Source organism: Mobula hypostoma, chromosome 3 (genome assembly GCF_963921235.1).
Source record: "Mobula hypostoma chromosome 3, sMobHyp1.1, whole genome shotgun sequence".
Lineage (NCBI taxonomy): Eukaryota > Metazoa > Chordata > Chondrichthyes > Myliobatiformes > Myliobatidae > Mobula > Mobula hypostoma.
The window spans coordinates 39,138,895-39,427,252 of NC_086099.1; the positions used below are offsets into that span (position 1 = coordinate 39,138,895).

General features: G+C 40.1%; 1 non-coding gene across 1 annotated transcript; it reads right to left on the reverse strand.

Moving 5' to 3' along the window:
- Positions 1-16,159: 16,159 nt before the first annotated feature.
- On the reverse strand, positions 16,160-16,285 carry LOC134344638 (small nucleolar RNA SNORA17). Its single transcript, XR_010017484.1, has one exon. It is a non-coding gene; the product is annotated as a small nucleolar RNA SNORA17 (small nucleolar RNA).
- Between the last annotated feature and the right edge of the window lie 272,073 nt (positions 16,286-288,358).

A 288,358-nucleotide genomic window follows, 5' to 3' on the forward strand; every position in this document is an offset into this window, starting at 1 on the left:
GTGGAGTTCTCAGGATTGCTGCCAGTGCTACGTGACAGTGATGGTAAGAATTGGAGGAGATGGCAGTTGAATGCATGACTGAGAATTTGGTGCAGGGGGCAAGGTTTTAGATTTTTGGATCATTGGGATCTCTTCTGGGGAATGTGGGATCTGTACAGATTGGATGGGTTGCACCTGAACTCGAGGGGGAGCAATATCCTTGCAGGTAGGTTCACTAGCATGGTTCAGGAGGGTTTAAACTAATTTGCAAGAGGGATGGGATCTGGAGCGATAGAGCAGTAAAAGAAGTGCATTGAGTAAAGCCAGATCTAACATATAGAGGGGCTTTGAGGAAAGAGAAGCAGAATAAAGGGTGTAAAGGTAGAAGGGCTAAAGTGCGTGTACTTCAATGCAAGAAGCATCAGGAACAAAGGTGATGAACTGAGAGCTTGGATACATACATGGAATTATGATGTGGTGGTCATTACAGAGACTTGGCTGGCACCAGGGCAGGAATGGATTTTCAATATTCCTGGATTTCAGTGCTTTAAAAGGGATAGAGAGGGGGGGAAAGGGGAGGAGGGGTGGCATTACTGGTCAGGGATGCTATTACAGCTACAGAAAGGGTGGGTAATGTTGCAGGATCCTCTTTTGAGTCAGTATGGGTGGAAGTCAGGAACAGGAAGGGAGCAGTTACTCTATTGGGAGTATTCTATAGGCCCCCTGGTAGCAGCAGAGATACAGAGGAGCAGATTGGGAGGCAGATTTTGGAAAGGTGCAAAAATAACAGGGCTGTTATCATGGGTGACTTAACTTCTCTGATATTGATTGGCACCTGATTAGTTCCAAGGGTTTAGATGAGACAGAGTTTGTTAAGTGTGTCCAGAATGGATTCCTGTCACAGTATGATGACAGGCCGACCAGGGGGAATGCCATACTAGATCTAGTATTAGGTAACGAACTGGGTCAGGTCACAGATCTCTCAGTGGGTGAGCATCTGGGGGACACTTCCTGGCCTTCAGCATTATCATGGAAGATGATAGAATCAGAGAGGACAGGAAAATTTTTAATTGGGGAAAGGCAAATTATGAAGCTATAAGGCTAGAACTTGCGGGTGTGAATTGGGATGATGTTTTTGCAGGGACTTGTACTATGGACATGTGGTCGATGTTTAGGGATCTCTTGCAGGATGTTAGGGAGAAATTTGTCCCGGGGAGGAAGATAAAGAATGGTAGGGTGAAGGAACGATGGGTGACAAGTGAGGTGGAAAATCTAGTCAGGTGGAAGAAGGCAGCATGCATGAGGTTTATGAAGTAAGGATCAGATGGGTCTATTGAGGAATATAGGGAAGCAAGAAAGGAACTTAAGAAGAGGCTGAGAAGAGTAAGAAGGAGGCATGAGAAAGCCTTGGCGAGTAGGATGAAGGAAAACCCCAAAGCATTCTTCAATTATGTAAAGAACAAAAGGATGACAGGAGTGAAGGTAGGACTGATTAGAGAGAAAAGTGGGAAGATGTGCCAGGAGGCTGTGGAAGTGAGCGAGGTCCTCAGTGAATACTTCTCTTCGGAATTCACCAATGAGAGGAAACTTGATGATGGTGAGGACAATATGAGTGAGGTTGATATTCTGGAGCATGTTGATATTAAGGCAGAGGAGGTGTTGGAGTTATTAAAATACATTAGGATGGATAAGTCCCCAGGGCCTGACGGAATATTCCCCAGGCTGCTCCACAAGGCGAGGGAAGAGATTGCTGAGCCTCTGGCTAGGATCTTTATGTCCTCGTTGTCCACGGGAATGGTACCGGAGGATTGGAGGTAGGCAAATGTTGTCCCCTTGTTCAAAAAAGGTAGTAGGGATAGTCCAGCTAATTATAGACCAGTGAGCCTTACGTCTGTGGTGGGAAAGCTGTTGGAAAAGATTCTTAGAGATGGGATCTATGGGCATTTGGAAAATCATGGTCTGATCAGGGACAGTCAGCATGGCTTTGTGAAGGGAAGATCGTGTCCAGCAAGCCTGATAGAGTTCTTTGAGGAGGTGACCAGGCATATAGATGAGTGTAGTGCAGTGGATGTGATCTATATGGATTTTAGTAAGGCATTTGACAAGGCTCCACATGGTAGGCTTATTCAGAAAGTCAGAAGGCATGGGATCCAGGGAAGTTTGGCAAGGTGGATTCAGAATTAGCTTGCCTGCAGAAGGCAAAGGGTCATGGTGGAGGGAGTGCATTCAGATTGGAGGGTTGTGATTAGTGGTGTCCCACAAGGATCGGTTCTGGGACCTCTAATATCCGTGATTTTTATTAACCACCTGGATGTGGGGGTAGAAGAGTGAGTTGGCAAGTTTGCAGATGACACGAAGGTTGGTGGTGTTGTAGATGGTGTAGAGGATTGTCAAGATTGCAGAGAGACATTGATAGGTTGCAGAAGTGGGCTGAGAAGTGGCAGATGGAGTTCAACCCAGAGAAGTGTGAGGTGGTACATTTTGGAAGGACAAACTCCAAGGCAGAGTACAAAGTAAATGGCAGGATACTTAGTAGTGTGGAGGAGCAGAGGGATCTCGGGGTACATGTCCACAGGTCCCTGAAAGTTGCCTCACAGGTAGATAGGGTAGTTAAGAAAGCTTATGGGGTGTTAGCTTTCGTAAGTCGAGGGATAGAGTTTAAGAGTCGTGAGGTAATTGTGCAGCTCTATAAAACTCTAGTTAGGCCACACTTGGAGTACTGTGTCTAGTTCTGGTTGCCTCACTATAGGAAGGACGTGGAAGCATTGGAATGGGTACAGAGGAGACTTACCAGGATGCTGCCTGGTTTAGAGAGTATGCATTATGATCAGAGATTAAGGGAGCTAGGGCTTTACTCTTTGGAGAGAAGGAGGATGAGAGGAGACATAATAGAGGTATACAAGATTTTAAGAGGAATAGATAGAATGGCTAGCCAGCACCTCTTCCCCAGGGCACCACTGCTCAATACAAGGGGACATAGCTTTAAGATAAGGGGTGAGAAGTTCAAAGGGGATGTTAGAGGAAGGTTTTTTACTCAGAGTGTGGTTGGTGCGTGGAATGCACTGCCTGAGTCAGTGGTGGAGGCAGATACACTAGTGAAATTTAAGAGACTACTAGACAGATATATGGAGGAATTTAAGGTGGGGGTTATATGGGAGGCAGGGTTTAAAGGTCAGCACAACAATGTGGGCTGAAGGGCCTGTACTGTATTGTACTATTCTGTGTTCTATGTTCTATATCCTCACCCATCTGTGAACAGACTGCAATTCCCACATAGGCTTCATCAGAACCCTGAAATTTTCAGGGGGACTAAGTCATCTTCAATCTTGAGTTACTGCCAAGAAGAAAATGTGAAGGTGTGCACAAATTGGAACATCTAAAGAACAAATTTAGGATTAATATTGTATTGTACACTACAACAGCAATGAATGAAAATATCTCTTCAATATTTCTCAAAGAAAAGTACCAGAGGGACAATATGTTTCCAATAAATTTTATGTTCAATTGCTCTGATTGAAAGAAAAATGGAAAGGGCAAATCAAGTCTGAGTAATTGTGCCAGCAATATACATTAGCCGTCTTCATTAGTTTTCTCCTTTGACTCCTTCATGCACGGGAAAATATTCATAATGGATGATTACTGACAGAATATGCATCTTGGGGTCATTGTGTAATGAATCAATCTGCATGAACAGTATACATGATGAACTTTTTCACTTTACCTCAGTACATGTTGTTGTTGGATGAATGAAGCCACTGGAGAAAAGTACTAGTAGATGCAAAGCAGCTTCTTTTTTTTACCAAAACAAGATACAGCAGGCAGCATATGGGGACCCTTTCAGTTGTAAGGTCTGCTGGTCCAATATGGGGCTCGATATTTTATGTGCTGAACATCAAAGGACAACTCCATATTTACAATGTATGGACAATGCTTTCTTTGAAACTACCCACAAAATTCACACCCCTGATTTGCATGCACACCACAGACATTCAAATGAATTGTAATCAGTATTGTCTGGTCTGGGTTTAACAGCTTTTAGAAAACTATTGTTCAGAGCTGCATTCCAAATTAAATCCACAGTACATATTCAGATATGAAGACCAGTCGCCGAAGTCATTTGCTAAATGAAAATATGTTAAACTCAAAAAATCGCCCTATCACGTGATAATAATAAGGCAAGTCCAATAAACAAATTCCATAATCCCCTCCTCAATCCACAGAGTTCGAAGATGTGGGAAAGCAAGAAACCAACAGATGGACCAAGCATTGAGGGCAAATGGAACGAACAGAACTACAAGTACAATCAGCAGCCATGTTATTAGGCACCTCCTGTACCTAATAAAGTGGCCACTGATTGCATGTCATGGTCCTCCACTGCTGTACCCATCCACTTCAACGACTGATATGTTGTGCATTCAAAGATACTGTTCTGCACACCACTGTTAGAGCGCATGGTTTTTTGAATTACTGTTGCTTTTCTGTTAGTTTAAACCCACCTGGCCATTCTTCTCTGAACTCTCTCATTATATTGAATTTTTGCCCACAGAACTGCCACTCACTGGATGTTTTGCACCATTCTTTGTAAACACTAGAGACACACTGTGTGTAAAAATCACAGGAGATCAGCAGTTACTGAGATACTCAAACCAACCCATCTGGCACATACAATCATTCAATGGTCAAAATTACTTGGATCACATTTCTTTCCCCATTCTGATGTTTGCTCCGAATATCAACTGAACCCTTGACTATGCCTGCATGTTTTTATGTATTGTGTTACTGCCAAATGATTAGCTGATTAGATATTTGCATTAATGAGCAGGTGCACAGGTGTACATAATAAAGAGGCCACTAAATGCTTACTCCAGTAAAATTCTCATCTATATTCCCTTTTCTATTTCTTTGCTGTCCACAAGCCACTGTGATCCTTGTATTCCTCCGAAATCAGCCCTCCAAAGGCCGACCTATTTACCTCTCCCTAAACCTTTACACCTCTCTACCTCTCTTTCCAACTAATTAAAACCTGCTGCTTTGACCAACCTCTTGGTGATCTTTTGGAACATTGATGTTGTTTCATTTGATAATGTTCTGGCAAAGTGCCTAGGAATATTTTTGGCATATTACAAGTGGTTTTGATTAGATAATTATATGATGGTTAAAATATGCAAACCTGTTTGATTTTTTTTTGAATTTTACACAGTGAAATTTTGCATCATTATGTCAGTGCAGATCAATATGAAACAATACAAGTGAACATGGAGATTACAAAGCAGCTTTTGGAAGTGTCAAACACATATTGGGTTATTTCCCAATGCAATTTGTGCATTACACTTTACACAAATAAACATATGATGAGGATCTGCATTGTATATTTAATACCCACGTTATTATATCTGAACGATTTATTTTTGCTAGAACCATCTGACTTTGCTGCACACTGACTGCTGCCACTAAGACAGAACACAGAACCATCAACATAAAATTTGGCAGTCTGCTTATTCTCTTATTTGTGTTTCATCCTTTCCCGCATTTGGAGCAGTCATATGCAAACATTTTTCACCAGTGCCACATTACATGCCAGAGCAGCAACAAATGCATTTACATCTTAAACACTTCTGAAAGGGATATACATGTAATATATATACACAACCTATTTTTAGACCTAGTATGTATTCAGTTTGCTTGTTTCTGCTGCAAAAGTGCAAAGAAAAACCAAGACTATATTGCAACAGAAATGTAAGACTTATTGTTGTGTGGTTAATATTTAAGAAACATTTGAGTAATTGTATTTTCAGTACATTATTTGACTAAGCATCCTTGTTCATTTTAGTAATTCATTATGGGTTATATGTATAAATTTGTGAATTGTATATGTCACGATGCTACCATGTGAATGTGCGTGCTTGTTCAAACTAAACTCGAAGTTACCCTCAAATTTCAGACCCTGTTCTTCCTTTGAATTAGTTTAATGTTTCTAAAGCTAGAAAACATAACATTGATGATGAGGTAATTTTAAAATGAACCTGAGACAGCCACCATTCTGTTGAAGTGCAGTGAGTAAAAAACTGCAGCCCAGTACATGTTCTTCAGAAGGGAAGACATGATTTAATTTGTAAAAAAAAAAAGAAAATGGAAAAATTCATAAACAGTGAGCACCAGGCGATAATAATCATAAATAAGAGCAGATATGACTGGCTACATCAGAAAGATTGATGAGTATGACTACACAACAGATAACTAACTCGTATATACTGAGTTAATTCAACAATACTTTGAAGCAAATTAAATAGCCAATGAGAAACAAATGCAATTTTGCTAAGTGCATTGGGTTTAAAGGCATATAATTTGTTTCAAAGTTTAACTGCTCCAAACAAACCAGCAGAAATGAAATTTACTGATATTGTGAAAGTAATGCAGGAGCATTTAGAACTGAAACCATTGTTGATTGCAGAATGCTTTAGGCTTCATAAGCAGAATCAAAAAGCAGGGGAGTCCAATTCAGCATACATGGCTGAATTGAAGCTGTTGACTAAGAATTGTCAGTTTGGTAATGGTCTTAATTATGCACTGAGAGCCATTTAGTTTATGGAAGCTTGCAAGAAGGAATTCAAAATGGCTCTTAACTAAAGCACAATTTACATTTTAAAGTACAGTTGAAATCAGTGTTTGAATGGAAACTGCAGACAGAGATGCAATTGATGCAATCAGGAATGAAAGTGAGTGTGAACAAAATTGCAACATCTAAACAGAAACCAGCTGAACAAATTGTGTTACAATTATGGCAGGATTTCACACACCAAACAAATACATGTTTAAGGTCGAAACTTGCAGAAAAAACAATAAGCAAGACACGAGCAAAGTGCATGTTGGGCAGACAAAAATAAATGGACTGCTCAAAGAAGAGAGGATGCTAAAACAAATCAAGATGCAGTTCAAAAAGGGAACTAATCTGCATGCTGTTGACGAAAAATCTGATAATGATGAGAGTGGCTCATAACTGTGTAGCCTTGAGATTTATAGTGTGAAAATAAATAATGGGCAAGCAATACAATTTATGCCAGCAAATTAATTAAAATTGAATTATACACTGGTTCAACTGTTTCAGTCATTCCACAAAATGAGTTTGAGAGATATTTCAAAGATATTAAACTAAAGCCTGCAGATATCCAACTAAGAACTTATACTGAAAAAATGATAACTGTTGTAGGAATGATATTAGCAATAATGAAATACAACAATCAATAAATCACATTGAGTTTGTATGTGGTAAATTATAGATCAGTGAGCCTTACTTCAGTGGTGGGCAGGTTGTTGGAGAAGATCCTGAAATGTAGGATTTACGAGCATTTGGAAAGACATAATCTGTTTAGGGATAGTGAGCATTGCTTTGTCATGAGCAGGTCATACCTTATGAACCAGATTGAATTCTTTGAGGATGTACAAAAACACATTGATGAAAGTAGAGCAGTGTATGTAGTGTATATGGATTTCAGCAAGCCATTTGATAAGGTTCCCCATTCGAAGCTCATTCAGAAAGTGATGAGGCATGGGATCCAAGGAGACCTTGCTTTGTTGATCCAGAATTGGCTTGACTACAGAAGGCCAGAGATGGTTTGTATTCTGCATGGAGGTCAGTGACCAATGGTATTCTGCAGGGATCTGTTCTGGGACCCCTCCACTTCGTAATTTTTATAAATGATCTGGATGAGGAAGTAGGTGGGTGGGTTAGTAAGTTTGATGATGATACAAAAGTTGGGAGTGCAGTGGATAGTCTGGAAGGTTGTCAGAGGTTACAGCGGGACATTGATAGGATGCAGAACTGGGCTGAGAAGTGGCAGATGGAGCTCAACCCAGATAAGTGTGAGTGGTTCAATTCAGTAAGTCAAATTTGAAGACAATCTAATGTAACTGGTAAGATTCTTGGCAGTGTGGTGGATCAGCAAGATCATGAGGTCCATATCCATAGGACACTCAAAGCTGTTGCGCAGGTTGATAGTGTTGTTAAGAAGGCATATGGCATGTTGGCTTTTATCAACCGTGAGACTGAGTTCAAGAGCCATGAGGTAATGTTACAGTTGTATAGGACCTTAATTAGACCCCACTTGCAGAACTGTGTTCAGTTCTGGTCACCTCATTACAGGAAGGATGTGGATGCTACAGAGGAGAGTGCAGAGGAGACTTAGGAGGATGTTGACTGGATTGGAGAGCATACCTTAATAGGTTGAGTGAACTTGTTCTTTTCTCCTTGGAGCGGCAGAGGATGAGAGGTGACCTGATAGAGCTGTATAAGATGAAGAGAGGCATTGACCGATTGTGTGGCTAGCTAGAGGCTTTTCTTCCAGGGCTGAAATGGCTAACATGAGGGGGCATAGTTTCAAGGTGTTTGAAAGTAGGTACGAGGGGGATATCAGAGGTACATTTTTCACACAGAGAGTGGTGGGTGTGTGGAATGCTCTGCCGGCGAAGGCGGTGAAGGCAGATACAATAGGGTCTTATAAGAGACTCTTACATAAGTACATGAAGCTTAGAAAAATAGAGGGCTACGTGGTAGAGAAATTCTAGGCAGCTTCTAGAGTAGGTTACATGGTCAGCATAACATTGTGGGCTGAACTGCCTGTAATGTGCTGTAGGTCTTCTATGTTCTATGTTCTAAAACAGGAGGACCAACATTGTGGGGGTGTGATTGGCTGAGACAACTGTAACCTGATTGGAGATCCACCTACTGTTTGCATGCCACTTTCCTTACAATAAAGTCAACAGGAAGTTAATTAAGAAATATACAGGGTGATACCACAACTGTCTCCATGCTGTACAACATGAACTATTGCCCAACAGAGGACAAACAGGTGTTGGTGCCAATGTCTGTGCCTCTGGATGGAAAGCATATTGGACTAAGGAAGGACCATGCTGTTCAAAGGAATTGTGAAAGTGACAAAAGCAGTGGTCCCACTTCAACAATATTTGTAGGCAACGTATCTGAGTAAGCCTCTGAGATGTTAATCAGGCAGTTACTTGTGAAACATGGCTTGGTTTTAAGCTGGACAAGAGTTCAAGGAGCTGCTGGAAAGTTGTAATACTTTGTGAAGATAAAGAACCAGAATCTACTCTGCATGCATTAAGGTTATTGCATGAACTTCAAGTGGGAGATAAAAAGCTATTTGTAAAAGTAGATGCAAAGACCATAGCCTATCTGGGTGAATGGAAGGACAAGAAGAAAGGAATCAATGGAGATATGAAAGCAGAGGATACATCAGATGATGTTGTGGATGTGGAAACCAAGAGGAGGGATCAGATCATAAAGGGAGCAATAGAACGATTAATAAGAGAATATTCCAGTGAACTAAATGAACCTTCCCAAGGTCAAGATGCACAAACTACAAGAAGAAGAAGTAGGAAGAAGAAAGGTGTCCATAGCTCTCACAGCTCCTACAACACCATGGAGGAGGCCCCAGGACCTGAGATGTTTTCACAGACACGTCTCACCTGCCAAGTAGAGTAAAACTCTCTTGTCAGGAAAAACATTATCCCACAAGTTCTCCACAGTAGTTAAGTCTTAAGGCCTGACTAGGACAAATTTAAATTTGTGGATGTCTGTACATAGTAGTTGTATTATATAATATACTGTGTATAGTTGTGTTACATATATGGTTGAGATGCATTCTCTATTGAGTTGGAGTTGGAGTGGTGTATTTAATATTTAAGTAATATTTGAGTAACTTGTATATATATTCTTTGATTAAGCGTTCTTGTTCATTTCAATAATTCATTACGGCTTAAATGTAAAAATACCTGAATTGCACACATCATCATGCTACCATGTGGTACATGCAGGCCTCACTAAAAGTAAACCCAAGGTTACCATCACATGCAAGACTCCCGTGTCTTCCTTTGAATTAGTTTAGTGCTTTGAAGCTGCAAAACATAACACATTTCTTTCTGATTATTTTACCCGCCATTTAAATGTTTCTGATTATAACAGAAAATTATTATTGTGTATAGGGTATAAACAAAAGGTCAGAAAATTTAGATCACATTTTCTTTGATAGCATTCAGACATCAATATTATAAATGTTTCTAACATACAATATGGTCCATTAGAAGTATTGTTAGTTAAAATAGCCTTTTGTGCAGCATTGCAACAGCATTTTCTGTAAAGAAATAAAAAAAAGTTTACCTCTAAGTACACACAGAATCTTTTCTTGAGTAATTACCCCAATACATTATAAACACCATTTACTATCTGGATACATTATGGATTAAATGGTAAGTTCAAAGTACTATATACAGTAGCTTTGTCAAATAAATATCACCATCTTAAGAGGTACTGACCAGAAAGAGTGCCTGACCTTGCTTCAAAATTATTATTGCACTTGGAACACGAGTTCCATATAATTGACATTGCAGAAGAATATTTCAAAATGCATTATAAATTTTGTGTCTTATGACAGGTAATTGGAAAGGCCAGCCACATTAACAAAATGTAAATACCTCTTTCGTACAGCATGCTCAGCTTTTCTACATTAGCATTATTGACTAAGGCATACTTGATTGAAATGATAATAGTTAATGGAAGGTTAATGCATGAGTCAAGAGATGGAATGGCTTTTATTTAGCTTGAGTTTATTGATTAAAACAACTTAAACTGATGATAAAGATGGCGAAATAAAACACAATTCACATTACTAGTAATTTATGGGAAATCCTAAGTGTGATTTAGGATTCTTAATGAAATTTCCTCTGACTTGCCTTTGATGGCTAAAATCCTTTTATCGCATACTTGTTACAATTGTTTAAATGTAAATAGTGATTCCCCTCTTTCCTCTTTGACTGTAGTGAAATATATTACTCGAGCATTCATTCATTGTGTAAAAGTATTGGAAGTATTTTGCAGTAATGTGTTATTGCAGAGCTGGGATGTACAATTTAGGGTTACAGTTGTTTCTTTACCAGACTGCACATGGCCATTTCCAGCAGATGTCACTGAATAGCACTCAGAAGTTCCCAATTAATGCAAAAGTCATGTTTCATGCATACCCAGTGGTACTGAGGTAGATTTTGGCACCCCAAATATTCTGTAGCTAGCACAATCAACTGTAAATAACATCTAATTTTAGTATATAATCCCTAGTAAGTACAGGATAGCTTTGCTGATCTGTAAGGATGCTATCAGTTTAATTTTGTCATGGTATAATTCATAACGTAAGTTGCATTGTTGAAGATCCATTTTTTAGGAATTAAACTTGAATTCTTTCTGATTTTTTCGGTGGACATGGAGCTCTCCATACCTAAGTAAAATTGATCTGTCAACCGTCACCTTCAGTGAAGATTATTTGATCATTTAACCATATAACCATTGCAGCACGGAAACAGGCCATCTCGGCCCTTCTAGTCCGTGCCGAACTCTTACCCTCACCTAGTCCCACCGACCTGCACTCAGCCCATAATCCTCCATTCCTTTCCTGTCCATATATCTATCCAATTTAACTTTAAACAGCAACATCGAACCTGCCTCAACCACTTCTGCTGGAAGCTCGTTCCACACAGCTACCACTCTCTGAGTAAAGAAGTTCCCCCTCGTGTTACCCCTAAACTTTTGCCCTTTAACTCACATATGTTTGAGGGACATTGGAACACAACTGAATGGACTAGAAGTCCACATTTGGCACCCATCATAGGGCTCAGTGAACTGACATCCACAGACCCAGGAGGCATCTTGTAAGGCACAGTCTGGTCTAGTAAAGCACAATAGGATTTAGTTGGCATTTTGTGAAATCCTGGTTTCAAATGCCCTGACAATTTTTACTGGAGGTGAAGCTGGGCACAAAGCCTTATCTCCTTTGAAAAACAATGAGAGCATTGCACAATTTTTCAAATGTCTCCAACAAACAGATGTTCTAAGGACAGTAAAGTTGGTTTGGTTAATAAAAATATTTTCATTCCCCTAAGGAAATCAAAAGTGCACATTAAAACACAGATATTTAAAGAACAACAAACAGAAGCTAAAGATAGCTAAATTTAACCGACCTTTTCCTAATAATTCAAATAAGGCAGAGATTCCAGCAATTGAATATATACCCTAACCCTCTGCCTATCTGACAGGTACAGACAAGGAGAGGAAGATTCCCCAGGGTGATGCAATAGAGTGGATCGACAGATGTGTCGACATCTGCCACTCAGAATGTTCCATCAGAACTATAGTCAGGTTGATGTGGCCAATTAGCTATCAAGTGATCTAATAACCTAAGGTTGTGAAAGGCTGTATATAAATACAGATCATTAATTTCAAAATACTGAATTATTTGTAAAATAATTCCCTTGATATAGACTATTGGATTGTTATCCATCTAGCTCACCTTTTATCAATCTACTATTCCTGATGTTTAAATTTCTTTGGCTAAAATTGTTTATTATATATGCATTATTAAAGATTTAAACACCACAAAATGTGCATTGGAAACATACTGAACAATTTGATGAACTAGTGTTAAAGCAGCAATTATTTTGCTCTTCCATCACAATGTGGATCGACCACTTTTCTGAACATCTCCATTCAGTTCCCTAGATTTTGATCGCATTTGAACTTTAATTTGTAATTGCACTTATACTCTGATATCTCTGTCTTCATTTTTCTGCATTGCTCCAGTTAAATTTGAGAAATAACACTCTTAACATTATTGCTCTATTCAAGCCAAGCCATGTTTAAATACATGCAAATTATAACTTGTGTTTTTGAGAAATTACATAGTTGCTAAGATTTAAATAAAGTATTTTGCATCAGTGGTATATGTTAAGAAGTACATCCATATTGACCTATTTAGCTGCTTTTAACTTGCTCTCAGCAACTTAAATATATATAATAAGGCGGCCTCTACTGCTTCCCGGACTAGTGTGTTCCACAAATCCACTACTCTTTGGGAAAATAAAACAGTTTCTCCTCATCTTCATCCGGAATCTATTACCCTGAATCCTGAGGTTTTGTACCCTAGTTCTCATCTCACTCACCAGTGGAAACAACAATCCTGTCTGTATCTTATCTATCCTTTTCATAAATTTATATGTTTCTATAAGATAGTCTCTTATTTTATTTTCTGAATTCAAGCGAGTGTAGTCTCAGGAGGCTCAATCTTCCTCATCTCTGGAATCAACCCAGAAAATCTCCTCTGTACTGTCTCCAAAGCCAGTCTCCACAAGTAATGAGACCATAACTGCACACAATACAGATGTGGACTCACTATCACCCTTACCAGTTGCAACATAACCTCCCTGATCTTAAATTCAATCCCTCTATCAATGGCCAACATTCCATTTGCCTTCTTGATAACCTGTTGTACCTGCAAATGAACTTTTTGCGATTCATGCACAAGCACTCCCAAGTCCCTCTGCCCAGCAGTACGCTGCAGTTTTACAACATTTTGAATAATAATCTGATCTTCTATTTTTTTGATCCAATGTGCGTGATCTCGTATTTCCTAACTTCGTGCCAGATTCTCTGTCAATCTGCAGACTCTCCGTATTCTCCGCTGTTTGCTTTCCCACTCAATTTAGTGTCGTTAGCAAATTACACTCGGCTCCCTCTTCCAAATTGTTGATGTATGTTATTACCAGACAGGCCCAGTTCTGATCCTTGTGGGACTCCACTCACAATTGACTGCCAACAAGAGAAACACCCATTTATCCCAATTCTCTGCTACCTATTGGTTAACCAATCTTCTACCCATGTTTACACATTGCCGTAAATTCTATGCATCCTTGTCTTATGGATAAGTCTTTTATACACCTCCTTATTGAATGGCTTCTGGAAATCCAAGTATACAATATCCACCAGTATCTACTGCACTCATTATATTCTCAAAGAACTCCAGTACATTTGTCAAACCTCAGCTGCTCTTCATGAATCCATGTTGTGTCTGCCCGATGGAACCACTTCTATCCAGATGCCTCTCTTTAATCTCATTATAGTCAGTATAGATGGACATGCAGATCAAGATATAGAGGATTTTATGGATCATCTGAATTGACCTATTTGATCAGTGGTGGACTATGTAATTGCTGTTGACTGCAGCAGGGAGAGAATGACTTGGCTTGCAGTATGGATTGTAATTTTATGACCTCCTTTAGAAAAATATCTTTCAGGGATTCTTTTATTGCCTGCCTTTCTCTGCTCGTCAGGGGAATTAGGTTAACCATGCTGAGCAGAAACATCCCTTGCAATTTACGTGTTTCTCTCGCTCCTGTTTCTTTTTAGATCCATCCTCATAGGCTCCTGGCTTTCTTGATGCTTATCCTCTGACACCAGCATCTGCCTTGAGTTGATGCCAAACTATAGCTTAATCAGATCAATTTGCTTAAATCTTTGCACTTAGAGTATGCTCTGTAGGTTTCTCTCAGGTTGATGGAGACAACTAAATTTTCCACAATTATCCTTGTAGTTCTGTGACTCACGTTACAGCTGTGCCTCGCTGCTGTGATTGGGGCTCAGCATCTTGAGTGAAGAGCCAGGGAAGAAGAATCATGCCCTTGGACTCAAGATCATCTCACAAGGTAGTGATGATTGCTAATCAGATGCTGGAGTCACACGGGTGTGGCATGACTAATGATGGCATTACGGTTATACCTGATACTGGCAAAAGGAAAACAATTTCACTCAGCTATGCACTCGGGAACAGTAGGTGAACCTCTTAATTGGGAACAAATGTAGAGTTAACCCATTGAAAAGCCAATGCCTTCTCCATATTCTTCTTCAAGTAAGATCAAATGTAATGATCCCATGGTGTCTGTGGTGTTGGCATGGGAAGTATTCTGACTGATTGCATCACTATCTGGTAAGGAGGTGCCAATACACATGATCAGAAAAGGCTTCAGAGGGCTGTAGACACAGTCATCTCCATCAGGACACTAGCCTCTCCATCACTGAGGGCATATTCAAAAGGCAGAGCCTCAAACAGACAGCATTCATTATTTAGGACTCCTACCACCCAGGGCATGCCCTCTTCTCATTAATACCGTCAGGGAGAAGGTAAAGGAAACTGGAGGTATACTTGATAGTTTAGGAACAGCTTCTTTCTCTCCACCAGCAGATTTCTGAATGGTCCATGAACGCATAAGCATTATGCTGCTATTTTGCTCGCTTTTTGCACTACATACTTATTTAATTCTCCTTCGTGTGGCAACTTATAGCTTTTTATGAGCTGCACTGTACTGCTCTACAAAACAACAAATTTCATGACATAAGTCAGTGATAATAAACCTGATTTTGATTCTATTGTTAGCCACACTTTATTTTCTTAAGCCAGCAGCAGTTTTCTCTCTGATGAGCAGATCAGTCTCACCATCTGGGCTGCATTCAGATAAACGTTTGTCACACTTTTCTTACCACGCCACTAAACATCTCCAATTTACTCTTGGCAAATTGGTCCTCAAGGGGTGTTGGGACCAAAGATTTCACATTATGATTTTGCAAGAAATTGTTCATTCTGAATTAGAAAAGATATCAGTTTATGGGCAGCGCTCAGAAACCGAACCTTTAAATAATCTAGGGATCCCCAGTTCAGTGCGTGGAAAGTGACAGGTAAATTTTAGTGAATGCTACATCTTCACTGGAAATCTTTGCACATTTATCTTTTATAAATAGCTCAGTGAGATATAATCTTGAAGTATTTAAATGGAATGAATAAAGTCTTTGACTTTAGTTATTCCATTTCTATGTAAGTAGGCAAGAAATTTAAATATTTGTTTGGAAACATAGCATTAGACAATTACAGAAGAAATTATATACATTCATATATTTGTTAAAATAAGCACTTAGAATTTAGAATCCTTCAGTGAGGTTTGTACTGGAACAATAGTTGTTCACCTAAGGGAAAAAGGTCAAATGTAAGTATAACTTCCTCTTGGGAGTAAAATTTGTCTTTGACCTTGGTACTAAACTAGTAGACGATTGGTTATAGTCAATTCCATAAAGCTAGTTTTATCCATCATAATTGAACAAAATATGTATAAATATAAATACAATGGAAACTTCAAGCATTTAGTGATAGCAAATGAAGGTGAATTTCTTGTCTGAACTCTCAGCTGTAAGAGACAACACCCTTCGTGTAGTAACTTGCATAGTGATTTGTACTTATCTACGTTGAGATGAGTTCTGTGTTGGTCTGAGGAACTCTGGCATTTCAACTTTTGAAATGGGAAATTTATAAGCATCCTGACTTACAATGTATAGCAAGTTCATGTCAAAACCTCTCTTCTCGGTTTTCACCATTGTACTAATGGTGACACTGTTGCTACCATTTGTAATTCCTGTAAAACTTTCCTTGATCACATTACTTATTTCATGACAGTGAATTCCCTGTTTGTCTGGACCAACATCCTTTTCCTTCACCTAATCACTCTTTGATTCCATCCTATCTCAGATTTTCCCATTTCTTTCTTTCCTCTGTGTGTCTTTGATTAAAACCCGCTATGTCTGGAGAAGACCTGATGGGCCGAATGGCCTTATTTTGCTCCTGTGTCTTATGGTCTTTAACCTTCACCACTTTTGATAAAAGGTAATTAATTTGAAATGATTGTCTTGATGTTTACTAGAACAGAACATGAAGGATGGTGTGGCAGTGCAGGAGTTGGGGTGAAGATTTCTGATCAGACAAACTGCCAGCATTTTGTGTTAATTTTCTTTGCTGTCTAAATTTCAGCAAAAATAAACATTCTAGAATGACTGAAGCCATGATATAATAGTCAACAACACAGTGCTTCAGTCTATCCTGCTTATGTCATTGAAAATCTGAACACATTTCACGTGTGTGTTGCTGTTGTTTGCTGCAACCTGCCTATCTTGTCATTTGTAAGTTCGTATAATGATAACAAAGATTCAAAAAGGCATGAAGAGGTAGAGGTGCCAGCAAAACAAAAAGATAAGGAGAAGTGGAAGAACTTCCTCCTGATACTTTTGAGTGTGATGTGGCAAACAATGACAGAGAAAGTGAAACATTTGCTGATAGGAGCAGCAGACAGTTGAATACCACTCCACATTATCAGTGTTAAGGAATGGGCTGCCAAGAGGAATGTACTCTGAGGGCTGGGAAATTTTAATACTACCAAATCTACACAACAGTTCCCAAAAAGAATTCTATAACATAAATGGAAAGAAAAGCACAATCACGACTCTTTTCTTACAGTTGCACATTAATCTTTCTTCTATATACCTAACTACCTTCTAACTAATTAACCAGAAATATTCCTGGAGGATAAATATAATCAGCCTAAAAAAAAATCACTTGTTGTTTATAAGTTAAGTAAAGAGGCAACTATCAGTCTCTTCCAATTTGCTTAAAGAAACTGTAGGAGTGAATTTGGTAGGAAAAACTCAAGTGGTTAGGAATTTCCACAGGACAGTGTGTGGTTATTTTAATAGAAGGTCAGTGAAATCTCAGGAGCAGCAGTCTAAATGTTTGCTTTTAACAATTGATGATATTATCTACACATGTTCTTCTGATGCATACGTACTATACAGAAATTTCAGGCTAATTTCTACATTCTTATTTTGGAAAAAAATGCGGGAGGAATCCCATGTGTGGGAAAAAGTTACCATATGCCCACATAGTTGGTTACAATCTCAACACCACCAGGTTCCATGGTTCGGTTAATCAACAGATAGAAAAATACCTTCCTGGGTGGCTTTCTTAACGTATCAGCATTGATACAGTGGCATCAATCTCACCTTTGAGTCAGAAGGTTATAGGTTCAAGCCCCACTCGAGGATTGGAGCACATAATCTCATCTAACACTGCTCTCTCAGCTCTTCTGAAGTACTACTCAAAGAAGAGCTGAGTTTTCGAAGGGAGGATCAGTTTGAGAGGGTGGTGAGAGAAGCATACTGGTGTGAAGATTCTTGGACATTAGTAATGTTGGAGAGAAGAGGACACTGCTGCGTCAAATTCTCATTTACTGAATGACTAATTGGAAAATTGGTTTAGTATTGTCATACGTGCTGAAGCATAGTGAAAAAATGTTTTGCAAACTGTTCATACTGATCAATTCATTGCAACAGCTAGAGAGGGCATAAAATAAAAACAATGACTAGGTATCGAGTAAAATTACAGAGTAAGTGTGGTGCAGATAGACAATAAGGTACACTGGTATAATAAGGTAGATTGGTAGATTGTGAGGTTGTGTCCTTATTGTACTTGGAACTGTTCAATGGATTTATACAACAAAATAGAAGTGTCCTTAAGCCCAGTGATGCATGCTTTCAGGCTTTTGTATCTTATTCCCATGGGGGTGGGGGTGAGGGGAATGGGAAGAAGGGAATGCCTGAGGTGGTCAGGGTCTTTGATTAAACTAGTGTTAAAAAGGTGGGTTGCTGAACTGTGTGACCCGTTTGGCTGGAAGGGCTTGTATCTCTCGACAAGAGAAATAAATTAATAAATTATGCTGGCTGCTTTATCAAAGCTGTCAGAAGTATAGCCTGACTCCATCTAGGGGCAGCATGTTTCCGAAATGAATCGTGTCCACAAATCTGTAATTTCTTGAGTCACAGACGCAGCAGTTATCATACCAAGACATGAAGCATCCAGATAGAATATTCCTTTGGTGCAACTAGAAAATTGGTGAGGGTCATAAAGGACATGTCAAGTTTCTTTCAGTAGAAGAGATTCATGACCCGGATCTGGGCTGTACCCTCCAAATATCCAGACCTGCCTCTCGGTTTTTTTGCACTACCTTACTTTCCATTTTTCTATTTTCTATTTATGATTTATAATTTAAATTTTTAATATTTACTAATATTTACTATTTTTAATATTTAATATTTGTAATCCAGGGAGTGGGAAGCGCAGCATCACATATCACTGTGATGATTGTACGTTCTATTATCAATTGTTTGGTGACAATAAAGTATAAAGTATACTATGAAGTCCTTCCAGTCAGTGCTAAAGGTGAATATAGAGTAGAGATAACAGCGTACAGCTTCACTGGATGCTTGTCACTGAAGAAGGAAGTCAGCCTATAAAATTATTTTGTTCTGTCATTGTGAACTCTCTATTGAATTTAATGTTAAACTTGGTTTCTGAACACAACAGGGTATTTTATATATGGTTTATGCATCTTCTAAATGTATGTAGAAAATGCATCTCATGCATTTCTCAAAAGCAGAGGTGGAGGAGTATGCCTCATGATCAACTTTTCTTGGTGCACAAATGTATCAGTGCTGTCCCAATTCTGCTCAACAGATCTGGAATATCTAGCCGTCCTTTTTACCTACCATGGGAGTTCTCCAGGGTAATTTTGCTACCAGTATACATTGCCCCTCAGGCCAATGTCCATCAGGTTTTAGATGACCTGAGCAATGGGATCAACATGGATGAAACAGCGCATTCTAACGCATTCACCATTGTTTTGGGAGATATTAATCAGGCCAGTCTGAAAAAATCACTAAGCAATTACAATCAACAGATCACTTTCAATACCAGAGGAAACAACACACTGGACCATTGCTACACCACCATCAAGAATGCCTTCCGTGCTATTCCACGCCCTCACTTTGGGAAGTCTGATCACCTGGCTGTACTTCTACTCCCTGAGTATAGGCAGAGACTGAAGACTGCAGCATCAGTAGTGAGGACCAAGAGGTACGGACAAGGGAAGCACAGGAGTGCCTACAGGACTGCTTTGAATCGGTCGACTGGGCTGTATTAAGGGATTCATCTTGGAACATGGATGAGTATGCTGCAGTTGTTACCAAATTTATTAAAACCTGTGTGGATGAGTGTGTGCTTACAAAGACTTACTGCACAATCCCAAACCAAAAGCCGTGGATGAACCAGGAGGTACGTTGTCTGCTGAACGCTAGATCTGTGGCATTCAAGTCTGGCGGACCAGCCCTGTACCAGAAAACCAGGTATGATTTGCAGAGGGCTATTTCAAGAGTGAAGAGGCAATTTTGAATGAGGTTGGAGGTGACATCGGATGCACAACAACTCTGGCAGGGCTTGCAAGACATTACTTCCTACAAAGCGAAATCCAATAGCATGAATGGCACCGATGCTTCACTACCAGATGAACTCAAGACCTTCTATGCCAACTTTGAAAGGGAGAATACAACTACAGCTGTGAAGGTCCCTGCTGCACCTGATGTCCCTGTGATCTCTGTCTCAGAGGCTGCTGTTAGGCTGTCTTTAAAGAGAGTAAATCCTTGTAAGGAGGAAGGTCCCGATAGAGTACCTGGTAAGGCTGTGAAAACCTGTGCCAACCATCTGGCGGGAGTATTCAAGGACATTTTCAACCTCTCACTGCTACGTGTGGAAGTTCCCACTTCCTTCAAAAAGGCAACAATTATACCAGTGCCTAAGAAGAATAATTGTGGGGTGCCTTAACGACTACTGCCCGGTAGCACTCACGTCTACAGTGATGAAATGCTTTGAGAGATTGGTCATGACTAGACTGAACTCCTGCCTCAGCAAAGACCTGGACCCATTGCAATTTACCTATCACCACAATAGGTCAATGGCAGACACAATTTTAATGGCTCTTAACATGGCTTTAGACCACCTTGACAACACAAACACCTATGTCAGGATGCTGTTCATCAACTATAGCTCAGTATTTAATATCATCATTCCTACAACCCTGATTGAGAAGTTGCAAAACCTGGGCCTCTGCACCTCCCTCTGCAACTGGATCCTCGACTTCCTAACCGGAAGACTACAATCTGTGTAGATTGGTGATAACATCTCCTCACTGGTGATCAATACTGGCGCACCTCAGTGTTGTATGCTTAGCCCACTGCTGTACTCTCTATATACCCATGACTGTGTGGCTAGGCATAGCTCAAATACCATCTATAAATTTGCTGACAATACAACCATTGTTGGTAGAATCTCAGGTGGTGACGAGAGGGCATACAGGAGTGAGATATGCCAACTAGTGGAATGGTGCCACAGCAACAACATGGCACTAAACATCAGTGAGACAAAAGAGCTGATTGTGGACTTCCAGAAGGGTAAGATGAAGGAAAACATACCAATCGTGATAGAGGGATCAGAAGTGGAGAGAGTGAGCAGCTTCAAGTTTCTGAGTGTCAAGATCTCTGAAGATCTAACTTGGTCCCAACATATCGATACGGTTACAAAGAAGGCAAGGTAACAGCTATACTTTATTAGGAGTTTGAAGAGATTTGGCATGTCAGCAAAAACACTCAAAAAATTATATAGATGAACCATGGAGAGCACTCTGACAGGCTGTATCACTGTCTGGTAGGGAGGAGGGGGCTACTGCACAGGACCAAAAGAAGCTGCAGAGGGTTGTAAATCTAGTTAGCTCCATCTTAGGTACTAACCTACAAAGTACCCAGGACATCTCCAAGGAGTGGTGTTTCAGAAAGGTAGCGTCCATTATTAAGGAACTTCAGTACGCAGGGCATGCCCTTTTCTCACTGTTACCATCAGGTAGGAGGTACAGAAGCCTGAAAGCACACACTCAGTGATTCAGGAACAGCCTCTTCCTTTCCGCCATCCCCTCTGCCATCCAAATCCTAAATGGACATTGAACCTTTGGACATTACCTTACTTCTTTTTAATATATAGCACTGTTGCTAAGTTAACAAATTTCACATCACATGCCAGTGTTAATAAACCTGATTCCGATTCTGATTCTGATTTCAGATGGCTTTGTGTTTGCATCTCTTTTAAGTCACATTCACATAATGTATTTGCTTGGGAATTGTGAAGGCCTCTCACACAGAGGGTTCCTTAGGGATGGTTGAGCACGCTTCTCTATTAGTTAAATGAGTCTGTGGCCATTGAAACCACAAGTTCAGCTGTTTTCAGGTTAGCCTTTTTCAAAATTTCTCCTTCCAATTGGTTTCACACCCTTCTCCCACCCAATCTGCCACCTGTCTTTTTTTAAATGTTATTTCCCACCAATTGATTCTCCAACCCTTAACACTGGCAATACAAAATTGCCAAAACAAAGTAAGATCATTTTTTTTATTTTCATGTGTAACACTTTGTAATTTTCACACTGTGTACTGAACTTTGTGTGTTATAGTGTACTGCTGGAGCAAGTGATGAGCACCAAATAGTCCCGCTCTCCTTTGCATATCTATCAAAGCAAGAAGAGCTACTAGATCATTCTGTTTTGACCCTGCCTACAACAATGATCCTGGAATATAATTCAAAAGCAAAGTAGAGTGTCTGACTGACACCATTAACAGCACACTTATAGATAGAAACTGGGATTTCACCAAAACTCAAAGCCATCATTGTGCGTGCAACTTATTAACCAAACCGTTCTTCAGCTAACCTTTGTGAAGATGGCCAAAAAAGAGATATTAAACAATACTAGAGTAGTTTAAACCTCTTAAAGGTACTTTAATATGTGAACTGTGGATATTCCTAAGGGAGCCTACAGAGTTCCATTGCCATTGCAGCACCTTTGGTGAGGAGTACACGGGAGGATTGGTAGTGCTTAAAATAGTTGCCTCCATGGAAGACATAGAGAAGCAGCTCACACAGCTACAATGGAGGAGAGGGAAATCTCAGGGTAGAGAAAAATTATAAGCTCTATTCTGTGGAGACACCCTCACTATCATCCACTGCTCTTGTGAAGTTCAGAGCCAGAAGGGATACCACCACTCATTAAGATGCCGAATTATCAGTGGGGCAAAGTTGACGGCCTTTTGCACTGAGTTGCATAAAATTACAAGGTTGCAAACAATTTGTGACCATGGGAAAATATTCCACTTATGAAGTGAGCAGATTTTGATCAACATTCTGATGTCTGAATGGAGGCATTTAATCTTGCATCTTATTGTGGAATCTAAGCACAGTAAGCACGTTTTTCTTGTTACTGCTCAATAAAGATCAAAGAATCTCTCAATCGCAGAAAGACTCTGTCATTCCAAAGGTCCTGCTTAATGTTTAATAGATTGAGTGTTTTGAGTCGAATAAAAGATCTTCTTCTCTACAATTTCTGCTGAGGGGTCTTGCTGGGGTGGAAGTAAGGCATGGAGAGGTCAAGCATGTGTGGGTGGGAGGATGTGCAATGATAGCAAATGTAGGCAGATAGAACGTTGGATATACCCTTCACAAAAAAATGGGCGTTGAGAGAATGCTAGTGTGATTTGCTGCACATCTGATGTTGGGACAGTATCATGAATATAACAAGAAAGGGCCCAACCCAGCTTAATGGTGAATGGGATTTCATCCTGAAATAGAGTTGTGGAATCATGGAGAGATACATGGAACCAAGGCCTTCAGTCTTCGAGTCTACACCAACCATCAGCCACCCATTTCCCACTAAACTTACATTTATCCTATTTTTTGACTCCTTGTATTTTCATCAACTTTCCTCAAAGTTGACCATTCAACTATGAACTAGGGCACTTTACAACAGTCAATTAACCCATGAAGCTCACATCTTTGTGCTGTGGGAGGAAAGTGGAACATCCTGAAGAAAGTCACACAGTCACAGGGACACATCGACAACATCCAGCTTCAGGACTGAACCTGGATGTCTGGAGCTGGTGGCTTTTACTAGCTTTGTACAAGCCAAATGAAGTGAAATGTCGTGAATTCAGTGCATTTTGCATTGGCCAAGTTTGGCAGCATGATCCAACTTCAGTGAAATCATTTTGACATGTGATCTGTATTATTGATCTAATATCTAAACTTCAGGATCTTCACCCTTAATTTCACAAAACCATGGAGTGTGATTGCTTTGATATTGTTCTAGTGAGGATTTTGCTTTCTGCCAGTGAATGTGAACACACTTTAAAAAATGTTACTTAAAAGGCTCTTCAAACTTCTTCAGTCCGATCAGGCAATCAGACATAATTGCAGACTGCACTATTCAACAGGCAGCACTTATACTTCCTACAGTTACAGGACCAATTATTAACATTGAGTAAACTGCGTGGGAGGCAGTGCATATGTATGAATCTAGGGGTGATGTGATGGTGAAAATGTTGGACTGTCCTGTTTATTCAGAAAACATGCTATTAATAAATGATTGAGATGTAGTTTACATGCATCATTCATCAGTCAGAAAATAAGCACTAATAAAATATTTCTACATAAAGGGTAACCGTGAATATGTTAGACATTACAAAGTAGTTTAGCTAATGACAGTTGAATTGAATTGGGGCTGTATCTTGATCATTAAGAATTAATTGCATGTTTGCCATTCACATCACACAAGAATTTAAAAAAACATTGTAGTTCCATCTCATTCAAGTATTTAAAGAACCTTGTCTGGGATTTCCAGCCCAGAAGTGCTAAAATATACCATACAGTGGTGTTTTTTATACCTGATATTCACATTATTGAAGTCAATGGAATAAATTTTGAGAGACAAAAATGTGGATGATATCGTACAGTGTGCTTAGTTCTCTGGAAAGACTATGGATTTCTGGGCATTTGACATTGTCCTTCATACTTAAGTAGGAAAGGGTTAAAGGGGGAGTGGAGGTTAGGGTTCAAGTACGTGGAATTCAAAAGGTTACCAAGCAATGAGTAAATCAAGTAATTAGAAAGGATAATGGAAGCTAGACTTTATAGGTATGGATGCCAGGATTTGTTGATAATCGGGGTCATGGATTATAAAAATTTTTGATGAAATTTTGCAGGGCACTGCTGAGACCACTCCTTCCGAAGTGTTTATGGTTTTGACAATGATATACTGTACTTGCACTAGATTCAACACAGCAAAAGATCACTAGGGTGAAGAGGCTAATTTTCATTCAACTTTAAAAAGAAAAGATAGATGAACTTATAGAATAATATAAGCTTCTGGGGGATATTGATAGGGTGGATGTTAAGAAAATGGCTCCCCTTATGGAACATAGTTTCAGCACAAGTGATCACTCATTTAAGAAAACATTAGGAAGAACTTCTTCTCTCAATAGTTCTGAGTCTTTGAAAAGGGGTGAGGGCAAGTGCTGTTGATGGTATGGATGATCATTCACAGGTCTTACTGAATGGCAGAGCAAGTGACTGATGGATTAGCTACTCCTGTTCTTGAATTCCAAAGCTTTTTACACATTCAGTATAGCGAACAGATACTTACATATGTTTTAAGCATGTATTAATTTATTATAATTTATTTAAGTTATACTTTATATTTATATATTTTTCCATAAAATAAAAAATGCCATCTAACTTATTTGAATGACAATGTTGCTGGAAATATTTTTGACTTCAATACTCACTGAAACATATATCACTACTGGAGCGAAACGTCTTGCTCAATATTAACAGTCTTGTCACCCTGATTTGACTAAGTTAACTGACTGACCATCTTGCCTGTGAGCCAAACTGTTGGGCGAACTGTTCATTCCAGAGACATAACCACAATGATTGTCTGAAACACCGCTGCAATACAGAAGGATTGTTTTGAATAAGACAAGCAACCAAAATACCTATTTACATGTTTAAAAAAAATCCCACCAAACCTTTTAGAAGAACTGATGGTCTGGCTTCAATTTATTTATTTATTTGCTCATCTCATCCTGCAATTTTTACAGTTTTCCTATCTTCTGTTGGTCAGCAATTTGGGTTTCAGGACAATATATAGCACTCTTTGAGCCTGAAAATTGGTGAATTCCATTTTCTAGCCCATTGAACCTATATTTGAACAGCTAATTGTGTATGAAAAGATTCTTTGGCCAATAATAGCACCAGCCCTGTAACAGGTGAAAATAAACACTAAACAAAAGGGTCTGGTTCAGCTCAGATCATGGAAGTATAAGTAGGCCAATCAGTAAGGTCATGGTGAATCTATGACCTGCCTCTGTATTGTCACCTTCTTTTCATGTCTGGTCTCAAATGTTATGTCTATCATTGTATACAGTGAAAGACAATATATTACAGAGAAATATGAAGAAATGGGATTGGTGAGATTATACTGAAAGTTGATATAGGAAAAATGGGGTGAAATGCCTCCTGTGCCGTAAGGAAAAGAAAAATTTGAGATAGAGGGAACTGATGACTTAACTCCTAAGGAATTTACAAACTTTCTACTGACTGTTAGCCATGATTTCCCAGTCAAAGGAAATATTTTCTCCTTGTCTTATTAGTTCCCCTTGATATCATGAATACTTCAATCACAAGATACGGTAATAAGGCAACATTAGAAACAAGTGCAGAAGAAGGTATTTCGGACTTTGAACCTGCTCCATCGTTCATCAAGATCATAGCTGCATCTTCTACCACAATGCCTCTCTCCTACATTAATTCCAAATCCCTTGATTTTCCAGGGTCCAGAAATATATTGAATATTTGTGTATTGAATGAACTCAGTGACTGTGACTCCAATGCCTTGCAGAGCAGAAAATTCCAAGTCTCAAAATCCATCACATCTCAAAATCCACTTCTCAAGTTTCATGTAAATCACAAAAGTCCATCATTTTCACATCACAATTGGCAAAATGTTGAAGTGACTTTATTTGCATGGAACTTGTTTCCACAAAATTGCCTTAATTCTATGGATTTTATATATATACCAATCAAACCATTACTGCAGATGGTTACTAATCTGAATACCAAAAAATGGTTGTATATAGGAAAATGAAGAAATATAGGAATAAATCTTTCAAAAATCATCAATGCAAACTATCATCCAGGATAAAGACAATAAATGAGAAGGCAAATAAAATCTGAAGCAACAATAATTCAATGTTTTGAAGTTTAGAATGTGTCTTGAATATTGTTTTTCCAGTTCATCCAGAAGGAGATACAGAAGCCAGAAGTCCAACGTAATTAGATTCAAAAGCAGCTTCATCCATTCAACCATGCTGTTCTTAAACTGAATAGTAAAACTCTAATCACTACTGTTTGGCAATGCTATGACTACTTTGGTTACGTTGTGCTAAAATATACTTGTTTATATGTTGTACTTCTGTCATTGTGTTCTTTCATGTTCAACTGTATGCTTATCATGTGAATGCAGCTTATATGTTGCTATGCGCCTGTGGTGTTGATTCAAGTATGACACCTGTGTATTCCGGTGCATATAGCAATAAACTTGACTTTAACATTTTTCCCCAATATCAATCACAAAGTTTACACTGTATGTCATGGAAATGTCACCCTCTGGCCATTGAAAGGGTTCTTTCTTTGCTGGAAGTTCTGAGTTGGGAAGATCATTGGTCCAAACCGAAAACACAGTAATTGTACTGGCAGTATTCTGATAAAATTGTAATAATACCATTTTTTGATAGGACATCAAAGTAGCTGTTGATTACTTTTAAAAATATATTAAAAGTAATCTGCAAAACATTGCTCTTGATGTCCAGGTAGCCATTTATCCCAAAGGAAGATTCACTCATTTTCTGATGCATTTGTTATTTGTGACTTAATAGTCATAGGGAAATACAACATAGAAACAAGCTCTTTGGCCCATCCAGTCCATGCTATCTAAATTGCCTACTCCCATCATCCTGCACTGGGACCATAACCCTCCATACCCCTGCCATCCATGTACCCATCCAAACTTTTCTTAAACATTGGAATCAAGCTTGCATGCACCACTTGGCAGCTCTTTCCACATTCTCATAACCATTTGAGTGAAGAAGTTTCCTCTCAAGTTTCCCTTAAAATTCTCACCTTTCACCCTTAACCCATGACCTCTCGTTGTTGTCCAACTTCACTGAAAAAAGCCTGCTTACACTTACCCTATCTAAACCCCTCATAATTTTTATATGCCTCTATCAAACATCCCCCCAAATTTCTACAGTCTAAAGAATACAGTGCTAACTTGTGATCTTGTAGCCAACCACCTGAAGATGGCTATCAGTTCTGACTATATAATGACGGTAGTCTTTGAAATTATTCAAAGGCTGTGCAGTGCTTTGGGAAATTCCACATGCTTAAAATAAAGACACCACACTCTTCTGTGAACATCTCTATCTCTACTGAAAGATAACACTTGGGTGCACTGTTCACAGATATCTTTTCCATCCCTGTAAAAAGGATGACAGAAAATGAGATATAGCTGCTAAAATATTGAATAGATTGCTTTTTTTAAGAGAATACTTTGTTTAAAATAATATGGAAGTTTTTGGATGTGATAAATGAAGAGAGAATGTTTTCACGTGGGAACATTGAAAGCCAGAGGCCATAAATACAAGTTACTAATAAAACCAGATGAGGAATAAAAAAGCGTTTTTTTTCAGAGGGTGTTTAGCATGTGGAACTCATGACCACAGGAAGGGATGGAGCCAAATAGTTTGTTGCTTTTAAAAGCAAACTAGACATATGCACGATTGCAGAGCAAAAGCAGAGATAGGCTGAAAGACTGAGAAGAGATAAATGAAATGGGATGGGACCCATGAGGACTATAAACACTAGCACAGACTAGTTGTGCCAAATGTAAATTTATCCAAGTTTTAAGCAAGTTGAGTAAATTAAATTCAATTCCTAATAATATGGAAATTACTCCATATCACCAAGTGCTAGTGAGCCTGGAATCTTGTGGTGGCAAGCAATAAACATATGTTGTGAAACCTATTGTTTTGTGGTAGCAGCACAATGCAACACATATGAATTACTACAAGTTACAAATAAATAAATAAATAGATACATACATAGATAATGTGAAAGAAGAACAGTGAGGTAGTATTCAGGGGTTCATGAAGCACTCAGAAACTTGATGGCAGAATGAGAATTTTATTCTTTATAACAAAACACAATGCAGAAACAGACGGGATCCAGCATCCATGCGAGAAAGATGTGAATTTTGTTCCTCTTGATATCTCAGTAACATGCATCTTGATCTGCAATGTAGTTCTAGGTGAAAGTAACTAAGAGCTGTTGTCTAACCAACGTGCTCTGAATTGTTGACCTATTCTTCCTCATTATATGCATCAATGCAGTGATGCATATTTGCAGTAAACTAATTTCCGAATACAGCAGTTTCTCAGTTCAAATGCTTGCAGTTCAAAAATATTTGAAACCTGAATATCCATAAATCTGTAAAACATAGGAGCAGAATTAGGCCATTCAGCCATCAAGTGTGCTCCGCAAATCCATCATAACTGATTTATTATCCCTCTCAACCTCATTCTCCTGCCTTCTCCCTGTAACAATTGATGTTCTTACTAATCAAGAACTTATCAACCTCTGCTTTAAATATACTCAATGACTTAGCCTTCACCACTTTCTGTGGCAATGAATTCCATAGATTCACCACCTTATGGCTAGCCGCCCAGTGGCATCCACACCAGACTTTGAGATGAGTGGCCCAGGGCAACTTGGCCTCCATTCTATATAGGCCTTTAAATATTTAATAGGTTTCAATGAGATGTCCCCTCAGTCTGCTAAACTCCAGCGAACACAGGCCCAAGCCATCTAACACCCCTCATACGCTAACACATTCTTTCCCGGAATCATTCTCTTTCTTTCTTTATTAATCTGTTTATTGATTTAAAAGGAACATTAATACAAACAAGAGGAGAATTATCTCAAATATATATATCAGTAACAATACAAACAGAGATTGAAATAGACATTATCAAAATCATACATAGTGTTAAGCTAGTATGTAATATATAATAAAAAATAAAACAGCTAATTCTCCTCTTATCAGTTCATGAAGAAGAAAGAAAAAACTTTGAATTTTAAATAAAGAGAAAAAAAACCCACTACACTATACAAAAAAAAGGGACTGGGCAATCCAGTCTGAGGATACGACCCAAAAAAAAATAAGGAAGACTTTCTGATCAAATCTAAAACTTTGAAAAAAATTGGAAAAGTAATAAATCAAATCAAATGAAAATATTGAATAAAAGGTTGCCAGATTTGCTCAAACTTAAAGGATGTATCAAATGTCTGACTTCTTATTTTCTCTAAACTTAAAGAGGACATAATGGAGGAAAGCCAACAAAATACAGTAGGTGGATTAGAATCCTTCCACTTCAGTAAAATGGCTCCTGAGCAGAAACAGGAATACTTCTTGGTTTCAGTGGGTTAATCCCAAATACTGCCATAAGTAAATTAGGTTGTAGGTCCAGATCCAAGACTTTTGATAATGTTTTATAAACATCTCTCCAAACATTGTCTAGCTTTTTACAAGACCAAAACATATGAGTTAAAGTGGTCACCCCGCTATTACATCTGTCACAAATAGGATTGATGTTGGAAAAAATATGTGATAGTTTATCCTTTGATATATGGGCCTGATGCACTACCTTGAACGTATCAAAGAATGATGGGCAGAAATAGACGAATTGTTAACCAAATGAAGAATTTTACTCCATTGATTATCTGAAAATGACTCTTGAACTTCCAATTCCCAAGCACGTTTAATTTTATCGTTAGATATCATTCTTAAATTCAATATTCGTTTATTATAATCAGGAGGAGGAGGAGGAGAAGATGGTGGCGCGACGGCAGCATGCGTGGCCACTTCGGTGGTGATGTCTGTTATCTGTCAAGTAGGGGTCCGTGCACAATTCTGATTTGATGGAGACAGACGTGAGAGCACGGAGGAACATCTGGAAAACTTCTGAAATGCCCGCTTCGCTGCCGCTGCTACTGTGTGGTAACTAGAATCTCCGGAGCAGAAGGCCCAGAAATCCTTGGCTTTGCTTGTTTCAGCGGCCGGGGCGAGGTCGAAGGCGTTCGGCAGAGGATGGCGCTCGGGAGGCTGTATCGGAGAGGCTGATCGGAGGCTCAAAGTTTTCGGACGGATGGACTCAGTGTTGGCTGTGGTCGGCTGCTTCCAAGGCATCGGCAAGTTGACGGTGCCTGGAGGTTTATGGCAGGGAGTTTCTCCATTTTGCTGCCTGCTACTGGGGACTCGGGAGTCGATCGACTCGGGGACTTTTGAGACTTTATTTACCGTGCCCATACTTTGTTCTTCATCAAATTATGGTATTGCTTTGCACTGCTGTAACTATATGTTATAATTATGTGGTTCTGTCAGTGTTGGTCTTTGGTTTGTCCTGTTTTCTGTGATATCACTCCAGAGAAATATTGTATCATTTCTTAATGCATCTATGCATTTCTAAATGACAATAAAAGAGGATTGAGTGTTCTCATAATCTAATCTAATCTAATTATAGCTATCAACCCTTTTTGAAGTGGTTTAAACTGAAAAAGAGCATCTATCCTGTTAGCAGAAGGGTAATTTGGCAGCAAACCACGCGAAAAGGAATCATTCTCATGAACCTCCTCTGGACACTTTCAATGCCAGCACATCTTTTCTCAGATAAGGGGCCCAAAACTGCTCACAATACTACAAGTGCAGTCAGACCAATGTCTTATAAAACCTCAGCATCACATCATGATGCTGTCATCAGCAAGTGGTCCTTCGAGAAATACTTACCATAGTTTACTAGTAAAACAAAATGTAAAATATGTTTTTTTTTTGCTAGCTATGTGGCTGTGGATCCAGGAGACTGTATAGCAATATGTCACTAACCTTCGGTGTTTGGGAGAATTTTACAGAGACGAGTAGTATTGGCAGCATGTGTCCAGTGCTCCAAATTCCTGCTGAATGAAGTTCATACTGTATCTCAGGGCTACGCAGGTTGGCAGTGACTGCTGCTGTCCCTGTGCTTTAGGTTTGATCTTCAAATACCCTTTAACTTGGGTGGACAAAGGCTGAGCTGACATACAGAAGATAATGATGAATTTCATGATTAATATTTGTTTTCATTGGGAGGAGTCTCCTGAGAAATGGGTCATAGTTCTCAGTTTCCAAGCTTTGCCATAAAATTTTATCGTTGAGAAAGGGCCCTTGTTTTATGGATGTTAAATGTGGTGCATCCTCTCTTACATCTCAGACAACAAGGCAATAATGACTTGGAAGCTTGGCTTCCAAATCTATGCATAAGCAAGCATCATCAGCTAATTGCAATATTTAAGATTAAAGTTGAGATGATCTTGTTTCTAAATCGGAGGTGCTGAAGGGCATTTATGCAGTACGTTAACTTCACACCAATAAGAAGCTAACTGAGACTGAGATGCAATGCTTCAATGAGTAAGTTTAAGAGAAGTGTCAAGGCATTGATAGCCTTGCTTTACACCTGTTGACTCTGTGAATGCGTCTGCTGTGCACCCATTGGGTAAGATCACAACCTGCATGCCATCATGAAGCAGCTTTGAAATCCAAAATGAATTTCTTTTGGCAATCTAATTGAGAAGGATTCTTCACGGTCCTTCTTGATTGACTGAATCATTAGCTTTCGTAAAGTGAGGAAAAAAGTCACATTCAAAGGTTGTTGCTGCTCCTGACATTTCTCTTGAAGTTAACACAGTGTGAAGGTTATGTCAGTTGTTCCTCTATATCAGGGATTCTTAAGCAGAGGTCTATGGATAGATTCCAGGGGGTCTGTGAACTTGGATGGGAAAAAATTATACCTTTATTTTCACTAACATCTAACTGAAATTTTGCATTCCATTCAATGATGAGTTTAGGCAACAAGCCACAGTGGCATTAGCAGTACCTGTGACTTTGGCACCGATATAAATCAGTGGTATTTTTATACTACTTAGCAGTTGTTAAAAATATAATTTACAGTACGCTCATCACTACTTCAAACTGATAGTAGTTATTAGATCCATCGCTAGATCGAACGTGATCACGGTCTTCCTGTCTGCAGATACCTGTGCGACATAGCTGGCCAACTATTGGGCAGCCCGACGCCTAGTAGTCGTTCAGCTGCGTGTTCTCATATTTGTGACCCAGATATCTACGTTCCTCTCCATTATTCCTTATCTACGATTTCTTGTTGATCAATCTGTAGAAGGGGGTGAGTCAGTGCTAGATTAACCTCGTAGCAAAAGTAACATATGCTATGGGCCCTGCATTTTCGAGGGCCGCGTCCGCACTAAATGCTCGCAAGCTGCAGTCTGGTGAAATCGGCATCTAATCGTATTCTCTCAGCGATCTGGCACCGCTGTTGTTTTCATGTCGGGGAGCTGCATGCTGCATGGTATGTGTGTGCAGGCATGTGTTGGCTCCTTGCTGTGTCGTGGTGACCTTTGTGCTATCTCCCACGCTCCCGAGCTGCTGGAGGGTGCGTCGCCGCGGTGAGCCTGTGACAAGGGATGTGCGACTCAACAGTTTTATGTGACCCAGTTCATGATTCCTTATTTTTTTCCTGATTTTAAGTAGTCCGAACCAGCTCAGGAACATACAAGATTGGATTAGACTGTGAGTTTCAACCTGTATATGCCAATTGAAACGAGTTTCAATAAGCAACTAAACAGGTAATTTTCAGAACTCTATTCCTAGTTGGTTGTTGAGTGCATGTGATCCACACACAGTCATAGCCACAACGGTCACATAAATTTGTTATTGTTCACTAGTTTTTGTTGATACTGCTACAAAGCTGAAATGTGCTGCAGAACATTGCCAAGAAGCATTAATTTTCTTTCAATTTGTAGAAAGCCTGTACACATTTTTTTCTGCTTCTATCAGTGGGATCTCCTTTCTGTTGCATTATCTGATGGTGGTGCTCATTTGCCCATTGTGAAAGGATGTCAGATACCAGGTGGTCAGCTCATGCAGATGCAACAAAAGCACTTTTACACAGCCTTTCTGCAATAAAACAAGTTTTGGATGACATTCCAAATAACAATGATCAGAAAGCGGAGTGTCGACAACAGGCTCGTGGACTACTTTCAACCATGATGAAGTTGGAAACAGGAATAATGGTCATATTGTGGGATCAAGTATTACAGCGTTTTCAAATAACCAGTGCTTTTTTGCAATCTCCTGGCCCAGACTTGAACACAGCTTGTGCACTCTATGAATCCTTGCATGGATATATTAAAGCTATGTGGTCTACTTTTCAGACCGTGCAAAAAGCCAAGGATCTGACTAAGTGTGAAGATTATTAACAGCAAGCTCGAAGAAAACACAAGCAAAATCGTGGGTATGATGATTTCAGTGGTTCCAGCACTCTTGATCCACTTGTTGAATCTCAAGCGCCTTCTCAGAAGTTTAAAAGTCAAACATTTCTTGCCATTATTAACAGCTTGCTTTCTGCCCTGTCAAAAAGGCAGAAAGCTTATCTAAAGGTGAATGGTGTTTTTGGATTCCTTCATCAGTTACAGTCATTTACACCTGAAGAGATCGTAAAGAGGCCATCAAATCTTATTAAATCATTTCCGGAAGATGAAGAATTTGTGTAGTTTACTGAACTGTTGAAAACTGATCTTGCTTCTCATATTGGTGCCAAACAAGACCTTGTAGAGTTACAGTTGTACCGTTTGATAACTGATATTTCTTTGGAGTCATGTTTTCCAAATGTAGAAAATGGCTTGCACATCTATTTGTCACTCATGGTTACCAATTGCAGTGGAGAACACTCATTTTCAAAACTGAAAAAGATGAAAAATGAACTGAGGAGCACCATGGGTCAAAACAGATTGAACAATCTCACTCTCATGAGCTTTGAACATGAACTTCTGTGTGAAATAGACATTTCCAGTCTCACCAATAAACTTGCTCATGCTAAATCTAGAAAATGTAACTTTTAAATTGTTGTTTTGTTACTTCTGACATTTGAAATTGATACCTACATGTAAGTAATACTATTACTGAAGTGTCAGACATTCGTCGTATTATTTGGCTATATAGCAAATGAAAAAAATTGAATTACTTTACTATGCAAGTAAATAATTTATGTTTTAATACTTATGTGCATTTTTAGGGCCCCTTTATAACATATGCCACAGGCCCCGCACTAGCTTAATCCGGCCCTGCGGTGAGTTGCTTTTATTGCTTGTTAAAGATTTGCATAACTGTACAATTCAAATGAGAATTCTTAACTCTCCATAAGGCTGCGCAGCGTTCTGTAAATACCACGTTACTCTATGTGCACCAATAGCCGAATTCCAGGAAGCATACGACACCTGAGCTACTGTTGTAATTCTTGTGTCTATCTAAGTATCAAATAGACACCAAAAGTGTTAAAACTTTGGATAAATTTTAAAACCTGCCCTATTTTACTTAGATAGCATACAGGTGTCTCCCGCCTTTCGAACGTTCGCTTTAAGAAACCTCACTGTTACAAAAGACCTACATTATTACCCTGTTTTTGCTTTCAGAAGGTGTTTTCACTGTTATGGAAAAAAAGCAGTGTGCGATAAAAAATCAGCGCATGAAAAAATCAGCGCGCGAGAAAAAGCAGCGTGCGCCCCGAGCAGCCACTCTCCCCGGATTTGGAACAGCATTGCTTTAACACATGCCTGTGAGCAGTCATTTTCAAGATGAGTTCTATGGTATCGGAAAAGCCTAAAAGAGCTTGTAAGGGTGTTACACTTAGCGTAAAACTAGACAAAATTAAGCATTTCGATCGTGGTGAACGAAGTAAGGACACAATGAGTTTGGCTTGTGGAAGCTGACGAACATGATGTTGAAGAGGTTTTGGCATCCCATGACCAAGAACTGACAGATGAAGAGCTGATGCAATTGGAAGAAAAAAGGATAACAATCGAAATCGAATGAGTAATGATAAAGTACGACTTTAATTTTGAAAGGGTATGTCGGTTTAGGGGATATTTGCAGGATGGTTCGAGTCCTTACAAAGAACTGTGTGATAGAAAAATGCACGAGGCTCAGCAGTCAAGCAGTCCTTCCACATCAGCCACAGCAGACAACGAACCTCGAACTTCGACATTGAGGCGAGCAGTCATAGGAGAAGATAAGCTGCCTGCTCTAACGGAAACAGAGGATGAGATGATACCCCAGTGTCCCACCACTCCAACCCCCAGGCCACGGACAGATACTGATTTGCAGAGGATGCAACGGTAGCCAGGAGGCACACAGCACATCTTTAAGAAAAAAGCAGAAATAAACATGCTAATTAATTAGGTGCCGCCGACACGCAATTGTTGGTCAAGATCAGAGATGACGTAATGGTAAATCGGCACTGATCTGTGCCGACAATTACGTGCCGGGCGGCACCTAATGAATTCGCATGTTTGTTTCCGCTTTTTCTTAAAGATGTGCTGTGTGCCTCCCGGCTACCACTGGACCCCTGTATGCTTCGTATCAATGTTTCGGTGGGCGGCCTGGAGGTTGGGGACCACCGCACCACCCAACCTGCGACGACTCAGTCTAACACACCATCATCCGTGTGCTCTGCACTGTCTTCCCGATTCCGCTAACTGATATTACACTGTACATACATTATTTCTACTTTATATAGGCTGTGTATTTTTCCGTGTTATTTGGTATGATTTGGCAGCTTCATAGCTTAAAGGTTACTGGAGAGCGCTTGCGCCGTGTTTTTGCCAACAGCGCTTGCGTGAGATTTTCTGCCGACGGCGCTTGCGTGAGATTTTTGCTACGGAGAACAGTTCAGTAATGATTGTGGAAAAGTATTTCTACTTTATATAGGCTGTATATTTATCATATCATTCCTGCTTTTACTATATGTTACTGTTATTTTAGGTTTTATGTGTTATTTGGCATGATTTGGTAGGTTATTTTTGGGTCTGCGAACGCTCACAAAATTTTCCCATATAAATAAATGGTAATTGCTTCTTCGCTTTACGAGATTTCGGCTTACGAACCATTTCATAGGAACGCTCTACCTCTGGATGGCGGGGGAAACCTGTACACATTTCTTGAATATCATACACTTCACTTAATTGACATACAGATGACTTATTTCGTTGCAGATTTATCAACACATTATTTAAAAAGCATACAAAAATAGTTTCAAAAAATGTTAATTGAATCAAATACTTTATTTTATCTTTATTTATTTTATATTTTTGCAGTCGCAATTTAAGTTGAAATATCAAAAAAATGAAGTGTGATGAAAATGCATTTAAAGATCTGAAGAAAGCTGAATTCAGAAAAGTTGCAACACTTCTATTACTTGGATTGCCATTTCAACAAAACCTTTTCTTGAAGTATCCTATAAAAGTGCTTACCTAATTGATAAACAAAAGATAAGCTATTGATAAACTATTGGAGAGACTTTAGTAAAACCATGTGCACTGGAAATGGTCGAGCTGGTTTGCAGACTGAAACGGGAGAAAACTGGAAGCAGTTCCCTTATCAAATAATGTGAGATGCTCTAGAATAGTTGATATTTCTTTTAACATTTGAGTATGCAAATGGATTAAACTACAGACATCTCTCAATGTGGTCAGCTCCTTCTTTTGTTTGCTATGTGTATACTGATGCCATCAAAGAAGGATTCTTATTTTGTGAGTCCCTTTTAGAAACTACGAAGTCTGTCACCATTTTTGAAATAGTAAAAAGTTTTTTTGGCTAACAAAACTTAGACTGGAAAGAAAACTTCATACCCTTTGCACAGTTGGAGCTCCTATGATGCTTGGAAATACAGGTGTCCCCGCTTTTCGAACGTTCACTTTATGAAACTTCACTGTTACGAAAAACCTACATTAGTTCCCTGTTGTCGCTAACGGAAGGTGTTTTCACTGTTACGAAAAAAATCAGCGCGCGATAAAAAGCAGCGCGCGCCCCAAGCAGCCGATCTCTCCCGGATTCGGAACAGCATTCTCGCCAGCATTGCTTAAGCACATGCCTGTGAGCAGCCATTAACAAGATGAGTTCTAAGGTATCAGAAAAGCCTGAAAGAGCTGGTAAGGGTGTTACACAGCGTAAACTAGACATAATTAAGCATTCAATCGTGGTGAACAAAGTAAGGACAAGGTGAGTTTGGCTTGTGGAAGTTGGAGAACATGATATTGAAGAGGTTTTGGTGTCACATGACCAAGAATTGATAGATGAAGAGCTGATGTAATTGGAAGAGGAAAGGATAACAATCGAAACCGAATGCAGTAGCGAACTGAACGTGAAGCAACTGTGTGAGATTTTCGCTGCAATGATAAAGTACGACTTTAATTTTGAAAGGGTACGTCGGTTTACGGCATATTTGCAGGATGGTTTGAGTGCTTACAAAGAACTATATGACAGAAAAATGCTCAAGACTCAGCAGTCAAGCAAGCCTTCTACACCAGCCAGAGCAGACGATGAACCTCGACCTTCGACATCCAGGCGGGCAGTCATAGGAGAAGATGAGCTGCCTGCCCTAATGGAAACAGACGACGACGAGATGACACCCCAGTGTCCCACCACCCCAACTCCCAGGCCGTGGACAGATACCGATTCGCGGAGAATGTGGCGGTAGCCGGGAGGCACATAGCACATCTTTAAGAAAAAAGCCGAAATAAACATGCTAATTAATTAGGTGCTGCTGGCACATGAATGTCGGCCCAGATCAGAGGCGATGCAGTCGGCAATCGCCTCTGATCTGGGCCGACAATTACTTGCCGGGCAACACCTAATTAATTAGCATGTTTATTTTGGCTTTTTTCTTAAAGATGTGCTGTGTGCCTCCCGGCTCCTGCTGTACCCCTGCATGCTTCATGGATCGGTATCGGGTCGCTGCCCGGAGAGTGGGAGCCACTGCACCACCCCGGCCTCCGACGACTCAGCCTAACACACCATCATCAGTGTGCTCACTGTCTTCCCGATTCCCGTAAGTGATACTACACTGTACATACATTATTTCTACTTTATATTGGCTGTGTATTTTTATGTGTTATTTGGTATGATTTGGCAGCTTCATAGCTTAAAGGTTACTGGAGAGAGTGTTTTTGCCAACAGCACTTGTGTGAGATTTTCTGCCGAGAGCGCTTGCGCCGTGCTTTTGCCGACGGCACTTGCGTGAGATTTTCGCCACGGACAACATTGCCGGCAATGATTGTGGAAAAGTATTTCTACTTTATATAGGCTGTGTATTTATCATATCATTCCTGCTTTTACTATATGTTACTGTTATTTTAGGTTTTATGTGCTATTTGACATGACTTGTTAGGTTATTTTTGGGTCTGCAAATGATCACAAAATTTTCCCATATAAATAAATGGTAATTGCTTCTTTACTTTACAACATTCCGGCTTATGAACCGTTATATAGGAACACTCTACCTTCGGATGGCGGGGGAAACCTGTATATCTGGTTTTGCTACTTTAGTGAAAGAGGAAGTTTTTCATGTTGTTGTCTCTCATTGTTTTTTACAATAACACCAACGACTCTTCCAACAACCCTGAAAGATGTTCGGGCAACAGCCATAAAGGTCATCAACTTTGTTAGAAGCAGGTCTCTGAATAATTGCATTTTTAAAAGACTTTGCCAAGAAATGGGTGCAGAATGTGAAGTGCTTCTCTACCAACTGAAGTTCACTGTCTTTCAAGAGGACAAGTCTTGAAGTGTTTGTTCGAACTAAAGCGTTTTTCTGAAAGAGGAAGGAAACCCACTCTTTTTAAAATGGGTTGTATCCGCGGGTTGGCTTAACCAGCAGATATTTTTAACCATATGAATGTAATAAAACTTTCAATTCAAGTTCCTGAAGTCATCATTATAGATGCTACTGAAAAATTACAAGTTTTCTTGGCTGTTGCTAATTTGGAAGAAGGGAGTTGCAAACTTTCAAATACTGGAGGAAGTTCTTTACCAAGATGAAGATGAGGTACAAAATTCTCTGTCAATTTCTTTGAAGAGAGACATCAGCAAACACCTGGAAACACTTCAGAACTCTTTCAAAAGTTATTTCCATCTTGATGACATTAAAGTTGAACCATGGATCCGTAACCCTTTTCTTTCCGATATAAACTATATTGAAGATGTTGATGTAGCCAACGATGAACTCATTGATCTTAGGACAAAAGACTCACTACAATTGGAGTTTAACTTAAAAAGCCTTGGAGAATGCAGGTGTTCCTTGAGAGAAGCCTATCTTCACCTTGTAAAGCAAGCCATGGAAGCTTTAATTCCATTTCAAACAGCAGATCTTTGAGAATCAGGATTTTCAACACTTGTAAAATGAAAAATCGAAATCAATTGAATGTCCAACAAAACCCTTTTAATTGCCTTATCAAAGAACACCCCACAGTTATATGTTCTTATTCAAGCTAAACAGCATCCTTCACACTGATATGTCTTTAAAAAAATTCAATTTTATCTTGCCTATATTTTTAAAAGTATAGTCTTGTTATTTAATGTGTTAATAAATAAGCATATATATTACTATATTACATACTTATTTTTTAAATATTTTGATAACTGTATTTAATTGGTTTCTTTTGTAATCCTATGTATTTTGCTTTTTATATTTAAATACATTGCTCTCAAAAGGATCTATAGGATTCACTTGACTGCCAAAGGGGTCCATGGCAGAAAAAAAGGTTAAGAAACCTTGCTCTATATGGAAGGATTTCATTTTTTGATATAGAAAGCTGATGGATGGACTCATCTGTGGAGATGTCAAAGAGCAGAGACTTATCTCCAGTCAATTTAAAGACCCAATGGAACAAGACTTTTCTCTACAAAATGTGTACATAGTGACCATTTCATGTTAAAATAATTCATGCATATCAACAGAATAAAATTGGGGATCTGGAATGTTAGGATTTTTATAAACAGACCCAAGTTGCTCCATTATTATAACCAAGGAATTCAAATGCTTTGTCATTGATGTCAGCTCCCTGAAAAGAATACAATGAACAGAACATAACAAGGTAGTGTACACACCTTCTTCAGGAAGTTCTAACTAGAGAAGGAACACTGTCTTCATTTAACGAGCTCTGCCATTAAGATTGAGTTACTCTGGCTCCATAGGAACTGTAGGAACTGCACTCTGATAGAGGTGAATACTGGAACTGTAATAGCTATGGCTAAAGCCAATTTGAATTTCTTCAATATTGCAAACTCCTGCACCACAGCCCAAAGCAACTTCCATTTTATTGTTAGAAAATATGCAAGGAAGGAGCAAGTGTAGTTCAGGAGTCCTCCCTCGATAAAATATTTCGAGCATGAACTTGCCACAATCAACATCCTGTTCGCCAGCGAGACAAGGATGAGACCTCATGGCAACACCACCATTCACCTTAGATTTTATCATGGTTGAGCAAGAGACTGGTAGGTTGGGCAGATCATCTATACCTGACAGCATTTTTAAATGTAGATCTTCACTACACTTCTAAGCATTTAGCCAGCATTTGTCATCCATCCTCGACTGCCTTTGATTTGAGTTGAAGTGACAACCAGGCTGATGGCTCTGGAGTTACACATGAACCACATTGTGCAAGCACAGCCAATTTCTTTCCCTGTAAAACACTAAATAACTAGATTGCTTTTTATTGTGTTTTACCAAATTCATTTTTTAACCTTAAAATTTATTTAATTACTTTAATTTAAATTATCCAGCTGTGAAATGGAATTCAACTTCTATGCCTGGATTAAAGAGACCTTCCTCACTGGTCTAGTAATGGAACAGTTAATGCTGTACCAAAGGAAGGACTGATGGACTATTACTTTATCTCCTTGATTATCGCTGTCCTCCTGGCCCCCAAACAGTAAGGAAAGTCATCAGCAGTTGGAAAGAGTTCAAAAAGCATCAGCAGCGTGTTAATGACCTTCATGCAGAGGGTTGTACATAAATGGAATGAGCTGCCAGAGGAAGTGGTTGAGGCAGCCACAGTAAAAGAATTTTCAAAAGACAGTTGAATGAGGACATGGAAAGGAAGGGTATAAGGGTATGTGGGTCAAATGAAGGCAGATGGGATATGTTTGGTGAGAACCATGATGGGCATCTATGAGTTGTGTCAAAGGGCCTGTTTCAGTGCTGTATGACGCTAGGTTAGTGAATATAAACACAATCCAAGACTCAGATACCCAAGATCCATCCCATCCTGCTGATAGCTAAGAATGCAAGACAGTTTATTAAGAACAGAGAGACAGTCAGAACTTGCTGTAATGAACAGGATCACCTTTGACTCCATTTCACAGCAAAACTCTTTGGCACAATCTCACCCTCACCCCTGACTGAGAAGTAAAAAAAAAAGTCTTTTTTTAAATAATAATAATGCCTCAGAAACTGATGTAATCCTCACTGAAATTCTAAAGTCATTAATTTATACCCACATCTGGGAACAGGAAGATATGCCAGCAGATCTCAGCAATACCACAATTGTGTCCACCTTAAGAAATCACAACTCTATTTATGATAACTGGAAAGAGGTCTTGCTACTGTCCACCACATACTAACGCAACTGATAGGAAACTACCGAAAATTTTATCTTTAATCCTCAGCATGAGTTGTATGGACTAGAGATCAGTGAACCAGTTGGGCTTTTGAACCTCCAGAAATGTGCTGAAATCTATGATTCTTTCATTTCAGCTGCTTGTATTCATAAGCCACTCATTAAAGAGTTACAGGTACTGATTATGCAACCTGAATTAGTTGTGTAAGTGTGTCAGCAGCACGTGTATTGATAAGCAAATGTCTAATGTCTAATTGCTTTTCTATGTCTTTCCCACAGTGTTCATGCTGATTAGGCAGAGTTAGGGCTTGTATGGCATGCGTTTAAGTAGTTTATTATTTATTCCTGTATATCGTTGGCATTGTTTGTCAATGTGAAATCTTCATCGATCGTGTTTATCAAGTGGATTATAAATGGAGTACAAACATATTAACCATATCTGGATATAGTGGGCATCTCTCAAAAAAAGATGCAACAAGGAAAAACATTCTTAATTATACTAAGTCTGTGCTGGATATCAATCATCCCTCCACACTAATCCCACATTAATCCCATTTTTAAAAAATCTCTGTACATTTTGCTGGATAAACATCAGTCAAAATTAAGTTCATCCTTATCCAGCATTCTCCAAAGCAGAAAATACTTTTCTTGCTCATTGTGATGTCTGAAAATGTAGTTTATATTTTTGGAGCAGAACTGTATCATTTGACATAATAGAGACAGTATAAAATATAAAGAACATGAGGCAATCTTCAAATAAAATAGTATACTTTCAAAAGCAAGCTTGAAACTTTAGACCAGCTTTATTTTAAGCTTCTATGTGTTGAGAATATACGAAAACATGTGCTACAAATATATTTTAATAACTTAATGTCGATCATTGAATTAAGGTTATAAAATACAAGCCTGACTATTTCTTCTGAATGTAATCCATTTACAGTGATTTTATTTTTCAAAAAGCTTTAGAGACTACTCAGTTAAGAATGGAACACTGAAGATCAAAGCATTCAGTTGTATTTAGACTAAGTTTTGTCATTTCTGGAATAGTGATAGCACCCATTATTTTGTGCTATGAATATGGTAAAATCAGAAGTTCAAGAGGATAGCTACAGCCTAATCAGAAGCCACAAAGCATGCACAGATGAATTAGACATGTAATATATTTTCCCTGCAGAGTCTGAAATCATAGAAGAAAGAGCCTTTGCTGGAGGCAGTCTGAAGTGTGATCTGGCACTATGGTCATCAAAGGGCAATTCAGGGATGCTCAATAATCCTTCATTATGGACAATTACAGTATAAAAGCCATATGTTGGCCTGACCATATGTTGTACAGGTGCAAACATCTGCTGTCTGGGCAAATAAATAACAGACAATAGATTGCATTGATGGAGCTGGAGAAAAGGATAACCATCATTATATGTTTTGGGGCTTACTGAGATCCTCCAGTACTGTGGTGCTAGCCCTGTCTGTAAAAGTCTCAAGACCCTACCATTAACTATTCATAACTGTAAGCTAGACACATAACAGCAGGACTTTATCAATATCTGACCCTTGGATCACAGTCCACTTATGGGACAGTGGGACATAGGGGAGACTGCAAACATTTAACAAACCCAGCAGGTCCCTGTGTGTGAAGGGTGCAGGGTGAGCATTGGGAAGGTGGGGGGTATCAATTTGCTATTCTATTTCCACCAAACAACTAATTTGATGTACAACCTGAAAAACTGCTGGGAGGGAAGTTAATGCCTTGATATTTCAGCCAAGAAGTTGGATTGGTCACCGACAATCAGGAAGAAGGATAATGTGCCATTACAGGTTTGGAACTGTGAGGCAGGCATTTGGAATGGAAAGGAAAGATGTTTTGAAACAAGAAAGGAAAGGAAATTTGTTGACAACTGCAAGATTGGGACCATAGTGAACAGCGAGGAGGGTTATCAAATCTTGCAGCTTGCAGAAAAAGTAGGAAACTGAGGAGTGTGATAGAACAGATGGATCTGGGAATACGGAAACGCAATTACTTGAAATTTGCGTTGCAGATAGACAGGGTCGGAAAGAGAGCTTTTGGCATATTGACCTTCATGAATCTAAGTATTGAGTACAGGAGCTGGGTGTTATGTTGAAGTTGTACAAGATATTAGTGAGACCTAGCTTGGAGTATTGTGTGCAGTTCTGGTCACTTACCTACGGTAAAGATATCAATAGGATTGAAAGAGTACAGAGAAAAATTACAAAGATGTTGCTGGGGCTTGAGGACCTGAGTTACTTGGAAATATTGAGTAGGTAGGAAGCACAAGAGAATGAGGGAGATCTTTTAGAGGTATACAAAATGATGAGGGGTATAGATAGAGTAAGTATATGCAGGCTATTTCCATTGGCTGAGACTAGAACTAGAGGTCATAAGTTAAGAGTGAAAAGTGAAATGTTTAATGGGAACCTGAGGGGAAACATCTTCACTGTGAGGGTGGGGTGAGCGTGGAATGAGCTGCCAGTGGAATTGATGGATGCAGATTTGAGAAAAATTTGTAGAAATACCTCAATGGAAGGGCTATAGTCCAGGTACAAGTTGATGGCACAAGGCAGAGTAAAGATTCAGCATGGATGGGCTTAAGCGTCTGTTTCTGTACCGTAGCTGTCTATGACTCTAGAATGTTGAGTATGTAGAAAGAGCTGTCAGAGAAAGTGCTAAAGGTAGGTACAATTACAATGCTAAAAAGGATATTTAGTTAGGTACAGGAATAGGAGGTGTTTAGTGGGTTATTTGGACCAGTAATCTCTACTTGAACAACACAGACAAAATGCTGGGGGAACTCAACAGGCCAGGCAGCATCTATGGAAAAAGTGCATTCGATGTTTCAGGCTGAAACCCTTCGGCAGGACAGTACGGTCAATATTTTGGCCTGAAATGTCAACTGTACTTTTTCAAATAGATGTTGCCTGGCCTGCTGAGTTCCTCCAGTGTTTTATGTATGTTGCTGGGATTTCCAGCACATGCAGATTTTTTCTTGGAATTTCTACTTGAGTTTTGTCATGGACAGTCCCAAGCCTGGCCGCAAAATGTGGAGGGTTGGGCATGGGTCAAGTGACCCCATCCCATAAATCCCAGTGCTACAGAAATGCCAACAGAAGCTCCATCCCTGGGTGAGGAAGAACTTGACATCAAGAAGATGGACTACATCTGGCGACAACTTGAAAGACTGGCCCAGGACACAGGACTCTGGCAGGTTGCTGTCGGTGGCCCATCTCCTAGTGATGGGCTTAAGTAAATAAGGAAAGTAATCTCTACTTGCGAAGTTTGTGGCAATTCCGGTGAGATAAGATACTGGCCTACATCGCTCCCATACATGTTCAAGCTGTTTGAAAAGCATAATTGCAATACACCTTTAAACAGTTCCCTATACACTTCTCAGATAAATAATGGCTTAAAATCGGAAGAGGAAGATAAGTTACCAAAATGAGATAAACTTTATTGGAGGACCCAGCACAAAAGATGAATCGCGTAGGTTATTCAGTTAATTAATTCACTTCAATCTATGTTTTATGCTGCCCCATGTCTCTTTAGCTGTAAATGTATAAGTGGAAAGCTATACAAAGTAAAACTCCAAGACTCTGATATCCAATATTTTGCAAATTCTAATGTGTCAATATCTGATTCACTCATTATCTTCTGTAACCTATGAATCTATTTTTTCCCTTTTCTATGCTGTCAAATATAAAGCAAATACCCAATGATGTTTTATTCCATACCTTCACTCTGTGTTGTTCTCTACAGGTGAAAGTCCTTCGGTATACAATGGATCATGTTTTCTTTCCAAACTTGGTTATACCATCTTCGTGTAATTCATAGTTAGAACTTGAAACGAAAGGTCGTAATACTTCTCTTCCCTCACTAGTCCTGCGATCTGAGTTATTTGATTGCATGTTTCTAAGTTGCTCTAATTCCATCAGTAGGTTTAATAGCCTGGGTGACCTACTGACACATCTCCACCAACCTTGAGAGGGTGTTGTGCTTTGAAAGTGGTCTATCCATGGGCACTGAGAAGTTTGATCTCTTTCAGGGGATAAGCTCCTTTTAAAATATAAATTAGGACAATGAAGTCACAATTTCCAGTTCAAGAGGCACTGATCAAAGCCCATGCTATAAGTGGCCTGATTAGTTCCATGGCTGATGGAACCGATGGGGCTTAGCAAAGGACATCAATCTATATTAGGTAAACTACAGTGTTTGCATGCCCAATGGCAACTTCTTGAAACAAGCACACTATTTCAAACTCCCTCATGGGAAGCGGTTACCAGGCTGACAGAGCAAATGACTCAATAATGTTCCCAAAGTCATTTTAGAAGGTGAAACATTCCCACCTACTCGCAAACATCCACGGCCAATGACCAGTTCGGATAGCATTAAGAACTTTGAGTACATTTTTCAGGAGAACTTAAGGGTTGGCACAGTAGGGTTGCTGTCTGTATTCTGCCGTTCTCTGTAAGGAGTTTATTGTTCTCCCTGTGACCACGTGGCTTTCCTCCCACTTTCCAAGACATACAGGTTAGTAGGTTAATTGGTCACATGGGTGTAACTAGGCAATATGGTCCTGTTGGACCAGGAGGGTCTTTTACTGTACTGTATCTCTAAATGAAATAAATCATTCAAAACTCAGTATAAAATGGCAAAACTGAGCCAAACTCGTTAAAATTATCAAATTAATAGTGTTGTCGAGCACCTTTTGCTCTATCTCTAGCAGACTGTGGGTTCAGCATTGGTCTCATTAGCTACCTCTTAACCCACAGAGCTGACATGTAAGAAAATTGAGTTTCATTCCAAAAGAATAATAATAAGGCTCATCAGTCCTGTATGTTATCCGCATTTCTTCACACATTATGGTCCTTTGTAATGGAAAAAATTGTGTAAATCTCTGAACACTCCTATATGGTTTGGCTGTTGGCTAACTCCAGAGCCAGTGCAATGTATTTGCCTCTTAAGCATCCTCAACTTAGTCTCAGTTCTTCTCAAGAACTCCAACATGTAATTTTAATGAGTGGAAGACTATTGATCAAGAATTGGACCTAGCAATTAATTTTCCATTTTTTAAATGCATTTAGAATCATTGGGCAATAGAGCACTCTAGCACAGCTCTCTGTTTCCATGCCAACGTGTTTTTCAGTCTAGTTGCATCTTCCCTCACCTGAACTTCACAGACACGTAACTATCCAAACTTCTCTTAAATGTTACAAATGAACCTGTATCCGTCACTTCTGTCAGTGGCTCATTCCTCCATCACACCAGTCTCTGAATTGAGAAGCCTCCCCTCTGTTTTGGTATAAATATTTCACTTTTCAGCCTAAACCTAAGAGCTCTAGTTCTCATCTCATCCAACCTTAAGGGAAAAAAGGTGGCAAGTATTTACCCATCTATACCCCTCATAATTTTGTAACATTCTGTAAGATTCCCCCCTCATTCTCTTGTGTTCCAGTGAATAAATTCTGAACCAACTCTACCTTTTCCTGCAACTCAGGTTGTCAAGTCCCAGCAAAATTTCTTAATAAAACAATATTTCAGCAAAGCAAGGGGCAGACTGGAAGGAGAGGAAGAAATCTGTATAAAAGTACTTCACATTCCAGAGCAGACAAGGTACACAGAGTGACATCGAGAAGGGTAAGGGAAAGCTTCATTATACATTACTTTTGTGCACACTAATATTTTAATCACAACATAATGATAAAGCTATTAACATTTCTCAGCAGTAGCAGTGGGTTAAGAATGAAGCAGGGCAAAGAAAGGGGCAAAAATGAAAGATTAAGTAGACTAATTGCATTTTCTTTAGCGTAGGATGGTTGCTTATAGTGCATGTAAGCCAACCTAATGAAGTTGGTCATGGTCAATAGACCATTGAAAAACAATTCTGGTAACATTAGCGCATGTCATTCATTTTGCCTGACAGCTCTTGTAACAACATAGGTGAGGCTGTATTGAAAGCCCAGTGTACTTTCCTTAATACCTGACATAGTTTAGTCTATTGGTACTTATAGCAAAGCAAACACTTACTATAGCATCAGAAGCACTTATGTTTTCGTCCTCTTTAAGTTGCTGGCATAGCTTTTGCAGTTTGTTTGTAAACATGCAGTTATGGGCATCCATATCACTTCAGCTTATGTCACTTGCATGTGACACCGTAAGTGCTTTGCAAAAATAAAAACTCATTTACTTCTTCCCAACTGTGGTAGTCAAATTCTCTTCCCTTAAGTTATAAAGATTGTCCCATTAAAATGTTTTATATTGATGCCTCCTAGTGAAAATGACAATCAGATAGTTTCTACACAATTTCCTGATCCCAAAAGCCTTTTACACCTCCAGACAGAGCGCTGCCCACACTCACTTTGTTCAGAGTCCAATGTAGAATATGGCCTGTTTAAAGAGATTTTGACCTTTATTGAGTTCAGATGTCACCTTTTTTCATTGCTGAAATCTCATTCCTTCTGTAGGTACTTTCTTGCCATACTGCACATGAATAATTAGAAAAGAAAATCCGTGCAAGCCCACTTCTGAGCCAAGAATTGGTTTCTTTTTGGCAATGCACATCTAGCCGCACAAGAACAGCACACTGTGCCTAATATCACGTTCTATACCATCTGCCCTTCTGACTAATTTAATCTTCTCTACTACTCATTACACACCAGCATCTTTATTCCAACCAGCTGATTAGTACTATAGTGGGAAGTAAGGGTAGGAGGGAACAGTGAAATGATTTATTTTTTCAAAACAAATCTTGGAGAATACTGGGTTGGGTCACATCAATGCCACAATGGAGGACAAATCCTGCAGATATATAGTACTGTAAAAAATCTTAGGCAACCTAGCTCTCTCTCTCTCTCTCTATATATATATATATATATATATATATATATATATATATAGAGAGAGAGAGAGAGAGAGAGAGAGAGAGCACGCGCGCTAGGTTGCATATATATATGTGTGTGTGTGTGTGTGTGTGTGTGTGTGTGTGTGTGTGTGTGCGCGTGCGCCTCAGATATTTGCACAGTACTGTAGAAATTTTGTTTATTGCACTATACTGCTGCCACAAATAAAAAACAAATTTCGTGATATATGTAAGTGATGATAAACCTAATTCTGATATGGCTCTATGTTTTGGAATGAGAGTGGGAAGGGGACAGGGAGAGGGGAACCATGGTTGGGAAAAGGGGAAGGAGAGAGGAGGGAGTGGGAAGCCCCAAAGAGACATTCTGCAACGATCAATAAACCAGTTGATTGGAATCAAATGACCTTGCCTGGGCTCTCTGAGCTGGGTGTATCTGCCCCTGTGCCACCCACCTCCTCCGTCCCTGCACTACTTCTCTGCCACCTGTCTCACACCCCTCCCACACTCCACCCTCACCATTCCTCACATCCTTTGCTCCCACCAGATTTACTGTCTTCTTCTCTGCTTTACATTGACAAATACAGTACTGTGCAAAAGTATTAAACACCATAGCTATGTATGTGTGCCTAAGACTTTTGCACAATACTGTAAGACCATAAGAGCAGAATTGCCTCATCGACTCTGCTCTACCATTCGGTCGTGGCTGATTTATTTTTCCCGCTCAATCTCATTCTCCTGCCTTCTCCCCATAACCTTTGATAGTCTTCTTAATCAAGAACCTCTGCTTTACATTTACCCAATGACTTGGTCTCCACATATTTTTATCTTCCACTCTATCCTTTCTCACTGAAATCTCACACTCATATACTATGCTCCGGTCTCTCATTTGCTAGTGCTTATCCTCCGCTGTACTAGCTAACGCTGCTCTCAATTTTCAGGTCCACAAGCCATAATTAATTAAATACAAAACACCCGGATGACGAAGAGCAGAGAGTACGCACAATCCAAAGCAACACGGGTCCACAAGCCAGAGATCTGGCTCATTGAACTGTTCGGTTGAACAACCAGAAACATCTGCTGTTGGAGACACATTGAACACCAGCACACAACTGCACGCTTTCAGAGTCCAGGAAGCAGTGAGATGGAAGGGAAGCTCACACTCTAACATTACTGTATAGAACTGACAAGTGAAAACCATGAGTGACCAAGCATATTCACAGCTGCACTTTCAGTGCGCTGGATGAACTCAGCAGGTCGGGCAGCATCAGTTAGAAATGACGAGTCGACGTTTCAGGCCGGAACCCTTCGTCAGGACTGATCAGCATCTGCAGATTATTTTGTGTTTAATCTTCACAGCTGGATTGCTACATACTAGGAAACATCCAGTGCAATATGTTGCCTGCCAATGGGATATGGAATAGACCATGAAGGAATCTAATTGCAGGTTATACTGTATGTAGTTATCCAATATGTAGTTATCCAACTGAATAAATAGCCAAGAGCAAGTAACTAATTCTATCAGTAATATAAACATTCCTGAAAAGACTCAGCAAATCAGGCAACATTTGTAGAATGAGAAACAGAGTTGACATTTCAGGTCTGAGATTATTCCTCAGGCCCTTTGACCTGTTACATGATACAAACACAGAGTCATTGAGTTAGACAGTGCAAAGAAAACTGTCTTCTTTCCCAAGGAAGCTGCCTGATATCCAGTGAGTTTCCAGCATCTTATTTGTTCAAATTATTTCAGCTACTAGCACCTAAAGTTCAATTGGATTCACAATAATGAAGACTCAGATGAGGCCTTTGGGGCTTTGAGTGTACGTTGTTCCCATGATATGCAAGGTTTTTCTTACAAAATTCCAATATAGAGCTTGGATAGGAATCCACATGGCCAAAAGCTTTCACAGCTCTCCTTCCTATTCTCACACACGCAGTCCAGTGGCTGAGTACAAGCTGTCCATTGCTTTTACAGGGAGAGAACCACGCTGCCCTCTCTCAGACAGTAACACACTATCCCCCTGACAGCCTCTGATCTAGTGATTTGCTACAGAAATATAACCACAACCAGTGCTCAAGGCCCAGAAATGCTTGTGGTTCAGAATCAGAATGAGAATCAGATTTAATATCACTGGTATATGTTGTGAAATGTGTTGTTTTGCAGCTGCAGTACATTGCAATACATAATAATATTTATAAAACTACAAATTACAATAAGAAGCCTATATAAAAAAAGGAAGTTATGCAAAATGAGAGCAGGAAAAAAAGAGTTCATGAGTTCATTGTCCGTTCAGAAATCTGATGGTGAAGGGGATCTTCCAGTCAAGATGGCACCTACATAAAATACTCCTTCTGTCAACATCTTCTGGAGAAATCATGAACCTATATATTTCACTTCTTTTATGCCTTTTACATTTGTTATTCATTTTGGATGTGATTCTGGAACTGCAGGAGCCTGTGATTTGCTGACTGGAGATCGTTTGGGTGTTATAGAGCCCTGCAGTCTCTCAGAGGATTCCTGGAGGAACCTCATGGCGGGCAGGTTGTGGGACAGTGTGCGAGTTGATGTTTGACTCCATTTTGCTGATTACAGTTTCCATTATTCATTGACTGAAGCAACGAGGGAGATTGAAACATCAAAGCGAATGCAGACTTTGGGAGATCGTTTGGGTGCCTCAGTGGTCTGCAGTTTCTGAGAGGATTCCAGGAAATAATGGCAGCGTGGGGGAACCTCAAAGCGGACAGGCTGCGGGACAGTGTGCAAGCCGATACTTGACTCCACTTCGCCAAAGAAAGCTTCGATTGTGCATAGAGTAAAGTGAAGAGGGAGATTGAATCATCGAGATGAGCAGGGAGATTGAGCACCTGCTGCATAGTTTCGATCGCTCTGTCCGGAGAGACCTGCCACTGTGCCTGGAGAACGTTGCCCAAGTTTTCTGTGTTTTTGATGTGGACTTGGACAATAGATCTTTTTCAGTCTTATAGTTCATTATATTCTGTGTTATTCACCTGATCTTTCTCATTTTTTGTACATGGAGGGGGATTTGGGGGTTCTTGTGCTGTTCGGTTTTTGACCTTCTTTTGTGTGAGTGGAAAGATTTGGAGGTTGATGAGCCTGGTCCATTTTAGTTCATTGTTCTGTGTAAGAGGAGGTCTTTGGGAGAAAATGTGCCTGTTCCGTCCTTGTTCATTCTACATGGAGGAGCTACATGCCAGTCATCTAGGAATGGTAAAAATCAAGGTGTTGGCTCAAAGTTTTGTCTGGTGGCCTGGGATAGATCAGCAGATTGAGCAGCTTGCTATGCACTGTTGGAGATACCAATTCATCCAGAAGATATCGAGAACAGAGTCTCTCCATCCCTAGGAATGACCTGTATGGCTCTGACAGAGGATTTGTGTCAATTTTGCTGGGCCATTCATGGGCACAAATTTCTTGGTAGTGCTGGATGCAACTACAAAGTGGCTAGAGGTGTTCTCAATACCGTCCACTACAGCCTTGCACACAGTTGATGTGAAGCCTCTTTTCAAGGACTGGTATTCCAGAACACTTAACCAGTGATAGAGGATCACAGTTGATTGCTGAGCAGCTCCGCAATTCCTGAAATTGAATGGAATAAGACATATTACATCTGCACCGTACCACCCAGCTACAAATGACTTTGCGGAACAATGTGTCCACAGTCTAAAGAATGCACTGTGAGCAATGTCAGCAGAACACACTACGCTTAATCAGACGCTCACAGATTTCCTCCTTGCATATCGCAATGCAGCACACGCCACAACCAACACCTCACCAGTTATGCTGTTGTTGGGTTGTCGCTTGTGCTCACGCTTGGACTCCTCAAACCCAATCTCAGAAGGTGTACGTAGGATAGACAGCTGGGACAAATTGACTGCTCCTCGAAACAGGAGGTTCAATGTTTCACTCCTGGATGAGCAGTCCGGGTGAGGGTCTACAGAGCTGATCAAAAGTGAGTACTTGGAAAGATTAATGTCAGAACTGGACCCCTCTTTTACACAGTGGAGATTGTGCCTGATGTCATCTTAAGACGACACAGCAATCAGTTAAGGATTCAATTGTTCGAGAAGAAAGGTATCCAGCGCTGAGGTTTCACAGAGGTAGATAGGAAGAGACTGAACCGGGGGTACAAAACTCAGTTGAAGTATGCAGATATAAGCTTGGTGGAGTAGGAACAAGCGGAAACAATGGGTCTACCTGGTCAGGCATGTTTGTAGATCTTGGTTGGGAGGTAGAAACGGGAGGTGTGAGGTGAGGGATCTATAAAGTTGGTGACTGTGGATGGGAGTTCCCCAGAGTTAATAAGATTGGTGATGGTGTGGGAGACAATGGCCTGGTACTCCTTAGTGGGGTCCTGTTTGAGGGGTAAGTTAGAGAAGGTGTCTGACAGTTGTCGCCTGGCCTCAGCAAGGTGGAGGTCAGTCCACCAGATTACTACAGCACCCCACTTTTCTGCAGGTTTGTCAGTGAGGTTAGGATTATTGCCGAGAGAGTGAAGTGCAGTGTGTTCGGAAGGAGTAAGGTTGGAATTGGAGAGAGGAGTGGTGAAGTTGAGATGTTTGATGTCTCATTGGCAGTTAGCAATGAAAAGAATGAAAAGATCCAGAGCAGGCAGAAGACAAGAGTGGGGTGTCCAGGAAGAGAAGGATTGAAGATGGGAGAAGGAATCATCAGTGCAGGCTGACTTATATTTTTTCACAGTTGTATGTGCTTTCTTCCTGGTTAAAAATATATATTGGATACGGAGGGAAGCAAAGTCTGTTAATCATTAAGAACCAATAAGATGAAGGTGCTGACTGACTAATGATAGGAATATGCCACTATAAATGTGAAGTTGGCAGTAGTAGATCATGTAATGACAAATTTGAGATTAGGCCCAACACTGTCTTACAAACAACCTCTTAGCCAGATACAGTGTGTGGCCAGTAGTTGTTGACCTTGAGAATAATCCACAAAACTCAGTACTGAATTTTAAAAGTAATAAACTGCTGTTAATTGAAATGAAACCTGATTTTAAATGTTCTCTGAGTTTTACTGCTAATACACAGTGTGAACAAGTTCATTGTAGAACTGATTTAATAATTTCATTACACTGACGCCTCAGGAATTGTAGATTTTGATTTCCGCTTAGTCCTCACTACTGGAAGTAAATTGCCGCTAATGGCTGGTTTTAGCAACCATGTTGCTTTTATTTATGTTCACGGACTCAGAATGTGACCTGGAAACAAAAGATTGCTCAACAGTTATCATTAAGCTGTGCATTAGAAAATCAATTAAACAGAACTCTACTCTGCTAAACAGGCAAAAAGGATGCTGCCATGGAAACATGAATAAAGAAAGCACTAGAATGTAAATGATGAAAGAGACACATAGCAAAACATTTGTAAACATGCACCTTGAAATTTGCATAATCAGTTGAATGCCTCTTTCTACTAAAACAACGATTATCTGATATAGGCAAAAATAAATTAGGTATTTTGTGGTGCATGAGGCATTCATTTGGAACTTTTATCAGAAAACTTTTTCCAACATGGTCTGATTGTCTACTAGGAGAGAGAAGGATAATTCATGCATTTCAGTCCACATATAAATATTAATAAGATTCAATGGATTAATTTGGAAAGATAATTCATGGTTTTATGGGAGTAACTGCTGAAATTAAGGTGCATCATAGCTACGGCAGCTGGAAGAGCCATACCTCATCGCTTCATCAACTTGAGTTTAACCCTGACCTCCATTGTTATTTGTGTGGTGTTTGCACATTCTCCCTGTGACAGCGTGGATTTCCTCTGGATGCTCAGGTGGCTGAAGGCATGCCGTTAAGTTAATTGGCCATTACAAAATTGCCCTCAATGTGTAGATGAGTGTTTAATCCGGGAAAGGTAATGTTAGAAGAATGAAATGAGTTGAGTGTCTGACAGTTGGACTGGACTCATTGGACTCATGCCAACTATTCGACTCCGAAATGCTATCTAATGTCTCTGCTTTGTGGGAATCTTCTCCATACTATTTTTTCACCACCCTGCTGTATGAAAAAACATTCTGAATGAATAAATGTAATGTTGCTTCATGGACTTTGTTGGAAGAATTGTCTTGGTAACTGATTGAAGATTTACAGAAGCAAAAATTTAGTTAACAGATTAAGTTTTCCTCTTCGTACATGATTTTTGTGGAATGTTCCACTTTCTATGAGTTTGCAACTTATTTGCGAGTTTGCATTCTACAAAACAGTTTTGAATTTTTTTTGGTGCTATTAAGAAAAAAATGTCAGCTAATGAAGCAATTTGCCATTTGGCAAACAGATGAGACGCAGAGAAATGTGGGTTAAAGAAACCTCGAATTTGTCCTGTATCTTGACCTAGCTCAGATGTTTTACCAGTCAAGGATATTATGGGGCATGAGGCTTTCTGACTGACATAGAGGGAAAGGAATAAGTGGTGGGTAAATAAATAGAAACTATTCTTAGAGATGGTATAGATAATTATCTGGATAGACAGGGTCTGATTAGGAACAGTCAACATGGATTTGTGCGTGGAAGGTCATGTTTGACAAATCTTATTGAATTTTTTGAAGAGGTTACTAGGAAAATTGACAAGGGTAAGGTGGTGGACGTTGTCTATATGGACTTCAGTAAGGCCTTTGACAAGTTTCCACATGGAAGATTAGTTAGGAAGGTTCAATCGTTAGGTATTAATATTGAAGTAGTAAAATGGATTCAGCAGTGGCTGGATGGGAGACGCCAGAGAGTAGTGGTGGATAACTGTTTGTCTCGTTGGAGGCCGGTGAATAGTGGTGTGCCTCAGGGATCTGTACTGGGTCCAATGGTGTTTGACATGTACATTAATGATCTGGATGATGGGGTGGTAAATTGGATTAGTAAGTATGTGGATGATACTAAGATAGGTGGTGTTGTGGATAATGAAGTAGGTTTTCAAAGCTTGCAGAGTGATTTAGGCTAGTTAGAAGAATGGGCTGAAAGATGGCAGATGGAGTTTAATGCTGATAAGTGTGAGGTGCTACATTTTGGTAGGAGGAATCAAAATAGGACATACATGGTAATTGGTAGGGCATTGAGGAATGCAGTAGAACAGAGTGATCTAGGAATAATGGTCCATAGTTCCGTGAAGGTGGAATCTCATGTAGATAGGGTGGTGAAGAAAGCTTTTGGTATACTGGCCTTTATAAACCAGAGCATTGAGTATAGGAGTTGTGATGTAATGTTAAAATTGTACAAGACCAAATTTGGAGTATTGTGTACAGTTCTGGTCACTGAATTACAGGAAAGATGTCAACAAAATAGAGAGAGTACAGAGGAGATTTACTAGAATGTTACCTGGGTTCCAGCACCTAAGGTACAGAGAAAGGTTGAACAAGTTGGGTCTTTATTCTTTGGTGTGTAGAAGGTTAAGGGGCAACTTGATAGAGGTATTTAAAATTATGAGGGGGATAGATAGAGTTGACGTGGAAAGACTTTTTCCATTGAGAGTAGGAGAGATTCAAATAAGAGGACATGAGTTGAGAGTTAAAGGGCAAAGTTTAGGGGTAACACGAGGGGGGACTTCTTTACTCAGAGAGTGGTAGCTGTGTGGAACGAGCTTCCAGCAGAAGTGGCAGAAGCAGGTTCGATTTTGTCATTTAAAAAATAAATTGGATAGGTATATGGACAAGAAAGGAATGGAGGGTTATGGGCTGAATGCAGGTAGATGGGACTAGGTGAGAGTAAGCATTCGGTATGGACTAGAAGGGCCAAGATGGCCTGTTTCCGTGCTGTAATTGTTATAAGGTTATATATGGTTTTGCAAAGCCAAGCAGTAGGAACATCCCAATATTTAAATAAACCTACAGCAGGAGTTCAGCCTTAGCTTCATAAAGGATGATCTAAGCAAAGCAGGATTCTTGGGGAAATAGGATCTGCAAAGTACACTGCAATGCACATCTGACTTTAATGGGGAAGCAAATCAGCTGTTGATTTGCTAGTGTTCATTACACACAACTGGCCAGTGATAGAGCTGGGGGTATACATGGTGCAGGAGTCTACAGTGGAAACTATGCTCAAGAACATTGTGAGCTTCTGCCTTTGGTAAGTGAGATTGTTTTATAGCTTTGAAAGCACCCCCCCCCCCGCCCCCCGCCACACCCCGCTCCACACAAGCACAGCTCAGTGGCCTGAGAGGATCCTTTAATGACTACTCAGATAAAGTGGACTTACTTTTCAAGATTTCACTGCAATTGGCTGCTGTGTTCAGTCTCACTGTTTCTTGCTCCACTGTTGAAATATCTAATCTGATGATGTGCATAACCAATAACTGGGCTGCCCTTGTTCCTCTGCCAAACTCTTCAGTCAGATCTCCTGCTATGTGTTCAGCCCTCCACAGCCCTCTTTCACCAGTGAACAACACATAGCTATTTTTAAAAATTCAATTTGACTCCGGATTCATTCCTTCTTCTACTTGTCCTAGAACCAGAACATCAGTCTGTCAATGCTTCAAGCTGATGCCACCCTCCCTGCAGGTCACCATCACCACAACGCCTCTCACTAGCTGCTTGCTGGCATGGTATGCTGGAATTCATAGCAAGAGAATTCGGGTACAGGAGCAGGGAGGTACTGCTGCAGTTGTACAAGGCCTTGGTGAGACCACACCTGGAGCATTCTGTGCAGTTTTGGTCCCCTAATCTGAGGAAAGACATCCTTGCTGTAGAGGGAGTACAAACAAGGTTCACCAGGTTGATTCCTGGGATGGCAGGACTTTCATATGATAAAAGACTGGATCAACTAGGCTTATATTCGTTGGAATTTAGAAGATTGAGGGGGGATCTTATTGAAACGTATAGAATCCTAAAGGGATTGGACAGGCTAGATGCAGGAAGATTGTTCCTGATGTTGGGGAAGTCCAGAACAAGGGATCACAGTTTAAGGATAAAGGGGAAGCCTTTTAGAACCGAGATGAGGACAAACTTCTTCACACAGAGAGTGGTGAATCTGTGGAATTCTCTGCCACAGGAAACAGTTGAGGCCAGTTCATTGGCTATATTTAAGAGGGAGTTAGATATGGCCCTTGTGGCTAAAGGGATCGGGGGTATGGAGGGAAGGCTGGTACAGGGTTCTGAATTGGATGATCAGCCATGATCATACTGAATGGCGGTGCAGGCTCGAAGAGCTGAATGGCCTACTCCTGCACCTATTTTCTATGTTTCTGTGTTTCTATGCTGAGAGCCAACAAGGGTTTCTCTCAGTCTTTGTCATGCCATACAATCACACAGTACACAGTTCTGCTGGTGATAGTAGATAGTGAGATTAGCGTCACTGGCTGAAACAAATCAACTTAAACATTAAACAGCTGAATGGCACAGCAGCTTCAGAGACACCTAACCACTTCTAAAAATGACCTAGAAGTGCAGCGAATGCACTGTGTTATAGACAAGGAAAGAGGTACGGTTTGAAAACTCAGAACAAACTTTTGGTGACTGAGTAATATTCTGTACTGGTGACTTTAAACATAGTACTCGTAGATTGAGTTGTGTGTGTTTAGAAGCAGGAGTTGGCTAGGTGCTAGTGATGGATGGAGATGGAAGTGGGGGAGGGGAGTGGAAGGAGGGAAGACAAAGGAGCACAATGAAAAGCAAAGGAGGGAAGCATCGTATGAGCTAACAGAAACTGGAGGATGCAAGGTTTAAAAATGTACTTCAAGCAGGCATCAGTAATATTCTGTTTATGAAAGCAAAATGCTGTACAGCAAATAACCTTGAAACTCCAGGGCTCACAGACTCTGACTGGAATAGATTTAACCTGCCCTGCACTTTATTTCAAATCAAGGTAGAAATTTGATTACACACTATGGTGGACAGGTTATAATGGCATTAGTCAAGACATGTATTCTGTGATATATTTATGTAATTTTGGATCTCTCACAAGTACCTAAGGAACCAGAGCCACAGGATAACATGGAAATTCAAAAGGAAGAAATTGTATGGGCATGCATTTTGTTTCCAGAGGCAAAATCTTGCATTTCCATTCCATTCAACTCAATATCTATTTCATATCTACTAATTTGGACTGAATATTCTTCTTCACTAATTGGAATTATACCGTACAATAGACACTGAAAACAGCCAGCCATATAAATGTTGAAGGAAATTGCAAGTAACCTCTCAAACTTCCTCTCAAAACACTTTTCACCCAGTTTGCATGCTACATCCCCTGCAATGAAGCCATATGAAAGTGAATTAAGGAAGATTCTGGATAATGCCACAACTGTCATCTTGCCAAACACCATGAACCATTGCCCAACAGAGGATAAATTGGCGTTGTTGCCAACCCCTGTGCCTCAGGTTAGAATGCATATTGGGCTAAGGAAGGACCATGCTGCTCAGAGAAAGTGTGGAAGTGACGAAAGCGGTGGTCCGACTCCAACAATTTTTTGAGGCAATGTATCTGAGAAAGCCTCTGAAATGTTAATCAGGCATTTACTTGCAAAATGCAGCTTAATTTTAAGCTGGAAGAGAGTTTAAGGAGCCTCAGGAAAGTTGGAAGCATTCAGCTTTTGTGAGTATAAAGAACCAGAATCTACTCTGTGTGTATTGAGGTTACTGCAAGAACTTCAAGTGGGAGATAAAAATCTGCCTGCAAAAGTAGATGCACCAACCAATGCCCAGCTGGGTGAATGGAAGGCCAAGAACATAGGAGTCAATGCAGATATGAAAACAATGGATCTGTCACATAATGTTGTGAACGAGGAAACCAGAGGAGAGATCAGATCATAAAGGGAGCAATAGGAGGATTAATAAGAAAATACTTGAGTGAATTTAAGATCAAGGTGCACAAACTAGAAAAAAAAGGAAAAGGAAAAGTGGACACTGCTTTCAGAACCACTTCCTGCAATCTCCAAGTCAACTCCTATAACCACCACAGAGGAGGCCCCAAAACCTGAAATTCTTTTACAGGCACAAGTTTCACCTGCCAGGCAGAGTGAATGCCATTGTCAAGAAAGACATAATCTCACAAGAATAAGAAATCTGCCACAGGAATTAAATCTTTAAGCCTGAATGGGACAATTTAAAAATAAACTATTTTGTCGATGTCTGTATGGATGTTGTATTATAGAATATACTGTGTATATAGTTGAGATGCATTCTCTACTGAGTTGGAATTTATAGCTAAGCTGGGAGGAGTATTGAGTGTTTAATATTTCAATAATGGTTTTATATATATATACACACACACACACACATATATATATATTGCTTGGTTAAGCAGTCATGTTTGCTTACATAATTAATTATGGTTTATATGTAAAAATATTTTAATTGCATATACAGTATCATTATGCTATCACATTAGGCAATGTATCTGTTAAAGCCCCTAATATGTTAATCAGGCTGTTACCTGTGAAATGTGTCTTAGTTTTAAGCTGGAAGAGAGTTCAAAGACCCTCGGGGAAGTTGCAAGCATTCAGCTTTTGTGAGCATAAAGAATCAGAATCTACTCTGTACATGTGCACCTCACTTAAGGACAAAGTTAGACCCACATTTTGGACTGCTGTATCTTCCTATGAATTAGTTCAATGCTTTGAAGCTACAGAACATTACATAAGGCCAAAAGGTCAAAAGGAATCATTTTTGAACCTTGCAGTTTGGGAGAGTACCAGAAGGGTTCGGCAATGGAAGGTTAATTCTCCTTGTGAGGATATAGTTCAGGAGGAAAGGTTAAACATTGTGTTATAAGGTGTGCAAAATTTCATTCAATGAATTTCAACCTTACAAAGTTAAATTATTTATAGCCAGTTGTTATAAAGGAGGAAGGTCTAAATTAACATAAGTACATTTATGTACAGTATATTGTGACATATTTGTAAAGAACTAACATTTTTCAACAAATTTCTACATATGTATCATTGAAAATACCCTGACAGGTTACATCATGGTTTGGGATGGTAACTTGAATGCACAGGCACTTAACACCTCTGTCCTGTCCTACCTAGAAAATGATGCCTCATATGGCAGGATGTTGTTCATTGACTTCAGCTCAGTGTTTAACATAATCATCCCTCAGCATCTGATGGGTAGTTATGAACTTATTCACGGTAATATTTTGTTTAACATGCTGTTTGTGATATATGTTTTGGGTGCACTGCGGTTTGGAAGAATATAGTCTTGCTTGGTTGTATATATGTAAAGTCAGACCATAAATTTGAACTTGAACTTAAGATGCTCTAGGGAGTCAGTATTATTCAGCCCAATATATTGTGGGCACATCCATCCCCACCATTTGTAGTATCTAGAGAAGGTGCTGGCTCAAGAAGGCAACGAGCATTCTCTAGATTCCTATAATCTGAGCTACGCCATCTTCTTGCTGCTACCATCAAGCAGGAGGTATGGAAGCCTGAAGTCCAATACCACCACTTTGAAGAGCTACTTCTATTCAACTAGCTGAATCGGAGTCAGCTGACGTACAGTAATTATTAAAATGGGCATTTTTTGTTCTATTAGTATTCATTCTTGTAAATATTCTGTACAATTTATGTCTAATTTATTATTTCCTTGTGAATGCTGCTTATATGATGCTTTGTGCTTGTGATCTGCAGCAAGCAATTTTTGTTGCACCTGTTTATATATGTAATTGTGCGTGTAAGTTTCGAAGTCTGCATCATGACGTGGTTGCCCATGTTTTGCAGTTACATTGGGGTTAATTTTGACCAAATTTATGGAAGCAGGTTGATGTTGCTGGCTGCTTGTTAGAACCAGACTTGATCCAACTCTTCATTGGCCAGGCAGAAGCCAAAAGGCACCAGAACCAAACAATCAAGTTCAACATAATTGAGTGCTGCTGGAAAATTACACAGCTATCTGGAGAGGGAGACACCATGGGTAACACCAATCTCAAACCAGGTGAGGCTCAGTACACGTGCACAAAATAATAGGTGCCCACTGTGATTTTTTTTTGGGTGACTGGTCTTATAATCACCAGAATCACAACTATCAGTTAAAAACAAATTGATCTATTTCAAAGGACAAAGGAAAGTAGTGAGAGCAACAGAGATAGCAAACCATCGGACCTCAATACTGCCTGCAGTATCAGAGATTCTATCCTCCGCAACTGGTTGTTCCTGACTAGCTGCAGTATTGATAACATATAGAAAATTGTACAGTATTTACAATAAAACATGAAAAAGTGTTCTAGCATGTCTCATTCATTCATTAAGGATACATCTGGGGCAGCAGTTACCAACATTACAACACTGAAGATGAAATTTTGAAGAAGGGCCTTCACCCTGAAACATTAACTCTAATTCCCTTTCCCCAGATGCTGCTGAACCTGCTATTTTTTCTCCAGATTTCTTGTTTGAAGTTCATCCACTTTATGTAATTTTGAATATTTCCATAATTTTCAGATTTTTTTTCACATTTCCAGCATTTGCAGCATTTTGATTTGTACCATCTTATCAATCTGTTCCCTATCATTAGTAAGGTGATAGAAAGAGTTGCCAACAACATTATCAAACTGCACTTACTCATCAATAACTAGCAGACCAGTGCTCATCTCAGTACCTCTGGAACCACTTCACTCCAGACATCATCACAGCTTTACTTCAAATATAGACCCGAGAATCTAATTTCAGAGGTAAGCAGTAGTCCTTGAGATCAAAGGAGTATTTGCTCAAGTATTATACCAAGGAGCCTCTAAAGTTGAAATCTGTGGATCCTGGAAAATATGCCTTGCTAGTTGGAGTCATACCAGGAGTATAAGAGGATGTTGGTAAAGCTGCTGGAGGCTTATCATCTGAGATCAGTGACACCATTGAAGGATTGATCAAAAAGCATTCTGATATCTCTAGTGAGACATAAGAAAGGAGAATGAAGAAAATGACTCTTCATTTATAAAACATACATATGTCATTACTGATGTATGATACCTATCAGATTTTCCTAGTCATAGACCCTGTCAGGAGGGAAAACTGAGGATGAAGGCTTCTGACCTTAACAAAAATGAACAAAGAATTCATCAGAGTCTCCCTTTTGTCTGTGGGCTTTTGGGGTTTGGTCAAGTGCTTGAGGAAATTCAGGAGCAACATACCTAGCACTACCATAAACAATAAATTCCACAAGACAATCTCTCAGGCATGTCCAAAACAAGTTTAAATACCTTTAAGAGAATATAATATGTAAGCCAAGGATGAGATTCATAATCCAGCTGTTTTTTCTTTGCCTAAAGCAACATTGCCTGTCTAGGGCAAACTACTGTCATCAGCATAATTTTTGAGTTTCTAATACTATTGAATAGTGCCATTGTTGAAAATATTGAGTGTCAGCAGTACATGATTCGAAAGGCCAGGTTAGGAGGCCCCATCACTGAATGTGTGCAAAGTGTTCTTCCTGTTTTTATCCTGTCATGAATATCTAGCACATTAGTCAGTTATTAGTAAATTAGTGAAATGCACTGCTTTGATTTTTGAATTAAGTATTTTCTTTGGGCTTTGCACTAACAGTAAATAAAGTAGTTCAACGTGCATAATTAATTTGTTTCTTTACTAATTATGCAATCAATGATAGTATTTTGGTGTAACTGGGTAGATAATCATTCATTCTACCACAGCCGACATCAATCCTATAATCCTATCAACACTCCAATAGATCTTAATTGTTTCAAGGAATTTCCTTCTCACTCCCCTGAACTCCAACAGATACACACCAGTCTGTCCAACCTTTCTTGATAAGGCAAAGGATCCATTCCAATACATTGGCAAACTTTCTTCAATAAGGAAACAAGTACTGTGCACACTACATTCAATGTGGTATGAATATCCTTTTAAAGGAAGCATAACCTCCTCGTTTTTTGCATATAATACCCCAGCAATACACAACGATTTTTTGTGAACTTTCTCTTTTGCAACACATACAAAATGCTGGCTCCATGGAGACAGCACCTATGGAAAGGAATTAACAGTTGACATTTTGGGCCAAGACCCTTCATCAGGACTGGAAAGGAAGGGAGAAACACTCGAATAAAAATGTGGGGGAGGTAAAGGAGGTGGTGATAAGTGAAGCCAGGTGGATGGGAAAGATAAAGGGCTGGCCAAGAAGGAGTCTGATAGGAGAGGAGAGTGGACCACAGGAGAAAGGGAAGAAGAAAGGGAACCAGGAGGAGCTTTTACATGTGGTAACTGAATACTAGTTTCTTGTGAATGATGCACTGGTATACCAGATCACTCTGCATCTCAGAGTTCTAAAGTCTTTCAGCATTTGGATAATGTGTTTTTTACCCCCTGTCAAAGTGAATCATCTCAGTTTCCCATACTGTCAAATTCTTAGACTATTACACTTGACCTAGCTATATGTCTTGATAGCCTCCTTAGGTCCCCTTTGGAGCTTACTTTCCTACCTAATTCCTACATCCAAGTAGTTTATATAAATTGTAAAAAAAATTGAAGTCCCAGCACTAATCCCTGTATCACATCACATATTGCCAACTAGAAAAGGAGCCAAGTATGCCTTTTAGCCAGCCAAATTTCTAACACTTTTCTATACCTCTTATTTTCTGCAATGAAGTTTTGATGCAACAACTTATTAAATACCCTTTGGCAAATTAAACATGGCAGCTATTAAGATTTGTTATTGCTGGTTTCAAATCAAATGTGGAAGGTCCAATGCAGAAACATGTTTAAAAATAGCATGTTGTGTGAATGGCTGGCATTGCTTCCTGACTTTTCTTTTTCATGGAATATTTATCAAAGACTAATTTCCTGAAGATGGGTTTCTCAGATTCTGTAGTCATTGTAGAGTTCTAGTTGTCTGTGGTTTATTTCTGCAGCAGACCACCTGTCTTTGTCATGACCTGTCCATTCCCAGGATTGTAGCTACTGGTCCTTAGGAGCCCCTACCCAACCATTTCTTCAGTTGAGTAACAGGAGCACCAGAATTTTGGTAACTACTGTCTTTTTATTGCCAGAGAAAATGTTTCAGAAATGATGTAGTATACAACAAGCTCTCAACCATCTGACATCCTTGGTGAAATGGGTATGCATTTGCATGAGAACTGCTCACTCTACAAAATTACTGCACATCACACACTTGTATTCTATGCATAAATCTTTGAATAAATTGCTAATATAATTCATAGAATACTGGTGTCTGTGTCCTTTAAAATAACAACATTTTGCACTGCATTTCTATATTTTAAGGCTAAACAATATTAATGCAGAATACAATGAAAATAACTCAGAAGAATAACTTTGCTCACCTTACTATGAGGTGTCAAATCTTCAAAGAAAACGCGGCTGCTTCATTGATCTACAACTGCACTGCCTTTATGTATGAACTTAATAAATAAATAACATATCTTTTCACATTTGTTTTACATAACCCTTGAAATAAAATTCACTGCTGAGTTTATTTTTAAAAAATCAGAATTATGTTAATTAGTCTATGTGTAGATTTTTACGTATAGTTTTGCCTGGGCTAGGCTACTACATCAGTTAAAATCCTTTAATTCTAAATGTTGAAAGGACAATGCAATTTGCATGCAGTGTTCTGGGTAGTATATTGGCATTTAATCAGGTACAACAGAGTTTTAGTGTCCACTTATTTGCATGCCTATCTTCTCTAATGCAGAATGTGTGAACGAAGTAGAAGAAACTTCATTACAGTTTGAGCTTAAAAGCAATTTCAATATTCAACCATTTCTCAAATTTGAATGCTTCAGCAACAATATTCCAAGATTTCTTTTCTCCAATACTTCATCATTATTATCTTCTTCTTGGACTTTAGGTTTGTTACAACTCAAATTACTTTCTATGACTTCATCAATATATAATGTTTCAGGAGCATCCTTGTCAATTTCCAGCCACTCATCTAGTTCACTACTTGAAAGTTTTTACACAGTATTTTCAGCACTTACACAGCACATTGATTCTATGATTTCAGCACACACACAGTCACCACCTGCTCTCCTTTACAAACCTGAAATCCTGCAAAAGTTCTTGATCAGATGGCCTTCTTCAAATCTGACAAGGGGCCATCATTTTCATGAACATCTTCACATTATATATCACTCTTCACCTGCCTCCATGCACACAAAACATTAAAACTTGCTCCTTTGATGGAATATTTTGTCTGAATATCCAGAATTTTCCCTTTGTAGTGTGTCAGCCTTCTGATAATGTTACACTGGTACAGCATTTTTACATATTTTACCGCAGCCTGTATTTTTCCAGTTACATGAGAATTCTAGCTACATAAATATCAGAGAATAAGCACAACTTACACAAACTGCTGGAGGAACTCAGCTGGTCAGGCAGTACCTATAGAGGGGAAATGTACTGTTGCCATTTCAGGCTGAGACCCTTAATCAGGACTGGAGAGAAAGGGGCCAGAAGCCAGTTTAAGAGGGTGGGGAAGTACAAGCTGATGGATGATAAGTAGTTAAGGTAAGGGGGGAAGGTAGGAATGGTGGGAAAAGGGGAAAATGTAAGAAATGAGTAGGTGATGGGTAAAAAATGCAAAGGCCTTACAAAAGAAGGAATCAGATAGGATAGATCAGTAGATCCATGGAATAAGGTAACTTAACAGCAGCAGATATCACTGATCAGGTTTCAATTCCTGCCAGTCTCTGTAAGGAACTTGTATGTTCTCCCCGTAACCATGTAAGTTTCCTCTGGGTGCTCCAGTTTCCTGCCAAATTTCAAAGACATCTGGTTAAGATTGGTAAATTGTGGGTATGCTGTGTTGGTGTTGGCAGTGTAGTGCCCCTATCACAATCCTTGCTGATTTGATTTGATACAATTAACACATTTTTCACCACAGTAGCGCAGCACTATTACTGCCTGGGGCATCGGAGATCGGAGTTCAATACTGGCATCCTCTGTGAGGATTCTCTGTACGTCCTCCTCATAGAATGCATGGGTTTTTCCTGAGTTCTCCCGTGTCCTTCCACAGTCCAAAGGTGTACTGAGTAGGTTAATTGGTCATTGTAAATTGTCCCATAAGTGGGTTAGGGTTAAATCAAGGTTGTTAGGGGTTGCTAAATTGGGGGTATTCTAATTAATGGAATTTAAATACTGCAGCTGGCAACAGCAGATTTGAACTCCAGTCTTCATTTTCTGCCTCTGGGTTGTTAGTCACAGAATGATATTACACCATGCTTAAGCAAATTTTCTGCAAGATTAATATAACAAATATTCTCATCTGGCTTTGAAAAATGTGAGAGATTTTTTTGTTATTATACCCATGCATGGAAATGTAAATTATTTTAACCTAATTGTTTAAAAACATAGTGTAGGTGTGAGATTTTCAGAAAACCAAGACGGAGCCGACTGATTAAAATGGAAAAGCATGGACTAAGTCAATCAATACACTGGTCCATTCTTGGTTCAGCAATTCTATTTAATATTCCATTGCTCCTGTACAACCTTGTCAAAGATTGATATAGTGACTCCTGTTTTCATTTCACATTTATATTTGTCAGCTATGCATATTTCACTGTATCACTTGCATGCATATTGACATGCAACAGGCAATTTTAATTCCAAGTGACAAAGTAATTAAAGTTCAGGGGATATGATACTCAGCAGTTGGTAAAAGACCTCAATCTTTGTGACAATAATTAATTTAGAGTAAAGGAACATGCAATATATAATATATATTTTTTATATATTTCTTATTGTAATTTATAATATTTTATGTACTGCGCTGTACAGCTGCCCCAAAACAACAAATTTGACAGCTTATGATAGCAGACAAGGCAAAGGAGAATCCTAAGAGATTCTACAGATATGTTAAGAGCAAAAGGATTATAACAAACAAAATTGGTCCAATGAAAGTTCAGAATGGTAATTTATGTGTGGAACCAAAAGTGATGGGGGAGGTCCCAAATGGATTTGTTGCATCTGTATTTACTCGGAAGATGGGCACAAGGTCTATAGATGTGAAGTCATGGACCCTATACAGATTACAGAGGAGGAGGACCCTTCAGCAGGACCTTTGGCAAGTCCTGCTGAAGGGCCTTGGCCTGAAACATCAACTGTACTCTTTTCCATAGATGTTGCCTGGCCTGCTGAGTTCCTCCAGCATTGTGTGTGTGTTGCTTGGATTTCCAGCATCTGCAGATTTTCTCTTGTTTGTGAGTAGAATGAGAAGTTTGGCTTCCTGTTGGTGCTCTATCACTCACTAAAATCATGGCTTTCCTTTTGTTTCAGCATCACTTACTACACTAAATCCATATCTTAAAATCTATTGATCACTCTCACCTATACAGAGTTAATGAACTGCACAGACTTCTTCAGGAGAAATTTCAATAGATACACTGTCCTATGCGTGAAGACTGTGATGCCAGGATACAGGTACCTAGGAAAGCATCATCCCCGGATTTACTCTACCAAGGTCTGTAGAAATTTGTGCCTTTTAATGAGATCCCTTATTATTCTTCTAAATTCTGGAGATTGTGTGCTTCATCTCCTTAATCTCTCCTCAGTCAATGATAGCCCCTCCTATTCTAGTAAAGAGTCTAGTGAACCTTTGCTGCTCCTGTTATATGTATATTGATATGAGACCAAACCTGTACACAATATTCTGGACGCAGTCCCACCAGGACCCTATAATTGTCATGAGACAATTTTAACTCTGTACTCAAGTTATTTTGAAATTATATTGCAATAAATACCAAATTCCATTTACCTTTGCTTTTGATTTATGTAAATGGATATTCCTATCCCTCTGAACAACAATAATATTTAGCTTCTTATCACTTAGCAGTTCTCTACGTTTCCATTTTTATCTCACATTTTCACAAATATCACAAAATACTAAAATAACTATAGCAGATATCCAGCCCATGGTGGTAAATCAGTTATACTTTAACAGAAATATGCTTCAATTTTTACATTTACTGAAGCTATCCTTTTACCTTCAGGTTTCTCAAAGTTACCGTAGCATTCTTCTTAATGTGCTTTCAAATAATTTCTGGTTTTCAATTTATCAGAGTCCCCTTCTGACCTACTGCAGGGGCATCACAATATTGTTCACAACACTGCTCACTTCTCATGATGAAGTGTAAGTTACTGAAGTGCAGTTGGAGTTTGTGCCTATCACAGTCCAACAATATTGTTCTCTACCTCTGCCTTTGTGAAGAGCCATGGTGTTTTTGTTCAATTTCTAGAACACGTCGTAGAAAACCTTCATCTCACTGGGCAGTACAGATCATCAGCAGCGTAGAATTATGTTTCACTCAAAGGTGTGATTTTGAATTTGTGTGACAATATAACTCACACATCCAAAAAACCTCTCAAAGCCTCTCATAATATTTGGTTCAGGAAAAGCATTTTGTATTGCTAATATTGACACCTTTGGCCCATCATCTAATCAAAATCAACATCAAAGTAAATTTATTATTACAGTGTGCACCTTGAGATTCATTTTCTTGCAGTCATGTACAGGAGAATAAAGAAATATAATAGAAATTTAAAAAAAAAAGCTGCACATAAACAAAGATTGACAACCAGTGTGGAAGGCATAGTGCAAATAAAAAAAATAATACTGAGAACATGAGTTGTAGTGAAATCATTTCAGTGTTGAGGAGAGTTAAGTTGTCCATAGTAGTTCAGGAGCCTGATGGTTGTAGCTTAATAACGTACTGAACCTGGTGGAATGGGGTTTAAGGCTCCTGTATTTCCTTCCCATTGGTAGTAGTGAAAAGAGAGCATGGCATAAATGGTGAGGATCCTTAAATGTGCTCAGTGGTGAGGAGGGCTTTGCCTCCTCACTGTATCCACCATTTTCTGTAGACTTTCCCATTCCTTGCATTGGTGTTTCCATACCAGGCATGTCTAAGAAAAATACTATCTCCATTGTTTTTAAAATGTGGCTCTTCCAAGAAAAGTCTTCATCATCCATGAAACATGGATGAAACATTTTATACTCACCTGGGTCAAGTTTTGCAAAAAGCAGATGTATTTGCAAGTTTTGCCATAACAGAAGTAAAATGGTAAGTAGCTCAGGTATTAACTCTTAGTGACCAGGAATGTTATAGTTTCCTCTAAATCATTTGGTATTGTAAAGGTCACTTTCAATATTGGTGTTGCATTTCGGTATGGAAAACCGTAGCTTTATTTAGATACTGATTGGGTGAAGATGTAAAATGTTAATCAAGATCTAAGTGCATTTTTACTCATTCCAACGCTTCCTCAGAGCAACCTTAGAAGATGAAGTATTTTGCTGAGTGTGAATTCTCTAGTAATACCCTGATAGTAAATCACTGTGCAAGATTTACTCTGCCATAGTCGGATGCATCGGCAAGGGAGATGAGGCTGAGTACAGGGCTATGGTGGGAAACTTTGTCACATGGCGTGAGCAGAATTATCTGCAGCTTAACGTGAAAAAGACTAAGGAGCTGGTGGTAGACCTGAGGAGAGCTAAGGCAACGGTGACCCCTGTTTCCATCCAGGGGGTCAGTGTGGACTTGGTGGAGGATTACAAATATCTGGGAATACGAATTGACAATAAACTGGACTGGTCAAAGAACACTGAGGCTGTCTATAAGAAGGGTCAGAGCCGTCTCTATTTCCTGAGGAGACTGAGGTCCTTTAACATCTGTCAGACGATGCTGAGGATATTCTACGAGTCTGTGGTGGCCAGTGCTATCCTGTTTGCTGTTGTGTGCTGGGGCAGCAGGCTGAGGGTAGCAGGCACCAACAGAATCAACAAACTCATTCATAAGGCCAGTGATGTTGTGGGGATGGAACTGGACTCTCTGACGGTGGTGTCTGAAAAGAGGATGCTGTCCAAGTTGCATGTCATATTGGACAAGGTCTCCCATCCACTACATAATGTACTGGTTGGGCACAGGAGTACATTCAGCCAGAGACTCATTCCACCGAGATCCAACACAGAGCATCATAGGAAGTCATTCCTGCCTGTGGCCATTAAACTTTACAACTCCTCCCTGGGAGGGTCAGACACCCTGAGCCAATATGCTGGTCCTGGACTTATTTCCTGGCATAATTTACATATTAATATTTAATTATTTATGGTTTTATATTGCTATATTTATACTCTATTTTTGGTTGGTGCAACTGTAACAAAATCCAATTTCCCTCGGGATCAATAAAGTATGTCTATCTATCTGTCTATCTATCTATTTTATTTAGTGCAAAAGAGAAAGTGGAAGTTATTACTGCAATTTATTTTTATTTTTAAAACACTTCAGAATTACGTCTATTATCACCGGCACGTGTCATGAAATTTGTTAACTTAGCAGCAGCAGTTCAATGCGATACATAATATAGAAGAAAAAAAACAAAATAAAATAATAATAATAAAAAATAAGTAAGTAAATCAATTACTGAATACGTATGTTGAATGGATAAAAAATCATGCAAAAAAACAGAAATAATATATATTAAAATAGTGAGTTAGTGTTCAAGGGTTCAAAGTCCATTTAGGAATTGGATGACAGACGGTAAGAAGCTGTTCCTGAATCACTGAGTGTGTGCCTTCAGGCTTCTGTACCTCCTACCTGATGGTAACAGTGAGAAAAGGGCATGCTCTGGGCGCAGCAGGTCCTTAATGATGGACTCTGCCTTTCTGAGACACCGCTGCTTGAAGATGTTCTGGGTACTTTGCAGGTTAGTGCCCAAGATGGAGCTGACTAAACTTACAACCCTCTGCAGCTTCTTTCGGTCCTGTGCAGTAGCCCCCCATCCCCCCCCCAAACCAGACAGTGATGCAGCCTGTCAGAATGCTCTTTCCAACAAGTGTTCCTGCAACTAGTTTTACCCTTGCTGCAAGTCACGTTCCGAGTTTCTGTGTGACTCAGAATGAGTACCTGTGCCATAGTTGTTGCCAGTTTGTGGGATTTGTATTTTTGATTGACCCTGATTAACATTCAGCAGCTGCCTCACCCATCCGAAGCTGGCAGAGATCCAGACTTCCCCACTGTCAACAGGAAAGCAATTTTAAAGAAGACCCTTCAAAACAGCAATGATGACACAAAAGTCATAGCAATTTTATAGCTTGGAAATACCTCAGTTTTTTTTAATTTCCTTTTTGCCTTCAGACCTTAAATTACACAGTGTTAGGCTTATTCCTTATACAGACTCATGGTTTTAAGGAACAGGTATTTCAATTTCAGTAGTACATGCAGCTAACCCCAACCTTAATGCATGGAGGAAGAAAAGCAGCACATGATAAAACAAAAGAGATTCCAGCATCTTTACTGTAAGATGCTTCAAGTGTGTGTCATAACTGAAGAAAGGAAAATCGTCCATTTATTTTGAAATATATCTGCAGAACATCTCAGTTCGTTTTACTGAGTTACCACAAGGAAAAAAGCCATTTGCCCCAAACAATCCATGTTGGTATCAACCCCAACACTAACCATAATAAACCTCATAAGACAAGGATTCTATTAGCTGTGATGGAGAAACAAAGAAGTTCAGCATTTTATCTCTAGTGTCTAGACACCAATATCCCATTTTTCCAAAGACAGTAATAGATTGAAAAGATCAGGGTGTCAGGTGTGGAGGGAAGGACCAGGCTGGTTCAGCTCACTGCTCCACAAGGTTTACTTGTCTCTGTTCTGAACTAAGGCTGTGGCCTACAACTGAATCTGCCTGACTGTGGATTCACTGTCACGAACTTCAGTTCTGAATGCTATTTGTTTACTTTAATTGTTTGCATGATTTTTTTTAATCTCTGGGTGTTTGACAGTTTTCTTTTGTTTTAATGGGTTCTATTGGGTTTCTCTCTTTTGTAGCTGCCCTTGAGGAGCCAAATCTCAAAGTTATACATCATTTGATAATAAATGTACTTTGAACTTTGAACTTGGCATAAGCATAGTAAATTTACAGTATTGGGCATCACAGTGTCTGTTATCAAACTAAACTATCCACAATTAGAATACCTGCAGATCAACTTCTACTGTACAATTCGGTTAGAAATATCAAGACTGACATTTCAACGCATGAACAAGCTTTGCCCTATTTTCTTCACATTAAAATAGGATCTAAATAAAAGACCATATTGACTTCTGGCATAAAAGGAGAACAGTTGGACCTTCAGGCCTTTGGGATGTAGGAGGAGAGCAGACTACCTGGAGGAAGTCCATCGAGTCACATGGAGAATATGCAAACTCCACTTAGACAGTATCAACCATCAGTATTGAACTGCATTGCTGGTGCCATGGGGAACAACTCCACAAATTGCCCCATTGTGTGGCTCATGGCAAAATTTAGGAGAAGAATAGTAGGAAAGCAATCCGTGTCATTTCAGCCAATATTCAATGAAACTATTTTTAACCTATCATATTGCTCAGCAAGTTAGGAAATGAATACTGTGTAGATTCTGTTTTAATAATTCAACTGTGGTACTAGCTAATTATGTGAGGAGAACTCAATAATTATGAGAGAGAATAGTTCATGATACATTAATGTTATTCATGCAACATGATTAGTCACTTTAAAGTACAAACAATTCACAGCTGCTATCATAATGGCCTTTCATCTTACATTATAATATAAGACTTTGTTAAGATCATGAATAGACGTTTCTCATAGGAGAATTAACATGTTTTATAACAAGGGCGACTTCCTGTCTTCAGGAACAACAAAGGAAATGCACTGCTTTTTTGAAAAAAAATTATTTACAAGCTGTGAGTATCATTAGCATGGCTAGTGCTTAATGCATTTTATGATCAGGGTATGGAACTTGAACCGAGCAGGCATTAAATAACATTTTAAGATGCCTTTTTTTCCAGTGGCTTATCACTGCAAAATATCAACAAATTGGAGAAAATGCAGCTGAGAGGAATGGGTCATGTGTAGCAAAATAAATGGGACCTAATAAGCACAGGGGCCTTGGATACAAAGCCAGCTGAGGCAAAAATAGAAAAATGAACTTGATCAGTAGCTGCTGAATGTCAACAGCAGATGGAAAGTAGTTAGCACTATCACAGAAGATAGACTTAGATACACCATGTGATGATGACAAATCTCAGATTGTTCACCACATGAGTCAAGTGTTAACAAGAAGGTAAACAACGCTGGCCTTCTGCATAGATTGTGGTATTAGGCATAGTGCTTTATAAATGGGCATGGGGACAAAGTCTCACTTCACAGCAGACTAGGCAAACAATATTTCTATATCAAGTGGCTTCTGCATGAGGGAATTAACCATAATGGGGTGGGGACCAAAATTTTCTTCAGCGCTACAAAGCCAGAATTCCTTTGCTTTCAGAAAACCCTATAAAAAAGATCTTTCAACAGTTTGTTATGTGGACGTTTGTTCTGAAGCTATACTCATATTACTGTATTGTTTCTGATTGCATTAATTTTGCCTGACAGTTGTGTGATGTGACGACGTCTGTTCACTCAACTGTTCTTTTCCACCTCACTGCTGAAAATTAATGTTTTCAAATACAATGGAACGATGAAAGTAGATATGGGATATATTTACTATACCTGGCGGCTTGTCTGAATAATCAAGTCTACGAAAGAATCCATACTGTAGGTGTATTCAGCAACAGAGAAAAGAAAGCCTTGCAGACCCAGAGCCTTGCTTGTTAGGAGGAAAGATCGGCTTCCTAAGTTAAGTTGCTTATTTTGCATTCAAGTACATTATAACAATAAAATGTTACCTTCAGCGTCAAGCATAATTAATTTTAACTAACATTGGTCCTGCTATTGAAACGAAGACCAAAATTAATCTCCTGTTTAATATGATTGCACTAGGATCACTTTCTGTATTCAGAGCTTTATTCTTTTCCCCCATTTATTAAAACTTGAAAAATGTACTCAATTTGGAACTGCAGAACGACACAATACGTTTTTTCTAATACAGGCAATGATCAGCCTGATGAAGTGGAAGCCTTGAATATAAAAGTGCACAGGTCTGTGCAGTTATATGTGACTTTTAAGGAGTTTCAGGATACCAAAAGCTGGCTCACTGCCCCTACTAACTGGGAGTCTGATCAAAAGAAAAAGAGTATCGCATACTATGCATTATATTGAAGCACTAAGGGCTGCACTTTAGCAGAAATATCATGCATTATATATTTTTTCTGTGATGTTACTGTCCTAATGAATTGATATATTTTTCTTTGGAGGATCTTGAGCGAGAGTGAGAGTGGGATTTGTGCAAGAGTGAATACCATTGAAAAGAGCAAGTCTTGTTGCATGTGAGTTTCACTTGGGCCAATGAAAAGAAGGTTTAGGTTTAAGCGGAGCAGCCATTGTGGGAGCGGACAGGGTTAGAGTGAGGAACTGAAACTTTGACTCAAGAGGCAGAAGAAAAGAGGCAGGGTAATTTTCCAGCAAGTTTCCGTTTCTTCCTTTAATATTGCATGATCAGCGACAATAGAACCCAGAGCAGTGATGTGGGAAGTCAGAGAGACCTCATGTGTCCTTGATAATTAAACCTGCAAAAAGTGCATTTGGAACCCAAATTTGAGAAAGGATGTGTTGCCATCAGAGAGGACCCAGAGGAGGTTTATTTATTTTTTATGTATTTATAGACACATTCTGGATTAGGACCTTCTGGCTCTTCAAGCCGCACGATCCAGCAACCCCCGATTTAACCCTAACCAAATTATGGGACAATTTACAATGAACAATTAACCTATTAATGGACATATTTTTAGACTGTGGGAGGAAACTGGAGCACCCTGAGAAAACCTACGCATTCCACCAGGAGAACGCACAAACATCTTACAGAGGGTGTCGGGATTGAACTCCAAACTCTGAAGCCCCAAGCTGTAATAGTGTCACACTAACAGCTACATTACCATGGTGCCCAGCAATGAAAGGATTAATATATGGCTATCATTTGATGACTCTGGGCCTGTACTTGCCGGAGATTAGAAGAATAGAGGAGGTGTTCACTGAAGCCTTTAAAATATTGAAAGGCCAAGACAGAATGGACATGGAAAGGATGTTTCTTAAAACGGGAAATTCTAGGCCCTGAAGACTGACTCAGCATATAAGGATGTCCCTGTGGAATGGAGATGAGGAGGATTTTTTTTCAGCCAGAGGGTGGTGAATCTGTGGAATTCATTGCCACAGATGGCTGAGAAGGCCAAGTCATTGAGTATATTTAAAGTGGAGGTTGATAGCTTCTTGATTATTAAGTGCTTGAAAGGTTGTGGGGAGAACACAGAAGAATGAAGTTGAAAGGGAAAGTATATCAGCCATGTCTGAATAGCAGAAGGGACTCAATGGGCTGAATGGCCTAATTCTGCTCCTATCTCTTATAATCTCATGTATATGGCTGTAGCTCTTCAGAGACTGTGTTGGGGAACTGGAAAGGAGCAAGATGACCTATGGATTGTTTGAGAGAATGAAGAGTTGATAGATAGGAACTAAGGGAAACAGCGACCATAAGATGTAGGAGGCAGGTATCTGGGTGACTGTCAGGAGACAGAAAGGGAATAAGTAGATAGTGCAGAGCACCCTTGTGGCCATTCCCCTCAATAACAAGTATACCAATTTGGATCCTATTGGGTGGGGGTGAAGGGAACCTAGAAGGGGAAAGCTGCTGTGACTTGGTCTCTGGCACTGAGTCTGGCTCTGTTGCTCAGAGTGAATGGTGTGGGGTGAAAATGAATGCAGTGCTGATAGAGTACTCAGAAGGTAAGTGAGCAGACAGGAGATTCTGTAGATATGAAAGAGACTCTCGGAACTTGCCTTCCAGTGCCAGGATCAGGGATGTATCAGACCACGTCCACAGGAATATTAAAGGAAGGAGAGCTGCAGAAACCATGGTGCCAACATCATAGCGAGGAAAAGAGATGAGGTCCTGAAGAGTGAGCATACGGAGCTAGGATGGAAGCTAAAAAGGAGGGCCTCAAGAGTAGTAATATTGGCCTTGCTTCCGGTGCCACGCACCAGTGAGGGTAAGAGTTAGATGATACAACAGATGAATATGTGGCTGAAGAACTGGTGCAGGGAGCTGGGTTTCAGGTTTGTGGTTCAATGGGATCTCTTCTGGGGAAAGGTATGACCTGTACAAACGGAAACAACAGGAATTCTGCAGATGCTGGAAGTTCAAGCAACATACATCAAAGTTGCTGGTGAACGCAGCAGGCCAAGCAGCATCTATAGGAAGAGGCGCAGTCGACGTTTCAGGCCGAGATCCTTCGTCAGGACTAACTGAAGGAAGAGTGAGTAAGGGATTTGAAAGCTGGAGGGGGAGGGGGAGATGCAAAATGATAGGAGAAGACAGGAGGGGGAGGGATAGAGCCGAGAGCTGGACAGGTGATAGGCAAAAGGGGATACGAGAGGATCATGGAACAGGAGGTCCGGGAAGAAAGACAAGGGGGGGGGGGTGACCCAGAGGATGGGCAAGAGGTATATTCAGAGGGACAGAGGGAGAAAAAGGAGAGTGAGAGAAAGAATGTGTGCATAAAAATGAGTAACAGATGGGGTACGAGGGGGAGGTGGGGCCTAGCGGAAGTTAGAGAAGTCGATGTCCACGGCCTCCTCTACTGTAAAGATGAAGCCACACTCAGGTTGGAGGAACAACACCTTATATTCCGTCTGGGTAGCCTCCAACCTGATGGCATGAACATCGACTTCTCTAACTTCCGCTAGGCCCCACCTCCCCCTTGTACCCCATCTGTTACTCATTTTTATGCACACATTCTTTCTCTCACTCTCCTTTTTCTCCCTCTGTCCCTCTGAATATACCTCTTGCCCATCCTCTGGGTCACCCCCCCGACCCGTCTTTCTTCCCGGACCTCCTGTCCCATGATCCTCTCGTATCCCCTTTTGCCTATCACCTGTCCAGCTCTCGGCTCTATCCCTCCCCCTCCTGTCTTCTCCTATCATTTTGCATCTCCCCCTCCCCCTCCAGCTTTCAAATCCCTTACTCACTCTTCCTTCAGTTAGTCCTGACGAAGGGTCTCGGCCTGAAACGTCGACTGCGCCTCTTCCTATAGATGCTGCTTGGCCTGCTGCGTTCACCAGCAACTTTGATGTATGTTACCTGTACAAACGGGATGGGTTACACCTGAACTTGAGGGGGATCGATATCCTTGTGGGCAGATTTGCAAGTGCTGTCGGAGAGGGTGTAAATTACGCTAGCAGGGTGATGTGAACCAGAACATAAGGTCAGATGCTGGAGCAATTGGTGTAACAGTAGATGCAATGTGTTGAGAGAGACTGTGAGGAAGGACATGCAGTGGATCGCGCATAAATGCAGTCAGTTGGATGGATTGAAATGTCTTTAATGCGAGAAGTATCAGGAACAAAGGTGATGAACTTAGAGTATAGATCAGTACCATGGAGCTATGATGTAATAGCCTTAACAGAGAATTTGCTGTCTCAAGGACAAGAATGGTTGCTGGTGTGAGAAATGGAGGAGGTGTGGGTGGGGATATTTCCTGATTAAGAGGGACATTTCAGATGCAAGGACTATTTTGAACACTCGGTTGCAAGCCATTTAAACTCCAATCCCCATTCCCACACCAACCCCTCTGTCCTTGGCCTCCCCCACAACCAGGGTGAGCTCAAGAGGAACAGCACCTCGAAAACTCCCTGGGTGGACTACAGCTTAAAGGCATGGAAATTTAATTCTCCAAATATCTGATAACCTGCAACTCTTCTCCTTCTCATCCACCCAAGTACCTTCACACACCCGACTTTCCAACAACACATCCCAGTCTACTCTTTACGTGACAGTAGTACAGGAGGTCATATGGTATTGTAAGGGACAGTACTGTAGCATTGCAGATAGCACAATTCTTTACAGCATCGGGGTTCGATTCCCATCACTGTCTGCAAGGAGTTTGTACTCTCTCCCTGTGACTGCATGTGTTTCCTCTGGGTGCTGTGCATTGCTTCCATATACCAGAAAAGTGTGGTTAGTGTTTTTATGTGCTGTGGCCATGCTATGCTTGCACAAGAAGCGTGGCCATACTTCTGGCTGCTCAATATAATTCTTGCTGATTTCTTCTGACGAAAACAGCACATTTCACTCAATGTTTCAATGCATATTTGCAAATAAAGCTAATAATTATTGTTTATCTTTCAAGATGTTTTCCCTTGGCCCACCTGGTTCCATTTGCCTATCATCCATACATACAACACACTGTGTCCCTCGTCACAACTCTAAACTATTCTCATCTTCCTATTACCCTTCCTTTATCTGGTCCTCTGCTCCACCAGCCTCCATCTGCTCATCGACCACTTGTTCCCTGAATCCACCCCTGTCACCTACTAGCACCTGCCACGCCCTTCCTCATCACCTCTTTATAATGGCCATCTCCCCTTTACTCTCTCAGCCCTAGTGCAGCTGCAATGCCTGTCCCTAGATCACCTCCCTCACCAGCATCCAGCGAGCAAAACAGTCCTTCCAGATGAGTCAGAGATGCAGACACCTCCTTCGGTCTTATCTACTGCACTTGTTGCTCTCAGTGTGTCTTCCTCTACATCAGAGAGACCAAGTGTAGTCCAGGTGATGGCTTTAATGAGGACGTGCACTCTGTCTGCTTCGACCGTCTTGAATTTCCAGTTGCAAGCTACTTCAGTTCTTGTCCCTATTTGCACATCAGTTGTCTGTCCTTGGCTTTCTCTTTTTCGAGGGAACAGCACCTCACGTTCTCTTTGGGTAATCTGCCTGTCAACTACATTCTTGAATCACAGGTAATCTGCATTCCCTCTTTTTCTTCTCTGTCCTTCTGACCAACCCAGGTGCTCTCACACCTGCTTTATTTATCCAAGCACCCCACCTCTCCATTCCAGACCGTGTTTCCCTATTTCTCCAACCTTCTCCACTGAGTTCTATCTTCCTGTCACTCACGCACTCAAATATTCAACCCATCCCTCCCCACACCCGATCATTCCCATCTGCCCACCATCATTTTCTCATCCAATTCGTTCATCACCTTCCTTTAGTATCAGATTATATAAATTACGGCCCTCACTTGTCCCCACGTCTCACCTCCTTGTCTTTGTCACTAACTCCGCCCTTGCCTCCAACAAGTGGTTCCCTCTGCCCATCGATCCTCCCTCACCTGGGTCCACCCCACCCTTATTCTCACTTTATACTGGCTGTTTCCCGCTTACGCTCTCCGTGTCAGTGACCCAATATGTGAGCTATCTCTTTGTCTCCATAGATTCTGCTTGATCACCTGAGCTTCACTAACACTGTATTTTTTTGCTTGAGAAAACTTCCAACTTCAGTCAGCCACTTAGTGAAGTTTGGCAACCCCCTTTAAGTGAATGGGAATGGGATAGGTAAGAAAACCTACTCTAAAACTAAGAAGCCAGGTGCAAAGTGTACATGGTGCTCAATGCAATACATCAAGGAATGATTTGTGGACTCATTGATGAGTCTAGAGGTAGAACAGGTAGTTACCTTTCCTGCCTCCTGACTGGTTCCATTTCTCTAAGCTGCTGTATGCAAAAAGTGGATTCCACAACATGCAGAACTCACTGCAATTTGTTGACACTTCTCCACTGAACTCTTAGCTTGCCACCTATGCCTTTATGCCCAGTACCTTGCCCTTATGAAATATAAATACAAGAGATTCTGCAGATGGTGCAAATCCAGAGTTACACATACAAGATGCTAGAGGAACCATTTTGATTCTACTTCCCACTCCCATTCCACATGTCTTGTTTATGGCTTCCTCTCCCGCCATAATGGGGCCTTTCTCGGGTTGGAGGAGTATTACTTCATATTCCGTTTGGATAGCCTCCAACCTGATGGCATAAACATCAATTCTTCTAACTTTCAGTAATTTTCCCCCTCCCACTTCCCCTTCCCCATCCCTCTTCTTCCATTCCCCACTCTGGCTCTGCTCTTACCACTTCTATTCTCCTTACCTGCCTATTACCTCCCTGATGCCCTCCTTCCCTTTCTCACATGACCCACTCTCATATCAGATTCCTTCTTCTTCAGCCCTTTACATTTTTTGCCTACCACCTCCCAGCTTCTTACTCATCCCTCTGACACTACACTCCCGGCTTCACCTATCTTCTAGCTTGTACTCCTTCCACTCCCCTACTTTCTTAATCTGGCTTCTTCCCCCTTCCTTTCCAGATTTGTTGAAGGGTTTTGGCCCAAAACATTGACTGTTTATTCCTTTCCATAGATGCTGCCTGACCTGCTGAGTTAGAATATAGAAATCGACAGCACATTACAGGTCCTTCGACACACAATGTTGTGCCAACCATGCAACCTACTCTAGAAACTGCCTAGAATTTCCCTACTGCATAGCCCTCTATTTTTCTAAGCTCCATGTACTTTCCTAAGAGTCTCTTAAAAGGCCCTTTTGTATCCACCTCCACCACTGTCGCCGGCAGTGCATTCTACGCACCCACCACTCTTTGTGTGAAAAACTTGACCCTGACATCTCCTCTTTACCTACTTCCAAGCACCTTAAAACTATTTCCCCTTATGTTAGCCATTTCAGCCCTGGGAAAAAAAGCCTCTAGCTATCCACATGATCAATGCCTCTCATCATCTTATACACCTCTATCAGGTCACCTTTCATCCTCCGTCGCTCCAAGGAGTAAAGGCCAAGTTCACTCAACTTCCAGCATTTTGTATGTGTTACTCCTTCAGAAACATACCTGATATTGAAGACCTTCAGCAGTATGACACCTCTAAGAGGACCTCAACCTTGTTGCAATTTGGAGGCTTGATTGCCTCAATGACTCAGAGAGCTAAGCCGTTTGGAGTGAGGGTTTTACGCTTTGGCACTTGGTAGGGTCACCCATGCCAAACAGTCAAAGGGTAGATGCTAGACTAAAGTGGTCCACCGATTCTCCAGGTCGGGGTTTAGCTCGGGGCTAATAACCCTGACTGATCAAACAAAACTGTTAGGAAAATAGCAATGAAAAGCCCTTCTACATCTGAGTGTGATGGTGTTCCTGAGTCTCCACCCAGGACTTGCATAATTGGCAGTAATCCAAGATGAAGCTACTGACATGATGAAGAAAACTGTGAACGCCACCAGAGATGGAGGACCTTCGTTGCTGCCCTAAGTGCCAGTGGCATAATGGGCAAAAGAAGAAGAAGCAGTATGACAGCCTCAATCACATGAATGGATAGAGCATCATTTAAATTCACAATTCATATTCAAAACAAATTCTACGCCAACAACTCTGACAAAGAGTCAATGTTACAGCTGAAAATATTTTATCATGTTCTATGTATGTACAGTATCTTAATATTTCCCATTATTGTTTGAATAATAATAAACTAATAGTAATGACTGGTGCCTTTTTTGTACAAGTACGTAAAATGTCATGTGTTATTGACTCATTTATATAGAATACTAATATTATATTAGGAGCTTTTCTGCTCCACCTGGTGTTTCCTGGGAACGGAAGACCAATAATATGTCTACAACACAATTTGGAACATAAATAGTTCAATAATATTCATCATAAATGTTCACAATAATAATGTAACAGTGTATCTCATGTGTTCCTCACAGCCAGAGGTTATGCTATTTAACAAGAAAAGGAATGCTGTGGTGCAAAATGCCTCTGTGCCAAATCATTATTTCATGCTGGGGCCGTAAAATTTGACATCGCAACTCCCCAGCAATCACTAAACAAGGCAATTCCATTTTGCCCTTACTTGGGGTAAGTTGAAGATTATGTTTTTTCTTAATATTTTAAATATAGTGTTACAGAAATGAACGATAAACTTCATTCTGGTTTCACAAAACAATTTTTCTTTACGTGAAAAGATGCTGTGTACATTGTAGATGTTACTTATAGTCAAAACATTTGTTGTTAAGCATTTTAACTTTAGTCTGCTTTACACTAATAAGCAACCTCCTTCAGTTGAAACAAAACTATTTTTCAGGTAGGGTTGTTTTTGATCTCTTCCCAGTCATTCCTTGTACTATGCCCATAGTTGCAGTTACTTTCTATGATCAAGTCAAACGCAATTCTAGAAATATTTAAAAACAGTTGGAATTAAATGGATTAAAATACATAGAATGCTCCATGCTTAAGGATAGGGAGATACAGTATTCAAAATAACTCCTAATCTTGTCAAGTTTATTTAAAAGAAACACTGACTACTTGTGCAATCAAAGCATTAACTAATAGAAATCAACTAGAGATCAACATGAAAGCAATTGATTTTCCTATTTAAATACTGCAAGTGTTGACAGTGATGCCCTCCCTGTTGCTTGATACTTATTCATCCATATAAGTTTCAGACAGGTTTTAGCTGCACTACCGTGCAATCCAATATTTTTGCACATAGATCAAATCAACACTGCGCACCTTACGGAATTGTAATTTTGGAGTATCTACCTATGTGTTTGGCAGCACCCTTACCTGCCATGATTTAAACCAAAATGTCCACACTTCAACTGACACCATTTCGGATCTAAAATGACACCCAGAAAGTGTTTGTTATGGTTGGAAACCTCTTGCTCTCAATCTAAGGATTATTTGTCCCAAAATGTACATAGTAATCATGATCACCTAGCTGGAACCGTAAAGAGACAGTAACATGTTTAAAAATTATTTTGATACCAAAAGAACTTGTGTTATTAATTTTCAGGATCCAGCAATTACTGGCTAAAGCAGCCAATGTAAATTGCCCTTAAAAAGGGCAGAATCCACAGCCTCCTCTACTGTAAAGATGAAGCCACACTCAGGTTGGAGGAACAACACCTTATATTCCATCTGGGTAGCCTCCAACCTGATGGCATGAACATTGACTTCTCAAACTTCCGCTAATGCCCCACCTCCCCCTCATACCTCATCCATTATTTATTTATATACACACATTCTTTTTTTCTCTCTCTCCTTTTTCTCCCTCTGTCCCTCTCACTATACCCCTTGCCCATCCTCTGAGCTTCCCCCGCCCCCGCCTTTTCTTTCTCCCTAGGCCTCCTGTCCCATGATCCTCTCATATCCCTTTTTCCAATCAATTGTCCAGCTCTTGGCTCCATCCCTCCCCCTCCTGTCTTCTCCTATCATTTTGGATCTCCCTCTCCCCCTCCCACCTTCAAATCTCTTACTAGCTTTTCTTTCAGTTAGTCCTGACGAAGGGTCTCGTTCCGAAACGTCGACTGTACCTCTTCCTAGAGAAGCTGCCTGGCCTGCTGCGTTCACCAGCAACTTTTATGTGTGTTGCTTGAAATTCCAGTATCTGCAGATTTCCTGGTGCTAGGCTATTTATTCTGCTTTATATTTCAACCTGGCTCACTGGCTCTGGCTTCCTCTGGAGATTCTTCCAATCCTAGACCTAATTCTGCACATTTTTCTTTTACTCACCATGCTCTCCCAAGCTTATGTTGTCTGTCAAGGGAGCATGACCCTATTCCGGGAAGCAATTCCTCATGCACCTTCTTTTCTTGACTGTCATATTTGTTGATGGTGCTAACTAACTAATTCTCCTTAGATATGTCTCCATTTTTCTTACACCATCTACTTTTCCACAAAAAAAAATCCTCACAAAATCTTATTTGAATCCGTGCAGTCAAGATTTCTGACTTCACTAGAGTTAAAGAAAAAAAACACTAATAAAATCTAATTCGATTTGCCAATGGTGCCCTCATTCTTCTATAAGTGTTGAATTGCTAAAGAAATTAAATCAAGCTCCTACGAGCTCAGATGAATATCCGGTGATGTTATTGAAGCATATAAGATTCTGAAATGGCACAACAGCGTAGATGTTAAAATGTACTTATTGAAGAGAGAAAGAGTGAACATTTTTACTGGATTGGAGAGCAGATATTTAAACCAAAAAGAACCTTACCTTGTGGAGGGTTGTGAATCTCTCAAATTCCCTACCTTGAGGGCCAAGAGAAACTGACACAGAGGTGGAGATGAGGCCTGGGACAGATCAGCCATGATCATATTGAATGGCATGGCAGGCTTGAGGGGCTGACTAGCCTTCTCTTCCTCCTCTTTGCTTATGCTCCTACATTGTTATATCCACAAACATTGTTATATTTGAATATGCTATCATCCTTTTGTACATCTTCACTTTTGGCCAGTGTAATGGTACCTGTCAATACTTACTTTCCCTTCCTGTAGCCAGAGAATTGCCTGCAATGTTTCTCTTCCCACTTCCATGTTGCTGCCTCAAAGTTGAAAGTTCAAAGTCAATTTATTATCTAATTACATACCCTGAAATTCATTTTCTTGCAGGCATTCAGACATTCAGACATATTTATTTAGACATTCGGTGCCGAACAGTCCATTCCAGCCTATCGAGCCACACTATCCAACAATCCACCGATGTAACCCAGGCTAATTTACTCTGACTAATTAACCTACAACATGTCTTTGGACTGTGAGAGGAAACCCATGTGCACACAGGGCGGATATACAAATTTCCTTACAGAGGATACCAGAATTGAACTCTGAGCTCTGTCGCCCCCAGATGTAATACCGTCATGCTAAACACTACACTACCATGGTGCCCATAAATACAAAAAAAACACAATAGGGTCAATGAAAAACTGCACACAACAAAGAACAAATGAACAATGTGCAAAAGGCAACAAACTGTGCAAATACAAAAAGAAAAAAAAAATAATAATAAATAAATAATAAATATTGAGAACACGAGTTGCAGGGTCCTTGAAAGTGATTTCATAGGTTGTAGAACCAGTTCAGTGTTGGGGTGAGTGAAGTTATCCCTCTGGTTCAGGAGCCTGATGGTTGAGTGTTAATAACTGTTCCTGGACCTGCTGGTGTGGGTCCCAAGACTCCGGTATGTCCTTCCTGGTGGCAAGAAAACAAAGAGAGCATTGCCTGGATGGGGGGTGTCCTTGATGATCGATACTGTTTTCCTGTGACAGCACTCCTTATAGATGTGCGCAATGGGAGGGCTTTACCTGCGATGGAGCGGGTCTATCCACTACTTTTTGTAGGCTTTTCCATTCAAAGACATTGATTTTCTTTTCCATGCCAGACCATGATGCAACCAGTCAGAATATTTACCACCGTGCATCACCAGAAGTTTGCCAAAGTTTTCAATGACATGCCAAATCTTTGCAAACTTCTAAGAAATTAGAGGCGCTGCTGTAACACACACAAAATGCTGCCGAAGGGTTTCGGCCCAACACGCCGACTGTACCCTTTTCCATAGATGCTGCCTGGCCTGCTGAGTTCCTCCAGCATTTTGGGTGTGTTGCTCGGATCTCCAGCATCTGCAGATTCTCTCTTGTTTGTGAGAGGTGTTGCTGTGCCTTCTTTGGGCCCAAGACAGATTCTCTGAAATGATAGCACTGAGGAATTATAGTTACTGACCCTCTGCACCTCTGATCCACTGATGAGGACTAGTTCATAGCCCTCCGGTTTCCTCTTGTAGTCAATAATCGGCTCTTTGATTTTGCTGGCATTGAGTGAGAGGTTGTTGTGGCATTACTCAGCCAGGTTTTGAATCTCTATCTCATATGTTGATTCATACTTTTGGACTCCTTAAATGATCTTTGCTTTTCGATAACATTAAGTAAAAAGATTCAACTCTCCTTCACAAAGAATCTTCACTTCTTGTCTGACTTATATTGCTCATCTGACATTATTTCTGGGATGAACAGGAATTTCTACCCATTACAGATCAGTAGGAGGGAGGAAACCACTCAAAACCAACTCCATCCCTTTTTCTGGTAACTTGTTGAGAATGACCCAGATCTTTCCCACTTTGACGTCATATTTGATCCCAAGATAATCTTTAAAACATGACCAATAACTCTGATTCCACCATTTGGGCATTACCTGATTCCATCTGTACCTCAGGTTGCTGCTGAAAACACTCATCCATGTACTTGTTAGTTTTGGACTTGACTCTTCCAGTGTACACCAGGGCAGTCTTCATTATTCCACTCTACATCATTACTAATTAAAGATGCACACAATGCAGAATTCTTCAGGTACTCAAAGACTTAAAATGCTGGAAAAACTACAGAAGCAGGCAAGGGTAAGGGTAAGAAGGGATTTTTGGGCCCACGGTCATTCAGTTTTAAATTGTGCACTTAGTTTGTCAGTGTATCATTTGATTTACTTCATAATTAATTAAAGTAAATTTGTAAATCTCAAATATTTGCAATATGGAAATGCAACTTGTATACAAATGCGATTTTTAAAATCACAGTCTCGTGTCAAGTATGGTATATGAAGTCAACATGACTTAGTATTTGTATTCTTTTTTTTAATTGCTCAGGCACTTACATCAGATGGCAACCACTGTTAATATCAAGCATTACATCTACACAAGAGTGCTATGACAAATGCATTTAAATATCTTTAATGCAGTGAAACATGGAAATACAATTAATGCAATGAAATTTGTATTGAATTTGGATAAATTTTAGATAATTAGCCATCTCCTAAATGTAATTTCTGGCAACGTAATCCATGGAGACATATGACTTTTCCACATTTATTGCTCATTAGAGCGAAGTAATTCCTGTCAAGAGTGCACACCAAGGGATTTATCACCAAAAAGTGGATCAGCTAATGGACTAAGCAGACCTTTGCTTCCGAAGCAAAATTCCCAAGGTAAAAGATATGAAACAGAAATTGACCAAGCAAAAGTTAAAGTGATTACAATTGGCAGAGAGACCTGATGGAGGATAAAAATCTTACATAGGTACATACTAAAAATAAATGTTACATTTTATTACACTTCCTGATTGATAATAGTCATTGCATCTGTTTGTTGCTAATCTGCTAAATCTGGGTTGAAATTGTCTGATAAATAAATAGTAGATTGTGGTGTTAAAAGTTGGAAATTAGGTCTTGATAGATGCGCGACATATTACAATGATTGTAAAATATTCAGAGAAACACACTTTGAAGTACATCAGGCGGTTACAATTGATTGTAGGCATTTCTAGACATTATCTAAAGAGAAGGTAAACAGCATCAGTGATAGACACAGTAGTTAATATTTTACAAGAATATTTTAAGCACAAGCTGTGCCTTAATTAATGTTCTGTCCATGTAAACGCTTTTGCAAAAACTGCTCTTCAAGTAACATGAATATATTGGAATGACTTTTAAATTATAAATCAAGGAAGTAAATATTCATTGTTCTATATTTTATTGTAGATATTAACACAAATAATTTCATTGCTTTCTGTTTCACTTTGGCAACTGTATGATAGTCAAGCTATTGGGTGTATATGGTTTTATATAGGACAGTATATATAGTGTTCTTTGTGCGTTCATGAAAGGTTTACTCTGAACTTTTTTACTGCTGCATTTAATAAATAATTGATTATACATGCATAAATAGTTACAAAAAATCAGTTATATTGCATTTATTGTGACTGTGATTAAGTTTATCATGTTATAGAGGTTGTTTTCTTTTCCTACGACAGTCATATTTTCTTATGACCTGAAACTTTAAATTTCTCAGTGTATCATTTCAGAGAATCAGTTCTGGGCCCAGCACATAAGTGCAATTATGAAGAAAGTTCAGCAGCACCTCTACTTTATTAGAAGATTGCAAAGATTCAGTATGATATCTAAATCTGTGACAAACAGTGTGGTGGAGAGTTTATTGACTAGTCCCATCACGGCCTGGTACGGAAACAAAAATGGCCTTGAAGGAAAAACCTACAAAAAGTTGTTGATATGACCCAGTCCATCCTGGGTAAAGCCTTCCCCAGCACTGAGTATATCTACATGGAGTACTGTTGCAGGAAAGTATCACCCATCATCAAGAACTTCCACCACCTGGCCCATGCTCTCCAATCAGAGGATTGGAGGTTGGCCAATACTGTTCTGCAGTTTAAGAAAGGCTCTAAGAATAAACCAGGAAATTAGAGGTTGGTGAACCTGACGTCAGTAATGGGAACTTTATTTGAAGGTATTTTAATTGTCTGGATATATAAGTATTTGTATAGACATGGACTAATTAAGGATACTCAGCATAACTTGGTGCATGGTAGGTCATATCTAACCAATCTTATGGAGTTTTTGAGGAAGTTACCAGGAAATTGGATGTTGTCTACATGGACTTTAGCAAAGCATTTGATAAGGTCCCACATAGGAGATTTGTCAAGAAGTTTCAGTCACTCAGCATTCAAGATGAGGTAGTAAATTGGATCAGACAGTGGTTTTGTGGGAGAAGCCAGCGAGTGGTTGCCTCTCTGCCTGGAGGCCTGGGACTGGTTCCATTATTGTTTGTCATCCATATCATCGATGGAATAATGTGGTTAATGTGGATCAGCAAATTTGCAGATGACACTGATATTGAGAGTGTAGTAGACAGTAAGGAAGGCTTGCAGTAAGATTTGGACCAGCTTGAAAATCAGGCTGAAAAATGGTAAATGGAATTTAAGGCAAACAAATCTGAGGTGTTGCACTTTGGTAAGACCAACCAGGGCAAGTTTTACACAGTGAACGGTAGGGTGCTGAGGAGTGAGGAAGAACAAAGGGATCTGGGAATAGAGGTCCATAATTCATTGTAAATGGCATCAAAGGTAAATAGGGTCATAAAGATAGATTTTGGCACTTTGGCCATAAATCAAAATAGGAGTACAGGAGATAGGATATTATGTTGAAGATGTACAAAACATTGGTGAGGCCTAATTTGGAGCATCGTGTGAAGTTTTGGTCACTTACTTACAGGAAAGATGTAAATAAGGTTGAAAGAATACAGAGAAAACTTACAAGGACATTGCCAGGACTGGAGGACCTGAGTGATAAGTAATGACTGAATAGGTTAGGATTTTATTCCTTTGAACGTAGAAGATTAAGAGGAGATTTGATAGAGGTATACAAAATTATGAGGGGTACAGATAGAGTAAGTGCAAGCAGGCTTTTTACAGTGAGGTTGGGTGGGACCACAACCTGATGTCATGGTTGAAGCGTGCACGGTAAAATGTTTAAGGTGAACATGTGAGGAAACTGTTTCACCCAGAAGGTTGTGAGAATGTGGAATGAGCTGCCAGCACAAGTGGTGCATGTGAGCTTGATTTCAGTATTTAACCGGAGTTTGGATAGGTACATGCAAGAAAGAAAGGTGGATGGCTGTGATCCTGGTGCAGGTCAATGGGAGTAGTCAGTTTAAATGGTTCAGCACAGTCTAGATGAGCTTAAAAGCCTGTCTCTGTGATGTACATTTCTATAACTCTGTGACTCTATGCTGACCCTCAAAACAATCTCACTTCTTCCTTATTTCCTAGTAACATATTCACTCAAAATGTTCAAGGGGATCCCATGATAGTTGTAGATGAGGAAAACCATTCAGTTGACATTAATACCTTCATCAAGAGAAATTCCAATGTGCTCCCATTGGGTTAGCTCAGGGGTTCCCTACCTTTTTTATGCCATGGACCAATACCATTAAGCAAAGGATCCATGGACTCCAGATTGGGAACCCCTGTGTTAGCCGAATTCTTTCAAAAATGATTCCAATGTTTTTGCTTCAATACCCACTATAAGATTATAAAAAAGGAGAAGGTTAAATGTTGCTCTCATGGAGGATGGGACTGTGAATTAATAATTGGAATCAAGGAAATGGCTGAACAAATTTTTAAAACTTTTTTAGCCTTCTTAAATAATTGTAGACAATTAATAGTTGTAGACTTCCTGCATCCCAGTTTCACTCTGCCCCCTCCCCCAGCTGCCTATCACCTCCCTCATGGTTCCGCCTCCTTCTACTACCCATTGTGCTTTCCCCTATTCCTTCTTCACCTTTCCTGCCTATCCCTTCCCTGCTTCCCTTCCCCTCCCCTTTATCTTTCCCCTTACTGGTTTTTCACCTGGAACCTACCAGCCTTCTCCTTCCCACCCTCCCCTCACCTTCTTTATAAGGCCTCTGCCCCTTCCCTCATCGGTCCTGATGAAGGGTTCCAGCCCGAAACGTTGACTGATCGTTTCCATTAATGCTGCCCGACCTGCTGAGCTCCTCCAACATGTTGTGAATAGCTGTAGACTACTGGATATGAAGGGATTGAATTATTAGGAATAGTTAAGAAGGCAGAGTCTTTTCTTATTGGAATTTCATAGCATGAGATGTCATCATATTGAAATATGTAAGATATTTGAGAAGGTTTGACAAATCAGATACTGACAGGATAATTTTCCACAAGTGGAATATAGGACTAGTATTAGAATTAGAATAACTGGAATCCAGGCCTCTTCTCCGCTGTTGAAGGCCATTAATGCCGGCATCTCTGCACCACTCCGCACTAGAAGACCAGTGATGTGGACGGGTGATGAAGGACATCTGGAGACTGGGCCTCTGCTCTATATTCGAGGCCAGTGAGGCAGATGGGTGATAAAGATCATCTGTGGATGTCAGTCTGTCCTAGGTCAGTGAGTCCTGGCATCGGATTTCCATGCGAGCAAGAGACGTGAGGGCCGGTCATTTGGCAAGCCCAGAGTTCAAGCCTGGAATTCGGTGATCAATATTAAAGATCAAAACCCGAAGGCTGATCAAAAGTCTGGAAGCTGAAGGCCAAAGTCTGAAGACTGGAGGACCGGAGGCCTGTCCTGGACAGGAGTGAATAAAGGATTTTGTTTTGCTGTTGTCATTTTGTTGATTGTTATGTTCTGCTTTGTGCTTGAATTGTTCTGCCGAGCATTGTGAGCACATTACTTTAGCACTGGAATGTGTGGTAACATTTGTAGGTTGGCGCCAGAATCCTTCAGTGTGTTGTTTTTTAACGCAAATGATGCATTTCACTGTATGTTTCCACATACATAGGATAAATAAATCTGAATCTATGTAAGAAGTTACATATTATTAAGGGGCATGAGGAGAAATTTCTTCTCTTCGAGGCATACAATGAGATTTGTCAGGGCATATCTGTGGAGCAGACTTGATGCACCAAATGGCCTAATTCTGCTCCTACATGTTATGGTGTTATGGTCTTATAAACATTAGGATCATTCATTTGTGCCAAAATCCTTGGGGAAGCCCAGCTTAAGATTTAAGAGAGTCTTAATTCAAGAAGATGAATACTAATCACAAAGCTTCTATTCTATTTTAAAGAAGGTAAGTTTTCTAACCATGCAAGCAATCAAACTTTTTTTTAAGTGATTTTGCACCTTGCATAAAGTTTTGATTGCCAGGAAACAACTGGAATATTTAAGTACGGGGGGGGGGGGGGAAAATAGGGAAGAGCAATAATGAACAAGCTAAGTGGAATGATTTTCAGTCCGGAAGGCAGAAGTAAACTTATTTAGTTAAACAAGGCTGCTAAGGGAATGGAAAGAAAAGATCAAATGTTGCTTATCCTGTAAACATTGGAAATACTTCCTTTGCTAGACAGCTTCTGTGAAGACAGTAAAATAATATTCACATTTCAATTTGATTATTATAAATCATACCTGATATAGAATAGAGATGTTAGATTTTACGAAAAGGCTGTGACAATATGTAATGTTGTGGCAAGAAATGTACAATGAAAGGGATAGTGGTGGATGGCCAAAGAGGTTGGAAAAGGTTCATGCAAAGGAATGAAAGTATGAAAATTAATAACAAAATCTGGAAATGCTGACAATCTGAAATAAATCTGGAAACACACAGCAGATCAGACAGCATCTGTAGAAAGAGAAAGTGTTATTGTTTCAGGTCAGAGATGATTAATCAGAACTGCTATTTCAAAGCATCAACAAACTGAAACATTAACTGTTTCTCTTTCCACAGATGATACCTGATCTTCTAAGTACTTCCAGCATTTGCTAGTTTTATGAAAGAAACACAAAGTACGTCTAGTGGATGTGCAGATTGGTATGGAGGTGTGTTATGACTGAGAGAAAAAAGATTGGGAGTATTCATGACTGGAATTTAAACACACTACTGAGTCAAAAAGAATATGTATTGCCTATTGAAAGGTGAAATGCACTAGTTTATCCTTCGTAGTGAACATTGTGAGCAGTATGTGACCAAGAGATGTCAATCTCATCCTTCAATAATTTGAGTAATTTTCTTTTTCTCAGAGAAAACATTCCAAACTTTAGCTGTCCTCTGAAATACAAAAGGGTTCCTTACTTTGTTCCTAAATAGCTCACCCTCTATCATGTGGTAAAAATACTGAAAAACTGAGATAACAATAGAAAATAATGAAACTACTAAGCAGGTCAGGCACCACATGTGGAAAACGAAACAGGATTAACTTTTCATTCAGAGACACCTCCACTTTTTCATCCATAGCTATTGTCTGACCAGCTGAATGTTTCCAATATAATCTTTATCCAGTGTTCATAGATTCCCATGTCAGAGAAAACAGCCTCTCATCATCTATTCTTTCATTCCCTGTCAGAATTAGATATGTCTGTGAGCTGATCTCTCATTTTCTGAACTTCAGTCAATATAAAGCGATGTTATTCCATATCCCTAGCTTAATTCACTTCTCTTCCTGATCATTCTAGTAAATTTACTATCTATTCCTCTAAGGAATTCCTTAGATATGGTGCCAAAAAACCAAGATACAACTATAGGGAGATCATGGTACTATCACATAGGGCATTGGTGAGAACACATCTTGAACACAATATTAGTATTTGTATTCTTAGTTAAGGAAGTACATTAAATGTTTGATGTAGTTCAGAGAAGGTTTACTAAACTAATATCCAGAATAGCATATTATCTTGTGATGGACGGAATAGGTTTGTATATGCTCAATATGTACATAGCCCTTTCTATGCTTTCTGGTTTGACTCATAATACTTGTGTTGCTTCTCCAATATTGCTGAATACAAAGGAACACTCCATATTGTTAATCCATGACACATCCTCTTAGTGAGGTGATTTAAGTAGGTTCACCAGAATTAGTTATAATAATTTGAAAGATTAGTTTATTACCTTTATATTTATTTAATGCAAATCTTGCCAAAGAGTTTTAAAATTGCTTCTTTGTTTTTGTTTCTTTGCATTTACACAAAGGACTTCTTAACGAAAGTGCCTACATGTGCATGGAATAATGTTTGCCTAAAAGAGACAATTGGATTTGGGAACATTTTGGTCAAAGTAGCATTGTTCACATTAAGAGACTCCTATAAGAACAGTCTCAGGACTTAATAACTCCTTTAAACATTAAAGAGCTTAGGGGTTATATTCCCGTCAGGTTGGGTGTGCATCACATTAAATATTGACGAGATAAAACACAGATACTACTCTTGTATTGATCTAAGCATTAAAGGATCATTAGAGTTTTGAATTTATAACTTTGGAGTGATAAATCAGCATTTAAAAGGGTCATGTCATTCCTCCACTAACCACTGCAATAAAAGTCAGGCACTACAAGGGATGGATAAGGTTGAAATAAGCTTCATTACTCTTTGCAGGATTTCATTTTATAACTTAATATAAATATTTCATTATTACTTCACTGTTTATTTTTACCTTGTACAGCAATGTCAATTAAAACAATCTATAAGGCAAATTCAGAAATTTTACAGCAGCGAAAGAGGCCATTCTATTAATTGTGATTGTGCTAATTGCTTCATATGCCTGAAGTTCCTCCAATGTGGTATCATTCTGAACCTGCTCCAGGCCTTGATATCTTTGTGTGTTAGTATCAGCAATACACTACCCTGATGCCTTAGGAGTGATATATAAAGTTACAGTGTGTTATCTCTTTAGATGCTGAGAAAGGTTTTGATAGAGTAGAATGGCCTTATTTATTTAAGGTGCTTGAAATGTTTAATTTTAGCTCAAAATTTATATCCTGGATTAAACTGTTATATCATTCTCCTGTGGCCTCGGTCCGTACTAACTCTTTAAGTTCACCCTTTTTCCTTCTTTTTCGAGGTTCTCGACAAGGTTGTCCTCTTAGTCCTTTATTATTTGATATTGCATTAGAACCTCTTGCAATTGCCATTCGAGAATCTCCAAATATTACTGGGATAACTCGGGGCTTAAAGTCCCATAAAATATCACTCTATGCTGATGACTTACTTTTATATATTTCTAATCCCCAAAAATCCATCCCGGCTGTTTTAGAGCTTTTAGCACAATTTGGTCTTTTTTCAGGTTATAAATTAAATCTTAGTAAGAGTGAACTTTTCCCGATTAATAAACAACTTCCCTTATATCATAACTTTCCATTTAAATTGATTAATAATTATTTTTCATATCTTGGGATTAAAATTACTTGTAAATACAAAGATTTATTTAAGATTAACTTTTTACCATTAATTGACCATATTATTCAACTTTCATCTAAATGGTTTCCTTTATATTTAACTTTGATCGGTCGTATTAATGCAGTTAAGATGTTTTTTTTGCCAAAATTTTTATATATATTTCAGGCATTACCAATCTTTGTTCCAAAATCTTTTTTTGATAAAGTCGACTCCAAAATTTCTTCATTTATTTGGCAAAATAAAAACCCGAGACTGGGTAAAATACATTTACAGAAAGCTAAGAGAGGTGGAGGCTTAGCATTACCTAACTTTAGATTTTATTATTGGGCAATTAATATTCGACATATGAAATTTTGGTTACTTGACCAGGATATACTATCCATTCCTAAATGGGTAGCATTGGAATTGCAATCTGTTCAGGCTTATACACTTGACTCTATTCTAGGTTCCTCTCTTCCTTTTGATTTGAAACGCCTTAAACAGGTGTCTAACCCGATAGTTAAATATACCTTACGTATTTGGTTTCAATTCAGAAAATTTTTTGACCTTAATCAATTTGGGTTAGCATTTCCTATTTTAGGTGACATATTTTTTCCTCCCTCTTTTACAGATCGTGCTTTTCAAATTTGGAAGACTAAGGGTACTTCACGGTTTTTGGATTTATTTTTAGATGGTTCCCTTATGTCTTTTGAACAATTATCTAATAAATATAGTTTATCAAGAACACATTTTTTTAGATATCTACAAGTTAGAAATTTCCTAAGTACTATACTTTCTTCCTTTCCAATGCTTCCTCCTACATACATTTTAGATACTATAATTAACCTTAATTCATGTCAGAAAGGTGCATCGGCTATGATTTATAATATTATTATGAAACTTAGGAAAGCTCCTTTGATAAGATTAGGGTAGATTGGGAACAGGAATTGGGGTTTATCATTTCCGTGGATGACTGGGGGCAGATTTTACAATTAGTCAATACTTCCTCTATCTGTGCTAAACATTCCCTAATTCAATTTAAAGTTGTTCATAGAGCACATATGTCCAAAGATAAATTAGTTTGCTTTTATTCTCATATTAATCCTTTTTGTGATAGATGTCCGGGGCAGATAGCCTCTTTAACTCATATGTTTTGGTCTTGTCCTACTCTGGAAACTTTTTGGAGAGACATTTTTAATATTATCTCCAAGGTATTGAATATAGATATCTCTCCTCACCCTATTACTGCTATCTTTGGACTACCTAAAATTTCCAGTAATCTTTCTCCTTCAGCCCGTAGAATGATTGCATTTCTTACTTTAATGGCGAAAAGATGTATCTTACAACATTAGAAAGAGCTTAATGCTCCAACTACCTTTTTTTGGTTTTCTCAGACAATATTATGCTTGAATTTGGAGAAAATTAGAAGCAATCTTTATGACTCCTCATTTAAATTTGAACAGACCTGGAGATCTTTTATTCAATATTTTCATTTAATGTAATATATACCCTTCTTGTTTTTTTTTACTGTTTTTAATGGAGGTCGGGATTGAGGACGTGATTTTAAGTTTTTTAACTCTGTTTGGTTTCAAGTTAGCCCATTGTTTGGCTTTGCTTTTAGTTAGTTGCACGGTGGGTTTTTTTGTTTTTTTTTTCCTTTTCTCTATTGATATATATATAAAAATTAGTATACTATTATGTTACCTTGGTACGTTATGTTTAAATTACATTGTTTGTATCATTTTTTTTGTATTAATATCTTCCGTAATTTTATTATATTCTAACAGTGTATTAGTGCCTATATGGCTTACCTTTTTGTATACTTATTTAATAAAAAGATTTAAAAAAGGAGCGATATATAAAGTTATTATATTTCCATTTTGTTTGTTCTCTATTGTTAAAGCCAAAGATTCATAATATTTTTAATGTGTTCATCAATTCACCCTGCTATCTTTGAAGACTTGTGATAGAGAAGCACAATTTTCTCTGTTCATGCCCTCCTTTGAAAGGAGAATGAATACATAGTCTCCGCTTTGTCTGCCCTTAATACCCTGAACAAAATATATCAGGTGAGCTTTCTTCTTTAGACGTAGGTGCTTATTTAATTATTTCTATTTTTGCCATGTCATCCACATTTTTTCTTCACAGCACTCCAGTTATGCCTTCGACTGCTGCTCAATCTGACTCCTTACCTGCCCTATACTTCTTTTAACTATCCTACATTTTCTTTTCTCAGAGCTCTTTTTTATTTTATCTGCTATTTTTTCCCGTATGGTTCCTTCTCTCTTTCTTTTTCACTTGCTTTTCCTTTGTACGTTTGTGTCAGAATCATTCTCTATTGTAATACGAACATGTTACAAGCATCAACCAAAGTTAAAACTTCCTTTTTTCTTTCACTTTAATGGATATATCCAGGGAGCTGCAATTTTGAATGCTCTTTATTTACATCCTCTGCAGAACTATTCCTACACCTGAATTATTTCATTTTTACATTGTTCATTTTATGTTTAGTTTTGATTTCAGGCCAATTCAGTCTGCTCTCTTACTAATTCATTAACATTGGTCCAATAGTATTATCTTCACTTTAGTTTATTTTGTTGATTTTTCTCTAAACCAATTGGTATTGTGTTTGAATTATCCTGAATATCTTCCTAATAAAACATGCTCAACATAGGAGAGACTGCAGATGCTGGAAAGCTGGAGCAACACACAAAATGCTGGAGGAACTCAACTGCTGAGACAGCATCTCTGGAAGAAAATGGACAGACCACATTTTCATCAGGACTCCTGAGACGTTCCACTCATCCCGGCTCGGATTGACATCTCTTGGGATAAAGTCTTCCTATTCAGGAGTGGACTGTAGAATTAATTGAGAATTAGGGTGCTCATTTCCGCAGCCTGTAGATAAAATCCTGTGATTACAGGCTGCCATGGGAATAAGAGCTTGCTGACACATTAGTGGAAGTAGACGAATACACAGCATTCTTCATCTTCTAAACCATGATATGAGTTAAAAACCTCAAAAGATCTTTCAAGAAAAATAGTTAATTAAGTACTCTTTTCTGACATTGTTACCACCAGACTTCCTAGACTCAGCTTCTGTTGATGACACCACTGTGGTGAGCTGAATCAAAGGTGGGTGATGGATCAGCACACAGGAGGGAGACTGGAAATTTGGCTGAGTGGTGTCATAACAACAACTGCTCAATGTCAGCAAGACCAAGGAACTGATTGTAGAGGGAAACTAGATGTCCATGAGCCAATCATCATCGGAGGATCAGAGGTGGAGAAGGTTAGCAACTTTAAATTCCTAGCTGTTTCTATTTCAGAGGACCTGTCTTGGACACAGCACAGCAGTGTCTCTACTTCCTTAGGAGTCTGTGGAAATCTGGCACAACATCTGAAACTTACTCAAACTTTGAAAGATGTGAAGAGGAGAATGTATTGACTGGCTGCATTACAGACTGGTATGGAAACAATAATTCCTTTGAATGGAAAGTCCTACAAATGTTAATGGATTCTGCCCAGTACATCATGGGTAAAGCCCTGCCAACCATTGAGCACACCTATAAGATACGTTGTCGTAGAAAATCAACATTCACCACCCAGGCCATGCTCTTTTCTCAGCCCTGCCGTCAAGTAGAAGACACAGAAGCTTCAGGACTCACACCACCAGGTATGAGAACAGTTACTACCTTTGAATGATCAGGCTCTTGTACAACATGGGGTAATGACACACACTTGCCCATTCATTGAGATGTTCCCACAACCAATGAACGCACTTTAAGGACTTCTTATCTCATTATCTAATGTTCTCATTATTTATTATTATTTATTTATATTTTCATTTGCACTGTTTGATGTCTTCTGGTTGATCTTTCATTGCTTCTGTTATAGTTACCATTCTGTAGATTTGCAGATTATGTCCACAGGAAAACGAATCTCAGGTTTCTATATAGTGACAGATACTGTGTAAAATTTGATAGTAAATTTACTTTGAATAACTTATAGAAACATATATACTTAGAGTGACATGTTTGCTGCTGAACAAGGGAACAGGAATAAGCTTTAAGTGTGTGCTACCACTCATTGACGTCATGGCTGATCTGCACTTTGTTTCTGCTATGGTTCCATTATGTATACTGTAATCAATTTGACAGACTAAAAATTAACAGACTCAGATTTAAAATTTTTGTTTGACTGAGCATTTCCACCATTTGTTTGGGTGAAGCAATGTTTTCTGACATCATATCTAAATGGTTTAGCCAATAATTTTAGGGATATGTCCCCAGTTCTTGACTGACAGATTACAGAGAAGTATGTGTTTGCTGTCCTGAGGCTAAATTAAGATGAATAAATCCCCAAGGCTTGACACTGTGTTCCCTTGGATGCTGCAGAAGACAAGTGCAGAAATTGCCAGGGCCCTAACACAGATATTTAAATCATCCTTAGTGACAGGTAAGGTAGCAGAGGATTGGAGGATAGTCAAAGTTGTTCCGCTGTTTAACAAAGGCTCTAAAAGTAAACCAGCAAATTATAGGCCAGTGAGCCAGACATCAGTAGTGGGAAAGTTATGAGAAGGTATTCTGAGGGAAATGATATAAAAGTATTTGGATAAACGTGGACTGAGTAAGGATTATCAGCATGCTTCATGAGTGGTAGGTCATATCAAACCAATCTTATCAATTTTTTCAAGGAAGTACCAGGAAAGTCGATAAAGGCAAAGCAGTGGATGTTGTCTACATGGACTTTAGCAAGGTATCTGACAAGGTCCTGCATGGGAGGTTGGTCAAAATGGTTCAGTCCCTCGGCATTCAAGATGAGATAGCAAAGTATATTAGTCATTCCCTTTGTGGGAGAAGCCAGACAGTGGTAGTAGATGGTTGCCCCTCTGACTGGAGGCCTCTGACTAGCGGAGTGCGGCAGGGATCAATGCTGGGTCCATTGTTGTTTGTCATCTATATCAGCAATCTGGATGATTAACTGGATTAGCAAATTTATGGATGACACCAAGTTTGGGAGTGTAGTGGACTGCAAGACAGCAAATTCCTACTGCAATTTTTCGAGGAAATTACAAGCAGGGTAGACAAAGGAGATGTAGTAGATGTGGTGTACTTGGATTTTCAAAAGGCCTTTCACAAAGTGCTGCACATGAGGCTACTTAGCAATATAAGGGCCCATGGAATTTCAGGGCAATACTAGAATGTATGAAGCATTGGCTGATCGGCAGAAAACAGAGAGTGGGAATAAAGGGATCCTATTCTGTCTGGCTGCCAGTTACCAATGGAGTTCGATAGGGGTCGGTGTTGGGACTGTTACTTTTTATGATCTGTGGATCTATGCCAATGATTTGAACTATGAGATTAACGGAATTGTGACTAACTTGGGCGATGATACAAAGATAGATGGAGGAGCAGGTAGTGTTGAGTAAACAGAGACCCTGCAGAGAGACTTAGATAGTTTAGGGGAATGGGCAAAGAAGTGGCAGATGAAATACAATGTTGTAAAGTGCATGTTCATGCACTTTGGTGGAAGAAATAAACGAGCAGAGTATTATTTGGATGGGGAAAGAATTCAAAATGCAGGGATGCAAAGGGACTTGGGAGTCCTGGTGCAGGATACACTAAAGGTTAACCTCCAGGTTGAGTCGGTGGTGAAGAAGGTGAATGCAATGTTGGCATTAATTTCTAGAGGTATAGAATATAAGAGCAGGGATGTAATGTTGAGGCTTTATAAGTCACTTGTGAGACCACACTTGGAACATTGTGTGCAGTTTTGGGCTCCTTATTTTAGAAAGGATGTCCTGACATTGGAGAGGGTTCAGAAAAGATTCACAAGAATGATTCCAGGAATGAAAGGGTTACCATATGAGGAACATCTGACAGCTCTTGGGCTGTATTCCCTGGAGTTCAGGCGAATGAGGGGGGAGATCTCATAGAAACATTCTGAATGTTAAAAGGCCTGAACAGATTAGATATAGCAAAGTTATTTCCCATGGTAGGGGAGTCTAGGACAAGAGGGCAGGACTTCAGGGTTGAAGGATGTCCATTTAGAACAGAGTTGTGGAAAAAATTACTTTAGTCAGAGGGTGGTAAATCTGTGGAATTTGTTGCCACGAGTGGCTGTGCAGGCTAAGTCATTGGGTGTATTTAAGGCAGAGATAAATAGGTTCTTAATTAGCCAAGGCATCAAAGGGTATGGGGAGCAGGCAGGTGAGCCTACATCTGCTCCTATATCTTATTGTCTTTTGGTCTTTAAGAAAGGCTAACATGGCTTGCAGCAGGATCTCTACCACCTGGATAAATGGGATGAAAATGGCAGGTGGAATGCGGTGTTGCACTTCAGTAGAGCCAACTAGGGTAGCTCTTACACAGTGAAGGGTGGGGTACGGAGGAGTGTGGTAGAACAGAGGGTTCTGAGAATGCAGGTCCATAATTCATTGAAAGTGGTGTCACAGGAAGATAACGTCATGAAGAAAGCTTTTGGCATATTGGTCTTTGTAAATCAAAATCAAAATAGGAGGTAGAATGTTATGCTGAAATTGTATAAGACATTGGTGAGGTCTCACTTGGAGTATTGTGTGCAGTTTTGGTCACCTACCTACAGGAGATATGTAAATAAGGTTGAAAGAGTACAGAGAATATTTACAAGGATGTTGTTGGGTGCTGAGGACCTGATTTATAAGGAAAGATTGAATAGGTTATGTCATTATCCCTTAGAAAGTCAAAAATTGAGAGGAGGTTTGATAACGGTATACAAAATTATGAGGGGTACAGATAAGGTAAATGCAAGCAGGCTTTTTCCACTGAGGTTGGGTGGGACTGCAATCAAAGGTCATGTGTTAAGGGTGAAAGGTGAAAAGTTTCAGGGGAACATGAGGAGATACTTCACAGCAGAAAGTTATGAGAGTGAGAAACACACGGCCATGCATGCGAGCTCGATTTCAGCATTTTAGGAGAAGTTTGGACAGTACGTATGTGGTAGGGTTATGGAGGGCTATGGTCCTGGTGCAGGTCAATGAGTGTAGGCAGCTTAAATGGGCTTGTTACTGTTCTGTACTTTTCTATGATCTATGACTCTGTGTCACTATGTTAAATACTTTATTCATCTTGAATGCCTTTTAAACTTCTACATGAGGGAATTGTTTGCCAAAGCATTTCTCTCTGCAGATGGGGTTGAGAGTGCTGGTAAAAGGATTGACTGTGATGCCAGGAATCTATCTGTAGCTCCTCTTCTCCAGAATGTGACAGCTTATAGGAGATCTCTATTGGGCAATCATCTCACTGCAGGGGAGAAGACAAATAACAACAAGCAGCATTAAGGTTTATGAAAAATTAACTAAGTACAAGTTGAAAGACAAACACGTGAACCTGGAAGGACTTAATACCACTTTCAGTGAAGATTTATTGACCTTTAATGCTTTCATTCTTGAAGGCTACATTTTCTTCAGCTTTTCATTGAAGCTTCATGTTTAACCTTCAGCAAACGAGTGGAAAGAGAAAATTCATTAGCTCTCATTTTAACTGACATTCACTTTTTTGCATCTGCTCAATAAGTTGCCCACAGTTTCATAACGATTATAAATCTTCCACTCGCTCCCACTAATCCTCATCTCCCACCAACCCATTTTAGCCCTCCCCCCACCCATGCACTGATACTCCTATTCAGCTCATTGTAGGTAAGAGAAAAACTTGCTGCATATCCCAACCCCTATTTCTTTCATCTAGGTGGAAACAAGGTGTTGGCAAAATGAAACCCAGTCAAGTGACCACAGCACAGACTTCGTTGGATCTAAATGTAACCCTTTAAATGGAGGTACTCTTGCATTCTAACTGTTAGCTCCATCTTGCGGAAATCCCACAGTGTTTGATGGTAGTGGACGTGCAACCTCTAGAATCAGGATTTTGGCATATTGGCCTTCATAACTCAAAGCATTGTGTACAAGAAGCACACAATGTACTTGGTAAATCAAGCAGGTGTTACAACCAGATCTGGGCACAAGTGGGCAGCCAGCGCAGCTGTAGAAGAGGCAGTGTGTTCTCTGCAGCTGTGAGATATCATCGGCAACCCGTGCATCGGGCGGCAAGGCCTCAGCTCTGTTCACTTCCAGAAGTGGGGAAACACAAGCATAAGGAACAGGCGAGACATGATACAGGCAGAAGTATGGACCCGTGAGGAAGAGAAGCAGATTTCAAAGGCAGTGGAATAAGGGTCCCAGGGTGCCTGGACAAAATGGGATCTGCCTAAGCGCAAGATCTCATGGGCAGAGTTATGGAGACTGAAGCCCTTCCATATTTCCCTCCTCTTGAGATCCAAGTATGACACCCTTCCTTCACCATTACATCTGTACACATGGGGATGAGAGAGGACCCGAACTGTAAGCTCTGTGGTTAAAAGGGGACGCTGGCTCATATACTGTCCGGGTGTAAGACAGCTCTAACTCAAGGACGGTATAGGTGGCACCATGATAAGGTGCTTCTGGCTCTTGCTGACACACTAGAGCGAGAGAGATGCAAGAAGAGGACGGCTGGCACAGATTTGAGGAAGGCCATCACCTTCATCAAAGAGGGAGCTAGGCCTTTCGTAACCAAACAACCAAAGCCCAATCTATTGCTAATGGCCAGGTTCTGGGAGATGAGGGTTGATGTGGGAAGGAGGTTGCAGTTCCCGGATGTGGTGCACACAACCCTAGGCCCGGACATTGTACTGTGGTCAACTGAAGACAAGAAAACAATTCTGGTTGAGCTGACTGTGCCATGGGAGGAGGGATGGGAAGAGGCCCACGAGAGAAGGGCCTTGAAGTACTAGCCCTTAGTGCAGGAGAGTAAAGACAGGGGATGGCAGGCATGGTTGTTCCCTGTGGAGATCGACTGCAGAGGTTTCCCAGCCAAATCAGCATGGTGGTTGTTGTCAGCTCAGGGCCTGGATGAAAGGAGAAAAAACAAGCAGCTCGTAGGATGGGGGAAGAGGAAGAATGAGCCTCTTGTTGGATTTGGAGTAGGTGAGAGGAGGGAAGCTGGAAGCTAGGAGCAGATGGGCAGTGATTTGGCCACCACTGCCGGCCCACCAACTGAAGAACGTCGTGGTTAAGGGTCGAAACACTCTGCAAGGTTGGGAACCACCTGAGGATACCTGCTCCTGGCTGAAGGCTACGGTTACCTTATAAGGTAACTGGAGATTGCACCCTAACAGGTGTATGTAACAAGACAAGGGTGTTATGCTGAAGTTGTATAAGACTAAGGCTACATTTGAAGTATTGTGTGTAGTTCTTGTCACCTAACTGCAGGAAATATATCAATAAGCTTTAAAGAGTACAGAGAAAATTTATAACGATGTTGCTTGGACATACTTATTTATTATCATTTTCTTTTTTTTCTATTTGTGTTTGCACAATTTGTTGTGTTTTCAGTGTTGGCAGTTTGTCCATATTTGTGAGCAACCTTTCATTGATTCTATTGTATATCTTTATTTTTACTGCAAATGCCCACAAAAAATGAATCTCAGCATAGTATATGGTGACATATATGTATTTTAATAATAACTTTACTTTGAACTTTTAAGCTTTGAACTTTGAGGAAGGCTGAATAGTTCAAGAATGTCAGGGGGCACAAGTGTATGAATTTTCCATTACTAGGGAGAAGGTTCTTGAGGAACTGAGAAGTCTGAAGGTAGGTCAGTCACCTGGACCAGATGGTTTAGACACTATCGTTCTGAAAGAGGTGGCTGAGGAGTAAGTGGAGGCATTAATAATGATCTTTCAAGAATTAATAGATACCAGAGAAATAGAAAATCGCATGTCACCCCGACCTTCAAGAAGGGAGATAGGCAGAAGAAAGGAAATTATAGGCTTGTTAGTCTGGCCTCAGCGGTTGGGAAGATGTTTACATTGTTAAGGATGTGGTTTCAGGGTACTTGGAGTTACATGATAAAATACACCATAGTCAGCATGGTTTCCTTAATTGAACATCTTGCTTGACAAATAGGTTGGAATTCTTTAAAGAATTAACAACAGGGTAGAAAAAGGAGAATCGGTGGATGTTGTGTACTTGGATTTTCAGAAGGCCTTTAACAAGATGCCACACATGAGGCTGCTTAACAAGTTAAGAGCCCATGGTATTACAGGAAAGATCTCGCATAGGTAGAGCATTGGCTGATCGGCAGAATCTGAATCTGAATCAGGTTTAATATCACCAGCATATGTCGCAAAGTTTGTTAACTTTGTGGCAGAAGTACAAAACAATACATAATAATAGAGAAAAAAACTATGAATCACAGTTAAGTAAAAAAAATATATATACATACATTAAATCAGTAGTGCAAAAAATAGAAATAAAATAGTAGTGAGGTAGTATTCATAAGTTCAATGTCATTCAGAAATTGGATGGCAGAGAGGAAGAAGCTGTTCCTGAATCAATGAGTGTGTGCCTTCAGGCTTCTGTACCTTCTTCCTGATGGTAACAATGAGAACAGGTATGACGGGGGTTCATAATGCCGGACATTGCCTTTTTGAGGCACCACTCCTTCAAGATGTCCAGGGTACTATGGTGGCTAGTATCTATGATGGAGCTGACTTATTTTACAACTCTTTTCCAGCTCGCTTTGATCCTGTGCAGCCAGTTAGAGTACTCTCCATGATACATCTGTAGCAACCTGTAAGTGTTTTTGGTGATATACCAAATCCCCTCAGACACCAAATGAAATACAGCCACCGTCTTGCCTTCTTTATAGCTGCATTAATGTGTTGGGTCCAGGTTAGGTTCTCAGAGATATTGACACCCAGGAACTTGAAAATTCTCACTCTTTCCATTTCTGATCCCTCTGTGAGGATTGGTGTGAGTTCCCTCATTTTACCCTTTCTGAAGTCCACAATCAGTTCTTTGGTCTTACTGACATTGTGTGCAAGGTTGTTGCTGCGACACCACTCAACTAGCTGATATAACTCGCTCCTGTATGCCCTCTCATCACCATCTGAGATTCTGCCAACAATGGCTGTATCTTCAGCAAATTTATAGATGGCATTTGAGCTGTGTCTAGCCACATATTTGTGGGTATAGACAGAGTAGAGCAGTGGGCTACGCACATATCCTCGAAGTATTGCAGTGTTGATTGTCAGCAAGGTGGAGGTATGATTTCCATTTGGCACAGGTTGTCGTCTTCTGGTTAGAAAACTGAGGATCCAATTGGAGAGGGAAGTACAGAGGATGTAAAGAGTGGGAATAAAGCAAGGCTTTTCTGGTTGGCTGCCGGTGACTAGTGGTGTTCCTCAAGGACTGCTTGTTTTATGTTATTGTCAATGGTATTGATGATGGCCTTGTAGCCAAATTTGCAGATATGAAAATAGGTGGAGGGGCAGGTAGTTTTGAGGAAGAAGAGAGACTACAGAAGGATCTATACAGACTAGGCGAATGGGCAAAGAAGCCTCAGATGGAATACAGTGTTAGGAAATGTATGGTCATGCACTAGGTAGAAAAAATAAAAGTGTAGACTATTTTCTAAATGCATAAATTTGAGGTGCAAAGGGACTTGCAGACTTGTGAGTCCTCATGTAGGATTCCCTAAAGATTAGTTAACAGGTTGAATCGGTGGTGAGGAAAGCAAATGGAATGTTAGTACTCATTTTGTGAGGACTGGAATATAAAAGCAAGGATGTAATGTTGAGGCTTTTTTAAGCACTGGTATGGCCTCACTTGGAGGGTTGCGAGCAGTTTTGGGCACCTTATCCAAAAAAGGATGTACTGACTTTGGAGATGGTTCAAAAGACGTTCACAAAAATGATTCTAGGAATGAAAGACTTGTCATGTGAGGAAGATTTGATGGCTCTCAGCCTGGACTCAATGGAATTCAGAAGAATGAGAGATGACCTCATTGAAACCTATCAAATGTTGAAAGGCCTCGATAGAGTGGATGTGCAGAGGATGTTTCCTGTGATGGGAGAAGTCTAAGACCAGAAGACATAGGCTCAGAATGGAAGGGTCCTTTTAGTATGGAGATGAGGAGGAATTTCTTTAGACAGTGAGTGATGAATCTGTGAAATACGTTGCCAGAGGCAGCTGAGAAAGCCAAGTCATTGGGTACATTTAAGGCAGAGGTTGACAAATTCTTGATTAATCATGGCATGAAGGGAAATAGGGAGAAGGCAGGAGACTGGGGCTGAGAGTGAAAATGGATCAGCCATAATGAAATGCAGAACAAACTCAATGGGCCAAATAGCCTAATTCTGCTCTTAAATCTTATGGTATTATGGTTTTATGAGTAGCCTGGAATTTTATTTCCTGGAGCTCAGGAGAATGAGGGGAGATCTCAGAGTTATACAAAATTATAAGTGGTATACATAGGGTGAGTGAGACTGGAACTAAAGGTCGTAGACACAAGTACTTCTGCAAATGCTGGGAATCCAGAGCAACACGCATGAAATGCTGAATGAACTCAGCAGGTCAGGCTGCATCTACGAAAATGAATGAGCAGTTGACCTTTTGGGCCAAGACCCTTCTTCAGGTCCTGACGAAGGGTCTCAGCTCACAATATTGACTGTGCATTCACTTTCATAGATGCTGCTTGACCTGCTGAGCTCCTCCAGCATTCTGTGTGAGTTGCTAGAGGTCAAGGGCTTCGAGTGAAAAGTGAAATATTTAAGGCAAACTGAGGGGAACTAAAGTATGAGTTTGAAATGAACTGCCAACAGAAGTAGTGAATGCAGGTTCCATTGCAAAATTTAAGACCGGTGTGGATTGATAGATGGATGAGAGGGGTGTAGTGGATAATGGCCCAGGTGCAGGTAGATCGGACTAGACAGAAAAACAGGTCAGCATGGATAAGTGGGCTGAAGGTCCTGTGGCTGTGCTGTTGTGCTCTATGACTCCAATATTTTTAAAGTAAAGTTCTGAAGTAGCAGTACACAAGTGGGCTTTAATGTATGACTTTATTCCTCCAGTCTCACTGAAGTTAATGGCCCCTTCTACTCGTTGCCATATCAACAGGAGTTAGAGGATCACTCTGCTGCAAGCCCATTCTCGGGAAGTCTCACTGGATGCAATTTTCTGTGAAAAGTCCTGAGCCGTCATTTTTTGTTAGGAGATAACAATCACAGAACAGGTGCTGCATCTGTCTCCTCCACAGATAAACCTGACAGGGAAATCCAGTGGAGCACGTCTCTGACAGTCACAGAAAACTGTTGGAGACCCCTTGCAGCCACAATCTTTAAAATATTTATGTCTTAGTTCTGAATCGAGAGGCCAATCTAGTTTCCAGCTGACGTTTGCTGGCAGAGTGAAGGCAGAAGCATCTGACTGGCAACAGAGAGAAATAGAGCAAGCTGATTAATTATTGATTACATAAATCAACACCCAATAAAGATTGGCCATTTGAAGAAAGCTTTTGTGTTCCCTCAAGTCAATGAACTTTGAGATGATGAATACTGAATCTTTCGAGTTATATCTGCTATTATATATTTTCTATGAAAAATAATATATCCATTAATACACAGCTCCTCTGTAGCTGCAAAACAGCATTTTAACCTGTGCTATTATTTTTGTTCAGTACACAGTACGTTTAATGTAAATTTATTAATTGTACAATTCTTTATATGAATATCAAAAATACATAACAGTATTAAATTATGTTCATATGCCATCATACATGAGTATGTAGTATAACATCTGACATTTGAACAGTTGTTTTCAATCCTTCATCCATCAGGTATATTGCCGTTTAGCCTCGATAACTGCTTCTATGGCAACTCAAATACACATCTTGCCTTACTCCTTCATTTGACCAAATCGACTTAACTATGACAAAGTCCAATTGTTAAAAATTAGAACATAACGACTCAGAAAATAGGAAACGGAGTTGGCCAGAGTTGGCCACCAGGAGCCCAAGCCTGCCCCAGTACCCTGTTAAGTCCCCTTAGGATCTTATATGAGGGGTGGAAAGTGAAGGTCGTAAACAAAGACCTCATGCAAAACTCATGTGTGACTGAAAAGCAGTGATCCCTGCTTTTCTCTATGCTACTAAGACTTGGAGTACTTGTAGAAGGCACCTTAAAATACTGCAGATACTAATTTAATGCTAATTTAATTTGATATTAATGCTAACTACATATGGTACATCAAATCCATTATCAGTACAACAAACTAATAACACTGTTTCCCAAGGCAAAATTTGCACTCTTGCAAGAATCTGTGCATCTCTAGGTCAACCTCGATATGTTGATCATGTCTGATAGCAGACGTGCATGATAATCTGATCTCCATCATAGCAAGACATTATCAGGTAAATAGGAGAAAATCTGCAGATGCTGGAAATCCAAGCAACACATACAAAATGCAGGATTACCTCAGCAGACCAGACAACATCTATGTACTCTTTTCCACAGATGCTGCCTGGCTTGCTGAGTTCCTCCAGCATTTTGTGTATGTTGATCAAATAAATAGGAAATTTATTCAAGATTGTTCTTAAGGATATTATCCCCAAAAAACTAATTTCCCCAACAATAGGTGAGAATTGAAAAACACTAAATAAGATCATGACTGATCTGATTTTGGCCTAAGCTACACTTTCCCAGAAACCGAGATCAAAAATTTGTATATTTAAAGATTCAGACTCCACAGCTCTTTGGCTGGAGAATTGCAAGAATATGTGTATCTCTGAGAGAAGAAATGTCTCCTCATCTCCTTCTAAAATGGATGACCACTTATTCTAACTATTAGCTTAAACTTCATAATTGTAAAAGATAAACATACTGGCAAGGAAGGCTCGTTTTTAAAAAAACAATTGTAAGAAACTTTATGCCCAAGTTTGGGTGTTAGATAAGTGCTCATTGCCCATGACAACTTATGTGCTCATTGGCACAATTAAGACAGTTAAGAAATACTGTATGGATGTTACTCATCTGGCCAATTTCAGAAAAATACCCACAAGAAAATAAATCTCAGGGTTGTATATGGTGACAAATATGTACTTTGATAATAAATTTATATGAACTTTGAATTTTCAAAATGTACTGTATTGCCAAAGGAAGCAAAGAACACTTTCATATATCATTTGTAGAGAATCTTGACAGAACTAAAGGGATAGAAAGAAGACAGAAGGAACATTAGTTAGATTGTTACCAAATGGAAGTTTGCAGATAAACAACATAAGTTTCATTACTAAAATAAATAAACACAAATGTACTTTATTTCAAGAGCTTCCTCAAAGAATTTAAAGGAAATCAAAGATTGCCTCTCAAGCAGGAGCTTACTAGAAATTTATTGTGTTTCATTTTATATAGATCTGGTTCCTTCTCTGTGGCTTCTGCACCATTCCTGGTGTCTATGTTAGGAAGTAGCCATAAATGCTGTCTTCCAACTATCAGCATTCTGTCCGCATGCTCCTACTGTTCGTGATTTTTATAAATGACCTGGATGAGGAAGTGGAGGGATGGGTTAGTAAATTTTCTGATGACACAATGGTTGGAGGTGTTGTGGATAGTGTGGAGGGCTGTCAGAGGTTACAGCGGGACAGTGATAGGATGCAAAACTGGGCTGAGAAGTGGCAGATGGAGTTCAACCCAGATAAGTGTAAGGTGATTCGTTCTGGTAGGTCAAATATGATAGTGGAATATAGCATTAATGGTAAGACTCTTTGCTGTATGGAGGATCAGAGGGATCTTGGGGTCCAAGTCCATAGGACACTCAAAGCTGCTGCGCAGGTTGACTCTATGGTTAAGAAAGCATACGGTGCATTGGCCTTCATCAATCATGGTATTGAGTTTAGGTGCCGTGAGGTAATGTTGCAGCTGTATAAGATTCTGGTCAGACCCTACTCGGAGGACTGTGCTCAGTTCTGATCGCCCCATTATAGGAAGGATGCGGAATCCACAGAAAGGATGCAGAGATTTACAAGGATGTTGCCTGGATTGGGGAGCATGCCTTATGAGAATAGATTAAGTGAACTGGGCCTTTTTTCCTTGGAGCAATGGAAGATGAGAGGTGACCTGATAGAGGTGTATAAGATGATGAGAGGCACTGATCGTGTGGATAGTCAGAGGCTTTTTCCCTGGGCTGAAATGACTGGCATGACAGGGCACAGTTTTAAGGTGCTTGGAAGCAGGTACAGAGGAGATGTCAGGTTTAAGTTTTTTACACAGAGAGTGGTGAGTGTGTGGAATGGGCTGCCGGCGACAGTGGTAAAGGCAGATATGATAAGGTCTTTTAAGAGACTCCTGGATAGGCACATGGAGCTCAGAAAAATAGGGGGCTATGGGTAACACTTAGTAATTTCTAAGGTAAGGACATGTTTGGCACAGCTTTGTGGGCCGAAGGGCCTGTATTGTGTCGTAGGTTTTCTATGTTTCTATGTTTCTAAATCTTAGTTTGAATAATCTTCAGTATCATTGTGCATGCTCATTTGTCCAAGGAATTGTTGAGCTCTGTAATCAGTATCCTAACAGTATCAAACTTTCTATTTTGGTACTGAATTGAATGTTTCAGGAAGGGAATGTCAAGAAAACACACTCACCAGTCATCACTGAGGGATCAGCAGTAGAAAGGATGAGCAACTTCAAGTTCCAGGGTGTGAACATCTCAGATATATTTTGGTCCCAACACATTGAAACAATCAAGAAAAAAAAGCATGCCAATAACCCTATTTTATTGGGGGTTTGAGGAGATTTGGTACCTCACCAAAGATTCCTGCAAATTTCTATAATTGTGCAGTGAAGAGCATTCTGACTGGTTGCAGCATAGCCTGGTATGGATCATCCAAGGCATAGGATTGCAAGAGGCTGCAGATGACTTCCATTACAGGCATCACCCTGCCTGTCATCAAGGACTTCTTCAAGAGGCGGTGGCTCAAGAAGGTGACTTCCACCATTAAAGAACTTTACGATCCAGAATCATGCCTTCTTCACATTACTACTGATGGGGAGGAGATCAAGGAGCCCGATGACATACACTCAATGTTTTAGGAACATCTTCTTCTCCCTTGCCATCAGATTTCTGAATGGCCCATGAGCACTACTTCATTACTTGTCTTTTACACTACTTATCTATTTTGTAAATTATAGTAACTCTTAATTCTTGCATTGTACTGCTACCACAAAACAACAAATTTCGTAAAATAAGTCAATGAAGATAAATGATTGTGATTTTGATCCTGTTTCAGCTCAAATCAGTTGACTTTTTAATTTTATTTTCTATATTTGAATCCATTGCAAAACAACAAACGGTCACCAGCTGTCATCTGTCAACAACATATCAAACAATATTTAAAAATTAATGTTAATAATGTGTCTCATACTTAAATATTAATTCAGTTTTACTCAAGCAAACAATAGATTTACTATCAAAACATTAAATAATTACAAGGAATTAGAAAGATGAAATGATTATTATTTCTATACCGTTTGTTTATTATGAAATATATTTAAAATTGATTTATCATTGCTTTAATCTTCAGAATTGCAACTTTATGTTTCTGTTGCCTGCACAAATGAGCATACAATTTTTTTTGCTTTAGTTATACAAAAGCAGGAAGGATTCATAGACCATTCATTAACAGGCTGAAAGAGGGATATTTTTGGTGTTAGCAATGAAGCAGAGTTAGATCATTTATCTTCCAACTTCTTAGGCAGGTATGCCAGATCATGGATAATTAACCTCCTGTCAATTTCAGTGTGCTGCGACATGTCTGATGAGGCCTATGTGGGACCTGCAAGCACCGTTTGTGTGGGTTCTATGCTTCTTCCACCATTTATGTTGAGCTTCAATTTGTTCCTGTCAAACAGGTTTGAGATTCTCACTGCCATGGTGAATGCCCAATCTCCATTTTCAGGAGATGGGGTCTCCCATAAGTCAGTGGAGACGGTACAGTTTTTCAAGTACACCTTCCCTTCTGTCTACCTACTAATCTCTTACTGTAACAGTGTTTGGAACGGAGTGTCTGTTTCAAGAGTTTAATGTCGATGAGATGTTGATCATAAGACCATAAGATCATAAGATATCAGCAGAATTAGGCCATCTGGCCCATCCAGTTTACTCCATCAATCCATTATGGCTGGTGTATTATCCCTCTCCACCCTACTCTCCCACCTTCTCCCTGTAACTTTCGACATGCTTACTAATCAAGAACTTATCAACTTTCATTTTAAATATACCCAAAGACTTGGCCTCTATAGCTGTCTGTGGCAATGATTTCACAGATTTATCATCCTCTGGTGAATGAAATTCCTCCTTATCTCTGTTCTAAGGGGTGTCCTTTTATGCTGAGGCTGTGGCCTCTGCTCCTAGACATCCCCACAGTTTAAATGGTCCTAGACATCCCCACAGTTTAAATGGTCCTAGACATCCCCACAGCTTAAATAGTTTCAGCATGGACAAGATGGGCTGAAGGGCCTGTTTCTGTGCTGTACTTTGTTATGACTGTATGACAATAAGAAGCATACGCTCTACATCCTACCTATCTGGGGCTTTCAATAATTAATAGGTTTCAATGAGATCTCCTTCATTCTTCGAAACTCCAGCAAGTACAGGACTGGAGCCATCAAACTCCTTTCATATGTTAACCCTTTCATTCCAGAGATTATTCTTATGACTCTCCTCTGGACCATCTCCAATGCCAACACATCCTTTCTTAGATAAGGGGCCCAAAACTGCTCACAATATTTTTTATTTTTATTTCATTTTAGTGATACAGCTGTACTGACCCTTTAAATACACCATCCCAGCACCCCAACAAACCCAATTAACCCTAACCCAATCACAGGACAATTTTCAATGACTGATTGACCTACCCAGTACCGAAACAACAGGGAAAATCTACCAAAATCCATGGGGAGAACGTACAGATACTTCTTACAGAATGGCACCAGAATTGAACGTTGGAAGGCCTCGAGCAGTCATAGCTTCACACTAACTGCTACACTACCATGATACTCAAATACTTCAAATGCAGTCTGACCAATGCTTTATAAAATATCAGCATCACATCCTTGCTTTCATATTCTAATCCTCTCAAAGTGAATGCTCACATTGAATTTGCATTCCTTACAACTGACTCAATCTGCAAGTTGATCCTTAGGGAATCCTGCAAGAGGATTTCCAAGTTCCTTTGCACCCTTGATTTCTGAATTTCCTCCCTTTTTAGGAAATAGCCTACAGTTTTATTCCTTCTACCAAAGTGCATGACTGTACACTTCCCTGCTCTGTGTTCCATCTGATACTTCTTTGCCATTCCTCATAATCCTTCTGCAGACTTACTGCTTCCTCAACACTACTTGCACCTCCACCTACCTTTGTATCACTTGCAGACTTGGCCACAAAGCCATAAATTTCATCATCCAAATCATTGACATGTAGTGTGAAATCTTGAGAAGATATCTACACTGGTTTGCTTTCCCTGCCCATGGATTTAGAGGGATTTGCACAGACAACATCATTGTTATCTCTCCATTACTTTGACAAGTAACACGCCAGCTGCAGGCAGTCTACATCTAAGAAGCGTGGGAGGACAGGTTCATTGTTGCCTGGTGGACAACATCTTCTGTGACAAGTCTTGATCTTCAGATACCGTCAGATAAATTATTTTCTTCAGGGCCCTGCTGGTGTACTGAAGATGGTGTTGATTCTATTATGGTTATTACTCTTCTATGGATTCATTGAGTGTATCTGCAAGAAAATTAATCTCAGGGTTGTATATGGTGACATATGTGTACCTTGATAATAAACTAATTTTGTACTTTGAAATTTAAATCAGCATCAAGTTTATTTTCATTGACATATGTCATGAAATTTGATGTATTGAGGCAGCAGTGCAGACAATGCATAAAATAAAGAATAGTGAGCTTGTGTACATGGGTTCATTGTCTGTTCAGAAATCTGATCATGAAGGGAAGAAGCTGTTCCTAAAATATTAAATAAGCACATCTCTTCAGACTCCTGTACCTCCTCTCTGATGGTGGTAATGAGTAGAGGGCAGGTCCTAGGTGATGGGGTCATAATGATGGATACCGCCTTTTTGAGGCATTGCCGTTTGAAGATATCCTTGATTGTGGGGAGGCCATGATGGAGTTGGCTGAGTTTACAACCGTCTGCAGCATCCTCCAATCCTGTGCAGTTCCTCCTCCCCCCCCCCCCCCATACCAGATTGTGAGGCAACCAGTTCAAATGCTCTTCAGGGTACATCAGCAGAAATTTGCTAGAGAATTTGGTGACAGATCGAACCTCCTCAAACTTCTAATGAGATATAGCTGCTGGTGTGCCTTCTTCATAATTGCATTAATATGTTGGGCCCACGATAGATCTTCAGAGATGTTGACACTCGGGAACTGGAAACTGCTCACCCTTTCCATTGCTGACCATTCTGCTGTATGTTCCAAAGTCTTCCCCTTCCTGAAGTTCACAGTCATTTCCTTGGTCTTACCGACACTACCAGGCATTGAAGGCAGGCAACATTGATAAACTTATTTACAGTGTATAATCATATTGATCCTTTTGCCCAGATAGAACTTGATACCGGTGAGAAGTTTAGAAATTGCATGCAGTTTCTTTGGATAAAATAAAGCAGTTTCAACTGATTTCAACATAAAGCATAAAAAAACACCTTATAAAAAGTTTGAGAATCAAGCAGCAGGATTAATGGAAAAAACAATGGAAATAAAAACAGGAAAAAAGGCAATACAATCTGCAGGAACTGAGTCATTTCTATCATCCTGGTCCAGGAGGATAATAATTGAGAGGTTAACTTGCTCAGAAAGTGTGTGGACTGGTTACATTGAAATGCAGAAGGCTAAGATAAGCTGTCAACCTGATTTTAATAGAGTTAACTAAATAACAGTATTTTTTGTTGGATAGAACAATGTTTCATTCAGAGAAGTTAGGAGAAGTTTTTTTTCATGGTTCATTTAAAAGAGCACAAATGCTGTACAATTGGGTGTAGTTGATAAATATCAGATATTTATAGATATTGGATTGTTGGACAGGTATAAGTATATTGTTATGTGAAGAAACCATTATTTATTGGATATTTCTTGCAGAATGTAGCTATATTCACATGGACAGTAGTAATACATATGACAAGCTGCTGCTTATTGATTACAGCTCAATATCGTCAGTATTATTCAACAAGCTCCAAAATCTGGGTCTCTGTACCTCCCCTCTGCAAATAGATGCTTGACTTCCTCATTGAGAGAGCAGAGTCAGGGCAGATCAGAGGTAACATCTCCTCCTTGCTGACATTAACACTGGCGCATGTCAAGGATATATGATTAGCCCACTGCTCCAGTGTCTACACCTGCGGCTGTGTGACTGGGCTCAGGTCAAATGTCAAAAAGTTCAAAGTACATTTACTATCAAAATATGTGTACATTATACAGCCTTGAGATTTGTCTTCTTATAGGCAGCCACAAAACAAGAAACTCTAAAGAACCCATTTTAAAAAAATCCTATGAACACCCAAAGTGCGGAGAGAGAAAGCAATTGCCGATGGCACAACTATTATTGACAGAATTACAGATGGTGACAAGGAGGCGTGCAGGAGTGAAATAGATCAACTGGTTTTGTGGCATCGCTACTACAACCTTGCACTTAGTGTCATTCAGAACAAGGAATTGATTGTGAACTTCAGGAATGAGAAATTGAGGGAACACGCACCAGTCCGCATCAAAGGATCAGCTGTGTTAAGGTTGAGCAGCCTCAAGATCCTGGATGTCAACACCTCCGAAGATCTATCCTGGGCCCAATGTATTAATGCAATTACAAAGAAGTCTCCCCAGTGGCTATATTTCATTAGGAGTTTGAGGAGACTAGGTATGTCACAAAGACTCCAAATTTCTACAGATGTACCATGGAGAGCATTCTAACTGCTTCCGTCACCATCTGGTATTGAGGGGACATAGCACAGCATCATAAAACACCGCAGAAAATTACAAGTTCAACCGGTTCCATCATGGGCGCGAATTCTCCCCAGCATTGAGCACATCTTCAAAAGACGATGCCTCAAAAAGGTATCATTAAGGTCCCCAACACCTAGAACATGTCCTCTTCTCATTGAAACCATCAAGGAAGAAGTACAGGAACATTAAGACACACACACAATGTTTCAGAAACAGCTTCTTCCCCTCCATCATCAGATTTCTGAATGGAAAATGAACCCATGAAAACTACCTCACTATCTAGTCTTGCTATCCTTTTGTACTAATTACTAAATTTAATTTTATATATATATTGTAATTTATCATTTTATTATGCATTGCAATGTACTGCTGCCACAAAACAACAAATTTCACAATATATGCCAATGATATTAAGCCTGACTCTGATTCTGAATCAACAATTGGCTCTTTCTAGTCTCTGTCTTTCTGATTCTGCAATTATCCAACTTAAAACTTGGAGATGTACTCTGATATGAAGAGACCTTTTTCTAGTTATTGTTCCCATCAAACAATTTAAATTTATTATTGGTCATTTTGGTTGGTGATGTCCTGTAGTCACAATTATAATCACCCTCTTTTTGCACAGTTTTGACGTCTCCCCAGGGTCTGAGTGTCATATTGTACTATAAGACCATAGGATACAGGAACAGAATTAGGCCACTCAGCCCATCAAATCTGCTTCCCCACTTGATCATGGCTGATTTATATTCCCTTTCAACCCTGTTCTTTAATCTTCTTCCCAGTATATTTTGACTCCTTACTTAACACAATACTATTATCTTCTACTTTAAATATATCCATTGATGAGGCTTCCACAGCTGCTTAAAGAAATGAGGAATTTCTTCACCAAGAGGAAGGTGAATCTATTTAATTCATTGCCTGAGTCTGGATTCTATGAAATAATTTATCTGTGGAATTATGCCTGTCTCAGCTCTCATTTTAGGAGAATGGAAATGTGAACAGGTACATATTGTTAGATGCTAAATCTGATCTGGTGCATTGCTGAGCCAGACAGTCTAATGTACACACTAAGCTCGACTTTTAATTTTATTTTCATTTTGGCGTAATTAACAAGATCAGTTTTCTGATTTTTGACGCAGGGCAGACAATGGAAATAAGAACCACTTAAATTCAGAAAAACCCAAAGTATAGCAATATATATACGACAAGACTCTGATTTGTTGTTCCTTTTCTAAACTTGCTAACCTTATTATAGATAATAGAGATACATCTCTTTCTTGTTCTTCTACCAGTTTCAATTTAACTTTCATTTTTATAGGTTCACCAAGTTAATACTCTATTATAGAATTTTTTTTGTGTAACTTCCTTTTTTAAGGGTCTCACCAATGATAACAACCATGATCCTTAGTCAATGTTTGTAAGCCACACCTGGTTCTTTTCTGTACACTTGATACTCATTTCCAGTTTAAAGAGCAATGAGACATCATTGCTTCTTTATTTGCAGCTCAAAAATCACATCACTGTCAGAAATTACCTACTTTCAAACTAAGCCGCAAAAACAAATAATATCCTGGCAAGATGAATTTGCCCTTCAGGCTAAATATTTGGACAACCATTATTGCGCAGACTAATTGATGGTGGAGAATATAATTTAGTACTTGTACACCAAGAAGTTGTTATGATTGTTTTCTGTGTTCCCATGGGAAATCAATCAAATCTCTGATCATCGCATTCTATGGTCTTGCAGTTCTGGCAAGAGTTCTTGCCAACAATGTGTCTACCTGCAGACGATTATAGCTAGCTGCAACCTAACTGCTTAAGAATGGAGTAATAAGCACTCTAATCTTACTGTAACAGTGGCCCTTAATGAACTGAATTTATTAGAATGATAATTCAGTGGTTACATTAAACTTTAAGTTTCAGTAAGCTTTTGTGACAATTTCAATTGGAGCCTGAAGTCTAGATTAGAACAAGGCTGATGTGTGGCTGCTGTATAGAATAGAATAGAAGCTTGTTGTCATTGCTCAAGACCACAAGATTGCAGTGCTACTCCAGTCTATGCAAAACAGATATTTTCAATGCATGCAGTACAGCTTAATTTTTAAAAATCCCATATCTACATGCAACAAGTGACTTTGATAGTCCATAACACTGAAACGCCATTGGCAAGGCAGGGCATAACATTATTCAGCCACACAATGGTCCTTGGCAAGATGCTGTTTTTCAGTCTCAATGTCTTGGCTAAGGTGTTTCTGTACCTCCTACTAGGTGGCAGGAGATTGAGCAGACTGTATGAAAATAACATCTTCACACAAAACTCATGTAAGGAGTTTCTTCTTTTATGTTACTGCGAAGGCTAAGAAAATGGCTTTTCTGTAATAATAACTGCGATTTAAGGAGTTCTCTTTCTCTCTGCTTGTTTGGGTTCTATTATTGATAAGGGAGGGAACAAACCAATTGGGATAGATGTTATTCTTTCTTGTGTGTCTGTAAGCTGTTGTTTTTCGTGGGCTTTGGGGCAGAAGGCGCAATGGGGACAGAGAGAGGAGATATGATGCTGTAAGCTACGCGATGGGATGGACCCCGAGCGGGAGTCCGAGGCCCAGGGTCTTCGGCGAGGAGAGGAGACGAAGGCAGACTCATGTCGAGCATCTGGTCGACCACCGTGGTTGGTCACAGGCGGTCGGTCGAGGTGGTCGGAGGGGATCGAATGGTGGAAAGAAGACTCCGTTAATCGAGCTCCAACTACTGTGCACGAAGTGGTTGAACTTTGATAAGTTTGGCGTCTTTTATTTTCCTTTCATATTTTATCTCTATTAATTACATAGTTCCAGTAAGATCTATAAAGTGTAATCATTTAATCGCATATGATGTATTGTCTGTTATTTGGCAGGGTGGGGTACATCACACAGCATCCACCCAAACTTGATTACCCAGTTTGGCGGGGCTGAAGGCTGCTCCCCCAGACGAAAGCGAGTTGAGCGAGCCTGAGGCTTACCAGGGGGCTACATTAGAGGGCTGCGTCTGAAATTTGATTCAGTGGTGTGCTGTGTGATTTCCCTGTTTAAATCAGTGCTGCTGTGCCTCTGTGGGATTGCGGTTAATAATGTGTGTCTCTGAGGGATTGCTGGTTATTCTTGCATGCGTGTTGGGTGGGGTCTTTGTTCGAGTTCAGACTAGCGCTGAGGAGTTGGTGGTGGGACTGCCAGTGTCCATTGGTATCCCAGGGGTGAGGCGGGACCATGGACTGTCCATACTGTTCGGAGAGAGAGGAAAGAGTGGTCTGATTCAGAGGTGGTGTCTGCGAATAAATGTTCCAGCTATGGCAGGCTCCGCCTGGCTTTTGGGATATTGTCCACTCCTAAAGGGGTGGAGGTGTACGAGACGTGGGTGGAGCAGATCTCTCAGTTGTTAGATGAGTGGCAGTGGTCTGTTGAGGGAGAGCAACAGGGATTGGTTGAAAGTTTGAGTAGGCAAGCTGTTGGCGGTGTTAGAACTGTCAGATTCAATTACCCCTTAGTGACAGCTGCCAGTTATCTGAAAGCGGGGGGAAATGCGTTTGGTTCGATTGGAAGTAAAATGCAGTGCCGGGGGGGGGGGCTTCCCATACCTGAAAGCTTTTCCCCAATCTCCTGACACATCTCTGGCTAGGAAGGCAGCTAAATTGATTGCAGTGCCAGGGGAATCAGCCCCTCCCTCAGTTGTTCAGCTGATCAGAGAGTCGGGAAACTAAGTGGAGGCCAATTGGGGAACGGCTTGAGGTCTCTGGGGGAGCACGTTCCCAGCAATGTACCAAGGAATTTCCGAAAGGAAAAGACCCTATTCTTGAAGGCTTAGAGGGACCACGCCCCCATGTGTCGTTACGGATAGATGGAAGCTACGCTAAAGCCATCCTCGACACCGGGACGCAGGTCAAAATGTTGTACAGTTCGTTTTACAACCGGTTTCTGAAGCATTTATCCTTGATAACATTAAGGGCACTGGAGATTTGGGGTACCAGTGGCAGTGATTATCCAGAAGACGATTATTGGTCAGTAACACTGGAGTTCATGGGGTTATTGTCTGTACACCCAGCGTTTCGAGCTGCTTGTGAGGACGTGTGTCGCAGCCTTGGGCCAGTACTGAATTGAAACGAGAGACGGTTGTGGTACAGCCTGGGGGAAGTATCTGAGGGTGAGACCCTCTTAGTAGATGCTCTAAAATACCATGAGGGAGGGGAGCTGACTGCTGAAGACACCTCGGTGAGAGAGAGGTCGCGGCGACTGGACCCTATAGCCATGGAAGACGTAGGCAGCGTGTGTGTGGATTATAGGACTCTGAAGAGGCGCACTGTCATTGACCAGAATACAGTCCTGAGGGCCGAAGATGCTATGGTCTGTTTGTATGGTGCGACATGGTTTAATGTGCTGGATCTGAGGAGTGGATGTTGCCAGATCCTGATGAGTGAGGCCGACAAGGAGAAGACGGCCGTTATAAGTCCCCTAGGATTCTTCTGATCCGAAAAGATGCCACAGGGCATATCCGGAGCCCCTGCAACCTTCCCGCGGGCCATGAGGAAGACCCTGGGGGATGTGGAGGTGTTTGGAGTTTTGGAGTATGTGGATGATCGCCTAGGGTTTGGATTCGCCTTGGGGGACTATGATGTGAGGCGAGTGCCGAAGCCCCGAACAACCATTGAAGAATTGGAGTTCACGCTCGTCAAAGTGGAGACGGGGAAACGTAATTCTGATCCAAAACTGCGGTCATTTACTGATGAACTAATCCAGAGAGACGAAACAATGACCAACCTTCGAAAGGATCAGCAGAAACTTAAGAAATCGATCCAGAACAGATTGGAAAAAGCTGGTGGTGTAATTGCGTCCCAGATGGAGATGGACGTGAAGCGTGGGTCAGAACTGCTGAGACAGGGGCGAGATTTGGAGGAGTCAGAGAAGAAGCTGACGTCTCAACAGCAGGAGGCTGAAGAGGCTGCAGAGGCAGCCCAGGCTAAGTGCTTCAGTTTGGAGAAAATCAAACAGCAGCTACCGATCGAGGGAATGAGGAAGAATACGGCTTCGAAGGATGATGTGCGGGATGTGTGGTACATGCTGCCTTTCGCTAACTTCCCCTTGATTGAGGAAGAGACTTTTGGCCCTTCTCCCACTGAGTCAGGTGTAGTGGGGAGGGCTAGCTGTGGGCAGCCTGGGTTACAGCAGGACCCTGAAGGAAAAGAAGCGGGGCCCCGGACACAGGACAGGGGCTTCGAACTGCAGTGGGGGCTTGAGTGAGAGATTGAGAGAGGAGTTGGCAAGCAGACCTGAGGTATCCCCAGTAGTGTCCGAGCCTTAAGGGTTTAGGTGAGGGGGTATGGAGGTCTCGGAGAATTAGGAAACTCCCAGATAGGTTGGCCTTTGTAGCACCCATGGAACAGGGCGTAAGGTCTACTGTTTGGGGAGCCATGTGACTGTACCTGGATTGGGTTTTTGTGTCTGCAGGAATGGTTCACAAGTTATTTAGAAGTCATGAGGACATGACTCAATTTGGTGGGGGGAGAGTGTAAGGGGTTTGTTCTTTTATGTTACTACAAAGGCTAACGAAATGGCTTCTTTGTTATGTTATAACTAAAATGGCTTTTCTGTAATAATAACTGCGATGTAAGGAGTTCTCTCTCTCTCTCTCTCTCTGCTTGTTTGGGTTATATTATTGATAAGAGGGGGAACGAAGCAATTGGGATAGATATTATTCTTTCTTGTGTGTCTGTAAGCTATTGTTTCGCGGGGTTTGGGCGCTGAAAGCGGATGGGGACAGAGTGAGGAGACGCGAAGCTGTAAGCTACGCAACGGGACGGACCCCGAGCGGGAGTCCAAGGCCCAGGGGCTTTGGCGAGGAGAGGAGACGAAGACAGACTCATGTGGAGTGTCTGGTCGACCACCGTGGTTGGTCCCAGGCGGCGGGTCGAAGGGGTTGGAGGGCATCGAATGGTGGAAAGAAGCCTCCGTTAATCAAGCTCTAACTACTGTGCACAAAATGGTTGAACTTTGATAAGTTTGGCGCCTTATCTCTATTATTTTTTATCTCTATTAATTACATAGTTCCAGTAAAATCTATAAAGTGTAATCATTTAATCGCATATTATGTATTGTCTGTTATTTAGTGGGGTGGGGTATATCACACATCATCCACCCAAACTTGATTACCCAGTTTGGCGGGGCCAAAGGCTGCTTCCCCAAGACGAAAGTGAGCTGAGCGAGCCTGAGGCTTACCGGGGGGGGGGGGGGGGCGGCTACACTCGTGTCAGCCCAAAATCATTGAATGGTCAAGTTAACTAAATGTTAACACACACTCAGTTCTCAGCAAATATCAGAAATCAGAATCAGAATCAGGATCAGGTTTACTATCACCGGCATGTGACGTGAAATTTGTTAACTTAGCAGCAGCAGTTCAATGCAATACATAATATAGCAGAGAGAAAAAAATAAGTAAAATAAAACATAATAATAAATAAACAAGTAATGTATGTGGATGACAAATGAAATGACAAGGAGATGCCAGAACTGAAGGTGCAGGAGTGAAAGGAGAAACCACTTCTTGTTTGTGATTGCTTGTGATCTAAACATACTATACTTGGCAAGGCAACTGTAGGATGGAATCATTAAAGCTCAAAATGAAAGAAGATCACATAAATGGGCAAAACAATATTGCTGGAAGAACTCGGTGAGTCAACCAGCAAATGGCTGCTGGATATTTCAGGCTGAAACCCTGCATTAGGACTGAGAATGCAGAGGGAAGACAGCTGGAGTATAGAAGAGGGAGGGAGGCATGAGAGAGAGGCTGATTGATGATTGGTGAAACCACACAGGTGAAGGAGGATGGGCAGATGGAACCAGGTGGGGAAGTTGGAGGTGTCACCTGAAATTATATGCTACCTACTTGGAATATGAAGTGATGCTTTTGTAGTTTGCATTTTGTCTCACTGTAGCAGTAGGGAAAGCCAAGGACACACAGTTCAGTGTGGGAATGGAAAGGCAAATAGGAGTGACACACCAGTGGGAGCTCAAGGTGGCCATTGTGTACATAATTCTATCTGTCTATGTCTTTTCTCACCAATGTAGATAGGTTCACATCACAATCTTCAAATTCATTGGAGAAGTATTGGTTTAGGTTGGGCACAACTGCAATGCTCTTCAGTCAAATGGATAGACAGCATGCATGAAGTGGGTAAGGTTTCATTGATTTCTCCCTATTGGTAATCTGGCTTTGAAATATTGTCTCACATCAATGCTATTACACAAGTTGTTTTCCACCGTATCTACTGCGGGCAAATGAGAGAACCTCAATTCTTAGGTTCGCATGTGAGGAATGGTCCTTTATGGCAAGAAGAATGATTGACAACACTTTACTCAACAAACATTGCATCTGCAGGAGAGATGGAAAAGCAAGGAATTGGGAAAAGGGATAAAAGTCCAAACCTTATTTCAATACATTTAGCTTTTATGATATTAATTGGATAATAAGGGTAATAAAGTAACATGAAAGTTCACTAGAAAGTAACATTGGATCATGCCTTTGAAAACTTTCAATAATAAAGTTTAATCATATTCACAAAAGACTGTAAATCCACTAAGTGAACCTATTCAAATACAATTTCATCTGTAATTCCCTACAGAAAATTGTTAGCTTAGATGTGAGTTGATTAAATTCCTAATTGCTACAAATTGTCTGAGTGAACAAATGTCGACATACTTTGTTTTAAGTATGACTTCAGTCATGCTTAAATGTCATATATTGAGCTTAGTTCCACTCTACGTAAAATATGTAACCAGTTAGATACACCTAACATTCTCACTTAAAGATTCCATTTGAGCAGGCTAATTTGTGATTTTCTTCAACAGAATTAAAATGAATCGTTATCTGCCTTTGATAATTACCATTAGTAATTCTCCTGATAATAGTAGTTCAGGAAGTGTTTCCACTTCCAGCCCATTAGGCACACTGCCCTCATGAGTCACCTGACCCCATCTACAAAAGTCTGGTCATCAAAAATGAACTGACAGCTGAAGGAATAGATTTTTACTCCTCAGGCGAATCACTACATCCATGTATTGTTCTAATAGGTTGATCCTTTTGCACCTTCACACATTTCCACTCCCTGATGGAATTAATATTGATACATTTGATGATGGACTGTCTTTGTCAGAGAGAGTGAAGTGTAAAGTTGTGAAAGCAAGCTAGACACAAACTTGATGGTTTAGCTGTGACCAGATTAATAATTTACAACTCATGAAGAAAGTACTTGCTAAATATGAAAACATTTATTATTCCTTTGACAAAAATCAACTCTATCAATGAGTCTAGAAGATGTGTCATTTGATGCTAATTTGCAAACCTTAATAATTTAGTGTAATTTACTTTTCATGTTTTCAGAGAAATTCCTGTACTGATTTAACTGTTACACCACTGTTAGTTGCTTGCATTCACCTTTTAGTAAAAAGTCACCACAGATCAGATTTTACTTATCCTTAATTTACTTATTTTAATTTACAAAATGGAACCTGATAGAAAAATAATGGATGTTAATAATGTTAATGATACATGGCACTATTAATGTGCCAGAAAATGCAAGAGATTGAGATACACAGTAAGTTATGTATCTACAGGACTTGCAGGTTAGTTTACAGCTCTCTACCATTTAATGTGCTCAAGAAGCATTATACTCTTGGTTTCCATTTTATTTTTCAGAAAGTTTAGGATTTGCACATCAGGTTATACTAAAACCTATTACATAAAGTTAATTACACAATTTAAAAGCATATGTGCTCTGGCATTAACATGGGAATTGCTAACACGAGGAAATCTGCAGATGCTGGAATTTCAAGCAACACACATAAAAGTTGCTGGTGAATGCAGCAGGCCAGGCAGCATCTCTAGGAAGAGGAACAGTCGACGTTTCGGGCCGAGACCCTTAATACTTCAATACTTCAGAAAATGAATTTTTTCAAAAAATGTGAGAAAGTAAAATGATTGTCCCTTACCCTCTGTCATTTCCTTTATGTTTTCTTTTCTCCTGGTTAATTTAATGCATCTTTTTATTATTTTATCTACAATGAAAATGATCCGACTTTCCTCTGTCAGTTTTCTGCTATTGTTCAAACATTAAATCTCATTTATAGAAAGGCCCTCATTTATTTGGGCACCGGTTTCCTTCTCTCGCCATCCTATTATCATTAGAAACATCCAGCATCTTATGTGAGATGAGATGTTCTTGTGATTAGTTATTGGATTAACAACCAAAATTTTGAACTATTGATCCAGAAACATCAGCTTGATTTTCACCCTGGTAGTTGGAGTATATAAATTCAAGAAATTAAATAAAACTGGAATTTAAACAAGTAGAAAATTAATGGTTTGCTGTGTAAAATAGATTTGGTTCAATAATATCCTTCAAAGCAGGGAATCTGCTATCTGAATCTGTTAGCCTTATTCATGTCATTGGACATGTCCAAGTGATAATTCTTAACTGCCTCCTTAAATGATAGATAATAACTGCTAAGTGTACATGATGCCTACATCTTATGATTTAATAAATTATAAACAAAAATAATGGCAATATCGAGCAGCATTTTGAGCCTCTGCATCTACCACATCATCTAAGCAACTTTCGTCATAGTCAACAGCATAATACACCAAGTACGCCTTTAACACCTCCGCCCCACCATTCTCTGCTTTCCACAGCCATTGCCCCCTGCAAGCAGAAGAAGTGCTATCCCTGTCCATTTACCTTCTCCTTCACCTCAGTTCATGGCCCCAAACAGTCCTTATAGATGAGGCAAAACTTCACCTGCAAATCTGTTGGGGTCATCTACTGTATCTGGTGCTCCTGATGTGGCCTCCTTTACATTGGTTAGGCGCGACGTAGATTGGTGGACCACTTTGTCAAACACTTTCACTCCATCTGCAAAACACAGGATTTCCCAGTGGCCAACTATTAAAATTCTAATCTCACTATCTGCATTTACCACTAACCCTGTCAGCACATTCCAAGCACCTACCGCCTATGTAAAAATACTGTATACTTCCCTTAAATATTTTCCCAATTACATTAGAACTATGCCCCCTAGTATGTTGATATTTCTACCATGGGAAAAAGATTTTGTCTCCCTATCTATGCCTCTCAAAATTTTATAGATTTCCTTTAGTTTTCCCCTTCGACTCCGATATTCCAGGGAAAACAATCCAAATTTGTCCAATCTCTCGTTATAACCCACACAGCATCCTGGTCAACCATTTTTGCTCCCTCTCAGAAACTTCACTATCCTTCTTGTAGTGGGACAATCACTGAGAAATTAGCATTGAAATGGACAAAGTGGAATAAGTTTGAGCATGAAGGTCAATTAAATCCTAAGGTGGAAAATACCTGATATGTATGCACCATTTAAGGACAGATGATACCATTAAAGGTGGGACAGGAATTCTGGGCAGTCTTGGCAAACTAGAAATTTGTTTCTAAACAGCAGTCTTGAATGTGTTATGTAGGAAAGGTTTCATAGGCTCTATAGAAGACGATAAAAATGAATTCCAGAAAAAAAGATTTGTACCTATAACTACTTCAATATAATTTACGTATTTTGTGTTACTGACCAAGAGCATATACCTAGGCATTTACTCCTTATAACTTTTATATTTATGATGTCTGTGGCAACTTTTGGAAATTCAGCAGGAAAACTTCGTTAATCTTGCAACCTGATAGCTTAGGGGAATCTTAACCTGATATCTCAGAACTTCTCATTTATAACTCTCAACGCAAGCAGATTATTTCTAATTGTGTGAGATATTTGTACATTTCAATGTTCGGTGTCCACAGTTCTTTTTAGTAACCGCTACATAATAGTTGTAAAGTGTACTGAATTGACATGAACTGTAGAAGGAAAATAGATCACACCAGGAATCCGAAATGTCACAATTACATATATGAACTCACATTTAGAGAGGTGTAACATGTATGGATAATTGATCATCTGACATTTCCGGAAATGGTATAAAATTCCAATTCACAGCATTAGATTAAAGTAGAGATAATATTATCTTCAGTTTAAGTAGGTTCTCACATGGAAAAGAAAGTTAACCCTCAGGCAAATTATTACTTAGAACCATAGAACCATAGAACACTACAGCACAGAAAACAGGCCATTCGGCCCTTCTAGTCTGTGCTGAAACATTATTCCACTAGTCCCATTGACCTGCATCCAGTCCATAACCCTCTAGAACTCTGCCATCCATGTATCTATCCAATTTATTCTTAAAACTTAAGAGTGAACCTGCATTTACCATGTCAGATGGCAGCTCGTTCCAGACTCCCACCACTCTCTAAGTGAAGAAGTTCCCTCTAATGTTCCCCCTAAACCTTTCCCCTTTCACCCTAAAGCCATGTCCTCTCGTATTTATCTCTCATAATCCAATCTAAGAAAACTTTACTGAAAAGTCTCTGTTGTCATCTTCCTGCCCCTCCAGAACTTGGTGTTCTGACCTGCAGCAAAAGTTAGTTCTCAATTTTTCTTTTCTACCTTTCATTCAATCTAAAGCTTTAGCCTCTTGCCTTAAAACAAACTGATCCCTTTTATAAGCCTCATGATCCTTGCAAAGAGCATCTTTCCATCCCTTCTGTTATTGCCTATCCGAATTTTTACTCTGTCAATGCAGCCTTTTCTACTTTTTCCAAGATGCATTTCATTAACTTTATCCCATTCTTTTGCTTCCAGGCACCCTATTATCTTCCAGAGAAACTTTTCTATGGCCACCTCAAAAGATATATAGTCAGTGGCCTCTTTAGATTATTTAGATTATGAGGACATGTAGTCCTCTTTTATTGTCATTTAGTAATGCATGCATTAAGAAATGATACAATATTTCCTCCAGTGTGATATCACAAAACACAGGACAGACCAAGACTGAAAAAACTGACAAAACCACATAATTATAACATATAGTTACAACAGTGCATCAATACCATAACTTGATGAAGAAGTCCATGAGCACAGTAAAGTTCAATGTCTGTCAAATGTCCCACATCTCACGCAGGTGGGAGAGGGAAGAAAAACTCTCCCTGCCATGCCAACCACAGTCCGACTCTGAGTCATCCGAAAACTTCCAGCTCTGATCAGCTCTCCGACACCGAGTACTGAGCGCCATCTCTGTCCGAACGATTCGACTTCCTTCTCGGTCGCCAAAAGCAGGCAAGGCCGGGGATTTTGAGGCCTACCCTCCGAAAGATTTCCGACCACACAGTAACGACAGCAGCGAACGAGCGTTTCAGAAATTTCTTCAGATGTTCCTCTGTGCTTTCACATCCATTCTCCATCAAATCAGAATTGTCCACAGCCCCTATTTAACAGATACGATATAATTTTTCACCGGAGGGCTGCGTATGCACAGGCGCACCACCATCTTCTCCTCCCGCCTTTTTAGGTACTCCTTTTGCATTTGATAGCTCCCTGCTTGAGTTTTATTAATACACTTTCCAGGCAAAAATTCCAATCACCATTCGGGTAATTTATTGTTTATTTATTTCATTTAGAGGTATGGCATGGTAACAGGCCCTTCTTATCCAACAAGCTTAAGCCTCCCAATTACACACCTGTGATGAAATAACCTACAAACCCGTACATCTTTGGAATGAGGGAAAGAAACTAGAGCATGCAGAGGAAACCCATGCTGTCATGGAGAGAAAGTACAAGCTCCTTACAGGCAGTGGCAGAATTGAACATGGGTGTTGGTGCAGTAATGGCATTATGCCAACTGTTACACTACCGAGATACGATTTTCTATAAAAGAATGAATGGAAAGTTTGTTGGGCTGGATAAGAACTTGCAGTCTTCAAGTTTTTGCTGCAGTGTATAACAACCAGCTAAATCAAAATGTTCGAAAACATGAAAATATACCACAATTAAAATATGTATATATAATGACAATTAGAATTAATAGTAGAAGAAGACCTAAAACACTAGAATAACAACAATTAATATCCTGACTTCTCAAGTTTGCCCATATATCTTGAAGTCCTTTTACACTAGCTATAGCTGTGGTGTTTTTTTTTCTCATTTAATTAATATTGGATGGCTGCAATATTGGAAAATAACACTCAAGCACCAGGCAGACCCCAGTTTACCACAAAGGTCCCTCCCTGAGAATAGTTTATGATCTGAGCAGTTTGTAAATTGGAAATGAACGAAACCGGTGTGTGGGGGAAGATCACAGAAACAGCTGGGACGGGAGAGCAAGCGGGTGCAGCAAGACCAGACACCGGCTGAGCTCATTAACCCAGTGAGTAAGCAAGTGCTTCTTCTCAGCACTCCCAGCTTTATTCGGCTTGACCCAGCCCCCCAGTTTTGTGGTCATGGGGGCTGGGGGGTGGGGAGGGGTTCCTGGCAGTGCTGGTGGTGGTAGAGAGAGGAGGTATGCAAAAATGCCTGGCAGAAGCCACAACTTCAAACTGGCAGCATCTGGCAAATCCTTCCTCATCTATCCTGCCAGTGTCCCAAACATTTGTTGATCTGAAGGTGGAGCCTGTAGTTGGACATTTGTTACTGGGGAAGGCTCTATAAGGAATGTTTAGTTGTTCCTCAGCCTCAAAGAACCCTACTTTAAGAATTGTAACATAACTATATAATTAAAGCAAAATTCAAGTGTTGTGGTAACTGATATTTCTTAATTAATATATGTTTTCTCAAATATCATAAGAAGACAAGCTTGTAGAACAGCACTGTTGCTTCATTGATAGGTTAAGAATTTTCATTTCACTAAGATGTAATATTGTATTCATTTATCTTTAATATATGTAATGGAAAATTTTGAGTTTTTTTCCTCCACACTCTCAGTATTAAGCACAGTGTCAGATACAACTTGGGTTTGATGGAGGAAAAAGCTCCGTTTACACCACCCCCAATAATGCACTTTAACCCAACCACTGAAGAGCACTTTCTAAAAACCTGGTGTAACCTCACAGTTTCTAACCATGACCCCCATGGCTTTGCTGAGCGATAATGTCCATTTTGTGCTGAATTACTGGAAGTTTTGTATTTGTGCATTCACAGCTGCTTTAAACAGAGTTAAACCTGCCTAAATTGGTTTCAAGAAGGATGTCAACATAACGCTCTATGTGAATACCATCTTAAGAAGTTATTTTGGAATAGAATATTGGTGGTCTTGTTATATTAATGACTAGCAGTCCAGGGAACTAATTAGTAACCCCGAAAGTGAATTCAGAGCAACTTTAAAGAAAGTCTGTAAACAGATTACAAATATTATTAGGTGTGGCCACAGGTAACACACCCAATGCTAGACAAACTCAGCAAGTCAGGCAGCATGTATGGAGGGGAATAAAAGTTAATGTTTTAGGCTAAGGCCAGAACTGGAAAGGAAGGAGGAAAAAACCAATGTTTAAAATAAAATTATTCTTTTGTTATATATCACAGACTACGTTCATAAAAGCAAAAAAAAGAGACTATCCTTGCCCAATTCGGCCTAACATGACTCAAGTCCAACACCTGTGGTCCCTGAATTTTACCACCTGAATTGGCTCAGTGAATCATTCCTCTCCATCAAATTTCTTTGGGAAGTTCATCCACCAATAATTTCTCAGGGCCATGAGAGAAAATCCAAAATTGCCGACAAGGCATGTAATCAGACAATGAATATGGGAGACCAGACATTTCAATTGTAATTTGAGAAAAAAATTGAAATAATGAATGGACAGCATGGTGACTTTCAAAGCCAGGTGGCATCTATGGAGAGAGAAATAAATTTAATGTCCACTGCCTTTAATCAGACATGATTTCACCTCCTAAGGATATCTGTAAATTTTAGGTATGAATTTATCACCTGCTACAGTATGTTTGGATGAGTGTAACAATTATTTAGCAATCAGATAAAAGGAGTGTTGGGGAGATCAACCTCACTCCTGTGTTCTTTTAGCCAAAGTTTTTGCTTGCAATGAATGTATATTTTCCCATAAGCAAGGAGGTGAAATTTTCATCACATTAGTATGAGGTGCTCTCATCCATCTCTCTGCAGCCAGATTAAATGACAACGGCAGAAATGTGGGAATAGGTCACTGACAGTTTTCTCTGATATAGCAATGAATAATAGCAAATCTAAAAGCAGAAAAAATTAAAATAACCGTGTAAAATGTATCAACATGCTTTCATTCATGGAGGCTGCTTTGAACTCCAGCTACCTGCAACAGGTCTGTGCATTGTTGATGAGGATTTTAATCATTCTGGAAATAACTGGGGCACTTGACCAACAAATTCAGGGTTTCATAATTGTTACAGGAATCCTAAAATTCTTGACACTTCAGGTGTAGTTCTACACTGTTTTGGCCTAACATTAATTTGTTTGGCTCTCTAGCTAAGAAGGACTATTATGTAGAAAGACAGAGTGGAACAAAAGACAGGTGAGTAAATGCTCCAGAAGATATGTAAGAAAATTACATACGAAGGGTCCTGAAGAATGTTCTCAACCCAAAACATCAGCAGTTTATTCCTTTCCATAGATGCTGCCTGACCTGCTGAGTTCCTACAGCATTTTGTGCATGTTACTCTGGATTTCCAACATCACCCCACCAGCCTCCGGGTCCAACATATAATTCTCCATAACTTCTGCCACCTCCAATGGGGTCCCACCACCAAGCACATCTTTCCCTCCCCCCCCTTTCTGCTTTCCACAGGGATCGCTCCCTACGCAATTCCCTTGTCCATTCGTTTCCCCCCCACATCCCTTCCCACCAATCTCCCTACCGGCACTTACCCTTGTAAGCGGAACAAGTGCTACACCTGCCCTTACACTTCCTCCCTCACAACCACTCAGGGCCCCAGACAGTCCTTCCAGATGAGGAGACACTTCACCTGTGAGTCGGCTGGGGTGATATACTGCGTCCGGTGCTCCCGATGTGGCCTTCTATATATTAGCGAGACCCGACGCAGACTGGGAGACCGTTTCGCTGAATACCTACGCTCTGTCTGGCAGAGAAAGCAGGATCTCCCAGTGGCCACACATTTTAATTCCACGTCAATCCATGGCCTCCTCTACTGTCAAGATGAAGCCACACTCAGGTTGGAGGAACAATATTTTATATTCCGTCTGGGTAGCATTCAACCTGATGGCATAAACATTGATTTCTCTAACTTCTGTTAATGCCCCTCCTCCCCTTCGTACCCCATCCCTTATTTATTTATTTATTTTCTTTGCTTCTCTCTTTTTTTCTCTCTCTGTCCCTCTCACGATAACTCCTTGCCTGCTCTCTATCTTCCTCTGGTGTTCCACTTCCCCTTTCTTTCTCCCTAGGCCTCCTGTCCCATGATCCTCTCCCTTCTCCAGCCTCGTATCCCTTTTGCCAATCAACTTTCCAGTTCTTAGTTTCATCCCTCTCCCTCCTGTCTTCTCCTATCATTTTGGATCTCCCCCTCCCCCTCCCACTTTCAGATCTCTTACTATCTCTTCTTTCAGTTAGTCCTGACGAAGGGTCTCAGCCTGAAACGTCGACTGTACTTCTTCCTATAGATGCTGCCTGGCCTGCTGCGTTCCACCAGCATTTTGTGTGTGTTGATCCACAGGATATCTTGTGTTAAGGAAATTAGAACCAAATATCACTGTTTTACAATAAAGGGAATTGGAATTTCAGTGTGATGGTGAAGCAGAATTTCATTGTAAATGAAAATTCATTTGAATATGCCTTCAAACCCATAAGCTATTTGTTATCTCTATGTTAAGTAAACTAACAGTAGAAAATGCATCTATAGAAGTTACTCAAATGCATTACAAATTTAATTAGTTCCTAAGAATAGTTCTTTTGAATTTACTTCATCGTTACTGTACTAGCCCCATCGGAACCCCTTCCCACCACCATCCCAAACATCCCCAGAATATAAGCAAAATTGATTGAAAGTTTAAAGGGCTATCATTTTTTATGATAGGGAATAGGGAGAAAACCATTAAATGCAGTGGTTCGCTTTACGTTTAATGACACCATACACAAAGGATACAGCATTTCCTACTGCTTTGATGGGAAAGCTTTGCACTGGATTGATCCATGACTTGAGAGAGTACCGTCATCTCACTTTGATCCTGACCACTGAATCAAACAGGCAAACAGCAATCAAGCCACTATCAGTCACAGACTGTTTGTATCCCACTCCATGCCTTAGTCAACAAAGAGACCCCCCAGAGACCAGTTTAAGGCTTCCTCGGTTTACTCAGTTTATAAATCACACAGGTTTTGAACAATTTGGTGTAAAAAAGCAAATATCAGGAGTTGAACTGCCTCTTGAATTGTTAAAAGTTAACTAGTACTTGAAACAGAGAAATGACTGTAGTTAATAATGACTTAATACATGTTAGCCTCTATACTGCCTAGTTAAATGACACGAACATAAGCATTTGCTAAGTGACAAGTTCATTTTGCAAACAAAACTAATATTGTCATACAATTGTTTGGAAGATTTTTCTGATGTTTATAATAGTCCAAGGTAAGCTTCAGCTACTTTTCATTAGTATAAATGGACTTTGGAACACTTTTAGACAGAACGGTCTTCCAGCTAAATAAAGCAAAACAATAAGATAAAACATTTATGAGCTCATAGAGTGGAAGGTATAATCATTAAAATAAACTTAATATTCCTAAATATAATCTATATATTTCGATATAGGGTTTGTCTTACTCCAGAAATGAGAAAGCACCTAAAAAGTTATTGGAAAAGTAATCCGTAGCTTAGTCTTAAATACTATAAGGATGTTTATTCTTTGATGTTTGCATGATAATTCTTTTGCTTTCTTAACCATTCCTTGATTGAATTATTTTGCATACTGCAAATTATGTAATTATGCATGTGTGTATATTGTCAATTACTAAATTTATACATTATTGGTGTAAAATGAGAATGCAGATATAGATGCTAGCAGATGTAGACATACTTAACTGCATTCATCATTTCACATTCCTCTCCATATATTTTATATAGTTGTGTCTGTACAGATTTATGCAAGCTATTCACCACATTAAGTTTCATTCCTCGAGGCCGTGTTATGTTGGCACCACAGTGTGAGATGACACTTGCAGACACATCCTTATGTGTGTTGGTTGTTAATGCAAATGGCACATTTCACTATATACTTCCACGTATAAGTGATAAATGAATCCTAATGAGAATTAGAACTCTTGGACGACACTTAGATGTTTAGCCACGATTTTGATATGAATTACTAACAATATGTTGCAGATAACATTGGTAAGTTTAACATGCTATTTCAATTGGTTTTTCAAATGGTATTTTTTAGATGAGACTAAAAAAGTAAACAATAAAATCATGTATCAGAATCAGAATCAGGTTTTTTATCAGCGGCACGTGTTGTGAAATTTGTTAACTTAGCAGCAGCAGTCAAGTGCAGTACCTAATATAGAAGAAGTAAAAAAAATTAAATAAGTAAATCAATTACAGTATACATATATTGAACAGATTGAAAATTGTGCAAAACACAGGAATTATATATATATTTATATATATTCACGGGTTCAATGTTCATTTAGGAATTGGATGGCAGAAGGGAAGAAGCTGTTCCTGAATCGCTGTGTGTGTCTTCAGGCTTCTGTATCCCCTTCCTGATGGTAACAGTGAGAAAAGGGCATGCCTGGATGCTCGAGGTCCTTAATAATGGACACTGACTTTCTGAGACACTGCTCTCTGATGATGTCCTGGGTACAAGCTGCTTTAACATTTTAGTGGATGAAAGAATTTCAGAATAATTTATAAGTCGTGTTGTAACATTTATTATGATGCAATTGGAACAGCAGATATTCTTCAATTGTTACTGATAGTTTTCACTGAATGTTATTGGTTGATGGGATATCGATGCATACCATTTCAATCATACTGCAAAAAGCCATGCTTTGAACATAAGTCACTATTAACTTTCAGGTCTCTCAGGTCTCTCATACTCAGACAATATTGAAATTCTGCACAATAGTTCATATCCTATGCATAGAGATGTTGGAAAATTCAATAGGTATTCTCTCTTTATACTGTAAATCTAATGTTCTTTCAGCCTTCAGTAGTTGGCATGCCAGTCTCCTTCAAGCCAAATTTTATGGTAATCAATGGTTTGAAAATGAAAATCAATACAATGATCTTGTGTTATGCCAGACTATCAGTATATTGAAACATTGTGACATTACTCGCAGCCAGTTTTAGATGAGATTCTCCCACTGGGAGATGTCGGTGACCACTAGTGTCTCCTTTCATTAGTCCGCCTTGAACATTTAGACTACATTTTTACAACAGCAGTGCATTCAGATGTGTTAACAACTTCCATTTGTTCTGAATCCATGAACTTTGTGAGAATAAAACAAATAATGGTTGATCTAAACAGTATTCCTGTGTGATAAGTCCATAAATTTAAAAACATTTAATATGCCTTTCATGCTAAAATAAATCTCTGCATCAGATATTGTTATGGAGAATCCATTTGAAGTAATTATACACAGTGACTTAATCTACCAGACAAGGGATCACTAAATTGATATCATAATGAATACAGGGCAACTTGACATTGGGGAAAGAACCCACGTCTCTCTTCAATTCAGTGTCAGACTGCCCTAGAAACCACACAATATACTTTATTTTTGCTGGATTAGTTTGATCACAGGTCTGAAATAACTAGCTGACATTTTCAGGATCCCCACATAGATTAGAGTGCTGATTATTGTTCTAGAGGATTGCTGAGAATTAGCCATTTTTCATTACAGGAAAGCCATAGATAACACATAGTTTCAGCAATTGTGCAGATATGGACCAAAAGTACCACTGTGGAACTCTAGATAATGAAGTCTGCTTAAAATGACAATTATGCTTTTTATTTATTCCAAATGTTATAATGAATACCGGCCTACTTAAAGTCCAATAGCGGAAATCCTATTTGAATACAACCACCTTGCTAACAACTTTGTGTAATGCTGTCAAGCTTTGAGACTATTATTGCCTACATAGAAGTTCTACTAATACCATCTCAGAACAACTAGTAATATTGGCCTATTGACTACATCCTGAGAATTAATATGTTGAAATTGCAATCCAGATCAGAGTTGCTAGAATAATGAGAATGATGGACAACTTCACTCTGAAGGAATACTAGAAAAGCTAAGATTGTCCTTGACAATTGGGATATCTAGATTTATGGATGGTTCTAACAGATGGGAGAAATTGCTCCTCCTGGAGTATGGATGTTAACCACCTGACACAAAGTCAAGGCTTCAAGGCTACTGGGAAAAGCACTGGGAAATTATTTGTTTAAACAGTGGAGATTTATGATCTGAAACAGACCTGAAAAGGGTGGTGAAAGTAGAATGCAGTGAGAACTTTCTAATAGTGATAGGATATGCAGGATTGTGGGGAATAGACAGTAGCGTGGGCCTAATTGGAAAGCACAGGCTTACAGATTTATGACATTTTTTGATACTTTTGGTACCAATCACTTGTCAAAAGGATTGGACGGAGTCCTTCTCAAACATTGCAGCAATAAAATCAGAAGTACAGTAATGCAGAAATAACCTCTGGGTGTTTACCAACTATTTCATGCAGTGATAGAGTCATATCATCGCTTCCTATCACCTCAGCCATTTCCTTCAGCAACAACATAACTCCTGTTACATTCAGTGTTTCTGATAACTGTCTACAAATTTCTGGATATAACTGGAAAGGTAAATGCCTCTCTACTATTGGGAGGACCTGTGTGAGACAACCCTCACTGTTCCCGCATTCATCTTTTGAATTTAATGCAATGGTTCCTTTTCCTCCTCCTACCCCTACAGCTGCCTGTAGGGCAGCCCATCAATTGTCCCATGTTTCTGCCACTTAATATCATATGAAAACCGCACCAAACATGCATCAATAAAATTCACTCTTACTTCACTTCCATCTATTTCAAATCATCTTCAATTCAATTCAATTCAATCCAGGTTTAACTATTGTTCAACCGTACATGAATACTCATGAATGCAGCCAAATGAGACAGTGATACTCCAGGTCCAAGGTGCAAAGCACAGTACTAGCAGTCACACGCAGCGCAAGACACGCAGAAGATAGCAAGCACAAATGGTACTTGTTCAACATTTAGTCCTGGATAATCCACAACTTTCTCCAATTGATTCTGAAGAAGACCAAAGCTAATGCCTTCTATCTTTGTCACAAATTGCACTACTTCCATATTGTACTTGTGTATATTTTGTAGCCTGGGGAAAGGTAAACACTCAGGACAGCAAATATAGTTTTGGGTTTTAATTCCTTTATCCGTTTTAGATGTTTTAGTGCTGGAGGAGGGTCTCAGAACAAAACGAATGAATTTACAACCAGTTCCTGCCGTTACAATCTCAGTTTAACATTCGATCCACACCCTTGTGTATCAACGAATTGCGTATGCAGTATAAAAATACATAAAGAAAACTACACAAAACTAATACAGAACTAATACGGTAGTGGCAATTCTGAAGGGACACAATACAAACAACATTAGAATCCCACCAAACTTTTACCTTATACATAGCAGCGAAAATGTAAGCATCTCATCTAAGACATCTACTACTTTTTAGTACACATGCGCTGAACTTCCAAACAGAGACTAAACATTCACATTATGCTGTTACATGCACAATCAGTCCTGATACAATAAAGTTAGACAAAAGGTACATTTTGGCACAACTTTTACAAGGTAATGCCTGGTAGTTAAACTACAGGAAGACTGACCTACTTGGCCGGTAAGGAACTTTGCACAAGCCACGCTGTCCAGTGCCGATGCCTTCACTCATGAAAATCTAAATCATCCACATGTAAAACATGTCAAATTACCGATAATCTTGATTCGCCAACAAGTATAAACGAATTCACATGGATATCGCCAATTAACACCCACCTTTCCTCACCATGCCCAGTATCTCTGGGAGGAACTTAATTCCAAAGCCCCACCAGCTTCTTCTGCCGAAAACAAAAATGGGCTCCCCACTATCCCGCGCGTGCGTAATGATATCACCGTCTCCACTTAAAGGCACAGACAACTATTCTAGCATTACCTGGATGGACGCCCAAGTACACTTTTAAAGATAATAGTCATAGTCATACTTTATTGATCCCGAGGGAAATTGGTTTTCATTACAGTTGCACCAACCAAGAATAGAGTATAAATATAGCAATATAAAACCATAAATAATTAAATAGTAATATGTAAATTATTCCAGGAAATAAGTCCAGGACCAGTCTATTGGCTCAGGGTGTCTGACCCTCCAAGGGAGGAGTTGTAAAGTTTGATGGCCACAGGCAGGAATGACTTCCTATGACGCTCCGTGTTGCATCTCGGTGGAATGAGTCTCTGGCTGAATGTACTCCTGTGCCCAACCAGTACATTATGTAGTGGATGGGAGACATTGTCCAAGATGGCATGCAAATTGGACAGCATCCTCTTTTCAGACACCACCGTCAGAGAGTCCAGTTCCATCCCCACAACATTAAGGGCCTTACGAATGAGCTTGTTGAATCTGTTGGTGTCTGCTACCCTCAGCCTGCTGCCCCAGCACACAACAGCAAACATGATAGCACTGGCCACCACAGACTCATAGAACATCCTCAGCATCGTCCGACAGATGTTAAAGGACCTCAGTCTCCTCAGGGAATAGAGATGGCTCTGACTCTTCTTGTAGACAGCCTCAGTGTTCTTTGACTAGTCCAGTTTATTGTCAATTCGTATCCCCAGGTATTCGTAATCCTCCACCATGTCCACACTGACCCCCTGGATGGAAACAGGGGTCGACGGTCACCTGGTTACATATATGACAAAAAACCCAACTTGACTTAAACATTGCTCTTTCATCCCCCTATTGCTTCAGGATTAGTCAGACTTTTCCTATTGCACCAATGAATAATAGTCATAGTCTATGGTTTAAGTTATGATTGCGATCATTTTCATTGTTGCAATGTTAATTTATACCTTTTTATGCATTCCTGAATTGACTGGGATATCTGTATTATACTGTTATGTAGCTATTGTGGTTGTTGTTATCAAACTTATCAAGAGTTGGAGAATCACTCCACATGGACTAGTCAAAAACTGTGATCAATTGAGAAACAGGTGAATTCCACAACTGGGCAGAGGAGGGGTGTTGTGAAAAAAATCTGGAGAGATTAATTTTAATAGAGGGAATGGTCTTACTCATGTATGATTACTGTATGTTTTGATCTCAAGCATCTATCCTTGGGCTCTCTTCACCATTGACCCACACTTCTAAAAAAATCTGCAGAACTTATCATTAATTGTGCACTGATATAATTCCAAAATTAGACATATTCTGTCTTTGATTAGCTGTTATTTGCAAAATAAATTATGTGAAATGATTAACTACTTTTATTGTAATAATACATTAAGTGAGTATTATTAAGCCTTAGATATAATCAGGGAACAGTTGGCCTGCCGTTGGATTAAATCAAAGTGTGAAATGCAATACTTAAAGGAACATAATGCCATAATTAGGATTTCTGGCAGCTAAGCCTGTAATATTATGACTCTGCAACTAAGAATCTACCCGTTAATATATAATTTATTGTAATTTATTTCGAAGTGGATTCCTACTTCACCTAACTCATCAGGAGCCAAATTTACAGCATGTGCAAGCTGAGATGGCGACAGCTGTATGTTCTTATCCACCCATTCTTATCCAGCGAGCTCCATTCCGCAGGCAGTGAGAAGCACAGCAACAGACATTAATGGTTCACTCTCACATTGTCATTCAACTTGACTGAGAATCTATTAGGAGTAGATGGATGAGTGCTTGCACTATCCTGACTATTAGCATAAACCACGGTTAAGAAAGGTAATACAGAAACCGGAAGGTCAAGAATCAATCTTTTGCAAAGTAATAATATCAAGAAGCTAAAAAGCATTCTGCAACCATAACAACTTAACTTAGTCTCGATTATTTATTACAGCATGGTAACAGGCCGTTTGATGTAATGAGTGTGTGCCACGCAATTGCACCCATTTGTCCAATTAGCCTACTAGCCCTTACGTGTTTGGAATGTGGGAAGAAACAAGAGCTCCTGGAGGAAACCCACACTGTCATGGGCAGAAAGTATAAACTCCTTACGGACAGCATGGGAATTGAACCCCAATCGCTGGTTTTGTAAAGCGTTATGCTAAACATTGTGCTACTGTGTCATCCAATTAGAAACAGCAAAATCTTCAGTTATTACTATTTTTATTTAATACTCTTTACTACATTAACTATTGATCCTTCAAGTTGAAACATCTTTACAAAGTGAGAAGAGTTTGTCAGTACGTCATGTGAAACGAGATCATGAAGGCATTTATAGTAAATGCATGTGTAATTTTACTGAATACATCAGTAAGCTTGTAATTGGAATTTGAAGCCACAGATACATAATGTCATTGTAAGTTTCTGAACAGCAGAACAGTGAAAGCTAGCGGGAAAGGGAACAAAGAACAAAGCATTTTCAAAGCATTTACAAAGACCCTTCCATCAGGACGAAGGGTCTCGGCCCGAAACATCGACTGTACCTCTTCCTAGAGATGCTGCCTGGCCTGCTGCATTCACCAGCAACTTTTATGTGTGTTGCTTGAAATTCCAGCATCTGCAGATTTCCTCGTGTTTCCACAAACAGTACTAGACTAGATAGAGCTTTCTTACAGGAGGCACGTAAAAGCCAATGTTGAGTATAATTATAAATGTTCTTTTATATAAGATATAAATTGAAAATAAAGAGAAAGCTAAAGGGGACAATGCAACATATGTGATTGATCGGAGATAGTTTCATAGATTCCTTGGTTATTTGCAGATTAAGTAGATTCAACTAGGTTGTAAATTAATATCAACCTGATCAGCAGATCGGAGAAGATTCTTTGCTAATACCAACTATTGAAGTAACAAAGTATTGTCTTCAGCACACTGTATGATATGTTTGACATTTATTTACAAAAATGAGAAGTTCAGGAGAGTGATCAGTATCGGAAGGACAAATTGGATAATAGAAGAATTTAGGAAGTAACTGAATTATTTTTTAGATGCAGAAAACAACGTAGGCAATTAAGGTACATAGCTGAGTTATCAGAACAAAGGTTTTCAAATCTATCTTGCACCAGAAGATGGTGGCAAACATTCAAAAAGAAGAAATATGAAGAGGTTGGAATTTGGGTCTCATGAGAAACAAAAGATGGGAAAGCTATTGATGGATATCGATAGACTCCAGATTAACATGTTGTAGATACAATGATTAAAGTTAATGGAGGAAGCACCGGATGTGGGTTAACAGTGGTTTCTTTGTTGCTCCCCCATCTCAGATGTAGCTGTATGGTTAGTCCTCAGGAGTTGAAGTGCAATGTTAGGACTTGCTGAGGAAGCAGCTTCCCAAAACAGGGCAAATGGATTTAGTGGCCTTTGTTGATCAACCATGTTAGCTTTGGCCAGGAGCTATTCCATACATGCATCCTACTTCTGCGATAATGGGATAACGAAGGAAGAATGGACATTTGGAACTCAATAATGTGGATGTAAGAGAACAAGAAACATGATAGGACATTAGGAGATAGTAAACAGACTTCAACCCATAAGGCTAAATCAAACAATCCACAAGATTTTTTGTTGTTTCAGAAACGCGCTTGTGTTTTATCGATACCTGAAAACTATGGAATGAAAAGTTAAGGTTGTCAGAATGTATTAGATTAATTCCAGGAAGCATTGCTAGTACATAACATATACATGTTTTCAAAAGCAAAGTAAATATTTGACAAGTTTATTTCTAAATTGGAAAGGCATTGTATTGCAATTGATAACCACTTTTAGTGTGAAGCATGAGAAGGTAGAGTCAGAAAAAAGGCATTCAGATCCCCAGGTCTAGTCCTTCATTGAATTAGTTTCAGGCCAATTTATACATCAAATTTAGACCATAGAGCAGTACAGTCAGGGACAGGCTCTTTGTTGTGGCAAACTAATTAAACTAATAAAGCCTAATCCCTACACCTGTATATTTATGTGTTTACCTACGAGACTAATAAACTCTTCTATACCACCCATTCTAAATCTGCATGCATGCACAGAAATGTGCAGTCAGCAGGAGTTTGGAATTATTTGAATCTTAGTCACAAGAGGTGAAAGAACACTATTTATCCCATTCCACTTCTCAGTGGCTTCATAAGGAGCTCCAGTGCAGATGGAAAGATCACCGTTCTGCTGTAACAGTCAGCCATGTCCATTGAATTTTACTCAGGCAATAGAGTCATGGAGTCATAAAGCACTACAGAACAGGAAGGGGCCCTTCATCTCATCTAGTCCATGCTGAGCTATTATTCTGCTTAGCACCATTGACCTGCACCTGGATCATAGTCCTCCATACCCTCTTCACCCATGTACTTATCCAAACTTCTCTTAAATGAGATCAAAACCGTATTCACCACTTCTGTTAGTAGCTCATTCCACACTCTCCTAATGGCAAAGCTTCCACAGCAACATTGGAACAGTTACACTCCTTGCATTGAGTCTGGTAAAATGCAGTCTCCAATGTAGCTGCCTCTTTTGTTGTTATGCGTAGGCAGCCGTTGGTCCAAATATCATACTATCTACCAAAGCTGAGATATTAACAAGTACACTCATTGCTGTGTTGTTCAAAAGGAGTCTTTAGTATGCCAGAGCACCTTCTCAAGTTATTTTGGCTTTTTGCCATAAACCCGTATCATCTATGCTTTCATGAGGTCCTCGGAAACACCCTGGTTTCCTAGGCTGCGTAAGTCTAGGGAAGACAACCTCTGGCCTCGCCAAACTCGTGAGATTTAGGTGCACCCGATTCCAGCCCAAATCGCGGTTTGTGTGGATGCTGTGTCAGTTGCTACCCTGTTACAAATTAATGCCACAAAGTAACAGATAGTACACTGCATACGGTTAAAAGAATTATATTTATGAATCTTAACTAAAGGGTTAGTAAAGAATAACAAAAAGAAAAAGGCCCATTCTAATTAAACAGTTAAATGTGCACAAGTTGGAGCTCATCTTGAACTTCTCTGTCACTCACGCGCTGGACCCCTCAGTCAACGTGAAAGCACACACCACCTTCCGAATGTCGCTCACAATCCATCTCTATGAAACAGGTCTCCAAAGCATTTTCTCTCTTCACCTCCTCTTGAACGAAAGCCCCAAGCCCAACCTTAGTGTCCCTCACCAGAGAAGCCGCCCCTTAATCTGACCATCCTAATTGGATGGCACACATTTCTCCTCTCTCTTATCTTCAACTGTAACCCAACAAGCCATGAAAACAGAACAGACTGCTCTTAAAGAACTGCCAAAATGAATTACATACAGCATAACAGTAAAAATATGAACCAGGGCATTACACCCTCTTCCCCACCATGAATTTTATTGTTCCCAGTTATTTGTTGATGCTTATTTCAAGTATTAATTGAGACTATTGGGTGCTTGACTGGATTGGACCTGTCACAGAATAATGGTTGTCACAGTAGTACAGCTGCTACATCTGCTGCCACACCACTTCATCAATTTGTGTTCAACATGGACCTGAGCTGCTGTTTGTGTGGAAGTTGCACACTCACCCTGTGACTGCGTGGCTTTCCCCTGGGTGCTATATTTTCCTGTTTCATGCCAAAGATGTGTGACTTAATTGGCCGCTGTAAGTTACTTCTAGTAAACAGGCGAGGGGTAGGATCTGCGAAGGGTTGGTGGTGGGGCTGAAATTGATGGGAACATAGGGTAAATAGGTTACAGGGACAGTTATACTCTTAAAGAGCCAAGGCAGTCCAAATGGAGACAAATGTGATTAGTGTAGTTGGGCAAAAAGTTTGGCATGGACGATATGGCATAAAAAGTCTGCTTCTATATTTATTTATTCAAAGTTCAAAGTAAATTTATTATCAATAAGTACATATATGCCACCGTACAAACCCTGAGATTCATTTTTTGCAGGCGTACTCAGTAAATCAATAACCCCAATTGAATCGATGAAAGACTGCACCATCTTTGGTGTTCAATCAGTGTGCAAAAGACAACAAACCGTGCAAACACAAGAAGAAATAAATAATAATAATAATAATAATAATAATAATAATAAATAAGCAACAAATGTTGAGAATACGAGATGAAGAGTCCGTGAAAGTGAGTCTATAGGATGTGGGAGTATTTCAATGATGGGGCAAATGAAGTGGAGTGACTCAGGAGTCAAGTGTCTGACAGCTGAGGGGTAATAACTGTTCCAGAATGTGGTGGGCTGAGTCCTGGGGGATCCTGTCCCATCTTCTTGATGGCAGCAGCGAGAAGAGAGCATGAACTGTGTGCTGGGGTCCCTGATGATGATTGATGTTTTTCTGCGACAGTGCTCAACGGTGAGGAGGGCTTTACCTGTGATAGACTGAATTGTAACCACTACTCTTTGTAGGAATTTCTTTGCAGGGGCATTGGTGTTTCCCTACCACCTGTGATGCAGCCAGTCAACATTCCCTCCACCACACATCTACAGAAGTCTGTCAAAGTTTTAGCTGTCATGCCAAATCTTCGCAAGCTTCTAAGGAAGTAGAGGCATGGCTGTGCTGTCTTCATAATTGCATTAATGTGCTAGGCCCCGGACAGGTCCCACAAAATGATAACACCAAGGAATTTAAAGTTGCCAGCCATCTCTACCTCTGATATCCCATTAAAGACTGACTAATGGATCTCTGGTTTCCTTCTCCTAAAGTCAATAATCAGCTCCTTGGTCTTGCTGACACTGAGTAAGAGGTTGTTGTTGTGACACCACTTGGCCAGATTTTCAATCTCCCTGTATAAATCTGTAGTTACTTAGAGATACTGTGTGGACCAGGCCCTTCTAGCACAACGCCTAACAACCCACTTACTTAATTCTAGCTTAATCTCTAGACATTTACAATGACCAATTAACCTACTAACTGGTTCATCTTTGGAATGTAGAAGAAAACCAGAGCATCCAGGGGAAAACCAGAGCATCCGGGGAGGACAAAAACAAATTGTGGGGGAATGCGATTGGAATTGGAATTTATAATTGGTTTACTGCTGTCAATAATACAGATCAGATCATTACACAGTGCATTGAGGGAGAACAAGGTCAAACAATAATGATGCAGGATAAAGTGTAACAGCTACAGAGAAAGTACAGTAAAGGTAGACAATAAGATGTAAGTTCATAGAAGGTAGGTTGTGAGGTCAAGATACATCTTATAATTCTAAGCAACTATTTAATAGTCTTATCACAGCAGAATAGAGATTGTCCTTGAACCTGATGGTACATGCTTTCAGCCTTTTGTATCCTCAGCCTGATGGAAGAGGGAAGAAGAGAGAATGTTTAGGGCCTGTTGGGTCTTTGATTATGCTGGCTGTTTTACTGAGGCAGTGAGAAGTACATATAATATATACAGTAGAGACAGAATGGGATTGCTTTCTGAGTTGGCATAGACTAAGTGTGTTGAATATCTTTCTGTGATGTGAGGAACTGTGGATACACAAACAAAATCTTACGGTCTCTTTTTGTGCAACAAAAAAGAACAGACCAGGCCTGTAGCTGGAACTAATTTACAGCCTGCGCACAAAAAGCCTACACAGTGTCAGAGGTAACATAAAATGATTCTGAACTGTTAGCTTGGTAGCTTACAAAGTAATGTCAGAATTGCATCACTCATGGGGAAAGGACAGGCGAATCACTGACCTTACCTCATTGGAGTCACTCTGGGACAGCAAGTGTAACTATAACCACAGCCTTTCTGCTACTAAATTAAGGCCACATCATTCGAAAGCTTATCAGTATTGCATTCTTTTAAATCAGCATGATTGCATAAAGAATGATTTCTTTTGTTTAGCTGCACATTAAAGTTAACTTAACTATCTGTATCCCCAGTCAGGATTGATAATGTTATCAGAATAGAAGTTCCCTCCTGCCCACTGCATGTTTATTTTTACCTTGTTTTCATTCAGTGCTTCCTGAAGCCCTTTTGTCAACTGAAGAAATAACATTACATGTTATCCTGGATTTTGTACTTTTGGAAACCTTATCACGTGCATTTGTCAACAGATCATTAGTGATCCTAATAAACTAATTATCTTGGTTTTGCCATGCACTGATTAAAGTCACATTTTCATTGTGTTCTGAAAAACAAAAGCTGGGGAGGCTGACGAATTCTAATCATCACTCCCAACCAAAGCACTGATTTCCCATTCTAGCATGTAAGTGGCCAAACACTAAATATGAATCTTAATCCTAAATATGTACAGTCATCCTGAAAGTTACATGATTCTCTTTTTAATTATATTCCTGTTTGCCATGTAAAGTTTATAAATGAGATAAATGTGCATGGTCAGAATGGATGACAATTCTTGTAAATTATTGATCTTTGCACCTGAGAGAATACAGTTAAGTCACAACTAAACTGGAGAGAACAGTTCCAATTGAGATAAATATTGCAAAAGAAAAGTGATAAATTATCAATACAGTGAATTTGAAATTAAAATGTGCAAGAACCAGCAATCAGAATGGATTTCCAGGACAGACAAGAATTGGGATTTGCCACCACTGGCTATAATTGAAGGCCTGAGAGCAGGAAATGCTAATGTAGAAAGTACTACTTCATTCTAGTGATAGTGATATCTGGGATGTTTAAAGGTTTCACCCCAAAAGGCCATTAAGGAAATCCTGGAAGTGGATCTATATCTAGTGATTCATCATCAGTTGTTAGCACAATACATGCTATATAAATGTATTGCGCTCCGAATTTCATTTCACTTAAATCAATGCCTACAAATTATTCCCCAGTAAATGTACAGTTGATGGATGATGAAATTTCAAGTGCTTGCATCCTACTTTATTGTGTTTAAATAACTTTATTTTAGTCTTGTAGTTAAACTACTTTGACATTTCTCAAGTAGATTATGGATTCGTCCAGTATTATCAGAACCTTTACTTTTCAACCAGAGGAAAGCATTTTATATTTTGAGAATGGGAACCTTGATGAATTTGATTACTGAATTTGCATTGAGTTAAATTTGGACTTCTTGATTAATATTTTAGGCTTACGTGGTGCACAAAATTAGGCAAAGCATATTTTGTTCATGTAAGAACAAGGAGTAATTAAGCATTTAAATTAACTGACATTTGTAAGTGTTACACCTTATTGTGTAATGCTGGAAACCAAAAGAGACAGAGAAAGAAATGTTTTGATGGTGAATAACAGACTTCTGTTGCATTGAACTCAGAACAGGTTTCAAAATTCTTGGCTTAATTCAAGAGCTATCTGAATCTTTGCTACCTGGTATCCCATTTCTGATCAAATCATTGATGTGTCTGCTGGCAAGATTCCTAAACAACCACAAAAGTTGTTTGCAAATGTCTAGCTTTGATTGTTCATGCAGTAGCTAGTGTCTCTTGTATACACTATTACCTGCACTTTGTCTCTAATTACCAGCTGTGATATGCTGTATGTTGATTTTCTAGTCATCAGCTGCAGAAAATACATCAAGTATTTTATGAAAACTTCAAGCAGTGAAAATCAGATGTTCGTCATTATGCTTATGACATTTTTCATGTGAATTTCATTGAAGAATATTATAAATAATTAAATGCCAATATAATTGGTTGATAGACTAGATTACATTATCTATAGATGCTAGATCTCTAGTTTGACATGATGCCACATATCTCTTGTAGTAGGTACCACATAAGATAACTCTGACAGTTGCAATATCATAAAGCTGGAAGTATATCAGCACTGCCTTAGCACCATCCTTAGAAAATTCTATAAAATAATCTACCCAAATCACTTTAGAAATATTACAATTGCTTAAATTCAAAGAATCGTCCAATGACTGAACTAAATCTGACACCAGCAACAAACATCAAAGTTGCTGGTGAACGCAGCAGGCCAGGCAGCATCTCTAGGAAGCGGTACAGTCGACATTTCAGGCCGAGACCCTTCGTCAGGACTAACTGAAGGAAGAGTTAGTAAGAGATTTGAAAGTGGGAGAGGGAGGGGGAGATCCAAAATGATAGGAGCAGGCAGGAGGGGGAGGGATGGAGCCAAGAGCTGGACAGGTGATTGGCAAAAGGGATATGAGAGAACCATGGGACAGGAGGTCCAGGGAGAAAGACAAGGGGGGGGTGTGGAACCCAGAGGATGGGCAAGGGGTAATAGTCAGAGGGACAGAGGGAGAAAAAGGAGAGAGAGAGAAAGAATGTGTGTATAAAAATAAATAACGGATGGGGTATGAGGGGGAGGTGTGGCATTAGCGGAAGTTAGAGAAGTCGATGTTCATGCCATCAGGTTGGAGGCTACCCAGACGGAATATAAGGTGTTGTTCCTCCAACCTGAGTGTGGCTTCATCTTTACAGTAGAGGAGGGCGTGGATAGACATGTCAGAATGGGAATGGGATGTGGAATTAAAATGTGTGGCCACTGGGAGATCCTGCTTTCTCTGGCGGACAGAGCGTAGGTGTTCAGCAAAGCGGTCTCCCAGTCTGCGTCGGGTCTCGGCACCAGCCTCTTTTAATGTGTCTTTTGATTTGTCATAAAAAATTACTAATAGCTGAGGTAAAAGAGGATGAATGTAAATTTCATCAGAAAATAACCATTCTATTTGCTATTCCCCTGGACAAAAATTAAACATTGGATTGGCTCAGAACACACAATTTATTGAGCTCCTCAATTCTATCACGATTCCGTAAACTGGTAGTACCCAGGACATTTTTAGGGAGTGGTGTCTCAGAAAGGCAGCATCCATTATTAGGGACATTCAGCACCCAGGGCATGCACTTTTCTCACTGTTACCATCAGATAGGAGATACAGAAGCCTGAAGGCACATACTCAGTGATTCAGGAACAGCTTCTTCCCCTTTGCCATCCAATTCCTAAATGGACATTGAAGCTTTGGACACTACCTCACTTTTTTTAAATATACAGTATTTCTGTTTTTGCACATTTTAAAAAATCTATCCAATATACATAATTATTTACTTGTTTATTTATTATTTTTTATTTTATTTATATTTTTCTCTCACTGCTAGATTATGTATTGCATTGAACTGCTGCTACAAATTTAACAAATTTCACGCCACATGCCTGTGATAATAAACCTGATTCTGATTCTGATTCTGATTGGCCAATAAGATCACGTGAGATTTATGTTGGAGAATACAGCTTGGAACCTCAGATTAATGCTTCATATTGTACATGGGTTCAACTAAGTGAAGATGTTAGTTCTTCATTTGGAATTAATAGCTTCTACTGGAAACCATTAGAAATAAAAATCAGGACAAATGTTAATGGTGTTGCTGATTGGTTATCACCCATTTTTCATTACTGAGAAAACTAAAAATCCATCCAACGAACTATTAAAGTAGATTTTCATCATTTTTATGTGGGTGGTAATCCAGAGACCAGATTACCTACTGTTTACAGAACCTGTCTGGCTGTCATTCTACCGGTGTCAGCAGAATTTATCCCTGTATAAGACCTAACCATATTGGTTGAACCTAATGATTCTGTATTCACCGGGACTTGAACAACAGAAAGGAAAAGGGCAGTAAATACTGTTTTTTTAAACAAATTCCACCTCATAATGAACGTACCACCATCCAACCATTTAAGAACATTTCTGTCACTTTTGTTTTTTGCGTCAAGAATTAGATTCAATATGAGCATGTGACAAGCAGGAGTCATGCTGCTCTTCATAAAACAGCACTCATCAGACCACATGTGTGGTATAAATACTCAGCTCAACAGGGTTTGATCTTTTCTGGAAGCTATATAACTCATTTTTAGTATCTTTGATCTCTGAAAAAGGATGCCCTTTCAGGCTGTAACTTAACTTTTATTGATTTGTTCTCATGCAAAGCAAATCAAGTCTCACTTTTATGGGCAGATTGGCAAACAGATACTACAATTGCTCTGAGGCAGTGTTTTAGGTCAGTACCATGCTGATTGAAAGCAGAAGATAAGGCTTGTTTATACCTTTCAGTTCCTATATCATAATTTATATGAATTCAATCACAAATTCTACAATGCTTTGCACTTGCACCTCTCACGCATAATATTAAAATGCTTTCAATTATAAGAAGGCTAATTTCAAACCTCTCATCAAAACAGAAAGTTATAAGTTTTGTACAATCAATAATTTCTCTTCACAATTTCAAGTAGAATATATTATTTATTGCAAATATGCCAAAGTATTTATCTAAGTTTTATGAAGATTTATTTGATATTTTTACACAATACTTTTTGAAAAAATCTGCCTTCAAATTCTATTTTCTATATTCCAGTTATTTAAAATATTAGGCTAAATTTCTAGGCAGCTAATCTCAGCAAGCAAGCTTTAACCACAATGTCATTCTTTTATTGCAGCCATGTTTGTATTGGCTATGCTCCTACTCAAGGTTGTAAGATCATGCAAAGGTCACAAAATAAGTCATGAAACTATAAGTGACTCCTTTCAGAGTAAGACTCCTTGTAAAAGCCTATACTATAATTACAGGGACTAAATATACTGGCATCCACATTAAAACCCGATCTTTTTGTTTTACTTAATATATGATATTTATTGGAGTAAACAAAGGGGTGAGCATAGTTTCAAAAAGTATTCCATATTTTTCTATATAATTGCTTTATTCTAAATATTCTGGCAGCTCATAAGACGGCATTAGTAATAACCAAATATATATACTGAAGAATAGCAATTCCACTTTAACTGCATGTGTAACATCTCTATAAAACATAACACACTCTGATCTTTTGTTGTATTGAGGTCTGCTAGAGTTTTATTAGCTACAGAGCTATAAAGAAGTCTGAACATATAATTACCAGATGAAGATCTACAGCAGAATATGCAGCTAAAAATCTTTGGAATTTGTACTTGTGAATTTCTGACGTTCATAAATTAGATATAAAGTGCAAATACAGCAGTGAATGCAATTATGATTATTCAGCAAATAATAAACATGATGGACTGTTTGTGATTTTATGAGTTTCCAAGAAGTTCAATGGCAAAAGAAGATTCTCAGGTTTTGATATATTAAACTGACTCAGTCATAATTTGAAGCATTAAAAAATGTAAACTCATCTGACAAGAAACACTCTTATATTTGCATTATTACTGCTGTATAATGTTTTTTCAAAACAAAGTTTGTGTTTTTCTTCCTCTACATTTAAGCATATATCACCATCCAGAAGTAGATGCTGTCAATGTTCAAAATCTTTAAGTATTTGTTCTAATAATTCCCTTCTGATTGTTTTAGTACAGATGATAACTGCTTATTTTTTTTTAAAAGAAGTTAGAGGAATTGCCAAATAAAGGATTGAGAATCAGGCATTAAATTTTTTGTCTTCTTCTTCTATCAGCAAAAATATCCTAGGGCTGATAATTCTAAACTTTGGTATTCTGCTAAAATCCTTATCCTGTAATCTTTCTACGATTACTAGTGCTGCTGAAGTATTGTGCTGAATGTCACAATATTCTGTACAGAATGATCAGAACATTTTATATACTGAACAACATTTTTGCAGCCTCCAGTTAAATTTTACTAGTAGTCTTTGTTAACAAATAATACTGGCTTTGTTCCTAAATACCAAGCAGCAATTAAGCCATCATTTTGTCACTGCTTAACCACATCAAACTGTGCAGGAAGTAATTTACCTCCTTCAAGATAAAGCTGTTTTCATTTAGTTCTGATATCTGATTTACTCTGAAGCATTAAAAGTAGAACATAAATATTAAGATCGACAGAAGTAAAAGGATTTTGTGGCAAGCATTTTATTTAACACTGATTTCTAGTTGCTCTCTCAGTAAATTAGATATATTGTGACAACTACAATAATGGCAGAACAGTGTTTATCATCAGTAGCTAGTAGTTTGCAATTTATTCTACTATATCTTAAAAGGAACTGTTTCATTTGTGATAATAGATTCAGTTATTTGGTAGAGGAACAACCGTTTGAGGAATCAGAGATACAAATAAGAGATGTTAGTTCAAACATGGTCTATTTATACTGCAAGAACAATGCCACTGAAAGTTGAGAAATGCCAGATTGGCGCTTCTTTTGTCTGCTTTGTTGTCTAACCAGATATATGCCTTCAATTAAACAAACAGGCATTTGTGGTGAAGAGCAAGACGAGCATTCAAATTAAATTCAGAGATTCATCTGGTTTATTCAAGTGGACTGGAGAGCCTGATGTTATCCTTTCCAGTTTTATCAAGTACTGCCCCACCCAAAACCCACAGTTTGCTTTTTTCTCTGCAGTCAGTCAGTCAGTTTGTTCTGGGACTGTGAGCTGCGCAAGTTGAAACCTATAAAAGAATACCCTATAGTTCTTAGCGCAACCCAACCTGGCTATTGAATAAACTTTAAAAAAGAATGTAATGCCAAAAGTCTACTATCTCTAAAGGGCAGAGTCAAAGTAAAAGAACTTAATTTTTTAAAAGAAAAATAAATATGACTGATCATTCGATGATAATTAACTTTAATTGCTTTTGTACAAAGTTATTACATTTCCAGTACTTCCAAATATTTATTCTATAGATTATTAGACCATTAGACCATTATTGAGAGATACTTGTCTTTTGATGCTCTTGCAGAGCTCCTTTGACAATACTCAGGGTTTCTTTGGATTGCATTTCCACAACATGACTTGGGTGTCACAGTAGCTGGTTTAGGATCTCAGCTGTGTCATTGTATGGTAATACAAGGCAGGGTAGTTGCTACTGCACAGCACACAAATAGTCTGATCGCTGGACAGACTCATATATGAGATGTCAATTTAGCCTTAGTCGGTTGCTATCTGTACTTAGGGTTGGAAAGTTGAACTTCTAGTTCCGCTTTAGAGACTGAAGCACAAGTTCTAGGCTGAAACTTCAGAGAAGCATTGCCCTGTTGTATTCTTCATCTTTCAGGCAAGATTTTAAATTAATTTCCTGTTTGCTTTCTCATATAGAAGTAACAAATCCCATGGTATTACTTTGAAGAAGAGCAGAGTTCTTTACAACAATTTTTGGTCAATATTTACTCTTCAATTAATACTACAGTGACAGATAATCTGATATTATAGCTGTGAGTATTTTCCGACATTACAACTTTAACTACACTTTAAAACTACATTATTGGCTGAACTACATTTTGGGATGTTTCCGGGTCATGTTATATAAATGCAAGTCAGAATTTCCTTTGTGTTGCAATCTACAAAGCAATGAAAGAGCAAAATTTAGATTCTTGACAAAGTTTTAGCCAATCAAGATGGATGCAAATGAAAATCTTTAGAAGTATAGTTGTAAAAATAATTTGATAAAATTACTATCTAATTAATTTTTCAACTAGTATTGAAAATTAATTATTTGCTATTGCTTGTTACATTGAATCAATATAATTCAGTTACATTAACATGTTAATCACAAAGTTTAGGAAGAAAACTGATGACAAATTCTCTGTTAAAATTATTATATATTTCCTGCCGAGCGTCAAGAAAGCTCACCTCTGTCCCAGGATACTGACGGACTTTTACCACTGTACCATTGAGAGCATACTCACCAACTGCATCTCAGTGTGGTATGGCAATTGTCCCGTATCGGACCACAAAACACTCCAGCATGTGGTGAAAACTGCCCAGCGGATTATCGGCACCCAATTGCCCACCACTGAGAACATCTACCATAGATGCTGCCTGGGCAGGGTGAAAAGCATTATCAGGAATGCATCTCACCCTAACCATGGACTTTTTACTCTCCTCCCATCCGGTAGGCGCTACAGGAGCCTCCGCTCCCGCACCAGCAGGCACAGGAAGAGCTTCTTCCCTAAGGCTGTGACCCTGCTGAACCTCACATCACAGCGCTAAGCAGTATTGCATCCGTATTGTACCGTCTCAGTACTTCTATATTTGTGTGCTGTAGCACTTTTATTCACAGTTATTTTGTAAATAACACTATTATTTGCAATTCTGGTTAGGTGCTAACTGCATTTCATTGGCTTTGTATACTGTACTCGGCACAATGATAATAAAGTTGAATCTAATCTAATCTAATGTCTTCCAATACACAACTTTTGTTTGCTGTTTTATCATTTGCCTCTAAGTGATGCTTCTGTTGATACAACAGGAAAAATAAATGTGAGTAAGTTTAATAAGCATCCTTATGTCAGTAGTAAAGCAATGATAAGCAATTTCTTGTTTCTGTTTTCATATATGGTTTTCTTAGTAGACTTTTCTTCAAAGTAATGAGGCATTCAAATGCAGGAAGAGTCACAGAGATACACAATGTCTAATTTCATATAAAGATATGGTGGTTGGTTGTATTGATTCTTTGCTAAAAAGGATAATCACAAAATAATCTGCAGATGCTGGGATCAAAGCAACACTCACAGCACGCTGAAGGAACTCAGCAGGTCAGGCAGCATCAGTGGAAACGATGAGTAGACGTTTCAGGCCGGAACCCTTCGTCAGGACTGAAGAAATAAGGAGGGGGAAACATTTGAAGAATGCTTGTAGTTTCAGTTGAAAAACCAGTAATTTGAAAGACAAAGGGGTGGGGGAGGGGAAGCAGGGATGTCATAGGCAGGAAAACAATGGGTAGTAGAAGAAGGAGGCGGAACCATGAGGGAGGTGATAGGCAGCTAGAGGAGGGGCAGAGTGAAATAGGGATAGAGGAAGGGAGGGGGATGGAATTACAGGAAGTTAGAGAGTTCTATGTTCATACCAAGGGGCTGGAGACTACCTAGACGGTATATGAGGTGTTGCTCCTCCAAGCTGAGTATGAGGTGTTGCTTGCTCGAGCACCTCCACTCCGTTCGCCACAACAGACAGGATCTCCCGGTAGCCACCCACTTCAACTCTGCTTCCCATTCCCATTCAGATATGTCCATACGTGGCCTCCTCTACTGCCATAATGAGGCTAAATTCAGGTTGGAGGAGCAACATATACCGTCTAGGTAGTCTCCAGACCCTTGGTATGAACATAGAATTCTCCAACTTCCAGTAATTCCATCCCCCTCCCTTCCTCTATCCCTATTTCACTCTGCCCCCTCCCCCAGCTGCCTATTACCTCCCTCATGGTTCCGCTTCCTTCTTCTACTACCCATTGTTTTCCTGCCTATGACATCCCTGCTTCCCCTCCCCCACCCCTTTGTCTTTCAAATTACTGGTTTTTCAACTGAAACTACAAGCATTCTTCAAATGCTTCCCTCTCCTTATTTCTTCAGTCCTGATGAAGGGTTCCGGCCCGAAACATCGACTCATCGTTTCCACTGATGCTGCCTGACCTGCTGAGTTCCTCCAGCGTGCCGTGAGTGTTGCTAAAAAGGATAAATGTAGACTTTGAATGTGTGCATTGCCTTTATTTGGAGCTCTGAGCAATATCAGCATTGATATGATATACTGAAATGTTAAAAATGTTCCTAACTCAACATATAATCATAGAATCATAGAATTGGCATGGTTATCATAGAACATACTATGTTAGATATAATTCTACCATGGTACAAGAATTTTTAGGATTGTAAAGAACATTGGGTATATAATGCTTATTATTTGATATTATGCTGTTCAATTCTGACTAAGAATTACTGAACAGTTACCGATAGACATTTGATTGCTACCAAATCAGGAAATTTCAAATTGAAATCCAAGTAAGTAATGCAATGCAATGTGTATTGTCACTTCTGTCAAACCAGGAATGAATTACAACGCACACGTACTTGGACACCAGGTTATCAAAGGAGAACTACGTCTGATCAATTTTGAGGAATCACTAAGGTACCCAGCTTTCTCTTTCTGAGACCTTTTCCCATCAATAAGAATCTATTTTCAAGTTATTTTACTTAACAGATTATCTAAAGATCTGCTGTATATGAAATTAATATCTAAATAATGTTGCACTGCCTCGGTGATCTCTATAAACATTTGCAGCAGTGCAAAAATTGCATGAGAAACAGAATAGCCAATCTCTGGTTGTTCATTTGTTCTATTTTTGGATAGAATTTAATTCATGTGGTTTTAGGAATTATTAACGTTATGGTAAAATTGATAGGCCAGTATTGCCTATGGTCTTTTTCAGAATGGTTTAGGAGAAAAGTGGCAGAGAAAAGTCGCCTCCTGCAGCAAGGTCAGAAATCAACTTTAATAAGTAGAACATCATTACGTGTTAAGGTCACAGCAGCCCTGAACTTCCCCATTACTAACTCCTTACGGGCTGCAATGGGGAATATCTGTAACACAGGTAAAAGCACTTCTTGTCTACATTAGGCATAAGAAGCTGGTGACCAGTGTCATATTGGCTACGGCAAATGCATCTGTCATTTTACTAGCTTTTACAATGCCTCCGCATTAATGTACTAGAGCAGCCCTTTGTGCTCATCATAAGCTGTCAAATCTTCATGAAGTTAAACAAGTTGTCCTCTAGTGATTTTAATAAGGATGGGATTGTGTTGATCAAATGGACTTGAAATGTTCATGGTCAGACATGACCAGAAACTGGCAAGCTCGGCTAAGGATGGGAGCAAACAATGAAGGTGCCAGGGGCAACATTTCTGTTGTGGTCATCACTTTGGAGGTGACGTGATAGATTAGGTGATGCTTGGCCCGACAGTCACTCTTGCTTGGGGTCACTCTTGCAAGCTGGTGCCTATATGTTCTTAACATCTGTCAGAAAGAGTTTGCTGGTGTTTGCTTTCCCATCTCTTCCTTTCCCAGTCTGTCTTTTCTAGCTGCTAATGTTGACATTTGGAGTATTGTGTTCGGTTCTGGTTGCCTCAGTATAGGAAAGAGGTGGAAACTGTAGGGAGGGTGCAAAGGACATTTACAAATGCTAGTGAGTATTCTGGAGTTATGTAAATATAGCAATTATCAATTCAAACAAGAACCAAGCTTCCGTTCTGTAAATGTAAATGAGTTCAGGAAGCTTGTAATTAGCCTTCAGTTTTTTTTGTAAATTGCAAGCAGTAAATTGAAGGTAAAAGTACAGGCTGCTTCACAGACTAAGAAATTGTATATGCAATAACCAAATGTTAAAACAATGGAGATTACATCAAACCAGGCAACATGACTAAGTTATTTGCACCATTGTGATTTGAGTGCAAACTGGTAGACCAGATGGATGTTGTCACTTAGCATTTCAAACATGGTCACAGGTATAGGCAATCAATACTTCTTGTGTACCTACCATATTTGAGTACTCAGAGACAACCCTCATTACCTTAATTTTGGATGCCTAGATCTCTGTCATCAAAAGATTTTAGAATATTTATGATAATTAGTTTTTCATGAAGGTATTTGCATAGTACCTTCAGAAGTGTCTTATCAATTAAAACATGTATCTCAAAGGAACTATTTATTTACCCGAAGTATTGAAGTAAACACTGTCATTGCAACTATTGAAATAGTATTGCATCACATAACTGTGATCTTAAGGGTTAAAATGTGATGTAGCTTTCAGTTTGTGAGCCTCTGCTGAGAATGTCTCCAGGATGATGCCTGCTTGTTGTGCTGAATAAAGACTTTTATATCATCAGCTCAGGTGTCTCTCCGGTGACTTTGATCACAACAACCAAGATGTTGCCTGGATTAGAGAACACATTCATAGGACCATAAGACCGTAAGACATACAGTATGAGCAGAATTAGGCCATCTGGCCCATCGAGTCTGCTCCGCCATTCAATCATGGCTGATCCTTTTTCTAAATCTCCTCCTCAACCCCAGTTCCCAGCCTTATCCCCGTAACCTTTGATGCCATGTCCAATCAAGAACCTATCAATCTCTGCCTTAAATACATCCAATGACCTGTCCTCCACAGCTGCATGCAGCAACAAATTCCACAAATTCACCACCCTCTGGCTAAAGAAATTTCTCTGCATCTCTGTTTTGAAAGGGCGCCCCTCTATCCTGAGGCTGTGCCCTCTTGTCCTAGACTCTCCCACCATGGGAAACATCCTTTCCACATCTACTCTGTCTAGGCCTTTCAACATTCAAAAGGTTTCAATGAGCTCCCCCCTCATCCTTCTGAATTCCAGCAAGTGCAGACCCAGAGCCATCAAACGTTCCTCGTATGATAACTCTTTCATTCCTGGAATCATCCTTGTGAACCCCCTCTGGGCCCTCTCCAATACCAGCACCTCTTTCCTAAAATGAGGGGCCCAAAACTGTTTGCAATACTCAAGTTGAGACCTCACCAACGCCCTATAAAGCCTCAACCTCACAAATGTCTTATGAGGAAAGGATGAGTGAGCTCAGGTTTTTCTCTTTGGAGTGAAGGAGGATGAGAGGAGACTGGATAAAAGTGTATAAGATGATAAAATAAGAGGCATGGATGGAATAGACAGCCTTTGCCTTTTTTCCCAGGGCAGCAATGGCTGATATGAGAGGATATCATTTTAAGGTGATTGGAGGAACATATGGGGTGGGGGAGACTGAAGTCAGAGCTAAATTTTCTTTATACAGAGAGTAGTAGGCGTGTGCAATGCACTGCTAGGTGTGCTGGCAGAGGCAGATACAGTAAGGATATTTAAGAGACCCTTAGGTAGGCATATAGATGAAAGAAAAATAGAGGGCTATGTCAGAAGCAAATGTTTTATTTATTGATTGATTGATTGATTGTTTATTGATGTACAGCGTGGGATTGGCCCTTTGAGTTACCCTGCACTGCAACACACCAATTCACAGGACAATTTACAATCACCAATTAACCTACCAACTGGTACATCTTTTGACTATGGGAAGAAACTGGAGCACCTGGAGGAAACCCACATGGTCACAGGAAGAACGTACAGATTCCTTATAGGCAGCATTGGGAATTGAACCCCGATCATCTGTACTGTAAAGCATTGCGCTAACCACTATGCTAAAGTATCATGACCTTGGAGTATGTTAAAAGGCTGGCACAGAACCGTGGGCCGAAGCGCCTGTACTGTGCGGTGCTGTTCTATGTTATATGTCAGTACCAACCCTGGTATTGAACTTGATGAGGAGTAAAAGCTTATCTCCAAATGGGACTCTGGTCAGAGTTGCTCAAGTGTGGAAGAGAATTCTTCTTTTGCGCCATTTGTTGTCTCCAGGGTCACAGCGTTTTTACTGCTGGTTCTGCTTTAGGGTAACCCATGGGGTTGTGAGATGTGCATTTATCCCAAGGGAGCCAGCAGCCCAGGTTCAATGCTGATCTCTGTAGAGTGTGCATATTTGACCTGTGGCTGTACCTGCTTTTTCCAATTGGTTATAATTTTCTCCCACATCCTGAAGACAAGAAAGTTGGATTACTAATTAGTCACTGTAAATCGGAATCTGGCAGTGTGAGAAAAATCAACTGGGATTAATGTAAATGGTGCTTGACGGGAGGTGGAAACTCAGTGGGATAAAGGGCCTCTGTCAGTGCTGTATGACATCAAGATGCTAGATGAAAACATCTGATGAAGACAGCGTTCTTAGGCTACGTCCACACTAGACCGGATAATTTTGAAAATTCCGGTTTCGAGTACAAGCGACAGGCGTCCACACTAGGCGTTTTTCAAAATATCTCTGTTCTCACTAGAATGGATATTTGGGTGGATCTACTCCTACTGGGCATGCGCAGACACATCTACAGAAAACAAGCGAAGAGGAAACGGTATAATATTTACGTTTCCGCGGCGGCGTTGTGCTATTTCCATTGGTCAAAAACTAGAGTACCAACAACAACAGCGAAAGAAAGTATTCAACAATGTCTTCGAAGAATACAAAGAAAACCTCCGCTGGAAAAATCAGACTGGACTTCTTCATTTAGACAGACAATGAGGTCGAGCTGTTTCTGCGAGTTACAAACGACTTCAAAGTCAGCAGAGCAGTGGAGAACATGGAGGTGTTTAATTTCAAACTATAAATGTAGACAATAAAGTAAACAACACACACATGAAGCTGTCCTCTACCCAAGATCAACAAGAGATTGGAATCTACTGCCGCCAGACCTGCGCAGTATTTCTGACATTAATACTTTTAAAGATGGACTCAATCAAATCAGTTCAGGGGATCTAATTAAAAAAGTTCACTTTACAATTTAACTCTCACGCCGTTCACACCGACTGCGCGTTTTAACAGCCGTCCGGCAGTGCTTGCGCGGTACCAAGCAGAAGCAGAAAAAGCATTGTTGTTGTGGTGTTGTCATGACAGCCTTTTCAGATATCTCCATTTACCCCATCCGCACTGCAATGCCGAACAATCGTTTTCAAATTTACACACTCTGGAGAATGTTTTAGAAAAGCTCCGTTTTCGGGGGATGAAAACACCGTTTCAGTGAGGACGGAGGGTCAAAACGAAGAGAAAAAGCTTCCTTTTCAAAATTATCCAGCGTAGTGTGGACGTAGCCTTACTCTAGTTTCCCTTCCAAAAAGTTTAGACATCTATCTCTTCCCTGAACCAGCCATCTCCTGCACTTGGCATTGTATTCAGGACAGCCATCCCGAGAGAAAAGATTAAAGCTAGCCAATCATGAAGATACCAAAAGTTTTCTACAAATACATAAACAGTAAAGGAGAGACAAGAGTGGATATTGGACTTCTGAAAAATGATGGCGAGAGACGTAGTAATGGGAGACAAAGATATTGTGTCAGTCTTCACTGTGCAAGGCACAAGTAGTATGCCAGAAATTTGAGAATGTCAGGGGGCAGAAGAGAGGGCAGTTCCTATTACTAAGAAGGTGCTTAGAAAGTTGAAAGGCTTGAAGGTAGATAAGTCACCTGGACCAGATCGACTACATCACATATGTTCAATAATTCATGAAGTGCTTTGCATTGAAAACCAGAAACACTTTTACTTCCATCCTGAAAATAATTCTACTTTGCAACTCCAGTTTGAACTTAAAAGTACAGCACCAAAATTTAACTAAATGGAAGTAAAATTTGATCAGAATGATCAAAGGCAATCACTATTCTATCCAGTTCCTGTGTTGGTGCACATTTGACCAACTATAACACCATCCACTTTTAAAAAGTAATAGATTTCAACTATTAATATTTGAAAGTGGCTGTTGGAATTGCTGTTTTGAAGGTGCAAGCCCACAGCTCTGCAAACGCTGCTACATCTATGAGATTTACAGCATGTGACACTTGTTTCATTTGAAAACACTTGTGCTTAGGTTAAGTGATTTTTGCTTCCAATTGAGATTATTTTGGCAAGGGCAACTGGTTCAATACTAATAAACTGTAAATTACTTTACCTCCATTAGTGTGTTTTTATTTTAGGGAGCTAATAGTGATAACGGCTGGAATTAATTGGTACCTATGTAAACAAAGCTAACAATAGGATTGCAACATAACCAGCATTTTCAATGCTGCAAGAACAAGGTCTTGATTTGCAATTCAATCAGACAGAGGTGACCTAAATTCCGTTTGATTTATCTAAATATGTCAAAAGTACAAACCAACACTGTTTACCATGCATTCCTAAGAGATTTTACAAATAGGCACATGACCTGGAATTTTTTTTCTGTTTTTTGATGAACACTGAATAATTCTGAAATATAATTTACCATGATTTTGACCTATATCAGTGTGCATAGAATGGGATCACATGCGGTAATCAAAACCATTTATTAACAGGTGCTTTGGGAAGTTTCATCACAATTTGTCACTTAATCCCAATGATGGATAAAAAAAAACAAGAGAATGTATGGGTGTGGTGGATTTTTACATGAATGAGACTGTAATGTAAAAATATAATAAACAGATACATCTAAAGACCATCTAGCGTTATTTCAATGTTTCCTAATCAGGGTACAATAAAAAAACAGAATCCGAATTCCAGATAAAATGGCAGTGACAGGGTTTATAGTAACTGCCTATGTTTATAGTTTAGTTGCACGTTAATATAATGTATACATTCAGCGGTTACAGTTGTGTGGGATATCTTTGTATTCTGATATTTCTTCGGACTATGCATGATGCAACAATACACAATCTCTTAGAAAAACATTATAAGCTTGAGTGATCACACTATACAGTATGTTGTTCTGATATTCATATTCAATGTACTTTGTTTTGTTTAACTGCATCACTTTTTCCACTTTTGGGTCAAAACCTGAAGGGGCAATGCTGGCAGTTCTGTGCCAAACTTTAGCAATCCTCAATACTGATGCTAAAAATGTCCTCATTCCTGCTCAAGTGCAGAAGTCCTAAACTTGCTGACTGCTCATTGGGATTGAAATTTGAATTCATTCTGATGTAAGACGTCTCACGGAGTAACAGCAGTGGGATGTAACCTTGGAGCACCTGCTCGCTGAACTTGTGCCAGGTTAGACCTGGCAAGGGAACAGTAAGTCTATTCACTTAAGTGGAAAGAAAAAGCTGTGAGCAACCTACAGTGATTTACTTTTTATATTTCTTTGATTAAACTGAGTTTTATCGAAATGGTTTGGAGTAATTTGGTGTGTTAAAGTGTTCTAGTTGTTTTATTATTTTAAATTCTAAATAGTTTTTAAGCTATTTTAATTCTTCCACTGATTTTCATGTTATTTACATGAAATTATTTACCATACCAAGGAAGTATGGGCAAGGAAGTCGGAGGAGTACTTTCAGCACGGCTTTGAGTCAGTGGCTTGGACAATATTCAGGGATTTATCTTCAAATCTGAATGAATACATCACATTTATTACCGACTTCATCAAGACCTGTGTGGATAAATATGTGCCTTTGAGAATATACCATACATACACAAACCAAAAGCCATGAATGAAACAGGAAATTTGTAGTCTTCTCAGGGCTAGATCTGCCGCATTTAAGGCAAGTGATCCAGAACTATACAAGAAGTCCAGGTATGCTCTCCAGAAGGCTATTTCAAGAGTGAAGAAACAATTCTGATTGATGGTAGAGATAGATTCAGATGCACGTCCGCTCGGGCAGGGTCTGCAGGACATTACTTCCTACGAAGCAAAACCCAACATCATTAATAACTGCATTGCTTCGCTCCGCAGATGAACACGACTGCACTTGATGTACCACGTTACTGGATTTATGCTATTTATCCGGGAGTAAATTAAATAGCCTTTTAGCCACACGGCCTATTGATGGAAGTTCCACTTAAAAATAATTCGGAGCCTTTTGTAGGGGTAGGAATAAAGAAGGTTAGTAAGGAGTAAAATAACATGTTGCCTGAGCTGGTGTGGTAACAAGGAACCACTGATTAGATTTACGATAAGAGAAATGGGATGCAGTTGTTACAACACCCAAGAACAGAGGCTTATAGAATGCCACTATTTTTGTGGTTGACCGTTACCTTTCCTGTTAAATTAGACCTAAAGATATTTGTTGTATTCTGTAATGAAAACTTAGGTTTACTGTTAGTTAAGTCAGCATTGTAAGGGGAGAAAGACGATAATCAATTTTTTGTGTAATCATGTATGCAGAGAGAGGTGTATAAGGCTGTGGCAAAATTTTGTTCGGGTAGATCAGCTTTGTATGGTCTGCTGCTGCTCACCAGTTTCAAAAAACCGCTTGTTGTTTGGATACCAGCTCTGTGTTGCCTTTCTTGTTGGCACCTACAGAGCCAAGCAGTTAAATTCTGAAAGATAGTTTTGAAGCCCAATTCTGAATTTTTTTGGAACAACTCCACACCAGCCCCAGACTCTAACCCTTTATCAACACACAATCCTGTCTAGACGCAACACAGAACAGACCCATCCGGCCCAATGAGCCACATCGCCCGGCAACCCACCTACTTAACACTAGCCAGCCTAATCACAGGGACAATTTACAATGACCAATTAACTTGCTAATGTTAAGTAGGTGGGTTCCATCTTCGGAGGAAACCAGAACAAAACGTACTAACTCCTTACAGAGGATGCCGGAATTGAACTCCAAACTCCAGACCATCCTGAGCTGTAATAACATTGCTCTAACCACTATGCCACTGTGGTAGCCCATGCTGTGAGTGTCAATATAGTGGTCCAGATTACATTAAACAACCTGCTTTAAGAAATGAATTGAAGCTGATTACAGATCAGTTGCAGAACAAATTTACATACAATATTACTTCATTGCTCTCAAAGGATATTTCCCTTTGCACAATTGGGTATCATTACCACAACTAAAGTGTTCTGAGGAAGCAAAGCATGCTGTGAGTCAATTACTCTGATCTGCTGACATCCAATGTTACAGGCCAAATATATTAAACGGTAGTTTTAAAGGTGGCAACTGTTTCTGCTGCACAGAAGGACTGATGCTGGTTTCAGTTTTACTGGGTATGAAATAAATTTCCTGCCTACTCCTCGGTGCCCTGTAAGTTTTATCCTGATTTGTCCTCGCAAAGTGCAACACCTCACACTCGCTGCCATTTTTCAGCCCATTGTTCCATCTGGTCTGGATCCGCTGCAAGCTTCCCACTGCCCACTCTGCCCCAATTCTTAGTGTCATCCGCAAACTTGTTGATCAAGTTTACCACATTATCATCTAAATCAGTAATATAGATGATAGACAACAACAGACCCAGCCCCAGTCAGTGTGGTACACCACTATTCACAGGCCTCCAGTCCGAGAGGCAACCATCTATCACATCTCCATTCTCCACCTGTATATTGTGTGCGTTGCTCTGGATTTCCAGAATCTCTTGTGTTTATTACCACTCTCTGGCTTTTCTCGCAAAGGCAATGCTTATTTTCTATCTCTTCCTGAATGCCAAGTGACAGAATCTTCTGGATCAGCCTCCCACAAGGGACTTTTTCAAAGGGCTTATAGGCAGAATCCACAGCCTTTCCTTCATCAATTTTTCTCATAACCTCCTAGAAAAACACTATAAGTTTGGATAGATATGACCTACTACACACAAAGCTATATCAACTCTTCCTAATCTGGTCCTGTCTATTCAAATACTTACATATATTGTGTCCCTTAGAATACATTCCAATAATTTACCCGCTACTAACATCAGGCTCACCGGCCTAGAATCTCCCAGCTTAATTTTAGAGCCTTTCTTGAACAATGGAACAATATTAGCTATTGTCCAGTCCTCCAACACCTCACTGTGTCTAATAATGTTTTAGATGTCTCTGCCAGGGCCCCTGTAATTTCTGCAAGGTCTAAGGGAAGACCTTGTCAGGTGCTGGGGATTTATCCACCCTAATTTGCTCAGCACCTCCTCTTCTGTAATCTGTATACTGTCCATGACATCACTGCTCTTTTGCCTCCATTCTATAGACTCTTTGTCAATCTCCCAAGTAAATACAGATGCATAATATCCATTTAAGGTTTCCCCAAATCATCTTCAAGATGAAGATGTCACGTCGGTATTATCAATGACCTGAGATTTTAACTTTGCTTTTCTCTTCACAGATGCTTTTTGATTTATAAGCTGGTGGATGCTGAAATAGTAAATGCAACTTTGCAGGTGTTAACGTAAGGTGTCCTTTGAAAACATGAATACAAAATTAAAATTACTATGTCAGTAAAATGCCCAAGAATTAACCATTACAATTGGATTATACTGTAAATTCATAAATACAAATTAGTAAACATAATTACCTATTATATAAATGCTTTGAAGGCATTTCTTACAGTCCAGATTGTTACATTTCAAATGCATAATAGGATATACTAAAATATATTATTTCCACTGATTGTTCAAATGTGAAGACTGAAACACGCTTCCACTTTTCAAACTCCTCCCTTAACAATAATCCATGGTTAACTATATTTATTCCAAGTTTGTGTCCTTAAGAGCTAGATCTTTAACATAGTTTCTTCAGCACATGAATAACAACTTCTTCTCATGTCACAGGACTTCTGCAATTATAAAATGACTAATTTGCTGAAAGGTAACACAGTTCATAGAGTAGCTCAAATATATTCAGATTGTGGCTCATAGAGCTGCTGCTTCACGCCTCCAGCTTTATTTACCGTAAGACTCAGGAGCAGAGTTAGGCTATTCAGCCTATGAAGTCTGCTCCACCGTTCTATCCTGGCTGACATATTATCTCCCTCAACCCCATTCTCCTGCCTTCTCCCTGACTCTCTACTATCCTGACTAACCTATCAAAGTTACCTATTAACCATGTCGTGGATGGCACACGCTGCCGAAGATCACCATAAGTAAACTAGCAAGGGAGAAGGGAACTGAGTGAGAGGATTTCACACTGTGGAAGGACACCTGGATGAGCACAAAGGATGAGATGGTGTTAAGTGTTGATGAAGTTCAGCATATACAGACTGAGTGAGGCCCTCTGTTGGTCTGGGTCAACAATGGATGTTGCATCCTAGCTTTCTAAATATGCAAGCTGTAATAGTATGATATGGAGAGCAAGCTGTTGCCCACGCAACAGGCTTCCCTTCTCTATGCAGCTGATGAATTTAGAGGACCGGCAGAGGCCGATACACGTTGGCACCAGAAGCGTTGCAGGAGTTGCTGGTCAATATTGAACTCAATGCTGGTCTGCCTTTGGGACTCCAGCTCTAGATTTTTTAGTTGATAAAGTTCCAATATCTATCCAAGAGATGGAGGGTAAGATCAATGGTGAGATGTGGAATTGGAATTGGTAAAGGGAAAATAAAACGATGTAAACAGCTTCTAGCCTGGGTCATGTACTTCCCTTCCAAAATGCATGCCTGAAATTATTTAAAAGATATGCAAGCAAAACCGATAAAAGGAGCTTCTCTGCTTTTTTGTTAACTGTCTCATAAAATGGTACAATAATTATTTGTTAATTGCATTAACTTCTAGAACTCACAATTACAATTGGCTGCCATAAATGAGTCATGAGCATATTAAAAATGTGTATTTAAATGTATTATGAGAATGTTCTATTGCGATTGATATTCATTTTCTACTGAAGTAATATATGAAAGATGCTTGATCATGTGTGGACATGACTGATTAAATAAATTGAAGCTTACTTCAGAATTTAATCAATGTGATAATATAAATGGATCATTAACAATATTGCATTTATATCACTGATGAAGCAATAATAGCTGGTTACATTGAATGTGGATTCTGTGCTCAGTGGAGAAGCCCTATTTACATCAATGAAGCAGAAATTAGTCAATATTATATTGTGCCAAAATGTGTAATTATTTATGATTATGATTTCTTACCAAAGACAACAATGTTGAAATAGGCTTTGAAGATGTGGATACTATATATTAAATGAATTAGGTGAAAAAATGTAAAATTGAAAAAGGAAGTAGATCATCATAAAACAGAAAAACCTAGTTTGAAGGGTGAGGGCAGATCATTACATATTTGCAGGATGAATAGGAATCTACATTGTTAAAAGCACCAGTACACAACTGTCATTATCACTTCATATCTTTCAAAGTTCTAAGTAGATTTATTATCAAAGTGCATATATGTCACCAACTACATATCAGTGCACCACCACTATGCGTGCTTAGCCCTCTGCTCTACTCACATTGTGCTTTTGACTATGAGACTAAGTACAGCTCCAACACCATACTTAAGTTTGCTGATGCCACCATTGTTGGCCCAACCAAAGGAATTAGCATATAGGAGGGAGATTGAAAATTTGGTCCAATGGTGCCCCAACAACAGCCATTCACTTAATCTGAGAGTTGTTGACCAAATAAACAAAGAGTTGATTATTGACTACATGAGCAAGAAATTGGAGTTCTCATTGAGGGAAGGAGATGGAAAAGGTCAGTAACTTTAAATTCCTTGGTGTTATCACATCAGAGGATCTGTCCTGGGACCAGTACTTAAGGCCACTTCAAAGAAGGCCTCAGAAGTTTACGCAGATTCAGCACATCATCTGAAACCTTGACAAACATCTGTGTGAGGATATCCTGAGTGGTTGTATCATGGACTAACATGAAAACACCAAGGTCCAAGAATGGAAACGCCAACAGTGGTGGATACATCCTAGTCCATCACAGGAAAAGCCCACCACTCCAAAGAGAACATCTTTCACTCGTTCATCATACTATGCATACATTGTATCAATTGGCAGCACATGGCCTGTCACTGAAAAATAAAGATCATGTAAGCAAGAAACAAGTCTTAAAGGTTAGCCTTTTTGTCACATGTACTTTGAAACTTACAATGAAATACTTCATTTTGTGTCAAATCAAATCACGGAGGATACTACCATTCAGGGCCCCAAACAGTCCTTCCAGGTGAGGCAACGCTTCACCTGTGAGTCTGTTGAGGTCATATACTGTGTCTGTTGCTCCTAGTGTGACCTCCTGTATATTGGTGAGACCCGATGTAGATTGGGAGACCACTTCACCGAGTACCTGCACTCCGTCCGCCAGAAGAAGTGAGATATCCCAGTCGCCACCCATTTTAATTCCACTACCCGTTCCCATTCTGACATGGAGAAAAGATAGCTCCTATGAGAATGACATCCATAAGAGTGAAATACAGCAGTCAACAAGCCACATTGAGCTTATATGTGGTAATAATGAAAGGACCAGCATTGTGGGGTCATGATTGGCTGGGACAATAACAACTTCATTGGAAATCTGTTCACAAATTGCATGCCACATTCCCTGCAATGAACCCACCTGAAAGTGAATTAAGAAAGGTACTGGATGATGCTACAACTGTTTCCATGCTCTACGCCCTGAACTGTTGCCCAACAGAGGCAAACAAGTGTCAATCTCTGGGCCTCTCTTTGGAAAGCAGATGGGACCAAGGAAGGATCATGCTACTCAAAGGAAGCGAGAGTGTGATGAAAGCAGTGGTCTGACTACCACAGTTTTTTGTGGCAACATATCTGAGAAAGCTTCTGATATGTTAACCCCACAGTTACTTGCAAGATGTGGTTTGGTTTTAAGCTGGAAGAGAGTTCAAGGAGCTTCAGAAAAGATGCAAGCATCCGGCTTTTGTGAGTATAAAGAACCAGAATCTACTCTATGGGCATTAAGATTATTACATGGAGTCAAAAAGCTGCTTGTAAAAGAAGATGCAAAGACCAAAGTCCAGCTGGATGAATGGAAGGCCAAAAAGAAGGGATCAGAGGAGATAGAAAAACAGAGGATTCATCAGATGATGTTGTGGATGAGGAAACTAAGAGGAGAGATCAGGTTGTAAAGCGAGCAATAGAAGGATCAATTAGAGAATACTCCAGTGAATTAAATAGACCTTCCCAAGATCATGATGCCCAAACTAGAAAAAGAAAAAGGAGGGAAGAGATGAAGAGAGAGAATATGAGGAAGTTAAAGGAAGAGATTAAAGGATATCCTGAGTGAGAAAAGGAAAAGAAATGTACTGTATCCAGAGCTGTCAGAACCACTTCCTGCAATTCCAGAGTCAATTCCTGGAATCACCATGTAAAAGACCCCAGACCTGAGACTGTTTCACAACCACAGGTTTCACTTGTCAAGCAGTGTGATTCCTCTTGTCAGGAAAGACGTTATCCCACAAGCATAAGAAATCCTCCAGAGCGATTACATCTTTAGGCCTGAATGTGACAATTTAAAAATTTATGATGATGATGTGGATGTCTGTATATAGTAGTTATATTTTTTGGAGACTGAGTGCATAGTTAAGATGCATTCTATTGAGTTGGAGTTAATAGCTAAGCAAGGAGAAGCGTTGTGTATTTAATATATCAGTTATAGTTGAGTAATCTTGTATATATATTGTTGATTAAGCAATCTTGTCCATTTAAATAATTAATTATGGGCTATTTGTAAGAGTATGCAAATTGCATACGTCATCACACTACCATGTGCTACGTTCCCCTCCTCCCTTAAAGTATAGATGAAGTAGACCCATATTCCCGGATTCCGACATCTTCCTTTGAATTAAAATTTTAAAGTTACAAAACAGAACAGGAACAGCAAGACTTAACATGGATGATCAATATACTAGATTATAAGTTATTCACAGAAAGACACAAATATATTGGCAAAGAAGGTGAGTCATTGCGCAAACACACAAGACCAGTAAAATGTATAAGGAGGTGAAAAGGTAATGCCTCACTCAGTGCTGAGTCTGGGCTTGTATACTCCGGAATTTAGAAGGCAGAGAGGGGATCTTATTGAAACATATAAGATTATTAAGGGATTGGACACGCTGGAGGCAAGAAACGTGTTCCCGCTGATGGGTGAGTCCAGAACCAGAGGCCACAGTTTAAGAATAGGGAGTAGGCCATTTAGAACGGAGTTGAGGAAAAGCTTTTTCAGCCAGAGAGTGATGGATATATGGAATGCTCTGCCCCAGAAGGCTGTGGAGGCTAAGTCTCTCGATGCTTTCAAGAAAGAGATGGATAGAGCTCTTAAAGATAGCAGAATCAAAGGTCTATGGGGATAAGGCAGGAACTGGATACTGACTGTGGATGATCAGCCATGATCACAGTGAATGGCGGTGCTGGCTCGAAGGACCGAATTGCCTACTCTGCCCTATTGTTTGTTGTCTATTGAGTCAAATACTTAGCATGAAAGTGTGAATTTATCTGAGTACGGACAAGTCGATTCCTGAGTTCAAGAAGTTCAAAGTTCAAAGAAAGTTTATTATTAAAGAACATATACAGTATGCCACCAAATACAGCCCTGAGATTTATTTTCTTGCGGGCATTCACAGAAAGTACAAAGAATCATAATATAAACAATGAAAGACCACACACACCCGGACACAGTGGTGTCAAGAAATCAACCTCTCCCTCAATGGCGCAAAAACAAAGGAGCTGGTTGTGGACTACAGGAGGAATGGAGACAGGCTAACTCCTATTGACATCAATCGGTCTGGGGTTGAGAGAGTGAACAGCTTTAGGTTCCTCAGCATAAACATCACCGAGGATCTCACATGGTCTGTACGTACTGACTGTGTGGTGAAAAAGGCACAACAGCGCCACTTTCACCTCAGGCGGTTAAAGAAGTTTAGTGTGGGCTTCCAAATCATAAGAACTTTCTGCAGGGGGCACAATTGAGAGCATCAATTTTGAGGCGTGAGGAGAAGATGGCGATGCGATGCAGTGCGCGCATCTCTCTGGTGAAATGATATCATATTTGTAAGTAGGATGCCATGCACAATTCTGATTTGATGGAGACAGACGTGAGAAGCACGGAAGAACATCTGGAGAAACTTCTGAAATGCCCAGTTCGCTGCCGCTGCTACTGTGCGATCGAGAATCTCCGGAGGGAAGGCCCCCAAATCCCTGGCTTTGCCTGCCGCTGGCAGCCGGGGCTGGGGTCGAAGCTCTCGGCAGAGATGGTGCTCGGTGCTTGGTGTTGGAGCGCTGGTCAGAGGCTTGAAGTTTTCAGACAACTCAGAGTTGGACGGTGGTCGGGCATGGCAGGGAGGGTTTTCTTCCTTCTCCCATCCGCGTGAGATGTGGGACTTTCGAGAGACTTTGAACTCTTTTTACCGTGCCCATGGCCTATTCTTCATCAAGTTTGGTATTGCTTGTACTGTTGTAACTATATCTTATAATTCTGTGCTTTTTGTCAGTTTTTCAGTCTTGGTCTGTCCTGTGTTTCTGTGATATCACACCGGAGGAATATTGTATAATTTCTTAATGCATGCATTACTAAATGACAATAAAAGAGGACTGTGTGTCCTCATAATCTAATCTAATCTAATCCTGACTGGCTGTATCACTGCCTGGTATAGGAACTGTACTTTCCTCAATTGCAGGACACTGCAGAGAGTGGTGTGGACAGCCCAGCACATCTGTAGATGTGAATTTCCCACTATTCAGGACACTTATGTTTGTACAAAGACAGGTGTGTAAAAAGGACCCGAAGGATCATTGGGGACCCGAGTCACCCCAACAACAAACTGTTTCAGCAGCTACCATCTAGGAAACAGTACAGCAGCATAAAGCCAGGATCAACAGGCTTTGGGACAGCTTCTTCCACTAGGCCATTGGACTGATTAATTCATGTATGTTATATTGACTGTCCTGTTGTACATACTGTTTATTATAAATTACTATAAATTGCACATTGCACATTTAGATGGAGATGTAACGTAAAGAATTTTACTCCTCATGTATTTGAAGGATGTGAGAAATAAAGTCAAAACAGTTCAATTCAACAAGATAAAAAAGCAACCAATGTACAAAAGACAACAAACTGTACAACAACAAATAAACTATAATAATTAAGCAGTAAATATTGAGAACATGAGATGAATAGTCCTTGAAAGCGAGTCCTTAGGTTGCTTGAACAGTCAGTGATGGGATGAGTAAAGTTCAGAGAAGTTATTCTCTCTGGTTCAAGAGCCGGATTATTGACGGGTAATAACTGTCCTAGCACCTAGTGGTGTCTCCCAAAGGCTTTAGTACCTCCTTCCTAATGGCAACGTGCAAGAAAGGACCATGGCCTGGACGCAGGTGGACTTTGATGATAGATGTTGCTTTCCTGAAACAGCGCTCCATGTAGATGTGCTCAGTGGTGGTGGGGACTTTACCCATGATGGACTGGGCTGAATCCATTACTTTTTAGAAAACATAGAACATGGAAACATAGAAAACCTACAGCACAATACGGGCCCTTTGGCACAGAAAGATGTGCCGAACATGTCCCTACCTTAGAACTACCTAGGCTTTACCCATAGCCCTCAATTTTTCTAAGCTCTATGAAGCCATCCAGGAGTCTCAAAGACCCTATCATTTTGGCCTCCACCACCGTCACTGGCAACCCATTCCACGCACTTACCATCTTCTGTGTAAAAAACTTACCCCTGACTTCTCTGTACCTACTTCGAAGCACCTTAAAACTGTGCCCTCTGGTATTAGCCATTTCAGCCCTCGGAAAAAGCCTCTGACTAGCCACATGATCAATGCCTCTCATCATCCTATACACCTCTATTAGATCACCTCTCATCCTCCACCACTCGAAGAAGAAAAGGCCAACTCACTCAACCTAGTCTCATAAGGCATGTTCCCCAATCCAGGCAACATCCCTGTAAATCTCCTCTGCACCCTTTCTATAGTTTCTACATCTTTCCTGTAGTGAGGTGACCAGAACTGAGCACAGTACACCAAGTGAGGTCTGACCAGGGTCCTATATAGCTGTAACATTACCTCTGGGCTCTTAAACTCAATCCCACGATTGATGAAGGCCAATGCACCATAGGCCATCTTAACTATAGAGTCAACCTGTGCAGCAGCTTTCAATGTCCTATGGACTCAGACCCCAAGATCCCTCTGATCCTCCACACTGCCAAGAGAAGAAGAAGAATAACCCTTAACTCGGCAGTGGAGTTATCGGGGCACCGTATTTTGACGGTGTTTCCATAGCAGGCTCTTTTTTTTTTACGAGGCTGAGTTGCTGGCTCGACACTCAACCCGACTTGGATTTAACCTTGGGAACCTTTGCTTCAGAGTCCGGCGCTGATATTATTGCACCATCAAGCGGGACACGCTGCCAAGAGTCTTAACGTTAATGTTATATTCTACCATCATATTTGACCTACCAAAATGAACCACCTCATAATTATTTGGGTTGAACTCCATCTGCCACTTCTCAGCCCAGTTTTGGATCCTATCAATATCCTGCTGTAACCTCTGACAAACCTCCGCACTATCCACAACACCCCAACCTTTGTATTATCAGCAAATTTACTAACCCATCCCTCCACTTCCTCATCCAGGTCATTTATAAAAATCATGAAGAGGAGTGGTTCCAGAACAGACCCTTGAGGCACACCACTGGTCACTGACCTTCATGCAGAATATGACACGTCCACAACCGCTCTTTGGCTTCTATGGGCAAGCCAATTCTGGATCCATAAAGCAAGGTCCCCTTGGATCCCATGCCTCCTTACTTTCTCAATAAGCATTGCACGGGGTACCTTGTCAAATCCCTTGCTGAAATCCATATACACTACATCTATTGCTCTACCTTCATCAATGTGTTTAGTCACATCCTCAAAAAATTCAATCAGGCTCGTAAGGCACCACCTGCCTTTGAAAAAGCCATGCTGACTGTTCCTAATCATATTATGCCTCTCCAAATGTTCATAAATCCTGCCTCTCAGGATCTTCTCCATCAACTTACCAACCACTGAAGTAAGACTCACTGGTCTATAATTTCCTGGGCTATCTCTACTCCCTTTCTTGAATAAGGGAACAACATCTGCAACCCTCCAATCTTCCAGAAGCTCTTCTGTCCCCACGATGATGCAAAAATCATTGCCAGAGGCTCAGCAATCTCCTCAATTGCCTCCCACAGTAGCCTGAGATATATCTCCTCCAGTCCCGGTGACGTAACCAACTTGATGCTTTCCAGAAGCTGCATGCTTTCCATATGCTTATGCTTATCAGTCCACTGTAAGTCATCACTACAGTCGCCAAGATCCTTTTCCGTAGTGAAAACTGAAGCAAAGTATTCATTAAGTACCTCTGCTATCTCCTTGTGTTCCATACACACTTTTCCACTGCCACACTTGATTGGTCCTATTCTCTCATGTTTTATCCTCTTGTTCTTCACATACTTGTAGAATGCCTTGGGGTTTTCCTTAATCCTGGTCGCCAAGGCCTTCTCATAGCCCCTTCTGGCTCTCCTAATTACATTCTTAAGCTCTTTCCTGCTAACCTTATAATCTTCTAGATCTCTATCATTACCAACTCTTTTGAACCTTTGGAAAGCTTTTCTTATCTTCCCGACTAGATTTTCAACAGCCTTTGTACACCTCGGTTCCTGTACTCTACCATCCTTTTCCTCTCTCATTGGAACATACTTATACAGAATGCCACGCAAATATTCCCTGAACATCTGTCGCATTTCTGCCATACATTTCCCTAGGAACATCTGTTCCCAATTTATGCTTCCAAGTTCCTTGCTGATAGCTTCATATTTCCCCTTACTCCAAATAAACATTTTCCTAACTTGTCTGCTCCTATCCCTCTTGAATGCTATGACAAAGGAGATAGAATTATGATCACTATCTTCAAAATGCTCTCCCACTGAGAGATCTGACATCTGACTAGGTTCACTTCCCAATACAAGATCAAGTACAGCCTCTCCTCTTGTAGGCTCATCTATATCTACATACTGTATTGTGTCAGGAAACCTTCCTGAACACACCTGACAAACTCCACCCCATCTAACCATCTAAACCCCTTGATCTGGGAGGAAGGGGTGGAATGCTAATCAATATTTGGGAAATTAAAATCTCCCAGCATGACAACCCTGTTATTATTACACCTTTCCAGAATCTGTCTCTCTATCTGCTCCTCAATGTCCCTGTTACTATTGGGTGGTCTATAAAACACACAGTAGTGTAATTGACCCCTTCCTGTTCCTAACTTCCATCTATAGAGACTCAGTGGACAATCCCTCCATGACTTCCTCCTTTCCTGCAGCCGTGACACTATTTCTGATCAGCAGTTCCATGCCCCCACCTCTTTTGCCTCTTTCCCTGTCCTTTATAAAACATCTAAATCATGGCACTCGAAGTAACCATTCCTGCCCCAGAGCCATCCAAGTCTCTGTAATGGCCACAATATCATAGCTCCAATACTGATCCACGCTCTAAGCACATCTACTTTGTTCATGATACTCCTTGCATTAAAATAGACATATCTCAAACCATCGGTCAAAGCGCATTCCTTCTCTATCACCTGCCTATCCTCCCTCTCGCACTGTCTACAAGCTTTCTCTATTTGTGAGCCAACTGCCCCTTCCTCCGTCTCTTCAGATCGGTTCCCATCCCCCCAGCAATTCTAGTTTAAACTCTCCCCAAAAGTCTTTGCAACCCTCCCTGCCAGGATATTGGTCCCCCTCAGACTGAAGTGCAACCCATCCTTTTTGTACAGGTCACACTTGCCTCAAAAGAGGTCCCAATTATACAGAAATCTGAATCCCTGCCCCCTGCTCCAATCCCTCAGCCACACATTTATCCTCCACCTCACTCTATTCCTATACTCACTGTCATGTGGCACAGGCAGTAATCCCGAGATTACTACCTTTGAGGTCCTGCTTCTCAACTTCCTTCCTAACTCGCTGTAGTCTGTTTTCAGGACCTCCTCCCTTTTCCTACCTTTGTCGTTGGTACCAATATGTACCATGACCTGTGATATTTACCTTCCCACTTCAGGATATTGAATTTTTGACGGGTTTTCCATTCAAGGGCATTGGTTTTTCCATACCCTGCCATGATGCAACCAGTCAATATACTCTCCACTGCTCAACCTAGAGATGTGTTCAGCATTTTAGATGATATGCCAAGTGTGCACAAAATTCTAAGAGAGTAAAGGTGCTGCTGTGCTTTCTTTGTATGCTGGACCAGGACAGATCCTCTAAAATGATAACGTCGAGGAACTTAAAGTTGTTGACCCTCTCTAGCTCTGATCCCCCAATGAGGACTGACTCATGGACCTCCGATTTCCTCCTCCTGAAGTCAGTAATCACCAGCAAGCTCTTTGGTCTTGCTGGTGTTGAAAAAGAGGTGGTTGTTGTGGCACTCATCTGGCAGATTTTCAATATCTCTCATTTCTGCTGAATCATCACCACCTTTGAATCGACCAGTATCAGTGATACTGTTAGAATAACATCTTCAATATAGTATTGTCAGAAAATGGAAAAAGCTGGATTTTGGCCAGAGTGCTATAAGTAGATATATTGAAAAATAAGCAGAGCCACATCTCTCAGTCCTTCCCACACCTCTGTTTAATCAGACTATTTAAAATCATGTTTCTGATTTGTTGCTTGCAAATATTCAGGAATTGTCATATACTCCATAACTTGCCACTGAATTCATCCACCTTCCCAACTATCATTTTAGATTAGAATAGATCATTTGCAAATTCTTTGATGCTTTCGTTTTTCTTTGATGCTCCACGGACGGCCAAAGCACATGTAATACCTTACTTATTTTTGTAGATGCAATGAACTTCAAGGTTGTATATGCTCTATCAATGGCAGCATGGTACCATAGCAATTAGAGAGCAATAGTTTTCCAGATTGGGATTTGATTCTGTTCGGAGTAGGAAAGTTCTCCCCTTGACTGCCTGGATTTCCTCTGGATGTTCTGGTTTCCTCCCACATTCCAAAAAAAAAGATGTACAGGTAGTATTAGTGAGATGTGGGTATGCTAGTTTGGTGCTGGAAGTGTGACAACACTTTTGGGCTGCTCAGGGCAATCCTCATTGATTTGATTGGACAGAAATGGAGCATTTCGCAATATGCCTTAATGTTGCAAACAAAGCTAATCTTTAACAATGAAGGTGAAGCAGTTCAAATACATAAAGTTTGTTCCTTGGGTAGATACTGAGGGGATAACAGACCTCTGAATGACTTAGAATTAGAATCAGATTCAGGTTTATTATCACCGGCATGTGACATGAAATTTGTTAGCTTAACAGCACCAGTTCAATGCAATACACAATCTAGCAGAGAGAGAGAAAACGAATAATAAATAAAATAAAACATAATAGTAAATAAACAAGTAGATCAATTACATATAGAAACAGAAAAATAGAAAACCCCACAACACATGTCCCTACCTTAGAACTGCCTAAGCTTTACTCATAATCCTCAACTTTTCTAAACTCCGTGTGTCCATCCAGGAGACTCTTAAAAGACCCTATCGTTTCCGCCTCCACCGCCGCCACTGGCAGCCCATTCCACGCACTCACCACTCTCTGCATTAAAAAACTTACCCCTGACATCTCCCCTGTACCTGCTTCCAAGCACAAAACTATGCTGTGATACCCATTTCAGCCCTGGGGAAGAGCCTCTGACTATCCACACAATCAATGCCTCTCATTATCTTGTACACCTCTATCAGGTCACCCCTCAACCTCCATCGCTCCAAGGAGAAAAGGACGAGTTCACTCAACCTGTTCTCATAATGCATGCTCCCCAATCCAGACAACATCCTTGTAAATCTCCTCTGCACCCTTTCTATGTCTTCCACATCCTTCCTGAAGTGCGGCGACCAGACCTGAGCACAGTACTCTGAGTGGGGTTTGACCAGGGTCCTATACAGCTGCAACATTACCTCTCGGCTCATAAACTCAATCCCACCATTGATGAAGGCCAATGCAGCGTATGCCTTCTTAACCACAGATCCAACCTGCGTAGCAGCTTTGAGTGTCCTATGGACTCGGACCCCATGATCCCGTTGATCCTGCACACTGCCAAGAGTCTTACCATTAATACTACATTCTGCCATCATATTTGACCTACCAAAATGAACCACCTTACACTTATCTGGGTTGAACTCCATCTGCCACTTCTCAGCCCAGTTTTGCATCCTATCAATGTCCCGTTGTAACCTCTGACAGCCCTGCACACTATCCACAACTCCCCCAATCTTTGTGTTATCAGCAGATTTACTAACCCATCCCTTCACTTCCTCATCCAGGTCATTTATAAAACTCACGAAGAGGTGGGGTCCCAGAACAGATCCCTGAGGCACACCACTGGTCACCGATCTCCATGCCGAATATGACCTGTTTACAAACACCCTTTGGCTTCTATGGCCTCTCAGTATTTTCTCCATCAATTTACCGACCACTGAAGTAAGACACGCTGGCCTACAATTTCCTGGGCTATCCCTATTCCCTTTCTTGAATACAGGAACAATATCCGCAACCTTCCAATCCTCTGGAGCTTCTCCCGTTCTTAATGATGATGCAAAGATCACTTCCAGAGGCTCAGCAATCTCCTCCCTCGCTTCCCACAGTAGCCCGAGATACATCCTATCCAGTCCTGGTGACTTCTCCAACTTGATGCTTTCCAAAAGCTCCAGCACATTCTCTTCCTTAATATCTACATGCTGAAGCTTTTCAATCCACTGCATGTCATCCCTACAATCGCCAAGATCCTTTTCCATAGTAAATACTGAAGCAACGTATTCATGAAGTACCTCCGCTTTTTCCTCTGTTTCCATACACACTTTTCCACTGTCACACTTGATTGGTCCTATTCTCTCAGGTTTTATCCTCTTGCTCTTCACGTGCTTGTAGAATACTTTGGGTTTTTCCTTAATCCTGTCCACCAATGCCTCCCATGGCCCCTTCTGGCTCTCCTAATTTCATTCTTAAACTCCTTCCTGCTAGGTCTAGATTCCTATCATCACCTAGTTTTTTGAAACTTTCATAAGCTTTTCTTTTCTTCTTGACTAGATTTACAAAGCCTTTGTGCACCACAGTTCCAGTACCCTACCATCCTTTCTATGTCTCATTGGAACGTACCTACTCAGAACCCCACGCAAATATCCCCTGAACATTTGCCACGTTTCTTCTGTACGTTTCCCTGAAAACATCTGTTTCCAATCTATGCTTCCAAGTTCCTGCCTGAGCCTCATATTTCTCCTTACTCCAATTAAACGTTTCCCTACCTTGTCTGTTCCAATCCCTCTCCAATACTATGGTAAAGGAGATAGAATTGTGATCACTATCTCCAATATGCTCTCCCACTGAGAGATCTGCCATCTGACCAGGTTCATTTCCCAATACCAGATCAAGTACAGCCTCTCCTCTTGTAGGCTTATCTACATATCGTGTCAAGAAACCTTCCTGAATACACCTATCAAACTCTATCCCATCTAAACTCCTCACGCTAGGGAGATGCCAATCAATATTTGGGAAATTAAAATCTCCCACCACAACAACCCTGTTATTATTACTCCTTTCCAGAACCTGTCTCGCTATCTGCTCCTGGATGTCTCAGTTACTATTGGGGTCTCTATAAAAACACCCAGTTTGACCCCTTCTTATTCCTGACTTCCACCCACAGAGACTCCGTAGACAACCCCTCCATGATTTCCTCCTTTTCTGCAGCCGTGACACTATCTCTGATCAACAGTGCCACGCCCCCCCCCACCTCTTTTGTCTCCCTCCCTGTCCTTTCTGAAACATCTAAAGCCTGGCACTTGAAATAGCCATTCCTGCCCCTGCGCCATCCAAGTCGCTGTAATGGCCAAAACATCATAGCTCCCAATGCTGATCCACACTCTAAGCTCATCTGCATTATTCATAATACTCCTTGCATTAAAATAGACACATCGGACTGAGCGTGTCCCTTCACCTCATTTATCCTCCACCTCATTCTATTCCTATACTCACTGTCATGTAGCACAGGCAGTAATCCCGAGATTACTACCTCATGCTTCTCAACTTCCTTAACTCGCTGTGGTCTGTTTTCAGTACCTCCTCCCTTTTCCTACCCGTGACATTGGTACCAATATGTACTATGACCTCTGGCTGTTCCCCTTCCTACTTCAGGATATCGTGGACATGATCAGAAACATCCCAGACTCTGGCACCTCTGTGGCAAACTACCATCCGTGCTTCTTTCCTGTGTCCACAGAATCGCCTAACTGACCCCCTGACTATCGAGTCCCCTATCACTGCTGCCATCCTCTTCCTTTCCGTATCCTTCTGAGCCACAGGGCCAGACCCTGTGCCAAAGACGCGACCACTGTTGTTTCCCCCAGATAGGCCGTCCCCCCCAACAGTACTCAAGCAGGAATAATTATTGTTAAGGGGGACAGCCACTGGGGTACTCTCTAGTACTTGCTTCTTGCCCTTCCGTCTCCTGACTGTTACCCACTTCTCTGTCTCCTGCGATCCCGGGGCAACTACCTGCCTATAGCTCCTCACTCTCCCTGACCAGACGAAGGTCGTCGAGCTGCAGCTCCAGTTCCCTAACACGGTCTCTAAGCAGCTGCAGCTGGACAAACCTGGTGCAGATGTGGTCGTCCAGGAGACTGGGAGTCTCCAGGACCTCCCACATCTGACACCGAGCACAGAAAACCGGCCTCGCACACATACTTTGTCTTTATTTTAAACTGTTACATACCTCATGAATATCTTGTGACTGTCTTATGAGGATGATGTAATGGTCTTTTGGAGGTCACCTGATGTAATTTTCCCATCAATGTGAGGTCACGTGATGACCTGTTCTCACCAGGTATATAAGTGTGGACCCCTGGTTTTCCAGTTAGAACATTAGCCAGATACTCCGATCCGCTGCGTATTTGCTTTATGACACAGTTTCGATTTAAAACAGAGTTTTACATTCTATTGTAAGGTACAACAGTGTTGGGCTGGCAGTTTAATCAATCGCTGCCAGGTTTGTTGATGTATATTTTCAGTAGTATTGGAGAGTGAAGACAGGAACCTGAAGGAGAGGTTCGACGGGTTTGGAAAGGATCGACTATTATTGAATTTGTTCAAGAAAGAGTGATCTGCATGACATAGCCCCTGCTAAAAGTGGCAGAAAAGGCTGTGCAGGATCTAGTATCTAGAAGGGAAAGGTCAGTGCCTTTAAACCGTTTTATTTCCGTCGTCGTGAATCCTGCGGACAAGGCAGGATCCGGCTGGGACTGGCGAGACGTCGTGTCTTCGAGGAATTCTTTACTTCAGGAAAGTCTCTCCTAATTGACTGTATAAATCTCTTGAACTTTTGAATTTACCATTCTAAGAACTGTGTTTGAATTTACCGCTTTAAGAACTGTTTTCATATTTATTGCTTTAAGAACTAGTACTGAGTGGCGGTTTGTTAAGTGGCCGCGTAGCAGTTTACTTCCGGTGAAGATTTTAGTTTGTTTATTTTTTTATATATTGAGCAGAGTTGAATAAATGTTTGATTGTTTTTATAAAACCTGACTCAATTCAATTCTATATTCATTGTTGCCGGTCACGTGACAAAACAGATAACCTACCTGGCCTCGACCCTTTATTGCCTTAGCCCCATTGTTCCAAAGCCTTCCTACTCTGTCTCCCACTACTCCATTGCCCGCTCTGTAAATCTGACTTCCTTTTAAACTCTTCCCGCTGTTCTCACTGGCTGACCTCCACGCGCTTGCGCAGTTGTGCCCCGTTCAAACTGCTGAAGAAATAACTGTCACCTTTTCAACTCTGCTCGCATTTAAGCTCTTCCTGCTGTTCTCACTGAATTGATTTTAAATTGAATAGGTTTTATATTGAATAGATTTTTTAAAAATGTGCAAAACAGAAATACTGAATATTAGAAAAGTTAGATAGTGTCCAAGGGTTCAATGTCCGTTTAGAAAATGGATGGTAGAGGGGAAGAAGCTGTTCCTGAATCGCTGAGAGTGTGTCTTCAGGCATCTGTATCTCCTGCCTGATGGTAACAGTGAGAAAAAGGCATGCCCTGGGTGCTGGAGGTCCTTAGTGATGGGCGCTGCCTTTCTGAGACACAGCTCCATAAAGATATCCTGGGTGCTTTGTAGGCTGGTGCCTAAGATGGAGCCGACTAGATTTACAATTTTCTGCAGTTTCTTTCGGTCCTGTGCGGTAGCCCCTCCATACCAGAGAGTGATGTAGCCCGTCACAATGCTCTCCACAGTACAACTATAGAAGTTTTTGAGTGTATTTGTTGACATGCCAAATCTCTTGAAACTCCTAATAAAGTATAGCCGCTGTCTTGCCTTCTTTATAGCTACATCGATATGTTGGGATCAGGTTAGATCCTCAGAGATCTTGACACCCAGGAACTCGAAGCTGCTCACTCTCTCCACTTCTGATTGCTCTATGAGGATTGGTATGTGTTCCTTCGTTTTACCCTTCCTGAAGTCCACAATCAGCTCTTTTAACTTACTGATGTTGAGTGCCAGGTTGTTACTGCGGCATCACTCCACTAATTGGCATATCTCACTCCTGTACGCCCTCTCATCACCACCTGAGATTCTACCAACAATGGTTGTATCATCAGCAAATTTATAGATGGTATTTGAGCTATGCCTAGCCACACAGTCATGTGGATACAGAGAGTAGAGCAGTGGGCTAAGCACACACCCCTGAGGTGCACCAGTGTTGATCGTCAGCGAGGAGGATATGATATCACCAATCTGCACAGACTGGTCTTCCTGTTAGGACAGCGGTCCCCAACCACCGGGCCGCAGACTGGTACCAGGCCGCAAAGCATCTGCTACCAGGCCATGAGGAAGCTATATGAGTCAGCTGCACCTTTCCTCATTCCCTGTCACACACTATTGAACTTGAACATAGGGTTGCCAACTGTCCCGCATTTGCCGGGACATCCCATATATTGGGCTAAATTGGTTTGTCCTATACGGGAGCACCCTTGTCCTGTTATTTCCACCGCTAAGGTAGAGCGTTCCTATGAACCTTTTGTGCCAAAATGGCGTGAGGCAAAGAAGTCAATTACCATTAATTTATATGGGAAAAATTTTTGAGCGTTCCCAGACCCAAAAAATAACCTGAAAAATCATACCAAATAACACATAAAACGGAAAATAAATAACACTAACATATAGTAAAAGCAGGAATGATATGATAAATACACAGCCTATATGAAGTAGAAATAATGTATGTGCAGTACAGTCAGGAAGATGAAGGCAAAACCGATTTGTGTGGGGAAAAATCAGCACGTACGCGCATGCGCACACAGGTGCCCACGCAAGGCTTAAAGGTCATGGTAGTCTTTCCTGGGGTAAAGTGTCCTGGGATTTAACTGCTACGTTTGTCCCTTATTTGGGAGTGAGAAAGTTGGCAACCCTAACTGTAAAAGACATGTTGAGGTGAGTTTAACCCTACTTGAACACCCCCTCCCCCCCCCCCCCGGTTGGCCAGTCCGCAAGAATATTGTTAATATTAAACCAGTCCGCGGTGCAAAAAAGGTTGGGTACCCCTGTGTTAGGAAGTCGAGGATCCAATTGCAGAGGGAGGTACAGAGGCCCAGGTTCTGCAGCTTCTCAATCAGGATTGTGCGAATGATGGTATTAAATGCTGAGCTATGGTCGATGAACAGCATCCTGACGTAAGTGTTTGTGTTGTCTCGGAGGACTAAAGCGTTTAGAGAGCCATTGAGAATGCATCTGCCATTGACCTAGTGGGGTAATAGGCAAATTGCAATGGGTCCAGGTCCCTGCTGAGGCAGGAGTTCAGTCTAGTCATAACCAACCTCTTAAAGAACAATATTGTTCTTTGAAAACTTCATTATCTGTCAACTCCCAAACACCCAAGTGCCAGCTACCCTCCTCTCTTCAGGCTGCCTGAAATTACAGCACACCTGAGCGGTCAACCTGGAAAGACCAGAAACAGCAATAACTGCCATTTGGAAAGTATCTATAATTTAGCCAAAAAAACAAAACACCTCAATGCTAATCATGGTACCTGCATCTCACTGACATTCTACTGAGGTCGCAAATCAGAGGTGATTTGGGTCCCACATCTACAATAATACATGTTGGGGAATACCACTCCACAATTTTCATGACTTTGTTGCAGAAACAGAGCAATGGAGCGTTTTCTACAATGTCCTTGCAAATTTTTATGGATATATATTCGTCAAAATACCACTGCTGGCAGAAAAAAAAGATGTCATAGGTTTAAGGTGAGAAGAAAAAGATTTAAGTGGGTTTCAAGAGGAATGTTCATTACACACAAAACGTTTGATATCTGGATCTTACTGCTGGAGATGATGGCGATTGATCTAGTTACTACATTTAGACAGGCACTTAAATAGGCAAGGCAGAGAAAGATATGGACATAATGCTGGCAAATGTGAGAAAGATCAGCATGGACATGATGGGCTGAAGGGCCTGCTTCTGTGACATACAGTTTTATGGCTCCATGATCCCATGCTGACCCTGACGCATATAAAGCTTGAGGTCTCCATCAGCTGATGCCATCTGTGCTATATCTGGGTACAGTAATCAGTTGTATGATTAATGTGTTATTTATCCCCTCTATTTTTTAGATTATTCCCGTCTTCTGCCCGAGTGTTGTTTACCCATGGTGAAAGGTCGAAAGTTCCTCTGTACTATTTACTTCTGCTTCTGATGATACTACAACCCTGCCCTTAATTCAGCCAACAAATATTTGACAAAATTTAGAATCTACTTTTGTGAATATTCTGTCCTGCGTAATTCTGATTATGCCGGCCAGCATTTTGTGTGTGTTGCTTACCCTGGTCTAACTGCATGGGTATGATTGTGTACTGATTATTTTACTGGACTAATAATGTGAAGAGTATGCAGTCAAATACCAAATTACACCATGACAATTTAAACTTCTTTAGAGAATCTAGTAATTAAAAGCCAGTAAGATGTAATTTTTTAGTCAACAAACTCAAATTTGTCCTTTTCATTAAAAAAGTTGTCCTTTATAAAACTATATACTTCTGATATATATACACATACACACGTGGGTCAAGGTCAAAATAACATAGTGGATCTGTGTAGTGAAGCCACTATGATTCAATAGGCCCAGCCATTTAATGTCGACTATACCTGTTATACTTACATCAGGTAAAGTATTTTTTTTAAATGGTAAGACTAAAAAGAACAATCTTGAAACTTGGATTGTTTGCTTACATTCATTTTTAGTGTGCTAAACGTACATTAAGATAATTGCGATCACTCAATTAGAATTTAACAAAACAATTGGGAATTTGAGGCTTGTTCACACTAAAAAACCGCGATTGAGACTTATGCACCTTAAGGATGTTAAACCCCAGGGCCCTGATCCATGGCAAATATCAAAGAGGAAAATTTTTGTAAAAAAAGACTGCATGGGGGAGATTTGATGTTGGGAGGGACTGAAGGAAGAGTGAATGAATTGCCCAGGAGAGACCTCTTGACCATTCCAGGCCATAGGTAGTGTCCCATAGCTCTGGGTGGTCCCAGGTCCGCAGAGCAGGTCATCAACAATTACAGTTATCACTTCACAGAATCTACAATAAAAATTGAAAATGCCTGAAAAACCCATCAGACTAGAGAGTATCAGTGGAAAAAGAAACAGTTTTAATGTTTTGTGTTTAAGACTCTTCATCAAGATGCTTGGTGGGCAGAGTGATTCCAAGGTTTTCTGTTCATATTTCCAACATCTGCAGTTCTTTTTGACTTTGACAGGAGCACTGATGCCACTGTAATGAAAATAACAGAGTATGGTCATCCACATACCACACCATGGTGACTGAAGAGTCATTTTTTAATCATGCGGGCTTCACTGCCTTCGACTGATGTACTCCTTGTTGAACTGCATGTGACTAACGTTGGGTATAAATTATAATCTTTTCTTAACACCTTTGCTATCATAATACTCAATGTGTATGCTTCTGCCATTATTCTATGCACAAACTGCTGCACTGAACTGACATCATCATTAGAGTGAATTGTACCAGAAAATGCCCAAAATCAGTTGCCTATTAAGCATGACTTCACCATTGTTTTGTAGTACTTAAGCCCAAAACTGGGATTTACATGCTATTTATGCATGAGATCTTGATGCATAAGAACTTACTCCAAATTAAAATCATTTTTTAAATCAGAATTAATAGGCATTGAAAATTTGTGAACCTTTACAGGGCAGGTACACTATTCAAGATCTCCTTGGGCTAACTACTTCTCAGATGCAAATAATGAGTCTAACCTATAGGACAGCTATACATCAGGTCAAAGGTCACTCTGACCTCAGTAGTTCAGGTGCAGTAACATTTGCACTTACTCATGCTCTAAAGCTGAGCTCTAAACCATTACTGGTGCTTTCAATGAAGCAGAGGGCAGCATGGTAGCATAGTGGTTAGCACAACATTTTACAGCACGCCAACTGTAAATAAAGATTTGATTCCTGCAGCTGTCTGTAAGGAGGTTGTCTGTTTGTAGCCGTGACCGTGTGGAATTCCTCCGAGTGCTCTGGTTCCTTCCAAAGTTGTCGGTAAGGAATAGCGAATTGTGGGCATGCGATGCTGGCGCCAGAAGTGTGGCGACACTTGCAGGAAGCCCAGCACAATCCTCACTGATTTGATTTGATACGAACAATGCATTTCACTGTATGTTTCCCTGTTTCAATGCACGTGTGTCAAATAAAACTAGTATTTAATCTTTGCATACAATAAAGCGGGCCTTACATTTAACGTCTGCAAGTTAATGTTCTCTAACAACTGCTGCACCAGGTTGCACTCCAAGGCTAAAAGTTCACAGTGAGATTGCTGGAAAAAACTGGCCACCTCCACATCTTGGAAGCTAACACTTTGCAAAATCAGAGAACAATGATGAAATTCATTATTACCTTTATTGTGTCAGGGTTGGCCAATGAAACTAACAGTGAAACCAGGTTATTAGAAGATCAATACCCAAAAAATCTGGGCTTGATATTCATGCTCTAATGATGTCCACTCTTTTATATGCTTCTGTGACTTTGATTGCATCTCGAGACAGTGGAGAAATAAGACCAGCACTATCATTACCAACTTACCAGCAGATGGAGGAAAAGATTCAAGGATGTGGTTCGGGCCTCTTTAAAGAACTTGAGAGTTATACTGACTACTGAAAATCTCTGACCCATGATTGCCAGATAAAGAAGATCTGGGATAGTATTGAGAATCTTTAAGCTGTGATCAGCATCGCAAAGTAATATGTCTTCATCACAAAGCATCATTCATCCACCCCATCACCCCATCATCCCCCATCTGTGAAAAGTCTGTGGTTCCTACATTGACTTGTTAACTAACCTGAAAAACCTATAATCCTGGAGAATCGGTATATTAACCCATAAACCTGGAACATTAGTAAGACATCCTCAAACCTGAGGGACTGTTTAACAAGAGAAGAAAGCATTAGGTAACGTAGTAGTGACACATAATTATTAATAATGTTTGATTTTAAGTATGCTGGGTCCTGGTGTACAACTGGATTAGTACTGAATTATAGAAACTTCTCAAATTTTGAATCAGAGCAGCACCCCAATCTACTGGCTGCTTGACCATTAATCAAATGCAGTAGGTTCCTTTCTTCTTTTGTGAGTGTTTTAATGGCCTATCCAATAAAAAGTAAAGCTCTGGAATAGTAACATATTGGACATATGAAGAGGATATGTCCAGGCGTTTATGATTGAAGGCATTGATCTCCACAATATATCGTGGCCAACCTATTAGCACAATAACATTTTCAATAAATTTATTTCAGAGGTATTACAATGTTGATTTATAAGTAACTTGAAATTCGGATTATTTCACTAGAGTTAATGAAAAATGAGTTTTAAATGTCTGTCATGAATACAAATTGGCAGTTATTTCAAGCATATTCTTGCACCATATAATCAACTTGAAAGAAGAAGAATCCACTCTGTTGTGAGTTACTCATATCATGTTTTGTGGTTGATTCCATGAAAAAAAACATCATGGGAAGCAATAAAAATATGGCATAATATTTGAAAAAAATATGTTGATGTTGTGAAATGTTAACTCGAGATAAAATACCATTGAAGTCAGCACTTGAAAGGAAATTAAATCCTGTTGACTCATCCACATATTTGCTAGATGAACATCAATGTAGCACTGACAAGTGTGAATCAAGAAACCCCGCCTGCCATTCCAGTCGAGCTACTCTTTTATAAACTCAAGGATAAGTGTCTCCTTCTACACAGTATTTAATTGTTTCTTGTTTCTTTTCAAACCCTGTGAGGCTGCTTGTACAACTTTATAATAACTGCTCTGAATGCAAACAACATTTTTTTTAATATATATCCAAACCCGGCACCTCATATTGCTGGTGCTCCTGGGAGCCTTTTGAGCCATTTCTAGATGTTTATAATGTTGCTTCTTCGCCTGAGGTGGTACTGGGAAAATAAAGCCGAAATTCAAGCAGCGGGATTGGTAAAACTTTTGTCAGAGGGAACAATGGACAAAAAAACAACATTGCCTGGAAGGGGAAACTTGACTCTGCTGTCTGCTAGACCTTGCCCTCTTATAAGAGATAGGATCCTGGACTGCTTTCTGAGGATAGTACAGTAAACATCAACTGAGCCTCAGCAGGCCATTTAAAGTCACCTTGCCTCAGGCTTAACATGATACTTAAGTGCAGCTACAAGCAGGGTAAAGAAACCTCACAATTCTCCCCAAACTATAAGCCTTCCTTTTTCCAGCTTCAGGGCTGAAATATCATATGGGTCCAGCAGGAAGATATACCTACAGTAATTTGTCACGTTTTCATTACAACTAATGTTATAAATGCTGAGAAGTAATTACAAGTATTCACAGATATAAAAGCAACCATTTCAAAGCTGAAATTCAAAACTTCATCTGCTTAACAATCAACATGATTAGATAGATATAGATTCCAGGCAGATGAAGGGGAATTAAACTCACTACAGTGCTTTAAAGGGAGTTGGCACAAACTCAATGGGCAGATTGGGCTCATTCAGAGGCACGGTGATCCTATGATTTTGAATACCTAAAACAGGAAGCAGCTTGAACATGTAAATGGCAATACCTTCTGAGGAATCTCTTTGTGAATTTATTCCTAATGCAGGGAAATTATGCCAAGTGCAGTACCCCCACGGCAACATCCCCCCCTCCATACCATTTACCCCACATCCCCGGTTTCCATCTTGTTCATATCATTGTGACAAAATGATGCCAATTTAAACTAACCCCTTCTGCCTACACACAATCTAAATCCCTCCATCCCTGCATATTCACGTAGCTGTATAAAAGCCACTTGAATGCCACTATTAAACTGTTTCCACTACTACCCCTGGCCGTGCATTCCAGGCACCACCTACTGCTCCCTATGCAAATTAAAATTGCCTTATACATCCCTTTTAAACTGTCCTATTTTCCTTTAAAATAGGAATCCCGGACAATGCTTTTTTTTTCTCTCTAAGTCTATTTTGTGTAAATTGATCATCTGATCATAAGCACATTCTTGCTTGTGTAGCTTTGTTATTCACAAATTGCTGCATTTCCTGCATTACAACAGTTCCCATCCTTCAGCAGTACATAATTTGTTCTGTGATTTGACATGGTCTTTTTGACTTTCCTCATTCCACAGTGCAGCACTGACCAGAGATGCCAATCAGTCAGGCTTGACGTGCAATGTCCTAGAAAGAAGGAATAATTTCCGTGACACCACTGCAATAAAAAACATTTAAAAGGTGACTGTTTTCCTAAGCAGCATTCAGTGCACATATTCCATGAAATAAGCACAGTTTTTGGAAGAGGCTGATGGCAAATTTCTATCCTTGTCTTTTGTTCCCAAACATAACAGGGTAGATATCATATATTTCCGCTAGTGAGGGAAACTCAAATAAAGAACAAGATTAGAGGGTGGTTGCTTAAAACTGAGGTGTATAGGAACTTGTTCTTGCAGAGGGTGGTGAATCTTTGGAATTCTCCACCCTGGAAGCTTGTGGAAGCTAAATTATCAGTGCTAATTAAAAAAGAAATACAAACGTTTGTAGATGCAGTTCTGTGAGAAGCAAGTTTTTTAACTGAGAGAGACACGGAATGCACTGCCTGGTATGGTGGTAGAGGTTTATATTAGAGGTTTTTAAGACACGCCTGGATAGGAACTTGGATGTTAGGAAGATGGAGGCATATGGACATTGTGTAGGTAAGGGGGATTAGTGCTTGAATATTTTTGATTTCCTTTTTAGCTGGTTCAGCACAACATTGTGGGCCAAATGGCCTGTTCCTGTGCTGGACTGTTCTATGTTCTCTGTTGAATGGAAGATAAGGGAACCGAGGGCTGCGGAAGACTAGCATGGAAGAGAAGATGAGGCCTGGTGCAGAATGTTCATGATCGTGTAGAATGGTGAGGCAGGTTTCAGAGTCTGAGTATCCTATTCCTGCTCCTCCGAATTTTATCTTCTAAATTTTCCTCAGAGAAATTTGTTAATTAAGTATAAAGGTATACTGCAGGTTGAGCAGCAAAACATTATCTGACAATGAAGACAATTCGAGAAGATAGAATAATCGTAGAATATTATTTTCAGCAATGCATCTTAACAAAAATGTTAAACCTAACAATGCCTGACCTGCCACTCAACACTTGTTTAGTATTTGCATCGCTTACATACATTGGATTTGCTAACTCAATACTGGCTAAAATCACACCTTCCATACAATGGAATAGTTGTGATGAATAGAGATCAATTATCCAGACGAAGGGTCTCGGCCCGAAACGTCGACTGTACCTCTTCTTAGAGATGCTGCCTGGCCTGCTGCGTTCACCAGCAACTTTTATGTGTGTTGCTTGAAATTCCAGCATCTGCAGATTCCCTCGTGTTTGAGAGATCAATTATCTCAGTTTTAGGACTTCCTCAGGGCACTATCCAAGACTCAACCACCTTCAGCTGCTTCAATCCTATTTGGAGTGTATCAGGCCATGAAGCAAACCATGGCTACACTCTGAAAGATAAGTACAACATTCAGGCAAAGACAGAGTATAAAGTATGTTCCACATAAGTGCCAGGTAATGATTAGTTGCAACAAAACAGACTGGGAATGAAAAGCTAGTAGATGCCAGAAAGCTGAAATAAAAAAAACATAAAATGCTGGAGACAAAGATTATTTAGATGACATAAAGGCTATTGATGGTGTCTAAATTGATTACATCTGATCAGTCTGAAAAGTGCAAAAAGAGGGAGTACATTACATTATAGGAGATGCAAATAATTTGTTGCTTCACTTCGAAAAACTGTTGGCAACAAATATAACAATGGCATCTTATCACTTCTGAGGAAAAGACTTTCTAAACCAATGCTTCTGAGATGTATTTTTTCTCCTTAACTGTGACTTCCCCTCTACCATAGCTGACAGAACCCTTAGCAGTATAGAAACATAGAAACATAGAAAATAGGTGCAGGAGTAGGCCATTCGGCTCTTCGAGCCTGCACCGCCATTTATTATGATCATGGCTGATTATCCAACTCAGAACCCCGCCCCAGCCTTCCCTCCATACCCCCTGACCCCTGTAGCCACAAGGGCCATATCTAACTCCCTCTTAAAAATAGTCAATGAACTGGCCTCAACTGTTTCCTGTGGCAGAGAATTCCACAGATTCACCACGCTCTGTGTGAAGAAGTTTTTCCTAATCTGGGTCCTAAAAGGCTTCCCCTCTATCCTCAAACTGTGGCCCCTCGTTCTGGACTTCCCCAACATTGAGAACAATCTTCCTGCATCTAGCCTGTCCAATCCCTTTAGGATCTTATACGTTTCAATCAGATCCCCCCTCAATCTTCTAAATTCCAACGAGTACAAGCCCAGTTCATCCAGTCTTTCTTCATATGAAAGTCCTGCCATCCCAGGAATCAATCTGGTGAACCTTCTTTGTACTCCCTCTATGGCAAAGATGGCTTTCCTCAGATTAGGGGAGCAAAACTGCACACAATACTCCAGGTGTGGTCTCACCAAGGCCTTGTACAACTGCAGTAGTACCTCCCTGCTCCTGTACTCAAATCCTCTCGCTATAAATGCCAGCATACCATTCGCCTTTTTCACTGCCTGCTGTACCTGCATGCCCACTTTCAATGACTGGTGTATAATGACACCCAGGTCTCGTTGCACCTCCCCTTTTCCTAATCGGCCACCATTCAGATAATAATCTGTTTTCCTATTTTTGCCACCAAAGTGTATAACTTCACATTTATCCACATTAAATTGCATCTGCCATGAATTTGCCCACTCACCCAACCTATCCAAGTCACCCTGCATCCTCTTAGCATCCTCCTCACTGCTAACACTGCCACCCAGCTTCGTGTCATCCGCAAACTTGGCGATGCTGCATTTAACCCTCATCCAAGTCATTAATATATATTGTAAACAACTGGGGTCCCAGCACTGAGCCTTGCGGTACCCCACTAGTCACCGCCTGCCATTCTGAAAAGGTCCCGTTTATTCCCACTCTTTGCTTCCTGTCTGCTAACCAATTCTCCACCCACACCAATACCTTACCCCCAATTATCTCCTCTATTTCCTGTACTTTTGTACATACTCAACCACTCCCCTTCCAACAAGAGCAAGAGCATTCCTCTTACACTTGTCTTGTGTCTCATTAAATTACACATTTGACAGGTCATCCTCTATAATTTCTTCTACGTTAAACAAAATGCCACCGGTAGATACATCACCCCTTACCCGCACACTTTCACCCTCTGTATGGATCATTCTTCTTATAACACCCTGGTCTATTCCTACACCAACTCCTCTCTTCGCAGTATTTCCCCATGCAAACACAAGGGATTCCTGGTGGCTAATCATTTTAATTCTTTTCCTCATTCCTGCTCTCAAATATCAGTCTATATATATATTTTAGTGATAAATCTATTCTCAGTACTAAAATGAATCTCTTTGGTCCATAGAGGAATTTAGCATTGTACAACTTATTAGAGGGGAAACTAAGAGAAATGTTTCTTAAATCTTGAGTCTATTTTATGCTTGCTTTTCCATTTACATTCAAACTTAACTGATGGAGTCTAAGGAAAATACAAAAGCACAAAATTGTCATCTATTATTTGGTGTTTGAAACGTAATAAAAACTAAAGTTATAGGAACTGATGCAGGATTTCGAAGTGAAACATTGACAGTTCCTTTCCTCTGAAGAAGCAGCTCAGCCTGCTGAGTTTCTCCAGTAGATTGTGATGTTCCTTGTTGAGATGTCTAGTGAAGCCACTGATGAAAATATTACATTTATTATGATAGTGCTAGTGAGGTCCAGGCATCATTTCACGCATCAGTGTGACAACGCATGATACACATCGTTTTCGTTGCTACATAAAATGCGTGTCTCACTGGCAAGGTTACATTTATTACCCATCTCAACGTATCTCTAAAAAGATAGTGATGAGCTGTGTTCCTGAGCCTTTGCAATTTCTGTGTTGAATATTCCAACAGTGTTAGAAACATATAGAAACATAGAAAACCTACAGCACAATACATGCCCTTCGGCCCACAAAAATTGTGCCAAATAATGTCCCTACCTTAGAAATTATTAGACTTTCCCATAACCGTCTATTTTTCTAAGCTCCATGTACCTATCCAAAAGTCTCTTAAAAGACCCTATCGTATCCGCCTCCACCACTGTTGCCGGCAGCCCGTTCCACGCACTCACCACTCTCTGAGTAAAAAACTTACCCCTGACATCACCTCTGTACCTACTCCCCAGCACCTTAAACCTGTGTCCTCTTGTGGCAACCATTTCAGCCCTGGGAAAAAGCCTCTGACTATCCACACGATCAATGCCTCTCAGCATCTTATACACCTCTATCAGGTGTTGTAAGAAGGGCCAGATGTTCACTTTAGTGTCAATTAAACAGTAATATTTCCATCTTGGAATGGTGAGGGTGATGACTCATCTGCCTGCCGTCCTTGTCCTTCTGGGTGCTATACTGCTGCTGACCATGAGGCTTTTACATGTGCCTGAGGCAAACACTGAGGCAGTGGAGTTGTATTATTTGGCCTGCATCAAACCAGGCAACTTGGGCTAAGTTGAAAAAGGACCTAGTGCTTTCCTGGTGTATATGATGAATAAACTCTTTTCGGGCTTCCAGCCGGGTATAATTATCTAGTTTTTAATAAAACTAGAGGAAAAGATATTTTAACAACGACAAAGGTCTCACTCCAATAGGAATCAGAATTCAATTGTAATCAAGGTGGGGGAGTGGAAATCTGATTGGATGAGGTCTAACCAATCAGAAGGGACAGACTATGGGGGTATAAATACCATCGGACAAGTCATGCCCAGACACCATCTCTGATGAAGCTGGCAAAGTTTGTCATTGAAACAACATACATCAAAGTTGCTGGTGAACGCAGCAGGCCAAGCAGTCATTGAAACATCAGTTTTAATCGATACCTGTACCCAGCTGGAAGCCCAAGAAGAGTTTATTGGGCTAACTTATTTGCACCACGTGATGTGTTCAAGCTGGCAGATCAGGCTGATGTCACTTAGCATGGTCACAGATGTAGGAAATGAATAGTTTTTGGGTATTCAGGATATACTGCATGTGTACTCAAAGACAGCCCTGACAACATTAATTTGTGTGTCTGGAATTTCTTTCCCCAAAAGCTTTTGGACTACCTGTGTGAAATACATGGTGACAAAGGTGTTTGAATATCTGAGGTGTCTCCTATGTAAAGGAAGCATTGTTAACCCAAAATATTGAGTAAGCAATTATCGTGTATCACTGATGCTTATCTTTGATCTTAAGGGTGTAAAAATGTGATGTACCTTTTTGTTTGATGAGCCTTTACTGAGAGTGCCTTAATAAGAATGCTTACTTGTTGTGCTGAACAAAGACTTCTACATTATATCACCAGATTCATTGCCTGTCCTGTGACATTGACAACAGTCATAACAAAAGACTGCTGCTGGTATACTATCTCTGCAAACAATGAAGAGGAAGTGGTGTTGAAGCTAACTCAAGGGATGAGCCATGCTGGTGCATTGCAAAGCCGGGACGTGTAAAGCACCTTCAATTACACCAAAAGACTGAGGTTTGGTAAAATACTGAAAGGCTTTAATTCGCTGTACAATACGACCTCCACAGTGAGTGTCTGCCCCCGGACTGAGGGGGAGGGGCAAGGCGAACACCTTTATACAGGACTCTGTGGGAGGAGCCACAGGGGCAGTCAGCAGAGGGGTGTGTCCAGACAGGTAACCGAGTTACAACATATATACATGGTTTACCACAACGCGACATGTTCGAGGTGGTTTCGGAGACAGAGATTGAGTCAGGGCGAATGATTTGAAGAGGAGTTGAGGTGAAGAAGTTTCAGCACCTGTCCGCCTTAACCAGGTGTGAGATAGGATCGCTCTAAGAGCCGAGTTGATTTGGAGAGGTTGGGAACATCTTCAGACTGGGTAGCAAGGACTGGGCCCTGTGCTGGGGCCTATGGGGCACAATCCAATGTCTGGACAATTTGAATACCATCGCAGATAGACTGGAAAGGCAGGGTGCCAGGACCAGAGCAAGCGTTAGGCCAATTTAATTCATTCTCCCCTGATATTTACTCAACTCCCCACTGCACTGAAGCTGTCAGTCTGTTCCTGCCACTATGCACTTCATGTCTGCGAGCTTCACGGTGACTTGCCCCTGTTATATGATGAACTTGAGACCAAGGCTTTGGGCCTACTCCAGCTGCTCCGGGGATTCAGGTCTTTGGACTCAATGTGGTTCAGAATGCTGTTGTTTGCTTCTGTTGTTTGCATGATTCGTGTTTTTTTCCTCCTTCTCTGCACATTGAGTGTTGGTCTTTTTTAAAATTGGGGTTCTTTCAGGTTTCTTGCTTTGTGGCTGCCTGTAAGCAGACAAATCTCAAGGTTGTATAATTTTTTAATATACTTGATAATAAATATACTATGAATCTCTGAACTGGGCAAATTGCTTTTTTTGGATGGTACATAATGCAGTTCCAAAATGGGGACTGAGGAGAGAACTAAAGTTTAAGAAGTGGATAAAATGTTAATAAACTGAGATGCTTTGAAGCTGCACTCATTCAAACAAGTGGAGAATATTACATTACAAAAATCTTGATATGTCTATTGGAAAGACTTTGGGGATCAGGACATGAGTCATTCATGGAACAATCTGATCTGTTCTTATATACACAACATTTGTGTATTTGTCACAGTTAAGTTTCCAGTATAAATATTCATGGTGCTTTTTATTGCTCATTGAGTGGTAGACAAGATGTCACTGAGATGTGCTTAGACTGCCTTCGATAGATATGTTCATTCCTGAGCACTGTGGTGATGAAAGTTGTACTTGCAAATCCTGGCTTGATCTTGAGAGTAAGTTCATGGGGGTTTTGTTGGCTACCAATGGAACTGAAGAACATACTGTACCATCTATGTATATCCCGGCATCTAACCTTGTGGTGGAGGGAAGATTGTTGTTGGAAAAGATGATTGCTCAGCCACTGATACAACCCTTAGATCCCCTTGGGGCAATTTCATGTTATCATTAACACAATTTAAACTCAAATAGTTAACAGCAACAGTGAAGGGAGGAGGAGATTTATGTTTTGTTTTTGGGAAAGCTACTTATCAGATGCTATGTGCCAGTGATAGAAACATAGAAAAACGTACAGCACAATACAGGCCCTTTGGCCCACAAAACTGTGCCGAACATGTCCTTACCTTAGAAATTACCAAGGGGTACCAATAGCCCTCTATTTTTCTGAACTCCACGTACCTGTCCAGAAGCTTCTTAAAAGACTCTATCGTTTCCACCTCCACCACCATCGCCGGAGACCATTCCATGCTCTCACCACTCTTTGCGTAAAAAGCTTACCCCTGGCATCTCCCCTCTACCTACTTTCAAGCACCTTAAAACTGTGCCCTCTCGTGCTAGCCATTTCAGCCCTGGGATAAAGCTTCTGACTATCCACACGATCAATGCCTCTCATCATCTTGTACACCTCTATCAGGTCACCTCTCATCCTCCGTCACTCCAAGGAGAAAAGGCTGAGTTCACTCAACCTATTCTCATAAAGCTTGCTCCCCAAACTAGGCAACATCCTTGTAAATCTCCTCTGCACATTTTCTATGGTTTCCATGTCCTTCCTGTAGTGAGGCAATCAGAACTGAGCACAGTACTCCAAGTGGGGTCTGACCAGGGTCCTATATAGCTGCAACATTACTTCTTGGCTCTTAAACTCAATCCCAATATTGATGAAGGCCAGTACACCGTATGCCTTCTTAACCACAGAGTCAACCTGCGTAGCAGCTTTGAGTGTCCTAGGGACTCCGACCCCAAGATACTTCTGATCCTCCACACTGCCAAGAGTCTTACCATTAATACTATATTTTGCCATCATATTTGACCAACCAAAATGAACCACCTGACAGTTACCTGGATTGAACTCCATCTGCCACTTCTCAGCCCAGTTTTGCATTTTAATCAATGTCCCGCTGTAATCTCTGACAGCCCTCCACACTATCCACAACATCCCCACCCTACGTGTCATCAGAAAATTTACTAACCCATCCCTCCACTTTCTCATCCAGGTCATTTATAAAAATCATGAAGAGTAAGGCTCCCAGAACAGATCCCTGAGGCACACCACTGGTGACCAACCTCCATGCAGAATATGACCCGTCTACAACCACTCTTTGCCTTTTGTGGGCAAGCCAGTTCTGGATCCATAAAGCAATGTCCCCTTGAATCTCATGCCTCCTTACCTTCTCAGTAAGCCTTGCATGGGGCACCTTATCAAATGTCTCACTGAAATCCATATACACTACATCTACTGCTCTACTTTCATCAATGTGTTTAGTCACATCCTCAAAAAATTCAGTCAGGCTAGTAAGGCACGACCTGTCTTTGACAAAGCCCTGCTGACTATTCCTATAATATTATGCCTCTCCAAATGTTCATAAATCTTGCCTCTCAGGATCTACTCCATCAACTTACCAACCACTGAACTAAGACTCACTGGTCTATAATTTGCTGGGCTATCTCTACTCCCTTTCTTGAATAAGGGAACAACATCTACAACCATCCAATCCTTTGGAACCTCTCCCGTCCCCATTGATGATACAAAAGTCATTGCCAGAGGCTCCGCAATCTTCTCCCTCACTTCCCACAGTAGCCTAGGGTACATCCCGTCCGGTCCCCGTGACTAATCCAACTTGATGCTTTCCAAAAACCCCAGCACATCCTCTTCCTTAATATCTACATTCTCAAGCTTTTCAGTCCACTGTAAGTCATCCTGACAATCGCCAATATCCTTTTCCATAGTGAATACTGAAGCAAACTACTCATTAAGTATCCCTTCTATCTCCTCTAGTTCCATACACACTTATCTAGATATTGTGTCAAGAAACCTTCCTGAACACACTGAACAAACTCCACCCCATCTAAACCCCTTGCTCAAGGGAGATGCCAATCAATATTTGGGAAATTAACATCCCCCACTACAACAACCCTGTAATTATTACACATTTCCAGAATCTGTCTCCCTATTTGCTCCGCAATGTCCCTGTTACTATTGGGTGGTCTATAAAAAACACCCAGTAGAGTTATTGACCCCTTCCTGTTCCTAACTTCCACACACAGAGACTCTGTAGACAATCCCTCCATAACTTCCTCCTTTTCTGCAGCTGTGACATTAACTCTGATCATCAGTGCCACGCCCCCACCTCTTTTGCCTCCCTCCCTGTCCTTCCTGAAACATCTAAATCCTGGCACCTGAAGTAACCATTCCTGCCCCTAAGCCATCTCAGTCTCTGTAATGGCCACAACATCATAGCTCCAAGTACTGATCCACACTCTAAGCTCATCCGCTTTGTTTATGATACTCCTTGCATTATGATACTCCTATCACCTGCCTATCCTCCCTCTCACACAGTCTCCAGGCTTTCTCTACTTGTGAGCCAACTGCCTCTTCTTTCATCACTTCAGTTCAGTTCCCACCTCTGGCAATTCTAGTTTAAACTCTTCGCCGATAGCCTTTGCAATCCTCCCTTCCAGGATATTGGTCCTCTTGAGATTCAAGTGCAACCTGTCCTTTTTGTACAGGTCACACCTGCCCCAAAAAAAGGTCCCAATGATCAAGAAATCTGAATCCCTTCCCCCTGCTCCGATCTCTCAGCCATACACTAATTCTCCACCTCATGGTATTGCTATACTCACTGTCACATGGCGCAGGCAGTAATCCTGAGATTACTACCTTTGTTGTCCTGCTTCTCAATTCAGGATATCTTGGATGTGATCAGAAACATCCCAAAGGTAAACTATCATCCATGTTGCAAGTTAGTGTTTTGTTGTACCTGTGTGTATATATATATATATATATATATATATATATTTGTGCATTTAATGATAAACCTGACTTTGTCCTGCCTGTAAGAATTCATTGTGAACATATTGTGAATATGCAGTGCACTCTTTCCTTCCCACTGTCCAGGACCTACAGTTTTTACAGGTGAAGCACTGGTTCACTTATACTTCTTCCAATGAAAGTAAAGGCCTTCATACTTTGTAGAACAAAACGCAGAGTGTGTGATAATTTTGTGGGAGCACTTGCTTCTGGTCTGCAGGAGCATCTCTGAGTTTCCTGTTGCTTGCCATTGTAATTCCCCTACCATCCAGTTTCCAGTATGACCTATCAGACGCCTGTACTGTTACAATGAGACCCAATGCAGGCTGGAGGAACAGCATTCATCTTCTATCTGGGCACATTGCAGCCTTCTGGACTTACAGTAACACTGAATTCTTCAACTTCAGGAAACTTAATTTCTCTGTCTGAATCAGTCACTCATCTTTGCTATTGGCTCAAATGGTTTGTTCTTTTCTTCCCCTTTTCTTTATTTTTCCTCTAGGAGTGGATGATCTGTTTAGCATGACCAGTTAGGCATACCCTCTAGCTGTGCATTTCACAACTACTACATCCATTTGTCTATGTTCTTTTGAGTACGTTCTCACTCTCTAACTGCTCCCATTCTCTCACTGACCAGTTAACTTTGTTTACACCATATCCCGATGGTCACCCCAGACCTGATGCTTGGGTCTCAACCTAACTGCTTTAGGGAGGCTAAAGAGGAGATTTGCCAGGATGCTGTCTGGCTTAGAGCATTTCTTATGAGGTTAACTTGAGTGAGCAAAGGCCTTTTCTCTTTGGAGCAAAGGAGGATGAGAAGTGACTTGATAGAGCAGTACAAGATGATAAGAGGCGTGGACAGAGGGAAAAGCCAAATACTTTTTCCCAGGGTGGGAATGGCTAATGCCAGGGGTATAATCTTAAGATGACTGGAGTAAAGTATAGGGATGTCAAAGGTAAGTTCTTTACACAGAGAGTGGTGAAGCATGGAATACCCTACTATGGGTGGTGTTAGAGGCAGATACATTAGGGGCATTTAAGAAACTCTTAGATAGGCACCTTGATGATAGAAAAAAGGAGGGTTATGTAGGATGGAAGGGTTGATTGACCTTAGAGTAGGTTATTAGGTTGGCACAACATTGTGGGCTAAAGTGCCCGTATTATGCTACAGTGTTCTCTGTTGTATATTCTAAAAGATTGACCTTTTGACACACTGAGTTCCTCCAGCAGTTTCATCACTCTCATGGAAATCTGCTCTTCCTCACTGTCCCTGCAGCTTAACATGCCTCTTTTGACTCATTCCTAGTTCTGACAAAGGATCATCAACCTGATATGTTAACTTAATTTTTCCTTGCACAGATGCAGCCTGCCCTGCTGAATATTTCCAGCATCTTCTGTTTTATTATTTCAACTATCTAGGAAGAGAGCTACATGAAGAGAATGTGCTGCATGTAGTATAAAAAAAACACTTATCAAAAATATATTCATACGCGTTCATACATTCAAAAATACATGAAAGGCATCTTGTCAGTACCTCCAATTGAATTCTGTCATTGTGTGTTTCCCCCGAGCTGTCAGTCTGTGGTTTTGTATTGCCACATGCTCCTGTCCCCGCTCCTGCTCTACTCTGGCCCCTGTACTCTTCTTCTTCTTCTTTTCTGTTTTATGGCGGTTGGCAACCAGTTTTCAGTGCATTACCACCACTTGCTAGACTTCTTGTGTTCCAACCAAATATGTCCTGGAGTTCTCTACTTTAAACAATCTAGTTCAGCCTGCTGATCTCTATTAATATCACTCAATTCCTCGTGAATGCTTAACGCACTCATTAGATAATGCCGCAAACTGCTATTCTTCTCTAATTTTGTCACGTTTTTGTGTAGTTTCATTACCTCAATTACATTGATTTTATCTGCAGCACTTGTAAGACTAAAATCATCTTGTTAAAGAATAGTAATTATCGCGCGTTATACTTTTAAAATTGCATTTTTCCAAGTCTATCTGCTTCTTCAGGTTTTCCTTTTCTTGGATTCGTAGCCTGCAGTTGTTTACTTGGAGTTCTTCTTCATTTGCTTCCATGTTTTCATTTTATAATCTGAATGTAGATAATTGACTTTGCAACAAATTCCTTTTCCTTTTGTATCCTTGTAATAATTTTCTCCATTTTCCAATCTCTTTCCAACTCACTGTTGTTCTTGTCGGGTACTTCTATTTGTTGTTGGAGTTCTGCACATTTACCCTGTTACCCTGGGCTTCAACCATAAAATCTGAGGACTTTCCTTAAGTTCTGAAACATTTCTTAAATTCTTGACCATTTGCGATAAATATACTGCCATTAAGATTCCATCTCCCCTGCCTGTGAACTGATGGATCCTCCATTCAGCGTTTCTTTGACTTCTTCCCACCTAATCCCTTTAATACCAAGATACTTTTCTGCAGACTTGACGATAACTTTAATTTTCTCAGTTCTTTTGCTTGTTTACGCTGAACAATTAATTGCATCCACCATAAGAAGCACGAAATCCTTTCTACTCATTAATAGTGTATCCTTATTTTTCATATTACAGCTCTCACAATTCACCAGTTTATTTATTCCCTGTATTTGTTTGCTTGGCAGCCTTTTTTTCATCAAATTCTTTCACTGCCTCTGCGTAACTGATTCCTTGAGTTACTTTTACATATTGTATCTCAGCTGCCTTCTTGTTATAAATGCACCCTCGATAAGCTGCGCTGTGTTCCTCGCCACAATTGCAGCATTTCAGCCTAGCGCCTGCCTCACATTTCCCATATTCATGTTCTCCAGCACATCTCCCACATCTTTGTTTTCCTCTGCAGACTGCCGCAATGTGCCAGAATTTCTGATCTTTATAGCATCTTAAAAGCGGTGGTATATATATTCTAACCGCATAACACATATACCCTAAGTAAACGTTAGTCGGCAATCTCTTTTCATCAAAGTTAATCATTACGGATAAACTATCACACTTTTTCCCGTTCCTTGTAATTTTCAAACATTTGGCCTCAGTAATTTTTCCTCCTTTTATGTTCTGTTTAATCTCATCCATAGTAACTTTTGTTGGTATCCCCGAAATAATTCCTCTAGTCCACTTTCTATTGTTGGGTATTGAGCATCGTACTTCTTTGCCATCTATTTTACATAATCTTATCACTTTACCTTGCTGAGCACTATCCCGACAAGTCACTAATAGCGATCCATTTCGTAAAATCTTTGCTCCTTTAATCTCACCCGTAATTTTGTTGAGCATCTTCGTCAAACGAATCGGGTTCCAATCACCAAAAGACGCCCCATCATCACTTAGTTTTATAATTGCTTTAATCTCATCTTCTTTCCATTGTTTTGCTGTCCTGTTTTGATCATCCGCTGACTCCTTAGAGTTTGATATCCCGTTCCTCTGCTTTCTTTTCTTCCTCTTTCCATTCCGTTCCTCTTTCCCGCCGACCTCCATCTCTAGTTCACTTCCACGCTCGCCAAAAACTTCCTTCAACAGCTTGGTGCTCTCTCTCTCTCTCTCTCCGCCATTTTCTAGTCACAACTACGACTCCAAGCGCCCACTGCCTGGCCCCTGTATTACTGAGTACCCCGTCTCTTACCTGTTTCTCATTATCACCTGTATTGCTGCCACCTGTGTCTCATTGTGCTCCATGTATCACCTGCCCCTCTGTTTATTGCTCAGTGTATTTCAGTCCTGTGTTCTCACCTGTTTGTGCCAGTGATTATTCCTGAGTCTTTCCAGCATTTGTATCTGCACTCTGTCCATCTGAATATTGACTCTGCCTGTTTCCCGGTTCTGGTTATTGGATTTCTTTGGATATTTTGATCTCTGTCTGAACTTTGATCCTGACTTTGTTTGCACCTTGGGATTTGTTACCCAATTAATATCACTGTGTGCACAGTACTGGGTCTGCGATTGGATCCCTGCTCTAGGGCCCTGACACATCTGGAGAAATCTTTTAGGCCATTCACAAAACATTGTAGTTAGAAACTGAGTTTGTGCAGACAGATAGGCAACTCACATTTTACCTTACACTTATCTCCCAACTTCTGTTATTGACACCTGGTGTATCAGAAGTCAAGTCCCAAAGACTGAGTCCCTGGTTCTGCAAGCCTGTGAGCCCACTGGGGAAGCTGGAGACCTGATATCTGTGAGAACATGAGGCTGTTGGAGGTCCTGGGTTTGGAGGACCGTCTGTGTGGGAGGGAGGAAAGAATCTTGTTTGCTGCTGTTTCATTGCTGTTGCTTGTGTTGTTTTACCGAACATAGCAGGCATGCTGGAATATGTGTGGCAACACATGCAGGCTGTTCATGGTTGTGTTGGTTGTTAATGCAAGCGACACATTTCAGTGTGTTTCAATGCACCTGTGATAAATGAATCTGAATCTCAATCATTTATTCATGGTGTGTATTCATTCAGTCATGTTGGGTATGAATAAGAATGTATACACTATGGTCTTACCCATATAAGCACTTCTATCCACTCCTATTCTTGCCTTCTTGAAGAGGCATTTAAAAAAAGCAACAAATCTGTCTAATTATCAGTACAGTTAAGGTACTGAACTAGTAATTTGATGCCTGGACTATCAATCTAGAGACAGAAGTTGAAACATTATCAAGGGGATTGTGGATTTAAATTCAGTTTAAAAAATAATTTGAGTTTAAAAAAAAAGCCTATGAGAAACTAGACTTGGTAATTGTTGTATGCACCAAGCTGTCATAGAAATTTCAGTCTCGTTCACCGATATCCTCTTTCTGCCTTTGCTAGTTTGATTGTTGTTTGACTTCAGCCTCATATTGAAGCAGTGAATTCCTAACTACCCCACTAAAGTGGCCTAACAAGCCACCTTTATCATAACTGCAATGTTAAATGGATAAAAGTAGACATCTCACCCAGCATTAACCAGGACACTCTAGTTGAAGATGCAAAGTTTCTTGCATCCCTGTCAATTCCTCATAAACACTTAGAGACTAGTAGTGGCATTGGCTCACTCTTGAAGACTGAATATTAATTCCAAGAGGAAATGTTTGAGGCAGGTACAATAACAATGTTTCAGAGATATTTGCATTAGTACATGGATTGAAAAGGGGTATGGTTAACAGCAGGTCAACAGGCTCAAATAGGCATTTTTATCAGTCTGTTTGGGTGTTGTGTTATTCTGTGATTTTACGCAGCAGTATAATGAGAACCAGTCTTCAAAACACATTTTCAACATTTTCATATGTAACTACAAGGAATAGCCAGTAATTTGAAAGTAAAAGCAGAATTGCATGAATAAGCATTACTATCTGAGAGACCTGGCTACTGGCTTAGTGGAAGCTGCATAAGAGGTATGGCTTGTTAACCAACATGATCATTAGTATTGACCAGGTTAAGAAAATGGAGATACATTGATCAGCCTACTTCAAACCAGACTTCAAAAGCTTCAGCTTAGTTATTTTACCTCTCTATGACAGAGATCAAGGAAGGTTCCAGATCAGACTCAAAGCGAAACACACAAAATGCTGGTGAAACCCAACATGTCAGTTAGCATCAATGGAAATGAAGAAATAGTCAACATTTCGGGCTGAGACCCTTCTTCAGGACTGAAGTCCTGAAGTGACTAGATCAGACTGGTCATTTTGTAACGTACCACATCGAACATGGACAGAGGCATATTTGTTTTGTTAATCAATAATTTGAGGGGTTGTATACCCATTTGAGGGGTTGTACACCCAGAGGGAATTTGGAAGCCAACTGGCATCAAGGGTCATTGTACATACTTTACACCTACAATTAATAGAGGTTAATTAAAACAGTCATAAAGAATTGCTTTGTAAGTTTCTTTGGGCAATTTCCTGGGCTTTGCAGATTTCTGGCTTTCTTTCCACTATAAAGTCAGTATTAGTGAGTACACTGATGATTCTACATTATTGGCATATCCTCAGCAGGCAGAAAGATCGAAACAGAATGTCAGTCATGATTTCATAAGTGACAATTAGTAAGGTCAATTGGAAGTTCAGATCAAATCCCATAAATCAATTGGAAATCCAGAAGTTGAGGACTAATGGCCAAAGCCCTGAATCTCTGCAAGTCAATTGGATAAGTCAAAGGCCCAATATCTGCAACTCCATGGGTCTGCTGGAAGCTGGAGGCCAAAGAAGACAGCCTGTCCTGGGATTAGAGGACTGTGTATGTGTGCGTGAGTTGGTGGGAGGAAGGAGTGTGGCTTTTTTTTTTGCTGTTGTTGTTTTCTCACTTGGTATGTTCATTTTATGTTCTATCTTGTTCTGCCGATTATGGTGGGGATGCTATGTTTGGTGCTGGAATGTGTGGAAACACTTGCGGGGCTTCCCCAGCATATGATGGGTGTGTTGGCTGGTTAACACAAATGACAAATTTCACTATGTTTCAATGTACATGTGAGAAATAAATCTGAATCTGAATGCTACAAAGGTTTCAGACAATGATTGTCCTCAATAAGAGATTCAGAATTGGATTATTGAAAGAGAAAACGCCATCAATTTCCCAGCATTGCAAATTTCTCAGAATGGTTAATTTCTGACATTTCTATTAACTCTAGCTTAACTACTGACCATTATACTTGCAAAATCAAAAGTAACATAATCTGAGAAAAATCATTTGAAAAAAAGTTAATATATCCCATTTGATATATCAGAGATAATTTCACTGTCATAGTGTGTTAATGCCAGTTATTAATCATATACAAAACAATTAGAAATAACTCCTGAAAATATGGAAGTATATTATTGTTCTTTCATTGTATTCCAGTCTAAATCCTGGAATTACTGTGAGGTTACAATTATAAGATCGGCAGCAGCTCAAAAAGGAAGCCCACTACCATCTTCTGAGGGTCAAATACATCCGGGTAGAAAGGCTGGTCTTGTTGAAGGCACCAACATTGTGTGAAAACATTCAAAACCATATTTTGGGTATGCAGTTTAATGCCCCAGAATGGTGTTTCAGGGACTTGGTTTATGTTAGGCAAGGAAGTCCTTTAGTTTGAGCCACAACAAACCCATAGCTCAACTATTAATACCCCATTGCTTTCTCTTGCTCGAGTACGTGCTTTGATATTTAAGCATATCAACATTGTTCTTTGAGTCAGACTAAAGAGGGCTACATGGTGTACGATATCTGCCTCACCACAATGGGCCACGACTGACTTGAGTCAAAATGATGAATACCATTGATGTACTCATCCTTCAATGGCAAGACTCAGGAACTGACAAATGTCCACTCATGTGTTTATTGATGTTCATTTATGCAACTGCACTCCCACACACTGAATGGTGCAAGGACATTCGTGTTAAGCAATCCTGTCAAAATCAGTCTACAAACAGGTACAGGGGCTTTGCCTTAGTAGGCAAATAACTGTGTTAATCATACAGCACGCATGAGACAGATTGTCAAATGCTAACGTCAAGTCATCAGGAGCTCTCAATGATTAGAATTTAATGTGCACACGAAAATGAAAACGAGATAAGACACAAATCCAGGATCAGAAAATTGCTCTCCTGGTGACACCAAGCTATTTGTATGCATTTAAATATTAATATGTCATTCACAGCTTTTTGAAGGATCTGCATAAAAAAACACTCTTTGTTTCAAAGCTCATTGATAATTTGGTTGATTCATGAAGCACCTTTAATGTTGAGGCAGGACAAGCCTTTCTTGTTTTGAATGAATACAATTCAACAAGGTCATTTGCTACAGCAGCCGAATTTGAGCAAGCTACTTGAATCACACAGCAAAAAAAGGGTGCTTTCAGTATGGTAGATTACAACTTTCTTCTTTATTAACAGCACAATTCCTTTAGATCCCTTTCATTTGTTTAAAGAGCACATATGAAATGTAGCAGGTGAAATTATGAATTTCCCATCTGGATAAAAATGGACAAATTCTACCCAATTATTTGCCATAGCAACTGGCACAACACAAAGGCCAGAGACAGATGCAAAGAGCACTGTCTCTATAATCATCAGTGTGTAGCCCTCAAATCATGGATATGCTCTTCCACTATCCCCATCTCTTCAGGGCCATAAGACTGCACCATAATTACATGCTTTGGAACACTCCACTTAAGTGCTGCAATAATATAGTTAGTACATGCGCTCTTCAGTTCTGCACATGTAATGTAAAAATAAGATGCAAGATAATAAGTCTATCAAGAGCCAGGAATATAAGTCAAATAATTTTTTTTTGCCATCTCATCCTTAGTAGCTGCTTCTCTGCAGTATGATAGATTAACATTGTTAGCTGTCCATTATGATAATAACCCATTAGGAGGCCTCACAGTGATGTTAGAACTAGCAAAAAGAAATTATTTTTGGTTGCACAGTCCAGGATGCCCATAAATTCTGGACTTGCTGCACTCTTTGACAGTAATAACTTACACTGGAATATTAGTACAGTTAATTTACACGAGATCATGTAATTTGCTTACCTCAGTGATCTTAATGATGATCTAAGCAATAATAGTCACCTTTTATAGTGGTTACTGTCAGGAAAAGTCAGAATAAATCATAGAAATTGTTCCTATCTCCTGGTGTCATCTAGTGGCTAGCTTGTCATACTACACAATGAAAACTTCCTTCAGACGCAATGAGAATAAATAATGTATTTTTTAAAATGATGAGATAGAAAGTTATCCTAGCATTTAAACGGCAGTAGATTTTAAGCAGACTGAGAGTTGTGGACCGTGTGACAAACAAACCTCCCCAAACCTATCAAAATGTTCCTTTTGGATGTTTTTGCTTATTAGATCAAGGCACATCAATATGAAGTTCAGTCAACGTACATCAGGTCAGAAATATTGTCTGATGCTCCATTTAGGCTGACTGACTGGGCATAGTGAAGAACATTTCAGCCAATACACGATATTTCCTTGCGGCTGACTGAGCAGCACTTAGGATATTCAGACAGATTGATTTGATGTACTAACAATCTGATTGCAGATGTCACTGCAGGGTACTGGGGAGATGAGAAATGTCCAATGATCCTGCTGTCACCTTCTAACCTGAATAGAGCATACAGAACCTGAAACGGAATAAGGTGCTGGTGATAATTATATATCTACCCATGACTAGGAGGCTATTCAAAGCTGTCCACTTCTAAGTGCCTTGCATTCTCAATATTAAATAGAAGTGTTTAAACACGCATTGCTATATTTATTATGCATGAGTAACACTCATATGTCAACAATGATTGGTCAATACTATATTAGTTAATATTTTTCCTCTCACCTCCCTCCTATGGCCTACATATGAGCACACAATTTACTTCAGTCAAGTAATTATGCATCACAGTTATGCTTAATGCAAAACAAATCGACAGAGATTATGTATATTAACAGGAACAAGAAAAGTATTTTATTGACTTTAAGAAATCTTTTCAAAATGGCCTAACTAAAAACTCAACATCAAATTAATTAATGAACAAGATTAGAATAAGTACTTCTATTTATTTGTGACTTCAACATGAAACTGCAGCACCAATGTGCATTTTAATGAACAAATTCCTTTAGGAAGCATGTTTGCTGCTTTTTGTAGGAGTCACTTTGTGTACAATGAGGCGGGAGAAGGCTATAAAGATAAGCAGGAAGCAAACAATAGGAGGAATTTGGTAGCAAGTATTATTTTTTTCAAAATGATTGCTCATCTAGGAGCCAAAACAGGTCGCATACTTAGAAATTATGGAAGACAGGGTTTGAGTGCACATCAGGACAAAGGGAGTTAGATTTTGTATGATGTCAAGTTTATGGAAAGCAGAAAGAGAGTGTTGAGCTAAGAATCCTTTGGAATGCTCACCAGTGTTGAAATTAAATGGGCACAATCATATTTTATGCACAATTCCTTTGAAAGATAAAACATGAACGACATTCAGGTATTTACTTTATGGATCACATAATCTAAGATCTTTGTTCCTCCATGCATCTGACACATATGGAGGTTTTGAGAGAAGATCAGCGGTGTCCGACAACACTTGATGCTAGTCAGGTTGCCTATTTTGGGATTATCATTCACGTTGGAATGGCCCATGCCATCTGCAGACCACTCTGGCCAGAGCAGACTTTTAATGCACCTGCAAGATGAATTCTATGTCACTTAAAGAGAACTTTAGGCTGATTGCTCTGATATCAGTTACTTGTCTGCTCCTCCGTTGGAAATGTCCCTGAAATATTCCCTTCATTTGATACTCTGATTTCTTAGTTCATGACTCCTGTCTTCACTCAGACACTAATTATCGATTTTCTGTAGCAGCAACACAAACTGACCAATGAACCCCATTTAACCCCCAAAATCTTGCACAACACTATAAACTATGACCTCAAGCCTTCGTTAATCACAGCACCAGGGCAATGTCACAATTGTAATGGGGGACTTCAATATGCATTGGGATTTGGAAAATCAGGTTGGTGTCAGATCACAAGAGAAGGATTTTGTTGAATGGCTACGAGATTTTTTTTTAGAGCAGTTTGTGCTTGAGCCTACTCGGGGAAAGGCTATCTTAGATTGAGAGATGTGTAATAACCCAAACTTATTAGTGAGCTTAATGTAAAGGAACCCTTAGGAGGCAGTGACCATAATATGATTGAATTCATACAGCAATTTGAGGGGGAGAAACCTAAGTTACCTGTATCAGCATTACAATGGAATAAAGAGAATTACAGAGACATGAGAGAGGAGCTTGGCCAGGTGGGTTGGAGGACGATACTGGCAGGGATGACAGCAGCACAGAGATGGCTGAACTTTCTGGGAATAGTTTACAAGGCGCAGGATAGATATTTTCCACAGATGAAAACGTTCTTAAAGAGTAGGGATAGGCCACTGCAGCTGACATGGGTAGTCAAGGACTGCATAAAAGCCAAGAAAAAGGCATATAAGGTAGCAAAAGTGAATGGGAAGTTGGATGATTGGGAAGCTTTTAAGATCCAACAAAAGGCAACTAAAAATTATAAGAAGGAAAAAGGTGAGATATGACAGCAAAATAGCCATAAAGCAGGATACCAAAGGTTTTTTCAGTTATATAAAGAGTAAAAGGGAGGTGATATTTGATATTGGATCACTGGAAAATGAGGTAGCAATGGGGGCAAAGAAATGGTAAATGAACTTAATGGGCACTTTGGAAGACACTAGCAGTGTGTCAAAGGTTTGTGAATGTCAGGGAGCAGGAATGAGTGCTATTGCTATTACAAAGAAAAAAGGCAAACTCAGTTTTCAGGTGGCTGTCACCTGGACCAGATAGACTACATCCCAGAGTCCTGAGAGAGGTTGCTGAAGAGATAACAGATACATTGGTCATGATCTTTCAAGAATCATTTGATTCCGGCATGGTCCCAGAGAACTGGAAGATTGCAAGTCACTCCACTCTTTAAGAAGAGAGGAAGGCAAACGAAAGGGAATTATAGGCTAGTTAGCCTAATGTCAGTGGTTGGGAAAGTGTTGGAGTGTATTATTAAGGATGTGGTTTCGGGATACTTGGAGATTAGTGATAAAATAAGTCAAAGTCAGCATAGTTTATGTAAAGGGAGGTCTTTCCTCTCAAATTTGTTGAAGTTCTTTGAGGAATTAGCAAACAGGGTGGACAAAGGAGAAGTAGTGGATATCATTTACTTGGATTTTCAGAAGGAATTTGCTAAGGTGCCACACATGAGGCTACTTAACACGAAAGGAAGAAGGTTAACACATCAGAGGTGGAGAATCCTCATGAAAAACTCCCAGAAGGTTAATTTACAGGTTGTCTGTGGTAAAGTAGCCAAATGCAATGTTGGCACTTATTTCAAGGGGAATAGAATATAAAAGTAAGGAGATAATGCTGAGGCTTTATAAAGCACTAGCCAGGTCAACTTGGAGTATTGTTAACAGTTTGGGGCCCATATCTCAGAAAGGAAATGTTGTCACTGGAGGGAGTCCAGAGGATGTTCATGAGGACGATTCTAGGAATGAAAGGGTTAACATGTGAGGAGCATTTGGCAGCTTTGGGTCTCTACTCAATGGAATTCAGAAGAATGCGTGGGTATCTCTTTGAAACCTACCGAATATTAAAAGGACTAGATGGAGTTTAGCCAGAGAGGAGTGAACTTGTTGAATGCTCTGCCACAGACTGTGGTGGAGACCAAGTTCGTGGGTGTATTTAATATGGAAGTTGTTTGTATCCTGATCAGTCAGGTCATCAAAGGATATGGCGAGAAGGTGGGTGAATGCAGTTGGGTGGGATCCGGGATCAGCTGTGGTGGAATACTAGAGCAGTCTCAATGGGCTAAATGGCCTAATTCTGCTCCTATATCATATGGTCTTATCACCAAAGCCAACTAAAATAGTGATCAAGTCCCACCGATACCAATCCCACTTAACCAGCACTGCAAAACCAGCCAAACCCCTGCCTGTGACCTTCTGACCACCAATTTCCACCAACAACTATTGTTCACAATCACTTAATCACTAAACCCTTCTCAAACTTGCCTATGTGCAAGCTTCACCTTAACTGTCATTCCCAGCCCCTCCTCACTTTCAATCTTCACACATCGGTGACTACAGCACCCCCACCATCGACTTTTGTGATTGTTTAACTGTTGATTGCAGGCTTCAGCAGCAATCTGTACCCTCGACTGGTAATTGCAGGCCCCTGAACAAACCCCCCCCCCCCCCATCCAATGATCTAAAGTTCACTCTGGTCCACCACACCCAACTAACAATAGTTGGCTCTACTACCACTGCTCAGTATTGCTTGACCTTCACCTCACAATTTAAACGCCAGGCCAGAGGGACTGAAAAGGCAGAGTGCCGGGACCCGATGTAAGGGTTGTGGCCAGTTCTGCTCCATGACGTTTGCTCTGCTCTCCTCAGTGCTGAGCCTGTGCCCTGCTCCAGCTGCTCCTGGCTTAGTGTCTGCAAGATGCGTGGCAATTCGCCCCACCATGTAATGAACTGAAACTGAGGCTATGGCCCTGCTCTGGCTGCTCCAGGCTTTGGCTTTATGCGTTCAGTTTCATTCTGAATTCTGGTTTGCTTGCTTTATTGTTTGCATGATTTTTTTTCTTTCTCTGTGCATTGGGTCTTTTTAAAAAATTTGGATCTTTGTGGCAGCCTTAAAACAGTTGAATCTCAAGATTGTATAATTTATAAATATTGATAATAAATGTACTTTGAACTTTTCTGATCTACAGTGGTTTCCACCATTGGCCTTTGACAACTGATAAATGAAATTTGAAATGTCCAAGAATAGATTCATGAAGACTAAAAAAAATCATTAGTGCAGGGGTAGAAGAAGTATCAATTCATAGATATGTTTTCATTGAGAACTGCAATATGAGATGAATGTCTGGCAACTTGGGAGTGGAATACCATTAAGTGCAAGGTATTTATATCTTGATACAAACACAGAATCCAAGCTGATAAAATTGAGGACAAGTTTAGTACTGCTGGAGATTCCTTCAATATAATAAACTTAGACTCTGCTTCCTGCACAGATGGACAAAATAATTCAATGGTATTCTTCTGAAAAAGTGCAGCGATTTCTGAGTAATTTTACTACTCATCCAGAATCCAAATTAATGTTCTGGTTACTACATCTTGGCACAAGTGAGACTTCATTGCGTTATATTTCCCTGTTGTTTTTCCTATATCGCAAATGTTACTACACTTCAAATCACAGCAATGATTGCAATTCACTGAGGTTATGTAAAAATGCAGTGTATATATCAATGGCCCATCGTAATCTGTTCAAGTTTGTGACTAATGCATAAATTAGAGAAAATTTAGCACAAGACATCATAGAATATTTAAATTTTTAGTTGACAGGCAAACAAAACAAAACCATCAATGAAAAAAATAAATAAAGTACAGAAAAATCATTGATGTTGGACATAATCAAATGATGAATAGAACTGAATAAGCACTGGAAAATATTAAAAGCATTCTGGAATGTGAGGAAGGTAATGGAAAGTGGTTAGTTAGCTGAGATCAGAATACTGCTTTACCTTTATCATTTTATTTTTCTTCCAGGACACAATTTCACATTGAATTCACGTGCTCAGAATTGCACCTCCCTCTCATACTTCTTCCGTTCACTTCCCACACTTTTCTATTGCGTCAACAACGTTAGCAGTATTATTTTGTCTGCTAAAGAAGTACATAGATCTGGTATTCAGTCCAGGATTTGATATCAATGCTCAAACTTTGCTCAGAGCTAATTATTCAGAACAACATACACCCACCTTTCAAATTCTGCGTCGATTGCTGATTTCCCGTCTAAACATTTTATTAGGAGGGTGATAACTCCAATAAAAACAATGATTTTTCTTATAACAACATCCTGTCTACTGTGCTTTCTACTCCTCCTAATTCTTTAGAAAGAGTGTAATTACCAAAGGAGTTCTCAAAGTAAGATTATTATGTAAGTCAGAACTATTTAGCAGTTGTTAATACTCACAAATCATCTAAGATGCAGTACGGAGCAAGTGAATTGTGTTCTGAAACTTTGTGAAGTTCTTTTGTTTACGAATGCCAATGCAAATTGTCATTTCTTGAGGGTGGTGGCAAGTCCACCACTGGCCTAAAGGATAATGTAATGAATAGTAAGAGGGACAAAATATAAAGTTTATTTAATCTCAGGAAAATTCTCAGTCAATTGAATAAAATATTAATAATGTTCATCCCAGTTTGGCAAAAGAATAAATCAAGGAAGGTAGTGCACCCGTGGCTGACAAGAGAAATTAGGGATAGTATCAATTCCAAAGAAGAAGCATACAAATTAGCCAGAGAAAGTGGCTCACCTGAGGACGGGGAGAAATTCAGAGTTCAGCAGAGGAGGACAAAGGGCTTAATTAGGAAGGGGAAAAAAGATTATGAGAGAAAACTGGCAGGGAACATAAAAACGGACTGTAAAAGCTTTTATAGATATGTAAAAAGGAAAAGACTGGTAAAGACAAATGTAGGTCCCCTACAGACAGAAACAGGTGAATTGATTGTGGGGAGCAAGGACATGGCAGACCAATTGAATAATTACTTTGGTTCTGTCTTCACTAAGGAGGACATAAATAATCTTCCAGAAATAGTAGGGGACAGAGGGTCCAGTGAGATGGAGGAACTGAGTGAAATACATGTTAGTAGGGAAGTGGTGTTAGGTAAATTGAAGGGATTGAAGGCAGATAAATCCCCAGGGCCAGATGGTCTGCATCCTAGAGTGCTTAAAGAAGTAGCCCAAGAAATAGTGGATGCATTAGTGATAATTTTTCAAAACTCGTTAGATTCTGGACTAGTTCCTGAGGATTGGAGGGTGGCTAATGTAACCCCACTTTTTGAAAAAGGAGGGAGAGAGAAACCGGGGAATTATAGACCGGTTAGCCTAACGTCGGTGGTGGGGAAACTGCTGGAGTCAGTTATCAAGGATGTGATAACAGCACATTTGGAAAGCGGTGAAATGATCGGACAAAGTCAACATGGATTTGTGAAAGGAAAATCATGTCTGACGAATCTCATAGAATTTTTTGAGGATGTAACTAGTAGAGTGGATAGGGGAGAACCAGTGGATGTGGTATATTTGGATTTTCAAAAGGCTTTTGACAAGGTCCCACACAGGAGATTAGTGTGCAAACTTAAAGCACACGGTATTGGGGGTAAGGTATTGGTGTGGGTGGAGAATTGGTTAGCAGACAGGAAGCAAAGAGTGGGAATAAACGGGACCTTTTCAGAATGGCAGGTGGTGACTAGTGGGGTACCGCAAGGCTCAGTGCTGGGACCCCAGTTGTTTACAATATATATTAATGACTTGGATGAGGGAATTAAATGCAGCATCTCCAAGTTTGCGGATGACACGAAGCTGGGTGGCAGTGTTAGCAGTGAGGAGGATGCTAAGAGGATGCAGGGTGACTTGGATAGGTTGGGTGAGTGGGCAAATTCATGGCAGATGCAATTTAATGTGGATAAATGTGAAGTTATCCACTTTGGTGGCAAAAATAGGAAAACAGATTATTATCTGAATGGTGGCCGATTAGGAAAAGGGGAGGTGCAACGAGACCTGGGTGTCATTATACACCAGTCATTGAAAGTGGGCATGCAGGTACAGCAGGTGGTGAAAAAGGCGAATGGTATGCTGGCATTTATAGCGAGAGGATTTGAGTACAGGAGCAGGGAGGTACTACTGCAGTTGTACAAGGCCTTGGTGAGACCACACCTGGAGTATTGTGTGCAGTTTTGGTCCCCTAATCTGAGGAAAGCCATCTTTGCCATAGAGGGAGTACAAAGAAGGTTCACCAGATTGATTCCTGTGATGGCAGGACTTTCATATGAAGAAAGACTGGATGAATTGGGCTTGTACTCGTTGGAATTTAGAAGATTGAGGGGGGATCTGATTGAAACGTATAAGATCCTAAAGGGATTGGACAGGCTAGATGCAGGAAGATTGTTCCCAATGTTGGGGAAGTCCAGAACGAGGGGTCACAGTTTGAGGATAGAGGGGAAGCCTTTTAGGACCGAGATTAGGAAAAACTTCTTCACACAGAGAGTGGTGAATCTGTGGAATTCTCTGCCACAGGAAACAGTTGAGGCCAGTTCATTGGCTATATTTAAGAGGGAGTTAGATATGGCCCTTGTGGCTACGGGGGTCAGGGCGTATGGAAGGAAGGCTGGGGTGGGGTTCTGAGTTGGATGATCAGCCATGATCATAATAAATGGCGGTGCAGGCTCGAAGGGCCGAATGGCCTACTCCTGCACCTATTTTCTATGTTTCTATGTTTCTATAAAAGCCTTCATTATTATATGAAGATAAATAGGGTTGGTTGCAAATTCTAAGTTGACTGCTGAATTTTTTGCACCTATTTTGTGACAGGAACGGGGGAGTTAATTCATTGAAATGAAATAACAAACTACTGTACCTCTTCCTCGAGATGCTGCCTGGCCTGCTGCGTTCACCAGCAACTTTGATGTGTGTTGCTTGAATTTCCAGCATCTGCAGAATTCCTCGTGTTTGCGTTAACAAACTACTTACAGTGTTTTAAGAAGAATTACTCCTGATAATACAACAGTGATTTCCTTACAACTGGTACTCAGTGGCATCATTCAGGCAAAATAGGTTTTGTCTTAGACTTTTGTTCAAATCTCCATATTAAATTATAATAATGATTGAAAAATATTGGCTAGAACACATGAAGGACAGCAGAGATAATGCCAATCCTCAGCATATTCAGTAATGCTAATGTAGTCCTGGAGTGCAAATATGCTAAGTGGCTAAGCACAGCTCCAATGCCATCTTAGAATTTCGCCAACGACACTACCATTTCTGGACAAGTGACGGGTGGAGATCTGTCAGCTCACCAGAGCGAGATAGGTCATCAAGTAGAGTAGTGCTGCAAAAAACCAACTATTTTCTCAGTGTCAGCAGAACTAAAGAGCTGATTTCTGACTTCAGGAAGAGGAAAGAAGGCAAACGTACAGTACACCAACCTGCTCTACGTTAGTATCTGCGGTGGAGAGACAGTTGCTTTAAAATCCTGACTGTTAGCATATCGGATGACCAGACCTGTGCCAGAGCATAAACGCAATCATAACAAAATCATGCCAGCACCTTTATTCACCATGATGTTCAGCTTGTAATTGAATACTCTAACAAACCTCTGCAGATGTATCCTGACTGGTTGCATCATGGCCCGGTACAGCAATTCAAATGTACAGGAACATAAAAAGCCACAGAAAGAAACGGACTCTGTCAAATACATAACAAGCACATCCCTCCCTAACGCTGATTGGTCTGTCCTGCCACTGTCTGTAAGGAACTTGTATGTTCTCCCCATGGCTGCATGGTTTTCCTCTGGGGGCTTCGGTTTCCTCTCACATTCCAAAGGTGTACGTGTTAGTAGGATAATTGTTCACATGGGTGCAATTGGGTGGTGCGGGCTGCTTGGACCGGAAGAGCCTGTTACAGTGTTATGCAGTATCTCTAAATCTAAATCAGGCAAACCTCCTCAGGAAGGCAACATCATCAAAGGTTCTCACCACCCAGGCCATCCTACATTTTTACAGTTACCAATCAGGCAGGAGGTACAGGAACCTGAAATCTCGTACCATCTGGCTCAAGAACAGATACCCCTCTTCAGTCCTTCAGTTTCTGCACAGCTAGCAAAACCCTAATCACTACAATTTATCAACCCTATGATCACTTCGACCACTTTGCACTACAATGTAATTATTTTTTGTTCCAATTATGCTTCATAGTAAAAACTGTCCATAATTTACATCAAATTTATGTTTTTCTTGTGAATGCTGCTTATCTGATACCGTGTGCTGATAAGTAAGTTTTTCTTTGCTACTGTGCATTATATGCTTGTGCATTTGACAATAAACTTGACTTTAAACTTTAAACCTTGAAACTTTAAACTTTAAACTTAAACAATTGGCAGAGTAGACCTTAATGGAAGGAAGAAGGCCAAATTAAACACTCTTTAAAGAAGCAAGATTTTACCAGACAAAACAATGATGGATGTTGTTCTGATGTTATGGATTCACATCTATCACTCATCTACACAGTAGGGACAATTTACAGTGGCCAATTAACTTACGGGCCCACACATTTTAGAGATGTGGATGAAACTCTGCATGATCATAGGAATAACAAGAAAACTCCACACAGGCAGCACCAGAAGTCAGGATTGAACCAGGTTGCTGGAGTTGTGTGGCAGCATTGCTCCAGACTGAATTTTTCAGTGCTTTGCATTTGGGACTTTCTACTTCTTCTGACATGATGAAGAAATGGGCTACCTACTTTCTTGTCTATATTACTCATCATTGTCAAAACAAAGTTGTTCCATTACTTCCAGCAGTCACTCTAGTTGAGAACTGCTATGTGGTCCAGCCATGCTGGGACATTGCACCAGTATGCATTTTCTTTGCCAATGTCTCCAAAAATTATTCACAGTGGTTAAAAACCATTTCAACTTCAAATTAATTTCAGCAGATAATTGTTTGATGGGTGGTCAGCAATCATTACTGTCTTAAAATTAGCACACCATTCTATGACAAAATTGTAGCTCTGCATACCTGGACATCATGGAGTAAAATCAACTGTCTCTGCCGATCTACCCATGAACAGTGCCCTCACATCTCTTTTATGTTCTGTTCCAACTTACATTTCTAAATACGATGAAAGAAATCTTTTGGCTGTTCATTTTGATGACAGCACTAATTTGTCTATGAAGATTTTGCCTGTTTACTCTTTGTTGGTGAGGAGTTATTCTTCCCCCATTGTGTGGAAGGTAGGCCAGAATGCCTACTGACAAATTATGGCTGGGGTGAGAAAACAATTATCCATTGCCTATTAACACTGTCCATCGTGCCTGCTGTCACAATGACCCAGATTAACCTCTTGATTTCCTGGGTTCAAGTCCAATTAACCTTTGCGAAAATGAACTAAAGGAGCATCACTGCACTAACCAGACAGGTCATTGAAGTCCAATAGATACTGATGGTAATCATTTTATTTTCTGCTTCATTGAATGGCAACTACTGTGTTGTCCCATCAATCAGTGGTAAAATACTATGGGGGAACTCGATCAGACCCTCTGACCTAATGACAATCACTTGAAATCTCTGCAGTTGAGCAGATAATTAGCTGTATTTGTCCAGATTGGATGAATTTTGCATAGACAAGTTTGGAACAGCTGAAAACTTTAATTCGCTGGAATTGATTGTATTTATGAACTGAAGACTTTATATAATTAAACATTTATTGATAAATTGTCTAAAGATAACATTTCATATACCATGTTTTATCAGATTTATACAACGCGAATTCATGTCCCCAGAGTATTTTTTAAATCTATTCAGCATTGATAAATTGATGTCTGACCTAAGGTCATACCAAATAAAGAAATGTTTTTTGCCTCATTAAGTTCACCAAATTATAAAGGGGAAAGTGTAGAGAACAAATAAAAGGATAAAGACACAGCCTTATTTTAAAAAAATGCAGATGGCATGTACATTCTCCATTGACATCTGTTATTCAAATATATTCAAACCATGAAGCAATACTAAGGATACAAAGAAAGTACAAATCTTGCTTGATGCATTGCTAGTGACAAGGAAATAGGAAAATAATCAAACTGAGCTCTTAATATTTCTGTTGCACTCATATTTATGGAGAAAGGACATACATTTCTGTACATTGATTTACAGATAAACAGAATCTAGAAAATTTATAAATGCTTTATGTAAGTAGCCAATAAGTAAATATTTATACTGTTACACAGTTTTACATACAACTGCCAGAACGAATCCTGTTTCAACTAGAAAATGGTTAAAGAAATTTACATCATTTGTGTTTGGATTTTTTTGCCACTTACACATTGTTTATTACAATAATGGCAGTGAAGAGGGTGGGATAGAGTATTCAGTGAGACCAGATGACAAAACGTAGCCATCAATGGAGAGTCATAACTAGATTTGTGATTAGACTGAGTCCAGTTAGCTGGATACACACATTTGAATTTGTATTGTCTGTTTTGCCCTTCCTGCTGTTTTCAAATAACTGTGAAATCCTTAAATCTATGCAGATTATAACAAGAAAGCAAACTGTCCTGAATCTAATTAAACAGAATTGTGTCCATCTGTTCCATATTAGTTTGGTCTTGTTGACATGGATACTGGTTGATAACCAAATGGCAAAGACACAAATTAAATTTGGTAGGACTTCCTCTTTTAGGATTAGGGCATGGGTGTCAAACTCTTGCTGTGAGGTAACAAAGCATCACTGGGAGGTACATGTAACAGAAGTCTCTCTCATTGAGAGCCACATGGCTTATGCATAAATGAGGGCAATAAGAGCACTTCAGTTCTATTGTTCACTGCACAACAACAAGAAATATTGCCTCAAGATCCTTGTTGAGGGCGTTCTTTGTTGACTTTATGTTATTCCCCAAGTGACAGCTGTACTTCCATACAACATCTATTAAGGAACCTAAACTCACAAAATCCTGATCCTCCTGATGTACAAGGGAAATCTGCAGATGCTGGAAATCCAAGCAATACACACAAAATGCATACATTTTTTTCTCCAGTCCCGATAAAGGGTCTCGGCTGGAAACATCGACTTTACACTTTTCCATAGATACTGCCTGGCCTGCTGAGTTTGTCCAGCATTTTGTGGGTGTTGTGAAATTTGTTAACTTAGCAGCAGCAGTTCAATGCAAAACATAATATAGAAAATAAATAATTAAATAATTAAAACAATTACAGTATACGTATATTGAATAGATTAAAAATCATGCAGAAATAATATATATATTAAAAGTGAGGTAGTGTTCACGGGTTCAATGACCATTTAGGAATCAGATGGCAGAGGGGAAGAAGCTGTTCCTGAATCGCTGAGTGTGTGCCTTCAGGCTTCTGTATCTCCTCCCTGTTGGTAACAGTGAGAAAAGGGCATGGCCTGAGTGCTGGGGGTCCTTAATAATGGACGCTACCTTTCTGAGACACCGCTCCTCGAAGATGTCCTGGATACTTTGTAGGTTAGTACCCAAGATGGAGCTGACTAAATTTACAAACCTCTGTAGCTTCTTCCGGTCCTGCGCAGTAGCCAACCCCAGTGATGCAGCCTGTCAGAATGCTCTCCATGGTACATCTGTAGAAGTTTCTGAGTGTATTTGTTGACATACCAAATATCTTCAGACTCATAATGAAGTATAGTTGCTGTCTTGTCATCTTTATAACTACATCGATATGTTGGACCAGGTTAGATCCTCAGAGATCATGACACCCAGGAACTTGAAACTGCTCACTCTCTCCACTTCTGATCTCTTTATGAGGATTGGTATGTGTTCCTTCATCTTACCCTTCCTGAAGTCCACAATCAGCTCTTTCAACTTACTGACATTGAGTGAAAGGTTGTTGCTACGACACCACTCGACTAGTTGGTATATCTCGCTCTTGTACAGCCTCTCATATCTATCCGAGATTCTACCAGCAATGGTTGTATCATCAGCAAACTTATAAATGGTATTTGAGCTATGCCTAGTCACACAGTCATGGGTATGGAGAGAGTGGAGCAGTGGGATAAGTACACACCCCTGAGGTGCACCAGTGTTGATCGTCAGTGAGGAGGAGATGTTATCACCAATCCGCACAGATTGTGGTCTTCTGGTTAGGAAGCTGAGGATCCAATTGCAGAGGGAGGTATGGAGGCCCAGGCTCTGTAACTTATCAATCAAGATTGTAGAAATGATTGTGTTAATTGCTGAGCTACAGTTGATGAATGGCATCCTGACATAGGTGTTTGTATTGAAAATGTGGTTCTGCGATACTTTCTTATTTTATACATTAATGCAAATCCACATTATAGCTAGTTTTCTATCACTTGCAATAAGATATTGTTTATATTTGAAAATTGTGCATCTTATTTTCAAATTTAGAAGATATTTTCTTTTTCATGACTTTATGTATATAATTGACAGATTGTTAGTTGTTTAGAAAGTAGAAATACACCTGCTAGTTCTGATGGCATTGTTTTTAGAATATCTCAAGAACTTCTAATAATAACTTAGTCCTAGGCCGAGCTCACAAATAACTGCCTGCACTTTTAATCTAATTTTCTAATTTATGATTTTACTTGGCAGCAGCCTGAAATGAATGCACAATTACAATTAACTGCTGCTCCGCTTTTCTAGACACATTCTTGAAACTGATGAAAATTAGAAAAATTTACGTGGCTGCAGAGCTGTGCTGGCTTTATACACATGACCTAAACAATCGCCCCTAAAAGGACAGCTAACTACTTCAGGAGACATAAATATATATAAATGAGGTTCTCAATCTTACAAGGTAAAGCCAAGCTGATTAAAATTTAATTCGTGTTTGTATGCTATTACTGCAACCCTGGTGTCTTTGATAAACCTGGAAGTATGACCCCTTTAGTGAAATCATTAATATAGATCATGAACTGTTGGGGCCCAAGCATTGATTTCTGTGGCACCAAGACTCCGAGCCTGTTAACTAAGGAAGGGTTTGTTTACTCCCACACCTTGCTATCTGTCTAATAATTAATTCTCAACTCACATCACAATTTTATCCCAAACTGCATGTACTCTAACAAGTAAATTGCTCATTGTAAATTGTCTTGTGGTTAGGCTAGGTGAGTTGCTGGGTGGTGTGGCTCATTGGGTCAGAAGGGCCTATTTCACATTGTTTCTCTGAATAAAAAATTTTAAATCCACAGAAGGAATTCAGAATATATAGAATTTGTGAAAACAATAGCCAGAGCATAGTGTATCTTCAGACGCCTGATTCAAACTTCTGAGATATTGATCAATGGATCTTTGGCATTAGTCTTACCAAGTTCTTGGTAGATTTTTGTTACTAATTGTTGAGTGAGCTCGGCCTTTTCTCCTTGGAGCAGCGGAGGATGAGAGGTGACCTGATAGAGGTGTATAAGATGATGAGAGGCATTGATCGTGTGGATAATCAGAAGCTTTTTCCCAGAGCTGAAGTGGCTAACACGAGAGGGCACAGTTTTAAGGTGCTTGGAAGTAGGTACAGAGGAGATGTCAGGGGTAAGTTTTTTTACACAGAGTAGTGAGTGTGTGGAATGGGCTGCCGACAACAGTGGTGGAGGCAGATATGATAGGGTCGTTTAAGAGACTCCTGGATAGGTACATACAGCTTAGAAAAATAGAGGGCTATGCGTAACCCTAGGCAATTTCTAAATTTCTAAAGTAAATACATGTTTGGCACAACATTGTGGGCTGAGGGACCTGTATTGTGCTGTAGGTTTTCTATGTTTCTATGCTTCTAATACTTCCTTCAGTTCCTTATTTGCATTAGACCCTTGGTTTACAGCTACATCTGGCATTTTTTGTCTTCTATCACAAACAGAGAAAGTAAATTGTTTAATCATCTTAGTTTGTTTCGCATCCTGTATTCTCTCATCTCTTTTCAGCATTTTAAAGAGAATGCTACTCCCTACTCCGTTCTTCTGTTTCCTTCTTCAGATACTTTACCTAGTAACCGCAGGTGACAAACTACTTTTTTCACCTCTTCCCACCATCCAGGGACAAAGACAGCCTTTTGAGATGAAGCAGCCACTCATTAGCACTTCAAAGTACATGTTCGGTACTTCAAGATCCCAATGTGGCCTTAACTCCACTGCAGTAACCTAACACAGACTGGGTGGCCAGACGAAACCCTTAACATCACATTGCCTACAACAGGAATTCTGCAGATGCTGGAAATTCAAGCAACACACATAAAAGTTGCTGGTGAACGCAGCAGGCCAGGCAGCATCTCTAGGAAGAGGTGCAGTCGACGTTTCAGTCAAATCCCTTACTCACTCTTCCTTCAGTTAGTCCTGACGAAGGGTCTCGGCCTGAAACGTCGACTGCACCTCTTCCTAGAGATGCTGCCTGGCCTGCTGCGTTCACCAGCAACTTTTATGTGTGTTACATCACATTGCCTATCACTTTAGCCTCCATCCCATCCCATTCTTACGAACCAGTCTGTGGCCCTCTGACCTACTGCAGGCTTGAGAAATAATACTTTATCTTCTGTCTAGGCACATTGCAGACATATGCTCCAATTTGAATTCTATGTCTGTGTCATTCATCTATCTCTAATACCAGCTGAGCATTTTTTTCCTCTTTTCTTCCTGAAAGCGTAGGACATGCTCAGCCTGACCTGCTGGGCATTTCTACCTACTCCGCAATTCACTAGTTCAGCATTCTTTTGCCTTTGTTCCTTTCTCTATTTTGCATTCTTTAACTGCGCCCATTTACTATACTTAATTAACCAAATAATCTTTATTTTGTGCAACATTTTCCTGTGATCATAAACACAAGAGATTTTTTAGATGCTGGAAATGTTCAGCAACATATACAATGCGTTGGAGGGACTCAGTAATCCAGGCAGCATGAATAATGAATAAACAGTCAACATTTTGGGCTGAGACCCGTCATCAGTACTGAACTGGAAAGGGGAAAAAGCCAGAATAAGAAGATGGGGGGAAGGGATAAAGTACAAGCTGGCAGGTGATAGGTGAAATTAAATGAGGGGAAGGTATGTGAGTGGGGGAGGGGGGATGATAGGTGAAAAAGATAAAGGACTGAGGAAGTATGATTATCCTGGTTTTACTCTACAAAAGACATTCTACTGCCTCAACCACCTTGAGCTTATCAAATTTCTTCTGTGTTCTTCACAGTCCTGAAGAAGTGTCTTAGATATGAAATATGAGCTCCGTTGGCATGAATTTCTGAGTATTTTCAACATTTATTTTAGGTACGCACTGTTGCCTATTCTATGAAATTTGTTACCTACTCAATCTCTGCACTGTTAAATTTGGTTAAACTTCTGCGTTTGGAAAATTGTCAACTTCTGTTCGGAAGTCTGCAAAAGAGAAATTTATCTTTGGTCAGCTAACATTCTTACACATATTTGCTACTATCAACCAAAAGTAAATGTTAATCTCTTATGTGTATTTTATGATAGGCTTGAATTGTACTTCCTCAAATAAGACAAGGAGATTCATCATGCATGACCTTCTGAATCTGTATCAGCTACTGTGTGTTAAGCTGACAGCACACTAAATCAAGTCGCTCTCTGGAACTGTGGTGGTTTAAGTGGATACAGATATCCTGTGCTATTATTCATAAACAAGTATCTTAGTCACCTGATCTCTAGGTATCAATACAATAAAAAAACTAACTTGTCACTGTAATGTGCAGAATATTGTTAGCAGTGGTTTGATGACTTTATAATAAAGAACTGCATGTTTTAAAATTAGTGAACTGCAGTACAATCTTCGAGATTCAATGAAATATGATAAGTGCAAATTAAAGAATCATTAAGCTGACTTTTTATACCAATTATTTAATATAGGTTGAAATTTAAAATATGAAAACCTCTGAAATCTGAAAAATTTTTGAACACAGACATGATGTTACAAATGGAAAATTCTACAAAGCGCTGGCATTTCATAAGGTTCCCAGGTGATATACTGTGTGTAGATATATATGTGTGTGTGTGTGTATATATATATATACACACACACACTTCTTACTCTAATTCACAGTTTTTATTATTATGTATTGCGATGTACTGCTGCAGCATAACAACAAATTTCCTGACATATGCTGGAGGTATTAAATCTGATTCTGATGCACAAGTCTTGGTGCATCACAAACAATTCTGAGATGTGATCACACATATGTAATAAGCAGAAGTTAATGAAAACAGAAAAACATTACACAAAGTGAAAAATGAAGATCTTGATTGTGTATTGTAAGAATGGATTTCTCAGAGTCGGAGTGAACATATGCCACTTAATGGTATGCTGATCATGAAACAAGAAAAGATCTGTCATGATGAATTGACGGCTGGAGACAATTGCAAATAATTAACAGGCTGGTTGCAGAAGTTTAAGAAAATACATGGCATTCAATTTTCAAAGATTTAAAAAATTTTAAAGATAGAGTGTCTGCTGTTCAGGAAGCAGCAAAGAACTTCATTGATGAACTCATGAAGGTTGTCACTGATGAAAATCTAACACCAGAACAAGTCTACAATGCTGATTGTTTATATATCTTACAGAAAACATTAAAAAATACAAATACAGTGTACTGTAACTTTTAATCAAATCATGGCATCATAGATAGAGATTGAAAGCCTGCCATTGTCTGTTGTTGTTCAACACTGCTTGAGGTATTTCCCCAAATGCTCCTGTGCTGCTTTTGTTACCCTGCACACATTATATTTTCATTATATTAATGTTATGTAATAATTTTTGGCTGTTAAGTACATATGTGTGATAAACAAGTGTAAGACAAAAATTGCTCATTGGTAGCACAAATACAGAATGGGGAATTATGGCAACTCCAAGTTATCTCATTATACATTGCAAAGCCCAATACTGAAATCCAAAACATTTCTGGCCTTTAAGCATTTTATTAAGAAGTACTCAGCTTGTATTCAGATTTCACCCCTGGAAACATAGTAATTGTTGATTGTGAGGGTTGGTGTGCTTGTGCATCTGCAGGGGAAAAGTAATTTTCAAAATTTCTGGTTAAAAACTGATGCAACTTCTGATTTACAAACTCTGAACTAAACTGCACGTCCACTTTGCCATCACCTTCACTCTGATCACATTTTCGCTAACCGCTTGCTTTGGTTCAGGGTTGCACGTGACAAACTTGTGAGTTTTGAAAGTTCCTACAGGTGCCCAATTAAATTTGCTCTTTGAGGTTTTCAATATGTTCTGTGTTGATTGCAGATTCACTAGACTTTATTTTCCAGCTTTACCACCATCAGTGATAGAACATAGAAAATAGAATATTGATGAAGTTATAAGATTATAAGCAGGCCCAGCAGCCTACAATGTGCTGAACTGATTACATGAGTAATCAAATGCCTAATTAAACTAATCCCCTCTACCTACACAATGTCCATAAACCTTTATTTCCTGCACATTCATGTGGCTATCTAAGAGTCTCGTGAATGTGTTGATTGTATTTGTCTCCAACCACCAACATGTTCTAGGTACCCACCACTCTCTGTGTAAAAAAAAAAATTGCCCTGCACATTTCCTGATTATCTTTTCTCATCTTAAATACATGTGATCTGGATTGAGACATTTCAACCCTGGGGAATAGATACTGGCTGTTACCCTCTCTATGCCTCTCATAATCTTATAACTTCATCAGACCTTCCTCTCATTCTCCTTCTGTCTGGAGAACACAAACCAAGTTTGTGCACCCTCTCTTTACATCTCATGAACTCCAATGCAGGCAGCATTCTGGTAAACATTTTATGAACCTTATCCAAGACTTCAACATTCTTCCAAAAATGGGGTGACCAGAAATGAATGTAATTTTCTAGATGCAGACTAATTAGCATTTTATAAAGTTGCAACATAACTTACTGACTCTTTAAGTCAGTTTCTTGATTAATAAAGCATGCCACTTGACTTCTTTGCCACCCTATCAATGTTTCATGGACCCCTTGCCATTAACAGGGTACTGTCCCTTTACACTTAAACTCTGAAAAGTGTAACATTTCACTTTTAACTGGATTAAACTTCATCTACCATTTCTCTACACATATTGGCAAATAACCAAGATCCCACTGTATCCTTTGCCAGCCTTCCATACTATCCACAAAACCACAAATCTTTGTTTTCATCTGCAGACTTACTAACTGCCTGGTGCCTGGAGGCTGTGGAAGTGAGCGAGGTCCTCAATGAATACTTCTCTTTGGTATTCACCAATGAGAGGGAACTTGATGATGATGAGGACAAGATGAGTGAGGTTGATGTTCTGGAGCATGTTGATGTTAAGGGAGAGGAGGTGTTGGAGTTGTTAAAATACATTAGGACAGATAAGTCCCCGGGGCCTAATGGAATATTCCCCAGGCTGCTCCACGAGGCGAGAGAAGAGATTGCTGAGCCTCTGGCTAGCATCTTTATGTCATTGTTGTCCATGGGAATGGTACCGGAGGATTGGAGGGAGGCGAATGTTGTCCCATGGTTCAAAAAAGGTAGTAGGGATAGTCCGGGTAATTATGGACCAGTGAGCCTTACGTCTGTGGTGGGAAAGCTGTTGGAAAAGATTCTTGGAGATAGCATCTATGGGCATTTAGAGAATCATGGTCAGCATGGCTTTGTGAAGGGCAGATTGTGTCTAACAAGCCTGATAGAGCTCTTTGAGGAGGTGACCAGGCATATAGATGAGAGTAATGCAGTGGATGTGATCTACATGGATTTTAGTAAGGCATTTGACAAGGTTCCACACGGTAGGCTTATTCAGAAAGTCAGAAGGCATGGGATCCAGGGAAGTTTGGCCAAGTAGATTCAGAATTGGCTTTCCTGCAGAAAGCAGAGAGTCGTGGTGCAGGGAGTACATTTGGATTGGAGGGTTGTGACTAGTGGTATCCTACAAGGATCTGTTCTGGGAACTCTACTTTTCATGATTTTTATTAATGACCTGGCTGTTGGGGGTAGAAGAGTGGGTTGGCAAGTTTGCAGATGACACAAAGGTTGGTGGTGTTTTGGATAGTGTAGAGGATTGTCGAAGATTGCAGAGAGACATTGATAAGATGCAGAAGTGGGCTGAGAAGTTCAACCCGGAGAAGTGTGAGGTGGTACACTTTGGAAGGACAAACTCTAAGGCAGAGTACAAAGTAAATGGCCGGATACTTGGTAGTGTGGAAGAGCAGAGGGATCTGGGGGTACATGTCCACAGATCCCTGAAAGTTGTCTCACAGGTAGATAGGGTAGTTAAGAAAGCTTATGGGGTGTTAGCTTTCATAAGTCAAGGGATAGAGTTTAAGAGTCATGGGGTAATGATGCAGCTCTATAAAACTCTGGTTAGGCCACACTTGGAGTACTGTGTCCATTTCTGGTCATCTCACTACAGGATGGATGTGGAAGCTTTGGAAAAGGTACAGAGGAGATTTACCAGGAAGCTACCTGGTTTAGATAGCATGCACTATGATCAGAGATTAAGGGAGCTAGGGCTTTACTCTCTGGAGAGAAGGAGGATGAGAGGAGACATGATCAAGATATACAAGATATTAAGAGGAGTAGATAGAGTGGATAGCCAGCGCCTCTTCCCCAGGGCAGCTCTGCTCAATACAAGAGGACATGGCTTTAAGGTAAGGGGTGGGAAGTTCAAGGGGTATATTAGAGGAAGGTTTTTTACTCAGAGAGTGGTTGGTGTGTGGACTGCACTGCCTGAGTCAGTGGTAGATGCAGATACACTAGTGAAGTTTAAGAGACTACTAGACAGGTATATGGAGGAATTTAAGGTGGTGGGTTATATGGGAGGCAGGGTTTAAGGGTCGGCACAACATTGTGGGCTGAAGGGCCTGTACTGTGCTGTACTATTCTATGTTCTATGTTTGTATCCAGGTTTTTATGTATATATTTTCTTTAAAAAAATCAAGATCATAAGACAAAATTTGCCCTGAACAAAGCCATCCTGACTGTCCCAAATGCTCATAATCCTATACCTAAAAATACTCTCTAGAATTTCCCTACTATTGATGTGAGATTCACTAGTCCATATTTTCCAGGATTATCCTTATTTCCATTCTTGAATAATGGAACAACTTTAGCTACTTGCCAGTCCTCCAGGATCTCGCCTGTGTCTAGAGAGGATATAAAGATATTGGTCAAGACCCCAGCAATATCATCTCTTGTCTCTCTCAGTAACCTGGGGTACTTCACAGCAGGTCCCAGGGACTTATTGACATTAACCCAACATTACCTCCTACATCATATTGAAATGCCCAAGGAAATTAGCATGCTCCACACTGATCTCCCATTCCTTACAACTTTTTCCTTTGTAAATACTGATGCAAAATAATCATTTACTCATCTACATCCTCTACCTCCAAGCACATGTTCCCTCCTTTTTCCTTGAAAGATCCTACCCACTCTGTAGTAATCTTCTTGCACTTGATGCATGTTTAGAATGCCTTTGGGATTCTACTTAATCCTACTTGCCAAGGAATTTTCATGGTCCATCCTGGCTTTCTTAATTCTCTTTTTGAGTTATTTTCCAGATTCTTTATAATCCTCAAGGGGACTTTTTGATTTTAGCTTCATTAACCTTACATACATTTCCTTTCTCTTCTTGACTAAATTGACCACCTCTCTCAAAATGAAACATTCTCTTATCTGTGTCCTTTCTTCTTACTGGAACATATAGTACCTATCCTTAATTCTGTGCAGTTGGTCTTTAAACACCCTCCACATATCAGATGTGGATTTGCCCAGGAACAGCTGTTTCCTATTAACTCTACCCATTTCCTGCCTAATACTCTTGTCATTTGCCCCACCTCAGTTGAGCACAGTCTCACAAATTCCATACTCATCCTTATCCAATAGCTGTCTTAAAACTTAAAGAATAGTGACCACTATTCCCTAAATTCTCTCCCACTGAGAGGTCAGACACCTGGCTAAGCATGTTAACTAATACCAGGTTCGGTATGGCTCCTCCTTTTGTTGGACTATCAAAGTATTGATTTGAGGAACCATTCTGAATGCACTTAAGAAATTCTGGCGCTTAGAAGATCCGAATCTGTATTAGGGAAATTGAAATCACTGACTATATAACCACAGTTAATTTGATATCTTTCACTAATCTGCCTGCCCATTTGTTCTTCATTGTTCCACTGGCCATTGGAGGCTCAGTAATATAACCCATGAGAATGATTGTACTTCTCTTACTTTTGAGTTTTACCAATATAGACTCAGTGAATAAGCTCCATTATATTTCCCATTATGGAATATTATTACAGGTATTCCAATATTAAGCAGATACTTCAACCACAATATTATAGCAATGTTGTTTATTTCTTCTCACATATGGCATCAATTCTCTGATATGAGTTCTCTCAAGACTTTGATGATACTGTTTGCTCTCAAGAATACTTCTATTCTTTCCACTTAGTGAAAAAGGGTTGAGACCACTGGCATCTCTCAAGTTATCCACCATGTTCTCCATCTGCTATCATTCCAGCTCTCCACAGGAAATGGTGCTTCCTATTAAATTTGCACTGGATTATCGTTCTGCAATTCCATAAACCACTCCAAGAAGACCACAGCTTTGCTGTAGGGTTTGCAAGCTTGTGTGCTTCAGAGACCTGGAGAGCTATATTGGCTGGAGTCAAAGTCTTGAGCTTTGGCTCTTGGTAGGGTCACTCATGTCAAATAGGTGAAAGAATAGAGCCCAGACCAAAGTATTCCACTGGTTCTCAAAATCTGGGGGTTCAGCTCAGAGCTTACAACCCTGACTGGTCAAAAAATTGTTACAGACACGGTAATGAAGAATCCTATAACTGAGGACACTGAACTCCACCTGGGACACAATGAGAAGTTAGCCAAGGACAGACAGAGATAAAGGAACTTCATTGCTGCCCAAAACACCTGCGACATAATGAGCAGTAAGTAACTAGTTCCATAAATCAGCAGCATTCCAATCTCAAACACGAGGAAATCTGCAGCTGCTGGAATTTCAAGCAACACACATAAAAGTTGCTGGTGAACACAGCAGGCCAGGCAGCATCTATAGGAAGAGGTACAGTCAACGATTCGGGCCGAGGCCCTTCGTCAGGACTGACGAAGGGTCTTTGCCCGAAACGTTGACTGTACCACTTCCTATAGATGCTGCCTGGCCTGCTGCATTCACCAACAACTTTTATATGCGTTGCATTCCAATCTCCATTGGATTGTGGTGTTGCTGGTCACTAATTAAATAATACAAATACAGACTCTAACAAAGAGCAAAAATTTGATGGTTTAAATTTAATTTGAATTTAAATTTAAATTTGATGGTTTCTGTTTCAAAAATAGATCAAGGTCATTACATATAGAGATTACCTTTGTTTTTCTGTAGTGTTGAAATTCTACTGCTTTTGGAGTAACTAATCTTCAATCATCTGCAAAACTGGTATCTACGTAACAGTGTTGAAAATTGGCCAGCTACATTCTACCCATAAAAAAGCAGGACCAAAACAATCCAGCAATTACCTTCCCACTAATCTCTTCTCAATTACCAGCAAAGTGTTACTAGGTGCCATTGATAGTGTTATCAAGTGGCACATACTCACCAACAGTCTGTTTGGGTTCTAAATGGACCTCAGTCCCAACATTAACTAAAATGCTGAAGTCAAGAGCTGTGGTATAAGTGTCAACCTTGAGTCCTGAAGCACTTGCATTAGTCTTGCATTAAGGGATGTCACTGAAGTTGAAGTCAGTGAGTAAGAAGAGGAATGCTCTCCATGGGATGAGTCACACAAAATGCAAATTAAAAAAATCTTAGTCTTTTTGCTAAAACCTGTGGGTTGTGTATGTCACTGAAAAGGTGAACATTCATTGTTCTTGAGCTTGAGTGCGCTGAAATATGTCAGAGGGCAGTTTGCTGCCAATCATTTGGCAGTGGCTTGAATCACAAATAGGCTGGAGCAAAAAAGCAATAAAGGTGCAGAGTAACACTGCTGTCTGTAAGGACTTTGTGTATACTCCCCATGACCACATGGGTTTCCTACAGACACTCAGGTTTCCTCCCACACGCCAAAGATTTAAAGGTTATTAGGTTAATTAGTCACATGGGTGTAATTGGTCAGCATGGGCTCATTGGACTGGAGGGGCCTGTTACTGTGCTGTATCTCTAAAAAATTATCATCAAAGTACATGCACAGTATGTCACCATATACTACCCTGAGATTCATTTTCCTGTGAGCATTCACAGTAAATACAAAGTATTACAATAGAATCAATAAAAAATGCACACAACTAAGACAAACAACCAGAGTGCAAAAGACAACAAACTGTGCAAATAAAATAGATAAACAAACAAACAAATAAATAAATACAGTAATTTCATGGTCACTTTTCCAATACTCAATTTTTTTATTCCAGCTTAATTCATTGTATTTTAGGCCCTATTGCAGGATTATCAGTCCAGGGTACTGTCTGCCATTTCAGCCATTTATTATGTTCCATACAGCTGTTGGAAACCAATCACTCAGCCCAGGATATGATTGCAAGTGCTGGGCAGTGTTGTTGGCCCAGTCAGCTTCAACTGATTCATCAATAGCCTTCAATCTAATGTCAGGGCACACTTGCTTGTCAAGTATGGTATATTGTTCAATTTCATTTGTAACATCAGTTCATGAAGCAGATTGTGTCATTGTGTACCAAAACCTAGAAAATATCCAGATCAGGGGTAGTAAGTGATAAGTAATTTTAGTGTTGTGCATTCACTAGAGATTGTCTACCAGCATCAAGACAGAGTCCAACCAATTTCCCTTGACATTCTATGACATTGCTTTTGCTAAATTCCCCAACCACTCTCTGACAACATTGATTAGAAACTTAATTGGATCAATTGCATAATTGCTGTGACAACAGAGTAAGAACTTGAATACTCTTTGTAAAGTGTTTCTGGTCCTCACTTCCTCAGACACTTCAAGGATAAATATTAAAGATTAGCTTTATATTTCATATGTACATCAAAACATTGAAGCATACAGTGAAATGCATCTTTTGTATTAATGATCAACATGATCTGATATGTAGTGTCAGCAAGTGTTACTATACTCATGCCAACAGAGCATACACACAGCTTACTAACCACAACTTCTACGTCTTTGGAATGAAGGAGAAAAATGGAAGAACCCTACACGGTCACAGGGAGAATGTACAAACACCTTACAGACAGTGGCAGGAACTGACTCCCGATATCACATCAGTTCTGTCTCAGTCCTGCTCAGGTGACCTGGAACATCTAGTGATTAAATGTCATTCTTTTTATCGGACAAGAGAGCATTCCAACATCATCCCAATAATGATGTATGTTCCACCTCAGGTCAATGTCAGGCAGGCACTGGAGGAGCTGAGCACGCATGAAACTGGGCATCCTGATGTTTCCCTATCACTGTGGGGGATTTCAACCAGGCCAGCTTGAAGAAGTCTTTGAACTGCCATCACCATCATATTGGAACGTGTTGGAAGCAAAGGACCTAACACACATGGCCATTGTTATATCACCATCAAGAACACTTATCATACCAACCCATATCCACACTTTAGGAAGTTCGATCACCTGGCTGCGCTTCTACTGCCAATGTATAGGCTGAGACTAAAGACCACAGCACCAGTGAGGAGGACCAGACGGCATGGTCAGGAGAGTTGGAGTAGTGCTTACATGACTGCTTTCAGTCGGGGGACTGGATAATATTCAAGGATTCATATTCGATTCTGAATGAATATGCCACAGTTGTTACCAACTTCATCAAGGCCTATGAGGACAAATGTGTGCCTTCAAGAACATACTGGACATACCCAAGCCAAAAGCCATAGATGAATCAGGAAACTGGTATTTGCTAAGGACAAGATCAGTACCCTTCAAGAACAGTGATCCAGAAATATTCAAAGAGTCCAGGTACAACCTGTCGAAGGTAATTTTAAGACCAAAATAACCATTCTCATTGAGGGTAGAGACAGAATTGAATGCATGTCAGCTCTAGCAGGGATTGCAGGCAATTATTTCCCACAAAGCAACACCTAACATCATGAATAGCAGAGATGCTTCGCTCCTGGATGAGCTCAACACCTTTTATGCATGCTTTGAAATGGGGAATAAAACTACAAATCCCTGCGGGATCCGGTGACTCTGTAATCTCTGTCTCAGAAGCCAACGTCAGAACATCTTTCAAGAGGATGAACCCTCTTAAGGTGTCAGGCCCTGATGATGTACCTGCTAGGGCACCGAAAACCTATGGGAACCAACTGGCGGAAGTGTACGAACACATCTCCGGTCTCTCATTTGGAGGTTCCCCTCTGCTTGAAAGGCAGCATTCTTACCAATGACCAAGAAGAGCGGGGTGAGCTACCTCAATGACTATCGCCCAGCACCACTGACACCTATCATGATTAAGTGCTTTGAGAGGTCAGTCATGGCGAGAATCAACTCCTGCCTAAGCAAAGACCTGGACATACTGCAATTTGCCTTTCACCACAATAAATCTACAATGGATGCAGTCTCACTGGCTCTCCACTTGACCTTGGAAAACTTGGAAAATTGACATCAATCTGTTGTTTATTGACTACAGCTCAGCGCTTAACACAATTATACCCTCAGTTCTAATCAGCAAGCTCCAAACCTGGGCCTCTGTATATGCCTCTGCAGCTGGATCATTGACTTCCTCACCTGGAGACCACAGTCAATGCAGATTGGAAATAATATCTCCTCCTCACTGACAATCAACACCGGAGAACTTCCAGGATCTGTGCTTTGCCCACTGCTCTACTCTCTCTACACCCATACGTCATGAAATATGTTGTTTTTCGGTAGTAGTAGAGTGTAAAGATATAAAATTAATATAAGCTATAAAATAAATATTGCAAAAAAAAAACAAGTAATGAGGTAGTGTTCGTAAGTTCACCGAGCATTCAGAAATCTGATGGTGGAAGAGAAGAATCTGATTTTGAATCTTTGAATAGGAGTTTTATGGCTTCTGTACTTCTTCCCCCATGGTGGCAATGAGAAATGGGTCATGAGAGTCTTTCGTGATGGATGCTGCCTTCTTATGGTGCCACCTCTTGAAGATGTCCTCAGCGGTGGGGCGGGGGAGGGTAGAGCCTGTGATGGAGCTGGACATGTCTACAGCTCTCTGCAGCTTTTACCGATCCTGTGGATTGGAGCCTCCATACCAGCCTGTGATGCAACCTGTCAATATATCCATATATCTTTGGAAATTTGCATATATATTTAGTTTACTTTAGTTAGTTATCTCCATCTTTTAAAATTATTTTTAAGCGTCACTTTCTGTCAAAGGTACTTCAGAACTATCTGAAAACTTCTCAGTAGCTGACGAGGTGGTAAAAGTTATCAAGAGTCAGAATCTCAGGCTCTGAGGCCTGCTCTCGACTCAGAACTTGACCTGACTTCTTGCGCACCAATCAGATTTTGATGGCCATTCATTCAGTTCTTTGTATTGAAAAAACATAAAATCAAATGATGATTCTAAGAATACACTCCATTCTGGATAACCCAGCCTATTTTACAAAAGTCCCCATCTTCCCCTTAATTTGTAGGATACTTGGTTCTTCATTCCTTATTATTATAACTTGGAAGTCATGCATTTTAGTACAAACTATTTTCAGCAAGGATGTGAGAATAATTGAGTGAATTGAGGATTTTTCTAGTTGTCTACTAATGGTGACGTCAGATTAATTAATGAACATTTGAGAGGAGTAATTCTGATGAAAAATGGATGAGAAATTTTGAAAGAGAAATGCTAGAAATTAGAATGGGGGATGATAGCATGAACAAACCTAAATGGAAGAGCCCAGAATTCTTGTGGTCAAGAGGAACACTTCTAACTTGGTTTGTTTTTTAATCACAAATTTCAGATGTATTGCTCCCTCTTTTGTGACATTCTTTACAGACCAGGTTTGCTATGATGAATATCCTACATATTCAGAGGATAAAGTGTTCTTATAGGCCAAAGCATCTTTTCAGACATCACACCTATCTGCAAAATAATTAACAAGTGCAAATAAACTAGCAGATCTTTGGAGACAATTATAACTGAGGGTGTGTCCACACTAGACCAGATAAATCCATAACTGAAGCTTTTTCTCTTCATTTTGACCCTCCGTCCACACTGAAATACCATTTTCCTCCCCAAAAATGGAGCTTTTCTGAAATGCTCTCCAGAGTGTTTAAATCTGAAAACGCCGGTTGGGCGTTGTAGTGTGTACAGTGCAAGCGGAGGTTTTAAAAAACCTGTCATTCCTTTCATCGGTGAAGAGACTATGGCTGTAGGAAATGTTTCCAGGGTGACCCCTCTGTGGGAGTGGGGAAGATGTTGGTGGGGCCACCCGGGGGTCTGTGTGTCCATATGTGTAGCTATTCTAGTGGTTGTGAGGCTGGTATTGTGGCGGTGAAAAGTACTGGGGGGGAGCCATCATATCCCTCAACATTGCAAATTTCTCTGCAACAGAGTTAGTCAGTTTTTCAATGTTCGTCGTCAGCTGGGTCATACTGTCCGTGAACTCTCTGCCGGTTGCCTCCATACGCTCCAGTATTTTTTTTTAGTAAGTCCTGCTGCAGGAAAGCCAACAACTGTCCGTCATTTGGCAGTTTCCTTTTAAGTTTTTCTAGTCTGTAACTGGACAAACGCGCACCAAGTACACCGTTTCCTCTTCGCTTGTTTTCTGTTGATGTGTCCTGCGCGTGCCCAGTAGGAGGAGGTTCACCCAAATACCTGTTTTAATGTGGATGGAGGTAGTTTCAAAAACGCCTGGTGTGGACGCCTATCGTATTTACATGAAACTGGCGTTTTCAAAATTATCCGGTCTAGTGTAGACGTAGCCTGAAAGTTATCTTGCCCAGGAAGCCAAACTGAGTTAAAAGCACTCCTTCAATTTAATATCCCTTTAATGTCAAGCACACAGGAACATCAAAGCACACGGTGAAATGTGTTGTTTGTGTCAAATCAAAGCAGTGAGTCTGGTGCTGGGGGCAGCCCACAAGCATCACCACACTTCTGGCACTAACATAGAGTGCCCACAACTTACTAACCCTAAACCCTAACTGTACATCATTGGAATATGGGAGGCAACCAGAGCAAGAGGAGGAAACCCACGTGGTCACGAGGAGAACATACAAACTCCTTACAGAAAGCAATGGAAATCAAACCCCAATCGGTGACCACTAGCACTGTAAAACAATCGCACCTACTGCTAGCGCTGTAAAGCAATCGCGTTTACCGCTATGCTACTGTGGCATCTACGGTATTTTGTATGTATCAGCAGTATTACATTTCAAGATGAACTACACATAACTTGGGGGAAAAATTCTAAATTTCTATTCTATCCCTGCAGGAAAGATCATGCTCCATTCTTTGCAAATGGTTCCTGCAGAATTTACCAGAAAGTCATTCACAGCAGATGGTACCTGTTTAAAATGTGTACATTTTTAATTTAAATTAAGTTATGCATTGCATGTAAACTAATTTCTTAAGCGTCCCATTGCTTCAGCTTTCATTGGACTCAATCAACTACTGAACCGAAAAAATTATGAATATTAACATCAAGCTAAAGTAACTTTCTATGGCACCCACTGCTCCAGAGGGACTGTTGTTTGTCATTGGCAATGACTAGCTGCTACTTTTACAAGGTAATTAACAGTAATAAAATACTTGTTGATTTGTAGAGGAGTGCTTGTTTGTTTACAGCCTTGGACAGACTTCAGGGGTTAGAAATGGGAATATTCTTGCAAAGCTGGTGACCTACATCAGACAAGCAAGCAGAAGGCTGGTGTACATTTTCCACTCCACTGCTATGTATAGAACTTGTATTAGGGATCGCTACATTTAGTTAGAACTGAGCCAGAAGCATGAAAGATCACAAACTACTGCTGTTGTGAACGACACGATAGAAAAACTTCAACTTCCAGTTTTATTTGGTTGCATTTTCAGCTTGCAGTATTCTCAACACACATACTGCTTCATTAGTTAATTGTGCACTATACAGCACTTTAGGGATAGCTATTTGTTTTATGGCTCTGATTTTTACTGTACGTTACAGCCTGATGATTGTGGTAATGGTTGGGGGAGGGCTGCAAGGTGGCTGGCGCCTGCCTGAATTCTCTGTCAAATTAACACTTTGAATAATTTATTGCCTCAGTTTAAAGAATAAACTTCTTGTGGAATAACTTATGAGGATGCATTTGGCACCCTGAAACACTGACTCAAATCCAAATCTGACAGAGTAGATATTGTGCAAAAGAAGTACAGTGTTCAGTAATCATGATTTAATGTGAAGAAATATATTCTGGGTTAAAAATAACAGCAGAATTGGATTTATTATTACTGACTTGTATGTTATGAGTCCAGATGAAAGGCCTCAGCCCGAATTATCAATTGTTTATTCAGTTCCATTGATGCTGCCCGACTTGCTAAGTTCCTTCAGTGTTACACGTGCATTGCTCTCAGCAACTTCAGAATCCCTTGTGTCTTTGTTGTGAAATTTGTTGTTTTGCAGCAGAAGTGCAGTACTGAGATATGCAAGATTTGAAGAGTCAAAGGAGCTTTCATAGTGCTTTTCTCGGGATTGATATATTTTATTTTCCCACCTCTTATTGTGATTTGGCAGCCTGAATCTGTCTGGAAAACAGTTGTACTTTGGATTATAATCAGTAGAAATGATTACAATGTATGCTTCATGACTGACATTATCTTAATATAAATAATAATTATACTTGTGTTAACATGTGAATGAAAGGATTAAGGCCAGTGTTAAAAAACAAGAATTTTCTTAACAAATTAAGAATTTATTGTCAACTGAATAATTACTATTTAGGAAATATGATTAAGACTTCAATCTCCAAACAATTTCAGAAATCACATGGAACAAAGCAAATGTAGTCCAGCAAAGCAAGATATTGTGAATTGTCATGCTAATGACAAGGGTGATGTTGGGCAATCTAACTTCCAAATCATTGTTAGAAAGGGATTGGAGAGCCATTTTAAAACATCCTTTATGTATACAGGTTGTTTTGTTTCCTAATATGATAGTTCAGTACTGTTATTGATGCTGCTCCAACCGAACTCCACATAAAACAGTCAACATTTTCGGTATTTTGCTCAATTTCTTTCCCCTTCGAGTTCTAGTATAGCTTCCTCTTGAAAGCATCTATACCACTCACCTCTGCAGTTATATGATTGAAATCTGATGAGATGCAAATAGGAATAATCTTCAAGCATTGTGGTAATTGTTGAAGTAATTATTTGTAGGTACACTGACAACTGTTTTGTCAAGTTTTTCTTTTTACAGGTTACATCTCATTTTGTTTTGTCAAGTTTTTCTATTTACAGGTTACATCTCATTTTGTCTTTCTTGCATCTAATTTTAAATTTTGATCATGTTAGAGGAATGGTGCAACCTTTTATAATGGCTATATATTGCATTCATTCAGAAGTTCTTTGTGTGACTAATTCCTAGAGACAAAAATTACATTTGCACATGGCAGGATCTTATGGATAGCAACACACATAAACTGCTTTAAGAATTCAGCAAGTCAGGCAGCATCTGTGGAAAAGAGTAAACACTCGACATTTCGGGCCAAGACCCTTCTTCAGGACTGAGAGGGAAGTGGGGAGATACCTCAATAAAAGGTGAGGGGAGGAGAAAGAGGCTAGCTGGAAGGTGACAGCTGAAGTCAGGTGGGTAAGCAAGATCAAAGGCTGGAGATGAGTAGAGCGTGGAAGAAATCTGTTTACCAGAAGGAGAAGTCGATATTCATACCATCAGCAGGAATTTAAGGTGTTGCTCCTCCACCCTGAGTGTGCTTCATTTTGGTACAAGAGGAGGCAATGGATCAACACGTTGAAATAGAAATAGGATTTGGAATTAAAATGTTTGGCCACCAGGAAGTATGAACAACAATGTAATAGCTTTGCTATCACAATGTGATGTTGGTTTGGGATCAAAATATTGGCCAGGTTGCCAGGAATAATTCTTCTAAAATTTTTTAAAGCAGTTCTATTTTTATCAAACACTGCATCACTGCATCACTGCATCACATCCTTCCCACAACATAGATGGACATACAATTTAAAAAAAAATCATGCTCTTGTTTGGGTATATGCCTCCCCATTTACTCTGATATAAGTCAATTATTTTCTTGTTAAACCTGAATGTTGACCAAGTCATCCATGACTAAAACTATTGAATATGCTAATTGTGTATAATAGAATTGTGTAAGGAAAATGCAGTTACTAAAATATAGGATGTTTATTCATACTGTCAGGGGAAGCATTTAATCTATAGAATAGGTCATTATCTTTATATTCACTTTCCTCTTTACTTATTTCTGAATAATGTCCTGGAGCTCTGTGCATTCTTCTGCTCTGCTCCTTGTGCTTTTCTTGAACAAATCCAACAGTTATGTTTATTTGAAGTATCTGTCATTCATCATTATTTAGATCCACCAGTCTGTCTCATCTGCTCTCTCAGTATTACAATTAATTTGGTAGCTTGATAAATTGGTTTATTATTGTCAAACATACCAAAGTACAGTGAAACACTTTGTTCTGCATGCCATCAGAGGTTTAAGGGTGTAATATTTAAGGAGATCCCGAGGTGAAACTGCTTCTCTCAGAGGGTGGTGCGGTGTAGAACAAGCTGCCAGTGGTGGGTGCAGGTTCAATAGCAACAACGAAGTTTGGATAAGTAACTGGATGGAGGGGAAATGAAGGGTCCTAGTCCAGGTGTGAGTTAATACGATTAGGCAGAATAATAGTTTGGCACAGACTAGAGGGGCCGTAAGGCCTGTTCCTGAGCTGTTGTGCTCTACGACTCTATCCATACAGGTCATTTAATTAGAACAGTGCAACAAGGTAGTACAAGGAAACACAATAACAGAATGCACAATAGTTACAGAGAAAATGCAGTGCATGTAGACAATAAAATGCAAAGTACAAGGTAGATTGTGAGGTCAAGGGTCCATCTTAGCTTACTAGGAGACTGTTCTATAGTCCAATGTCATTGAGACTAGTAGCATGTGTTTTCAGGCTTTGGTAGTTTCTATCTGATGCAAGGGGGCAGAAGAGAAAATGACCTTCTTTAATTCTGCTGACTGCTTTCCCAAGGCAGCGAGAAGCGTAGACTGTCTCTGTGGAGGGGAGCTGTTTTCCATGATATGCTGACCAGTTTCCTGCAGACTTGGGAAGAGCAGTTGCCATACCAAGCCATGGTGCCCCTGAAAGCCATAGGATGCTTTCTATGGGGCATTACTGAGAGTCAAAGGGGAAATGCTATATTTCTTTAGATTTCTGGGGAAGTAAAGGGACTGGTGCACTTTTTTGGGGCCATAGTGTCTTCATTATGTGCTTTCTTGACCATGGCTTCAAATGTTAATTTGTCTCCTTCTCTGGATGTTGCTTACTTGTTGAGTCTTTCTGTACGTCTTCATTTATCTGCTTTGTTTTTCTAGTTTTTGTCATTTTTAAAATCTTTTATTTCTACTTTATATTTTCAGCATATGCTTGTTTAGCAATTTTCAAGTAGACAGATATAATGTTTGTCATAATTAGTAAATAATTAGTACAAGGTGTACTTAATCTGAACAGAACAAAATGGACATAGTCTTCAAGTGGACCATATGCATCACTGTGTCAACAGAAAGAGAATAAAAAGTGACAATCCAAACCCCAGACATAATTGATGAGTGCCAGGAAGAATAGAGGAGAAAGGAGAAAGAATTATGTGTTAACAAGATTGAAAGAATTCCTATTGAGTTTCAGGACCATCCCTCAACGCCACCCCACCAATCCAACATCAATTTCACACTACGACACCAAACACATCGTGATGTGAGACCTTGTAACAGGAGCAGTTAACAGTTCAGCATCTTTCTAGGCTATTTTAAAAATAAATAGCTGAATCCTCTACAGAAAAAAAAAACTTCAGTAAACTGGAGTATTTAATGTATTCTTTTGGAATTCTAAAAAAATTTGAGAACATGTTCCTTTAAGTTCAGTTTGATGCTTTATTTATGCATAGTTCTTTTGCCAGTTAATTCAAAACCTTCATGTTATTTATTATTGTTTTGGTTGACTGCTGAACTCTTGTTTCACAAGGAATGACCCTGTAGGTCCAATGTCTATAGTAATAAGGTGAATGCTTCCTGTCACATTGAGCTGACAGGACTTACTTCCACACTAATAAAATGAAATCCTGTTTAATAAAGCACTCTTCCCCCCATTGAACTTATCTGTACCTGTTCCTGGCAACCTTGGGGTCAAAGGGAGATCAAGTCATGGTTGCGGTAAATCAATGTCTCGGAACAAATCAGTGGACATTAAAATAAGAACAGTTGCATGGACCGACCTCAGTGACCCCTGCCTTCCTAGCCAGTAACATCTGACCTGGCAGTAAAATTTATCTCGACATTTCAATTAAATCCTGGCAGCCACATAGTCAGCACTCTGCCCTGCTTAGCTCTGACCTCGTTCTGCTAAAGGGGGTCAGGTGCTGTTATTACTGGCTGTCCTTAGAGCAAGTATCAGGTACTGGCAGCAGTAGGTGTTCCTTCTTCATTGCTGTAATCTTCATCCAGGTTTAATGAAGTGGACTCAAGAGATACTAAAAGAATTAGAGTAATCTATATTTGGAAGGAAAGCCAATATACCAAAGGTTGGTATCCTTTGCATGGTTATTTTCAAGGTCACTTTATGGTTCTGAATATTTCTCAAGCTAAATAATCTACATGACATCAAAGTAATGAAGAACCGTGTTTTTGTTCTTTGTTGCTTTTACCACAGTTGCAAGAATGTGACAGAAATTGGTCAAATTAATCTGGATGTGCAAAAACTTTATTGGATGTAACTGAAAAACACACGCATGTATTTTAAACAACATCAGGAACAAACTAAATAAATACACTTGCGTAATAGATTGAATGAGTCCCCGGTAAACATGATCCGTTTGATACTTGAGAGTTAAGGAAGTGGAAAATAAATAGATTTAAAATTTGATTGCTATTATATGTGAGAATAGAATGTCCATGTTTGTAATCTCATTTTAATTAGTTACAGACTATGTTAATATTTCTCATTCAAAATTGTATCAGCTCTCTCCCATTTTAGGACATTTAATACATCAAAGTTGTTAATTTAAGTTGTGAATATGTATTTTCTGTACCAATTCATAATGTTTTGAGTAAATTAATGAGCAGAATTAATGAACATCAGCACTCCTTTTGTCATAAACCACGGAGCTCAGTACTCTTGAGATAAAGATTTTATTAGTAATTACCATGTGTATAAACTGTGGCTAATTTTTCCTTTGAGCTCTCCTTCCCTGTCTTTGTAACTTTGCTGGATATGCTTTAGAAATCCTTTCACAGGCTTAAGCTGAGCTTCTACTGCTATATTGAGAGAAACAGAGCAGCCCTAAGGATGTCTCTGATAATTGGAATAATTCAGTGGTGTCTAGGATCTTACTGCTTATAAATGAACATCGAACCTTTACACATTTAATTTTCTGGGACTGTGAATAATTTTAGTTTTCAGAAGAATAAAACAGTCCAATAATATCTGAATAATTTAATTTAATTAACTGATTAAACTCCCTCCCAAAGCAATTAAATGACACTCAATTGCATCAAGTGCTTTTGGACCTCATTCCTCTCTGACGAACAATTCCTTGTTTTAGAATCATCCCGAAGAGCAAAGCTAATTTCCAGCTTCATTCTTTCATTACCAAATGACTTTTCACATATCCATGCACTACCTCTTCACTTTCAACTCCTGAAAGCAATAATATCCCTGTGTAGCTACCTATTTAAGATTAAGGCTATTTCTGCCATATTTTCTATGACTATCAAACCGAATTTCAAGCTTCCTTCGGCTCTACCTTAAACTTCACTGTTCCTCTAATTTGACTCAACTCACTTTATTTGGGTTCATTCATGAAAGAGCTGGACTCCAGGAATGAGTGGAGGCACAGTAACAGACTTTGAACGCTTTACAGAGACAGCTATAAGATTGAGGTTCAATTCCTGCCACTGTACATTTTCTCTGTAATTGTGAAGTTTTTTTCAATTTCCGCCCACATTCCAAGATGTGCGGGGAGGGCTAGTCAGTTGTCAGCCTGCTATTTTAGTGCTAGAAGCATAATGACACCTTGCGGAGTGCCCAGCACAATCCTTGCTGATTTGATTTGATGCAAACAATGTATTTCCCCGTATGTTTTGATGTGCATGTGACAAATAAAGCTAATCTGATCACATAGTGCCTGCTCTTAAAATCAAGATACAAGTGTGATTACGTGGAGCCCAGGTAAAATTGAAGTTAAAGAGAATGCCCTCCACTAGCTGGTGTCAAAATTAAGACAAAGAAATATGGCTGTTAAAAACCAGTTATCCCAGCCCCTGATCATGGCTACAGGAATTCAGCATGACAAATTTGTGGATTCAGTCAAACTTTCTTGTTTCATTCATGGGCCTGAACTCACTGGAATTTAGAAGAATGCATGGGGATCTCATTGAAACCTACTGAATGTTGAAAGGGCCAGAGATGTTGGATGTGGAGAGGATGTTTCCTATGTTGGGGGTATCCAGAAATAGAGGGCACAGCCTCAAAATTCAGGGGCAGCCTTCTAGAACAGAATTAAGGAGGAATTATTTTAGCTAAAGAGTAGTGAATCTGTGGAATACTCCGCCACAGACTGCAGTGAACCCATGTCCACGGGTACATTTAAAGCAAAAGTTTGTTTCCGATCGGTCAGGGCTTCAAAGGATGTGGCGAGAAGACGGTTAAGGGATTGAGTGGGATCTGGAATCAGCCATGACGGAATGGCAGAGCAGACATGATGGGCTGAATGGCCTAATTCTGCTCCTATGTCTTATGGTCTTATGATCTTCCTTCATAATATGTTAAGGTTAAAACTTGGGCTGTTGATTGATGAATGCTCCATGTTCAATTCTATAAACACCTTCTCAGAAAATCTGATAGCCATGCCTGTACCCAGCAAGGCTCAGACAACATTTAGGCCTGAACTAATTAGGGGTAGGTAGCAACTGCACTAAAAAAGAAATGCCAACAAACGGTTCTGTTCAATGATTGAGTCTAATCACCTACCATTGTGGCATTAATCTCTCTGAGTATTTCACTATCAAATTCCTGGAGTCCTGCAAGACAAATATTGCGGCTATGAGAACAGCTCAGAGGGTGGATACCCTGTGCTGAGTGTTTCACCTTCGGATCATCCAAAGTTTTCCCTACATCCGTAAGTCGCAAGTCAGGAGTATGATTGGACGCTTTCTGCGACCATGGATGATGGGCTTTGCAATAATTTGAATCTGGCATCAATTTTTAGTGCAAATTCTGCCTCATTACTGCTTGGAGTTGTTGACATTTAGTGTGATGTTTTTTCAAAGGCTAAAGTTACAGGTCATGGAGGATTTAAGATTAGAATCTCATTAAAACACTGTAATCTTAACATGCCCATGGTTCTCAGTGATAGGACTTGGGACTTTATGTAAGAATATATACATATTTTATGAAAAGTGCTAAGATGCTGAAAGGATGGCATACTAATCTTCAGCAGCAACTCAAGTAATTCACCTTTTACTGCTGATTAGATGCTCTGTGTACGTTGTGAGTGACCAAAAGAAAACAAATCCAATTGCTTCAATGTAATTAATGCTGACTTGTTACAAATCAGGAAAAAACAACCATTGTGCCAATATATTCCCACACCCGCTGCTGTTTTGACAGAGTCAAAACAGCAAAACAAAATGTTCGACTGACTGATCGATTTAGTACAGGTTTTGTAGGGCTGATAAAATCTAATGTGCGAAATTGGAGCTTCCCCTTTCCTCATAGCTTATTCTCCCTGTTAAAAAAATAAATAGGTACTACTCACGACATAGTGAAATCTAAAACCATGATATGTTTAATCAAGCAAGTTGGTGCAGTGTATCAAAACAAGTAAAGGAAATCGGTGTCCTCAGCCCATTTTATCAGACAGTCTGATATTGGACTCTGAGTCCTATTTTCAGATAGGGCAGGAACCTCTTGCCTCATGCCAGTACCCTGAGTCAGGCTTGGTCATTTCCTTTCGGACTAACCAGATCCTTTTCTGTCATCAGCTTCAGGGACATTCCAGTGGTTCTCCAATAGAGAACTTGTGATATCCCATGGGAGGTAGAGACTACTAGTGATTTCATAGCTGCATATCGCGTTCTCTGACAAAGGTTTTCTGTGGAAGCTGAAAGACATTATCCTATGTTATTTTTAACAATAGTGTATTCCAAATCTGCTGATAAGAAAGGCTTATGTAGAGAAATCTGCACGTGCAGGAGAAAGAACTTATCGCTCTGTTATGATATTTAGATTCCCATGTGAATGTGGAAGCTGTGAACTTACGAGCTGCTTTGGGGACTTAACTAACTGTTCTTTGTTGGCTGGTAGAACATGAACTTGCTGCAATTCCTAGGCATTTACTCTGGGAAGTGGAATTTATGTTACATTTCAACCATAATAGGAATGAATTGTGAAACTAGCATGAGGAACTGAACAAACTGATCTGGTTCTTAAGCTTTCCAATTCCCAAGCTTAGTTATGTGAGTATTAGGGGGAAAAGTCTTACATTTAAGTAGTTTTCTTGGGATCTCAAAGCACATCAGAATCAATGAAGGACATTTGAAGTGTAATGGGCTTCTTCTTCTTATTCAGGTCCTCAGGATTGAGGATGATTTTCTTCCACTCTTGTATAGTGGGTTCTGTAATGACTGATGAGGCCAATATGTGTACTACAGACACTTCTAAAGAGGTGTTCATGGGGAAAAATCCTGCTTGTCATGGTCCTGATTGGTTATTCCCTGGTTCCCTTTAAATTTCCTTTGTGTCATGATCGGGACCGTTGACTCCTTGTTTTCCTTTAATTCATTGCTTCCCCATGTTTCTTGGGCTCTGTAATTAAAGGCACTTTAATTCTCAGCTGAACGAGCAGTATTTAGCGGTTTACAGCTACTCAGGGCTAGACCGTCACCTGACGTCACCTCACGTCACCGAAGCAAGTGCGAGCAAGTCACCTTGCCAGAGCAAGTCAAGTCTTCTCCCTGAAGCGAGTGCCAGTAAGTTGCCTCTCCTCGCTGGAGCCAGCCTGTCAAGTTACCGCACCTGAGCCGAATCAAGAGCTCACTGCTACTTGGAGCCACTTCATGCCAAGATAAAAGTACTATCTGTCGTTGTGTGGTTTTGTCTCTTCATGTTTTCATCTCTGCTGGGTATGTCTGGCTGTTTACCACTACCCTGAGTTGGTAACTGTCTCTTTGTGTCCTCGCCTCCGCTGGGTAGGTCCGGCCGTTTGCTGCTACCCTGAGTGGGAAATTGTCTCTTCATGTACTGTGTTATGTGTCTTGTGTCCAAGAAGAGGCCTGGCTCTGTGTCCTGCACCCAAGGAAGGGCCCTGGCTCTGTGTCCTGTATCCAAGGAAGGGTCCTGGTTCTGTGTTCCGATGTTCTGAGCTCCAAGTCCAGGCTCCGATGTTCCGTGTTCCAAGTCCAAGTCTGGGTCCCAAGTTCCAGTCCAAGTCCAATTCTGGGTCCTGAGTCCCAGGCCAAGCCCAGTCCAAGCGCAAGTCCAGGTCCCGAGTCCCAGGCCAAGCCCAGGCCCTGAGTCCCAGTCTAGGTCCAGTGTCCGAGCCCAGCTCCTGCCATGCATATTCCCGCTTCCGCTTCATTCACTCCTTGATGTCTTTCTCTACAATCCTTGCTTCCCTGCTTTCCTAGTAACTATTAATGAACTCTATTTTTGTTATCGCTACAAAACGTGTTTGTGTCCTGCATTTGGCTCCACCCGTGCTCCACAGTTGTGACATTGCTTCCTCCCAATGGCAGAATAATTCCCAGAATCACATTGTAGATTTCCTTCTTACAGAGGAATAGTGGATCTAATCTTCAAAGGATGATCTCCAAACTCTTCACAAAGACTTGAGCCAGCAGTGCAGGACTGCTAAACAACCTTCAAGTTTTCACACACATGCAGTGACACAGCTATCAGTGAATTAAACATTTAAGGATGAACCCTTCAGCTTTCTATTGGTTATCTCATCTGAGTTAATGGCAGCAGAACCCAAGTTATACAGTGCTCACCATCAAGCTGACATCTGGTGGAAGGACTTTCAGAACCAATGAGTCACTCTGGGCAGATCTGTAATTAAATCTATAACTTGCACTTTGTGGAAGTGTCAGCACTAATAACAACATTGTCAAGTATCCTCATGGTCTTACTCTAACTGCCCTGCCTCCGTTTCTTAGAAATCAGAAAGGAAAAATACACAGGGTTAGGGTTGTGGGATGGGAAGGAAGGGAAATAATAGCTACATGATTTGACCACCTGCCACTTGTAAATTAGAAGAAAGTCGGAAAGGGAAGCAGAAGAAGGGAAAGTGGTTTCAAGAAAAAAGGGTTAGGTGTTAAGGGACCATTGACTACCAATGTTTTTGTCCCACTGCTGGTAATAACTTGGGGAATAACTGCTCCAACACTGTGAATGTTGTCTCCTTCATGGCAATGAAATAATGGGGATGCTCCTCTCCTCCATTGTCTTCTAAGTGAAAGGCGAGTATATTGGCTGATGCTTTGCAATAACAGAATCTAAAGCCATTCTCACTCACTGAAAGAAGAAATTGTATTGTGGCAAGGAAATATGCAATATGCTGAAATCTTTCACATCACCTTATGAAGGAAATGGCAACTTTTCTCCTGATAACTGTGAGTAGATATCCCAGCCTCCAGAGAGTTCTTATATCTCCGTCTGATTACTCTGTGTTGCCTCTCATTCTCTCATTCAGACAGTCTTACAAAGGCAAAGCTTATCCCAGAACATATGGGCTGTGCAGAAGTACAACCATGCCAGTAGTGATCAAATTATCTTGTGCAATAATTGTTGTTATTGCCTGGTCTGCATATTGCTTGTAAGCATTATCTGTGTGAGCTCAAATCCTTGTTAATGTTAATCTTTGTTAATCCTTGTTCAGTGAAACACAGTGTATAAATTCAAATGCTAAAAGTATTAGCATCTGTAGCAAACGGAACATCAGTGCAGTAGATCCAAATTTTGTGCTCTGCCTGGCACCTCAGAAGATATTTTGTTCCCTCAAAATTATTCCTTGCTTATAATAACATTGAAATATTCCCAAAATAGAATTATAGCTCACCTTTGTAATTGTGCTGCAACTAATCTGATAGCCGGTGCTTTGGATTCAATAAGCTGTCAGGGACATCTTCTGGGAATGTTGGTGCAACTTTCCTTGCCTCTCTTCATTGCTTTCTGCAGGAATTCTTTTCTCTGAGGCTACCTTGTCTGCACATCCCACCCCACCAAGCTCCTCCATGAACCTCCCTGAAACCACATCAGTTGTTACACTTGCCCCTACACCTCCTCTCTCACTACCACTTAAAGTCCTGAACTGTTCGTCCAGATGAGGCAGCACTTTACATATGAAATCACTGGGCTCATTGATTGAATCCTGTGCTTCTGATGTGGCTTACTTGATATCAGAATCATAATCAGGTTTAATATCATTAGCATATTTCATGAAATTAGTTATTATGCAGCAGGTACATTGCAATACATAATAATAAAAATCATAAATTACAGTAAGAAGATGATAGCAATGAGAAGGGGGCATGTCTTCTGGGTGATGGCTCCTTAATGATGGATGCTGCCTTTCGAAGGAGTCGCTCTTTGAAGATGTCCTAGATGCTGGGGAGGCTAATGCCTATGATGGGGATGACTGAATTTACAACTTTCCACATCTTACTTTGATCCTGTACAGTGGCCCCTCCATATGAGACAATGATGCAGCCAAGTAGAATGCTCTCCATGGTACATCTGTAAAAATTTGTGAGTGTCTTTGGTGACATACCAAATCTCCTTAAACTCCTAATGGAACATAGTTGCTGTTGTGCCTTCTTTTTCACTGCTTTGATATGTTGGGCCCAGGATAGATCCTCAAAGATCTTGACACCCAGGAACTTGAAATTGCTCACTCTCTCCAGTTCTGATCCCTTGATGAAGATTGGTGAGTGTTCCCTCATTTTACCCTTTCTGAAGTCCACAATCAATTCTTTGGTCTTAGTGACATTAAGTACAAGGTTTCTTTCTTCTACTGAAGTGAACGACCACACACTTCTCAAGACTGTATTTCATCTGCCACTTCCTTGCCCATCTCCTCATCTAAGTCCTGCTGCAACCTCTCTGCTTCCTCAACACTTCCTGCCCCTCAACCAATCTTTGTATCATCCACTACTTTGGCCACAAAGCCATCAATTCCTTCATCCAAGTCATTGACATACAGCATAAAAAGAAGTGGTCCCCACACAGACCCCTGTGGAACACCATTAGACACCAGCATAAAAGGCTCCCTTTATTCCCACTTGTTGCCTTCTGCCAATCAGCCAATTGTCTATCCATGCTAGTTCTGTTTCTGTAATACCATGGGCTCTTAGCTTGTTAAGCAGCCTCATGTGTGGCACTTTGTCAAAGGCCTTCTGAAAATCCAAGTACACAACATCTATGGGTTCACCTTTGTCTATCATGCTTGTTATTTCTTCAAAGAGTTCCAACAGATTTGTCAGGCAAGATTTTTCCTTCAGAAAACCATACTGACTTCAGCCTATTTTATCATGTGCCTCCAAGTACCCTGAAACTACATCCTTAACAATCAACTCCAACATCTTCCCAAACACTGAGGTCAGACTAACTGGCCTATAATTTCTTTTCTTCTGTCTCTGTCCTTTCTTGAAGAGTGGAGTAACAGTTGCAATTTTCCAGTCCTCCAAAATCTTGTCAGAATCTATTAATTCTTGAAAGATCATTTCTAATGTCTCCACAATCTCTTCGGCCACCTCTTTCAGAATCCTGGTGTACACACCATCTGGTCCAGGTAATTTATCTACCTTCAGAACTTCTAGTTTCCAAAGCATCTTCTCCCTCGTAATGTCAGTTTCACTCACTTCTGCTCCCTGACACACACAAACTTCTGGCATAGTGCTAATGTCTTCCATAGTGAAGACTCATGTAAAGTACTTATTCATTTTGTCCGCCATTTCCTTCTCCCCTATTACTACCTCTCCAGTATCATTCTCCAGTTGTCCAATATCAACTATCACCTCTCTTTTAATCTTTATATATTGGATGAAACTTTTGGTATCCTCTTTAATATTATTGACTAGATTAATTTTGTATTTCATCTTTTCCTTCTTAATGACTTATTTAGTGGCCTTCTGTTCTTTTTAAAAGCTTCCCAGTCCTATAACTTCACACTATTTTTTACTCTATTGTATGCCCTCTCTTTAGCTTTTATCCAGGCTTTGACTTCCCTTGTCAGCTACAGTTGCATCATCCTGCTCTGTCGTCAGCTCTGCTGTAGTTCTTTTTTAATCAACTTTAGCCAGCTCTTCTCCCATGCCTCTGTAACTTATTTTAGTCCACTGTAATATTGATACATCTGTCTTCAGCATCTCCACCTCAAATTGCAGGGTGGATTCGATCATATTATGATCACCTCCGTTAAGGGTTCCTTTACCTTAAGCTCTCTTATCAATTCCAATTCATTGTATAAGACCATTGTCCTTTTGACATGCCTTTTCTATATTCTCTTGTAATTTCCAGCCCAGATCTTTGCTACTGTTCAGAGGCCTGTATATAACTCCTATCAGGATCTTTTTACCCTTGCAGTTTCTTAGCTCTGCCCACAATGCTTCTACATTTTTATACCTATGTGTTTGTGTATTTAATATTTCTGAAATCTTGTACATATATTGTTTGATTCAGCATTCTTGCTCTTTTAAATAATTAATTATGGCTATATGTAAAAATACGTTAATTGCATACATCATCATGCTACCACATGATACATGTGCACCTCACTTAAGGTAAACACAAAGTTAGACTCACATTTCAGACTCCCGTGTCTTCCTTTGTATTAGTTTAATATTTTGGAATTATAAAACATAACACTGGTGACAAAGTATTATTAAAATGAACCCAGGACCACTATTGCCCTGTTGAAGCACAGTGAGACATTTAAACTAAAAAAGCACAGCAAGGAAAGTTGAGTAAAAACAAGTGCAGCATAGTGCATGCAGAGACAGTTGAGTTAAACAAAAAGGCAGTAAACAGAAGAATTTAGAATTCATACCCAGTAAATTGAACAGTATTTTGAAGGAAATGAAATAGCCAATGTGAAATGTACCAATTTTGATTAGTACATTTATATAAAGGCATACAGTTTTTGTTGAAGTTTAATTGCTCCAACCAAGCCAGCAGAAATAAGCTTTTCCACTATTGTGAAAATAACGCAAGAACACTTAGAACCAAAATCATAGTTGACTACAGAATGCTTCAAGTTTGATTAGCAGAGTCAAAAGGAAGGAGAGGCCACTTCAGCGTAGATGGCTGCATTGAAGACATTGTCTGGGCATTGTCAGTTCGGTAATGGCTTAATGATACACTGAGAGATTGTTTAGTTTGTGGAATCTTACAAAAAACATTCAAAAAGAGCTCCTAACTGAAGCACAACTTACATTTAAAGGAGCAGTTGCAATTGCTGTTTCAATAGAAACTATGGACAGATACACAGTTAAGTTGCTATCAGGAAAGTGAGCATGAATAAAATTTCAATGTCTAATTGAAATCAGCCTGGCTGAACAAATTGTGTTACCATTGTAGCAGGGGTTCACATACACCAGACCAATGTAAGTTTAAAAGCAAAACTTTTAGAAAATGCAACAAAGTAGGACACATACAAAGAACATATCAGGCAGACAAAAATAAAAGGACGACACAGAGAAGAGAAAAAGATAAAAACTCAAGTAGTGATTTCAAAAAGAGCATAAATCTGCATGTTGTTGAAAAATCTGATAATGATGAGAGTGACACAGGACTGTATAGCCTTGAGATTTTCAATGTGAAAACTAACAACAGACAAGCAATATGGCATACACCAAAAATGAATGGCAACTTAATCAAAATGGAATTGGACACTCATTCAGCTGTTTCACTAATTCCGCAAAATTAATTTGAACAGCATTTCAAAGATACTGAACTGAAGCCTGCAGATATCCAACTAAAAACTTACACTGGAGAAAAGATAACCGCTGTGGGAATGACATGCAGCAGAGTGAAATACAGTAGCCAACAAGCCTCATTGGGCTTGTATGTGGTAAAAACAGAAGGATGTGACTGGCTGAACCAACTACAACTTGATCGGAAATCCGTCCACCATTTGCATGCCACATCCCCTACAATAAAGTCAACTGAAAGCAAATTAAGAAAAGTATTGGCTGATACCATATGCCAAACTTCATGCCTGACAGAGGACAAACAGATGTTGGTACCAAATATTGTGTCTCTGGTTGGAAAGCATATTGACCAAGAAAGGACCATGCTGTTCAAAGGAATTGTGAAAGTGATGAACGCAGTGGTCCAACTACATCAGTTGTTCTAGGCAACATCTCTGAGAAAGCTCCTGATATATTTATTATTCAAGCAGTTGCTTCTGAAATTTGGCTTGATTTTAAGCCGAAAGAGAGTTTAAGGAGCTTCAGGAACGTTGCAAGTATTCAGCTTTTGTGAATATAAAGAACCAGAGTCTACTCTGCATGCATTCAAGTTATTGCATGAACTTCAAGTGGGCAATGCAAAGCTTCTTGCAAAACTCGATGCAAAGACAAAACTCAGCTGGATGAATAAAAGGCTGAAAAGAAAGTAGTCAATGGATATACAAAAACAGAGGATTCACCATATGATATTGTGGATGCCGAAACCAATAGATGGGATGGGATTGTAAAGGGAGCATTAGAAGGATTGATAAGCGAATACTCCAGTGAAATAAACGTATGTTCCCAAGATCAAGATTCATAAACTAGAGGAAGAAAAAGGAAGGAAATAAAAGTTGTCCAGAGCTGTCAGAACCACTTTTTGCGGTCTCAGAATGAACTCCTATAACCACCATGGAGGATGTCCCTGAGCCTAAGATTGATTTCACAGCTACAAGTCTCACCTGCCAAACAGAGTGAGCCTCCTTGTCAGGAAAGACATTATCCCTCAAGAGTAAGAAAGCCCCCTCGGCAATTATATCTTTAGGCTTGAATGGGACAATTTAAAAAATAACTATGCTGCGGATGTCTATATAGTAGTTGTATTATATAATATATTGTATATACAGATGAGATGCATTCAATATTGAGTGGGAATTTATAGCTAAGCAGGGAGGAGTGTTGTGTATTTCATATTTCAGTAATATTTGAATAAGTTTGTATATATATAGTTTGATTAAGCAGTCTTGTTCATTTAAATAATTCATTACGAATTATATGTAAACATATATGAATTGCATACATCATCATGCTACCACGTGGTACATGCGGGCCTCAGTTAAAGTAAATACAAATTTAGACTAACGTTTTGGACTCCATTGTCTTTCTTTGAATTGGTTTAATGTTTTGAAGTTACAAAACATAACATATGTCACCTCCTTCTAAGGATTCGATTTCATTTTTTACCAACAGAGCCATCCCACCCCCTCTGCCTACCTTCCGGTCAATTCAGTACAATGTGTATCCTTGGATGTTAAGCCCCCAGCTATAATCTTTCAGCCATGACTCAGTGATGCCCACACCCTGCCAATCTCTAATTGTGCTCTCCTATCAGATTCTATCTCTCTTTTTTCCTTTGCCTATACCACCTGTCACCTTCAGGTTTTTCACATCATTGCCATTTCCCTCATCCCTCACCTACTTACTTTCTCCCTCTTACCTGGATTCACCTATCACCTTCCAGCTCATCCTTTGATTTTGGCTTCTGCCCTCATTCTTTCTTCCAGTGTTGATGAAGAATCTTGACCCATAAAATCCGCTGTTCATTTCCACTTACAGATGCTACCTGACCTCTTGAGTTCCGCAATCATTTTTGCGTGTTGTCAGGGGCTTATAGTTAGTTGTGATAGTGAAACTATGAATGAAAAGTTATTCATGGAATCTCTTGTATCCAAATGTTAGGGACTATTCATCTCATTCCATTTGACAATAGTTGTGCTTTTTGGCATTGACAGTGTGAGATGCAAATATAATAGGTCTCTCTTCTTTATTAGCTGGTAAATGATAGATTCTTGCTCCAATATGATTTGGAGATATAAAACATACAAGTATTGATTCATCATTGTGAAAAAGCATTTTTGACTCTACAATCTGACTTTTATAGAACTTGAATGTTTTGTTGAAATCATTCATCCAGTTTTATGCACCTTCCTCCCTGAAAAGCTCATTCAAAGAATATAACAATATTGTATTCCTGAATCTGATGATCTAAGCTCATAAATGAACTTGGAAAGCCTAGACCCTAAGATGTTCTTAAATACAACACGTTCATGGTTGTGTTACTTTTCACCTTGGTATAAAATAAAACATCTTCATGTACTCTGTGATCCAAATATTCAATGGACCTTGAAACTTAATTTCTATGCTTTAATATCACACTATCTCTTTGACTCCTTGCTACAACAGAAGGCAGAGAGTTGGTATAAATGGGTGTTTCTCCAGTTGTCAGTCAGTGGTGAAGGGGATGCCACAGGGGTCGGTGCTGGGCTCGCAGCTGTTTACCATTTACATTGATGATTTGGAAGAGGGAACGGAGTGTAACGTAGAAAAATTTGCTGATGACACTAAACTGAGTGGAATAGCAAATTGTAGAGAGGATGTGGAGAGCCTGCAGAGGTATATAGATAGGTTAAGTGAGTGGGCCAAGGTCTGACAGATGGAATACAACATTGGTAAATGCAAGATCATCCACTTTGGAAGGAATAATAGAAGAGCAGATTATTATTTAAATGGTGAAAGATTGCAGCATGCTGTTGTGCAGAGGGACTTGGGAGTGCTTGTGCATGAATCTCAAAAAGTTGGCTTGCAGGTACAACAGGTTATTAAGAAGGCAGACGGAATGTTGGCCTTCATTGTTAGAGGGATTGAATTCAAGAGCAGGGAGGTCATGCTGCAACTATACAGGGTACTAGTGAGGCCGCACCTGGAGTACTGTGTGCAGTTCTGGTCTCCATACTTGAGGAAGGATATACTGGCTTTGGAAGCAGTGCAGAGGAGGTTTACCAGGTTGATTCCGGGGATGAAAGGGTTAACCTATGAGGAGAGATTGAGTCACCTGGAACTATACTCTCTGGAATTCAGAAGAACGAGAGGGGATCTTATAAAAACATACAAAACTTTGAACGGGATAGATAAGATAGAAGTAGGAAAGTTGTTTCCATTGGTATGTGAAACTAGAACTAGGGGACATTACCTCAGGATTCAGGGGAGAAAAATTAGGATGGAGATGGGAAGGAACTATTTTCCCCAGAGAGTGGTGAATCTGTGGAATTCTCTGCTCGGGGAAGCATTTGAGGCTTCTTCACTAAATATATTTAAGATACAGTTAGATAGGTTTTTACGTAGTAGGGGAATTAAGGGTTATGGGGAAAAGGCAGGTAGATGGAGCTGAGTTTACAGACAGATCAGCCATGATCTTATTGAATGGCGGGGCAGGCTCGATGGGCCAGATGGCCTACTCCTGCTCTAATTTCTTATGTTCTTATGTATTTTAAGTGAATCTTAAAGGAGAAACTTCAAATAGCAGGTTATTCAGATCATAAGACCATAAGATATAGGAGAAGAATTAGGCCATTTGTACCATTGAGTCTGCTCCATCATCTTACCATGGCTGTCCAGTTTCCTCTTAGCCCCAATCTCCTGCGTTCTCCAAGTATCCCTTCATGCCCTGACAAATCAAGAATCTATCAATTTCTGTCTTAAATATACCCAATGACTTAGCCTCCGCAGCCACCTGTAGCAAAGAATTCTTCAGATTCACCACTATCTGGCTAAAGAAGCACCTCCTTAACTCTATTCTAAATGGACATCCCTCTATTCTGAGGCTATATACTCTGGTCTTAGACTCCCCTACCATCGGAAACATCCCTTCCACATCCACTCTATTGAAGCCTTTCAACATTCAATAGGTTTTAATGAGATCCCACTCATTCTTCTGAATTCCAGTGAGTACAGGCCCAAAGCCATCAAACAGTCCTCATATGATAAGCCTTTCATTCCCGTAATTATTTTCATAAATTTCCTTTGAACTCGATCCAATATCAGCACATCCATTCTTCACTAAAAGGCCCAAAACTGCTTCACCAGTGCCTTATAAAACCCCAACATTACTTCCTTGCTTTTATATTTTGATCCTCTCAAAATTAATGGCAATATTTTCCTTCTACACCATCAATTCAACCTAGAAATTAACCTTTAGGAAATCCTGCATGAGGACTCCCAAGTTCCTTTGCAATTTTTGAATTTTCTCTCCATTTAGAAAGTAGTCTACACATTTATTTCTTCTACCAAAGTGCATGATGATATACTTACCAACACTGTATTCCATCTACCACTTAATTATCCATTCTCATGATCTGTCTAATTTCTTCTGTAGCATCCCCGCTTCATCAAAACTACCCATCCCTCCACCTATCTTTGTATCATCCACAAAGTTTGCCACAAAGCCATCAATTCTGTCAACTAAATCATTGACATATAACATAAAATGAATCGGTCCTAACACAGATCCCTGTAGAACACTACTGGTCATCGGCAGCCAAACACAGAAGAGTCATTTATTCCCATTGTATTCCTCCTGCCAATCATGCAATGCTCTTAACTTTTACATGCTACTATCTTTCCTGTAATATCTTGGGCCCTTAACTTGTTAAACAGCCTTACGTGCTGCACCTTGTGAAAGGCTTTCTGAAAACCCAAGCACACAAAATCCACCAATTCACCCTTATCTATTCTGCTTGTTATTTCTTCAAAGAATTCCAACAGATTTGTCAGGCAAGAATTTCCCTGAAGGAAACCATGCTGACTACGGACTCCAAGTACCCCGAAACCACATCGTTAACAATCAACTCCAACATCTTTCCAACCACTGAGGTTAGACTAACTGGCCGCTATTTTCTTTTCTCCTGCCCCTCTCCCTCTTCTTGTAGAGTGGGGTGACATTTTCAATTTTCCAGTCTTCTGGAATGATGCCAGGATCCAGTGATTCTTGAAAGGCCATTATTTATGTCTCCACAATCTCTTCAGCCACCTCTTTTACAACTCTGTGGTGTAGACCATCTCGTCCAGGTGGCTTATCTACCTTTAGACCTTTCAGTTTTGCCAGCACCTTCTCCCTAGTATTGGCAGATTCACTCACTTTTCTCCACCCCCCCCCCCTTAACAAAGCTAAACAAAGACTCAGGAGTGAATTAATTGTCAACTTTGATTAAGATTCTTCATCTAACTCAAGTTGAAACTGCCATGCTTCTTAACATATCTTAAATTTGGTAAGTGTCAGGTGGATTGCATTCAAGAACTTAATCAACATTTGATGCATAAGCATCATATTATCTTAAAAATTCACATGAGTTTAGCACTATAGTTATGGGCACAGCACAATGACTTTGCTAACCTTGAAGTTATGTTCTCAGACTCTAACTTAGTTCTTCTAATTCCTTTTCTCTGAGAAAACACCAATTGAATATGGTTTACAAGAATCAGTATTGCAATCCTCTCAACTCTCATGTTTCAGCCTTGAATCCACGAGTTGGACCGACCATTTACTGAAAGCCCTTTAACAAGTTTTACCACAGTGTCCTGTGTTATGCATTTTACTTTAACATGAAATATATCAATTATTTTAATTAGCCAAACCAGTTTTTTCCCCCAAATAATAATCGTCAAGTTGATATGTTACTCCTCGTATATTGGACAGAAACAAATACCCTTCCCCAACAATAGGAATCTTCTCTTTATTGTAACTACATAATTTCATCCATGATTTGTCAGCTGGGTATCACTTAGCTGCTTACCATATTTTGACAGCACCAATTGATATCCATGGTTATCTTCATTTCCACTAATGCTACCTCCTGAGAATTTCTATTGCCACTCTTGTGCTGCAGATTGCACTATTATTTGCATTTACCTTTAAAAACTGTGTACCCATCAGGCATGAATTAGGATACATTGCTGTATCAGCCAGTGCAGTTAGTTGGGTTTTGCTAGTTATCAATAAAACATGCTTGGCTTGAAACTGTATCTTGTTTACCTGCCTTTATTTGCAACAGTATACCATGGAACCTGCTGACACTACATAAATGTGAAACTTCCCCATGTACTGCTGTTCTTCAATAGTAGCCAATTACATTCAACCTTACAATAATTCCTATTCTACTCTTCAGCCGTGACATTTTGCCTTCCAGAGAGACAAATCTATGCTAAGTGCTGACCAGAACACATTGCAGAATCTAGGCTTGCCTTTGACAGTGCCAGCATTACCAGTAAATTCATCACAGTCACCTCCAATTTCCTTTGGATCCATAATCAGTAAATGCAACTTCAGAAAAGTTCCCTCCTTCTCTGTAGTTTATTCATTTCTGCAGATATTTGTGTTTTGAGCGTAACACTGGATTGGGGATAACGTGGATATCTATCAACCATGTGTGTGGATAAAGTTGTCTCAGGCATGCAGCTTCAAATGTCTGATTGTGAATTGTCAATAGTTTGCTATGAATGCATTCATTCTGCACCCACACACAATTGGCTGTCAAAACTGCCACCCTGGAAATCTCTAAAAAAACAAAATATACGTTTTTTTGATTACTATGAAAAACTCATTTAAGCCCTCATTTTGGAGATGATCTGTTGTCAAAATGATACCTTTCAAAAATCTCAGGATTATTATGACTTCCAAACTTCACCCAAAACAATTTACAGTGATGTCTCCTTCAGGTTTGCAAGGGTAAGCAAGTTTTGTCTATCAGAAAAAAATGGTTCCCCTTTTTTGTCTCCAACAAGAGCCAAATTTATTCGAGATTATGCTCTTTTTATGCTCTACTTTGGTGTATTTTCTTATGCAAGCAGCAACATAAGGGAACCTCAAAGACATCACTTTAACAATGAATGTATAATATTGTTGCTTATGGAATTGGCAAGAATACAGTATGAAGAGAACAGAGAATAGTGCTTCCTGGACAGAACAGAGAACCTGGCAGTCTGAGGACATGCTAAAAGCCGCAGAGGACTTGAAATATCCAAATGAACACAACCTTCCACTTGTACTTTTAAGGTGTGGAATCCTGAAGTCGAGCAATATTGTTGAGGTCCCACTGAGAAAGTCACCAAACAGTAAAATGTGGTAGGATTGAAAAACAAAATTGTGAATTATTGCTGCAAGGTCTGCCACTTTGTTTCCATTTCTTATGCTGCCTAGCCTTGCAAGTGTTTTTAGCATTTTCTAAAATTCCATTTAAAGCATTGTCTTTTGTGCTAGAACTAGAGACAAATTAAACCGTGAATCTGCTAGTGAAGTAGAGCTAATGGAAACCTTGAAGGGGTATTTCAATCTAGCGCTATCAGAAATGTTCAAGACCTATAGATTTGACATGTGCAACCAAGGATCAGAGGAATCATTTGGGATAAAGGTTGGATAAAGACTCCAAGGTTTAATAAATTGGGTGGTGGAGGATCACTTAGTGCACAAGCTGGCAGGTTCACAAGAAACTATTTCAAATGTTAGCCTTCACATTTGGGGGATATGTGAAATAGCCACCAGAATAGCGATGGTCTTAAAATATGAGATGGGGTCCAATTTCAAGATGCAAATGGGAATATGTGGATACTGTAGCTGGTTTCATTGGACAACCATTGAATGACATGAGCTTAGGTGCTGAGAAAGTTACATCACATGGGTGAAAAGACAAGAAGCTTTTCATTAATGTTATGGAAGCTGTATGGCTTCAGAATATCAGCTTACGATGGCTTAGCAATCTAATTGTCATTGCATTAGGAATATTGCACAACTCTAAAGGAGGTAATAGCCACTGATGAAAAGAGACACATAGGAAATGTCTGTACTGCACTCCCAGAGTGTGACAAGGAAGTTATTTTTAATGCCACCTAACAATTTGCAGAAATAACTATATACATGCACAAAGATACTGCGACAAGTTGGTCAATCCTAGACCAGGATGTATAGCTTGAAGTACTTCTACCATCCAGAGGGGGTTGATGAGAATGATCTCAGGCATAAAAGGGTTAACACATGAGTAGCATTTGATGGCTCTGGCCCGGTACTCGCTTATTTTCTTTTGAGATAGACCATAATCATGTTGAGTACATGTACAAGAGAGATCTTCTGAATAATGAAGAAGTGGACAGTTATGTCACAAGTAGAGCTAGATGGGGCCTAGTTACATAATGAAGGCATGACTACAAGTGTGCACTGGTAATTGTGGGCATAGGAATAGTCAAATTAAAAAGTATAATGGCACGGTGATCTAAGACCACTTGCACTTCAGTGTGCAATTGATCCACCAATGCAAACAATTAGTCAAGTGTGTTTTGGAGTCATCAAGAAATCTTCATTAGCAGACAAGAACAAAAGGTTGCATCTATAACAAGGTTGATACAGAAGATAATAGTTCAGTGGGTCCTATACAGTTAAGATGTTGCAATTTTGTTCATTTTCTCTTTAATTCCTGACTGTAACTCAATTGTTTCCCTGCATTTTACATTGAAACTACAATTTTCAACTGCTCTTTTAAATGTAACTCGTGCTTCAACTAGGAGCCATTTTTGGATGCTTTCTTGTAAGATTTTACCATCTAAACAATCTCTCATTTCATCACTAAACCCATTACCATACTGACAATGCTTAGACAATGTCTTCAATTCAGTTACATATGCTGAAATGGACTCTCCTTCCTTTTGATTCTAGTAATCAAACTTAAAGTGTTCTGTAGTTAACTGTGGTTTTAGTTCTCAGTGTTCCTGCATTGCTTTCACAATAGCAGCAAAGCTAATTTCTGCTAGTTTGGTTGGAGCAATCAAGCTTTGAAGCAAACTATATGCTTTATTGTTCAATTAGCTCAGTATACATGGGCCATTTACCCATTGAGTAATCAAACTCATCAATCTTTCTGATGTAGCCAGCCATTTCTGCCTTTATCTATCAGATGGTGGTGCCTTAAGCACCACTTCTATCTTGTCTTGAGATATGTGTAAGCCATCCTTGTTGATCACATGCCTACAGTATAATATTTCTTTTTTGAAAAACTCACATTTTTGTCCATTAGCTCTGAGCCCATATTCTTGTAACCTGGTGAGCACTTGTTCAAGGTTAGAAAGATGTTCGTCATCATCTTTGCCGGTGACAATGATGTCATCCAGGTAACACTGAGTCCCCGGAATCCCCTGCAAGACCTAATCCATTGTCCTTTGCCAGATTGTAGGAGCTGATGCTATCCCAAACACCAACCTGTTGTAAAAGTTGCTGGTGAATGCAGCAGGCCAAGAAGCATCTCTAGGAAGAGGTACAGTTGACATTTCGGGCTGAGACCCTTCGTCAAGACGTAGGGTCTCGGCCCAAAACGTCGACTGTACCTCTTCCTAGAGATGCTACCTGGCCTGCTGCGTTCACCAGCAACTTTTATGTGTGTTGCTTGAAATTCCAGCATCTGCAGATTTCTTCGTGTTTGCACCAACCTGTTGTACTGGTAAAGTCCTTTGTGTGCATTTATTGTCAGGTATTTCTTGGATGCTTCATCGATTTCCATTTGGAAATAAGCCTGGGTCAAATCTATTTTTGTGAAATGTTCCCCTCCTGATTGGGAAGCAAAGATGTCCTCAATATGAGGTAAAGGATACTGTACTGCGCGCAGAACTGGGTTAACAGTCATTTTAAAGTCACCACATATGCACACCTTGCTTGGTTTTCCTGGTTTTCTGCTGGAGGTTTTCTTCATCACTGGAACAATAGGTGTGGCCCATTCACTCCAGTCCACCTTTGACAGAACCGCAGTCTGCTCCAGATTTTTCAGCTCTGCCTCTACTGTAGGGTGGATCGCATATGGCACTAGTCTGGCTTTGTAAAATTTTGGACATGCATTTTCCTCAATCTCAATCCTTGCCTTCATGCCCTGAAGTGTTCCTGTTCCTTTCAAGAACACTTCCTCAGAGTCAGCAAGTACGTTTGTATTTGTGACAGTCTCTCAGATGTCGCCTTGCTGCCCTCCTTTGCTGACACATCTTGTGCCTCGATGGTGTGCCAATCCAACTGGATTTTCCTGAGCCATTCATATCCCAGCAACAGTGGTCCTCCATTTTTCAGTGCATAGAGGTTCAGCTGCTGTGTTTTGTCTCCATAGGTCACTGTCACTTTAATTTTGCCTTTGGGACACACTTTCTGTCCTGTGTAAGTCTTTAACAGTAGATTAGTTCATTTCAGAGGTATGTGCAAAAACAGTCATTTGTAGTCGTGTACAGAGAACACTGTTAAAGTTGAGCTTGTGTCCAACTCCATTTTCAGTCTCATGCCTGCCATGTGTGGAGTGATCCATATTACTCTTCGATTATCTGTTTCTTCCACGCTGTGAAGTTGCAGAAAAGACAATTCACTTTTGTCTGGGTCATTTTCATCAGAACTGCTTTCTTTCATTCTGTGTACATTGTTGTATTTTCCTTTCTGGGGTTTCTTGTTTCTCTGTATTTTGTCCTTTTCCTGCTGTTTACTAACTTTGCATACTCTGCCAATGTGGCCCTGTTTGCCACAGTTTCTGCATTCTTTGTTTTTAAACCAACAGTCATCAGGGTCATGTGACCTGTTCACACAACAGTAACATTTCTTTCCTTCATTTCTGTTCAGTGACATTTTATTTGTAGCATATTCCAGAGATTTTTGTTGTATCTCTGAAGGAACCCTGCTGCTGTTTCCGTTGATATTGCAATGTTCAGCGCCTTCTCTAATTTAAGGTCTTTTTCACACAGAAGCTTCTTCTGTGTGGTTTCACAGTGCATGCCACACATTAACCTATCCCTCAATGCGTCTGATAGACCAGCTCCAAATTGACAATTTGTGCAATTCAGCACAATATTCAGAAATGCTTTTATTTTTGCTCTGATTCCGTTTGTGAAATTTAAATCTTTCAGAAATGACCAGTGGTTTGGGGTTTAAATGCTGTTGTAGAGTGTCTACTATTTGCTTGAACATCTTGTCAGCTGGCCTTTCAGGGGTTAACAAGCTCCATAGCAGCCCCGACACGAGGAAATCTGCAGACGCTGGAATTTCAAGCAACACACATCAAAATTGCTGGTGAAAGCAGCAGGTCAGGCAACATCTATAGGAAAAGGTACAGTCGAAGTTTCAGGCCGAGACCCTTCGTCAGGACTAACTTTTCAGTTAGTCCTGACGAAGGATCTCTGCCCAAAACGTCGACTGTACCTTTTCCTATAGATGCTGCCTGGCCTGCTGCATTCACCAGCAACTTTGATGTGTGTTCCATAGCAGCCCATATGTTTTTGCTCCCATAATACTGAGTAAGATGTTGGCTTTCTTTTCATCCTTAACACTGTTAGCCTCACAATATAACTCCACTCTTTCAATGTAAGTTGCCTAGTCTTCAATGCCACTATCAAATGTTGTAATAGTTTCAATCATCACCATCATTGTTATGTTAATTTAGCCCCATTCTCCCCAGTTTTCTTTTTTTTTTGACTCATGTGCCCTTTTTGCTAGCACAATAAGCGCACGCCATCTAGATGCATCTAGATTCTCTCTCTTCTCCTTAGAGTTTCGTTATCAACTAAAACACGGCATTCTGATAAGATGTAGGTTCATAATCCTTGTTGCCAATTTGTTGTGCATGTGGCCTGGTTACACAACAATGCTATTGATAAAAACACTGGAGACGGGAGCTAAGTTTCATGGTTCTTTACTGGCAGAATCCAAACTCGGCACACACGGACAGATCAATATGCGCCTACTAGCGCATGCTCAATACGCGCCTAATAGCAAATGCAACGATGTGTTACCACAACATGAAGTAGTCCGTTATTATATTGTAGACTATACGGTACAAGTATAATCATAGAGGAAGTTTTGCTGCCTATCCTTTTTGATTGCGGTCCGTTGGTCAGGCAGCTGCCAAGAAATGCGTTGAGTCCCAGGTTTAGGAGTTTAATGATAAGTTTCCTGGGAAACATTTTACTGAAAATAGAACTGTAGTCAGTGAACAATCATCTAACATAGGTGTCTTTACTGTCAGATGCTCCAGAGATAAGAGTAGGGCCAGAGAGATGGCATCTGCCACAAACCTGTTTTGACAGTGGGTAAATTGCAGTGGGTCAGGGTATTCTGGTAGGCTGGCATGATATGACAAGCCTATCAAAGCATGTCATGATGGTCGATATCAGAGCCACTGGGCAGTAGTCATTAAGGTTTTTTTTGAGTACTGTAATTACATAGAACATAGAATACTACAGCACAGTACAGGCCCTTCGGCCCACAATGTTGTGCCGACCCTCAAACCCTGCCTCCCATATAAGCCCCCACCTTAGATTCCTCCATATACCTGTCTAGTAGTCTCTTAAACTTCACTAGTGTATCTGCCTCCACCACTGACTCAGGCAGTGCATTCCACGCACCAACCATTCTCTCAGTAAAAAACCTTCCTCTAATAACCCCCTTCAACTTTCCACCCCTTACCTTAAAGCCATGTCCTCTTGTATTGAGCAGTGGTGCCCTGGGGAAGAGGCGCTGGCTATCCACTCTATCTATTCCTCTTATTATCTTGTACACCTCTATCATATCTCCTCTCATCCTCCTTCTCTCCAAAGAGTAAAGCCCTAGCTCCCTTAATCTCTGATCATAATGCATACTTTCTAAACCAGTCAACATCCTGGTAAATCTCCTCTGTACCCTTTCCAATGCTTCCACATCCTTCCTATAGTGAGGAGACCAGAACTGGACACAATACTCCAAGTGTGGCCTAACCTGAGTTTTATAGAGCTGCATCATTACATCGCGACTCTTAAACTCTATCCCTCGACTTATGAAAGCTAACACCCCATAAGCTTTCTTAACTACCCTATCCACCTGTGAGGCAATTTTCAGGGATCTGTGGACATGTACCCCGAGATCCATCTGCTCCTCCACACTACCAAGTATCCTGCCATTTATTTTGTACTCTGCCTTAGAGTTTGTCCTTCCAAAGTGTACCACCTCACACTTCTCCGGGTTGAACTCCATATGCCACTTCTCAGCCCACTTCTGCATCCTATCAATGTCTCTCTGCAATCTTTGACAATCCTCTACACTATCTACAATACCACCAACTTTTGTGTCGTCTGCAAACTTGCCAACCCACCCTTCTACCCCCACATCTGGGTCGTTAATAAAAATCACGAAAAGTAGAGGTCCCAGAACTGATCCTTGTGGGACACCACTGGTCACAATCCTCCAATCTGAATGTACTCCCTCCACCACGACCCTCTGCCTTCTGCAGGCAAGTCAATTCTGAATCCACCTGGCCAAACTTCCCTAGATCCTATGCTTTCTAACTTTCTGAATAAGCCTACCGTGTGGAACCTTGTCAAATGCCTTACTAAAATCTATATAGATCACATCCACTGCACTACCCTCATCTATATGCCTGGTCACCTCCTCAAAGAACTCTATCAGGCTTGTTAGACACGATCTGCCCTTCACAAAGCCATGCTGACTGTCCCTGATCAGACCATGATTCTCTAAATGCCTATAGATCCTATCACTAAGAATCTTTTCCAACAGCTTTCCCACCACAGGCGTAAGGCTCACTGGTCTATAATTACCCGGACTATCCCTACTACCTTTTTTGAACCATGGGACAACATTCGCCTCCCTCCAATCCTCCGGTACCATTCCCATGGACAACGAGGACATAAAGATCCTAGCCAGAGGCTCAGCAATCTCTTCTCTCACCTCATGGAGCAGCCTGGGGAATATTCCGTTAGGCCCCGGGCACTTATTGTCCTAATGTATTTTAACAACTCCAACACCTCCTCTCCCTTAATATCAGCATGCTCCAGAACCCCAACCTCACTCATATTGTCCTCACCATCATCAAGTTCCCTCTCATTGATGAATACCGAAGAGAAGTATTCACTGAGGACCTCGCTCACTTCCACAGCCTCCAGGCGCATCTTCCCACCTTTATCTCTAATCAGTCCTGCCTTCACTCCTGTCATCCTTTTTTTCTTCACATAATTGAAGAATGCCTTGGGGTTTTCCTTTACCCTACTCGCCAAGGCCTTCTCATGCCCCCTTCTTGCTCTTCTCAGCCCCTTCTTAAGCTCCTTTCTTGCTTCCCTATATTCCTCAATAGACCCATCTGATCCTTGCTTCCTAAACCTCATGTATGCTGCCTTCTTCCTCCTGACTAGATTTTCCACCTCACTTGTCACCCATGGTTCCTTCACCCTATCATTCTTTATCTTCCTCACCAGGACAAATTTATCCCTTACATCCCGCAATAGATCTCTAAACTTTGACCACATGTCCATAGTACATTTCCCTGCAAAAACATCATCCCAATTCACACCCGCAAGCTCTAGCCTTATAGCCTTATAATTTGCCTTTCCCCAATTAAAAATGTTCCTGTCCTCTTTGATTCTATCCTTCTCCATGATAATTATAAAGGCCAGGGATCAGTGGTCACTGTCCCCCAAATGCTCACCCACTGAGAGATCTGTGACCTAACCCGATTCATTACCTAGTACTAGATCTAGTATGGCATTCCCCCTGGTCGGCCTGTCCACATACTGTGACAGAAATCCATCCTAGACACACTTAACAAACTCTGCCCCATCTAAACCCTTGGAACTAATCAGGTGCCAATCAATATTAGGGAAGTTAAAGTCACCCATGATAACAACCCTGTTATTTTTGCACCTTTCCAAAATCTGCCTCCCAATCTGCTCCTCTGTATCTCTGCTGCTACCAGGGGATCTATAGAATACCCCCAGTAGAGTAACTGCTCCCCAGTCCAGTTCCTGACTTCCACCCATATTGACTCAAAAGAGGATCCTGCTACATTACCCACCCTTTCTGTAGCTGTAATAGTATCCCTGACCAGTAATGCCACCCCTCCTCCCCTTTTTCCACCCTCTCTATCCCTTTTAAAGCACTGGAATCCAGGAATATTGAGAATCCATTCCTGCCCTGGTGCCAGCCAAGTCTCTGTAATGGCCACTACATCATAATTCCATGTATGTATCCAAGCTCTTATTTCATCACCTTTGTTCCTGATGCTTCTTGCATTGAGATACACACATTTCAGCCCTTCTGCCTTACTGTCTACCTTAATGATAGTGCTTTTCTTAAATCAGGAACCTTAGAAGGGAGAAGTTGAAAATGTCTGTGAATCCTCCATTAGCTTACCTGCACAGGATCTAATGACATGGCCAGGGACACCATCCAGGCTAGTAGTTTTCTGTGGATTCACTCTGGATTCAACTGCATTGGAAGCTATCAGAATGGGTGATGACATTCCAATCCCCTTCTGATCACAACTTGTATAATATACTTTAAACTCATTGAGAAAGGATGAAATGTTGGCAATGCTGCCTGACTTCATTTTATAGACTGTTATAGTATGTAAATCCTTCCACAATTAGCAGCTGGCTTGGGACTATTTTGGCTGTAATTGTCTTCAGGCATCTCCGATATTTGAACCAAAGTAGTATCTTGATTTCTTGTAAAGGTCAGGATCTCCTGGTCTGAATGTCACAGTGCTACACATCAGCAGGGAGTGGATCTTCAGGTTTCATTGTACTGATATATCTATTGCAGAGATAAATGTTGGCAATGTGTGACTCATAACAAAACTAATGAATATCCTTACTAATGCAACAATGTAGCTTCAGAGAAGGAACTTCCACTTAATTTCACCTGATGCAGGCTCAGCTAATATCAGAAAGGCCAAACTGAATGACAGAAATCTTTATGTGAGGTGGGATTGATGAAGAAAAGAAGAAATGTAGCCAGTTCCACCAATTTTGAATCAGACTACCACAGGCAATGAAATTCTGATTTTATGAAAAGATGTTCTAAAATGTATATACCATAGTTAAAAGAATAAGATTCGCAATTCAATATCCCAGGGCCTAGAAACCGCAATCATAATAGGAAAGGAAATAAAAGATGAGGACCATTCAGTATTGATTAAGAAGACCATTATTTCAGTAATGATGGAGGATATCCCAAAGGGATCTTCAAATGCGGAAATATGGATAGATCTTCAAAGTAAATAACAAAAGGGGGCAATGACATTTCGGGTGTTATGCTATCGTCAGTGAGATTTAGAGGAGATTTAGAGAATGGAGGAGGAGAAGATGGCAGCGTGACCCAGCTTGCGCAGCCACTCCGGTGAATGATATATGTAATCTGTCAAGTAGGGTGTCATGCACAATCCTGATTTGTTGGAGACAGATGTGAGAGAACAGAGGAACATCTGGAGAAACTTCTGAAATGCCTTTTTTGCTGCCACTGTTAATGTGTGATCCAGTATCTCCGGAGGGGAAGGCCCCGAGTCCTCAGTTTTGCTTGTTGCTCGGCGGCCAGGACTGGGTGAAAGCGCTCGGCAGAGATGGTGCTCGGTGCTCGGTGTCGGAGGGCTGGTCAGAGGCTCGAAGTTTTCGGACGGATTCAGAGTCAGCTGTGGTCGGGGATTCCAATGAATGCATCGACAGTTGTCGGTGCCTGGTGGTTTATGGTAGAGAGAGTTTCTCCCTTCTGCCGCCTGCTATCGGGGACTATCGGGAATCGATCGGAACTTTGAGATTTTTTTTTACCGTTCCCACGGTCTGCTTTTTATCAAATTATGGTATTGATTTGCACTGCTGTAACTATATGTTATAATTACGTGATCTTGTCAGTGTTAGTCTTTGGTTTGTCTTGCTTTTTTTGTGATATCACTCTGCAGGAACATAGTATAATTTCTTAACGCATGCATGTGTTTCTAAATGACAATAAACGGGGACTGAGTGTCCTCATAATCTAATCTAATCTAATCTAAACTAATCTAAATAGTAGACGAGAAAGAGGATTTGTCATAGAGGGGATATGAGCATTCCAATATTAACTGGGGTCACTGTGAAAGACAGAGAGGTGTTGGAATTTTTAAAGTGCATCCAGCAGAAATTTTCAATCCAATACATAGATAGTTCTACTGGAGAAGGGAGAGTATTGGATCTAATCGTAGGGAATAAACTCAGAGCTGTAAATGAAGTTGTGATGAGAGTCCTTGACAAGGATGGTTTGGACCCAAATGCTGGGGCATTCGAAGCTGGGATAGAGACATGATCTCAAATGGGATGAAGAAAATGAGCACAAGACAAACACTAGACAAAATTACTGGTAGGCTTACGATTAAGCACTGAACCACAGTTCAGGTGTTCCTTAAATACTCAATTCTTGGCACTCGAAACATGATTACCAATGAGCAGAACTGTCCTGAACCTTTAAAGGGGCGACCTCAGCTATAGTACTCCGGGGAGTTTGAGCATCTCAATCCCAGAAGCTGGCCCGTTTGGGGGTATCTCGTAACAGGAACCCCTCCCCTACGGCTGATCCTGATGGCACTGGCTGCTGGGAGATGCGTGGATAGTAATTGTGGATGACAGCTAGATTCAAGATGTCTCTTTTGGGCAGCCAGTACCAGGTCTGAATCCTTCCCAATCCATAAGATCTTGTCAAACCCCTCGATCAGTATGTGAATCCAGAAGTCTTTTCACCAGGAAGACCTGTTCCCCCTCGATAAACCTGGGTGGCAGTGGGGCTGATGGTGGTGGGGCTAAGGAGCAGGTTTTGAAGGCATACTTATGGAGAGTATCGCAGAGTTCACCATTTCCAAAGGTTTTGAAAATGGATGGAGTGTTCGCAAGTCCGAAAGGCATAACCGGGTACTCATAGTGCCCTGTTGGTGTATTGAATGCAGTCTTCCACTCATTGCCTTCCCTAATATGGACCAGATTGTATGCACTCCCTAGGTCTAGTGTTTTGAATACCTTCACTTCTTGGAGCATCTCGAAAGTCGTATTCATGAGTGGAAAGGGGTAATGATTCTTGGCTGTTCTACGGTTTAATCCCCTATAATGAATGCAAGGCTGCAAGGTCCCATCTTTCTTTTGTACAAAGAAGATGCCTGCACTGGCGGGTGAGGTGGAAGACTGAATGAAGCCCATGGTAAGTGCTTCCTTTATATACTCCTCCACTGAGCTTCTGGCTGGGTGAGAGAGCATGTACAATCGATCCCAAGGGAGGACAAGCACAGAGCAGCAGGTCTATAACACTGTCCCAGGGTCGGGGCAGTGGAAGAGTCCAGGTCTTTCCCTTGCTGAAGATCTCTTCCAAGTCCTTGTAAACGGAAGGGGTTTCGACCAGTGTGAGTGTTGCTACCTCCTCCAGACTTTCCTTTGAGGATGACCCCTGAGGCTTCTTGGGTGACAGAGGTGATTCGACAGACCTGTGAGTCCTCTCCCTACGCTCACAAAGTTCCTTTCTAGAAACAGTGGCCATATCTGCGTCCAAATCCCTGTCTGTATCCTCAGGCAATGGCAGTGAGGTATTACACAGGGTTCTTGCCTCCCCCCCCCCCCACCCCCTGCTACAGACTTCAAAAATCTGCCTATAGGAGTCTTTCCCTTCCTTGAGACCTGGTGTCTGAAAGCCTAAAGCAGTGGCAACTTTCCCAGACTGGTCGGACAGCTCCTTGGACATTTCCTGATCTAGAGATTTCCTCTCTCCAGTTCCTGTGGGAACCCAACTAGAATGTGTTGGGACTAGCACAATCCTGTTGACTGGAACCAGCTTATCTGCTCTTAAGGACAGGGCTAAGTCTCCAAGTTACCTCATTCCGATGGCTGTCCCCTGATCGGTTATTGGTCACGGGAGAATCTGGGTGTCCGAACACCATGCCGCAACCAAATCCTCTTACAAATACTGGAGCAAGCAATGATTCTCCCCTCCCTCCAGTCCACAGACAGGTTATGCCGGGACAGCCAAGGGTGCCCGAGGATCAGGGGTATGAGTGGAGAGTCTGTGATGTAGAAACTAATGTCTTCCACATGATCCCCCATCCTCATCTGCAAAACCAGTCTGTTGCTGGATCTGCCTGGAGCCCGAGTGGGTGGCCATCCGGGACTGTTACAGGCATGGACTGGCTCAACTCTCCAGTGGTATGTCAAACGGGCAGGTGGTTCTTAAATCCAGAAAAGTATCCACTGCCCCTGTGCCCACAAAAGCCTCTACCTACCTCAAGTTCTTACCCCACGTGAACTCCGCCTTCAGCAGAAAACCAGACTCTGTGGGATTGGGTCGAGTGGTTGCTACCGTCACACTCCTCCTGACACTGAATGGTCTTAACTGTTCTCCAGGTGGCTGCATATTCGGCAATTCAGCCTGCAGGTGACCTGCTTCCCCTCACTGACCTGCATGGGTACAACTAGATCTTGAGCAGGCAATGGGGTGATCATAGCCTGAGGTTGGGGAGCGGAACTGCAATGCATAGGGGCCGGGCATGGACTGGCTCTCTTTGACTTCCTGAAGTGATCCCACTTTTGATTTGCCAGACGATTATTGAAGCGGCTGGACTGATTGTTCAGAACCTCTAAGTTCCCTGCTGGCTCTCCCAAGGTGAGGGCATGCTTCAGTTCACCTCAGAGTCCATGGCAGCAGAGTGTGGCCAAGGCCTTCCTGATCCAACCATTCTCCTGGGCCAAGGTCCAGAATTCGATTGCGTAGTCAACTGCTGATTGTCCTCCCCAGTCGAATCTTCATCCGGCAGTCCAGGGCCCAGCTGGCTCTGGCAGCCCTGAATTCCTCCGGAACCGAGAAATTCTCTGACCTACATTCCCAATGCACAGTGACCCAGGCCAGGGCTCTTCCAGTCAGAAGAGAGATAAAGAAAGCCTCCTTTCTTGCGCTCTGAAGGGAACCAGGACGGCTGGACTTCAAATGCAAATGAGCATTGGACAAGGAAGCCGCGGCAAGAACCCGGGTCACCATGAAATCTCTCGGAGTTGGAAGATGGACTGGCTCCACAGAGTGACTGACAGTCTCATCTGAGCGACTTTGGCTTTCTCCCTGCAATAGTTGGCAAACGGTGACCTGGAAGTTGTGTACCTCCAGGCACTATCCAGAAATTTTCTCGCTGTGGTTGGCCACAGCTGACGAAAGGCTCCAATGTCCCACTGGTTCCATGTGGGTTCAATCATACTGTGACAAGAGGCCTTGACAAGGGTGGTTTGGACCCAAATGTTGGAGCATCCAAGGCTGGGATTGAGTCGCGGTCTCAAACGGAATCGAGAAACTGAGCACAAAACAAACACTAGAGGACATCACTGAACCACAGTTCAGGTGTTCTTTAAATGCTCAAAACATGATTACCAACTAGCAGAACCATCCTGAACCCTTAAAAAGGTCTGCATCAGCTATCTGTACTCCAGGGAGTTGGAGCGTCGAAGTCTGGTGCAATAGGGGGTGTCTCATAACAGAAGTGACTGTGCATTTTGACTGTAGTGACCATAACACTCAACGTAGTGTAGAAAAGGAGCAGAAATTAAGTTCTGAATTGGGTCAGCTCCAATATTACAAGACAGGACCTGGCAAAAACAAATCAGGAGCCATTACCTATGGGTAAATCTGCATCCAAACAGTGGGGGTCTTTATAAAATTTAAATGATGAGAGTTGGGTCAATGTGTTCCTTTAAGGAGGAATGGTAAGGAAGGAATCCTGGATTTCAATAGATATAGAGAGTCTGATTTAAACAAAAGGAATCCCTTAACAGACATAGGGTACTGAAAGCAGCTGAAGTCCATCAGTGTTACAGAAAGCATAGGATGGAGTACTTAAATAAGAAATTAGGATGGCAAAGAGGAATCATAAAGCATCGCTGGTGGACAAAATTAAGGAAAATTCCATGACATTTTATAAGAATAAGGCTGACAAAGGAAAGGTGAAGTCTTATTAGAAACCAAAGAAACAATCTGTACATGAAGCCAGAGAGCATGGCAGAAGTCTTAAATTAATACTTCTCATCCATATTCTCCAAAGAGATTGGCATTGTAGTTGCAGATTTCAAGAAAGCTGGTGTGCATATTCTAAACCATGTTAACATTAAAAAAGAGGAAGTCTTAGACATGCTAGCAGGCATAAAGGTGAATAAAACCTGAGGATCTGACAAGATTTATCCCAAGGTACTTTGAGAGGCAATGGAGGGAATGTGAGGAACCTGGAAGAGATTTTTAAATCTCTGCTGGCCCTGGGAAAGATGCAAGATGTTAAAAGGATGGCAATTGTGGTATCTCTATTCAAGAAAGGCATGCAATATAGGCAAGTAATTATAGACAGTGAGTCTAATGTCAGTTGTTGGGAAGTTCTGAAAGATAGGATCAATCTACATATAGAAAGGTAAGGTTTCATCAAAGATAGCCTTAATTAGTGTAAAATCCTGTCTGACTAATTTTTACTAAGTTTTGTTTGAGGAAGGTACAAATCAATGATTGCAGTGTGGCTGATATACTTCACCTTTCACCTTTCACAAGATCCCACGTCATCGGCTGGTCCCAAAGTTTAGAGTCCAAGGAATACAAGGAATGTTAGCAAATTGAATCCAAGTTTGGCTTGATAATGAGAGAAAGAGGGTAGTGGGTAACTTTTGTGATTGAACACATGTGATCCTTACTGCCTACATTAACAATTTCGATGTACTGTAGGTGGAAGAAATATGACTGATAAGTTTGTTGGTGATAGACTGATGATATTATAGATGGCAGGGAGCATAGTCTTAGATTATGGAACAATATTGATCAACTGGTATGTAATTGGAGCAATGGTAGATGAAAATTAATCCCGATGAGTGTGAGGCGATAATTTTTTATAGGTAGAGTAAGGATAAGGCATATACTGTGAATAACAATTCGGACTGAGGTTAGAGGTGGAATCAGATGCACATCGACTCTGGTACAGTTTTCAGGTCTTTACTTCCTACAAAGCAAATCCTAACATCATGAATGGCAGTGATGCTTCACTCCCAGATAAACTCAACGCCTTTTATGCACGTTTTGAAATGAAGAATAAAACTACAGCTATGAAGATCCCTGCAGTATCTGGTGACCCTGTGATTTCTGTCTCAGAGGCCGACATCAGAATGTCTTTCAAGAGGGTGAAAGAGGGTGAACCCTTGCAAGGCCGTAGGCCCTCATAGTGTACTTGTGGCTCTGAAAACCTGTGCAACCAACTAGAGGGTGTGTTCGAAGATATTTTCAGTCTTTCATTGCTATAGTGGGAAGTTTCCACCTGCTTCAAAAGGGCAACAATCATACCTGTGCTTCATAAGAACCGGGTGATCTACCTTTGTGCCTATCGTCCACTCACATCTATGGTGATGAAGTGCTTTGATAGGTTGGTTAAGGGTAGAATCAGCTCCTGTCTAAGCAATGGCATAGACCCACACCAATTTGCCTATCACCACAATAGGTCTACAGTGGATGCAATCTCATTGGATCTTCACACAGCCTTGGATCACCTGGAAAATACTAATACATCAAGCTGCTGTTTATTGACTACAGCTCCATGTTTAAAACAATCATTCCTCCATTTCTGATCAAAAAGCTCCAAAACTTGGGCCTCTAGGATCGAAATAAGCTGCAGAAAGTTGTGAACTCAGTCAGCTCTATCATAGGCACTAGCCTCCCCAGCATCCAGGACATGTTCAAGGAGTGAATCCTCAAAAAGGCAGCATTCATCATTAAAGACCCCCATCACCTCTTTCATTGCTACTATCAGGAAGCAGGTACAGGAGCCTTAGTGATCCAGGAATAGCTGCTTCCTCTCTGCGATCCGATTTCCGAATGGACATTGAACTACCTCACTACTTTTTTTTCTCTCTTTTTGCACTACTTATTTAATATAAAATTTTAAAATATATATATTATTGTAATTTACAGATTTTTATTATTATGTGTTGCAGTGCTTGGCTGCCACACAACAACAAATTTCATAACATATGCCGGTAATATTACACCTGATTCTGATTCTAATTCGAAATGGTAGAACCTGGAGAGAATTGAGGGAACAGGGAACTGTGGTGTAAAGTCCAACAATCCCTAAACGTGTGGATAAGGTGATGAAAAATTCATATGGGATGCTAGTAATTGCTAGCCAGGGCACAGACAGTCACAAGACAAAAGTGATTGCAGATGCCGAAAGCTGGAGCGAGAAAAATGCTGATTAGTGATGAAGTCAGCAGGTCAAGCAGCAGCCGTGGAGGTAAGAATGCACATTCAGAGAGCTGTTTGAATCCCTAACTCTGTCCTTGGACTCATGACATCTGTGCCTCCAGCGGTGCAGCTGAGTTCTTCCAGTGTTCTGCCTTTACTTCATAGAATATAAGAGCATTATTACCATGGTGCAACTTTATAAAACTTTGATTTAGTCATGGCTGGAATATTGTATGCAGTTCTGGTCACTGCACTCTGGGAAGAATGTGACTGCATTGAGAAGGTTCAGAGCGGATATCCAAGGATGTTGCCAGTTCATTTATGAAGAGCCACTGGATTTATTTCCCTTGGAGTGGAAGAGATCAAGGGGTGACCTGACAAAGGCATGCAAAATTATGAAGGGCATTGATAAATACTGAGAAACTTTTCTTCATATCAGATACACTCACAAGTACTGCACCTGCACTTGAATCACTGAGGTATTGAAGACAACAGACTAGGGCTGGTAAATGGGATTAGGACAGAAGGGTACTTGATGGCCAGCAAGGACATGGTGGAGAAAAGGGCCTGTTTCTATGCTGCATAATATGACTTGGGAAGGTGATTTCTCCCACAGGAAAAAAATACGTTATATATTGATAGATATAGTGCACATGCGCCGTGGACTGCTCTTTTCCATGGACGGCTTCCAGACCGTTCGGGCTGACTGTATGTGCACTGAGAGCGGTAAGCGTAAAGGAGTTGGGTGCTTATTGTTCTGGTTAACAACAGATGGTGCAATCCGGGTCATATTACGATCGAGGAACGTGTTTGTAGACCGGATATTGAACTTTTTACTGCTGGACCTTGGCCATATTCCACTGGGCGGCACGGGAGGTCGTTCCTGCCTGTGGCCATCGAACTTGCAGCTCCTCCCATGGAGGGTCAGACACCCTGAGCCAATAGACTGGTCCTGGACTTATTTTCCATCTGGCATAGGTTGCACTTTGTTGTTTGATTGTTTGTGGTTTTTGTATTGCTATATTTATGCCCTATTCTTGGTTTGTGTGGCTGTAACGAAACCCAATTTTCCTTGGGATCAATAAGGTATATCTATCTATCTATCTATCTATATTATACATTATAAATATATGCCACTAACATTTCAGAATCACTTAACAGCTGACCTTAAATGGATAGAATTTATATATGTATTACTAATAAACAAGTTCATGTAAAAACAACAGTGAACAATAAAAAGATCTATGGATGCTCCACATCCTTCCCATTATTAAGTTCTTTCTCAGAAATCATATCAAATTAAAAAAGAGAGTGTCATGAGAATTGAAATCCTTTGACAGTGTCTGCTCAATCTGAAAACTTTACAAAAAGTGATGCTTAAAATGAAGATTAGGCATGCATTGAAAAGCGTATTTGTTCTCAGGAACAAAGGAGGCATTTTGTTTATTTGCACCCTTGGCATGTGAGTTTGTCTTAATAGATGAATGCATTTATCAATTTCTCATCCCACATAATTTACAATAGAACTATTTTTATTAATATATGTCATTGGAGAAGTCAGCATTTATTGCCAGTACATAATTGCTCTGAATATATCGATATTAAGTTCATCTTGAAAAACTACAGTTTTTCTGGTGAAGGTATCCAACACTCCAAGCAGATAGTTAAAGAGTTCCAGGATTTAGACTCAGTGACTATTAAAAAAGCTTCAGTGTAGTTCTTGATCAAAATGATCTGTGATTTAGTGGAGAGTCTGCAAATGACAATGTGTGCACACGCTTGCTTCCCTTGTCTTTCTTGGTGATCCTAATAGCTTAAAAGTTGCCATCAGACATCATAGGCAGTCAACTGCAGTGTGAATGGTAGATCCAGCATTGTCAGTTAGTAATGCAGGGACCAAATATTTAGGGGGTGATGGATGAAGTCATGGAGCATTGGAGAATGAGGGGAGAGTTAATAGAGGTTTACAGAATTATCAGGGGTATTGTCAGGGGAAATGCAAGCAGTCCTTTTTCCACTGAGGATGGGTGAGACTGGAACTGGAGGTCAAAGGTTAAAGGTGAAAGTTGAAATATTTAAGGGGAAGCTGAGGGGAAATTCTTCAGTCAGAGGGTGATGTGAGTGCAGATTTAGCTGCCAGCGGAAATAATAGATGCAAATTCAATTGCAACATTTAAAGGAAGATCCAAGGTTCATTTATTATCACAGTATACAGCTCTGAAATTCTTCTTCTTCAGATAGCCAGAAAACCAAGAAGAAAGGAACAGAAGCATGGTCATCAACCCATAAATGCCTCCTCCCGCACAAAGAAAAATGAACAAAAATGGAGGAGGCACAATGACCCCCAAATCCTCCTCCCTCACACACAAAAAATGAGAAAGATTACATGAGGAACAAGGAGTACAAAAAAACCTCATGAAACAGAAAAACAGTCTACAGTCCAAGTCTACATCCAAAATGCAGAAAACCTGGACATCATTCTTCCTCTCTGTAGCAGAGCGATTTCACCAGTGATAAAAAAGGCAGTCTCCCCTCTCCATTGCAGAGCAATCTCACCAGCGAAAAGAAGGTAGTTTCCCCTCTCTGGCAGCAGAACGATCCCCAATGCTAAAAAGGCAAGCAGCCGGCATTTCCGTCTCCCTCATCACTTTAATCGGAAAACAATGGAAGCCTTAATCAGCAAAATGGAGTCGAACATTGGGTCGCAGCCTTCTTACTATGACATTCTCACATGCTGCCTCTGTCTCCTTGGATCCCTTCGGAGACTGGAGCACTCTGAAACACCCAAACGATCTCCAAGCTGCAAATCTCAGGCTCCAACAGTTCCAGAATCACATTCAAGATGAAAAACAAAATTAAAAAACATAAAAGAAGTGAAATATATGGTTTAATGATCTATCTAGAAGATGTTGACCGAAGGAGTGCTGTACGCAGGCACCATCTTCACTGGAAGATTGAATAGGTACACGGATGGGAAGGGTATGGAGAGTTGTGGTCCAGGTGCAGGTCAATGGGAATAGACAGAAGAACAGTTAGGCAGTGATTAGATGGCCCAAAGGACTGTTTCTGAATCTATCAGCCTAGGTGTTTTATAGCAGTAATTGAAAACATTGTCAAGCTGACTTGCACTGCACTGTAAGACTCTCAAATCTGGAACAAAAATTTGCAAATATCTACCCTCAAATGTGTGCCGTCATTATTTCAACCAGGCAGTGTTTTAGAAATGCTAATTGCTTTGGCCAACAAGATGCAGTTGTTCTGTCTAGTCAGAATGCCTGCTTGCTTTGACACCAGGTATTCCCCAATGTCTTTTCATGTGTACATTTCCTGAAAATTTCTAGTCACTCCATCTCAAGTGGTTCTATTTATGCCATAATTGACTGGCCTTACAAATTCATGTGAATAGCAACTGCTGGTAGCTCTGAAAAGGATGTAAATAATAAGGAAAATAATTTTCTATGTGCCAATACTTCTTCTTCACTATACCCATTTCACGATGAAATGTAATAATGCCTTTGTTGGCCAGTTCACATTCAAGTCTAAAAAAATGGCTGAATGAATTGGTGCCTCTATTTTCAGACAGAACATAACAGTGCACCAGCTGGTGAGGGCCTCAATATCAAATCTGGAAGTTTATTTGTTTGGAAATGATGGTGCCTAACAACACTTCATTGAATGCCATTAGCAATGTCAGGTTTTCCCCTGCTCTCTTTTATACATTTGGGCCCACTTAAATTATATAAAACACTTTTCGTTATATATTCTTGTAAATAGTGGCATAATTAGGAAGACTTTTTTATTATATACATCTGCTCCCGTGTTTGCTGAAGAGCGAAAGCTAGATAAATTGGCACTCAGACCAGAGCACAATGGGCTGTAATGTTTCCCTTCCTTCCTAATAAGGTTTTAGTTGTTATTTGCGGATGGTTAAAAAAAAACAACTTTCTTCTTGAAAATGACAGGTGGTTCACTTGTCCGTATGTCAGGCACAGGGGAACCAGCATTTACTGAGGGGGGAAGACAGACTCAATAACATGTTGATTTGACATTGAGTCAAACAGCACATTTCTTCTATGGTTTTAGATTTGTTCACTAGAGTGCTGATCTCATACAGCATCTTTTATAATGCTAACTCTGCTCCATCAGCTGAATTTTAATTCCAGCTATTTTGATCATAAGACAGGTGAGGTTTAGTATAATTCAATAAATCTCAATGTTTCACGTCAGAGATCGATAAAGCTTCTTCTCTTTTGGGTTATTAAATTGCATCTGTAACATTAGCCTCCTCTATTTAATTGATTGCCTTTCACTGTGATAAGAAAATCAATGGCAATCAATAGCACTGACCCGTTTTTTACCTAATAGATGTTCTCTCTTAATTGGTTGCTGGGGTGGCTTCACAGAGCTCCATGCATTTTCAGAAGTCAAAGCCTATGTTGCAGCTCTTGTAAACTATTTTACCTTGTGCAAAAATTATTGATTTTATAATGTAATCCTGGGGAAAGAAAAATCAATAGCAATCAGGGCTATAGATTATGATTTTCAGGTATGTCAAAGGCTAGGGCAAGCTCTTCAGTAGCAAAATACTTACTGATATCATATATATAAAGTCAAAGTCAAAATAAATTTGTTATCAGAATACGTATATATCACCATATATTACCCTGAGGTTCATTTTCTTGCAGGCATTTATAGGAAAATCAAGAAATACAATAGAATTTGTGTAAAACTATACATATACAAAGAATGACAAACTGAGCAATGTGGAAAAGAAGACAAATTATGTAGGTAAATAAATAATACTGAGAACATGCATTGAAGAGTTCTTTAAGATGAGTCAGCAGGTTGCGGATCAGTTCAGAGTTGAGGTGAGTGAAGTTATCAATGCGGATTCAAGAGCCTAATACATAATATTTCTGGCCCAGCACAACGCAGAATATCTGAGTAGTGCTTCTTTTGATTAAACAGACAATCTCTTGTTTCTGGATTGTAATAATGCTAGATGAATGATAAATAACAGATCTTTTTTAAGTAAATCGGTAAATTGGTTTATTATTGCTACATGTACTGAGGTATACTGAAAAAATTGTCTTACACTTTGAGGTAATACGAGGTAAATCAATATTAATGTGCAGAATAAAGTATTAACCGTTACAGAGTAAGTGTAATGCAGATAGATAATGAACTGCAAGTTCATAACAAGGTAGACTATGAAATCATGAGTCCATTCTTATTGCTCTAGGGCACCATTGAATAGTCTTACAAGTGTCTTTGACGTGTTGAGCTGTTGGGGACCAACACTTTGTTGTCATGGTTAGAGCAGTTTCCATACAAAGCCATGATGCATCTGGATAGAATATTTTCTTTGTTGCATTCACTAACTTACATTTAAAATTTACAGATTAATTAAATTGTTCCCAAATCTGTTGTGGCCTGTTATACACATTGAAGTCAAGATAGCAAAGGCAACTTTGTCTAATCAATGTTCACGAAGTGTCCACTAATCAGTTCAATACTGTTTTCAAACTAACTATCTGACAGTATTGTAAGCAAAACACTGAACAGATACATGGGCAAGTTCTTTCCTACAAAATAATTTGATAATATATAGTCAAATCTTGTTTTGAGAAACTATTTTCGATGTCAGAACTATACGTCAAGATATCTGATAAACCCATGAAAACTACATCATTATTAAACTTTTGCACTATTTATTTATTTTTCTAACATAACAATATTTTATGCTTTGTACTGTACTGCTGCTGCAGAACAAATTTTACAACGTATATCTATGATAATAAACCTGACTCTGATTTTGATTCATACACGTGTTTGAACGAACAAACAAAGATAAATTTCACATTGGTGACAGTTAATTGCAAGATAAGATTTGGTCAGATTCTACAAGCTGTTAATCATTGAAATATAACAGTGTGGAAGATTCTCAGATTGTCCAAGAAGTCTCATGTTAGTTTTCTCTTTTAGCCAGATATTCCCTTTCCTTGCCTATACCAGAATATTTTTCCCCCTAGGTCATTATCTAGTTTAATTTTGAAGACAACATCGAACTAACTTTTAGCATGTTTTCACACTTTAGATTATAGCTTCCTTTGACATGAGAAAAATTTTCCTTACACCTTCTTTGGAATCTTTCTATGCTTAAATCTATTCAAACTAGTTCTCAGTCATTCTGCTATTGGGAAATATTTTTCTTTATTACTTTGCCAAACACCTTCAGATCATTTCTCTTTCAATCTTTTTTGAAGAAGAAGTCTCAGCTTCCTCAGTTTTTCTTCGTAATTGTCCCTCCTACCCATCCCTTAAGGCAAAATACACCGAATCACAACCACCACCACTGCATAATGATGCATTAAAATTTCTTCATTTGCTTGTCTTTCTACATGATCTTTACATATCTCATCACTTACTTCCTTTCGGTGTCCATATTTAATTGTGAGTATTTTAATTCTCCTTTGTACACTCAAAGCTAAGTAAGTATGAGATGAATCTCATTTTTATATTTCCTCCGTTCAGAGTCAATTGTGCATTGGAGGTGCATTCAGTGATCCATGGAGTCCATTGATATGAGCTTATATGAGTTTATCATGGAGTCCTGCAATACAGAATCAGGCCCCTTTGCACATCAAGTCTCTGCCCATCACCAAGTGCAATATAACACTATTCCTACACCAATCCTATTTTAATCTCCCCATATTCCCACCTGTTCCTCGTAAATTCTATAACCGACTTATGCTCTGGGGCACTTTAAAGTGGTCTATTAATCAACCTTTTGAATGTGGGAGGATACTAAATGAACCTAATGTTGTCTCCAAGAAAATATGCAAACTCCATACAAACAGAGCAAGAGGTCAGGAAAGAATCCAAGTTTCTGGAGCCATGAGGCAGCAGATCTACTAGCTGTGTTACTGTGCCACCACTTACTCTCACTATTCTCACATCAATGCCAAAGACTGCACATAGGCAGCTAATTATCTGAAATTTGACCTTACAGGGAGATATCAGGCATGCAATAATCATAGTGGATAGTGCCATCATCTAAAGGAATAAATGTGGCTCCAAGCCATTTTCATGGGTAAACTATTTATTTAGTGAGTTGCCCATAAAAAAAGGCTCCCTGCAGACAGTTTTCTGATTAGAAAGTTAGAAAACGAAGTGACATGTCGACTACTTTATGGACTGCAGCAACTCCTTAAAGAGCAATTAGATTAGAAGAAACTGGTACAATTCTCCAAGTGTGGAGGGAGAAATGAAGTTAACTTGTGGAGAGCGGAATTTTCACCCTCCAAACAACTTGGTCAGTGAAAGTAGAAAATAAAGAGTGCTGCTGGGACTCGACGACCAGAGTTATAGGGAGATTCGGGACAGGCTAGGAATTTATTCATTGTAGCGCAGAAGACTGAGGATTGATTCAGGGTATAGGTTGAAAGCACACTTGCCTTTTTCCAGGTAAAGGGAAACAAAAACTAGAGAGCATAGGTTTAACATGACAGGGGAAAGATGTGAAAAGGACAACCTGTTCATGCAGCAATTAGTGTGTACATGGATTGATCTGCCAGAGGAAGTGGTTGAGCTGGGAACAATACTAACATTTAAAAGATGCTTGGACAGATAGGAAAAGTTTCAAGGGCTATGATTCAAATGCAGGAAAATGGGATTAGCTTGGATGGGATCTTGATTGGCATGAATAGTTGCAGTGAGAATTTAAAAACATGCACCACATTTAACAAGCTTAAAAATTATTTTAAAATAATTTAATGAACAAATATAAAATAAATGACTTAAAATGAATGGGAGTAATATAGATAAATGATATTTGGAATTGGATTTTGTATTAAAAGATTATGAATTTTTTTGTTTTTGATGTGATGATTGACGCCAAATATGTTGTTGTGTAAGTAAGAGGAGTAGGCGTAATAAGCTGTAGCTTCAGCCTACACCCTTTTGGTCTGTTTTAAAGAATATCTATGTTTTTTTGTTGTAATTTTGTCCTATGAAATCATCGATATGAAATCATTGTTGAAAATGATGCTTTTTGTTATGTTTGTACTGACCAAAATAAATGTCAATCATTCATTCAACCAGTTGGGCAGGAAACATTTTCTCTTTCTACAGATGTTAATTTGCAATTGGTTTATTATTTTCACATGTCTCAAGATACAGTGAAAAGTTTAGTTTGTGTGCCAACCATACAGAACATTACAAACATAAGGATATTAATGTAATGCAAATGTAGCGACAAAAAACTGATCCAAAAATCAAATCAGTTGCCATTGGCCTGTGACCACCGCAGAGTTGTTATACTTGCATGACACACCCTCAGCTCCAATGATATGATTGCTCCAAAGAGTCAAATTCCTTATTTTGATCCTTTACTAGCATTAGCAAATGTATAATCTTGAAGCGATATTAAGTGTCATCTCAGTGGTCAGCAAAAATATGACCTCCTCCAGTCCCAAGCTACAAACTGCCACAAAATAATCATGAATACGTAACTTATTCCCTTCACTTTTGCCACGCCCCCACTATTGGGACTAGATACCAGAATAAATGCGCAAAACGGAATGCACAGCTGCTACAATAAAAGAAAAAAAACAATTACAGAATGTAGAATCTCGTGTTACAGTTACAGCGGGAATGCAGTGTCATAAACAGCTCTGTCACAGACTGCGGTGGAAGCCAAGTCCGTGGCTATATTTAAAGCAGAAGTTGATAGGTGCCTGAATGGTCTAGATATCAAGGGATGTGAGATGGCAGGTGTACGGGGTTGAATGGAATCCGCGATCAACCATGATGAAATGGCGGAGCGGACTCGATGGGCTGAATGGCCTAATTCTGCTTCTATGTCTTATGGTCTTATAATGTCCAAGGGCTATGATGGGGTAGTGTGTGAGATCAAGATTTCATCTAAGGGGTCCATTCAACAGTCCTATAACAATGGGATAGAAGCAGAACTTGAATATAATGGTACACGTTGTATTCTGACATACTGAATATCCCCATCTATTCCTATCTTAAACTGCCCCCTCTTCTTTATCTCCTGCTGTATTACTAAGAGGTCTGACAGCACACCTGGTCAAAACCCCTCTGGTGGGAGCTAGTCATTAAAATCTTTTGGAGGGTACACACTTCAATTTAATTTTGTCGTTTTTAAACAAGTCGAGGCTTAGTTTTCCAGTTTGAGAACACCAGGTATATAAAAGTGAGGTGTGTGGAAGCAGACATAGTCAAGTACATTTCACCTGCGAATCTTTTACCCTCTCTTATCAGATTCCCCCTTCTATATATTCTTTATATCTTTCAATTACCAGCTTTCCAGCTCTTTACTTCCCCCCCCCGCCAGTATCACCTATCACCTATCACCTTGTACTTCTTCTTCCTCTCCCCCACCTTCTTGCTCTAATTTCTCATCTTTTTTTCCTGCCCTGATGAAAGGTCTCAGGGTCTCAGCCCGAAACATCAATTGTTTCAGTAAGGACCTGGACCCACTGCAATTTGTCTATGACCACAATAGGTCAACGGCAGATGCAATCTCAATGGCTCTTCACACGGCTTTAGACCACTTGGACAATACAAACACCTATGTCAGGATGCTGTTCATCGACTATAGCTCAGCATTTAGTACCATCATTCCCACAATCCTGATTGAGAAGTTTTAGAACCTGGGCCTCTGTACCTCCCTCTGCAATTGGATCCTTGACTTCCTAACCGGAAGACCACAATCTGTGCAGATTGGTGATAACATATCCTCCTCACTGACGATCAACACGGGTGCACCTCAGGGGTGTGTGTTTAGCCCACTGCTCTGCTCTCTATATACACATTACTGTGTAGCTAGATGTGGCTCAAATACCATCTATAAATTTGCTGACGATATAACCATTGTTGGGAGAATCTCAGGTGGTGATGAGAGGGTGTACAGGAGTGAGATATGCCAACTAGTGGAATGGTGCCGCAGCAACAACCTGGCACTCAGTGTCAGTAAGACGAAAGAGCTGATTGTGGACCTCAGGAAGGGTAAGATGAGGGAACACATACCATTCCTCATAAAGGGATCAGAAGTGGAAAGGGTGAGCAGTTTCAAGTGCCTGGGCGTCAAGATCTCTGAGGATCTAATCTGGTCCCAACATATCGATGTAGTTATAAAGAAGGCAAGACAGCGGCTATACTTCATTAAGAGTTTGAAGAGATTTGGTATGTCAACAAAAACTTCTATAGTTGTACCATGGAGAGTATTCTGACAGGCTGCATCACTGTCTGGTATGGAGAGACTACCACACAGGACAGAAGGAAACTGCAGAGGGTTATAAATTTAGTCAGCTCCATCTTGGGTACTAGCCTACAAAGTACCCAGGACATCTTCAAGGAGTGGTGTCTCAGAAAGGCAGCTTCCATTATTAAGGACCTCCAGCACCCAGGGCATGCCCTTTTCTCACTGTTACCATCAGGTAGGAGATACAGAAGCCTGAAGGCACACACGCAGCGATTCAGAAACAGCTTCTTCCTCTCTGCCACCTAAATGGACATTGAACCCTTGGACGCCACCTCACCTTTTTAATATATAGTATTTCTGTTTTTTTGCATGATTTTTAATATATTTAATATATGTATACTGTAATTGTTATCTTATTTATTTATTATTATTATTATGTTATTTTTTTTCCCTTTTATATTATGTATTGCGTTAAACTTCTGCTGCTAAGTTAACAAATTTCATGTCACATGCCGGTGATAATAAACCTAATTCTGATTCTTTTTACTCTTTTCCATAGATGCTGCCTGGACTGCTGAGTTCCTCCAACATTTTGTATGTATCACTTGGATTTCCAGCATCTGCAGATTTTCTCAACACCTGTGAATCTGCTGTGGTTGTCTGTTGTATCCGGTGTTCGTCCTCTACTTCGGTGAGACCCGCAGTAAATTGGGGAATTGATT